Source organism: Anomaloglossus baeobatrachus, chromosome 3 (assembly GCF_048569485.1).
Source record: "Anomaloglossus baeobatrachus isolate aAnoBae1 chromosome 3, aAnoBae1.hap1, whole genome shotgun sequence".
Taxonomy (NCBI): Eukaryota; Metazoa; Chordata; class Amphibia; order Anura; family Aromobatidae; genus Anomaloglossus; species Anomaloglossus baeobatrachus.
This window is the reverse complement of record NC_134355.1, coordinates 589,529,453-589,817,810: the sequence shown is the minus strand read 5'-3', so window position 1 is coordinate 589,817,810 and position 288,358 is coordinate 589,529,453. Positions and strand designations below refer to the sequence as shown.

Sequence of the window (288,358 nt, the reverse complement as noted above, 5' to 3'; positions counted from 1 at the left end):
CGCTTTTTGTTCATTCATGCTCTGTCCAGCGTCCCCTATTTGGTTTCGCACTCTGTTTTTGTATTGTTTGTTCAGATGATAATTTTTCCGACGGGTTAAATTTCCCCTTGTTGGTTGTTGCTTCCAACAATGGGTTTTGGCTGTGATGGCGAGTATAGCTCAATGGTAAGTGTGCGGGTTACAGACAGAACTTTGGTTCTGGTTCCACCAGTGGATAGTTGACATTTCCCTTAACAACGGTATTTTATAGCATGTTAAAGTGAGATGACTTGACAATTTGAAAGCTTCTTTCATCCTGTACTTGCCTTGTTCAGCTCCCAAGTTCGACTATCAGGAATTTATCCTTTTTATACTGTTGGTTCTGTGGGTTTTAAGTGGTCTCCGGTGTCCTAGGGGTTGGTAAATTCATCTTTCTTTGCTGTGTTGTTTCCCATTGATACCCCACTTTGGATTGATGCTTTTTAACTTTGACTCTTTTGCTTTTGGGCCGCTAGCATCAGCATTGCGATTTTTAAACTATTTGTCATTGCTAACATAAGCATTGCAACTCTTAAACCATTTGCCATAGTATCCTCATCCTCACCCCTCGGTAATACAATTCATTATGTCTATTGTTCCTTAGGGCTTTGGTTTCAACATTTGGTTATGGGCCCGGTACATTTTAGTTGGTGAAATATCATGGCTGACACTTTCTCGTTTTCATTATGTTCTGAGAGTTTCATCCCAATGCCTGAGTATCCATTTCCATCCCTCATGTGGGAAGTGGTGAATACAGACGATAACACTGGTGAGGTTTTTTGGTGGCTGTGCAACATGGTAAGCTCACAGTAAAACATGATGAGAGTGGTATGTGTGGGCGATCACTATTTCTTCATACATTATTAATAAATGTTTGTTTCTAGAAATGAACTGACCTGATAAATATATGTATATAAAAGAAAAACAAAACAAAAAATATATATATATACTTGCTGCTTATGTCAAGTCAAAATTTCTAAGTAAAGGAAATATGAGTTAGCAATTGTTTTATTTGTTTTACACCAGTCTATATTGGTATCCAGCCTTTTTGCATCATATATTCAGGTAGGTGCTCACTTCTTGAAGGTGTGTTTTTGGCACCATTGCACTGGTTCCTGCATACTTGGGGACATGCTGAGCCCCGATTACAGGAATAGAAGTGGGATAATATAATTTTGTTTCCCAAACAAGCCTCGGTGGTCTTTATTGTGATAACATCAATTTAGTGATCGGGGGTTTTGCATTCGGATTTGATGCTCAAACAACCGAGCCTCCAGATATTGGTTCTTGGCTACCTGTTTTTTGTTCCTTGGACAAAGTTTGCCCTGTCCCTAGTTGCTATTACCTTTTCTTTCGCCGTTCTGGCCCTTCTTTCTTACCTCATGACAATGGTTCCCCTCTCATAAATATTATTTTAATTGCTCCTTTGTGTTTTTCAGCCTCGAGGCTAGGAGATTGGTATTTATTCATAATTGGTGCCATTACTTGCCAATCCTGAAATTCAACGTATTTATAGTTGCCGTGCTGAGTTTTTTCTTCATGTATATTAAATCGGTTTTATTGCGTTTTTAACAATTTTCTCTATTACAGATGGTGTCAAACATGTAGTATCATTTTTGGCCATTCATTTATCTTGGGCGGCCAGGAGAATGGAGAACCATGCACGTGGAAGAGGATTTGGGTTTTCAGGGTTTGGATGTTCCCTGAAAGGCATCAAGGACCACTAGTTGGGATCTCCCGGGTGCCTCTTTACCTCTTATTTTGTTTTTCCATCCTGCTGGTAATGACCTCTGCCTCTTCCATTTAACGCAGCTTTCCACTATGATGTGTTCCATGGTTTCTATGGTTTAGTCAGAGGTCAGTCCTCGCGTGTATGACATGACGGCTATTTAGGGATCATGGAGTCCACTTCATGTTGGAGTGTCACGTTTTATTCGCTTTGCAGCGCACCTTTCACAGCTTCTGTTTCCCGATGGTATACTTAACGGAAATTAGAGCTGATTTATTTCTTTTGTATCGAGTGTTCTTTATTTTATGGGTGGGGGTCGGAGCGCAGTTTGCTACTTTGCTCCTCCTTGGCGGTCAATTTAACAGCGTTGATGGTTTTTTGTACGAAAGCTACCTGTGCTGGGAGTCCAGCGGCGGCATAACGCTTTGTACTGGTTTACTGTGGTTTATTTACGTGGTTTCATCTTAATATTTTATGCTGTGACCGACCACCATCCACTAAAAGATAAGATTTGGTCATTAAATCTCCAAATAAAGAGAGTTCTGTTTTATATATCTGAGTGTGGTTTTTCATTACATGGGACGATTAGTTTTGGGTTTGTTAGGGTCTCAGCAGTCACACCCCTACAGGGTGAGCAGATGCTGTGGCACTTTGGGTCCACACTCACCAGCATAACAACATGTCTCTGGTATGTGTGAAAATGGACACCACATATACTGGAAACATGAACATGTTAAGCAGAGTTTGTAAGAACTTTTCCATAAGCTTCACATTACACTACTTATTTAAAGAATCATCAGAACATGACTATTGCCTCACCTCTTATAGAATAACATTCTTGAATGGTCGAATGTCAGTGCAATAACTGGTTGTTCTACTTTTTATTTGTCAGGTTTTACCTTTATTTTGTTTAGTTGTGGGAAAGTAACATGATCACTGGACCTTAAAGAAATTTTCTAACAATGTTCCTTTTAGACAAATTGAGGAAAACCTATCAGGGTGATAATTTTGTGCGGTGCAACTTCTTTTATAACAGAATGTATTTTTGCATATAATAAGTAGCCTCATGAGGACAAGTTTTTTATATACATTTGGCTGGACCATGCATAATGTGACGCCCTGGCCTAGGTGCCGTGCAATCTGTCCTTCTGCATGGTACCCGCTCCTCCTTGGTTACGGGTCCTGTCCTTTTGGTGGAAGAACAGGTATACACAAATCCTGAGGAACACTCTGCACCACACCCACCAAACACCCATTGGGCACTCTGAGGGGAATAGGGCCGCCCAGATGGAGGGATGGTAGAAGGAGGGCCAGAAGTGTCAGGAGTAGGAGAGAAGTGGAGGGAGAAGTGCCAGTGAGCAGTGACAGGAAAGGTCATGCTGCGGAGCTGGGCTCCTGTAACAGTCCCAGGTGCCTCCTGGAAGGAGCTGGAACCCCGGTCGCAGGGGGTAGTGACAGGGGGCACGGTACTGCCACGGAGGGCAGACCGGCGGCCTCGTGCTACAACCGGGCAGAGGCCAGGGTACGACGGGGTACGCGGACCCTAGGCTGGGAAGTCGCTTCACGCAGCCCAGTAATTCACCCGACGGGAATGAAATCTTCATGAACTGCTCCCCACCCGCTCCAAACTCGGGGTACTAGCACAATGGAGGGATAGGACTTCCCAAAACCGTCCAGAAAATCCCAAGCGTGAACCCTGAGAGCAAGCTCACCCTGCTAGCCACGCAGGTGAGCAGAACCCGAGTAGTTCTAGGCGATAGGGATCCACCAAGTGTAAACACGGTGCCAAGGGACAAGGCTTCATACCAACCAGCAATGCCAAAAGGGCACGGACCCAACGTATTCGGACTAAGGTGCAGGGCATTCAAGAGTTTGGTTTACCTGGTGTCAGTGTCAGCATCTCTGAACTGTGTGAGTACGCTGTGCCCCTTTGCTCCCAATGGGTCCCCAGCCTGCCAGCACCGAGCCCCGGGACACCTTCCCCTGCCCACAGAGGGGTTAACATCAATAGCTGTCATTCCATCACTCCCGGGCACTCCCCTCACCCCTAAATTCAGCAGCGGTGGTATCCCAACTTTTACCACGAACCGTCGGTGGCGTCACGAACATTATCCAAATCCACCCCCTTTTCTACCCCCCTTTTATTTTCGAGAGGCCGCGCGACCCCGCCTCGGGTCCGGAGACTCCTCGAGCCACTGCGAATCCAGATCCAAGCAGGCCGTCGGCTGTCACGGGGGCGGCACACACAACATTACTGGAAATCTTTTTGAATGTCTCTGAAGATTGCGCAAGACACGTGAGAAGACATTAGTGCTCTATAGTTTTCTCTGATATCCTGATGCTGAATTTACACAACTTACTGCATTGCTCATAATGACTGTGTGAAAAAATCACGTGATCACCAAATAATGTGTATGGGCTACATCTGCTAGGTCATCGACGATTCATATCTCTATTACAATGTAAAAAAATTGAACAGATAAAACGTAACAAAGTATATTTTGAGCTTTTAAACTTAAAGGGAACCTGTCAAGTCCAATATGCTACCAGAACCACAAGCAGTTCTGGGTGCATATTGCTAATCCCTGCCTAACTGTCCCTGTATACACTAGCATAGATAAAAAGATCTTTAGAAAAAGTATTTCTTAAAGGGAACCTGTAACCTAGAATATGCGTTCTGACCTATCAGCAGACGCATGTGAGCCCTATTTACACCACCCTACCCATCCCTGTGCTGTAAAATTGTGTAATATGAAAGTAATAAAAAACGTTTTATTACCTTCATATTTCGTATGTAAATAGCAGGGAATGTAGTCACAGGGGCGGCGCCTTGCCCTATGGACGTCTGCATATTGCTGTGGTATCACGCCCCTGTGGGCGTTATACCATAGAGCTACGTCCCAGTCGCTCATTCTATCCTGCGAGCATTGCGGCAGGCTTCTCTTCCGGGTTCTCCTTGTCAGTTTCAGACGTGCAGTGCGCATGCGCAGTGCGCGTCTGAAGCTGGCGATTGAACACCCGGAAAAGAAGCCTGCTGCAATGCGCGCAGGATAGAATGAGCGACGGGGACGTAGCTCCATGGTATCACACCCACAGGTGCGTGATACCATGGAAATATGCAGACGTCCATAGGGCAAGGCGCCGCCCCTGTGACCACATTCCCTGCTATTTACATACGAAATATGAGGGTAATAAAACGTTTTTTATTACTTTCATATTACACAATTTTACAGCATAGGGATGGGTAGGGATGGGTAGGGAGGTGTAATTAGGGCACACATGCGTCTGCTGATGGGTGAGAACACATATTCTAGGTGACAGGTTCCCTTTAAGATCTTTTACCGTATGCTAATGAGCGAGGGGACTAGTCCCCTGGGCATTACTTCCCCTGGCTAGTTGGTCCCATTAGCATGTTAGCACATCCCTGTGGGTGTACTAACATGCTAATGCATGTGCAGCGTCAGAGGATGACCTCACTCACTTCTCCGCCACCGTCGCCACCTGACACTGGATTTCGGCACAGAGCTCACGACCCCGGAGTTTCGGTCATGCGCACTACTTCAGTTTGAAGCTAGGACGCGTACCCCCGGCTTCATAGTGCGTGATATAGAAGGGTTAATAGTTTCTCTTTTTCTTTATTAAAGATTTATTGTTATTAGTAAGTATATCTGATGGTAGTTCATAGTCATTATGGAGCCTACGGAATAAGAGACAGACTCAAGGATTATTATGGTTTCTAAATGTTCTTCTTATCTCATATGCATGACTCTACATTTTTGTTTTGCTAAAACTTAAAGGTCATATGAACAATTAGTAAAGTTCAGCTCGAAGTTTTTTTCTTTTTCTTTTGCAATATCACATTGATCTGTAAATGGTATAAATAAACTGTACTTTGATGAAATAAACAGAAGAAATTGATCATGCCCACATGGATGCTGGTCTTTTCTCTCCGAGCGCTCGATCTTGATTAGGTCTGAAGAGGCCTAACTCAAGAGAACCTCACTGGTGATCCCATAAGCTGACTTGTGACAAAACAGAACAGCTACAACAGTTTGGCGCCCAACGTGGGGCCGTGGCCAACCGGCCTATTCGGAAGAAGTTTTGGGGACTCTTGAGACAGTGAAATTTCAGCTGCAGCAAGGTGAGAAGCTTTATTCTTACACTTCATTTCACTCTCTCTGATTTCCCGAATATTCTGGGTAAGGCTGTACACACGGTTCAAGAACTCTGGCATCACCAGTGAGTATTGTTTTTTTCATGCATGTCTGAATGAGAGTTGAAATATAGAGTAATAAGATAATCTGTTGTCCGTCCATTAACTGATTGCATAGAGTGCATAGCACGGAATTTGGGACAGTCTCTGTATAATTGCATTTGCTGTGTTGCTGTGTTTTGTGTTTTTGTGGCAATACTCTGGTCTAGGGATATGTGTTCATAAGTGGTTTCATATTAATGCCTAGATAAAGTAGGGAGGCAATAGGTTGTTGTATATTGATGAGAAGCCTCTGAATAACAAAGTGACAAGTAATTGTGATAAGAGACTTGGTAAAATAATATGTATGTATAAGTCTAATGGTTATATGTCATACTGTGGACTGTGAAAAGATGTTCCGGTTGTGAAATGTCACAGGGCATAGCCATATAGAGTATTTGAGTGGATACCTGACATATGTATTTTTTCCCATCAGTATCAAGAGCGGTTTAGATAATTTTATTTGCATGTGAGGTTAACTGATCCTTGGAAGGTGTATTGTTACCTATGCTTCTGGAATCAATGAATGAGTAAGACAAGTGGTCCTGGGATCTGTCCTTATAGTGAGATATTGTGTGTTTCTTCCCCTCAAAATGGGGATGAAGGTTTTATAGTAAAGTAGAATATTAGTGCTGTGAAGGTATATAAGTGGTCTCAATTTTCTGCAGGGATTGTGTATTATACCAGTGGGTATTAGGATTGTGTTTTGGAAGCTGAATCTGAACGAGATAAGACTCTTGCTAAACAAACTGTGCGCTGGCTGACATTCTTTTGGGAGGGGTCAAGTGAACAGCTGCGCGATTTTCTGCCCTCTGTGAGAAGTCAGCTCTGTTAATTGTTTTGGTTTAACTCTTACGTTTGTTGCTGAAATACTTTGTAAAGGACCAGCATGGAGTAGCCAAACTGCACACATCAGGTCAAGTGGGTTAGAGAGCCGTGTGGCCTTCCCACTTACATGGAGGTGGTCTAGCAGGTGAGAGGACTATCACACCTGGTCCTTCCTGCTTTAGTCATCTGGTCTATTGGGTGAGAGGTGTTTTTTAACCCTTCCCAATACGCCCTACAAGTGTAGCAGGTGAGAGTGAATGCTGATTGAGCCTTCTTGCTACCACTTGAGAGCCCATTCTGACTTGCCAGGAGACGTGTGGCCTGTTAACAAGGTTCAGGGACACTGAGAGGGCATTTGCAGAAAGGTGGGCTGTGTGGGAATAAGTTGAAGCCATGGGCAACTTGTTCAGTGTGCAGCGTGGGGCTCCAGCAGGATCCAAAACAGCCAAACAGATAGTGCAAGAAAGAGAAGGCAAAGAAGCAGTGAAAAATGTCAGACCGATACTCAAAAAGGCAGACATGCCAGAGTACGGATGTTTGGATGTTGAGAAATGGCACAGATTCAGGGAAGAAAAGAGAGGTTGGATAAAAGACAAGAGGGTAGAGCAACAAGTAAATAAATGGTGTCGGGTGGCTGAAGAGGTGCAGCATTGTGGATATAAAGAGACCACAGCGGGAGATAAGGTGTATTATGAATGTTTTAATGCACCAAAAGCAGGAATTGTGACTGCTACCGCCCCCCCTTCTCATAAGCAGAAACCCAGACCAGATGAATGGACTTGTAAACATTGTAGTCAGAAAAACCCAGACTGGAGAGGTACTTGTGCTACATGTAATGTTACTCGCCCTAAGCGGATTGCACTAAATCCTGTTCGAACCAGATCACATATGATGACAGAGGACGCTGACACTGAGACAGAGGTAGTGAAGGAATTGAGTTTTGCGGAGGAAGCTGACGGTGAGGAAAGGAAAGAACGCGCTGGGACCAGTACAAAAAAATCAGATACATCCCGACCGAGGAAGGTCACAAGAATCAGACAGACACAGGAATATTACCCCTGGAGCCCCTCTGACCAGCTAGCTATGTTGAAACAGTTACCTGACCCTGAAAACCAACCTTTCCCATTTTACAGGCAAATACAGACAATACAGGTGACTTATAAATGCACTTGGGCAGACCTCGAGAGTTTGGTGACTGCAAAAGCAGGTGACGTGCTGGGACACATAATTAAGACGCAAACTGATATGATGAAGGAGCAATCATGGGTCATGGACGTTGAGTCTGAGAGGTCTGGAATGACGTACTGTGAGGCATTGAAAGGATGGGCTACAAAGAAACAAACAGAGCAGTCTGTACTGATGACTGACGTGACACAGCAAAAAGGGGAGAGTATAGAGACGTACTTTGGGAGGTTACAGCTGAAGTGGACAGACATGGGGTACAGTGCAAGAAACGACCTTGATATCAAAATATTGGTGAATGCATTCATTGACGGTATGAATAAGTTTTTACGAGAAGCAGTACAGACAGCCAGACCTGAGTGGAGAAACATGGACCCAACAGACCTTCTGCAAGTAGCTAAGGGGGTTGAACTGACAAAATGCAAGCGACCAGTTATGTATGCTAGAGCACAAGGAAGACAGTGGAAACAGAGGGGGGGGGGCACCAGGTGACCGAGCGACCGTACAGTGCTGGAATTGTGGACAGAATGGACATTATGCCAGACAGTGCAAAAACTCCAAAAAGGAGAGTGAGCAGACTGATTTCCCTCCTCCCTTGCCTCTGACCTAGGAAACTGGCAACCCAGTGACAAATGTGTACCCTGTTTTCGTTCCCTCAGGACCTGGTCCCACCTTACTTACGACCATAACCATGCCAGGGGGGAAAGAGGCAGAATTTTTAATTGACACTGGGGCAGCCGGCACTGTGGTACATAAAGACCTGATAAAGCCAGATATGATCACTGACGAGACTGTGGAGTGTGTTGGGGTGGAGGGATTGGTGTCTGAAACTCCCTTGACAAAACAGATGAAGCTGAGATTACAAGATAGCCAGGAAATTCTCACAAAGCTTATTGTTAGTGAAAACACTCCTATGAATTTGCTGGGGGCTGATGTGTTAAGTGCTATCCAGGCTACCATACAATACACCCCAGAAGGTATTACAGTCACAAGTCCCCTCTCTGACAAACACTTGTGCAAGATTGCAGCAATGGTGTACATGTCCAAATCTGCGAGAGTGTCCGATACCAGAACTAGTGAAGACATAGCAATGCAACAAGTTCCAGACATTGTATGGGCAAAGGGAAAAACTGATGTTGGTCGGCTTCCTATTCCCCCAGTCATGATAAAATTAAAAGAAGGCTCCACTCCTCCTTGTTTAAAACAGTATCCCTTAAGTCCAGCCAAATCAATGGCCCTGACCAGAGATATAAGAGAATATGTGGAAGCAGGGGCTCTAGTACAAAGGTCCTCCCCCTGTAACACTCCCTTGTATCCAATCAAGAAAAAAGGGCCCAAAGGTTCCCCTGACACGTACAGAATGGTGCATGATTTGAGAGCTGTCAATGCTGTCACTGAGAGTGTAACACCAATTGTTCCAAACCCACATACCTTACTGTCACAAATCCCAGGGACCTCCAAATGTTTTACAGTAATTGATTTGGCAAATGCCTTTTTCTCAGTGCCTCTACACCCTGACTGTCAGTATCTTTTTGCCTTCACACATGAGGGGAAACAGTACATGTGGACAGTCCTCCCGCAAGGAGGAATGAATTCACCTACCATTTATTCTACAGCTATGGCAGGAATTCTGGAGCAGTGGCAACCGCCTCATCCACAGGTTACGCTATTGCAGTACGTGGATGACCTTTTGCTCTGCTGTCCAGACCAGACGTCCTGCAAGGAAGCCACAATTTCTTTGTTGTGTTTTCTGGCAGAGAATGGTTGCAAAGTTTCACGTGAAAAATTACAGTACTGTAAGCAAAAGGTAACATTTTTGGGTCACTGTATCTCTGAAGGTACGAGACACCTGACTGAGGAGAGAAAACAAGCAGTCCAAAATCTCTCCTTACCCAGGTCCCACCGGCAACTGCGCACCTTTTTGGGCTTAGTGTCATACTGCAGGCCTTGGATAAGGTCTGCCTCGCAAATGATGCAACCCCTCTATGATTGTCTGTCATCTGACCCCTTTGACCTCACTCAGGAAGCTATTGATTCCTTTCATTCCCTTAAACTACTCATTGTATCTGCCCCAGCCCTGGGTATTCCAAATTACGATCAACCATTTTTCTTGTTTTGCACAGAACAGGGAGGGCATGCGACAGCCGTCCTCACACAGCAACATGGTGACAAACAAAGACCAATAGCTTACTACTCAGCGCGATTGGACCCAGTTGTCAGAGGGTCACCCACGTGTGTCCGTGCTGTAGCGGCTGCTGCAGTACTGCTAGGGAAAGCTTGCGAGATCACATTGACATTTCCCTTAACAATTTACTCCCCGCATGACATTCATGCTATACTTGTGCAAGTCCAACCAAAACACCTGTCTATGGCCAGACAGCTCAGACTTGAATGTGCCCTTCTGATTCCTGAGTATGTCGACCTCAAGAGGTGTAATGTTCTGAATCCAGCCACCCTTTTGCCAGTAGATTCAGAAAAGGGGGAATTGGTGACAATGGTAGCAAGTGAGGATGAATACTTTGACATGACGCACGAGCATGACTGCATAGAGCTGATGAGTCAGGAGACAGCAGGTTTTCCACATGTCTATGATACACCTATTACTAATGCAGATTTTGAGTTTTTTGTAGATGGCTCCAGATACCACCTGGATGGGAGATTCTACACTGGATATGCAGTAGTATCCTCGCATGAGGTAATCCGAGCTGAACCACTCCCGCCGCACATGTCCGCGCAGGAGGCGGAGCTAACAGCGCTCATTGAGGCGTGTAGAGCGGGGTCAGGTAGGAAAATTAATGTTTATTCAGACTCAAAGTATGGATTTGGGATCTGTCATGATTTTGGCCCTATCTGGAGAAGTAGAGCTTTTCTTACGTCAGCTGGTAAGCCTATTAAAAATGCAGAATTGGTAAAACAGTTAATGGAGGCACTAATGTTACCAGTCCAGGTTGGCATCATTAAGGTGAAAGCACACACAAAAGGTGACTCACTGGAGGTAGCGGGCAATAGAAGGGCGGATGCGGCTGCGAAAGCAGCGGCAAAGAGGCCTAGGGATCAGAGGATAGTGGCAGGGAGCCAGCAAGTCCCAGCCACAGTGAGTCTGGATGTCCTGAAATCCCTCCAGCATCAGGCTGCCCAAACAGAGAAGGAACACTGGGGGAAAATGGGAGCTGGGCTGAATTCGAATGGAGTATGGGAAAGTAAGGACAGGTTGTGTTTACCAAGGTCCCTGTTCCCTATGATGGCACAAGCAACACATGGCCCCACTCACGCCTCAAAAAGTCACATGTGTAACCAGGTGAATGCCTTCTGGATCGCTCCTGGCTTCAGTTACGTAGCCTCCAAACACGTACAATCCTGCATTATCTGCGCACAACACAACCCAGGTAAAACAGTAAAAGTCCCTAAGAAAGCAACACCCAAACCGCTCTATCCGTTTCAACGACTGCAGATAGACTACATACAACTACCCAAGGTAGGAGTGTATGAATACGTCCTGGTATGTGTAGATCTCTTCTCAGGATGGGTTGAGGCCTATCCAGTAAAATGTGCAAATGCTAAAACAACTGCAGAAAAACTGATGAAGGAACTAGTCTGTCGGTATGGCATCCCAGAAGCCATAGAAAGTGACAGGGGTACACACTTCACTGGAGAAATAATGAGGGACATTATGCAGGCCCTGGGAATAGAGCAGGCATTCCATACCCCTTATCATCCACAGAGCAGTGGAAAAGTAGAGAGATTAAACGGGACACTTAAACTAAAAATTCAAAAGGCCATGGCAGAGACAGGAAAGAATTGGGTAGAGTGCTTATCCCTGGCACTCTTTTCAGTCAGACACACTCCAAATAGGAAGACAGGCTTGTCTCCTTTTGAAGTCCTTTTTGGTAGTGCCCCAAAAACAGGTCTCTACTTTCCACAAGTGTTACAGATGCAACACGGCACTATGACAGCCTACGTCCAGGCCTTACAGGAAAGAAAACAGGGTACACATTTGTCACTGGGTTGCCAGTTTCCTAGGTCAGAGGCAAGGGAGGAGGGAAATCAGTCTGCTCACTCTCCTTTTTGGAGTTTTTGCACTGTCTGGCATAATGTCCATTCTGTCCACAATTCCAGCACTGTACGGTCGCTCGGTCACCTGGTGCCCCCCCCCTCTGTTTCCACTGTCTTCCTTGTGCTCTAGCATACATAACTGGTCGCTTGCATTTTGTCAGTTCAACCCCCTTAGCTACTTGCAGAAGGTCTGTTGGGTCCATGTTTCTCCACTCAGGTCTGGCTGTCTGTACTGCTTCTCGTAAAAACTTATTCATACCGTCAATGAATGCATTCACCAATATTTTGATATCAAGGTCGTTTCTTGCACTGTACCCCATGTCTGTCCACTTCAGCTGTAACCTCCCAAAGTACGTCTCTATACTCTCCCCTTTTTGCTGTGTCACGTCAGTCATCAGTACAGACTGCTCTGTTTGTTTCTTTGTAGCCCATCCTTTCAATGCCTCACAGTACGTCATTCCAGACCTCTCAGACTCAACGTCCATGACCCATGATTGCTCCTTCATCATATCAGTTTGCGTCTTAATTATGTGTCCCAGCACGTCACCTGCTTTTGCAGTCACCAAACTCTCGAGGTCTGCCCAAGTGCATTTATAAGTCACCTGTATTGTCTGTATTTGCCTGTAAAATGGGAAAGGTTGGTTTTCAGGGTCAGGTAACTGTTTCAACATAGCTAGCTGGTCAGAGGGGCTCCAGGGGTAATATTCCTGTGTCTGTCTGATTCTTGTGACCTTCCTCGGTCGGGATGTATCTGATTTTTTTGTACTGGTCCCAGCGCGTTCTTTCCTTTCCTCACCGTCAGCTTCCTCCGCAAAACTCAATTCCTTCACTACCTCTGTCTCAGTGTCAGCGTCCTCTGTCATCATATGTGATCTGGTTCGAACAGGATTTAGTGCAATCCGCTTAGGGCGAGTAACATTACATGTAGCACAAGTACCTCTCCAGTCTGGGTTTTTCTGACTACAATGTTTACAAGTCCATTCATCTGGTCTGGGTTTCTGCTTATGAGAAGGGGGGGCGGTAGCAGTCACAATTCCTGCTTTTGGTGCATTAAAACATTCATAATACACCTTATCTCCCGCTGTGGTCTCTTTATATCCACAATGCTGCACCTCTTCAGCCACCCGACACCATTTATTTACTTGTTGCTCTACCCTCTTGTCTTTTATCCAACCTCTCTTTTCTTCCCTGAATCTGTGCCATTTCTCAACATCCAAACATCCGTACTCTGGCATGTCTGCCTTTTTGAGTATCGGTCTGACATTTTTCACTGCTTCTTTGCCTTCTCTTTCTTGCACTATCTGTTTGGCTGTTTTGGATCCTGCTGGAGCCCCACGCTGCACACTGAACAAGTTGCCCATGGCTTCAACTTATTCCCACACAGCCCACCTTTTTGCAAATGCCCTCTCAGTGTCCCTGAACCTTGTTAACAGGCCACACGTCTCCTGGCAAGTCAGAATGGGCTCTCAAGTGGTAGCAAGAAGGCTCAATCAGCATTCACTCTCACCTGCTACACTTGTAGGGCGTATTGGGAAGGGTTAAAAAACACCTCTCACCCAATAGACCAGATGACTAAAGCAGGAAGGACCAGGTGTGATAGTCCTCTCACCTGCTAGACCACCTCCATGTAAGTGGGAAGGCCACACGGCTCTCTAACCCACTTGACCTGATGTGTGCAGTTTGGCTACTCCATGCTGGTCCTTTACAAAGTATTTCAGCAACAAACGTAAGAGTTAAACCAAAACAATTAACAGAGCTGACTTCTCACAGAGGGCAGAAAATCGCGCAGCTGTTCACTTGACCCCTCCCAAAAGAATGTCAGCCAGCGCACAGTTTGTTTAGCAAGAGTCTTATCTCGTTCAGATTCAGCTTCCAAAACACAATCCTAATACCCACTGGTATAATACACAATCCCTGCAGAAAATTGAGACCACTTATATACCTTCACAGCACTAATATTCTACTTTACTATAAAACCTTCATCCCCATTTTGAGGGGAAGAAACACACAATATCTCACTATAAGGACAGATCCCAGGACCACTTGTCTTACTCATTCATTGATTCCAGAAGCATAGGTAACAATACACCTTCCAAGGATCAGTTAACCTCACATGCAAATAAAATTATCTAAACCGCTCTTGATACTGATGGGAAAAAATACATATGTCAGGTATCCACTCAAATACTCTATATGGCTATGCCCTGTGACATTTCACAACCGGAACATCTTTTCACAGTCCACAGTATGACATATAACCATTAGACTTATACATACATATTATTTTACCAAGTCTCTTATCACAATTACTTGTCACTTTGTTATTCAGAGGCTTCTCATCAATATACAACAACCTATTGCCTCCCTACTTTATCTAGGCATTAATATGAAACCACTTATGAACACATATCCCTAGACCAGAGTATTGCCACAAAAACACAAAACACAGCAACACAGCAAATGAAATTATACAGAGACTGTCCCAAATTCCGTGCTATGCACTCTATGCAATCAGTTAATGGACGGACAACAGATTATCTTATTACTCTATATTTCAACTCTCATTCAGACATGCATGAAAAAAACAATACTCACTGGTGATGCCAGAGTTCTTGAACCGTGTGTACAGCCTTACCCAGAATATTCGGGAAATCAGAGAGAGTGAAATGAAGTGTAAGAATAAAGCTTCTCACCTTGCTGCAGCTGAAATTTCACTGTCTCAAGAGTCCCCAAAACTTCTTCCGAATAGGCCGGTTGGCCACGGCCCCACGTTGGGCGCCAAACTGTTGTAGCTGTTCTGTTTTGTCACAAGTCAGCTTATGGGATCACCAGTGAGGTTCTCTTGAGTTAGGCCTCTTCAGACCTAATCAAGATCGAGCGCTCGGAGAGAAAAGACCAGCATCCATGTGGGCATGATCAATTTCTTCTGTTTATTTCATCAAAGTACAGTTTATTTATACCATTTACAGATCAATGTGATATTGCAAAAGAAAAAGAAAAAAACTTCGAGCTGAACTTTACTAATTGTTCATATGACCTTTAAGTTTTAGCAAAACAAAAATGTAGAGTCATGCATATGAGATAAGAAGAACATTTAGAAACCATAATAATCCTTGAGTCTGTCTCTTATTCCGTAGGCTCCATAATGACTATGAACTACCATCAGATATACTTACTAATAACAATAAATCTTTAATAAAGAAAAAGAGAAACTATTAACCCTTCTATATCACGCACTATGAAGCCGGGGGTACGCGTCCTAGCTTCAAACTGAAGTAGTGCGCATGACCGAAACTCCGGGGTCGTGAGCTCTGTGCCGAAATCCAGTGTCAGGTGGCGACGGTGGCGGAGAAGTGAGTGAGGTCATCCTCTGACGCTGCACATGCATTAGCATGTTAGTACACCCACAGGGATGTGCTAACATGCTAATGGGACCAACTAGCCAGGGGAAGTAATGCCCAGGGGACTAGTCCCCTCGCTCATTAGCATACGGTAAGACACGTGAGAAGGAGCCTAGATCCACGCTTTGATGGCCCATTCCAAGTCCAGCTGACCACATCCACCTCAGTGAAACTTGAGGGAAAACCCACCTGGATCCACGCCAGTCACTGTAAAAAGGTCACTCCACCGGCAGAATGACAGTCTTGCTAATTATCCTGCTAGGTGTAGCAGGGTTGCTGCAACAAACAAAGACACTGAGCGAACTTTTTAATACGGACTGGGATAATAAACTCATTCGCCACCATATTTCTCTTACTGAGGACATGGAGGGAGAAAAGCCAAAAGACTGTTGGATCTGCACACACAGTCCTATTTCTTCAAAGACTATGCCTTATTTAGCCTTACCTCTGGAACCACAGGAGGTATTGGTACCAGACTGTATACACAATGAAACCTGGACTCAATCTAGATTTTTGGGAGAAGATGTACCTCGTGATGTATCTGCTACATTGACTATAGTTGGATGGGTCACTAAACCCTGGTTCCAGCTAAATATCACTCGACCCGATGGATACTCGTGGTGGATGGAATACGATTCAGACATGGGCATAATTGCCAAAATAAAGACTAAGATTCCTCATTCGGGCCCCATTCCCCATGATGGATTATGGTTCAGTCTTCAATACAATGGTGTTGGAAATTGTGGAGAAGACAATAACTGTTTCTATATACATACACATGACTCAACCAAGGACAATGAGACAGTATATCAGAAGGGTATTGAGGGCTGTACATCATCATTTATTAGACGGACTTTTAGGAGGGAGCGGGGTAGCTGTATCTCGGGTATGACCGGAAAACAAATGAACAATACGTGGTGTGCTCATAAAGTCATGAAGGGGCTTCTGAATCTGCTTTATTGTGTACAAAGTCAAACTCACTTTTGTATTTTCCCAGAGGGAGTGTTTTTGGTTTGTGGGAATCGTGCTCACAAGTGGGTGAGCCCTGACATGAGAGGGGTCTGCACACTTGCCAGACTTACACCAGCCACTTTCATAGTTCCTCATAGTGAAGTAGATGTAGCAGCTGTCCCAATTCATACCTTGTATAAACGAGCAGCAGATAATAAACCCCGGCCAAATGGTAGGCCTCATGTAGTAGAATTGGGAAAAGCAAATAAGGTATTTAGTGCTATTTTCATACACCCTTTCTTAATGCAAATGTGGGACAAGCTAGTAGAGTCCACTGACTACCTGGATGATCAAATTTTTCGGGTTCTTGAGATTCTAAATGCTACCAATGCTATACAAAAACAATTAATTGTAGTCACTAACCAGCATACTATAGTGCTAGACTTTGTGACAGCAAAAGACGGCGGAATGTGTCAAATAATTGGTCCTGCCTGTTGCCATTACATTGACCCTGCAGGCAACCTCCAGGTTAGAGCAGATATACAGAAAACAAGTGAACTTAGGGATAAATGGTTAAAAGAGCACGATGCCAACAAGGACTCCTGGTGGGGAAATACATTTTCTTTTATGAATCCAGCCAATTGGTTTAAAGGCATAGCAGGTTGGGTTTCTGGCATTATACAAACCTGTATGCAAATATTGTTGTTCTGTCTACTGCTTTATATAGCTGTAAAAACATTGATATATGCATTACCTAAACTATTGAATAATGTATGTTCTAAGAGTCCCAGCATTGAACCCTCTGTAGTTTACTACGGACCCCAAATGGCCTCTGCTGACCGGGAGTAGGTGTCCACACTGAGGGTGGATGGGTGAAGTGGTAGGAAGACCCCTCATGGGTACTAGGCCCATGAGCCAGCAGCTCCTGTTTGGACGCCTACTGACCGTGTAGTGAAGGTTATACCATTTACAAAAGGGGGAAATTGATATAGAAGGGTTAATAGTTTCTCTTTTTCTTTATTAAAGATTTATTGTTATTAGTAAGTATATCTGATGGTAGTTCATAGTCATTATGGAGCCTACGGAATAAGAGACAGACTCAAGGATTATTATGGTTTCTAAATGTTCTTCTTATCTCATATGCATGACTCTACATTTTTGTTTTGCTAAAACTTAAAGGTCATATGAACAATTAGTAAAGTTCAGCTCGAAGTTTTTTTCTTTTTCTTTTGCAATATCACATTGATCTGTAAATGGTATAAATAAACTGTACTTTGATGAAATAAACAGAAGAAATTGATCATGCCCACATGGATGCTGGTCTTTTCTCTCCGAGCGCTCGATCTTGATTAGGTCTGAAGAGGCCTAACTCAAGAGAACCTCACTGGTGATCCCATAAGCTGACTTGTGACAAAACAGAACAGCTACAACAGTGCGCATGACCCAAACTCCGTGGTCATGAGAACTGAGCCGAAATCCAGCGTCGGGCAGTGATGGCAGCGGAGAGATGAGTGAGATCATCCTCTGACACTGTACAGTCATTAGTATGATAGCACTCCCACAGGGGTGTACTAACTTCTTAATAGCGCCGAATAGCCAGGGGAACTAATGCCCAGGGGACTAGTCCCCTCGCTCATTAGCATATGATAAAAGATCTTTAGAAATACTCTTTATCTATGCTAGTGTATACAGAGACAGTTAGGCAGGGATTAGGAATATGCACCCAGAACTGCTCGTGGTTCTGGGTGCATATTGCACCTGACAGGCTCCCTCTAATTGTTCTCAAAAATGCTATGGCCATTAGAAATACAATATATCCATACTAAAGTGGGTAAAGGGACTTAATTATTAGTGTGATGCCCCGGCAAAACCAGGAAGTCACAAATAGGCCCCCGCATAACACCATCCCTCACCTAGGTAACATACAGCCGACCTGAAACTCTAGTCACCCCCCCTAAGGGAAAGATAGGCACACCAGTGGGCGGGACCAGGCAGTTGGGAACGCCCACTTAGGGGTCTAGAAAGCCCGGGGCGGGCAAAACAGTGGATTAAGCAAACAGTCTAATCTAGAGTTCAAGTGGAGAGGAGTGGAGCTGGGGCTAGGTATAGTCCCAGTAGGAGGAGAAGCTCAAGTTGAACGGTGCCAGGGTTGGAGCCCTGGTGCCTTTGGCTAGGTGGCAGACGGTGGTCTCCATCAGCAGGAGACGGGAAGACGGCTTGGCAGATCCGAGGTAGACCGGGACAGAGTTGTAGCCCGCCAGTACCGACACGGGGAACTGACCCGGAAACCATAGCACAGAGGGGGGTACTCGGACCCTGAAGCCAGGACCGAAACCAGTGGCCTAGCTAATTAACTGATTGAGGACAGAATTATAGGTCCTGTTCCACCCAAAGATCCTAAAGAAGACAACAGCCCACTGATAGGGATAAGGCCACCGCCAGGGCCCATAGATCCCACGGGCCAGCGTCTGGGGGCACGGCTCCTTAGACCACAGCCAGCCGGGAACGGACTCCTGAGTTCCAGACCAGGCAGTCCACGGTACACAAAACAAGTGTAGAGAGAAAAGGACAGCGACCACCAGCCCGGGTGGGGGACCTGAATGCAACTAGCCACGGCGGCTGGCCACAAACACCTTGGTTTACCAAAAGACTCGTGTGATTAATTTGCTGTGAGTAACCAAACATCCCCTCGCATGTCCTGGCGCACCGGCCCTTGCCATTGCTATCCCCTGCACAAAGACACTTGGTCCCGGGGCAACCATCCCTACCCACGGAGGGGATAACATCCAGATGCCACTACATCTCCCCTGGGTGCCCCACAACAGCAGCGGGGGTGTCCCACTTCACCACACACCGTGGGTGGCATCACAAACTTAATATGGCCTAGCCCATACATCTACATACCCCCCTGTATATTCGGCGTGTCCGCGTGACCCTCGGGTCCAGAGGATCCCTCGAGCCACAGACACACACAGTGTGTCCGGACCCGAGCAGCAGCGGCTGCTGGCACGGGGGCGGCACACCCCAAAACTTGGCGTCACAAACAGGATTCAAACCCATCTACCTACCTGGTGGAAGTGCGCCTTGAATTGGACAGTCAGCGGTGATCTGTTGAGAAATTTCCAGAAGTTACCATTTTTGCCGCCATTTTTAGGCGCGAAAACTGCAGCCCAGCGTCTTCTTCCCTGAGAAAGGGCGCAAAGCTGAAGCCCCGCCCCCTGGGAACACGGCCGGAAGGTAAACCCCGAGGTCGTAAAATGAAACTAACTAGCCGCTCAAGAGAATGCCGGCAGAAGACCAAGGGGGGGCGGGCGAAGAATCTGCAGCATGTGACTCGAGCAGATAAAGGGCAGAGACACCAGGACTCTGCCACCCTTTTGTTCCTGGATCCTGACAGAGGAAGATGGACGAACAGTCTGGCAAGCCCATTATGGAGCGATTTGTGCCCGGAACAGCTGACTGGGTGGAGCCCAGACAGCGCAGATGTGCCACCGGATATAAACTCAGGCCAATGTGCTGTTAAGGCGATGGATGGCCGAGATGGCGGGACTAGCTGCAGCCGTTCAGGCCCGTGAAGTGGAGGCAGCCTCGGAGGAGCAGGTAAGCGACCACGCCCCTCCACCGGGACCGGCCCACCAGGCCGAGGAGCCCGATCTGCCCCCGTCCGCCACGCTTCTTCCCTCGCTGCCCGCACCTGTAGCTGACACCCTGCTTGATCCACTGCCCCAAGCAACGACAGCGGCACCCGTCCCATCTGCCTACGAGGACCCGCCAGTGGAATCCTCAGGCTGCGAGCACTCCACCGGTCCAGCATCAGCTCCAAGCCAGACCGCGTCCCGGCAGATGTCCCGTCCGGTTCCGAGCCAGGCCCGCAACCCTGATGACATCGCCCCTGGTCCCGGAGAAGGCAGCGCCTGCGATGACTATGGCCCCAGCAGTCCGCCTGGCCACAGCGGAGACAGCCCCCGACCGGAAGTCAGCACCGCCAGAGACGCTGACCGCTCCCAAGTTCCCGGCCTCGACTGAGGCACAGTGGGGATGCACCTGCGGGGCCTCAGAGCGGGTCATGACACAGCGGGACCCTCCATTGCCAGTAGTGCCGGTCGTAGCCGCCACGGAGGGACTCCGGCTGGGCCCAGCCCCGCGCAGGTGGAAGCCGAGCATGAAGCAAGTGCTCCGTATTGGGAGCGGCAGCGGTGCCAGCTGAACAAAGAAATTGCGGCCCAGGAGAACAGAAAGGCGGAGGTACTGTTCCGGACCTACACCGAAAAGGACCATCTTCGGAACGCCACTTTCCGGGTGCGGGGCCCAACATACCAAGGCCAGGTCCGGCACTTCAATGCCCAGAAAGGTTGGGGCTTCATTTACGAGCCGGGCCTGAAGGCCGAGATTTATGTATCCCGGAGAGATGTGGCCCCTCATCTGCCCGTTTGCCACCCAGACTGAGACCTGGAACCCGGAGACATGGTCTCGTACACCCGGCATTGTGGAGAGAAGGGGTGGTTTGTCCTTGATGTGAAGAAGTGGGTGAAAATGGGCGCCCAGCTGCACACTCACCCTTCTTCGCCATCTTCACCTTATTAAAAAGTTATGGTAGCGGTTCCCAGGCTACCCAAGTTCTGCAGTCCCCGTTGGGACCGTCTGCTGTTTACAATTCCCATTTTACAGTTAAAATGTCCCGTCACAGTTCATGGACCATTGCTTTGGCCTGGAAAGCCAACCCAAAAACTATTGGGTCTTGTAAATAAACCCTGACCAACCTTCTCACCTGCTGCAGTCTCTGGAGAGGCTGATTGGAGGAAGGGCCTGCGGTAGAGTCGGCCGAGGCCCGATCACCACCTAAACCGGTGACTACCCTCCGAGTCAGGAGTCCCCTGGACGTGGAGCCCTTGAAAAGGACTGCCGGGTAAGGAACCTTTTATCCGGCCCGTACGGGCAACACCTGGACCTAACCTGGACTTGGACAAGGGTTGCCAACCTGTGTTTTAGAGGTGGCATCAGGGCTAGGTTGTTTTGGGTGGGTGAAGTGAGAAGGACCCGGTCCATTCCGTCCCGGTTTAAAATGTGCAACGTTTAAGAAAAGTGCCTCCCGTAAGGGAAGAGTTAAAATATACTTCGATGTACATATGTTATTATACTTGTAATTGTGTTTTTACCTTCTTTCTACAGTTCCTGTTCAATAAATGTTGGTGGTCAGACAGCCCGCGGACGGTCTGTAATAAACTAAGGGGGAATGTGACGCTCTGGCAAAACCAGGTAGTCACAAATAGGCCCCCGCATAACACCATCCCTCACCTAGGTAACATACAGCCGACCTGAAACCCTAGTCACCCCCCTTAGAGAAAGATAGGCACACCAGTGGGCGGGACCAGGCAGTTGGGAACGCCCACCTAGGGGTCTAGACAGCCCAAGGCGGGCAAAATAGTGGATTAAGCAAACAGTCTAATCTAGAGTTCAAGTGGAGAGGAGTGGAACTGGGGCTAGGTGTAGTCCTAGCAGGAGGAGAAGCTCAAGTTGAACGGTGCCAGGGTTGGTGCCCTGGTGCCTTTGGCTAGGTGGCAGATGGTGGTCTCCATCAGCAGGAGACGGGAAGACGGCTTGGCAGATCCGAGGTGGACCGGGACATGGTTGTAGCCCGCCGGTACTGACACGGAGAACTGACATGGAAACCATAGCATAGAGGAGGGTACTCTGACCCTGAAGCCAGGACCGAAACCAGCGGCCTAGCTAATTAACCGATTGAGGACAGAATTATAGGTCCTGTCCCACACAAATACCCTAAAGAAGACAACAGTCCACCGATAGGGATAAGGCCACCACCAGGGCCCATAGATCCCACGGGTCAGTGTCTGGGGGCACGGCTCCTTAGGCCACAGCCAGCCGGGAGCGGACTCCTGAGTTCCAGACCAGGCAGTCCATGATACACAAAACAAGTGCAGAGGGAAAAGGACAGCGACCACCAGCCCGGGTGGGGGACCTGAATGCAACCAGCCGTGGTGGCCGGCCACGAGCACCTTGGTTTACCAAAAGACACTTGTGATTCATTTGCTGTGAGTAACCAAACATCCCCTCACACGTCCTGGTGCACCAGCCCTTGCCATCGCTATCCCCTGCATAAAGACACTGGGTCCCGGGTAGAGATGAGCGAGGTTCGAGGTTCACGAATTTCATGTTTGAGTGATTTTGGGGGGTGCTCGAGATCGAACTCGAATGTGAGCTTTTTGCTAAAAGCTCGATAGCTTGAATTACGTTTGATAACGGCTGGATCAGCAAAAAGCCTAGCTAATTACTAGCTGGCTTTTAACTGTAATAGTGTGTCACTGTGATTCACACTATTATCAAATTTCAGCGTATAGTGTGCAGGGGGGGTGCGGTTTAGATCTGGGCTGCTGAGAGAATGCCGATCACCATTTTTTTTTTTTTTCCTAAGCGCGCGTGCAGTGGGGCGGGCCAGGATGTCAGCCAATCCCAGACACACACACAGCTAAGTGAACTTTTTGCCGGAAAAGCAAGGGCATGTGTCATAGGCTGTGAATGTCACATGTCCTTGCCTTATAAATAAGGCCATTTTCCCTCACGCCGCCATTATCTGCTTTCTGCGTGTAGGTGACAGTCACTGCCCACGCTGCTCCTGCCGCCGCTCCTGCTGTGTACGCTATACACGCAGCGCTGGACAGATTAGGGATTGCAGTTTTTTTCAGCCCTTTTCAGGGCTGATTTCCAGGCGCTCAGAACCATAGCTGACAGGCAGGTCCGTGGAAACGCTGTATACAGCTTCAGATAATAGCGTCTGTGTACCTAAGCTCAAGGAATTCCTTGCTGCATTTCATCATTAGGAGGGATAGAAAGTGAGGCTTCCTTTCCTGTCCTGGAACCCACAGAACCCGTCCACTGTACCCACCTGCCTATTTTTGCCACGCTATTTTATTTGCCCAAAGAGCTGACAGTTTTTCTGCCATCCTAAAAGTGTCTGGAATACTAAGTTACTGTTCCTTTCCTGTCCACTGACCCACAAAACCCGGGCACTGTACCCACCTGCCTTTTTTGGAACGCTAATTTATTTGCCCAAAGAGCTGACACTTTTTCTGCCATCCTAAAAGTGTCTGGAATACTAATTTAGTGTTCCTTTCCTGTCCACTGACCCACAGAACCCAGGAACCCCAAATGATATGTATTTTTTAAAATAATTTTAAAAATGTTTGGCTTTTTTATTCCTTTCTGCATATCACAATCTGTATTTCAAATATAAAATAGAAATGTTGTAATTCTCACACTGGCCACTGGGAGTTTTTAAAGTCTAACTTCCTGTTATTTCAGGAAACATCATATATTAATAGTGACAATGAACAAAATTATGTATACATATATTAGCTTTAATAGATACAAGTTTTATCTGTGAAAAACAAGTGAAAACTGACATCTGAATGAGGCCTTTGTGCTCGTTTCCTCTTTCATATATTAGTATACTTCTTGTATCAATCGCCATGCCTGTGTTTTAATTGAAGAAAAAATCTAATTTGGAATTGCAAACGTATTACTTTGCAGAATAAGAAGCGGCATTGATTCGATTTTGGATCAACCAGACTGTGAACCTAATCATCAAACATTACCACATAGGGTTAACAGTCCCTCCATTGTTAACAAAGAGGATTTGTACTAATAAGACAATTGCAAGGTTGCTTTCTTTTACAAGCCCTTTTCAATTTTACTCATTTATGATGATGAGAGAACTTCTATAAAACTAGAAAAATAATGTATTAAATTGGGTTGGTCAGGGAGAGAATGAATTGGAAGATTTAGAATGTCATTCATCACTAACACAAAAATATCAAGGAATTCTAGAGAAGACAAGTGTAAATGTGCTGAGTGTGATAGGGAGAAGAGTGAAAAAAATGGATGGTACAATGTAGGAATTAGCATTACAAATAGCAATTGTCCAAACTGAGAAAACTATAAATAAAATGCGGTATGTCATAAAAGTGAGTACACCCCTCACATTTTTGTATATATTTTATTATATCTTTTCATGGGACAACACTGAAGAAATTACAATATGATACAATGTAATATAGTCAGTGTACATTGTAAATTTGGTGCTTTGTAAATGACTCAACACAGCCATTAATGTAAAATCCGCTGGCAACAAAAGTGAGTACCCCCTAAGTGTTGGCCAAATTGTGCCCAAAGTGACAATATTTTGTGTGGCCACCATTATTTTCAATCACTGCCTTAATTCCCTTGGGCATGGAGTCCACTAGAGCTTCACAGGAGCCACTGGATCCTCTTCTATCCCCCATGACAGGTGTCACACAGAGTTTTGCACAAACTTTGCTGACTGTCATGGCGGCATTGGACTCTGTTCTGATTGCAGATTATCACACGATACCCAATGGTTTCTTTGGTGTCTGAGATTAACACAGGCAGACTCTGGCTTCGACCTGCTGTGTGCTGATTCATAAGCAGGCTAGCAAGAGTTAATCTCTGCTTGTCTGCTTGCTCCTTTAACCACATGTTGTGGGGAGACCTATCACATCTACTCCCTCCTATTTACAGTGGGGAAAAAAAGTATTTAGTCAACCAACAATTGTGCAAGTTCTCCCACTTAAAAACATGAGAGAACAAATCCAGAAAATCACCTTGTCCGATTTGTCAAGATTTTTTTTGTAAATTATGGTGGAAATTAAGTATTTAGTCAATAACAAAAGTTCATTTTGTTAATAGGCTTTGTTGGCAATGACAGAGGTCAAATGTTTTCTGTAAGTCTTCATAAGGTTGGCCCACACTGTTGGCGGTATGTTGGCCCATTCCTCCATGCAGATCTCTTCTATAGCAGTGATGTTTTGGGCCTGTTGCTGGGCAACATGGACTTTCAACTCCCTCCAAAACTTTTCTATGGGGTTGAGATCTGGAGACTGGCTAGGCCACTGCACGACCTTCATATGGTTCCTATGAAGCCACTCCTTTCTTGCCTTGGCAGTGGGCTTGGGATCATTATCATGCTGAAATACCCAGCCATGTTTCATCTTCAATACCCTTGCTGATGGAAGGAGGTTTGCACTCAAAATCTCATGATACATGGCCCCTTTCATGCTTTCATACATACAGATCAGTCGTCCTGGTCCCTTTGCAGAGAAACAGCCCAAAATCATGATGTTGCCACCCCCATGCTTCACAGTAAGTATGGTGTTCTTTGGATGCAAGTCAGCATTTTGTATCCTATAAACACAACGAGTTGTGTTTCTACCAATTCGTTCTACTTTGTTTTATCAGACCATATGACATTCTCCCAATACTCTTCTGGGTAATCCAAATGCTCTCTAGCAAACTTCAGATGGGCCTGGACATGTACTGGCTTAAGCAGGGGGACACATCTGGCACTGCAGGATCTGAGTCCCTGGCGGCGTAGTGTTACTGATGGTAGCCTTTGTTACGGTGGTCCCAGCTCTATGCAGGTCATTCACGAGGTCCCCACATTTGGTTCTGGGATTTTTGCTCACTGTTCTTGTGATCATTTTTACCCGATGGGGTGAGATCTTGCATGGAGCCCCAGATCAAGGGAGAATATCAGTGGTTTTGTATGTCTGCCATTTTCTTATTATTGCTCCCACAGTTGATTTCATCACACCAAGCTGCTTGCCTATTGAAGATTCAGTCTTCCCAGCCTGGTGCATGGCTACAATTTTGTTTCTGGTGTCCTTCGACAGCTCTTTGGTCTTCACCATAGTGGAGTTTGGACTGTGACTGTTTGAGGTTGTGGAAAGGTGTCTTTTACTGATAAATTCAAACAAGTGCCATTACCACAGGTAATGAGTGGTGGATAGAGGAGCCTCATCAAGAAGAAGTTACAGGTCTGTGAGAGCCAGAAATCATGCATGTTTTAGATTACTAAATACTTATTTTACACCACAATTTGCAAAAAAAATGTTGCCAAATCAGACAAGGTGATTTTATGGATTTGCTTTCTTCTTTTGTCTCTCCTAGTTGTGGTCTACCTATGATGTCAATTGCAGGCCTCTTTCATCTTTTTAAGTGGGAGAACTTGCACAATTGGTGGCTGACTAAATACTTTTTTCCCCACTGTATATAAAGATATATGTACCTTGCCTGTGATAGAACTACCGTAGTATGAGCAAAACAAATTTACTCTGACAATGAAATATTCTTCAAAGAAAGCAAGTCTGTACAAGGTAAATTGTCAGAGGTTATAACTAGAGCTGGTCGAACTCCGTGCTAAATTCTTAAAAAAACCCTGATCCGCTCGGAATCCGGTACCCATATATGCCTACGGGGACCAGAATCCGGTGATTAAAAACATTAGTGGATGGGATAAGGGGGTAGGAGCGCGCGCGGTCTACTCACCGAGGCTTTGTCATGGCGGCACACTCCTTTTGGGTCACGCTTTCCCTTCCGGAGCCGACAATTGAATATTCACTGGTTTGCCCACCCACTGGAGCGTGTAATTGGTTGCAGTTAGATGCACACCCATCCTGAGTGGCAGCGTGTCAACTGACTGCAACCAATCACAGGCACCAGGACGGCCGGTTGGCGGGGAATAGCAGTGCAAGTTTCTGCGAGTCAGTATGGTGGTATAAAACTAAATTAATAATAAAACAATCGGTGTAGGGTCCCCCATATTCTGATGCTAGAACAGTTAAAGCCCACGGCCGCAGCACCCAGCTGTTGAGCTTTATCTGCGCTGTGTATCAAAATAATCCCAGAGTCACACGTGCAAGGGACCTGCATCACATCACCTAGTAGCTGTACTCTCTCCTGACAGGAGCGTGCAGGTACATAGAAACACATGCTGCCGACCCACTCCTGTCGGAACAGTGTGCGGCTGTGCTGGGTGATGCGATGAGAGACTCGTACAAGTCTGGCATGATGTCGCCCGGCAGCCGCACACTCTACTTACAGGAATGTGCAGGTACATAGAAACATGCTGCCAACCCGCTCCTATCAGGAGAGTGTGTGGCTGTTCTGGGTGATGCAATGCAAGACTCGCAAGCAGGGCCAGATTAAGGTTGGTGGGGGCCCCTGGGCAGAAAATCTGGTGGGGGCCCCATAACGTTAACATTTTTAGCCATATCAGTAGAGCACGAACCGTAGCATTTAGATATAAATCCAATGAACATTTATCTTATCCTGTTCTGCCACATTCAGATTTACAGTACTACAATACACACACAGTCCAGGATAAATCACAGCTGTCCACTTACACACAGAAAGTAGAGTTAAGGCTGCTTTACACATTTCGATCTCGTATGCGATCGCACACGCCCCCATCGTATGTGCGGAACAGGCAATTTGTTGCCCGTGTCGCACAAACGATTAACCCCCGTCACACGTACTTACCTTCCAAATGACCTCGCTGTGGGCGGCGAACATCCACTTCCTGAAGTGAAAGGGACGTCACACAGCGGCCGGCCACCTCCTTCCTTCCGCATTGCCGGCGGGACGCAGGTAAGCTGCAGTTCATCGTTCCCGGGGTGTCACATGGAGCGATGTGTGCTGCCTCAAGAACGATGAACAAAGAGACGTTCAATTTTTAGAAAATGAACGACGTGTATGCAATCAACGTTTTAACGCACAATCAGGGTCGCACGTAGCTGTCACACACTACAATATCACTAACGATGCCGGATGTGCGTCACTTACGACGTGACCCCGCCGACACATCGTTAGATATATTGTAGCGTGTAAAGCCCGCTTTTGTCACATATTTTTTATTGATCCCAATGTTAAGGCAGCCAGGGCCAGCTCCAGGGTTTTGTGGCCTCCGGGTGAAAGAGTCTCAGTGGACCCCATCCACACACAGACACTCACACACACATACAGGCATACATATACATATTTGAAGACAAATTCAGAAAAATACATATAAACAAATATATGCACAGTCATATACACTGACATACATGCAGACACAGACGCATTAGGGCTCGTGCGCACGTTGCGTAATTACATGCATTTACGCTGCGTATAGCACTGCAGTGTAAATGCATGCGTCCTGCGTCCCCTATACAATCTATGTAGATTGTGCATGATACGTGCACCCATTGCTTTTATGAACGCAGCGATTTGGGTGCTAAAATGTTGACCCAAATCTGTGCGTTCATAAAATGAGCATGTCAATTATTCCGTGCGCTATGGATGCAGCTCCCACTCTGTCTATGGTGGGAGTAGCAGCCAGAGCGCATGAAATCGGCTTTTTTTGTACAGAAAAACTGCATCCATTATGCAGTGATTCTGCAGCGATTTGACGCGCACATGTGCTGTCAAATCGCTGCAGAATATTCAGCAGTTACGTGCGCATGAGCCCTTACAGGTATTAATATGGGAAAGTCGCCAGCAGCCTCACTCACCTCTCCCGCTTGTTTCCGTCCAGCTCCTTCAGGACATGTGGCTGTTTCACGATGGCTGTCACTAACACACATGACTGCACACTGACAGCACTGCTGTATATACATCACAGGAGGGGCTGGGGGCTACGATATATACATTACAGGAGGGGCAGGGGGCATAGACGTTACTGGAGTGGCAAACAGCTCTGGTGGTGTACTCATCACTGCGATGGGTGACATAGCGCTCTGGGGAACCCATATAGTTCGGGGGGGGGCGCACAGACTGCTCTAATTCATATATACACACACAGTACTGCTTCTTACACACACATCTCTGACACACACACACACACACACACACACACACACACTACAATGCACCCCCCATCACCCCCTACACACACACACACACACACACAATACAATGCACCCCCCATTACCCCTACACGCACACACAATACAATGCACCCCCCATTACCCCTACACACACACGCACACACAATACAATGCACCCCCCATTACCCCTACACACACACACACACACACTACAATGCACCCCCCATTACCCCTACACACACACGCACACACAATACAACCCCCATTACCCCTACACACACACGCACACACACACAATACACCCCCCATTACCCCTACACACACACACACACACACAATACACCCCCCATTACCCCTACACACACACACACACACACACAATACACCCCCCATTACCACTACACACACACACAATACAATGCACCCCCCATTACCCCTCTCCCCACACACAATACAATGCACCCCCCATTACCCCTACACACACACACACACACACACACAATACAATGCACCCCCCATTACCCCTACATACACAATACAACCCCCATTACCCCTACACACACACACACACACACACATATAATACAATGCACCCCCCATTACCCCCACACAATACAATGCATCCCCCATTACCCCTACACACACACACACACACAATACAATGCACCCCCCATTACCCCTACACACAATACAATGCACCCCCCATTACCCCTCCCCACACACAATACAATACACCCCCCATTACCCCTCCCCCTACACACACACACACACACACACACAATATACCCCCCATTACCCCTCCCCCTACACACACACACACACAATACAATGCACCCCCATTACCCCTCCCCCCACACACATTACCCCTCCCCCCACACACACACACACAATACAATGCACCCCCATTACCCCTCTCCCCACACACAATACAATGCACCCCCCATTACCCCTCTCCCCACACACAATACAATGCACCCCCCATTACCCCTCTCCCCACACACAATACAATGCACACCCCATTACCCCTCTCCCCACACACAATACAGTACTCCTCCTCTGCCTGTCACAGAGCTGTGTTCCTTCACAAATGTTCCCCGTTGTGTCCTCTGCCCCTCCTCACTCATCCCCATTAATTACACCTGTCTCTTCAGCTCCTTCATGGAGCGCTCGCTTCCTCATGTCCACAGTTTGGCGCCGGCAGCACTGTGATGATGTCAGCAAGGTGCTGATCTCATCACGTTGCTGCACGTCGGGGGCGGGGCCCAGTCCCGGCGCGCTGTTCAAATGTATTTACGTCTGAAAGACGCAAATACATTTGAATAGGAACGGAAACAGGAAGCTGCGATAATCGGCTCTGCTGCGCTCCTCTGCAGTGTACATGCCGGCACGCAGCAGAGCCGGCACGCAGCAGAGCCGGCACGCAGCAGAGCCGGCACACAGCAGAGCCGGCACACAGCAGAGCCGGCACAGCTCGCTGCCTCCTGCTCCTGCTAGTGTGCCTGGCATGTAAGGGACAGCAGACCGCGGCCCACCACACCGTGCCCCTGCTTCTAGGTACGGCCGCAGCACATAGCAGGGAGCATTAGCACACCTCTGACCCCGGAAGTTCAAGCGGCCGCTGGTACTTCCGAGGTCAATCAGCGTCCTGTGCCCGCAGTTTGTTTTTGCGTCTTAAAGACGCAGATGCAAATAAATAGCGGTGCCCCCCCCCCCGAAAACACAGCTGATTTATTAGACTGTATTTACGGAGGGGGAGAGGGTGTGAAAAAAAATGCTGACAGGTGCCTAGTGCCAAGTATGGTGGGGGCCCCCTTAGAAGCTCTTTTGGTGGGGGCCCCTGGGCTCCAGCCCCGCCTGCCCCGCCTATAATCCGGCCCTGCTCGCAAGTGTGACTCCAGCCTAAGAGAAACCGCATGCGGCTTTTTTTTTAATTATTATTATAATTATTATTATTATTTAAATAATTCATTTAAAACAAAAAAACTGTTTATTTTTATACCTAGCCAAAATAAAGCCAGCTGGGGGCTGGTATTCTCAACCTGCAGCCGCCCGGTATTGCCGCATACATTAGATGTGACAATCCCGGTGCTTTTGAAGCGACCGATGGGATCTCTCAACACCAGGTCACGGGTACCCGTACTAGCTATCTGTTCTTCTTTTCTACAGGCTTGTTCTAGTAGCACTTGAAGGGCATTGGCATATTGAGGGATGTCCTCCGACTCGAGTTGCGTCCGCCGGAAAAACATATAGCGCAATGTTCCCGCATATGTGGTCGGTCCATAGGTGTTCTCCAGCACCCGCACTAAGTCATCCAACGTACGCTGGCCCCTAACCGTCTCCAGCCTGACTGTCGTCCACGCTTCCCCTTCTAGTGTTAGCATGGCCATTTCTGCTAAGGTCTTAGGGTCAGTGTTATACATTTCCCCCACTATCTTAAGTTGTTCAGTCCATTCCGTTACAGGATAGTTCCGTCCGTCAAACTTCCTCACCTGATTGACAATAGACGGCGGGGGAGCTGTCTGGTTATAAGTTACTACCGGGGGATGATTTTGTTGGTCACACATCCTGCCGACTACGCCACATGAAGCGACCGATGGGAGGGCCGCGGGTGTGTGTGTATGCTCTATTCCAACAAAATCCCCATACTCAGATTTTACCGGTAGTAACATTTCTTTACTAGGAAACATGTTTATAATACAATCAACTGAGCTATCTGCACACATGGGTATAGGAAGCCCCTGGACTTTCACTCCTTCCGGGTATGCAGCAAGAAAAAAAACAACAACAAAAAAAATGGCGGCAACTTTCCCTAACTTTCCCTACAAACACGTACCAGTCTATCCCGAAAGAAGATGTCGCTCCCACGTCGCAGGCCTGGGGTCTCGCGGTGATGGGTCCCGGTGCAGCGCTGGAGAGATGAAGCTCCTCGGTCTTTTCTTTTCTTTTATCTTCTCCAGCTGGTGACGGATTATAAGTAGTCTTTTGGTCCCGGAGCACGCCGGGCAGAAGAAGGCAGGTCACAGTCCCTGCAATTACACTCAGATGGCGGTGCTCGGTAGTCCGGTTAACTCCCTGAGGAAAACAAAGTTCTGCAGACTGGGAGTGACAGAAACTGCTTTCACCGGGTGATTTCTTCCTGACTTTTGCGGCAAAACGAGCCCTCTCTTCAGGGAGACCACACGCAGGACTCTCCTCACTGAGCTCCGGAGCTGAACACCACTTTCCCGCGTCTTCTCTTCTGGTTTTTCACACACCAGCTCCTGTGGGGAATTTCCCAGCTCTGTGTTTGTCGTTGTACGGTACGACGCTGCCCCCTTGTGGGCAATTGCTGGAACAGTATTCAAAGCCATTTCTACAGAAGGGATACAGTCGGACTTGTTGACCCCATTACATACCCCCCCACTTAAAGGTTGGCAGTCCCTGTCAACTACCGTCGGTTCCCAGGCAGCGATGACTGCAGACGTTACAGGGGTTGGTTGAGAAGTGGGCCATACGTACTGGTCCCTGTAAGACCGCCCGGGCGGGATCCCAGCAGTGGTGCGGTCAGTGCGCCTCAAGGGTCGGTTGTTCCCCTCCCTGTCACTGTCTCTACGCCCCACTCCAGTCAGCACCCCGGGGAAAGAACTGGGTTGTGTAGGGAGGTCACTGATCTCAGAGTCAAGGTGATCACTGTGCCGGGAAACGTCCGTGTCGTCAGTCGTGTTGGTAGTGTCATCCCCTCCGGGTACTGTGGTAGGGGAGTCAGGCTGGGATCGGCAGGGCCGCAACATATTTCGGTGCACAGTGCGGATGCTGTGATTGTCTTCACCCCGCACTCGGTATACATGCCCGTTGGGGTAGGGGCGTTCGATTACCCGGTAAACCTCAGTCTCCCACTTGGCTCGAAGTTTCCCTTGGGGCTTCTTGATACGGAGCAGGACTGGCTGTCCCAACTTCAAGGGTTGCTCTTGCACGGGGAGTGGATCAGCATGTATCTGGCCCCGGATTTGTTTGCTCACCAGTCGGTGTACCGTCTCCATCTTCTGTCGGTGAGCATTTAGCCAGGAGGGGTAGTTATGGCAGACGTCAACTCCAGGGCGAAATAGGTTCAGGTCATGGACCCCTTTTCCGGGGCGACCAAAGAGAAGGGTGTGTGGAGTGTAGCCAGTCACAGAGTGGACCTGGTTGTTATAGGCCCATACTAAATCAGGAAGGAATTGAGGCCATTGGTCTTTCTTATCATCGGCCAAGGTGCGGATCAGCTGGAGTAGGGTCCGGTTGAAGCGTTCACATGCACCGTTCCCTTGTGGGTGATAAGGAGTGGTCCTCGACTTCTGGATCCCATACATCTGGTGCAGCTCTTCGATGACTCGGCCCTCGAAACAAGCCCCCTGGTCGGAGTGCAACCTCTCCGGGCACCCGTAGACATGGATGAACTGTCGACAGATGGCCCGAGCAGCCGATTCAGCCGTCTGGTCTTTGGTAGCGACAGCGACAGCGAATTTTGTGAAGTGATCCACCATGACTAAACAATACTGATAGCCACTGCTCGCCGTCCCAACCAGCAGATAATCCACCATCAACAGCTCAAGGGGTCTGGATGTTTTAATTGTCTGAACAGGTGCACGCTGCTCAGAGGACTTGTGTAGTTCACAGGTGCGACAGGTCTGGCAGACGTCTTCAACCAGCTTGCGGAGCCCCGGACAATAGATGGACTGTTGAACCCACCGAAAAGTCTTGTCCATTCCGAAGTGTCCATTCCTTTTGTGGGCCTGGACCACCATCTCACGGGCCAATTGTTCAGGCACTACAACTTGTGCGCATTCTTCCAGCATGTGTGACAAGAGAACCTTCCGGTATAGCACTCCTTCTCTCAGAATCAGCCGGTCCCACTGGCTGAGCAGGGTCAAGGTCCCGGTAGACAGTCGCGCCCGTATATCGGCGGGAGGCTTCTGCTGCCGTTTCACCCATTGTTTGAGTAGAGCCCAATCGGGGTTCTGGTCCTGAATCCTGCACCACTCCTGGGGTGGCAAGGCGACTCCCACCGGAGTTCCAGCTTCGCCCACAACGAGCTGGCGGTGATCCACCATCTGTTGGGCGAGCTTTGCAAAGTCAGGTGTCTCGTCCCCTTCTAATTCTTCATCCCGGTCTCGGTTGAGTAAGGGGTATGACACTCTAGACAGGCTGTCCGCATTTTGGTTCTCAGCGCCAGCCCGATACTTGATCTTGTAATTGAACTTGGAGAGCCGAGCCATCCAACGCTGCTCCATGACTCCGAGCTTCGCATTTTCTAGATGGGCCAACGGGTTGTTATCGGTCAGGACTAGTACTTCGGTCCCCGTGAGATACCCTGCAAATTTCTCCGCCATAGCCCACGTTAGGGCCAACAGCTCCAGCCGGAACGAGCTATAATTGGTGGGGTTCTTCTCGCCCTCATGTAGGGACCGACTGGCATAGGCTATGACCCGTTCCTTGCCGTCTTGGACCTGTGAAAGTACTGCCCCTAGACCCTGTAAACTGGCATCGGTGTGTAGTTGGAAGGGCAGGTTGTAGTCCGCATATGCCAGGATGGGGGGAGACGTTAAGGCACCCTTTAGGGCTTGGAAGGAGTCTTCCTGGCTGGGTCCCCAGCGGATGAGTCGTCCTCTGGGGCTGTTGGTGGTCCCTCGAAGCAGATCCTGCAAGGGTGCAGCAAGCCGGGCGAAGTTTTTGACGAACCGGCGGTAGTAGCCGGCCAACCCCAGGAAAGCCCTGACCTCCTTGACGTTTGTGGGCTGCGGCCAATCCCGTACGGTGGCTATCTTCTCTGAAGATGGCTGGACGCCTTCGGCTGAGATCCGGTGACCCAGGTAATTGATCTCGGGCTGCAGAAGACGGCACTTGTTGGGTTTCAACTTCAGGCCATGTTCCCTCAACCTACTGAACACACGGCCCAGCTGCTGCAGGTGTTCTTCAAATGTGGCCGAATAGACTACAATGTCGTCCAGATAGATGAGGGTGAAGTCGAAGTTGAAGTCTCCCAAGCAGCGCTCCATCAGCCGCTGGAAAGTCCCCGGCGCGTTGTTCAGACCAAAGGGCATCCGGTCAAACTCGTACAGGCCCATGGGTAAGATGAAAGCAGTCTTCTCTCTATCTTTCTCATGCATAGGTACCTGCCAATATCCGCTGGCCAGATCCAACGAGGAGAAGTATTTGGCTTTCTTCGGGGCTGTCAGGGATTCTTCGATCCTTGGCAGAGGGTACGAGTCCCGGATGGTGCAAGCATTCAAACGGCGGTAGTCCACACAGAATCTCAGGGATCCGTCCTTCTTCTTGACTAACACTACCGGCGCCGCCCAGGGGCTCTGGCTTTCCCGTACCACTCCCGCGTGTAGCATGGAATTCAGGAGATTTTTCAATTCTTGGTATTGCTGGGGAGGAATTTGGCGGTACCTTTCACGGATAGGAGCAGTGTCACCGGTGGGGATCTCGTGTTTGATACTGGTGGTGCACCCAAAATCGGTGTCGTGCCGGGCAAAGGACGCCTGATGCTCTTGGAGTAGCTCTTCCACCTGAGACACCTCCCGTTTGGAGTATTGGGATACGTCCAACTGACACTTCTCTCGGAGTTCTCGCCCCACGTTGGTGTCACCCGCGACAGCGGCCATGGTAGAGACCGTCACTGTCCAATCTCCCTCTGTAGACGGTACAAACTGGAGGGGGCTCATAGGGGTCACCTCTTCGGTTAGAGCGTAGACTCGGCCGAGCTGTGTCCCGGCTTCTAGGTCAACGCTCACATTAGCCGTGTTGCCCAGCCTGACAGGAATTCTTCCCTTTCTCACTACTGCTAGAGTTCGAGCGACTAGTGGGTTCAGCTTCCCCTCCCGCGGGGAGCGCGGCTCAATCAGCACCTCCACGCCTTCAAACTGTCTCATGGTGCCAAGGGGTAGTGAGATAACTGTCTCTTTTCCAGCTGGTAAGGTGATCCTAGTATGGCGGGGTACGGTGACCGTGGCCAGCGGCAGCTGTTCTTCGGTCATTCGCTGGAGGTTGCAGGTCCGGACCACTTGTTGAAAGGCACGGCGGGTGGCCTTATGTGCGGTCACTCCTTGCCAGTACTTGGGCCCCTTCTTGGTAAACAGCACCAGATTCAGGTCCTTCAAGATGTTCATCCCAATAATCATGGGCGTTTCTGGTTCAAAGCCTTCCCTGACCACAATTATCCCTCTCTTCCCGAGATCTTGGCCACAGATTTCGGTGTTCATCCAGGCAACTCCCGACACCGGAATGGGTAGATTATTGGCTGCTTTGATCTTGATGGCGGTATCAGGGTCATAGGCAACTCGCGGTTTTAGACATTCTTCGTAGAACTGCTCGGAGATAGTGGATACCTGAGACCCAGTATCCATTAACCCTTGTACGGCGATCCCTTCCAGTAATACTTCTAGGGTGGGGCTATTTGATGCAAGTTTGTTCCGTGGCTGGCTCTGTTTTCCTACACCCCTCTCTTTGGCATCCCCTGTCGAGTGAGCCTCTTTGACAGGGGCGTCTAGTTTAAAGGCGGCCTCTGTTGTGGGACCTGACTTGCTGGTTCTGGTAGATCGGACTGTGGAGGAGCTTGAAAGTTCTGAGGGCAACGGTTGGCTCTATGGCGGGGATCGCCGCATGTCCAGCATCTTCCCATCGGCCGGCTGGGTTGTTGTCTCGCTTGCCGGCCCGCCTGTTGATCTAAGGTGAGCTGTAACACCTGTTTCTGCAACTCTGCCACCATCTGTTTCAGTTCCTCCGTGTTGCTGTTCGGCGTCCCGATATCAGATATGGACCTGCAAGCCGCGGTATATGTCTGTGTCTCCACGACAGGCCCCCTTGAACGTTCTATAGCTTCTTGTTTGGCCTCAGCGAACGTAAAGGCTGGATTTATCCGGAGTAGATCTTGCAATGAGCGGTTAAGGTACGGGTCTCTCAATCCGGTCACAAACTGATCTCTCAACACCAGGTCACGGGTACCCGTACTAGCTATCTGTTCTTCTTTTCTACAGGCTTGTTCTAGTAGCACTTGAAGGGCATTGGCATATTGAGGGATGTCCTCCGACTCGAGTTGCGTCCGCCGGAAAAACATATAGCGCAATGTTCCCGCATATGTGGTCGGTCCATAGGTGTTCTCCAGCACCCGCACTAAGTCATCCAACGTACGCTGGCCCCTAACCGTCTCCAGCCTGACTGTCGTCCACGCTTCCCCTTCTAGTGTTAGCATGGCCATTTCTGCTAAGGTCTTAGGGTCAGTGTTATACATTTCCCCCACTATCTTAAGTTGTTCAGTCCATTCCGTTACAGGATAGTTCCGTCCGTCAAACTTCCTCACCTGATTGACAATAGACGGCGGGGGAGCTGTCTGGTTATAAGTTACTACCGGGGGATGATTTTGTTGGTCACACATCCTGCCGACTACGCCACATGAAGCGACCGATGGGAGGGCCGCGGGTGTGTGTGTATGCTCTATTCCAACAAAATCCCCATACTCAGATTTTACCGGTAGTAACATTTCTTTACTAGGAAACATGTTTATAATACAATCAACTGAGCTATCTGCACACATGGGTATAGGAAGCCCCTGGACTTTCACTCCTTCCGGGTATGCAGCAAGAAAAAAAACAACAACAAAAAAAATGGCGGCAACTTTCCCTAACTTTCCCTACAAACACGTACCAGTCTATCCCGAAAGAAGATGTCGCTCCCACGTCGCAGGCCTGGGGTCTCGCGGTGATGGGTCCCGGTGCAGCGCTGGAGAGATGAAGCTCCTCGGTCTTTTCTTTTCTTTTATCTTCTCCAGCTGGTGACGGATTATAAGTAGTCTTTTGGTCCCGGAGCACGCCGGGCAGAAGAAGGCAGGTCACAGTCACTGCAATTACACTCAGATGGCGGTGCTCGGTAGTCCGGTTAACTCCCTGAGGAAAACAAAGTTCTGCAGACTGGGAGTGACAGAAACTGCTTTCACCGGGTGATTTCTTCCTGACTTTTGCGGCAAAACGAGCCCTCTCTTCAGGGAGACCACACGCAGGACTCTCCTCACTGAGCTCCGGAGCTGAACACCACTTTCCCGCGTCTTCTCTTCTGGTTTTTCACACACCAGCTCCTGTGGGGAATTTCCCAGCTCTGTGTTTGTCGTTGTACGGTACGACGCTGCCCCCTTGTGGGCAATTGCTGGAACAGTATTCAAAGCCATTTCTACAGAAGGGATACAGTCGGACTTGTTGACCCCATTACACTTTACTGGCTCTTCCCGAATTGATCTGGTTCGGTGGCAATGGGGTAATAGCAGGGGTTAATTACAGCGCACATCTGTTACTAAACTCTAGGTCAGTGATGGTAGGCCTCTATGAGATACACTCATCACACCCTGTAAATGAAAGTATATAAGTACAAACACAGAGAAAAAATCCTTTATTTGGAATAAAATACAAAAACACACTCTGTTTCACCGCTTTATTAACCCCCAACACACCCCTCCATGTCCGGCGAGATCCCACGCTGCTTCCACCTCAGCTACATCTCACAGCAAGCAACCATAGAACACGACCGCTGGCTGTGAGTGTAGACAATGACTGAGTTGCGATAAGCGATGACTGGAGGCAGACACTGTCACAGGCTGGGGGCGCGTCTGACTGCAACCAATCACAGATGACAGAACGGCCTTTGGGTGGTGAAAGCATGGAAGGCTGTGTGTATACGATGGGCCTAATGCGCAGTACAGGAAGTGAATGCGTGATCCAGAAGCAGTTTGTCATCATGACACCACCATGACAAGTCTCTGTAAGTATAAAACGCTCGCTTAGTTCTTTTTTTGTTTATTTTCTTTATTATTCCTTTAATTTCCCCAATGCCGAATCTGGATCATACAGCCAGAATCCCGGGCCCAGGTCCAGCACCAGGGCATCTTTGAAATTGTGCGGATCTGGCTATACCAGTCCGGGTCCGCTCCACCCTAGTTATAACAAATCCTTCATTAACCCCTTCACAACCGCGGGCCATTAAGTTACGTCCTATTTTTACATGACTTAACAACCAGGGATGTAACTTTACTGTCTTAAATTGATTTGATTGCTGTGGCCATAGGAACAACTTTCAAATGATGTACCCTGCTGTATCTTACAGCAGGGGACCTTTGCTTGACCCCAGGGGGGTGGCATCATCACCCCCCCATTCATGATCGTTGTGATTGGCTGTTAAAAGCTGAACCGCCAATCACAGAGATTGCACTGTTTTTGTCTAAAAAAAAAAAGAAAGCCATGGAACCCATAGGGTGTAGGGGCGACATGACAGCCCGGAGGGTAGGGAGTTGATGGGGTTAAACAGTGTTGGTTCGTTTAGGAATGAGGAAAAGAAGGTGATTGGTTAGGGGGTGGAGTGTGGTGGAAGGATGGAGGGAGCTTTATGGTGTATATAATAGGAGGTGGGAGTCAATTACCTCCTTTTGCACTTCCTGGATGACAGCTTGGACGGGCTGGGGAACCTCCATCATGACATCCAGCCTGATGGATCCGAACATCGCAGATCTGCAGCTTGGACGGGCTGGGGAACCTCCATCATGATGTCCTGAGGAATCCTCGGATCTGGTCAGCATGGCGGTGCAGGGCGCCCAGGCAGTGCAGTCCCACACCCAGGCTGCCTGGGTGTCTCCTCGGCACCTTCCCCCCCCCCCCCCCTCTTTGCTGCAGTGCTGGCAGTTTCAGGACTCGCCGGGGTCTTTTGGGGAAGGTGGGGGTGAGGAGGACAACGTGAGAGCCCCCACTCCCGTGGGGACCCTCCGCAGCTGGGCGGGCGGCGGTAGCCTGCTGCGCCCGCTCTGGCTGTCAGGAGAAATCTCCTGCAGGGCCGCGACGGCCGAAAAGGGGGCGTGTCCAGCCCGGGGGCCTACTACCGGTGTGAGGCCTCAGCCTGGATTTTTGAGCGATGCGGCCGATGGACAACACCCCCCCCTCCCTCCGCGGGGGGGCCAGAGGACGGCTGCCTGCAGGGTCACCTCACCTGTGTGGCTGGATTATCGGGACCGGAGGACCGGGCGCAGCAGGCAGCGGCGAGGAGGAGACAGGAGGCGCCTGCAGGGTCACCTCAATTGTGTGGCTGGATCATCTGGACCAGAGGACTGGGCGCAGCAGGTGGCGACGAGGAGGAGACAGGAGGCCTGCTGTCTATCCTGGAGCAGGCATTGGGACAAGGGTGCAGCTCTCATCAGAAGCGGCTTCCCCCAGGAGGGGAGCGCCCAGCATTGTGGAGGTGACAATCGGTCCAAACAGGGCATGTGGACACGGTGCTCCTGGCGTCAGGGGGTGAACCCGGCATTAGGTGCCTGCAGCTTGAGGGACTGTCCCGGGATCAGCGACAGACGACTGGCGAAAAGGACGGTGACGGCTGATCTGAGGGCGTCCTCTGGAGGCAGCCTGGCGCGGTAATCAATTTAAGTTTCAGCCTTTTGTAGTGGTGGAGTGACAGTCGCTGTAGTGGAGTAGTGCCTGGAGATATGGGTAGCAGCTGGGGGGGTTTGGAGCATGTGGTTAGTTCATAGGTCGGTTGGTGCCGTGGTCCCCGGGGGGGTGTGGGTTAATGTTCTGGAGGCCAGGGGCAGAGTTACGGACGGGGTGGTCTCATGGCAGCGGGGCAGTGAGGGTGCAGGTGGCGTCAGGTCCGGTGGTTACAGTTGCAGGTTGGGGATGGCGAGGTTCGGCGTTTACCGCAGTTTAGGTCTTGTGAGACTTGGTTAAGGGGGCTGATGATTGCGGCACATGTGAGCGGGTGAGACGGCGCAGTTATTGAAGGTTTGCTGGGGTGTTTCGTTATTAATCTTCTGATGCATGGTGGTTCTTATTGGATGAATTATGGTGGGTCAGGTAAAGGGGCGGGGGGTCCCGCGGTACGGTGTGTGCGAGGAGTTTTCAGGGGGTTTTTGTGAGTGATGTGTAGGTGCGGGGCCCCGGTATGACGCGAGGGTTGCTGTGGATAAGTGAATAAAGGAGAGCGGAAATGTAGGAGAAGGTGAAGTGTTGGTTGCTGTAATGGGTTTATAGGTTTGCAACCGCATCAATGGTAACATGGGGTTAATTTGTGGCTAGTCAGCATGTTATCCCATTGTGGAGGTTGGTGCTGGGAGGAATGTTGAGTACAGCGTGACTGAATTGGTGTTAATGTAGGTGCTGGGCAGCTTTGGGCTGCTGTGGGTGAACTCGGCTAATCAGCAATGGTGGGCTGCGGACGGAATAATGGAGTTCTTCGGACAGCCGTGATTACGGGTGGGGACTATGCGAGTTATGGTTTGGACTAGAGGATTGGGTACTTGTGGTGCATAGAGTGTAAGTCGGATAGCTTGGGGCCATCTGGTATTATTGGGTGTTTTGCATGGGTGGACTCCTGGTATCTGTGGGCTGGTGGAGTCTATTTTATATTCATATACAATTTAAAAAAAAAAAAAAAAAAAAGGAATTCTTGGCCCGGTGGTAGGTATGGGCATCTGGGTAAGGGTTTGCTTAGGGAGTCGTGGTGCTCCGGTCTCACGGCACGAAGGTATTTGGTTTGAAGGTGCAGTTGTGCGTTACGGGAAAATAGTGGTACGCCCCTCGGTGGTCGGCTTTGAGCGGATACTATGGTGTGGCCAAGGTTTTAATTTATCTTGTGGTGTAATATGAGAGCTCAAAGGGGGTTGCGTGTCACAAGGTTTTTCCTTGAGATCGAAAGGCCCGGACATGGTGTTTGGTAAAGTTGCGTCTCCTGATGCCCATAGTTGCATATGGAGTCAATCGGGCCAGTGGTGTGGCTGCAATTTTCCGGTGGGCATTGTAGTACAGGGAGCTTGTCGTGGTCCGGTTTGCGGAGACTTGTAGGATATAGTGGCTCCGGTTACAAGGATCTTGCAGGCATGGGTCCTGCAAGGTGGGGGGTATTGATCCGTAGGTGATTCATACCTCATCTCCGGCCCGGTGTGTGTTGCGGCCAGGGATCATGTTTTGGTGGTGGAAGGTGGTTTCTGGACCGGGCCTACCCAGGGTTACGTATTGTATTATGTACTGTATTATTATTATTATGGTATTACCTATTGTTAAATGTTGGGGACGCCCGTTGGACGGCGCCCCCTTGTGTTAGTGTGTAAACAATAGGCAATAAAGGGCTGCAGTGGCCATATTTTACCAAGTCGCAAGCAGTGTCCGTGTATTATTGATACCGGGTAAGGGTAATTTGAGAATAATATAGGAATCAACGACCGGAAAATCCCTCCTGGAAATGTCATGCCCCAAACACTGAGATCCTGTGAGATCCAGCTATAAGGTGCTGAAGCACCAGACCATAGCTGGAGACCATCAAACACGGTGCCCCCCGCTTCCTGCAGCACTGATTGGAGCGATCGTGCTATGATGTGCAATCGCTCCAATCAGCGTACGAGGGGGGGGAGCGGTCTGACCACTACCCTCCCCAGTCTTCCTGATCTTGCTGTCGCTATAAGTATTGCCATGCACGCTCCCATGCTAACCCTGTGCATTCTTGAAATGCTCCCCTAACCCCCCGCCAGTCTGCCCGCAAATCTGCCCGCTCGCCGATCTACTTCCCCTGCATTCTCTCCACCTGTGGTTGGTGTGATCTCTCTCTCTAGGCTTCTGCTGTCCATCTCCGACATCCCTTATCTGCTGCTTGCTGCCACCGGGTCCTCCAAGGTCTTCTGCATGCGAGGTCAGATTGCATCTGCCTCCATCACTGGGTCCTCGCACATGAGCCGTCTTTCTTACTGCCTGCTATTGTAATAAGCCGCCAATCTTTCTGCCTGCTATAACTCCTGTAACTCCTGCAGTTCCACTGTTCAGTAATCCTCCTGCTAATACTCCTGTGAGTATCTTTTTTTGTTTTTTCCTTATTCCCGTCACTTTTTGCACCTCATCCGTGTGTGCGTCCTGCAACAGCTGAGCGCTGATCAGAATGCAAATCATGGATCTCCATCTGTGCTCAATTTTGGGTACGACCTTTATTTTCCATTTCTCCGTAGTTTTTTTTGCACCTGATCGGTGTGAGCGTTCTGCAGAGGCTGAGCGCTAAGGATGCACATCACGGATCGGCATCCCTGCTCAATTTTGGGCACAACTTTTTTTTCGTCTGTATCCCCCATCACTTTTTCACCTCATCCTCATTACTGCTTGGCATGCATGCCTTTGAAAAGTCAAATGATGCTCCTTCTCTGTGACGCCCCCAGGGGTACAAGGTGCTCATAAAACATCTAGATAGATTCCTTGAGGAGTCTAGTTTCCAAAATGGGGTCACTTGTGGGTTAGCTCCATTGTTTAGGCACCTCAGGGGGTCTCAAAACGCGACATGGCGTCCGCTAATAATTCCAGCCAATTTTTAGTCAAATGGCGCTCTTTCTTTTTTGAGCCCTGACGTTTGCCTAAACAGTTGATTTCCACCACATGTAAGGTATCAGCGTACTTAGGAGAAATTAGCACAATAAATTTTATGGTGCAATTTTTCCTTATCGCCTTTTGTGATTAAAAAAAAAAAAAAATATATATATATATATATATATATATATATATATATTTTTTTTTTTTTACAGATCAACGTTATAAACTTCTGCGAAGCCCCCAGGTATTCAAAGTGCTCAACAAATATCTAGATAATTCCTTGAGGGGTCTAGTTTCCAAAATGGGGTCACTTGTGGGGGAGCATTATTGTTTAGGTACCTCAGGGAGTCTACAAACGCAACATGGCATCCACTAATGATTTCAGCTAATTTTGCTTTTAAACATTCAAATGGCGCTCCTTCCGAGCTCTGCCATGCGCCCAAACAATTGATTTCAACCACATGTGAGGTATCTGCGTACTCAAGAGAAATTGCACAATACATTTTATGGTGTATTTTTTCCTGATACCCTTGTGAAAATGCAAAGTTTTATGGCTAAATTAACATTTTTCTGTACAAAAGTAAAATTTTCATTTTTTCCTTCCACATTGCTTTGGTTCCTGTGAAGCACCTAAAGGGTTAGTAAACTTCTTGGATGTGGTTTTGAGCAGATTGAGGGGTGCACTTTTTAGAATGGTGTCAGTTTCGGGTATTTTCTGTTACTTAGGTCTCTCAAAGTAATTTCAAATGTGATGTGGTCTCTAAAAAAATGATCTTGCAAATTGTGTTGGAAAAATGAGAAATAGCTGGTGAACTTTGAACCCTTCAAACTTTCTAAGAAAAAAAAAATTGTTTTGAAAATTGTGCTGGTGTAAAGTAGACATGTGGGAAATATTATTTAGTAACTATTTTTTGTGACATATCTCTTGGATTTATGGGCATAACATTTCAAAGTTTGAAAATTGTGAAATTTTTCAAAATTTTTGCCAAATTATTAAAATTTTTCACAAATAAATGCAAAAAATAATGGCATATGTTTATCACTGTGATGAAGTACAATATGTCATGAAAAAAACAATGTCAGAATCACCGGGATCCGTTTAAGCGTTTTCCAATGTTATAACCTGTAAAAAGTGACACTGCTCAGAATTACAAAAAATGGCCCGGTCAGAAGGGTGTTTTAGTGGCTGGGGTTGAAGAGGTTAATGCGGCACTTGACAGGGCTAATACCCAATCCAGGAAGAAACATCTATATAAGAAAACATCTAAAAGTAGGAACAGTGCAGCCTCCAATGCTACTTTTTCAAGACCTTTTAGCATCCAATATAATGATATCATCAAAATAATTTACAAATACCTACCTGTCATTAATCAGGATAACACTTTGAGGGTACACTCACACTATCCTATGAATCGGACAAGTGCAATGCAAGAAAATCTCTCACTGCACTCAGAACAATGTTAGTCGATGCGGCAGAGCAGTTTGTCAACTTTTTTCTCATCCAGATTCAGATCCTAGTGACATCTGTTTTTTTGGATACAATCCTATCCTGTAGCGCAGAGCACTGTAAATAGTCCTGAAAATGACTGTAAATCACTAATAGCTGCTGAGAAAAAAACGGATTGCACACGGAGAGCACACGGATGACAAGTGAGAAAAAAAATCGTCCTACTCTACCGGATTAGAATGGGACCGTTTTTTTATACGTTCATGTGAGTCCAACCTGAAACACATTCTGGAGAGCAGATGCAGTTATGTGGCTACGAGAGACATGTCTCTTAATGACATCCTTTCCCCTTTATTTGTTTATTTGTATCCCAAAATGCTGCTACGACCTGGATGTCCCAAAAGACATTTTTTAAAAGAGCCAGTAATTTGTGCTTCACTGTAAACAAAACACTATCCTTTAATTTACCAAATGGCGTGATTCACAAAATTGGCAAATTCATCAATTGTGATTTACACCACATTGTGTATTGCATAGAATGTTGGGTATATATGAGAATGTCAAATAAGTGTGCTGCACCATATGCAAACTAAAGAGACCCATAGCTGAACTTGCTAATATCAGGACAGTAATCGTGCAAATTTGGGAGCCACTAAACATACTACCTGACCGGATGTGCTGTAATTCCTCCATATGTGCCCCTGTCTTTTGAAGTGCCGCATCGACTGGATGAGCACCCGACAGATTTGATCAAAATCCCAACTTTCTTTTGGATACTTGAAGCATTGAGCTAATACTTTGTGTATTTGGTAAAAAAAAAAAAAACTATCCCGATCGAAGATTCATCTAACTTAAGGGAGCCAATAGACAGGAAGGCACAAAGCTTGTTTAACAAATCACTAGCTAGTTAGCCTTTAAGTATTCCATCACCGTATTACCATTAAGGCACCTTTTCCATGGGCTGAATATATACAGATTCAGAAAATAAATAAACAAATGGTCTCATAATTCTTTTTGTTTGAATTTATATTAAACTTTATGTGAATTCATAGAGTAAAATCAAGAAGAAATAATCGCTCCTTTAAATAAATTAGTTTCATAATACTGAGGAGAACTTAATTCATTTTGAAGATCAAAAGTATACAACAAATAGATATCGCATCAAAAATCAATAAATGTAAAATATTGGGATCAAATCCTTTTTCAAATTATTCACGTGGACCATATGGCAGTGTGAACAGGGACGGCATTTAATTCAAGGTGTCCATATATTGAATGCTATTGTGCATACAGGTGCGGCTGTGTGTCTCCAGGTCAATGAATCACTTCTGCTTTAAGCATCCCCTGGTAGATCCAGAATTTCTGGAGTCAACTCTATATTTCAGCAAATAGCGGTCTACATGGACAGTTTTCATTACAAGATATTGGTAAAAAAAAAATTACCTAACAGTCTGAACGACACTAACCTTTTTTGTCTAGACAAGAGAAAGATCTGTCAGCAGTAGGACTCATGCTCCTTTGATGTATTGAGTCTGTACATGAACATTCCTAATGATGAGTGTATACACGCAGTGAGGGATCGATTATGTGAGCATGCAAATTTGAGTTAGGAGAAAATAGCTTTTATACGGGCTCTCCACAATCATTTTTGAAAAAACATTTTAGTTTGGTAATAATTTTAAACTGGAGCTGCAGGGGACTTCGATGGACAGAAAGGACAGTGTCGTCTATCACATTACATTAAAAGGATCAAAAAACAAGGTAGCAGATTTTTTTCAGCAGACAGAAGGTGGGAACCTCAGAATAGTAGCCGAATGGAGAAGAGTTGACCATGCCCACCGAGGAGTTCGGATAGCCTGAGGTGGGAAAAACAGGGCAGATTAGTTTTGGAGGTAAAAGAGAGAGGAGTTGAGAGGAGTAAACGTCTGACAGGGGTCTAGTTCGTAGCCTGGACACCCTTTGGCCAAGAGGCAGATGGTGGTCACCGCCTGCAGGAGCCGGGAAGACGGCCTGGTGGAACCATAAGGGACCGGGACAGGGTGGTGGCCCACCGGTACCAAATCGGGGAACCGACTGGAAACCAGAGCACAGGGGGGGGTAATCAGACCCTGAAACGAGGTCCCGAAACTACCGGACTAAGTTAATTCACCGATTGAGGTCTGGACTTTAGGTCCTTTCCCAACCAAGTCCCGACTGAAGACAACAGCCCAACGAGGGGGATAGAAAGCCACCGCTCAGGCAGAGAGATCCCATGGGCCAGCGTCTGGGGACAAACAGGCTCTCCTGACACACACACAGCCGGGGAGCGGACTCCCGTCACTGAAGGGCAGGCAGTCCACAGCTACAAAACAAGGTGCAGGAGAAAGGCGGGGACCACCAAACCGGGTGGGGGACCAGACGGTGGTGGTGTCAACGCTCAATTTGAATCACAAGATTGTCTGACCCTCCTTCTTTCAACATCCTAGGCATCAGACGGAATACCGGTTTCACTCGCGCTGGGGTCCTGGGTTCAAATCCCACCAAGGAGAACATCTGCAAGGAGTTTTTATGTTCTCCTCTTGTTTTTCATGGGTTTCCTTCAGGTTCCTTCCTCACTCCAGAGACATTACTGATAGAGATTTAGACTGTGAATCTCAGGGCATGATACTCTTTTTGCGGATCAGGACAGAGCAGCAGCCGCTTAAACAAACAAGCTTGGAAAGGGATGCAGTGTAGAACAACAAGTCCCAGAACTTGCCATTTAATAATCTATTTAAAACCTCCAGCCAATAGGCAATTGGTGGGCACAGGAAATGGACCAGAACTACACATTTCGGCAGGAATCCTTATTCATGGTCTAATGCATAGGTCAGGTCTGTTACTTGCACCCACCAGTGTTCTATTGTTAGTATTTTCCCTGTATGTTTTAAATAGATTATTAAAGATTACATTTTACTCTTGCTTAGCTGGGAGTTGTTGCCCAATGCTAGATCCCTTTATATGCTATAGCAGAGTCTAACAGGATACTGTACCCTTTGCTCATCAAAATACCTCAGGGTACCAAAGCAATGATTGACACTTGCAGTTACGATCACTGAGGTGGGGCAATCCTGGCACGAGTCTTTTAACCCCTTTTAGCCACTTAAATACTGCCCTCAATCACAACAGGAGCATCTACAGGCTTAATATGCCCCGAACCAGAACCAGTCGAGACCATTGACGTAGGGTGTCAGCAGTCATATACTGCTGTATCCAGTTGGATTTTTGCCCACAGTGATGTGCTATCCACTTATTCCTTATTGCCGTTTTAAAATGGCAATAGGGAAAAAAGCCCCTAATGGTTGCCTTTTTTATAGGAATTGGCGGTCGTTGAGTTATTAATGGGCCTGTTTGAAATAGTCTTATAAATATAACCCTATATACTCATCTATAGGCTCTGCATGGTGGCGTTTAAGCAAAAGATTTCTCAATATATAACAGGCAAACTTATAAATCATACCTAGACAACATTTTGGACACATATTGCTTTTGAAGCCTATGAGTTTGCTAAACAATTACGAGATTGCCCCAGATGTTCACTCCAGATGTGGCGGTAGATAAACTTTGGATTCAAATTTTTTCTATAAGTTTAAAAAATTTGCTAGACAAAAAAATATAAATTACATTAATGAGATTTTTTTTTAATCGGATTTGACAAATTTGTTGCATAATTTCATATTACCTGGTTATCAGAACTCATATGCTCATATAAGTTCAAATTTGGATAATGGTTATAAAAAAATCTAAAGGAAGATAGTCCTAGTGGGTTATCTTCCCTAATCCATGATCTAATTGCCAAGCATTGTCTTATATGTGGAAGGACAATACTCTTTGTAGAGAAATTCTGCTAATGTGTTACTACCAGGTACCATAGTTAATTTTTCCTTATTCATGAAGTTCCAGAGATGCAGAGCATAGGAGTCATTGAAAGTTGACGACCTGTCCCAAACTTCAAAATACTTTCTCCACGCTGGGTAAGGTATAGGGTAAAAGCGCTGGGGATTCAAGAAGGCAATATTTCCACACATGACATCTTCAGTACCAATAAATTTTGGTATTTCACAAAACTTCTTTAAAACTTCAGTAAAGAGATGTGGTCCTTGATGTCCCCATATTCTGCTATCATAATTCTGAACAAATTGCACCATACATTTCTGGGTGAAATTATATTGAGATGAAAACCCAAAAATACCATTGCTAGAGAACTGAGAAGATTCTGCAGCCAAGAAGTCCTTAATGGGAACTGTTCGTATTGAGATAACGTCCGTATCGAAATAAATGCCACCATGCTTCCAGATCAATGCTAACCTGCAGGCATCAGCGCTGACGTGGGTCCAGTATGACTGCTTTTGTGGATCAATCTGAGAATAAAATGAAAAACATTAAACTGAATGATATTCCATTATTTTAAGCATTATTCACATTAATGTATCTAACTTTCCAAACAATAAAAAAGAAAATTATGCACACTAGAAAAAGGTTTCTTTTTTTACTGACTGTCCAGAACTTTAAAGATGGCTGGCAAAATTGGTTGACTATTAAATATTTGACATAAAATCACGATGGTTAATCATTAATATAGATGATGGCTGGTTTAACTGCTCTTGGTACTAAATACAATGCCTTCAGATACAAGCTAAAACAGCCAGGTTGCAAGGTAAGTGGATTGCTGGCTGCAAAATCATAATGTGACACCCTGTCCTATCAGGTCATCACAGGGTATTGTGCAATCAGCTCTTCTGTGCAATTGTGCCGCCCCCGTGCCAGTAGCCGGTTGCTGCTCGGATCCGGGCCTTCAGGGGTGGTGGCTCGAGGGTCTCCGGACTCGGGGGGTCTCGCGGACACGCCGAATAAATGGGGGGACGTAGATGTACGGGCTAGGCCGTAACAAGTTCGTGACGCCACCCACGTTGTGTGGTGAGGTGGGACACCACCGCTGATGTTTCGGGGCACCCGGGGGAGATGTTTTTCAGCAAGTTGTTAATCCCTCCGTGGGTAGGGATGGTGGCCCCAGGACCCGGTTGGCGTGTGCAGGGGATGGCGACTGCAGGGGGTACTGGTGTACTCACTGTTAGTAAAACACACAAGTCTCTGGTAAGCCAAGGTGATGGTGGCCGGTGCCGTGGCCGGTTGTGTTCTGTTCCCCCACCAGGCTGGTGGTCTCTATCCTTGTCCTGCACTGCTGTGTGAAAGGTGGACTTTCCTAGTGTGAAACTCAGGAGTCCACTCCCGGATGAATGTGGCCTAAGGAGCCGTGCCTGCAGACGCTGGCCCGTGGGATCTATGGGCCCTGTCAGTGACCTCCTATTCCTAATTGTAATTGATGAGCTGTTGTCTTCTATTAGGGACTTTGGGTGGGACAGGACCTCTAGTCCTGGCCTCAATCGGTTAATTAACCAGCTCCAGTTGGTTCTGGTCCTGGCTTCAGGGTCCGAGTACCCCCATTTCTGCTACGGTTCCCCGTGTTGGTACCGGCGGGCTACAACCCTGTCCCGATCCACCTCGGTTCCACCGAGCCGTCTTCCCGTCTCCTGCTGACGGAGACCACCATCTGCCTCCTAGCCAGTGGCACCAGGGCTCCTACCCTAGTACCGTTGAACTTGAACTTCACTGCTGGAGCTACCCTTAGCTCCAGCCCACACTCCTCTCCAAACGGAACTCTAAAGCTTCACTAACTGTTTTCCCATGCCGGGCTGTCTGGACCCCTGGGTTGGCGTGTTTCAACCACCTGGTCATGCCCAATGGTGTGTCTATCTATCCCTAAGGCCCCTTTAACACGCAAGTGTCTCCGGTATGTGCTAGGTCTGTGCCCGCACACGGGCACACGTAAACCTATTAAAGTCAATGGGTTTATGTGCACGCACGTGTGCAGCCATTGGCCCGTGCCTCTGTGTGGAGCAGACGTGTGCCCGTGTGCTCCACACAGATGCATGTCCGTTTTTCTCCAGCAGCACGGGTGTCACACTGCCTGCATACGCACCACACGGATGTAGTGTGTGTGACGACATGGACTCTCATGGGTTAACGTTTCTTAAAATCCAGCCAGACAGCATGATAGATTGTCTATAGATGGGGGAGAAGTCCCTCATTGTTTTTACAAGACTCTTGTTGACTCAATGTAATTGTGTTGGCCACTGAAAGCTAGACTATTGTTCTCCAGACATTTCCAGTAACCATTGTATTGTAGTTGTGTATTGATAATGTAATTACCTTAGTAGCCATTGTCTAGTCAGTGACTCCCAGTTTACATGTACACCCTCAGCCTTTCTAAGCACATCATTTAAATGAACATTGTCCATGCAGCTTGAAATTCCTCCAATGGGAGAAGCAATCTTGTCCAACCAATCGATGAGGACGCAGTGTATCCAAGGGAAAGGTTGTAGCTATAAAAAGGACTTCTTTAAGCCACCAGTGGTTGTTGATGGTTGATGGATTCAGTCTAAGCTCTTTGGAGCTGACTGGAGGATCAGGACATCTTATGGCTTCAATCTAGGGACTCCGGATCCGGTTGGAGACCATATCCACAGCCTAGGGATTTCGACTCCGGCTGCCAGAATTGTAACATCAAACCAGGACTACCTAAGGAGGACACGCAGGTTGGGACAGTTCAGTCACCTGTTACAGACTTTGCAGACCTCAGACAGCTTGGAACCTGTGAGGCATGGACATTCTAAATCCCTGGTGAGCCAGCGGAAGGGTGAGACTCTGTTGCCTGTTACATTTGTGTGTTTTGCTGGTTATGTGTTATGTGCCGTTAATTGTTTGGGGATCCAATAAAGTCTAATTATTGTGGTTCCCTCACCCTGTGTTGTCTGAGTAGTGTTACGCCCACGGTTAGGGAGGCCGGCGTTCAGTTGGGATGAGCCCTGAGCCACGCTGTCTTTCTAAAGGCGGCGGGTTTTAGTGGACGAGAGCGCCCACTGAGCCCCGTGTCTCCACAGTGTGGATGCGGTCCCGTGTGACACGCGCCGGAGAAAACTCACGAGTCAAAGAAAAAAATAACAAATCTTTACTCACCTTCTCCTGCCCTCTTGTCTCTGCCGCTGCTGTCACTTGCTGCCGACTGCCGCTCATTATGCTCATTTAATGTTCATTACACTGCGGCCAGAAGCAGCAGCAGCGGGGAGTTGGCAGGACCGGAGACCGAAGATCAGCACCACGGACAGCGACGCCAGGGACAGGTGAGTAGAAAGTTCCCGTTCTCCGTGTTTTATCATGGATAACACACGGAGAACCCACGTAGTGCCATAAACACGGCATACGGAGGGGAAAACGCACCTTTGACAAGTCCGTGAAACACGTGCGTGATTTTCACGGATGTGTGAAGGGGGCCTAAGGGGGGGTGACTAGGGTTTTATGGTTGGCTGTGTGTTTCCTAATGAGGGAAGGTGTTGTACAGGGTTCTAACTGTGACTACCTGGTTTTCCCAGGGCGTCACACTCCCCCTTGGTTAAACACAGACCGTCCGCGGGCTGTCCGACCACCACCGTTTATTGAACTAGAACTAGAAAAAAGTGGATAAAACGAGTAAAACATTTTATAATTATAATAACATATTTACATTTAGGTATATTTTTGTTTTCTTCCCTTACGGGAGGCATGTTACTTAAACGTTGCACATATAAAACAACCGGGATGGGACGGACCGGGTCCTTCTCACTTCACCCACCCAAAACAACCTATCCCTGATGCCACCACTAAAACACAGGTTGACACCCCTTGCCCAAGTCCAGGGTTGGTCCGGGTGTTGCCCAAAAGGGCCGGGTAAAAAGTTCCTTATTCGGCAGTCCTTTTTCAAGGGCCCCACGTCCAGGGGACCCCTGACCCAGAGGGTAGTCACCGGTTTTGCTGGTGACAGGGCCATGGCTGACCCTACCGCAGGCCCATCCTCCAATCAGCCTCTCCAGAGACTGCGGCTTGGTGAAAAGGTTGGTCAGGTAGTATTTACAAAACCCAAACGTTTATGGGCTGGCTCGCAAGTTCTAAGCCATTGTCTTTTTGAACTTTTAAACGGGAATCACAGACAGTCCCAACGCGGAACTTTAACTTTTTGGTAGCCGGGAACCACTACCTAACTTTCTTAATCTGGTGACGACCTCAGTTGATTGGCATTCATTCACACTCATATTTACACAATGAACAGACACCATCCACTAGATTGCGGTTTCTCTGTACCTAAGTGGTGGCTGACCTAAGTTATGGCGTGTGGACCTTCTAAGCACTCTAGGTTCACGTGGGACCAGTGGGGGAGAGGAAGGTACAGCCCCCTCTTCCCCGACTTCGGGTATGGCTGGCAGAGACCTGCGGGGGCGGGGTGTAGGTGCATTCCTGGGCGCTGGTGTTGGTGTGTTGCTGATAGGCTCTTCTGGTTCTACATCTTCCACGGGTTGTGGGAACATATCAGGAACAATCACCGCTCCATTCTGCATAGGCCAATCAGCCGGAAAATCACCCCTCACAGTGTGGATCACCTCCTTCTTCTGTTCCACATTCGGCGCAGGAGGGGAAACCTCTTCCACCATCTTCAGGGGTTCTGGGCACTTCTTCAGGTGGTACCTGGAAACTGTAGCCGTAGTCCTCCCCTGATCGCGACTAACAAGGTATGTTTTCTGGTCTTCCCATCCAGTGGGTTGGATAACATAGGGGGTCCTCTCCCACTGATCATCCAGCTTGTGCATCCTTCTCTTCCTCTTCAAGACTTCATCTCCAGGTCCAAAAGGGGCAGCCCGACCTCGCTTGTTGAAACGTTGCTCTTGCCTCTCCCGTCTCTGGCGCAGGTTCCTTTCCACATATTCCTGGATCAGCCGATACTGCTTCTGGCGCTTGACGTCCCAACTGGCAGTGGGGGGAATGGTTTCAGGTACCTTGACGTCTAACTCTAGATCCACCGGCAACTTTCCAGGCTGGGCTCTCATCAGGTACGCTGGCGTGCATTTAGTAAAACTGCAGGGGATATTATTGTACATGTCTACCAAGTCGGGTAGCTTCTCGGGCCACAAGTTTCGTTCTTCCAGAGGCAGGGTCTTGAGGAGGTTAAGAACCAAGTGATTCATTTTCTTACACATCCCGTTAGTCTGGGCATGGTAGGCTGTGGTCCGGATCTTCTTGCACCCATACAAGTTGCAGACTTCTTGTAAAACCTCTGCGTCGAAGGCCGGGCCCTGGTCCGTAAGCACCTTCTCCGGGTAGCTATGCGGCCGGCAGAAATACGCTTGGAAGATCCTTGCTGCCGTGCGACCCGTTAAGTGCTTGACGGGGACCACCACCATGAACCTGGAGTAGTGGTCTACGATGGTCAGGGCGTACGTATATCCACTTCGGTTAGGCGTGAGCTTGAGATGGTCCAGGGCGACCAACTCCAATGGCTGGCGGGTGACAATCGGCTGCAGCGGGGCCTTCTGACTGGTTGCATCCCGTCTTCTCAGTGCACAGGGACCACATTCTCTGCACCAGGCCTCTACGGACTCCCGCATCCTGCTCCAGTAGAAGCACTCCCTCAGCAGCATCTCCAACTTCTTCCATCCGAATTGTCCAGCCCCATCATGATAAGCCTTCAGGACTTTGGGTACGTATGCCTGCGGCACCACCAGCTGGCGGACCTTCTCGTGCATCTTTGGGTTGATTAATCCCCTGTACAACTTACCCTGTTGTAAGTAAAGGCGGTCCCTCTCTTTCCACAACCACTGAGCCTCGGAGGGGGCTGTAGGCTCTAACCTGGAAGCACAAATAAATATATGTTCAGCTCACCACTCTAGAGCAGGTATCTCTAGCCTCTGGTCCGGTGCAAGGAACAAGTGGTTTGGCTTCCACAGCTGAGTAATCAGTACCATCAAGAGGAACAAGGGAGGAGAGAGAATCCAGCACCGATGTAGTAAAAATATTTTCTTTATTCAAAATTCATAACATGAAAAATCTGACCAAGTGCAGAGTATAAATACCCTTAACGCGTTTCGGAGAAGAACAGACTCCTTATTCATAAGCAATATAATCAGAATGAGTAGCCACGGTGATATATATACCTATATACCCCTCATCTGAGCCGGATCTATATACATAATCACAAAATAGTGCTTACTTTATATACAACAAAAAACAATACATTACATGAGTAATAAAAATACAAATACAAAACATATTGGAAAAAATAGCCACATTCTAAGATCACATAATTGTAAGCTTTTATTTAATGGAGGATTTGTGCTTTTCTTATAATTACCAAGGTATGGAGAGGTTTAATGGACCTTCAAGAGAGGGAGACTGGTAGAAGAAGGGAATTTTGTTACTTACCGTAAATTCCTTTTCTTCTAGCTCTTATTGGGAGACCCAGACGATTGGGGTATAGCTACTGCCTCCGGAGGCCACACAAAGCACTACACTAAAAAGTGCAAGGCCCCTCCCCTTCTGGCTATACCCCCCCGTGGTATCACGGGTTCTCCAGTTTTAGTGCCAAAGCAAGAAGGAGGAAAGCCAATAACTGGTTTAAACAAATTAACTCCGAGTAACATCGGAGAACTGAAAAACCGTTCAACATGAACAACATGTGTACCCGCAAACAACAAAAACATCCCGAAGGACAACAGGGCGGGTGCTGGGTCTCCCAATAAGAGCTAGAAGAAAAGGAATTTACGGTAAGTAACAAAATTCCCTTCTTCTTCAGCGCTCTATTGGGAGACCCAGACGATTGGGACGTCCAAAAGCTGTCCCTGGGTGGGTAAAGAAATACCTCATGTTAGGGCTGCAAAACAGCCCTCCCCTACGGGGGTGTCACTGCCGCCTGCAGGACTCTTCTACCTAAGCTGGCATCCGCCGAAGCATAGGTATGCACCTGATAATGCTTGGTGAAAGTGTGCAGACTGGACCAGGTAGCTGCCTGGTACACTTGTTGAGCCGAAGCCTGGTGTCGTAATGCCCAGGACGCACCCACGGCTCTGGTTGAGTGGGCTTTTAGCCCTGAAGGAACCGGAAGCCCCGCAGAACGGTAGGCCTCTAGAATTGGTTCTTTGATCCATCGAGCCAGGGTGGCTTTAGAAGCCTGCAACCCCTTGCGCGGACCAGCGACAAGGACAAAAAGTGCATCGGAACGGCGCATGGGCGCCGTGCGGGAAATGTAGAGTCTGAGTGCTCTCACCAGATCTAACAAACGTAAGTCCTTTTCATACCGGTGAACCGGATGAGGACAAAAGGAAGGCAAGGATATATCCTGATTAAGATGAAATGAGGATACGACCTTAGGGAGAAACTCCGGAATGGGGCGCAGCACTACCTTGTCCTGGTGGAACACCAGGAAGGGAGCCTTGGATGACAGAGCTGCCAGCTCAGACACTCGCCGAAGCGATGTGATCGCAACGAGAAACGCCACCTTCTGTGACAGGCGAGAAAGGAAACTTCCTTCAGAGGCTCGAAAGGCGGCTTCTGGAGAGCAACTAATACCCTGTTGAGATCCCATGGATCTAACGGCCGCTTGTACGGGGGTACGATATGACAGACCCCCTGTAGGAACGTGCGCACCTTAGAAAGACGTGCTAGACGCTTCTGAAAAAAACACGGATAGTGCCGAGACTTCCCCCTTAAGGAAGCCGAGCGACAAGCCCTTTTCTAACCCCGATTGCAGGAAGGAAAGAAAAGTAGGCAATGCAAATGGCCAGGGAGACACTCCCTGAGCCGAGCACCAGGTTAAGAAAATCTTCCACGTTCTGTGGTAGATCTTAGCAGAGGTGGACTTCCTAGCCTGTTTCATGGTGGCAACGACCCCTTGGGATAATCCTGAAGACGCTAGGATCCAGGACTCAATGGCCACACAGTCAGGTTCAGGGCCGCAGAATTCCGATGGAAAAACGGCCCTTGGGACAGTAAGTCTGGCCAGCCTGGTAGTGACCATGGTCGGCCGACCGTGAGATGCCACAGATCCGGGTACCACGATCTCCTCGGCCAGTCTGGGGCGACGAGTATGACGCGGCTGCAATCGGATCTGATTTTTTGCGCAGTACTCTGGGCAAGAGTGCCAGAGGTGGAAACACATATGTGAGCCGGAACTGCGACCAATCTTGCACTAAGGCGTCTGCCGCCAGAGCTCTGTGATCGCGCGATCGTGCCATAAATGCCGGGACCTTGTTGTTGTGCCGAGACGCCATTAGGTCGACGTCCGGCACCCCCCAGCGGCGACAGATTTCCTGAAACACGTCCGGGTGAAGGGACCATTCCCCTGCGTCCATACCCTGGCGACTGAGGAAGTCTGCTTCCCAGTTTTCTACGCCCGGGATGTGAACTGCGGATATGGTGGATGCTGTGTCCTCCACCCACATGAGGATTCGCCGGACTTCCTGGAAGGCTTGCCGACTGCGCGTCCCTCCTTGGTGGTTGATGTATGCCACCGCTGTGGAGTTGTCCGACTGGATTCGGATCTGCTCTCTTTCTAGCCACTGCTGGAAAGCTAGTAGGGTAAGATACCCTGCCCCGATTTCCAGAACATTGATCTGAAGGGTGGACTCCTGCTGAGTCCACGTCCCCTGAGCCCTGTGGCGGAGACAAACTGCTCCCCACCCTGACAGACTCGTATCTGTCGTGACCACTGCCCAGGATGGGGGTAGGAAGGATCTTCACTGTGACAATGAGGTGGGAATAAGCCACCATTGCAGAGAGTCCTTGGCCGTCTGGGAAAGGGAGACTTTCCTGTCCAGGGAGGTTGACTGCCCGTCCCATTGGCGGAGAATGTCCCCTTGCAGTTGGCGCAGATGAAACTGCGCAAAGGGAACTGCCTCCATGGCTGCCACCATCTTCCCTAGGAAGTGCATGAGGCGCCTTAAGGGGTGCGACTGGCCTTGAAGGAGAGACTGCACCTCTGTTTGCAGTGAACGCTGCTTGTTCAGCGGAAGCTTCACTATCGCTGATAGAGTGTGAACTCCATGCCGAGATACGTTAGTGATTGAGTCGGTGACCGATTTGACCTTGCCAAATTGATGATCCACCCGAAAGTCTGGAGAGTCTCCAGCGTAACATTCAGGCTGCGTTGTCATGCCTCGAGAGAGGGTGCTTTGACGAGTAGATCGTCCAAGTAAGGGATCACCGGGTGTCCCTGAGAGTGCAAGACTGCTACCACTGCTGCCATGACCTTGGTGAACACCCGTGGGGCTGTCGCCAGACCGAATGGCAGAGCTACGAACTGAAGATGGTCGTCTCCTATCACAAAACGTAGAAAACGTAGGTGCTCCGTAGCAATTGGCACGTGGAGATAGGCATCTTTGATGTCTGTTGAGGCAAGGAAGTCTCCTCGAGACATTGAGGTAATGACGGATCGGAGGGATTCCATCCGGAACCGCCTGGCGTTCGCATGCTTATTGAGCAGTTTTAGGTCCAGAACAGGACGGAAGGAGCCGTCCTTTTTTGGAGCCACAAAGAGATTGGAGTACAAACCCTCGCCCTCGTTCCTGAGGGGGGACAGGGATCACCACTCCTTCTGCTCTTAGAGCGTCCACCGCCTGCAGCAGGGCATCTGCTCGGTGGGGAGGTGGGGCCGTTCTGAAGAATGGAGTCGGAGGACGAGAACAGAACACTGTCCTGTGCACGTGAGCACAATGTCCGTCACCCACCGGTCTGTGACCTGTGGCAGCTAAATGTCGCCAAAGGCGGGGGAGTCTGCCATCAACCGCGGATGCGGAGAGAGAGAGAGAGCTGAGAGTCATGAGGAGACCGCCTTGGTAGCGGTTCCTCCGGCTGCCTTCCTTGGGCGTGATTGAGCCCGGCCGGAATCTGAGCCCGTCTGAGGTTTTGTAGCCCTTTTGCACGAGGACAATTGGGACCTGCCCGAGCTTGGGAAGGACCGAAACCTCGACTGTACTTTTAGGACAGCATTAATAGGGTAAGTCGCAGAGCAGACATTGCGGAGGTACGGACGCCTCTGCGGTACAGATGTACATGTGCTCAAGGCCAGCTGCGCAAGAACAGCTGAAAAGGTTAGGTTGCCTATACGGCTGTGAATGCCGGAGCAACCGACACGCCGATAGCCTCCTAGACAGATTTCAACCAGAGTCCATCTGTCTGTGAATGGCATCTTTAAGTGAAGCCCCATCTCCAGTGCAACTATGGCTCTAGACGCAAGCCTGGAGATTGGAGAATCCACCTTTGGACCCTGGGTCCAGCGCTTGACCACGTCAGGGGAAAAGGGATAACGTGTATCTTAAAAACGTTTGGAGAAGACGCTTATCTGGTAAGCGTGGTGTTTCTGGACTGCTTCTCTGAAGTCAGCGTGGCCAGAAAAATACTCAATATCCGTTTGAGATACTGAAAAGGGACTTCTCCTGCTGTGAAGCTGACTCCTCCACTGGGGGAGCTGAGGGAGAAAGATCCAACCTTCCATTGATGGACGCTATAGGATCATTCCGTATGGCGTTACCATCCGGTGTATCCGGATTGATAGCGATGTCAGGATCAAAGTCCTGGAGAGCTGCCTTATCATACAGAGAGTCCTCCTGGGACCCCCCCGTTCCAAATGAGGTTGGTCAGGAAGATTGCCCATGGCCTGTCTGGACTGCAAGTCTCTATCTTATGACAATATATCTGTCGAAACTGCAACTCCGTCCCTGTCCTTGGACAGGGATGACAGGTGGTTTCTTTGGCCACGACTAGTAGAGACCCCGGCAGACGAAGTGCTAGAGACCCCAGCAGACGAAGTGCTACAGGGGAGCATGCACACAATGGGACGGTGTCATGAACAGCATCCCATGTAGTAAAAACAGCACTGAAAATCTGTGTTGCTTTTTTGCCGCTGCCGACTAGCCATCTAGAAGTATATAGCCAAGATTGGTGACCGTACAGTGCAATGTATAGCATACAAGCATAAAGTACAAATGAACACTGCAGCACAAGCAATACAAGCAGCATAGAAGCCTGTGCCCTGGCACCTCTGCTCTTCTGCTGCTGTAGACTAGTCATCTAGGGGAATATAGCCCAGAAGAGTGACCATACAGTGCAATGTATAGCATACAAGCACAAGTACAAATGCACACTGCAGCCCATGCAATACAAGCAGCATAGAAAAAAACCTGTGCCCCAGCACCCTTGGTTTTCTGCTGCTGTAGTCTAGCCATTCCAGGAGAATATAGCTAAGACTAGCGACTGTACAGTGCAGTGTATAGCATACAAGCATAAACACAAATGAACACTTCAGTACGTGCAATACAAGCAGCCTAGAAAGCCTGTGCCTTAGCACACCTGCTTTCCTGCTGCTGATGTGTCGCTCTCCAAGCGGGCATATAGCGACCTATGCAGTTAAAATACACATGTACACACTGCAGTATATATTGGGGTCAGCACTATGTGTGCCGCTTACCGCCCGCCTATAAGCGGGTGTATGGTCGCCACCGTCCTGCCTGGTTGCCGAAAGTCCGAGCTCGGACTGCAGTAATGGCTGCCGGCGTCTTCCCCAGCTCGTGTGAGGAGGGGCGGGCCGTGGGCGTGCCCCAAGTCAGAGCGGGAATCCGGCGTCCGACAGTGTGCAGTGAGAGGGCTGGAGCATGTAAATAAGGCTCCAGCCCTCGGCGCTGCTGATTGCTCAGCGTCTGTCCCCTTCCCTGAGTGACAGGGAGGGGGCGGGAACGAAGCGGCACTAGGCCGCAGAAGCCGGGGACTGGATTTATAAGCGCCGCCGCCGTAAAAGCGCGGTCGGCGCCCAGTCCCCGGCGAACTACAAGTCCCAGCCGCGCCGCCGCTCCCGGAGCGTCCGGCGCGGTAGTTCCCAATACACAAAGTCACTCAGCCAAGCTGCAGTGACTGTAACCCTTTACTGTCCCCGGCGCACTAGCACACCCAGCAAGTCTGGAGTGTGCTGTGCCTGTGTGTACGGGGACACAGAGTACCTGTAATGGTGCAGGGCCATCCCTGAACGGTACTCCAGCTCCGTATCCAGCAGGTTCAAATGGGTCTGTGGATGGAGCCCGGCGTCAGAGCTTTGAGGCCGGCAGGATCCCACTTCCTCAGAGCCCCCCAGGGGGATGTGGAAGGAAAGCAGCATGTGGGCTCCAGCCTCCGTACCAGCAATAGGTACCTCAACCTTACAACACCATCAACGGGTGAGAAGGGAGCATGCTGGGGGCCCTATATGGGCCCTCTTTTCTTCCATCCGAAATAGTCAGCAGCTACTGCTGACTAAAATCTGTGGAGCTATGCATGGATGTCTGACCTCCTTCGCACAAAGCTTGAAAACTGGAGAACCCGTGATACCACGGGGGGGTATAGCCAGAAGGGGAGGGGCCTTGCACTTTTTAGTGTAGTGCTTTGTGTGGCCTCCGGAGGCAGTAGCTATACCCCAATCGTCTGGGTCTCCCAATAGAGCGCTGAAGAAATCGGCCTTAAAGCAAGCACTTTGGACCTCTAAGCCGTATGCATGTTATTTAGTGGAATGAAATCAATGCTATGATCTATTACGTATATATTACAATGAAAATGTGGTTTATCTAACATTGTTTTTATATTCCTGCATATTTGTATTTTTATTACTCTTGTAATGTATTGTTTTTTTGTTGTAAATAAAGTAAGCACTATTTTGTGGATTAGGTATATAGCTCCAGATCAGATGAGGGGCGTATAGGTATATATATCACCATGGCTACTCATTCTGATTATATTGCTTATGAATAAGGAGTCTGTTCTTCTCCGAAACGCGTTAAGCGTATTTATACTCTGCACTTGGTGAGATTTTTCATTTTATGAATTTTGAATAAAGAAAATATTTTTACTACATCGGTGCTGGACTCTCTCTCCTCCCTTGTTCCTCTTGATGGTACTGATTACTCTAACCTGGAAGCATCTTGAGCAATCATTGTTTTGACTAGCCGGACCGCGGGTTACTGATCTTGGGCTTCTCGCCATCCATGGCGGGGCAACGGGTCAAAGTTCGCTTGCTGCTGGCCGACATAGGGCTTTTCGTCCCTTGACTGATGGAACGCGGGCTGCTCGATTTCCTCCAAACCATCTTCCTTCACCCCTTCATCGGATAAGTGCGGCATCCGGGACAATGCATCCGCGTTGGTGTTTTTGCGACCGACCCTGTACTTAATGGTGAAGTCATAGTTTGCTAACCGGGCCACCCATCGTTGTTCCAGGGCCCCCAATTTTGCCCTGTCCAGGTGTATCAAAGGGTTGTTGTCCGTATAGGCAGTGAACTTCGCCGATGCCAGGTTATGCTTCAACCTCTCCGTTATCACCAAGACGAGTGCCAAGAACTCCAACTTGAAAGAGCTGTAATTCTCGGGGTTTCTCTCCGTCGGCCGGAGCTTCCTGCTTGCATAGGCAATCACCTTTTCCATGCCATCTTGCATCTGGGACAGGACAGTACCCAAGCCCACATTGCTTTCGTCCGTGTAGAGGATGAACGGAAGACCATAGTCGGGATAGGCCAGAATTTCTTCTCCAGTTAGGGCCGACTTCAGTTGCTGGAAGAACTCCTCGTGCTTCTCACCCCAGGCAAACGGGGGTCCGGAATTTCTGCCATTCTTGGTCTTGATGAAGCGATGGTAGTAGCCCACCATGCCCAAGAACTGCAACACTTCTCTAACCGTGGTAGGCTGCGGCAAATTCTGGATGGCAGTGATTTTCTCGGGATACGGGGCCACACCTTCAGCACTCACCACATGCCCTAGGTACTGCACTCTGGGTTTCAGCAGATGGCACTTAGAAGGCTTTAATTTCATCCCGTACCTGGAGAGGGCTGCAAACACTTCTGCGAGGTGTTCTAGATGGGGTTCATAGGTCTTGGAATAAACAATCACATCATCCAAGTACAGCAGGACGTCTCAAAGTTGCGATGTCCCAAGCAGCACTCCATGAGCCTCTTGAAGGTTCCCGGGGCATTACACAGCCCAAAAGGCATGCTGTTGAACTCACAGAGTCCCATCGGGGTAGCAAATGCAGTCTTCTTGCGATCTTCCTCCGCAACCACCACCTGCCAGTAGCCACTAGCGAGGTCAAGGGTAGAGAAATAATTAGCAGTCTTCTGCGCGGCCAATGACTCTTCAATGCAAGGAAGAGGGTATGCATCTTTATGCGTTATCTGATTAATCTTCCGGTAATCCACACACATTCTCATAGTACCATCCTTCTTCTTTACCTGGACCAACAGAGCTGCCCAGGGACTACAACTATCACGAATGACCCCCGTCTCCTTCAAGTTCTTAACATATCTTTGGCGCACTGGTAGTGTGCAGGTGGAATCGGCCTGTACCTCTCTTTAATAGGTGGATGTGTGCCAGTTGGAATATGGTGCTGAACCCCCTTAATCCTCCCGAAGTCTAACGGGTGTTTACTAAATACCTGCTCGTACTCTTGCACTACCCGGTACACCCCTTCCTTGTTATGTGCGGGTGTAGATTCGGTGCCAACATGTAGCTCCCAGCACCACTCCTCTAGCTGTGCGGGTGGGGTGTCACTGCCTGACAGTGATGCGGTGATAGTGGAGGTTGCTACGTGAATGGCGTCTCCGTCTACAGCAAATAATTTAGCAATGGTGGCATAGCGGGGTAGCCTAACCTCTTCCTCTCCGCAGTTCATCACTCTCACGGGCACCCGTCCTTTCTTGACATCAATCACCCCTCTAGCTGCCATCACTGTGGGCCAATGCTCGGACGGCAGAGGCTCCACCACTGCTGGGTAATCCTGTCCATGGGGACCCACTGCTACCCTACACCAGATCATCATTTCACTCCGTGGAGGCACCACTAGAGGCATCATATCCATCACTCGCACGCCACCAATCTCTCCACCTGACATGTTCACTTGTTGTCGCTGAAGGAGGGCCCGGATTTCACATTGCTGAGCCCTCTGCTGCCCTCCTCCTGCTGTGACAGACAGTTGTTGCAATAGGTTCCGCACTTCCTCCATGCAGTTCTCGATCATAGTCGTTACCTGCGAAACGGTGTCAAGAAGGGCGTAGGTCGGGATACCATCCACAGCAAGGGAGATGATGGGGCGGCCTCCAACGTATCGGTCACGCCAGTCAGCTGGGACTTGAGGGTCTATTCCTGAGGATTGGCCCTTGGCCTCAGGGGTTGCTCGTTTAAAGGGCACCGGCAAGCGTAATGGCCAGTCTTGTTGCATTTATAGCAGACAGGTGGTCCATACTGGCTGTCGTTCTTCCTCCGCTGCATCCACGGGACGTCCTCCGGGATGTCGGCGAGCTGTATCTTCTCTGCTGCCTTGGCTTTCGATGGTAGCTGTAAGGCAGCGAGGATCCTAGCGACGTCATCACTCAGGCACTGGACTTGCGACGACAGATCCTTCGGGGTCCCGGCTGCTGCTTCGGGAGCCGGCAGGGTAAACAAAGGGGCTGCTACTGAGACAGGAGCGGTGTCAGCTGGCCAGGATGGTGGGTTGGGGGCACCAGCGTCGACCATCTGTAGTGCTTTAATGGCACGGTCTTTTAGAATCGCAAAGTTCAAGTCTGGGTGCTCCAGAGACCACAGTCGTAGTTGTTTATGATCTTCAGCGGACCTTAGCCCCTGCAGGAACTGCTCCACCAGCATTTTGTTGCTCTCGGCCTCAGTAATAGGGTCCATCTGCTTCAGGATGCATAGGGCCGTCTGCAGCCTCAAGGCGTAGTCTCGGATGCTGTCTTGCGGGCGCTGTCGGCAGTTGTGGAACTGCATCCGCAACTCCACTTCTGTGCGGGTTTCGAAAGTGACCTGTAGTTTGTCAAAGATGGCGGTTACTGAGACCCGGTCGGCGTCTGCCCAAGTCTTCACCTCCTGCTCAATGGCGCTGCTCAGCTGCCCGAGTATCACAGATGCCCGCTGCCTGCCAGTCATGGCATACAAATCAAGGATAGTACAGATTTTCTTCCTGGACATCTGCAGGGCATCATGTTTCCCATCATACTGGGGTAGCCAGGCACCACCGGGCACGTAGGGCAAGGAGATCAGCTTTACCTGGGTGACCGCCGGAGCCACAGCTCCCTCCGCTCCTGCGACTGGAGCGAGAGCCGCCACATTTCCGTCATCTGCTACATCTGCGGCCGGCGCCGCTCCAGCGGCCGGCGCCACTCCGCCATTGGGGTTAGGTGCGGACATCTTCCCGCTGCTCCCCCTTGGTCTTTTGCCGGCACTTCTTTTTCAAGCCTGTTAGTTTCGTTTTGCGACTTCCAGGCTTGCTTTCTGGCCGCATTCCCAGGGGGCAGGGCTTCGGCTTTCACGCCCTTTTCTCGGGGAAGAAGACGCTGGGCTGTAGTTTTCGCACCCAAAATGGCGGCAAATTGCTTCTGAAAATTTGGCAACGGATCACCGCTGACTGTCCAATACAAGGCGCACTTCCACAATGTAAGTGGATGGGTAAGTATCCTGTTCGTGACTCCAAGTTTCAGGGTGTACCGCCCCCATGCCAGCAGCCGGTTGCTGCTCGGATCCGGGCCTTCAGGGGTGGTGGCTCGAGGGTCTCCGGACCCGGGGGTCTCACGGATATGCCGAATAAATGGGGGGACGTAGATGTACGGGTTAGGCCGTAACAAGTTTGTGACACCACCCACGGTATGTGGTGAGGTGGGACTCCACCACTGCTGTTACAGGGCACCCAGGGGAGATGTTGTGCAGCAAGTTGTGAACCCCTCCGTGGGTAGGGATGGTGGCCCCGGGACCCGGTTGGCGTGTGCAGGGGATGGCGACCGCAGGGGGTGCTGGTGTACTCACTGTTAGTAAAACACACAAGTCTCTGGTAAACCAAGGTGATGGTGGCCGGTGCCGCGGCCGGTTGCGTTCTGGTCCCCCAGCCGGCTGGTGGTCTCTATCCTTGTCTATCTTTCCCTTATGGGGGGTGACTAGGGTTTTCTGGTTGGCTGTGTGTTTCCTAATGAGGGAAGGTGTTGTGCAGGGGCCTAACTGTGACTACCTGGTTTTGCCAGGGCGTCACACAATATCCACCTCCTCATTGGTTACGGGTCCCCAATATATGGTGTTGCCAATACCAGCCAAACAAAATCCTAGGAACATAGGAACACTCTGCACCACACCCACCAGACACACCAGTGGACGGCCTGAGAGGAATAGGGTCGCCCACTTGGGGGGTTGGTTAAGGGGAGGTCAGGAGTGTCAGTTGAAGTTTGGAGTTTCAGAGTGAAGGTTGGGGGAGTGAAGTGTAGGAAGTGAAGGAGAGAGGAGGTCAGGAGCCGGGCTCCTTGGAAGAAACTAGGTGACAGACCGTGGTCTGGGCCTAGTAGGAGCTGGACCCCCAGTCGCAGGGGATCGTAACAAGGAGCACGGAACTATCGAGGAGGACAGCCGGCGACTTTGTACAATCAACGGGCTGGGACCAGGGCTGACGGGGTACGTGGTCCCTAGGTCAGGGAGTATCTTCAGGTAACCTGACAATTTACCCGATGAGAATGGAGCCTTCAAGATCCACTCTCCATCCGCTCCAAAATCGGGGTACTAGCGCAATGAGGAGGATAGGACTTTCCATAGAAATGGTCCAGAAAATCCCAAGTGTGAACCCTGAGAGCAAGCTCCTACAGTTAGCCACACTGGGGAGCGGGACCCGGCTAGTTTTATGCTATCGGGACCAACAAAGAAGTGAACTATGTGCCAGGAGGAAGGTCAAAGATTACTAGGCAACACCATTGGGGTCGAGACTAGAGTTGAACGATGTTCGAGGTTCGAGGTTCACCAATTTCATGTTCGAGTGATTTTGGGGGGCTCGAGATTGAACGCGAATGCGAGCTTTATGCTAAAAGCTAACAATCAAAATAATTCCAGGATAGTCAAAAGGTACATATATAGTGAAAAAAAATGCTGCCATATGAAGACATGCATCATTACTGAATAGTTCCCTGTCTCCCTGGGCCTCCTGATGAACCGGATTAGAGGGCGGAGAAACGCGTCGAGGCAGTGCGGATGCACTTGATAAAGGGAAGTTAACTTATCAGCTTTAAAATGATATCCATTCATGCATAATGAGTGTACATACTGGCATTGTTCCAGAGGTTAGGATTTGCTGAAAGCAAGTTAAATGTGTTTTCTTTATTAGGATAGTTTGGTATTTGGACTTTTTTGCCCTTGTATATGAATTTATTCTGGTTGAATTGGCGCATATCAACCTGATTTAGATAGTGGGGTGCTATGGTACCTGTTGTCCCCGTATATTAACGGATGACCAGTTGAATTCGAGTATATCAACTGGATATATGGTATTTGTTATCCCTGTATATGAATTGATGACCGGTTGAGTTGGAGCATAATGACTGATCATAAATAACAGGGTTTTGTGGCGTTTGTTATCTCAATATATGAATTAATGATATGGTATCTATTATCCCTGTATATGTTCTAATGATAATAACACTGTGGCGTTAGTTATCTCAATATATGAATTAATGACCAGTTGAATTTGAGCATATTAACTGGACAGGATGTTACGGTATCTATTATCCCTGTATGTGATCTAATGACCAGCTGAGTTTGAGCATATTAAACGGGGTTTTATAGTGTCCCACTATTGTTGAATATTGTTATGAGTAATAAGATGGAGCTATAATTGCTCTCTCTATAAAGTCCTTTGTGGGGTAAAATAGTCCAACCAATAATTAGTGGTAACTTGCTCAGGCATTTCTCCTCATATGGTAGGGAATTTATCAGGGCAAGTGAGGGATAGCCACCGAGGAACGGGGGCGCCCAGCTACGTTAAGGTGATTTACCTCCGTCGGTAGGAAGGTGTGAGGTGGTAGGTCCATGATAGGGCCAGATTAATCCCATTTGGGATCCCATACTCCCGTTTTTCTACCTTTGATTGTATTTCCTCTGTATAGGGGTGGCTACCCTGGTGTATATTTATACTACCCTTGATAATTTCTAGATAGGTGAATCACTTGGGAAATTTTAAGACATATTTAATAAAATAAGAAATTTTAAAGGGATTGTTTTTTTTCACTATATATGTACCTTTATGCTAAAAGCTCGATAGCTCGAGTTACATTCGAGAACGGTTCGATCAGCAAAAAGCCTAGCTAGTTACTAGCTGGCTTTTCACTGTAATAGTGTGAGTCTGTGATTCACACTATTATCTAATTTCAGCGTATAGTGTGCGGGGGCGGCGCGTTTAGATCAGTGCTGCTGGGATAATGGCGATCGCCTTTTTTTTTTTCCCTTAAGCGCGCGTGCAGTGGGGCGGGCCAGCATGTCAGCCAATCCCAGTCACACACACAGCTAAGTGGTCTTTTTTGCCAGAAAACCAAGGGCATGTGTTATAGGCTCTCCATGTCACATGTCCTTGCATTAGAAATACAGCCATTTTCCCTCACGGCACCATTATCTGCTTTCTGCATGTAGGTGACAGTCACCGCTCACGCAGCTCCTGTCGCCGCTCCGGCTGTGTACACTATACACACAGCGCTCTACAGATTGGGGACATAAGTTTATTTCAGCCCTTTTCAGAGCTCATTTTCTCGGGCTCAGAGCCATAGGTGACAGGCAGGTCCGTGGAAACGCTGTATACAGCTTCAGATAACAGCGTCTGTGTACCTAAGCTAAGGGAATTCCTTGCTGCATTTCACCATTAGGAGGGATAGAAAAGTGAGGCTTCCTTTCATGTCTACTGACCCAGAGAACCCGGCCACTGTACCCACCTGTCCACTTTTGCCACGCTATTTTTATAGCAAACATTGCTGAAACTTAGTGGCATCCAAAAAGTGGCTGCTATACTCCATTGTTGTCCCACTGGTGCCAAACATTTACCAGCACCTCTGCATTAAACCCTCATGCACATTTTGTCACGCTATTTTTATAGCAAACAGTGCTGAACATAAGTGGCATCCAAAATGTGGCTGCTATACTAATTTTGTGACCCACTGGTGCCAAGCATTTTCCAGCACCTCTGCGTTAATCCCTCATGCACATTTTGCTACGCTATTTTAATAGCAAACAGTGCTGAACATAAGTGGCATCCAAAAAGTGGCTGCTATACTCCATTGTTGTCCCGCTGGTGCCAAGCAATTTCCAGCACCTCTGCATTCAACCCTCCTGCCCATGTTTGCCATTCTATTTTTATAGCAAACAGTGCTGAACATAAGTGACATCCACAAAGTGTCTGCTATACTAATTTAGTGTCCCATTAGTGGCAAGCGAGTCCCACCACCTCTGCATTCTACCCTCATGCACATTTTGCTATGCTATTTTTATAGCAAACAGTGCTGAACATAAGTGGCATCAAAAAAGTGGCTGCTATAATAATTTTGTGTCCCACTGGTCCCAAGCATTTTCCAGCACCTATGCATTAAAACCCTCCTGCCCATGTTTGCTACGCAATTTTTTAAAGCAAACAGTGCTGAACATAAGTGGCATCCAAAAAGTGTCTGCTATACTAATTTTGTGTCCCACTTGTGCCAAGCAAGTCCCACCACCTCTGCTTTCTACCCTCTTGCACATTTTGCTACGCTATTTTTATAGCAAACAGTGCTGCCAGTTTTAGGGCCAAAGTTGCATTGTCAGGGATAGTCAGTGTTGGTTCTTCAGCTGTCAAAGTTAGACCATCTCTGCAATATACACCACCTCTCAATTTTTGCTACCACATTTTAAGTGACTAATCTTGTCGCTAACAAAATGAGTGGCAAAAGGACAGATGCTGGTGGAAAGGGGAACAGGCGTGTTGGAAAAGGAAAAAAAGTTTGTGTCCGTGGAGAAGGTGGCAAAGCTACATTAACATCTGCTGAAGATAAGCCATCTTCCAGCAAAAGTAAGATGTCTACTACTTTCCGTGGACAATCCAATGTGCTCCCATTTTTACGGACCCAAACAACTGTAAGAAAGGTAGATGATGCACAAAAAAAGAACATGCTTGAATGGATCTCAAGTGCTCCAACAAGTGCCCTCTCCTCGACCTCAACTACCACATAAACAAAAAACAGTCCTCTGAGTTGTCATCCCAATCACACTTGCTTTCTCCCAGCTCTCAAGTCTCCACCCACCCTGCACAGTACCAGAGATGGCTGAGTCTGCAGAGCTGTTCAGTCACACTATAGCCTGCTCCCAAGCTACAGTGAGTACAGTCAAGGAAATGGTCTGCAGTGATGCCCAGAACCTTTGTGACTCAGATTCAGGCCCTGATGATGACCAAGTGTCTGAGCATAATGTAGACCCTCATTCCCAAACTGTAACACCTGTTGGTGGAGACAATGAGGAACATACTGATGACGATGAGACGCAGATACCAGATTGGGATGACAACTTAAATATTCGGTCAGGGCAGGAAGAGGCTAGGTCTGAGAGTGAGGGAAGTGCAAACACAACGCTTGATGATGAAGTTCTAGATCCGACTTACTGTCAACCCACAGTCAGGCACTTGAGGAGGTCATTAGAGGTGGTGGAGGAGGATGCAACTGACGACGAAGTAACCTTGCGCCTTCCTGGACAGAGTTGGAGTACTGGTAGCACGTCTATAACTGCATCCTCAGCCACCACTCTGCCTCTGAGCACAAGTCGGGGTGGCTCTGCAGGTCGCATGTCCTCTAAGCCTTGCCTAGCCTGTGTCAGGTTTCCGGGTTTTCCAGTTCTCTGTTGAAGAAGCTTGCCCTCGGTTAACATGGAGTTTACTGTTCTGTTGCCCTACTTCCTGTCCAGCTGCTTAAAAGGCCGCCTCTAAGCCTAGTCCAGTGCCTGAGTATACTGCTTGCTGTGTGCTCCTGCTTTGCTGTTTCTACTTCCTGATTGCCTTGGATTTTCCTGAAACTCTACCGACCGACTCTGGACCATACCCGGTTTTCTTCAAGCTGTGCCCGGACTCCGTCTGCCGTCTTTGATCAGCACTCTGCCCGGTTCGTAACCACTCTGGACAATCATCCCGTACGGACACTCCTGGACTATACCACTTGCCCCTTGTGTACCGGCTGCTGCGCATTTAGGCCTTCCGGGGTTGATTGCCGGACAGTCCCTGTATAGGGGTTCGCTCTGGTGGTCTCCCTGGGGGAGTCCGGTGCGTGGCCCCGGGAATCCCCTTCGCTCCGTTTCGTGAAAGTGTTTTGTGTGTTGTTTTACTGTGTTTATTCCCGTTGTGTATCTACCGTGGTTACATATTATATAACATCTTGTACCAAGAACTCGTCTCTGTTGTCATTGCCCTAACGCTATCGAAATCCTCAGAACATACAGTAGTATTACATTATACTCAGGCCTTAAGAGGATTTCGCTGGGGCAATGACTGAGACACGAGTAGATCAGCTCTTTTCCATGATCAACTCCTTGCAGCAGGAGATGGAGGCGGTGCAAACTAAACTCAGAGATGTGGAGGCACAGCTGGGCCATGATCACCAGGTACTGGGTCCGGCTATTCAGGATTTGCAAGTCAGAGTGGAGGCTCAGGAAGCCGTCCCCACTACGTCCGTATCAGCTGCCGGTATGCCTAGGTTACCCCCATTCCGTTTCAATGGTGATCGTAGTCAGTTTCGTGGATTTGTAAACCAATGTATACTGTTTTTTGATGTACATGCTGATTATTACCGTTCTGACCGGTCCAAAGTGTTATGTATAATCATGTTATTAACCTCACGAGCACTGGCTTGGGCTAATCCTATGATAGAGAATCGGGACATCCGTTTAAATCACCTGGATGACTTTCTGAACGCAATGGCGCAAATGTTTGATGATCCGAATCGCCGTGCTACCGCTGAATCGGCTCTCCTTTCCTTACGTCAGGGAAAGCGTTCTGTCGTTGAATACGCCACTGAGTTCCAGAGGTTAGTGGTAGACACCGACTGGGGAAACAATGCATTATTGTCTGTTTTCAGAAAAGGTTTGTCCGGTACCATCAAGGACGAGTTAGCTCGTTCCGAATCTCCAGGGGATTTTGAACTGTTTCTCCAGCACTGTGTGCGTATTGATACCCGCTTGACGGAGCGTAGACAGGAAAAATGGGCAGCTGTAAACCGTGTAAACAACTTTGCGTTTCCTTCTAGAGAACCCGCTCTCAGGACACCACGGGAGGCCGAGGACGTTCCTATGCAAGTGGACTCTCTGCAAAAGCGAGAGACCAACGAACGTCGCGAACACCGGCTCCGTGAGCGTTTGTGTTTCTATTGCGGTCAATCGGATCATTTCTTGATCGACTGCCCGAAACGTCCGAATCGCCCAAATAAGGTATTGGCAGCCATGGCAGAGTGTGACAACACGGACGCAGAGTCCGATATCTCTGAGGCAAGTGGGCACTTGGATGCGGTATTTCCCTTGACTGTAATGTCAACCTCACCGAAGGACTCAGAAGGGAAATATACCCATTGCTCGCTCCCCATTCAGATCCGGTGGGAGGGGCATCTAATACCTACCTCTGCAATGATAGATTCTGGGGCAGGGGGAAATTTCATGGACTCCTCTTTTGCCAGGAAACACGGTATCCGGACTCAGCAAAGATCCTCACCGGTTACCATGGAGACGGTAGACGGATCTCCGTTAAGCTCTGGACCAGTGGATCGGGAAACAGTACCGCTAGAATGCGTGATGAAGCCAGGTCAGCAGGAGACCCTTGTTTTCATGATAATTTCTTCTCCTCATTTTCCGATTATTTTAGGTATTCCGTGGCTACGGTCTACGAATCCGGTCATCGATTGGGAAACTAAGGAAATATCCTTCCCACTGCAGAGTGGTCCGACCATTAGTCCAACTGTTCCGGTTCCAGTAACACCGAATGCGGAGGGCACTGTACAGGTACCTGTTCTACCCCCGGTTTATGATGACTTTGCTGACATATGCGACAAAAGAAAAGCCGATCGGCTTCCCCCGCATAGACCGTATGATTGCCCCATAGACTTACTCCCAGGGGCGGAGATTCCGTTTGGCCATGTCTACCCGTTGGCGGCACCTGAGCTAGAAGCACTAAAAGAATACATTGATGAGAGCCTAGCCAAGGGATTTATTCGCCCGTCTACCTCACCAGCAGGGGCACCCATCTTTTTCGTGAAAAAGAAAGAGGGGACTCTGAGACCCTGTATTGACTACCGGGAACTGAATAAAATAACCATCCGGAACCGGTATCCGTTACCGTTGATTCCTGAGCTATTGGAGAGGGTCCAACAGGCAAAAATATTCACCAAATTGGATCTCCGTGGGGCATATAATCTACTTCGCATACGTCCCGGAGACGAGTGGAAGACCGCGTTCCGATGTCGGTATGGACATTTTGAGTACCTAGTGATGCCTTTTGGACTTTGTAACGCTCCCGCGGCTTTCCAACATCTAGTTAACGATATTTTTAGGGATATCATGGACCAATTCATGGTGATTTATCTGGACGATATCCTAATCTTTTCTGATTCCCTACAGGAACACCAGGAGCACGTCAAGACCGTACTTACCCGGCTGAGGGAAAATCACCTGTACATTAAACTGGAGAAATGCGAATTCCATTGCTCACAGATACAATTCTTAGGGTATGTCATCTCTCCTCAGGGACTGAACATGGAGTCTGGCAAGATACAAGCAATTCTGGACTGGCCGGAACCGGGTAATGTCAAAGAGGTACAACGCTTTGTCGGTTTTGCCAACTTTTACCGACGTTTTATCCGTAATTTTTCAGAGATCGTTCGTCCCATCACTCTGTTAACCAAGAAAGGACAGAAGTTTGTGTGGTCCGCCCAGGCCCAGGAAGCCTTCCATCGTCTCAAGGTTTGTTTTACCTCAGCGCCTATATTGGTACATCCGAATCCCGCACTTCCCTTTATCGTGGAAGTCGACGCTTCCGACTACGCATTAGGGGCCATCCTTTCTCAAAGGACTGGGGACAAGAGTCTCTTACATCCGTGTGCTTTCTTTTCCCGCCGGTTGTCCCCTGCAGAAAGGAACTATGACATTGCGGACAAGGAATTGTTAGCGATTATTTCAGCTTTCAAGGAATGGAGACACCACTTACAGGGAGCCGCGCAGCAAGTGATAGTACTCACAGATCATCGTAACTTGGAATTTCTTAAGTCTGCCAGGTGCCTGTCTCCACGGCAAGCCCGTTGGAGCCTATTCCTTAACCAGTTCAATTTTGTCGTTACATACCGTCCAGGTTCACGTAATGGGAAAGCCGATGCCTTGTCCCGAATCCACGCCGTGGACTCCGTGCCTGGAACCCCGTCTCAGACCGTGTTATCGGATGCCAATTTCGTTGGAGTAATCCAGGACCAGGACTTGTGGAAGGACATCAAGCTGGCCTATGATGGTGACGTATTTCTTGCTGCCCCCCCGAATGATGTAACTCTTGTTCTTCGGAATGGTGTGTGGTTAAGAGAACGACGCATTTATGTCCCGGAGGCCGTAAGACTTCGGGTTCTCAAGTTTGTCCATGACTCCGTGTTGGCTGGTCATAGGGGGGTACAGAAGACGCAGGAATTTCTAAGCCGTTTTTTCTGGTGGCCTACCTGTTTAAAGGATGTGAAGGACTATGTCCACTCATGTGTGGTTTGTGCCCGGTGCAAGGTTCTTCGTGTGGCTCCTACGGGACTCCTCCAACCGTTACCCGTTCCATCTCGCCCTTGGGGGTCCATCTCAATGGATTTTATTGTGGAGTTGCCAGTCTCAGGTGGTCACAATACCGTTTTAGTGGTGGTGGATCGGTTGACTAAAGCTGCTCACTTTATTCCGTGTACCGGTCTTCCCTCAGCCGCAGAGACAGTGGATTTGGTTATCCAGAACGTATTCCGATTGCATGGGATACCAGACGAGATCATATCTGACCGGGGCGTGCAGTTCACGTCTAGGTTCTGGAAGGGGTTTTGTACGGCACTCCAGATTGATGTCTGTTTGTCTTCTGCATACCATCCTCAGACAAATGGGCAAACCGAACGGACCAATCAAACCCTGGAACAATACCTTCGATGTTATGTCAGCCATCTGCAGGACGATTGGTTGAAGATGCTTCCGTTGGCGGAGTTCTCGTATAACAACACTCAGAGCAGCTCCACTAAGGTAACGCCCTTTTTTGCTAACTTGGGTTACCATCCGGCTATTTTGCCTAGGTCACCGGTTGCGGTTTCAGTGCCTGCCGTGGAGGACAGAGTGACAGAGCTACGACAAAATCTGGAGGTTCTAAAGGACACTGTGGCTGCGGCTCAGGAGCGTTACAAGAGGTCGGCGGACACTCACCGGAAACCGGCACCCATGTATAAGGTAGGGGACTCTGTATGGTTGTCCACCAAAAACCTGAGATTGGGTGTCCCTTCGCAGAAGCTGGGACAAAAATTCATCGGTCCGTTTAAGATCACCGGGATCGTGAGCCCTGTGGCCTGTCGGCTGCGGTTACCGCACCATCTGAAGGTACACCCGGTCTTTCATGTTTCTCTCCTCAAACCCGTCTCTCCTAACACGTTTCCTGGTCGTGTCGTGCCTCCTCCTCCGCCTGTGATGGTCGACGGCGAGGAGCAGTTCGTGGTTGAGGACATTATTGACTCCCGGCTCCATCGTCGTAGGCTTCAGTATCTGGTACGTTGGCAGGGGTACGCCCCCGAGGACGATTCCTGGGAACCAGTGGGTAACATTCGGGCACCCCGGAAGATCGCTCAGTTTCATCGACGGTACCCGGACAAGCCAGGCCCTGATCCGTCCTGAGGCCGTTTCTGGGGGGGGGGAGTAATATCAGGTTTCCGGGTTTTCCAGTTCTCTGTTGAAGAAGCTTGCCCTCGGTTAACATGGAGTTTACTGTTCTGTTGCCCTACTTCCTGTCCAGCTGCTTAAAAGGCCGCCTCTAAGCCTAGTCCAGTGCCTGAGTATACTGCTTGCTGTGTGCTCCTGCTTTGCTGTTTCTACTTCCTGATTGCCTTGGATTTTCCTGAAACTCTACCGACCGACTCTGGACCATACCCGGTTTTCTTCAAGCTGTGCCCGGACTCCGTCTGCCGTCTTTGATCAGCACTCTGCCCGGTTCGTAACCACTCTGGACAATCATCCCGTACGGACACTCCTGGACTATACCACTTGCCCCTTGTGTACCGGCTGCTGCGCATTTAGGCCTTCCGGGGTTGATTGCCGGACAGTCCCTGTATAGGGGTTCGCTCTGGTGGTCTCCCTGGGGGAGTCCGGTGCGTGGCCCCGGGAATCCCCTTCGCTCCGTTTCGTGAAAGTGTTTTGTGTGTTGTTTTACTGTGTTTATTCCCGTTGTGTATCTACCGTGGTTACATATTATATAACATCTTGTACCAAGAACTCGTCTCTGTTGTCATTGCCCTAACGCTATCGAAATCCTCAGAACATACAGTAGTATTACAGCCTGGTTTTTTTTTGACCTTGCAAAGGATCTCCCAAATCATGGGATCTGTAAAATTTGTAGTGAATCTATAAGTAGAGGCAAAAAGCTCACCAGTTTGACAACTTCAACCATGAATCGTCACATGAATACCAAGCAAAATTCCCAGTGGGAAGCTCACTGTGCTGCAATGCGGCCTAGCGTAGCGGGCCAACCACCGCCTGCCCATTCCAGTGCATCCGCGCGCTCTTCACCTTCTATTACTGTGGGGAAAGCTGTCACACCTGGTTTTTCACGCACAGCTTCCACCACTGTAACCGCAACAGGCAGTTTGCTTGTTAGGTCGTCAGTTGGTTTGGAAGGGGAAACAAGTGCGTGTGTACAGCTTTCTCAGACATCGATAGCACCAACGTTGGATGAAGGAAACATCATGTCTATGCCTGCACTTTCCTCACAAACCTGCATTTTTCCAGGGACACCCTACTCATCACCGTCTACACACAGCAGCCAGATCTCTGTCCCTCAAATGTGGACAAATAAAAGGCCATTTCGTCCGACCCATGACAAAGCTAAGAGGTTGACTTTATCCCTCTGTAAGCACTTGGCTACCGAAATGCTGCCTTTCCGCCTGGTGGACACACAGGATTTTCGACCTTATGTCCGTTGCAGTGCCCCAGTACCAGATGCCCAGTCGCCACTACTTCTCCAAGAAAGGTGTGCCTGTGCTACACCAGCATGTCGCACACAACATCACCACTTCCTTGAGAAACTCTGTGTGTGAACGGGTGCATTTCACCACCGATACTTGGACCAGTAAGCATGTACAGGGGCGTTACAAGTCGCTTACTGGGCACTGGGTAACTATGGTGATAGATGGAGAAGGGTCTGCTTAACAAGTCTTGCCGTCCCCACGACTTGTGCGTCAATCCTCTGTATGTATAATTTCCTTCAACGTTTCTGCCTCCTCAACCCGCTCTGGGTCCTCCACCTCCGCCCCAAGCCTGCCTGGTCAGGCCACCAGCGTTGTAACTGCGCACAAGGAATCACGCACACCTCCTTACTACGCTGGCAGCAGAGCGCAACGGCATCAGGCGGTCTTTAGCTTGAAATGTCTTGGAAATAAGAGTCACACAGCGGCTGAGTTGTGGGCAGCTCTTCTGTCCGAGTTTCATAAATGGTTGTCTCCACTTAACCTGCAGCCTGGTAAGGTCGTGTGCGACAATGCTGCAAACCTGGGTGTGGCCCTTTGCCTGGGCAAGGTGACACACGTGCCTTGTATGGCTCACGTGTTGAACCTTGTTGTCCAGTAATTTTTAACACACTATCCCAGCCTAGATGGCCTTCTGCACAGGGCAGGAAAACTGTCTGCTCACTTCCGCCGTTCAACCGCCGCAGCTAAGTGACTTTCATCGCTCCAGAAATCTTTCGGCCTGCCGGTTCATCGCCTGAAATGCGATGTGCCGACACCCTGGAATTCAACTCTCCACATGTTACAGCGACTGTGGCAGCACCGCCGAGCACTGGTGCAATACGTCGTGACGTATAGCCTGGGCTAACGAGATGTAGAGGAGAGGTGGGGCAGATCACTCTGATGGAGTGGTCTCAGCTCAAGGACCTATGCACCCTTCTGCACAGTTTCGACATGGCGACGAATATGTTTAGCGCTGACAATGCCATTATCAGCATGACAATTCCAGTCATTTACATGCTGGAGCACACGCTAAACACTATTCGGAGTCAGGGGGTGGTTCAACAGGAAGGGGAGGAAGTACATGAGGATTCATATGCACAAGGGATAACAACATCACCAAGGTCCTGACGTTCATCATCACCAAGGCGGCAGGCATGGGACGGTGGGGGAGAGGGATTAACAAGGACGCATGGTAGCAGGCAAAATGTTGAGGAAGGTGCAGGAGAACATGAAGAAATGGAGGACGAACTGTCAGCAGATGAGGGAGACCTTGGTCACATTTCAGTTGAAAGAGGTTGGGGGGAGATGTCAGAGGAAGAAAGAATGGTTAGCACCTCTATGCCACAAACACAGCAAGGACTTGGTCCGCATGGAGGCGCAAGACACTTGAGCGCCTTCTTGCTGCACTACCTCCAACATGACCCTCGGATTGTCAAAATTAGAAGTGATGATGACTACTGGGTTGCCACACTATTAGATCCCCGGTACAAGTCCAAATTTTGTGAAATAATTCCAGCCATAGAAAGGGACGCACGTATGCAGGAGTATCAGCAGAAGTTGTTACTCAATCTTAGCTCGGCTTTTCCACCAAACCCCAGTGGTGCACGGAGTGAATCTCCAAGTTGTAACTTGACAAACATGGGACGTTCTCGTCATCAACAGTCTAACCGTACCAGCAGCACCGTATCTGGTGCTGGTAACAGCAATTTTATTGAATCGTTTCATAATGTTTTTAAACCTTCCTTTGCAAGGCCACCAGAGACAACAAGTCTGACACATAGTCAACAGCTGCAGAGTATGATACAGGAGTATCTCCAAATGAACATCGATGCCATGACTTTGTAACTGGTGCCTTGCTCATTTTGGGCATCAAATCTTGAAAAATGGCCTGAGCTCGCCACTTACGCCTTGGAGATCTTGTCGTGTCCAGCTGCCAGCGTTGTCTCTGAACGTGTCTTCAGTGCTGCTGGGTGTGTGCTGACAGATAAGAGCACGCATCTGTCCAGTGACAATGTGGACAGACTAATGTTCATCAAAATGAACAAGTCATGGATCCGCAAGGACTTTACTACTCCTGTGTCATCCTGGGGAGAGTAAATGCTTGTGTATTTGGAATGTGCTTGATGCAAATGTACCTGTCAAGTTTGCAACTGAGGCACAAGTGCTGCCACTGAAGGGGTGTCTGTGGGGCCCAATTTTTGGAAAAAAGGGAAACCTAGCTTGGAGTAACCCTTGCTGTGTTTTTAAAAATGAGCCAAGATGAACAAGTCATGGTTCAACAAAGACTTTGCTACTTACCCCGGTGCCATCCTGGGGACAGTTAAGGCTGGCATATTTTTGAATGTGCTTGATGCAAATCAACACATCCAGTTTGCAACTGGAGCACAAGTGCTGCCACTGAAGTGGTGTCTGTGTGGCCCAATTTTTGGAAAAAAGGGAGACTCTGCTTGGAGTAACCCTTGCGTTGTATGTTAAAATGATCCAAAATGAACAGATCTGGGATCAGCAAAGACTTTGCTAGACCTTCCCCGGTGTCATCTGGGCGACAGCTAAGGCTGGCATATTTTGGAATGTGCTTGATGCAAATCAAAACATCCTGTTTGCAACTTGGGCACAAGTGCTGCCACTGAAGTGGTGTCTGTGGGGCCCAATTTTTGGAAAAAAGGGAGAGTCTGTTTGGAGTCCCCTTGCTGTGTTTTATATGATTTTAGAAGGGCATGCCATGCCTATATCTGTCTCCTCCTCTTTTTCCTCGTCCAGCTGTTTAGTTTTCAAATGAGTATTTGTTCTTGTCCCTTTCCCATGTGTTTGTGTTTTCTTGGGAGTTGTTTGGCACCTTTTGGACAACTTTGAGGGCGTTTTCCAGGTGTTTTTAGGTGTTTGTCATTGCCTCCCATTGTTTTCAGTGGGGTTCGAGAGGTTCGTCGAACGGCTCGTCGAACGGGTCACCGTTCGATGAACCGAACTCGAACTCTAGGGGGGTAACTCATATCTAATCGAGACCCAAACTAGCTCCCCTCAGCGGCAGCGGTGTCCAGAACTTTAGTTTATCCGGTTGTCGGTGTCAGCTTTTTGGACTGAGTGAGTACGAAAGTGACCCCCTTGGTACCCCATGGCACTCCCCGAACGCCTTAACCGAGTCCTGGGGTATCCCCCCTGCCCGTGGAGGGTTTCAACATCTGGCTGCCCCATTCCAATGCCCCGATTACTCCCAGCTGCAGCGGTAGTACTCCACATTGACACAAACCACGGGTGGCGTCACAAACTCAAAATGCAATCCCCTGTAAATACTCCCCTTCATTTTCGAGTGGTCTCATGATCCCCGGGTCCGGACGCCCCTCGAGCCACCGCGGATCCGGATCCGAGCAGCTCGGCTGCAGACGCGGGGGCCACACAATAACATTGGTGATCTGATTGTGAGTTACTGCAACTGGTTACAGAGTTAACGGGCTCTGTACGGATCCCCAGATAAGCAAAAACAAATTGAACGTGCCGCACATACGATGGGGGCGGTTACGATCGCATATAATATTGTGTGCTTAATCGTAACGTGCAAAGCAGGCTTTAGTAGTGTTATTTAGTGATTGACCGTTTTCTCTCTATGCACATGCAGGAATAGCTGTCAATCATAGAGAAGGTATCATGAAAGTTTAGAGGGGACTCCCGGCAAGCGCTGCAACACACAGAGTGCAAAAGGGAAATGATACAATGAAGGCCTCTGGTGCTAGGGAGAGGGAACACCTCCTGCAACTCACTTGAGTCTGTACCCTATGCTTCATAACGTTCCTATACGGGTCCTTCCCTCCTGTCGCTGATCACGTGCCTAAGCCTTCACTAACCCTGAACTCACCCTTACTAGGGATGGCCAGTGAGTTGCTAGTCTTGCAAATGCAATAAGACATGACTTAGGAAAGTCTGACTGACGGCCCTATCTTGCCGTACTGACCCAAAGCAGTTACCCACCTTTTACCGCTTCTCAACCAAAATAAGACACAGACTGCGTGACATTGGATGTAAAAGGCCACAGCAGCCTCGTTTATTATCATCAAAATAATCAATAACATTTTATTCATAAATATAATAATAACTCCATAAAACATAACCACCAGCAAAGGAGGGGGGGTAAGTGAAGAGTCCCGTTGTACATGATTGCAACACCAGCTCCACCATGTGCCCTCAGCCGCACCACACCGGCTCGAGGACACCCAGCCGAGTGTTGCTCCACCATGTGCCCTCAGCCGCATCACACCGGCTCGAGGACACCCAGCACATTAACATGCCCTGCTGTGACCCAGCACAGCAGGGTCCCACGTTAACATGTCCCGCTGTGACCGAGCACAGCAGGGACCCACCAACCATACCATTGCACCACCAGGGGTATCCCGTTCCTGCACTGGGTTCGCCCTTGCTCTTTGTGCAATCCACCGACTTCAAATAACCCCCTCCTTTACGCCACAGCGAGCACGTATGACACCTTGTACGTGCGAGCCCCACCACCAAAGCCAACCAGAGCCACCTCAAAGGCTTTTAGTAACCAACGCTCTGACATCGATACCAAACAGGCAAAAACAAACCAACATTAGCCTCACAACTCACCTGCACCAAAACCACCTTCACCACACAGCCAGCCGCACATAAAAGCTGTACCTAGCCGACTCCACCTTCCGATCCAATGCACCGCCTGCGCGACTAGTCCCCAATGAGCCGCCTGAATCGCCACCCCCAAAGGGATGGCATGCGACTCGTTAGGATCGCAACATTGCAGGCGCCTCCGAAAATTCTATCAACTGTTAATTCAACAAAGTCAACCATTCTAATTGTAAGCAAAGACCTGCACCGGCTCCCCTAACCTGTGACAGTTCCCTGCAAACGTGCCCTGACGATCTAGTTATGCCTCCAAACACCGGAGCCCCTATAACCGATCGCACGACACACATCAGGGCACCACTCAAGCACCACAACTGGGCAGGAAGACAAGGGCCCAAAGCATTCAGGCCAGATGTCACGGATCAAGCCTCTGGATGCCCCAGCGACCACGCATTCTCCACCCGTGTGCAATACCAAAACCTCTGGTGGTCCCGTCATCTTGCATAATAGCACCAATCTTCAAAACTCACCCAGGGCCATCAGACCCAAACTAAGATTTTACCACATCCCAACGACACCAAACTACGATCATCAAGCTGACCATTGGCTTGCAGACCAAAACCGCACCATTCACAATGTATCCATGTGTTCCAGCCACCCCGCCAAAGGCAGTTCCAACCATCCAGGTAGGAGTACACCCCTCGAACAACCGCATCCTAACCCGTGGCCCATATAAGGGTTGACTTACCCTAGTAAGTGGCCAGACGAGCACCATTAACAGTGCCCCTCTCCCGTGCACAACCCAGAATCAACCACCACTGCTTGTGTGACACACTTAACAAAATGCACTCCCCACGCAATCCGCTGAAATGGGTCCACCAAACACTCAGACTGAAATAGAGGCAACGCCCCCCCATCCCAAAGTCTAGAAAGAACTCAGACACAGTGTTGGCGCTATGACCCAGCCTACTGTCAAAACTGCACACCAATCAGGTGCCCATTGCCCACTACATGTCCACCCCTCGGCCTGAAAACACCACCAGCAACGTAAGACCCTATTAACCTAAAATGTTGCCTGCCGTGTTATAACCCCGAGATCAGCCTGAGGCCACTGCCACAATCTTAGAGGTCCACTACTGGATGGAGGAGGGGCCACGGCTGATGCTACCTTGAGCATATACCAATAGAAAGCAGTCCCCACGCAACAAAATAACTCTTCCGACGCCTCAAAACGGGGTCCAACCCCCCGTCAATTACCGTGTGCCTGTGCACCACTCAGCCAATGAACTTTCAGCGCACAATGCCTAAAGTCCAGTTTCATGGCATACCACCCGACGCCTGTCGGCTTCTCATACGCCACTGCCAACTGTTCCTCTACCAGGCTGCGCCATGAACAGTTATGTTCACGCAATCCCGGGCAGGACTCACAGATACGTGGGAACAGTTGGCCCTCAAGGCTCTATGGCGCCACAGGGGCTACCACCAAGTAAGACCAAAACACGCGTACAACTAGACAAACGACACCCCCACACTCTAAATAACAGTCCCAGCAAATGGAACCTGCCTTAAAATCCACATTGGTCAGTCAGGCAAAAACCATACACCAACAGCAGCGGCCACCCGATCCCAATTGTCAACACAAAAGGCCGCTTGCCCCAAATTGTCCCCCCATTCCTTAACAGACACATACCTCGGGCCCGGGTCGTCTAGGAGGCCAAAAGAGGAAATCCAGCTAACCAAACCTACCGAGATAACCAAGGCCAATAAAACCTCTTGGGAAGCAGAACAAGCTGCCCTCCCCCCCCAAAAAACCCGCTGTCCGTCGTGACCGCAAAACCACCTCCACCCTGTAGCAACCTCCTGCAGGGCCCAGGACCAACTGCTAGGAACGAATCCTACCCAATACAGTCCTCCGATTCCACTGACTGCAACCATACTAAATGCCGTGGGGAGAACATACCCGTCCCCGCGTGCAAACCATTGAAAATACCGTGGTATAAGTACTCCCCGCAGCCTCTAGAACTCCCCCCCCAAAGCAACTGCCCATCCAACAGCTTGATTTAGCAAATGCCCCAAGCAACATATGACCCCAGACCGATCAACCAACTGTACCACTAAAACACCCGTCCGATATAATGCTGAAATCAAACATTTACCTGTGACCGTACCCAGACATCGAGCCCCCCAAATGAATAAGGGCCGTCGGACTGTCAAAAACACACGCGGGCAAACAAAACACCCTGGACATTAAGAAAACCTCTTGGCACCCTTCGCTGGCCCATGTACTGGAAACTAAGCACGAGACCCCTCCCGGTACCGAACTGTCGATCGCTTCCTAATAGTACTGCAAACAGCCGCCCCGAAGGCCACAAACAGCCAACCAAAAGCCACCCCGTCAATGGAGCTACTACAAAGTGCCCAGCCCCGCAGGCTGCATATGCGCACCCGACAACTTGTCATTAAAATGTAATCTCCCGCTATGAAAAGAATGGCCCTCAATCTCCAACAAAGGAACTACCGTACCACCTTGAAAACCACCAACAACGTCCCTCTCAAGAAAACCGACCTGAACCCCAAATCCGGTAAATGTCTTAATCCAAGGCCCAAAGGGAGGTATCCTCTCACTGCAATGCAGGAAGGAGCCCACAAAACCTGCTGTCCAAAGCAGCTTGACCTCGTCTGACCTCAGCAAACCACGCCGTACCTGCCAAGCGGACCTAAAACACCCATGACTCTTGCAGCCCCCATTTTGGAAGCTCCTGTCATGGACATAGGCATAAAATTTGCACCCTCATAAAACGACAGCAACAATCACGCTGAAGCTGACCAAATGCACCCCTCAGAACAGATCTTCATGTCACTGAACTACCATCGAAATCCTTATCCAATCCGAGGAAGCAGTGGAAACCCCCCACCGACAGCCCCCCCAGTACCACCAAAACAAACCCCAAAACTCCGTCTTCACGGCTATCCTCCGCCGCGTCGCCAATGTCCCTCACCCCGCCTCAGGCTCCGCCCCACCGCCAACGTCCACATGAGCGACTCGCGGAGTGCCGTTAACACTACCACCAAGTATGCATAATCCTCTAAAGAGCCTGAGGAACATTACGCTGACCAAAACAACTCGTTCCCCTTATAAACATACACAACAGTATGAAAAACAAAACACCCATGAAATGCATATCGCGTAAAACAATAGTACCTGCAATCCTGTCTGGGCTCCCTGCCAGCTGCCCAAAATGCCGTTAAATTCTAATGTCTGCCACAGGGCCACCACCCTCCTGACCAGCCAGCTGCTGGTCCCAGATCCCCTGACAAGACACACCACCACCTTAGCGCACCCAAAACTCATCCATAATAACACCCCTACAACCCCTATAACCAAAGCATTACATGTTGGTATAAGTGAACTTTATCTTACCAGGCTGACTCCGAGGTATCCCACTTAACAGCCGTCACGTGTCCTCCGCGACGAGCACTGCCATCTTCTGCGTGGACGACCCAAGCTGCAGTCCTCCAGGGCCATAGAGTAGTCACCATAGACCCGCTGGTCAGCCTGGGACGCTGCCCGCGATGATCACTGACCCGGAGCCACCACTTGGGGGGAGGGGGGGAGCACTCCGGTCGCACAGCCACCAACAGGAATCTGCACATAGCGCCAAGGGCACGTAGCACAGCGCCGGACCGCGTGACCGCGCTGCGAGTCACGTGGCCGCACCACCTGTGTCATCACGCCAACCCCATGCGCCGCTATCCAACCGAGGCAGGGATGATTCACATCGCCGATGCTGCCCAACCGTTGCCTAGGCCCTACGGCTGCGCAGGCCGCACTGTCTGGCAGATGTAGCCGCTCACCTCATGTGACTGTGACGCCGAGGGCGCGTAATTGCGATGCCGGACCCCATAACCTGTGCCTCTGGCCACAGAGCCGCGCCGCCCACGTTGTTACGCTGACCCCCGTGCCGCACTGGATGGAAGAAGGGGCGGAGATGTCACTCACCCCCGACCACAGTGCGGAACGACTGCTGCGATGCCAATCCGTTGCCCAGGCCCTGCATGGATATGCCGGCCGCTCCTCCTGGTTGCTGTAGGAAGGTCACGTGACCGCGATGCCGGGCCATGCGACCGCGCACCAGGTCACATGGCCGTTCCGTCCTCATCCATATCCGGTAATGTCCGCCGCTACCCGGGATCCCGTACAGGCCCTGCACGGCTGCACTTCCGGGTTCAACGCCCGGTCACATGACTGCACCGCAGGACCATGTTACCATGACGTCAGGACGCCGGGGCCATGTGACCACGACACCGGACCACGTGACCGCGCCCCGGGTCACGTGATCGCGCCGCCCACATCACTATGCCGACCCCGCGCCGCAACACCACAGATGAAGGAGGCCGGTGACGTCATTCACCGCCCTGCTGCTGCTGAAATCTCCGTTGCTTCCCCCGACGTCCTACGATGCTGTTGCCAGCGCCGAAGGGGTCCCGGGGCCCATCTAAATCCAACTCCTGCAAGGGCCTTGACCCCTTCCTGGAGGCACTGGGAGCTCGGCCACCTCCGCCGCCTGATCATCCACTGCCGCTGCGTCCCCTGGAGCCAGCACTACCCACGCCGCTCCGCCATAGACGACCTCCTTTGGTATAGGAACTTCTTCTCTGGACTGTCCTGGGTACAACGACAATTCCGGACGTCTTCCAGGTAGTGAATGAGCCTCCCACCTCATAATTAGGCCCTATATATACTCCCCTATAACTGACCTCACCCTGACCAATTACATGGCCCTACAGCCCTCATAACTCCACCTCCCACTTTTCCCACACAAAATGCCCTACACCTTAACCCCTTGCTAACCCTCAGGCCTAGCATCCCTCCTCAGTCATGTTGCCCTCCCTTGAGCCCCTTCAGGGAAGGCGTCCGAGCGTTTCTATATGAGGTAGGAAAGACAAACAGGTGGGGAAAGACACAAGAATGAGTAGTCCAAGGTTTCTTCAGCAATAGCTTCTCAGCTGCAACTGTAACAACACCACAGCTCTACAGACAAGCTGCTTCCACATGGACAGGTTAACTTTGAACTATAACCTCCATAGGGAGGAGTTGGGAGCAAATATTTATAGCAGAAGGTATAGGCTGCAGCTGAGGCTACAACTACCTGTTAGAACACTGCAGAATAGAAATGAACCTTAACCCCTTCAGTGTCCGATGAAATTAAATATTCTCCAACTAAGGGTAGATGTCGAGTGGTCACAAAATCAGATCTGTGATCCACAATTCAGTGTGACATTCTGAACCCAGAACGACACAAGATAAAATCAGGCCATGACATACTTGTAGACAGTAGGACCATGCATTGGACTTATTTACGTACAAACAATAGGGACCAATCCTATATATGATTCTCAAGTCCTCTTTCTCTATACACTGCTGTCCACAGATTGCACAGCTTGTCCAGGTTTCTCTTAGGGTATGTGCGCACGTTGCGTTCTGTGCAATGCGGAAAAGAACGCACCCTCTGGCAGACTGGACAACTGTAAACACTGCATTTGGCATCCAAAATGCATGCATTTTGGATGCATTTTGCATGCATTTTGCATGCGTTTTGGATGCATTTTTTTTGCAGTGCGGTCCCACGGCAATTCAGCTCTGCTACATGCCCGCTGACAGCAGACACAGACAGAGTCGCGCAATGAGAATGAACTCGGATGAACTTTACCCGACTTTAATGTTGTACCACGGCTCTGTCTGTTTGTCGCGTCCTAATTAGCGGTCACCCATGAAGGACTCACCGGTGACTGCAAATCCCCGAGTGACTGAAGTGAGCAAGAGCGATCAGCGGTGCCATCACTCAGGTTACCGCGGCCAGCTGGAGTCCTCCACCCGAGACCACAACTCACCTGTGACATCATCGCTGATCGCGCAGCTCACTTTAGTCACTCGGGCGACTTGCTGTCACAGTCAGAGGATCCAGCGGTGGCCACGGGTAACCTGAGTGACTTCATCGCTGATTGCAGTGCTCACTTCAGTTGCTGCGTGGAGCTGACAGAGAGCGGTCGTGGTCTGTGGCGGCTCCTGTTAGCTTCATGCAGTAGAGCTGAGAGCATCGTGGAACGTCGTGTGGATTACGCCGGACCTGGATGGGTGTTTGGGGATTAATAAAGTGGTGAAAGAGGGTGTTTTTTTTGTCTTTTATTCCAAATAAAAGATTTTTTTGGGTGTATGTGTTTATTTTCATTAACTTATAGGTTAATCATGGAAGGTACAGTATCTCGGGGAGACGCCTGCCATGAATAACCTAGGACTTAGGCGGGCTTTGCACACTATGACATCGCAGGTGCGATGTCGGTGGGGTAAAAATGGAAAATGACGTACTTCTGGCATCGCATGCGACGTCGTAGTGTGTAAAGGTTCGATGATACGATTAACGAGCGCAAAAGCGTCGTAATCGTATCATCGGTGCAGCGTCGGCGTAATCCATAATTACGCTAACGCGACAGTCCGATGTTGTTCCTTGCTCAAGCGGCAGCACAGATCGCTGTATGTGAAGTCGCAGGAGCGAGGAACATCTCCTACCAGCATCACCGCGGCTTCCGTAGGTTATGCGGAAGGAAGGAGGTGGGCGGGATGTTTACATCCTGCTCATCTCCGCCCCTCCGCTAATATTGTCCGCCTGCCGTGTGACGTCGCAGTGACGCCGCACGACCCGCCCCCTTAATAAGGAGGCGGGTCGCTGGCCAGAGCGACGGTCGCAGGGCAGGTGAATGCATGTGAAGCCGGCGTAGCGATAATTTTCGCTACGCCAGCTTTCACAAGATATTGTGCCTGCGACGGGGGCGGGGACTATCGCGTGCGACATCGCAGCATCAGCTTGCGATGTCGCAACGTGCAAAGCCCGCCTTAGGCTGCGAACACACATCAGTTTTTGGCCATCAGGCGCAATCCTGTTGACGCCGGATGCGTTTTTTCCCCCATAGACTTCTATTAGCGCCGGATTTCCCTGGATGGCCTTGAGTTCCGTCCGGCTTTTGCCGTATGAGGCAAAATTTTCTTGTCCGACAGCCGAATGGAACACAGAGATGGACGTTTTTGTATCCGGCAAAAAAAATGTATCGCGCCGTATGGCGTGTTTTATAATAGAAGCCTATGGACGCCGGATACGACGTAATAGGGAAAAAATGGATTACGGCCGCCGGATCCATTTTTTGTTTCTGGGCATGCCCAGACGGTGTGTAAATAGTCTCTCTCTCTGTCGATCGGTCCATCAGTCTTTCTCTCTGTCGCTCAGTCTCTCCTCCCTCTTTTATGCTCACCGATCACGGGAGCGGTGCTGCATAGCTGTCACACTGCTCTGGCGGCTTCTCCTCTTTTGAAAATGCCGGCCGCTCATTATTCCATCACGTATTCACTGCTTCCCTTACCCACCAGCGCCTATGATTGGTTGCAGTCAGACACGCCCCCACGCTGAGTGACAGCCCCCAATTTTGATGTAGCCAAGGTAAAAACATACAGCTGATAGCTGGTATTCTCAGGATGGGGAGCTCCACGTTATGGGGAGCCCCCCAGCCTAAAAATATCAGCCAGCAGGTGCCCGGAATTGTCGCATCCATTAGATGCGACGGTCCCGTGACTTTACCGAGCTCATCCCGAAATGCCCTGGTGTGGTGGCAATCGAGGTAATAAGGAGTTAATAGCAATCCATAGCTGCCGCTAAGTCCTAGGTTAATCATGGCAGGCATCTATGAGACACCCACAATGATTAACCTATAAGTGAAAGTAAATAAACACATACACCCGAAAAAATACTTTATTTGGAATGAAAGATAAAAACACCCTCTTTTACCACTTTTTATATTCCCAAATACCCCTCCCAGATCTGACGTAATCCACTACAGGTCCCACGACGCTTTCAGCTCTGCTACATTGGAAGCTGACAGGAGCGGCAGTAATACACCGCCACTCCTGTGAGCAGCAACTGAAGTGAGTCAGTGGGGACGTCACTCAGGTAATGTCGTGTGTGCGCAATGATGATAGGGGTTGTAGTGCTTGCATGTGTGCGGTGATAGGGGCGGTAGTGCCTGGGTGTGTGCAGTGATGATTGGAGCGGTAGTGCCAGGGTGTGTGTGTACCGCCTCGCGCTCAGCTGCAGCCGAGCCACTCGGATCCGGGCTCGTTAGTGGGTGGCTCGAGCGCCTCCGGACCTAGGGTCACTTCGCTCTGAAACCGTGCTGGCGCTACGTAGGGGGGTGGTAGGTAGATGTATGGCTGGAGCCGTGTTTAAGTTTGTGACACCACCCACGGGATGTGGTGAAGGTGTAGACACCACCGCTGCAGTGACGGGGCACCCTGGGAGATGGTTATGTAGCAAGATGTTAACCCCTCCGTGGGCAGGGATGATGGCCCCGGGACCCATTGGGGAGAAGTAGCTGGGCGGTGCAGGATGGTGCGCGGCCGGATGGCACTGTGGTACTCACTGTTATTGACACACACAAGTCTCTGTTAAACAAAGTTGATGGTGGTCGGTGCCCGCAGCCGGCTGCGTCTGGTCCCCCACCTAGTTTGGTGGTCTTTGCCTTTCTCCTGCACCACGTAGTGTACGTGTAGACTGCCTGCGCGTCAGCGACGGAAGTCCGCTCCCCGGCTGTATGTATGTCGAGAAAGCCCATTTGCCCGCAGACGCTGGCCCGTGGGATCTCTCTGCCTGTGCGGTGGCATTCTATCCCCCTCGGTGGGCTGTTGTCTTCAGTTGGGACTTGGGTGGGAAAGGACCTATAGTCCAGACCTCAATCAGTGAATTAACTCATTCCAGTGGCTTCTGGACCTCGTTTCAGGGTCTGAGTACCCCCCTGTGTGCTCCGGTTTCCAGTCAGTTCCCTGGGTCGGCAACGGCGGGCCCGTACCCTGTCCCGGTCCACCACTGTTTCACCGAGCCATCTTCCTGGCTCCTGCAGGCTAGGCGACTGTCTGTCACCTAGCCAAGGTATGCGGGCTATGATCCTCACACCTGTCAGTCTGTTACAAGCCTGTCACACAGGCCTGTCCTCCTCCACTGAACTCTCCAACTGCACTCTCTACTGACTGACAACTGACTGAACTATTTCCTGCCTCAGGCCCTCTGAACTCCTCGGTGGACATGCAAACCGCCTGGTTCCGCCCCCTGGTGTGTCCATAAAGCACTGAGGGAGGTGACTAGGGTTTATGTGTTTGGCTAATGTTACCTAATGTGGGACCGGTGTTGTGCGGGGCGCTATCTGTGACTACCTGGCTAGTCCAGGGCGTTATATGTGCGGTGATGATGGGAGAGGTAGTGCCAGTGTATGTGCGTTGATGATGGGTGCAGTAGTGCCGGTTTATGTGCGGTGATGATGGGTGCAGTAGTGCCGGTGTATGTGCGGTGATGATGGGAGAGGTAGTGCCCATGTGTGTGCCGTGATGATGAGGGCAGTAGTGCCGGCATCTGTGCAGGGATGATGGGGGCGGTAGGGGCGGTGTGTTTGTAGTGATGATGGGTGCAGTAGTGCCGGGGTGTGTCCAGTGATGATGGGGACGGTAGTACCGCTGTGTGCGGTGATGATGGTCTTTCTCTCTCTGCATGAAAAACGTCACATCCGTTTTTACACAATCTGCGATGGATCCGTTGCATCAGACACACGCCGGATTGTGCCTGATGCCAAAAAACTGATGTGTGAACATAGCCTTAGTGGCAGCTATGGGCTGCCATTAACTCCTTATTACCCCGATTGCCACCGCACTAGGGCAATTCGGTATGGGCCGGGTAGAGTCCCAGGACTGTCGCATCTATTATATGCGGCAATTCCGGGCGGCTGCTGGCTGATATTGTTAGGCTGGGGGGGCTCCCCATAAGGTGGAGCTCCCGATCCTGAGAATACCTGCCTTCAGCCATATGGCTTTACCCTCGATGGAATCAAAATTGGGGGGGACCGAACGTCGTTTTTTTATTTTTTTTAAAATTATTTATTTATTTTACTTCACCATATAGACCCGCCCACCGGCGGCTGTGATTGGTTGCAGTGAGACAGCTGTCACTCAGCGTGGGGGCGTGTCTGACTGCAACCAATCATAGGCGCTGGTGGGCGGGAAAAGCAGGGAATGCGAGATGGAATAATGAGCGGCCGTCATTTTTAAAAGATGAAAAGCTTTGTGACAGCCGTGCAGCGCCGTGCCAGTGATCAGTGAGTATGAGAGAGGGGGAGAGACCAACCGACAGACAGAGAGAGAGAGACAGACAGAGCGACCAACTGACAGAGAAAGAGACCGACCGACAGACATAGAGAGATTGACCGACAATGACAGAGAAAGACTGAAAAACCTGCATTTTGTTTGTCAAAAAAGCATGCGGAACGCAACAAAAATTCAGTCCAAGTGCATTTTGGTTGCTTTTTGACCCACATCATTGATTTCAATGGGTGGAGAACGCAGCTACAATGCACAAAAGAAGTGACATGCTGCTTTTTTTTTCGCAGCGATTTTTGGTGTCCAAAACGCTGAGTTTAAAAACGCAGCGTGCACAATGAATTTTCGGACATCTCATAGACTTTGCTGGGGAAGCAGAACGCATGCAATTTGGCACTGAATCTCTGCAGTTCAAAACCAAGCGTTAACGCGGGAAAAAACACACAAGCACAGATGAGGGCACTATTACTTTTTGGAAACAGCTAGTAGACTTGTTAATGAATGGAGGCACAACAAGGGTGTACTTACTATTTTGAACAAGATGGTAGTTTTGTTGCTATATTAGCACTATTATTGAGAGAAGGTGTGACGCCCCTGACTCTATCAGGGTGTCACAGGAAACTGCACCCTTGTCTTAAATGGTGCAGAATCCACCCTCCATGGTTCTGGGTTCCTACACTTTGGTATTGCTTCCATCAGCACTCACATCCTAACCACACCTCACACCACACCCTGCCAGGCACACCAGTGGGTGGTATAGCTGGAAAAGGGCCACCCGCCTAGGGGTCAGGCAGACTGGTGGGATGGAGGAAGTCAGTCCAGTAGTAGCTCCCAAAGAGTGAGGAGCTGTGAGTAGCAGCTCCCTAGAGATGAGTAGTAGCCCTCAGAGAGTGAGGAGCTGAGGGAGTTGGCGCTCCCTGTGTGACCTTGGTTGGGTTGCAGGACGAGTAGGAAACCCAATCGCAGGGTATTAGAATAGGGTGTACTGACTTGGAGAACGGTTGGCACCAGAGTGTCCAGTAACCGGACCAGTACCGAGCATGATGGGGTACAGGACCCTAGATCAGGGAGTAGCTTCACGCAACCTAATAATTCACCTGTGGATTATAGTCTCTTTATGAACTTTCCCCAAGAGCTCAGAGATCAAAGGCACCAACAAAACAAGGGGGATAGGGCTTTCCAGCTAATGCAGCCTGCAAAGATCTAGGGAGTGGAACCCTGACAGCTTCAGGCCGAAGGGTCACTCAGGAACATCCACACAATTGATCATGGAGGCAGGCTCCGGACCACTAAGCAATACCAGTGGGGACAGACATCCGGACGAGCTCCCCAGAGACTTGGTTTACTCCTGTGTCAGAGTCTGCTTAATGACTGCACCAACATCGCCACAGCCTGAGTGAGTACACTGCTCTCCCTGCGTCCTGCCTGCTGCATAGCCTGCACAATACTATCCGCCACCTATCATCCAGAGTCCCGGGGCCTCCCCTACCCATGGAGGGATCACCATCTGGCTGCCCCATTCCATCGCCCCCGGGTACTTCCATTGGCAGTGGCGGTACTCCCCTTACTGCAAACCACACGTGGCGTCACAAACTATCCCTTGTACATATTTCCCCCTTTTAATTGAGTGGCCGCTGAGCCCCGGGTCCGGGGACCCTCGAGCCACAGCAAAACCCCGGATCCGTGCAGTCCGCCTGCTCCCGGGGACGGCACTAAAGCACAAAGGTAATATTGTTTTTATGCAAAGGCACAGAGGGCGCACTGTGAACAGGTATTGTTATTGTGGAGAGAGGACACAAAGAGGCACTGTTACTGCTACGAGTAATAATACTTTTCTGGCACAAAAAGGGGGCAACATTACTGAAAAGTACACTAGCTATGGAACTTTGTAGTTTGCTGGGTAAAAAGCATACCTCCCAACCGTCCCGGATACAGCGGGACTATCACGCTTTGCATTGTTTGTCCCGTTGCCATGGGCGGGACGGCCGTCTCCCGGGCTCTGCCCACCCACTCTCTCCCCGCCTCCCTGCTTTTCCCTCCTACCATCCTAACACATGATGTGGCATAACAGAGAGGAGTGCGCTGCCTGAAACTAGTCTCTGTCTGCTCTGTGCTGCTGCTAAGGTATGTAAACTGAATCTCCCCAGTGCTGATTCCCCTCCCCTCCCCCCCCCCGGCCAGCCGCCTCTCTGTGCGGGCGCCCCCCGCCACCTGTCTGTGCGGGCAACCCCCGCCGCCTGTCTGTGCGGGCGCCCCCCGCCGCCTGTCTGTGCGGGCGCCCCCCGCCGCCTGTCTGTGCGGGCGCCCCCCGCCGCCTGTCTGTGCGGGCGCCCCCCCGCCGCCTGTCTGTGCGGGCGCCCCCCCGCCGCCTGTCTGTGCGGGCGCCCCACGCCGCCTGTCTGTGCGGGCGCCCCTCGCCGCCTGTCTGTGCGGGCGCCCCCCGCCGCCTGTCTGTGCGGGCGCCCCCCGCCGCCTCATTGTGCGGGTGGCCTGCCGCCTCTCTGTGCGGGCGCCCCTCGCCGTCTGTCTGTGCGGGCGCCCCTCGCCGTCTGTCTGTGCGGGCGCCCCTCGCCGCCTGTCTGTGCGGGCGCCCCACGCCGCCTGTTTGTGCGGGCGCCCCACGCCGCCTGTCTGTGCGGGCGCCCCACGCCGCCTGTCTGTGCGGGCGCCCCACGCCGCCTGTCTGTGCGGGCGCCCCACGCCGCCTGTCTGTGCGGGCGCCCCACGCCGCCTGTCTGTGCGGGCGCCCCACGCCGCCTGTCTGTGCGGGCGCCCCACGCCGCCTGTCTGTGCGGGCGCCCCACGCCGCCTGTCTGTGCGGGCGCCCCACGCCGCCTGTCTGTGCGGGCGCCCTTCGCCGTCTGTCTGTGCGGGCGCCCCTCGCCGCCTGTCTGTGCGGGCGCCCCCCGCCGCCTGTCTGTGCGGGCGCCCCCCGCCGCCTCATTGTGCGGGTGGCCTGCCGCCTCTCTGTGCGGGTGACCGGCGTCCATGCTGGAGGCCCGCCGGCTGCCTGCGCGTCCATCAGGAGGCCCGCCGGCTGCCTGCGCGTCCATAAGGGAGGCCGGCCGGCTTCCTGCGCGTCCATGCGGGAGGCCCGCCGGCTGCCTGCGTGTCCATGCGGGAGGCCCGCCGGCTGCCTGCGTGTCCATGCGGGAGGCCCGCCGGCTGCCTGCGTGTCCATGCGGGAGGCCCGCCGGCTGCCTGCGTGTCCATTGTCCATGCGGGAGGCCCGCCGGCTGCCTGCGTGTCCATGAGGGAGGCCCCGCCGGCTGCCTGCGTGTCCATGCGGGAGGCCCCGCCGGCTGCCTGCGTGTCCATGCGGGAGGCCCCGCCGGCTGCCTGCGTGTCCATGCGGGAGGCCCGCCGGCTGCCTGTGTGTCCATGCCTGCGAGTCCATGCGGGAGGCCCGCCGGCTGCCTGCGAGTCCATGCGGGAGGCCCGCCGGCTGCCTGCGTGTCCATGCGGGAGGCCCGCCGGCTGCCTGCGTGTCCATGCGGGAGGCCCGCCGGCTGCCTGCGTGTCCATGCGGGAGGCCCGCCGGCTGCCTGCGTGTCCATGCGGGAGGCCCGCCGGCTGCCTGCGTGTCCATGCGGGAGGCCCGCCGGCTGCCTGCGTGTCCATGCGGGAGGCCCGCCGGCTGCCTGCGTGTCCATGCGGGAGGCCCGCCGGCTGCCTGCGTGTCCATGCGGGAGGCCCGCCGGCTGCCTGCGTGTCCATGCGGGAGGCCCGCCGGCTGCCTGCGTGTCCATGCGGGAGGCCCGCCGGCTGCCTGCGTGTCCATGCGGGAGGCCCGCCGGCTGCCTGCGTGTCCATGCGGGAGGCCCGCCGGCTGCCTGCGTGTCCATGCGGGAGGCCCGCCGGCTGCCTGCGTGTCCATGCGGGAGGCCCGCCGGCTGCCTGCGTGTCCATGCGGGAGGCCCGCCGGCTGCCTGCGTGTCCATGCGGGAGGCCCGCCGGCTGCCTGCGTGTCCATGCGGGAGGCCCGCCGGCTGCCTGCGTGTCCATGCGGGAGGCCCGCCGGCTGCCTGCGTGTCCATGCGGGAGGCCCGCCGGCTGCCTGCGTGTCCATGCGGGAGGCCCGCCGGCTTCCTGCGTGTCCATGCGGGAGGCCCGCCGGCTGCCTGCGTGTCCATGCGGGAGGCCCGCCGGCTGCCTGCGTGTCCATGCGGGAGGCCCGCCGGCTGCCTGAGTGTCCATGCGGGAGGCCCGCCGGCTGCCTGAGTGTCCATGCGGGAGGCCCGCCGGCTGCCTGAGTGTCCATGCGGGAGGCCCGCCGGCTGCCTGAGTGTCCATGCGGGAGGCCCGCCGGCTGCCTGAGTGTCCATGCGGGAGGCCCGCCGGCTGCCTGCGTGTCCATGCGGGAGGCCCGCCGGCTGCCTGCGTGTCCATTGTCCATGCGGGAGGCCCGCCGGCTGCCTGCGTGTCCATGCGGGAGGCCCCGCCGGCTGCCTGCGTGTCCATTCGGGAGGCCCCGCCGGCTGCCTGCGTGTCCATGCGGGAGGCCCCGCCGGCTGCCTGCGTGTTCATGCGGGAGGCCCCGCCGGCTGCCTGCGTGTCCATGCGGGAGGCCCGCCGGCTGCCTGCGTGTCCATGCCTGCGTGTCCATGCGGGAGGCCCGCCGGCTGCCTGCGAGTCCATGCGGGAGGCCCGTCGGCTGCCTGCGAGTCCATGCGGGAGGCCCGCCGGCTGCCTGCGAGTCCATGCGGGAGGCCCGCCGGCTGCCTGCGTGTCCATGCGGGAGGCCCCGCCGGCTGCCTGCGTGTTCATGCGGGAGGCCCCGCCGGCTGCCTGCGTGTCCATGCGGGAGGCCCGCCGGCTGCCTGCGTGTCCATGCGGGAGGCCCGCCGGCTGCCTGCGAGTCCATGCGGGAGGCCCGTCGGCTGCCTGCGAGTCCATGCGGGAGGCCCGCCGGCTGCCTGCGAGTCCATGCGGGAGGCCCGCCGGCTGCCTGCGTGTCCATGCGGGAGGCCCGCCGGCTGCCTGCGTGTCCATGCGGGAGGCCCGCCGGCTGCCTGCGTGTCCATGCGGGAGGCCCGCCGGCTGCCTGCGTGTCCATGCGGGAGGCCCGCCGGCTGCCTGCGTGTCCATGCGGGAGGCCCGCCGGCTGCCTGCGTGTCCATGCGGGAGGCCCGCCGGCTGCCTGCGTGTCCATGCGGGAGGCCCGCCGGCTGCCTGCGTGTCCATGCGGGAGGCCCGCCGGCTGCCTGCGTGTCCATGCGGGAGGCCCGCCGGCTGCCTGCGTGTCCATGCGGGAGGCCCGCCGGCTGCCTGCGTGTCCATGCGGGAGTCCCGCCGGCTGCCTGCGTGTCCATGCGGGAGGCCCGCCGGCTGCCTGCGTGTCCATGCGGGAGGCCCGCCGGCTGCCTGCGTGTCCATGCGGGTTGCCCGCCGGCTGCCTGCGTGTCCATGCGGGTGGCCCGCAGAGTGCCTGCGTGTCCATGCGGGAGGCCCGCCGGCTGCCTGCGTGTCCATGCCTGCGTTTCCATGCGGGAGTCCCGCCGGCTGCCTGCGTGTCCATGCGGGAGGCCCGCCGGCTGCCTGCGTGTCCATGCGGGAGGCCCGCCGGCTTCCTGCGTGTCCATGCGGGAGGCCCGCCGGCTGCCTGCGTGTCCATGCGGGAGGCCCGCCGGCTGCCTGCGTGTCCATGCGGGAGGCCCGCCGGCTGCCTGCGTGTCCATGCGGGAGGCCCGCCGGCTGCCTGCGTGTCCATGCGGGAGGCCCGCCGGCTGCCTGCGTGTCCATGCGGGAGGCCCGCCGGCTGCCTGCGTGTCCATGCGGGAGGCCCGCCGGCTGCCTGCGTGTCCATGCGGGAGGCCCGCCGGCTGCCTGCGTGTCCATGCGGGAGGCCCGCCGGCTGCCTGCGTGTCCATGCGGGAGGCCCGCCGGCTGCCTGCGTGTCCATGCGGGAGGCCCGCCGGCTGCCTGCGTGTCCATGCGGGTGGCCCGCCGGCTGCCTGCGTGTCCATGCGGGAGGCCCGCCGGCTGCCTGCGTGTCCATGCCTGCGTGTCCATGCCTGCGTGTCCATGCGGGAGGCCCGCCGGCTGCCTGCGTGTCCATGCGGGAGGCCCGCCGGCTGCCTGCGTGTCCATGCGGGAGGCCCGCCGGCTGCCTGCGTGTCCATGCGGGAGGCCCGCCGGCTGCCTGCGTGTCCATGCGGGAGGCCCGCCGGCTGCCTGCGTGTCCATGCGGGAGGCCCGCCGGCTGCCTGCGTGTCCATGCGGGAGGCCCGCCGGCTGCCTGCGTGTCCATGCGGGAGGCCCGCCGGCTGCCTGCGTGTCCATGCGGGAGGCCCGCCGGCTGCCTGCGTGTCCATGCGGGAGGCCCGCCGGCTGCCTGCGTGTCCATGCGGGAGGCCCGCCGGCTGCCTGCGTGTCCATGCGGGAGGCCCGCCGGCTGCCTGCGTGTCCATGCGGGAGGCCCGCCGGCTGCCTGCGTGTCCATGCGGGAGGCCCGCCGGCTGCCTGCGTGTCCATGCGGGAGGCCCGCCGGCTGCCTGCGTGTCCATGCGGGAGGCCCGCCGGCTGCCTGCGTGTCCATGCGGGAGGCCCGCCGGCTGCCTGCGTGTCCATGCGGGAGGCCCGCCGGCTGCCTGCGTGTCCATGCGGGAGGCCCCGCCGGCTGCCTGCGTGTCCATGAGGGAGGCCCCGCCGGCTGCCTGCGTGTCCATGCGGGAGGCCCCGCCGGCTGCCTGCGTGTCCATGCGGGAGGCCCCGCCGGCTGCCTGCGTGTCCATGCGGGAGGCCCCGCCGGCTGCCTGCGTGTCCATGCGGGAGGCCCGCCGGCTGCCTGTGTGTCCATGCCTGCGTGTCCATGCGGGAGGCCCGCCGGCTGCCTGCGAGTCCATGCGGGAGGCCCGCCGGCTGCCTGCGAGACCATGCGGGAGGCCCGCCGGCTGCCTGCGAGTCCATGCGGGAGGCCCGCCGGCTGCCTGCGTGTCCATGCGGGAGGCCCGCCGGCTGCCTGCGTGTCCATGCGGGAGGCCCGCCGGCTGCCTGCGTGTCCATGCGGGAGGCCCGCCGGCTGCCTGCGTGTCCATGCGGGAGGCCCGCCGGCTGCCTGCGTGTCCATGCGGGAGGCCCGCCGGCTGCCTGCGTGTCCATGCGGGAGGCCCGCCGGCTGCCTGCGTGTCCATGCGGGAGGCCCGCCGGCTGCCTGCGTGTCCATGCGGGAGGCCCGCCGGCTGCCTGCGTGTCCATGCGGGAGGCCCGCCGGCTGCCTGCGTGTCCATGCGGGAGGCCCGCCGGCTGCCTGCGTGTCCATGCGGGAGGCCCGCCGGCTGCCTGCGTGTCCATGCGGGAGGCCCGCCGGCTGCCTGCGTGTCCATGCGGGAGGCCCGCCGGCTGCCTGCGTGTCCATGCGGGAGGCCCGCCGGCTGCCTGCGTGTCCATGCGGGAGGCCCGCCGGCTGCCTGCGTGTCCATGCGGGAGGCCCGCCGGCTGCCTGCGTGTCCATGCGGGAGGCCCGCCGGCTGCCTGCGTGTCCATGCGGGAGGCCCGCCGGCTGCCTGCGTGTCCATGCGGGAGGCCCGCCGGCTGCCTGCGTGTCCATGCGGGAGGCCCGCCGGCTGCCTGCGTGTCCATGCGGGAGGCCCGCCGGCTGCCTGCGTGTCCATGCGGGAGGCCCGCCGGCTGCCTGCGTGTCCATGCGGGAGGCCCGCCGGCTTCCTGCGTGTCCATGCGGGAGGACCTTTGGCTTCCTGCGTGTCCATCCGGGAGGCCCGCCGGCTGCCTGCGTGTCCATGCGGGAGGCCCGCCGGCTGCCTGCGTGTCCATGCGGGAGGCCCGCCGGCTGCCTGCGTGTCCATGCGGGAGGCCCGCCGGCTGCCTGAGTGTCCATGCGGGAGGCCCGCCGGCTGCCTGAGTGTCCATGCGGGAGGCCCGCCGGCTGCCTGCGTGTCCATGCGGGAGGCCCGCCGGCTGCCTGCGTGTGCATTGTCCATGCGGGAGGCCCGCCGGCTGCCTGCGTGTCCATGCGGGAGGCCCCGCCGGCTGCCTGCGTGTCCATTCGGGAGGCCCCGCCGGCTGCCTGCGTGTCCATGCGGGAGGCCCCGCCGGCTGCCTGCGTGTCCATGCGGGAGGCCCCGCCGGCTGCCTGCGTGTCCATGCGGGAGGCCCGCCGGCTGCCTGCGTGTCCATGCCTGCGTGTCCATGCGGGAGGCCCGCCGGCTGCCTGCGAGTCCATGCGGGAGGCCCGTCGGCTGCCTGCGAGTCCATGCGGGAGGCCCGCCGGCTGCCTGCGAGTCCATGCGGGAGGCCCGCCGGCTGCCTGCGTGTCCATGCGGGAGGCCCGCCGGCTGCCTGCGTGTCCATGCGGGAGGCCCGCCGGCTGCCTGCGTGTCCATGCGGGAGGCCCGCCGGCTGCCTGCGTGTCCATGCGGGAGGCCCGCCGGCTGCCTGCGTGTCCATGCGGGAGGCCCGCCGGCTGCCTGCGTGTCCATGCGGGAGGCCCGCCGGCTGCCTGCGTGTCCATGCGGGAGGCCCGCCGGCTGCCTGCGTGTCCATGCGGGAGGCCCGCCGGCTGCCTGCGTGTCCATGCGGGAGGCCCGCCGGCTGCCTGCGTGTCCATGCGGGAGGCCCGCCGGCTGCCTGCGTGTCCATGCGGGAGGCCCGCCGGCTGCCTGCGTGTCCATGCGGGAGGCCCGCCGGCTGCCTGCGTGTCCATGCGGGAGGCCCGCCGGCTGCCTGCGTGTCCATGCGGGAGGCCCGCCGGCTGCCTGCGTGTCCATGCGGGAGGCCCGCCGGCTTCCTGCGTGTCCATGCGGGAGGACCTTTGGCTTCCTGCGTGTCCATGCGGGAGGCCCGCCGGCTGCCTGCGTGTCCATGCGGGAGGCCCGCCGGCTGCCTGCGTGTCCATGCGGGAGGCCCGCCGGCTGCCTGAGTGTCCATGCGGGAGGCCCGCCGGCTGCCTGAGTGTCCATGCGGGAGGCCCGCCGGCTGCCTGAGTGTCCATGCGGGAGGGCCCGCCGGCTGCCTGAGTGTCCATGCGGGAGGCCCGCCGGCTGCCTGCGTGTCCATGCGGGAGGCCCGCCGGCTGCCTGCGTGTCCATTGTCCATGCGGGAGGCCCGCCGGCTGCCTGCGTGTCCATGCGGGAGGCCCCGCCGGCTGCCTGCGTGTCCATTCGGGAGGCCCCGCCGGCTGCCTGCGTGTCCATTGCGGGAGGCCCCGCCGGCTGCCTGCGTGTTCATGCGGGAGGCCCCGCCGGCTGCCTGCGTGTCCATGCGGGAGGCCCGCCGGCTGCCTGCGTGTCCATGCCTGCGAGTCCATGCGGGAGGCCCGCCGGCTGCCTGCGAGTCCATGCGGGAGGCCCGTCGGCTGCCTGCGAGTCCATGCGGGAGGCCCGCCGGCTGCCTGCGAGTCCATGCGGGAGGCCCGCCGGCTGCCTGCGTGTCCATGCGGGAGGCCAGCCGGCTGCCTGCGTGTTCATGCGGGAGGCCCCGCCGGCTGCCTGCGTGTCCATGCGGGAGGCCCGCCGGCTGCCTGCGTGTCCATGCGGGAGGCCCGCCGGCTGCCTGCGAGTCCATGCGGGAGGCCCGTCGGCTGCCTGCGAGTCCATGCGGGAGGCCCGTCGGCTGCCTGCGAGTCCATGCGGGAGGCCCGCCGGCTGCCTGCGTGTCCATGCGGGAGGCCCGCCGGCTGCCTGCGTGTCCATGCGGGAGGCCCGCCGGCTGCCTGCGTGTCCATGCGGGAGGCCCGCCGGCTGCCTGCGTGTCCATGCGGGAGGCCCGCCGGCTGCCTGCGTGTCCATGCGGGAGGCCCGCCGGCTGCCTGCGTGTCCATGCGGGAGGCCCGCCGGCTGCCTGCGTGTCCATGCGGGAGGCCCGCCGGCTGCCTGCGTGTCCATGCGGGAGGCCCGCCGGCTGCCTGCGTGTCCATGCGGGAGGCCCGCCGGCTGCCTGCGTGTCCATGCGGGAGGCCCGCCGGCTGCCTGCGTGTCCATGCGGGAGGCCCGCCGGCTGCCTGCGTGTCCATGCGGGAGGCCCGCCGGCTGCCTGCGTGTCCATGCGGGAGGCCCGCCGGCTGCCTGCGTGTCCATGCGGGTGGTCCGCAGAGTGCCTGCGTGTCCATGCGGGAGGCCCGCCGGCTGCCTGCGTGTCCATGCCTGCGTTTCCATGCGGGAGTCCCGCCGGCTGCCTGCGTGTCCATGCGGGAGGCCCGCCGGCTGCCTGCGTGTCCATGCGGGAGGCCCGCCGGCTTCCTGCGTGTCCATGCGGGAGGCCCGCCGGCTGCCTGCGTGTCCATGCGGGAGGCCCGCCGGCTGCCTGCGTGTCCATGCGGGAGGCCCGCCGGCTGCCTGCGTGTCCATGCGGGAGGCCCGCCGGCTGCCTGCGTGTCCATGCGGGAGGCCCGACGGCTGCCTGCGTGTCCATGCGGGAGGCCCGCCGGCTGCCTGCGTGTCCATGCGGGAGGCCCGCCGGCTGCCTGCGTGTCCATGCGGGAGGCCCGCCGGCTGCCTGCGTGTCCATGCGGGAGGCCCGCCGGCTGCCTGCGTGTCCATGCGGGAGGCCCGCCGGCTGCCTGCGTGTCCATGCGGGAGGCCCGCCGGCTGCCTGCGTGTCCATGCGGGAGGCCCGCCGGCTGCCTGCGTGTCCATGCGGGAGGCCCGCCGGCTGCCTGCGTGTCCATGCGGGAGGCCCGCCGGCTGCCTGCGTGTCCATGCGGGAGGCCCGCCGGCTGCCTGCGTGTCCATGCGGGAGGCCCGCCGGCTGCCTGCGTGTCCATGCGGGAGGCCCGCCGGCTGCCTGCGTGTCCATGCGGGAGGCCCGCCGGCTGCCTGCGTGTCCATGCGGGAGGCCCGCCGGCTGCCTGCGTGTCCATGCGGGAGGCCCGCCGGCTGCCTGCGTGTCCATGCGGGTGGTCCGCAGAGTGCCTGCGTGTCCATGCGGGAGGCCCGCCGGCTGCCTGCGTGTCCATGCCTGCGTTTCCATGCGGGAGTCCCGCCGGCTGCCTGCGTGTCCATGCGGGAGGCCCGCCGGCTGCCTGCGTGTCCATGCGGGAGGCCCGCCGGCTTCCTGCGTGTCCATGCGGGAGGCCCGCCGGCTGCCTGCGTGTCCATGCGGGAGGCCCGCCGGCTGCCTGCGTGTCCATGCGGGAGGCCCGCCGGCTGCCTGCGTGTCCATGCGGGAGGCCCGCCGGCTGCCTGCGTGTCCATGCGGGAGGCCCGACGGCTGCCTGCGTGTCCATGCGGGAGGCCCGCCGGCTGCCTGCGTGTCCATGCGGGAGGCCCGCCGGCTGCCTGCGTGTCCATGCGGGAGGCCCGCCGGCTGCCTGCGTGTCCATGCGGGAGGCCCGCCGGCTGCCTGCGTGTCCATGCGGGAGGCCCGCCGGCTGCCTGCGTGTCCATGCGGGAGGCCCGCCGGCTGCCTGCGTGTCCATGCGGGTGGCCCGCCGGCTGCCTGCGTGTCCATGCGGGAGGCCCGCCGGCTGCCTGCGTGTCCATGCCTGCGTGTCCATGCCTGCGTGTCCATGCGGGAGGCCCGCCGGCTGCCTGCGTGTCCATGCGGGAGGCCCGCCGGCTGCCTGCGTGTCCATGCGGGAGGCCCGCCGGCTGCCTGCGTGTCCATGCGGGAGGCCCGCCGGCTGCCTGCGTGTCCATGCGGGAGGCCCGCCGGCTGCCTGCGTGTCCATGCGGGAGGCCCGCCGGCTGCCTGCGTGTCCATGCGGGAGGCCCGCCGGCTGCCTGCGTGTCCATGCGGGAGGCCCGCCGGCTGCCTGCGTGTCCATGCGGGAGGCCCGCCGGCTGCCTGCGTGTCCATGCGGGAGGCCCGCCGGCTGCCTGCGTGTCCATGCGGGAGGCCCGCCGGCTGCCTGCGTGTCCATGCGGGAGGCCCGCCGGCTGCCTGCGTGTCCATGCGGGAGGCCCGCCGGCTGCCTGCGTGTCCATGCGGGAGGCCCGCCGGCTGCCTGCGTGTCCATGCGGGAGGCCCGCCGGCTGCCTGCGTGTCCATGCGGGAGGCCCGCCGGCTGCCTGCGTGTCCATGCGGGAGGCCCGCCGGCTGCCTGCGTGTCCATGCGGGAGGCCCGCCGGCTGCCTGCGTGTCCATGCGGGAGGCCCGCCGGCTGCCTGCGTGTCCATGCGGGAGGCCCGCCGGCTGCCTGCGTGTCCATGCGGGAGGCCCCGCCGGCTGCCTGCGTGTCCATGAGGGAGGCCCCGCCGGCTGCCTGCGTGTCCATGCGGGAGGCCCCGCCGGCTGCCTGCGTGTCCATGCGGGAGGCCCCGCCGGCTGCCTGCGTGTCCATGCGGGAGGCCCCGCCGGCTGCCTGCGTGTCCATGCGGGAGGCCCGCCGGCTGCCTGTGTGTCCATGCCTGCGTGTCCATGCGGGAGGCCCGCCGGCTGCCTGCGAGTCCATGCGGGAGGCCCGCCGGCTGCCTGCGAGACCATGCGGGAGGCCCGCCGGCTGCCTGCGAGTCCATGCGGGAGGCCCGCCGGCTGCCTGCGTGTCCATGCGGGAGGCCCGCCGGCTGCCTGCGTGTCCATGCGGGAGGCCCGCCGGCTGCCTGCGTGTCCATGCGGGAGGCCCGCCGGCTGCCTGCGTGTCCATGCGGGAGGCCCGCCGGCTGCCTGCGTGTCCATGCGGGAGGCCCGCCGGCTGCCTGCGTGTCCATGCGGGAGGCCCGCCGGCTGCCTGCGTGTCCATGCGGGAGGCCCGCCGGCTGCCTGCGTGTCCATGCGGGAGGCCCCGCCGGCTGCCTGCGTGTCCATGCGGGAGGCCCGCCGGCTGCCTGCGTGTCCATGCGGGAGGCCCGCCGGCTGCCTGCGTGTCCATGCGGGAGGCCCGCCGGCTGCCTGCGTGTCCATGCGGGAGGCCCGCCGGCTGCCTGCGTGTCCATGCGGGAGGCCCGCCGGCTGCCTGCGTGTCCATGCGGGAGGCCCGCCGGCTGCCTGCGTGTCCATGCGGGAGGCCCGCCGGCTGCCTGCGTGTCCATGCGGGAGGCCCGCCGGCTGCCTGCGTGTCCATGCGGGAGGCCCGCCGGCTGCCTGCGTGTCCATGCGGGAGGCCCGCCGGCTGCCTGCGTGTCCATGCGGGAGGCCCGCCGGCTGCCTGCGTGTCCATGCGGGAGGCCCGCCGGCTGCCTGCGTGTCCATGCGGGAGGCCCGCCGGCTGCCTGCGTGTCCATGCGGGAGGCCCGCCGGCTTCCTGCGTGTCCATGCGGGAGGACCTTTGGCTTCCTGCGTGTCCATCCGGGAGGCCCGCCGGCTGCCTGCGTGTCCATGCGGGAGGCCCGCCGGCTGCCTGCGTGTCCATGCGGGAGGCCCGCCGGCTGCCTGAGTGTCCATGCGGGAGGCCCGCCGGCTGCCTGAGTGTCCATGCGGGAGGCCCGCCGGCTGCCTGAGTGTCCATGCGGGAGGCCCGCCGGCTGCCTGAGTGTCCATGCGGGAGGCCCGCCGGCTGCCTGCGTGTCCATGCGGGAGGCCCGCCGGCTGCCTGCGTGTCCATTGTCCATGCGGGAGGCCCGCCGGCTGCCTGCGTGTCCATGCGGGAGGCCCCGCCGGCTGCCTGCGTGTCCATTCGGGAGGCCCCGCCGGCTGCCTGCGTGTCCATGCGGGAGGCCCCGCCGGCTGCCTGCGTGTCCATGCGGGAGGCCCCGCCGGCTGCCTGCGTGTCCATGCGGGAGGCCCCGCCGGCTGCCTGCGTGTCCATGCGGGAGGCCCGCCGGCTGCCTGCGTGTCCATGCCTGCGTGTCCATGCGGGAGGCCCGCCGGCTGCCTGCGAGTCCATGCGGGAGGCCCGTCGGCTGCCTGCGAGTCCATGCGGGAGGCCCGCCGGCTGCCTGCGAGTCCATGCGGGAGGCCCGCCGGCTGCCTGCGTGTCCATGCGGGAGGCCCGCCGGCTGCCTGCGTGTCCATGCGGGAGGCCCGCCGGCTGCCTGCGTGTCCATGCGGGAGGCCCGCCGGCTGCCTGCGTGTCCATGCGGGAGGCCCGCCGGCTGCCTGCGTGTCCATGCGGGAGGCCCGCCGGCTGCCTGCGTGTCCATGCGGGAGGCCCGCCGGCTGCCTGCGTGTCCATGCGGGAGGCCCGCCGGCTGCCTGCGTGTCCATGCGGGAGGCCCGCCGGCTGCCTGCGTGTCCATGCGGGAGTCCCGCCGGCTGCCTGCGTGTCCATGCGGGAGGCCCGCCGGCTGCCTGCGTGTCCATGCGGGAGGCCCGCCGGCTGCCTGCGTGTCCATGCGGGTTGCCCGCCGGCTGCCTGCGTGTCCATGCGGGTGGCCCGCAGAGTGCCTGCGTGTCCATGCGGGAGGCCCGCCGGCTGCCTGCGTGTCCATGCCTGCGTTTCCATGCGGGAGTCCCGCCGGCTGCCTGTGTGTCCATGCGGGAGGCCCGCCGGCTGCCTGCGTGTCCATGCGGGAGGCCCTTTGGCTTCCTGCGTGTCCATGCGGGAGGCCCGCCGGCTGCCTGCGTGTCCATGCGGGAGGCCCGCCGGGTGCCTGCGTGTCCATGCGGGAGGCCCGCCGGCTGCCTGCGTGTCCATGCGGGAGGCCCGCCGGCTGCCTGCGTGTCCATGCGGGAGGCCCGCCGGCTGCCTGCGTGTCCATGCGGGAGGCCCGCCGGCTGCCTGCGTGTCCATGCGGGAGGCCCGCCGGCTGCCTGCGTGTCCATGCGGGAGGCCCGCCGGCTGCCTGCGTGTCCATGCGGGAGGCCCGCCGGCTGCCTGCGTGTCCATGCGGGAGGCCCGCCGGCTGCCTGCGTGTCCATGCGGGAGGCCCGCCGGCTGCCTGCGTGTCCATGCGGGAGGCCCGCCGGCTGCCTGCGTGTCCATGCGGGAGGCCCGCCGGCTGCCTGCGTGTCCATGCGGGTGGCCCGCCGGCTGCCTGCGTGTCCATGCGGGAGGCCCGCCGGCTGCCTGCGTGTCCATGCCTGCGTGTCCATGCCTGCGTGTCCATGCGGGAGGCCCGCCGGCTGCCTGCGTGTCCATGCGGGAGGCCCGCCGGCTGCCTGCGTGTCCATGCGGGAGGCCCGCCGGCTGCCTGCGTGTCCATGCGGGAGGCCCGCCGGCTGCCTGCGTGTCCATGCGGGAGGCCCGCCGGCTGCCTGCGTGTCCATGCGGGAGGCCCGCCGGCTGCCTGCGTGTCCATGCGGGAGGCCCGCCGGCTGCCTGCGTGTCCATGCTGAATGGGTGTGGATGTGGAGTGGATATGGGCGTGACTGTAAAATGGGTGTGGTTAGGGGGCGTGGCCTAGCCGCAAACTTTGTTCCTCTTTTCTTCCTTCTTCAAAAGTTGGGAGGTATGTAAAAAGTGTCAGTCATGCTGTCACTATGATCTATTAAGTACTGTCTTAAATTTTAAATTCTACAGAGATAAGTGATGACAGGTAAAAGATTAACATCAGTCTGGTTTGGCTGGGGAAGAAAAGAAAATGAGTGATTAATAGTGATGAGCGAGTATGCTTGTTATTACTCGGTACTCGCATGAGTATCACTGTACTCGGGCTACTCGGCAAGGACCGAGTAATCTCGCGATACTCGTGCTGTACTCGTGGTCTTCATCCCTGCATGTTGGCGCTCTTTTGAGAGCCAGCCCTCATGCAGGGATTGGCTGGCAGACCACTGCAATGCCACAGCCCTGTTAGTTGTGGAATTGCAGTGATTGGCCGGCCTGCACAGCGTGACCGAGCCTTTATACCGGCGGGCGCGCTGTGCTCTGCACACAGCCATCTCATATTCCATGCTTTCCACGCCCACAGGCGCCTATGATTGGTTTCAGTGAGACACGCCCCCTCGCTGAGTGACAGGTATCTCACTGCACCCAATCACAGCAGCCGGTGGGCGTGTCTATACTGTGCAGTAAAATAAATAAATAAATAATTAAAAAAAACGGCGTGCGGTCCCCCCAATTTTAATACCAGCCAGATAAAGCCATACAGCTGAAGGCTGGTATTCTCAGGATGGGGAGCCCCACGTTATGGGGAGCCCCCCAGCCTAACAATATCAGTCAGCAGCCGCCCAGAATTGCCACATACATTAGATGCGACAGTTCTGGGACTGTACCCGGCTCTTCACGATTTACCCTAGTGTGTTGGCAAATCGGGGTAATAAGGAGTTAATGGCAGCCCATAGCTGCCACTAAATCCTAGATTAATCATGTCAGGCGTCTCCCCGAGATTCCTTCCATGATTAATCTGTAAATTACAGTTAAAACACACACACCCGAAAAATCCTTTATTAGAAATAAAAAACACTAACAAAGTCCCTCATCACCAATTTATTAACCCCGACAAACCCTCCATGTCCGGCGTACTCCACAGTCCTCCAGCGTCGCGTCCAGCTTTGCTACATTCAGGTGACAGGAGCTGCAGAATACACCGCCGCTTCTGTCAGATCCACACAGCAACTGAGGTGAGTAGCGCGATCAGCTGCTGTCAGTCAGGTAACTCACGGCCACCGCTGGATCCAGCGGTGGCCGCGATTAACCTCAGTGACAGCAGCTGATCGCTATACTCACCTCAATTGCTGCATGGAGCTGACCGGATCGGCGGTGAGTAGCGTTATCAGCTGAGCTGTCACTGAGGTTACCCGCGGCCACCGCTGCATCCACCGCTGGATCCAGGTAACCTCAGTGACAGCTCAGCTGATCGCTATACTCACCTCAGTTGCTGTGTGAAGCTGACCGGAGCGGCGGTGTATTCTGCAGCTCCTGTCACCTTCATGCAGCACAGCTGGACGCGACGCTGGAGGTCCGTGGATTACGCCGGACATGGAGGGTTTGTCGGGGTTAATAAATTGGTGATGAGGGACTTTGTTAGTGTTTTTTATTTCTAATAAAGGATTTTTCGGGTGTGTGTGTTTTTTAACTGTAATTTACAGATTAATCATGGAAGGAATCTCGGGGAGACGCCTGACATGATTAATCTAGGATTTAGTGGCAGCTATGGGCTGCCATTAACTCCATATTACCCCGATTTGCCAACGCACTAGGGTAAATCAGGAAGAGCCGGGTACAGTCCCAGAACTGTCGCATCTAATGTATGCGGCAATTCTGGGCGGCTGCTGACTGATATTGTTAGGCTGGGGGGCTCCCCATAACGTGGGGCTCCCCATCCTGAGAATACCAGCCTTCAGCTGTATGGCTTTATCTGGCTGGTATTAAAATTGGGGGGACCGCACGCCGTTTTTTTTTAATTATTTAATTATTTATTTCACTGCACAGTATACACACACACACCGGCTGCTGTGTTTGGGTGCAGTGAGACACCTGTCACTCAGCGTGGGGGCGTGTCTCACTGCAACCAATCATAGGCGCCGAAAAGCAGGAAAGCAGGGAATACGAGATTGTTTAATCTCCGGCTTTTTCAAAAGAGGAAAAGCCACCGGAGTTTAGTGAACAGCAGTGCAGCGCCGCGGCAGTGATCGGGGAACGGTAAATAAGAGAGAGGGGGGAGAATGACCGACAGACTGTGAGAGGGGGACAGACAAGACAGAGAGAGACCGACAGAGCGAGACCGACCGACGGGAGATAGAATGAAAAAAAAAATGACCGACATCGCTAGTAAAAAGCACAAAACGTGCGTTTTGGACATCGGAGTGCCACACAATGTTTTACGTAAAATCTTTCATGTATTAATCTCAAAAAGTAACATACACCAGCTCTATCTCACTATTGGGTATGTGCCCTTAACATTTCCGCCATGAAAATTCATTTTGGTGTCATTTTGGAAGGTTTTCTGGTGAGTCCGTAAAAATGGCGTAAACCGCGGACAAAATTGTTCACAGCTGTGACTTTTGAGTGATAAATGCTTCAAGGGGTCTTCCCCATGCTGTTGCCATGTCATTTGAGCACTCTTCTGAGACTTTTGTGACATTTTTAGGGTTTCTACATGCTGCCGGGGGTCATTTCACAAAAATACTCGGGTCTCCCATAGGATAACATTGGGCTCGGTGCTCGGGCCGAGTACACGAGTATCTTGGGATGCTCGGCCCGAGCCTCGAGCACCCGAGCTTTTTAGTACTCGCTCATCACTAGTGATTAAAACCAGAAGACTTGTCATCTTTTAATCACCAGATTGATATATTTACCAGTGCGCATATGTTATATTGGGCTTTTCTTAGTCTAGACAAATGTGGCGCCCTGGACAAGCCAGGACGTCACAGGTACTGCAACAACACACCCTACGCCCCGGTTAGGAACACCGAAGTCAAACACAAACCCTTGTTGCCTTCCTCCAGGGACTGATGTCCACACCAGGTGGGCGCGGAGCCAGGCGGTTGGCTCCACCCACCGAGGGGTTCACAGTCCTGGAGGCGGGAAAAGAAAGAGAGAACAGTCTGAGGAGTCATAGAGTGAGGAAGTAGTAGTGGAGGAACTGACTGACCGTGTCCGGGTACGTGGCCCAGGCACCTGACAGCAAGGTTGGCAGACGGTGGTGACCGTCTGCAGGAAAGGCCGATTGACGTACAACCGTAAGGACCGAGGACGGGCGGTGGCCCGCCGGTACCGGATCGGGGAGCGAAGAGAGGCCAGCACCATCCGGCAGGGCCTACGGACCCCGACTAGGCTAGGAGTCGCCGTAAAACCGGTCAAATCCGTCAGCGACGGGAACCTCTGAGGTTTCCCAGCAGTAAAGACGCGACTGAAGGCAACCGTCCAAACTGTGAGAAACATAAAGCTACCACCAGAGCTAGAGCTCCCAGGGCCAGAGCCTGCGGGCAAAGGAAGGGCTCCCCTAGTCAACATACCGCTGGGGAGCGGGCTATCAGTGGGAAGCCATTGGGGCCGAGAACAAAACACCGGTGCAGGGAGAGACAGTTACAGCTAACCTACCGGGAGTGACCGCCGCAGCCGTCTGTGGGACTCGTCCATCCAGTCGTTTGTTTTACAAGAGCCTCCGTGTGCTGAGTAAGTACCACCGTGCCGTTTGGCACTGCGCTGCCCCGTGACCCTGCACCCGGCCAGGCCCCACATCCCACCTTCCGACCTCCACCCCTGGGCCCCGGGACCACCAAAACCACCCCTACCCACGGAGGGGAGAAAACATTTCTGCTGCTCCCTGTCAACGCTCCTGGGATCCACATACAGAGCAGCGGTGGTGTCCCTACCTCACCACAAACCGTGGGTGGCGTCACGGACAATATCCCTACACCAGACCACCCCTTTCACTCACGGGCGAGGAGCGCCGCTCGAGTCCCCGGGATCCGGCCCACCCTCGAGCCACCGACCAAGCGAGCAGCAGCAGCAGCCGGACCCGAGCAGTGGGTGAGCGCAGCGCCCTCCCCGCCCGCGACAACTTGGCGTCACGAACAGGATCTTACCGATCTGCCGTCTGGTAGAGGTGCGCCTTGTGTCCTGCCGGAGGTGTCCGGCCGAAAATTTTCGGAAGCCGCCATATTGGGCACGAAAAGTCCCCGCTCGACCGTCTTCCCGAGCAGTGGAGGCGCGAAAGCCGAAGCTCTGCCCCTGAAGAGGAGGTGCCGGAAAGACACCAAGGGGGGACGGAAACAAGATGTCGGCGCCCGACGAAGCCGCTGGGGGAGCGGTGGACGTAGCCGCAGACATGACGGCAGATGGGAATGGGCCCGGCCGTGCTCTGGCCGCAGGAGTGGGGGGAGCCGCGGCCCCCGCCCTTGCTCAGGTGATGCCATTCTCCTTGCCCTATGTGCCCGGGGCTACCTGGCTGCCGCAGTACGACGAGAAACCTGATACCTTGCAGGTCTTCCGGAAAAAGCTTAGCCCGCTTTTAGAACTGTACCCCCTGACTGAGAAGCAGCGTGCAGCGGTGGTGCTGGGGAAGCTAACCGGCGCAGCTGAGCAGGAGACGGAGACCTGGGCCGAGGGGGACTGGTCCTCTGTGGCCACTATCTTCAAGAAGCTACAGGTTGCCTTTGAAATCCGCACGGGAGGCTGAGCTGTGAATGCAGTTTTACCAATGCCGACAGCGGCCTACCGACAGCATCAGAGACTATGCCCTACGTCTGCAAACTTCTCTCCGGACGTTGAAGCGGGTGGACCCCATTAATGATGCTGATAGTAACAAAATGCTGGTGGAGCAATTTGTGCAGGGGATGAGCTCCCCGGAGGACCGTAAGCAGCTGCATCTGTGGGCCTTAGAGCACCCTGATGTGGACTTTGCCGTGTTGAAAGAACGGGCCATTAAGGCTCTGCAGCCCCTGACATCCGAAGTCCCGGAAGCGGCCCCGTGGCCGGCTGAGACGGCTCCCATCGTGGTAGCTCCTTCTCCTCCACTGACGCCAGCGCCTGTGAATTCTGGCGAAATGATGGAGGAGCTGGCTGCCCAGGTCCGTCGTATGGATGGAGACCATAGATCTCCATAGATCAAAAAGATCCTCGCCGCACTACAGACTCCAACGAGATCCAGGCCCCTGGGGGGGTTACAGCTCGCGGATCGTCCCGAAGATGTTCCCTGGATGCAGCGGAGAAGGGCTACTGACCCGCGGTATGGACCTCCGATCTACTACAAGTGCAGCAAGCCCCGTCACTACTCCCGACGGTGTCCGTTAAACGAACAACCCCTGGGGGCCAAGGGCCAATCCTCGGGAGTAGAACCCAGTGGCCCCCCTGACTGGCGGCACCAGTTCATCGGGGCCTGCCCCATCCTCCCTCTGGCTGTGGACGGCGTCCCACTGATGGCGCTCCTGGACAGTGGATCTCAGGTAACCACGATACCGTATACACTGTATCAACGTTATTGGGGGGAGGATGAACTTGCCCCTCCAGATAGCAGCATGACATTGATTGCCGCTGATGGCCTCTCTTTGACCCAAGTGGGGTACAAACATGTGGCTATGACCGTGGGGCGAACCGAGCTACAACAACAAGGGATGGTCGTGATAAGGAATAACCCCAGCGATCATGACCCAAAAGTGGTGCTAGGAACGAATGTACTGGAGCATTGCATGAGTGAGGTGCTGACCCTACTGCAACAGCTGGCCGCCACCGCAGCGGGAGGTCGACAAAGGGCGGTGCAGCGGGAGATTCGGGCCTTGATGTTACGGCAGCAAGTGAACTCGGCGGGAGGAGAGATTGGAGGGGTGAGAGTGATGGATTTGGCCCCTTTAACTGTGCCTCCCTGGAGCGAAATGATGATCTGGTGTAGGGCAGCAGTAGGTCCACAGGGGCGTGATTACCCAGCCATGGTAGAGCCCATGCCCTCAGAACACTGGCCCACCGTCATGGCCGCCAGGGGGGTAGTGGACGTTAAGAAGGGAAGGGTGCCCGTGAGAGTGCTAAATTGTGGAGATGAAGAGGTTAGGCTCCCACGGTACGCCACCCTCGCCAAACTACTAACCCTGGATCCCCACGCCATCCAAGAGACAGTCTCCCCAACCTCCTTGCCCTCCACCACTCGCCACACGCCCCCTGCCCAGTTGGGTGAGTGGTGTCGAGAGCTGCATGTAGGCACTGACGATACCCCAACACATCACAGGGACGGGGTATACCGGGTAGTGCAGGAATACGAGCAGGTTTTCAGCAAACACCCGCTGGACTTTGGACAGATTAGAGGGGTCCAACACTACATACCCACCGGCAGGCACCCCCCTATTAAAGAAAGGTATAGGCCTATTCCGCCCGCACATTACCAATGCGCCAAGGATATGTTGAAAAACATGAAAGAGGCAGGGGTTATTCGGGATAGCTGCAGTCCCTGGGCCGCTCCGTTGGTGCTGGTCAAGAAAAAGGATGGCACAATGAGGATGTGTGTAGATTACCGGAAGATCAACCAGATAACCCATAAAGATGCCTATCCTTTACCCCGTATTGAAGAATCTCTAGCCGTGCTGAGGACCGCCAACTACTTCTCTACCCTCGACCTCACCAGCGGATACTGGCAGGTGGCCGTAGCCCCCGAAGACCGTGAAAAGATCGCCTTCGTTATCCCCATGGGACTTTGTGAGTTCAATAGCATGCCGTTTGGGCTGTGCAACGCCCCTGCAACCTTCCAATGGCTAATGGAATGCTGTCTGGGACACCTGAATTTTGAGACTGTCTTGCTGTACCTGGACGATGTAATCGTGTACTCACAGACATATGAAGCTCACCTGGAGCACCTAGCTGAGGTGATCGCGTCCCTTGCCAAGTATGGGATGAAACTCAATCCCTCCAAGTGTCACCTGTTGAAGCCCAGGGTACAGTACCTCGGACACATGGTGGGCGCGGAAGGCGTCGCCCCAGACCGGAAAAGATCACTGCCATACAGGACTGGCCGAGGCCGACTACGGTGAGGGAGGTGAGACAGTTCCTGGGCCTAGTGGGCTACTACCGCCGCTTCATAAAAGGGTACACGAAGATGGCTGCCCCCATGCAAGACCAAGGGTGGTAGGCCTACCGGGACTCCGCTGGTGTGGGAGGAAAAGCACGATGAGTCCTTCCGCCAGCTGAAGGCGGCATTGACCGGGGAAGAGATCCTAGCGTACCCCGACTACGGCCTCCCCTTCATCCTTTACACTGATGGCAGCAATGTGGGCTTGGGAGCGGTATTGGCCCAGAACCAAGACAGAAGAGAAAGGGTGATCGCTAATGCCAGCCGAAATCTCTGACCCACCGAAAGGAACCCTGAGAATTACAGCTCCTTCAAGCTCGAGCTTCTAGCACTGGTGTGGGCTATCACCGAGCGCTTCCGCCATTACCTGGCATCGGCCAAGTTCACCGCTTACACGGACAATAACCCACTAACCCATCTGGATACGGCCAAGCTGGGTGCATTGGAGCAGCGGTGGGTGGCCAGGTTGGCTAATTACGACTTCACTATCAAATACCGGGCCGGCCGTACAAATGCCAATGCCGATGCCCTCTCCCGGATGCCCCACCTGTTGGAAGAGGGGCTGGACGATGATGACCTCGAAGAGATCGAGTTGCCTGCGTTTCACCGGCCGCCAGTTGAGAAGTTGCGGGCCCATCAACAGCAGGTGAGCCTGGATCCACTGGCCAGTCAGGGGTGGCAAGAAGCCCAGGACCAAGCACCCGCTGTCCGCTTGGTCAAAACCCTGGTGGAACAGGGCTCGGCTGGAATGGACCCTGCTGGCCCTACCGAGGCCCAACGCTTGTGGTGGGAACGAACCCGGTTATACCTGCACCAAGGGAAGCTGTATCGGGAGTTAATCAATCCGAAGACCCACGAGAAGGTTCGCCAGCTGGTGATTCCTCAAGCTAATGTGCCCACTGTCCTCCAGGCATACCATGACGGTGTCGGACACTTCGGGTGGAAAAAGCTGGAAATGCTGTTAAGAGAGCGGTTCTATTGGAGCGGGATGAGGGAATCTGTGGAGGCCTGGTGCCGAGAATGCGGTCCCTGCACACTGAGAAGAAGGGATGAGGCTAGCCAGAAGGCCCCGCTATGCCCAATTGTTACACATCAACCGCTGGAGCTGGTGGCCCTCGACCATGTGAAGCTCACCCCTAGCCGAAGTGGGTATACTTATGCCCTGACCATTGTGGACCACTATTCAAGGTTTATGTTGGTTGTCAGGGACTTGACCGGCTGTAACGCCGCTAGGGCATTCCAGGCCTATTTCTGTCGGCCACATGGATACCCGGAGAAGGTACTTACCGACCAGGGCCCGGCCTTTGAAGCGGAGGTGTTCCAAGAACTCTGCCAGCTGTACGGTTGCAAGAAAATTCGGACCACGTCTTACCACGCCCAAACCAATGGCATGTGTAAGAAAATGAACCACTTGGTCCTGAACCTCCTCAAGACGTTGCCGCTGGAGGAGCGGAACTTCTGGCCAGAGAAACTACCTGACCTGGTCGATATGTACAACAATATTCCTTCTAGCTCTACAAAGTGCACACCGGCGTACCTGATGAGAGCTCGGCCCGGTCGACTGCCAGTGGACCTAGAGATGGGGTTGGAGGCCCCAGAAGCGCTCCCTTCAACCGCGGGATGGGACATTCAACGAAGAGCACTGTACCGACAGGTCCAGGACTATGTAGAAAAGAACTTGTGCCAGAGTCGGAAACAACAAGAGCAGTGCTTCAACAAAAAGGCGGCTGCAGGTCCCTTCATGCCCGGAGATGTCGTCTTGAAGCGAAAGCGAAGGACCCACAAGCTAGATGACCAGTGGGAGGAGGCCCCGTATGTTATACAACACACCAATTGGGAGAATGGAAAGGCCTACCAGATCATCCGTGACCAGGGGAAGACTTCGGCCACGGTTTCTCGAGATCACCTGAAGAGGTGTCCCCCACCATTGAGGACGGCAACTGAAGCTCCGGCCACTGAACCGGCTGAGGGGAAGGAGATAGGGGTAATTCACACCATGATGGGCGATTTCCCGGCCGATTGGCGGCGCAGTGATCCTTCCTGTGATACTGTTCCCACAACCCGTGGAGGAAAAAGAGATGGAAGTGGCCGTTAATGCCCCAGCGCCCAGGGATGTGCCTGTACCCAGCTCCCTTATGCCTCTGCCTGCCTCACACGATAGCCGGGGGGAGGAACCAGCTGTGTCCTCTGCCTCTCTGCCTACCACCACTGACATTGGGCCCCATAGGTCCACACGCCCCAACCTAGGTCGACCCCCACTTAGGTACAGGGAGACTAACATCTAGGGGGTTGATGTTCTTGTATGTTGTTAAATGTTTGAATGATAAGATTGAATCAACCAAAGAAGTATATCAGATTGACACCGTGATTGAACCGGCGATTGCCGGCAACTAGTCCCCGTAGGGACTTTCTGCAACCGTTGCGTAAGGAACTTCTTACGGACAAGCCTGAGAACTTGCAGGGCAACCACAAACTTAGTGGAGTGTAAATAAATTGTTGGCTTGATACCGTGACCGCCTCCAGAGAGGCTGATTTGTGAGGATGGGCCTGGAGGAAATGGATGGCACAGGCCCGCCACTACCGTAACCGGTGGCAATCCTCCAGGGGTCAGGGGACCCCCATGGACGTGGGTCCCCTGAAAGAGACCATACCCGCTCAGGCAATTTGGTTCTGGACTGGGGCAAGGGATGCTGCCCACTTCTTAGGGGCAGTATCAGGGCCAGGTTGTTTGGTCAGGGGGAGAGCGGAAGCCGTTACCAGTAATAAAAGACAACCGTTTAGTAACGCCAGAGCTAGAGCTCCCAGGGCCAGAGCCTGCGGGCAAAGGAAGGGCTCCCCTAGTCAGCCCGCTCCCCAGCGGTATGTTATCAGTGGGAAGCCATTGGGGCCGAGAACAAAACACCGGTGCAGGGAGAGACAGTTACCGCTAACCTACCGGGAGTGACCGCCGCAGCCGTCTGTGGGACTCGACCATCCAGCCGTTTGTTTTACAAGAGACTCTGTGTGCGTTACTGGCTGAGTAAGTACCACCGTGCCGTCTGGCACTGCGCTGCCCCGCGACCCTGCACCCGGCCAGGCCCCACATCCCACCTTCCGACCTCCACCACCGGGCCCCGGGACCACCAAAACCCCCCCTACCCACGGAGGGGAGAAAACATCTCAGCTGCTCCCTGTCAACGCTCCCGGGATCCCCGTACAGAGCAGCGGTGGTGTCCCAACCTCACCACAAACCGTGGTTGGCGTCACGGACAATATGCCTACACCAGACCACCCCTTTCACTCGCGGGCGAGGAGTGCCGCTCGAGTCCCCGGGATCCGGCCCACCACTCGAGCCACCGACCGAGCGAGCAGCAGCGGCAGCCGGACCCGAGCAGTGGGTGAGCGCAGCGCCCTCCCCGCCCATGACACAAGTTGTACAGTACAGACCAAAAGTTTGGACACACCTTCCCATCTCTAGAACAACTATTAAGAGGAGACTTTGTGCAGCAGGCCTTCATGGTAAAATAGCTGCTAGGAAACCACTGCTAAGGACAGGCAACAAGCAGAAGAGACTTGTTTGGGCTAAAGAACACAAGGAATGGACATTAGACCAGTGGAAATCTGTGCTTTGGTCTGATGAGTCTAAATTTGAGATCTTTGAATCCAAGCACTGTGTCTTTGTAGAAAAGGTGAACGGATGGACTCTATATGCCTCGTCCCACCGTGAAGCATGGAGGAGGAGGTGTGACGGTGTGGGGGTGCTTTGCTGGTGACACTGTTGGGGATTTATTCAAAATTGAAGGCATACTAAACCAGCATGGCTACCACAGCATCTTGCAGCGACACGCTATTCCATCCAGTTTGCATTTAGTTGGACCATCATTTATTGTTCAACAGGACAATGACCCCAAACACACCTGCAAGCTGAGTAAGGGCTATTTGACTAAGAAGGAGAGTGATGGGGTGCTACGCCAGATGACCTGGCCTCCACAGTCACCAGACCTGAACCCAATCGAGATGGTTTGGGGTGAGCTGGACCGCAGAGTGAAGGCAAAAGGGCCAACAAGTGCAAGCATCTCTGGGAACTCCTTCAAGACTGTTGGAAGACCATTTCCGGTGGCTACCTCTTGAAGCTCATCAAGAGAATGCCAAGAGTGTGCAAAGCAGTAATCAAAGCAAACGGTGGCTACTTTGAAGAATCTAGAATATAAGACATATATTTTCAGTTGTTTCACACTATTTTAAGTATTTCATTCCACATGTTTTCATTCATAGTTTTGATGTCTTCAATGTGAATCTACAATTTTTAAAGTCATGAAAATAAAGAAAACTCTTTGAATGAGGAGGTGTGTCTAAACTTTTGGTCTGTATGGTCTGTACTGTATATGTCAATGATATCATCCCGGTGCACGTATAACATATAAACAAATGTTTATTAACTCCGTATGAGGAGGAATATAATCGAAACAGCATTATTTTTTGCATTTCAAATGTTATCCTATTACTCTTGCTGCACCAACGAAGTGTTAAAATGTTCTGTAGATCAGTTTGAATATGACGATATACATTTCTATGCTATAGTTTTTTTTTTATTATTATTATTAGGTACAATGATTTTTGAAAAATCACTTGTTCTTGTGTCACCACATTCTATATGTAGTGCTGCAGTTTTAAATATTACCTTTTTATGGTACTGGCAACATTTTGGTCACTTGTTATTACACTCTCTGGGAATGCAATATATCTGCTATATATACGTTATATAGGTGATACTGTAACTGTTGTATGCATGTTATGTAATACTCCAATTGCTGGAAGCAGCCCCTATAAAATGTACGTACAGCAGTCACCTCTATAATGTAAATATCGCAGGGACCGTATTACCTACATAATGTATATTAGCAGCCTGTCTCCTATGTAATGTATATACAGCAGTCGCAACGTGGCATATATTCAGCAGTTGAGGTGTCTTCTATATGATGTACCATATATACATATAGTGTGCAATCTACACTACATATAACGCGCCTGCGGGGTCTTGGGAACTACTCATCACCGGGCTGGTTTTGGGGGTTTGGGTTGTCATAGTGGGCTGTCCCGGCTCCATGATCCCGTAATGTCAACCAAATGACGAGGGGGGATGATCGTGGTGATGGAAATAGTTGTCTTTCGTGACACCACCTGTGGTATGCGGCTATAAGGGAAGCCGCCGCTGCGGATTGTCTCTCTCGGCTGGGGTGGATGATAACGCAGCTCGGATGTTGCAGCTCTCCACAGGTAGAGCTATGCCCCACGGAGGATGTTGGGAGTAGTCGTCCACCCCAGTGTGGGAAGTGCGGGGCATGGGAACAATCAGACGACACAGCGGTTGCAGTTTAAGTTGTTTAATCACTGAGTTGCTCGTGCTGTTCGACTGCCAGTCTCCGCTGTGATGGGCTACAGACGAGACCGGAGGGTTACTTCATGAGTAGAGATGAGCGAACCGGTCCCGGTTCGGCTCGAGGCCGGTTTGCCGAACGGGGGTCCCGTTCGAGTTCGGTTCGTCGAACGTTCGACGAACCGAACTCGAACGTATAGGCTATAATGGGAGGCAATCACAAACACATAAAAATGCATGATAAATGTACACAAACGGTTAATAAACATTGCCATAACACTTACCGGTCCTCGCGATCCCTTCTGCACTCTGTCTCCTGCCGCTATTCCATCCGATGATCGCTGAATCCTCCCGGTGACCTTCACTGCCAGCAGAGATGCAGGACCTATCGTGACGTCAAAATAGCCATGTGACCAGTCACGTGGCTATTATCTCATTGGCTACAGACTGGTCACATGACTATGACACGTCATGTAGGACCTGCGAGTGCATCTCTCCGGTACACGGTGCACATATGTGTATCGCCGTGTACCGGCGACATGCTCTAGCACACGGTCGACTCCCCGTTCCGTTAGGGACCGGCTGACACAGCCGGTCATTAACGGAGATCACCGTTGCCATAGCAAAGCAGTTAGCACCGCTGCTATGGTAACGCGTCTGTCAGCGTTATCGCTAGCAGCCAGCACTGATCACTCACGGAGTGAAGGCTGCACGCTGCTTCACGATTGTAGTGATGATTGTAGTGAGTATGAGGTTCCCCAGCCCCAAGTGATGAGCTGGTGAATCTCATCCTTCCTCACTACAATCGTCACTACTACTACACTAGAAAGAAAGAAGACAGAAGAGCAGGATCGTGGAGGGCTGACAGGGGGTAATAAAGATGGAGTCTCTAATGTGTCTGTGTATTTATTTCTATTAAAGTATTTTTTCTGTGTGATGTTTTTTTTAACCCTTTATTGGAGATTCTTAATGGCCGGGTCAAACGTGCCTGACATTAAGAATCTCTGGCTTAATACTGGCTAGTAAAACAAAGCCAGTATTAACTCATGATTACTAGTGATGAGCGAGTACTAAAAAGCTCGGGTGCTCGAAGCTCGGGCCGAGCCTCCCAAGATACTCGTGTACTCGGCCCGAGCAACGAGCCCAATGTTATCCTATGGGAGACCCGAGTATTTTTGTGAAATGACCCCCCGGCAGCATGGAGAAACCCTAAAAATGTCACAAAAGTCTCAGAAGAGTGCTCAAATGACATGGCAACAGCATGGGGAAGACCCCTTGAAGCATTTATCACTCAAAAGTCACAGCTGTGAACAATTTTGTCCGCGTTTCACGCCATTTTTACGGACTCACCAGAAAACCTTCCAAAATGACCCCAAAATGATTTTTCATGGCAGAAATGTTAAGGGCACATACCCAATAGTGAGATAGAGCTGGTGTATGTTACTTTTTGAGATTAATACATGAAAGATTTTACGTGAAAACATTGTGTGGCACTCCGATGTCCCTGAGAAGAGACGTACATGAAGGCCTCTTGAGTCTAATGTGCCCATTTTGAGGAAGTGAGTCTTTGTAGTATTTTCCTTTGCCAGGGCAGTCCAAAATTGTGAGGTTCACCAATGCCCCTGCATACAGACGTGCATGAGGGCCTGTAAACCTGAAGTGCCCATTGTAAGGAAGTGGGTCTATTGTAGTATAGCCCTTTGCCAGGGCAGCCAAAAATTGGGAGGCTCCACATTGTCCCTGGATAGAGACGTGCATGATGGCCTGTAAACCTGAAGTGCCCATTGTAAGGAAGTGGGTCTATTTCAGTATAGCCCTTTGCCAGGGCAGCCAAAAATTGGGAGGCTCCACATTGTCCCTGGATAGAAACGTGCATGATGGCCTGTAAACCAGAAGTGCCCATTGTAAGGAAGTGGGTCTATTTCAGTATAGCCCTTTGCCAGGGCAGCCAAAAATTGGGAGGCTCCACATTGTCCCTGGATAGAGACGTGCATGATGGCCTGTAAACCTGAAGTGCCCATTGTAAGGAAGTGGGTCTATTTCAGTATAGCCCTTTGCCAGGGCAGCCAAAAATTGGGAGGCTCCACATTGTCCCTGGATAGAGACGTGCATGATGGCCTGTAAACCTGAAGTGCCCATTGTAAGGAAGTGGGTCTATTTCAGTATAGCCCTTTGCCAGGGCAGCCAAAAATTGGGAGGCTCCACATTGTCCCTGGATAGAGACGTGCATGATGGCCTGTAAACCTGAAGTGCCCATTGTAAGGAAGTGGGTCTATTTCAGTATAGCCCTTTGCCAGGGCAGCCAAAAATTGGGAGGCTCCACATTGTCCCTGGATAGAGACGTGCATGATGGCCTGTAAACCAGAAGTGCCCATTGTAAGGAAGTGGGTCTATTTCAGTATAGCCCTTTGCCAGGGCAGCCAAAAATTGGGAGGCTCCACATTGTCCCTGGATAGAGACGTGCATGATGGCCTGTAAACCTGAAGTGCCCATTGTAAGGAAGTGGGTCTATTTCAGTATAGCCCTTTGCCAGGGCAGCCAAAAATTGGGAGGCTCCACATTGTCCCTGGATAGAGACGTGCATGATGGCCTGTAAACCTGAAGTGCCCATTGTAAGGAAGTGGGTCTATTTCAGTATAGCCCTTTGCCAGGGCAGCCAAAAATTGGGAGGCTCCACATTGTCCCTGGATAGAGACGTGCATGAGGGCCTCAAAACATTAAGTGTCCATTTTAAGGAAGTGGGTGTATTATAGTATAGCCCTTAGGCAGGGCAGCCAAAAATTGGGAGGCTCCACGTTGTCCCTGGGTAGAGACGTGCATGAGGGCCTCAAAACATTAAGTGTCCATTTTAAGGAAGTGGGTGTATTATAGTATAGCCCTTAGGAAGGGCAGCCAAAAATTGGGAGGCTCCACGTTGTCCCTGGGTAGAGACGTGCATGAGGGCTTCAAAATATTGTTCCCATTGCAAAGGAGCGGGTCTCCTGTCGTTGTAATGTCCATTCTGCAAAGAATGGGCGAAAAAATTTACCACTGGGGGTATACCTGAAACAAAGGCCTAAGTATTGCAATTTGTAACGGTCATCATCATGGTGGCGCATGAGGAGAAGGAGGAGCAGTCCAGCGATTATCCAAAGTCCAGAAGTGTGTACCCATGGGTGAGTGGAGGTACATGGCAAACTTTAAATTCCGCTCTCATTTGCTGGTGGTGTGGTGAAGTCTGGCCCAATCCAACCCTTGTTCATCTTGATCAGAGTCAGCCTGTCAGCATTTTCAGTTGACAGGCGGGTGCGTTTATCTGTAATGATTCCACCTGCGGCACTAAAAACACGCTCTGACAAAACGCTAGCAGCAGGGCAGGCCAGGACTTCCAAGGCGTAGAGAGCCAATTCATGCCACGTGTCCAGCTTGGATACCCAATAATTGTAAGGCACAGAGGAATGTCGGAGTACAGTTGTTCGATCTGCAAGGTACTCCTTCAGCATCTGGGCAAACTTAGGATTTCTTGTGGCACTACCCCGCACCTCAGGGGCTGTGGTACGTGAGGGGCTGAGAAAACTGTCCCACATCTTAAAGACTGTTCCCCTACCTCTGGCGGATTGGACTTGTGCCTCTCTCGGCTGTACGCCTCGGTTGTCCACTGATTCCTGACCTATGCCGCTAGAGTTTTGTGAGGGGAATGCTTTGCCTACTTCCGTGAGTATGGCCTTCCGGAACTGCTGCATTTTGGTTGACCTCTCCTCCACGGGAATAAGAGACAAAAAGTTCTCCTTGTAGCGTGGGTCTAACAGTGTTACCAACCAGTAATGATTGTCGGCCAAGATGTTCTTAACGCGAGGGTCACGAGACAGGCAGCTTACCATAAAGTCAGCCATGTGCGCCAGACTCTTAACAGCCAGGACTTCAGTAGCCTGACCAACAAGATGACTGAACATGCTGTCTTCCTCCTCCTCCTCCTCCTCCTCCTCATCTACCCTGTCCTCTGGCCAGCCACGCTGAACAGAGGATATGACTGGTGTGCATGTCATATCCTCAATTTGGCCGGAGAGTTGCTCCATGTCTTCATCCTCCTCCTCGTCATAGTCCTCCACTGCACGTTGTGATGAGACGAGGCTGGGCTGTGTGTTATCACCCACACCCACTACTGTTTCTTGCTGCAACTCATCGCGCTCCGCCTGCAATGCATCATGTTTGTTTTTCAGCAGAGACCGTTTTAGAAGGCAGAGTAGCGGTATGGTGATGCTAATAATGGCGTCATCACCACTCACCATCTTGGTGGAGTCCTCAAAGTTTTGGAGGATGGTACATAGGTCTGACATCCATCTCCACTCCTCAGGTGTTATGTGTGGAGTTTGACCCATTTCCCGACGGCTTAGGTGATGCAGGTACTCAACAACTGCCCTCTTCTGCTCACATATCCTGACCAACATGTGCAGAGTTGAATTCCAATGCGTGGGGACATCACACACCAGTCTGTGAGCCGGAAGATGCAAACGGCGCTGAAAGCCGGCAAGGCCGGCTGAAGCAGTAGGTGACTTTCGAAAATGTGCAGACAGGCGGCGAACTTTTACCAGCAGATCAGACAGCTCTGGGTATGACTTTATAAACCGCTGAACCACGAGGTTGAGCACATGGGCCACGCATGGAACATGTGTCAGCTGGCCTCGCCTCAAAGCCGCCACCAGGTTCCGGCCATTGTCACACACGACCTTTCCTGGCTTTAGGTTCAGAGGTGTGAGCCAGTGATCTGCCTGCTGTTTCAGAGCTGTCCACAGCTCTTCTGCATTGTGGGGTTTGTCACCTATGCAGATTAGCTTCAGCACAGCCTGTTGCCGCTTCGCCGAGGCAGTGCTGCAGTGCTTCCAGCTTGTGACTGGTGTGGAGGGCACAGTGGATGAGGATGCGCAGGAGGAGGAGGAGGCTGAAGAGCATGACATTCCGGAGCTGTAGAGTGTGGGTGAAACACTGACTGAGGTAGGGCCTGCAAACCTTGGTGTGGGAAGGACGTGTTCCGTCCCTCGCTCAGACTGGGTCCCAGCTTCCACAATATTAACCCAGTGTGCCGTCAACGAGATGTAGCGGCCTTGCCCACAAGCACTTGTCCACGTGTCTGTGGTTAGGTGGACCTTGGGTGAAACAGCGTTGTTCAGGGCACGTGTGATGTTTTGTGACACGTGGTTATGCAACGCGGGGACGGCACACCGGGAGAAATAGTGGCGGCTGGGGACCGAGTAACGTGGGACAGCTGCCGCCATCAGGTCACGGAATGCTTCTGTCTCCACCAGCCTAAAAGGCAACATTTCCAGCGCAAGCAGTCGCGAAATGTTAGCATTTAGAACTGTGGCATGTGGGGTGTTGGCAGTGTATTTGCGCCTGCGTTCAAAGGTTTGCTGAATGGATAACTGAACGCTGCGCTGGGACAAGGACGTGCTTGATGATGGTGTTCTTTCTGCGTAGGCAACTGCAGGTGCAGGAGTGGAGGAGGCTTGTTCGCAGGCAGCATGGACAGAGGATTGGCTCGCATGCACAACCAGCGAAGACGTAGCAGTGACATCAGCAAGCACTGCTCCTCGACTCTGTTGTACTTCCCACAAAGTCGGGTGCTTGGCTGACATGTGCCTGATCATGCTGGTGGTGGTCAGGCTGCTAGTTTTGTTACCCCTGCTGATGCTGGCACGGCAGGTGTTGCAAATGGCCTTTTTTGAATCATCTGGATCCAACTTAAAAAACTGCCAGACTCGGGAAGACCTAACATTTGTACAGGCACCTTGTGTCATCGTGTTGTTCCGGGGATCGGTTGCCTGACTTCTGCCTGGGGCCACCACCCTGCTTCTTACTGCCTGTTGTGATGCTACGCCTCCCTCCCCCTGTGCACTGCTGTCCTCGCTCTGCATATCCTCCTGCCAGGTTGGGTCAGTTACTGGATCATCCACCACGTCGCCTTCCTCTTCCGCACCCTGCTCCTCCTCCTGACTTGCTGACAATTGTGTCTCATCATCGTCCACCACTTGTTGAGACACGTTGCCAACTTCGTGAGAACGTGGCTGCTCAAATATTTGGCCATCTGTACAGACGATCTCCTCATGACCCACTTCAATATGAGCTGGCGAGAGGCCAGAATGTGTGAATGGAAACGTGAACAGCTCTTCCGAGTGTCCAAGTGTGGGATCATTAATGTCCGAGGAGGACGTGTACTCAGCCTGGTGGTAGGAAGGAGGATCAGGTTCAGAAATGTGCGGTGCAGTATCACGGCTACTGACACTTGACCGTGTGGAAGACAGAGTGTTTGTGGTGGTGCCAATCTGACTGGAAGCATTATCTGCTATCCAACTAACAACCTGTTGACACTGGTCTTGGTTCAAGAGCGGTGTACTGCTGCGGTCCCCAAGAATTTGGGACAGGACGTGCGAGCGACTAGATGTGGCCCTTTGTTGTGGCGAAATTAGAGCTTGCCCACGACCTCGGCCTCTGCCTGCACCACCATCACGTCCACTTCCTTGTTCCTTGCCAATGCCCTTGCGCATTTTGCAATGCTGTGAACTGCTGACGTGTATATTCACTACTTGTGCGTTATATCAAAGTTTCTGGAAATTGCACACAAGTGCACCTGTACGCTGCCACCAACAGGCACACACGTGCGGTTTTAAAAACCAAGCACGGACGCAATAAGAACCTAACAGGTTTTTTTGGGGAGCGACAATTACAGACAAGTCAGACACTATCTGGACTGTTTTACACTGTGTACACCAGCCCCAGATATGATGAAGGCTGGTATATGGTCACCACTACCCTGCCTGCCTGCCTGCCTGTATACTGGTACAATAGTCCTGACAAGGACTCTTTTGGTCACTAGCCTGTATTCAGACCTGGCTATACCCTGCCTGTATATAGCAACAATAGTCCTGAGAAGGACTCTGCTACTGTACTCCGACCTGGCTATACCCTGCCTGCCTGTATACAACTAGAATAGTCCTGAGAAGGACTTCTGGTCACACTGTTTGCAGCCCTGTAACTGAAAAAGCTATAAAGGGCCGCAAAGCTTTCCCTGAATCAGCGACACTCTCCCTGCACTGACAGTCTGGATAGCTGTGAGCAGAGCACAGCGCGCCGGCCGATATAAAGGCTCGGTCACGCTGTGCAGGCCGGCCAATCACTGCAATTCCACAACTAACAGGGCTGTGGCATTGCAGTGGTCTGCCAGCCAATCCCTGCATGAGGGCTGGCTCTCAAAAGAGCGCCAACATGCAGAAATGAAGACCACGAGTACAGCACGAGTATCGCGAGATTACTCGGTCCCCGCCGAGCAGCCTGAGTACAGCGATACTCGTGCGAGTACCGAGTAGTGACAAGCATGCTCGCTCATCACTAATGATTACCCAACAAGCCACCCGGCTCCAGGGCTGTTGGAAGAGTTGGATACAGCGCCAGATGATGGTGCTTCTATGAGAGGGCCATTTTCTGGGACGGCTGCGGACTGAAATCCGCAGCAGAGGCGCCCAGAAACCTCGGGCTAACCTGTGCTGCGGATTCCAATTCCCAGCTGCCTAGTTGTACCCGGCTGGACACAAAAATGGGGCGAAGCCTACGTCATTTGTTTTTTAATTATTTCATGAAATAAGTGAAATAATTAAAAAAAAACGGGCTTCCCTATATTTTTGATTCCCAGCCGGGTACAAATAGGCAACTGGGGGTTGGAGGCAGCCCGTGGCTGCCTGCTGTACCTGGCTAGCATACAAAAATATGGCGAAGCCCACGTCATTTTTTTGGTGGGCAAAAAAATTCTGCATACAGTCCTGGATGGAGTATGCTGATCCTTGTAGTTCTGCAGCTGCTATCTGCTCTTCTCCATACAGACAGACAGCAGCTGCAGAACTACAAGGCTCAGCATACTCCATCCAGGACTGTATGCAGAAGTTTTTTGCCCCCTGAAAAAATTATGTGGGCTTCGCCATATTTTTGTATGCTAGCCAGATTGGAATCCGCACCACAGGTTGGCCTGAGCTTTCTGGGCCCCACTGCTGCGAATTGCAGTCTGCAGCCGCCTCAGAAAATGGCATTTTCATAGAAGCGCCATCTTCTGGCGCTGTATCCAACTCTTCCAGCACCTGCCTGCTATACCTGGCTAGCATACAAAAATATGGCGAAACTCACGTCCTTTTTTTGTAGTTTTTTGGCAAAAAAAATAAAAAATGCTTCCCTGGATTTTCCATTGCCAGTGAAGGTAACACCAAGCAGTGGGGGTTAGCAGCCAGTAGCTGCTTGGATTACCCTTAGCTAGCAATACAAAAAATGCAGCGGGAGCCCATATTTATTTTTTTTAATTATTTATATAAATAACTAAAAATAAAATGGGCTTCCCTGTATTTTGATTGCTGGACATCACAGTGCTGTAAAAATAAATCTTTAAAAAAATGACGTAGCGCTCCACAGTATTTTTGATTCTCAGCGCAGATAAAGCAGACAGCTATGGGTTGCCACCCCCATCTGCCTGCCGTTACCTTGGTTGGCAATCAAAATACAGGGAAGCCCATTAATTTTTTCTATTTAAAAAATAGTTAAAAAAAAAAAATGACGTTGGGTCCCCCCATTTTTGATAGCCAGCTAGGGTAAAGCAGACGGCTGTAGCCTGAAAACCACAGCTGGCAGCTTTACCGTGGTTGGGGATCCAATGTGGAGGTCCCCTCAGGCTCTTTTTTATAATTATTTTATAAATATTAATAATTACACAAAAAAAGTAGGGTCCCCTCCAAATTGGATCACCAGCCAAGGTAAAGCGGACAGCTGTGGTCTGGTATTCTCAGGGTGGGAAGGTCCATAGTTATTGGGCCTTCACAGCCTAAATATAGCAGGCCGCAGGCACCCCAGACGTGGCGCATCCACTAGATGCGCCAATCCTGGCACTTCACCCCAGCTCATCCCGTGCCCTGGTGCAGTGGCAAACGGGGTAATCGGGTTGATACTAGCTGTAAAGTCACCTGAGATCAAGCCCAGCAGTTTGTGATGTCATGGTGTCTATTAGATACCCAACATCATAAACTGTCAGTACTAACAAAAACAAAAAATCGACAAAAGAAATTTATTTGAAAAAACAGTCCCCAAAACATTTCCTCTTTCACCAATTTATTGTAAGAAAAAAAATAAAGGGGTCCCACGACGACTCTGGACCGTCTAGAATATGGGGGGGGAGACACTCAGGGAACGTATCCCCCATTTTCTAGGAGTGCGGACCCTTCATGTGAGGAGTGTGGGTGCAATGAATCTGCACTCACTCTCCCCGGGTCCACAGCAGCAGAGTCCATGTCGTAATGGTTGCTACCAAAGCTGCAATGCCCTGCTCATGAGGTAAGGCCATGCCTAATCAGGAGAACTACTGTAGAGGAAGCTCTGCTCACTGGTATATAGGTGCTCAGAGGTAATAATAGATAAAATTAGTGAGTAACCTCGGCACTCTAAATCTCCCAGACTAAGTCAGTAAGTCACAATGGATAGTAATGCAAAATCACTCTTTATTGGTCCGTATTAAGAACATTTTTTTTTTTTCATAAGCATATATGTTTTTGTCCAAAACAAGTTACAAATGACGTTTCGGCCTGAGCCTTCGTCAGATTGGACTTATCTGCATGTAATCATGAAAAATGACAATAATCAGTATCACATAAGAGTGAGAGAACAATAACATAAAGTCGAACAATGTAGAGGTACAATTGGGATGCAGCAAAAAAATTGCAACACAGCAAGAAATGAAACACATGATACAAATGTCATAATACAGTACAAGGACAATATAGTAATGACAAATATGGGGTCAGAGTAGACTTAGACAGCTCTGGTACGAAAGAGATGTCAATCATAAAGTAACATGTGCAGTAGGTGTAGAGCTACAGTATGCATGGCAGAGCTAATGGGTAGACCGACCATAGAAAAAGAACGGAGAAAAAGTGGAGAAAAAGTGGAGAAAAAGTGGATAAAAAGTGGAGAAAAATGGAGCACCCTTTGGTGCCTTTCATGTGGCACTAAGGGGTGCTTAGCTTTGTATTTTGCCAAAAAAATGAAAAAAAAAATGACGTAGGGTTCCCCCTAGTTTTGTAGCCAGCTAGGGTAAAGCAGACGGCTGCAGCCTGCAGACCACAGCTGGCAACCTCACCTTGGCTGGTAATCCAAAACTGAGGGCACCCCACGCTGTTATTTTAAATTAAATAAATAATTTTAAAAAAAAAAAACACGTAGGGGTCCCCCAAAATTGGATCACCAGCCAAGGTAAAGCAGACAGCTGGGGCCTGATATTCTCAGACTAGGGAGGTCCATGGTTATTGGACTCTCCCAAGCCTAAAAATAGCAGGCCGCAGCCGCCCCAGAAGTGGCGCATCCATTAGATGCGCCAATCCTGGTACTTCGCCCCAGCTCATCCCGCGCCCTGGTGCGGTGGCAAACGGGGTAATATATGGGGTTAATACCAGATGTGTAATGTCACCTGGCATCAAGCCCTGGGGTTGGTGAGGTCAGGCGTCTATCAGATACCCGACATCACCAACCCAGTCAGTAATAAAAAAAAATAGACGACAAACACATTTTTATTTGAAAAAACACTCCCCAAAACATTCCCTCTTTAACCAATTTATTAGAATGAAAAACAAATCCAGGTCTGCTGTAATCCAAGGGGTTGCCATGACGATCCACACTGTCCCAGTCAATGAAGAGCAGGATGTTCCCCATTGGCTGGGAGAGCAGTGCAGTGACCTGAGCTAACATCAATGGGTCAGCCCAGGTCACTGCAGGGGATGACAAGTGCTGCTGTCAGCGAGGTACATTACCTGCGCTGATCTCCAGCACTGCCGACAGCCCCTGTCACTGAGTTCAGTGACCGGCGCCTTCACAGCCAAATATCGCGAGAGGTCCGTGACGTCACCGCTAGTCAGTCTCGGGTCGGAAGCGAGAGGTGATGTGACAAGCGGCGGCCATGGAGGACAGTGACAGCGCTGAGGTCGGGATGGCGGGACTTCATCACCGCAGGTAAGCCGAGCGAGGGGGGGGAGGGGGGGCTGTGTGTGTGTGTGTGTGTGTATGTACGTATGTGTACGTGTACGTGTGTGTGTGTGTGTGTATGTGTACATGCCGCGGGCAGGAGGGGGCGGAGTGAGCTGAGCGGGAAGTGTGGGCTTCCTGCACGTAACTAAGATAAACATCGGGTTACTAACCAAAACGCTTTGCTTGGATACCCGATGTTTATCTTGGTTACCAGCTTGTGGCAGGCTGCCAGCGATGGCTCCTGCACACTGTAGCTGTAAAAAGCCCTGCTTTTTGCTGCTAGAACCGTTCTCGAACTTATCTAGAACTATCGAGCTTTTGCAAAAAGCTCGAGTTCTAGTTCGATCTCGAACAGCCCCCAAAATCACTCGAGCCTAGAACTGGAGAACCGCGAACCGCGCTCAACTCTATTCATGAGTCCTTCCTCCCTGCACTCTGTTGTGTGAGTCCCTGGACTTAAAGCTGCACAGGGATCTCTGTCCTTGTGGTTGTTATGTTCCCCGTCCCATCTAGCAGGCAGTGCAAGTCCATTTATGGGCCATCCTATAGTCACGGCTCCTGGCTCTATATGCTGCTTTGCCCTGGGCGCTGTTGTGGCCCAGAAGACTTGAAATCCTCTGCCCAGGGGATTCTGCTGACAGGCCTTAAAGTGCCCACCATCCTAGAGCTCTGCACCCTGAGATTTGCGCTGGTCCTGAGGGAGCTACGAGCTCTCCCCTCAGCGAGCGTATTCTCCTGCGTCTCACTCTGTTCCCGGTGGTAACTCGACTGACTAAGTGCGTATGTGGCTCCTGCTCCCCAGATCAGTCACCCAGCCCACTTGAGCCCCAGAGTTAATAGGTAGGAGGCCCCAGACAATATGCGGACCATCCTAAATTACCCTACCCTAACCCCATCCCGGTGAGAGGGCAACTGGCTTATGTGTGGTGGTGGATGTTGTGAACCAGCATCCACCTTCTCCTTACCCAGAATGAGTACTGCCCCTCTGGTGAGGTGCAGTACCCTGTGGCGACTGAAGCCTCATTCACCTGAAGGTAAAGTAAATTAACATAATAAATGTAAGATATTTAAAGTAAGTTAAATATTTTGGTGCACAATAATTTCAAATCAAATGATATAATATTTGTCATCTACTAACCTGTGGTCTTTTAATTCACAATTGTATTGTGTTCATTATTTTCCCTCTTTTCTGATTCCTTTCTTGCGGTCTTCACTCTTGACATTTAAGTCACCAGACAACCACTAATAGTTGTGATACAGGTGTATGGGATGGACTTGTCGGAACAGGTTTTGTGAATGCTAAGGATCAACTAACTGCATTATTTCACTACATTCTGTAAAATAATAGTACATATATGTGCATGTACCCAATACGATAAAGAGATGCCTATACTTACAGTCAATGTTGTAACTAGAGTTTGATGGGCCCCGGTGCAAAGTTCAGATCTGGGCCCCTCTCTCCACATACACCGACACTTGGGGTACAGGACAAAGACACTGATACTCAGGGTACGGGATAATGACGCTGACACTTGGCTCTTATCCTCAGCACCCAGATTTCCCATGATTTGAAATCCCTCTATCACCACCCTGCTTTCCTATGTTCTGATATCCATCTTGTCCTTGGCACCCAGCTTCCCCATGCTCTGCTATTCATCTTTCCCTCAGCACCAAACTTTCCCATATCAGAGCATGGTATAGCTGGGTGCTGAGGGAAAGAGCCCTTTTCCCTCAGCACAAAACGTTCCCATCCCCTACTTGTATCTTTGTCTCCCCTAGTATATAGTTCTCCAAATACTATAATGGCCCCCATATAGCCTTCCATATTGTATAAAGGGTCCCACATAACCCTTCATATATTAGAATGCAGCTCCATAGTCCTCCATGTATTATAATGCATTTCCCATAGTTCTCCATGTATTCTAATTCACCCCATAGTTCTCCATATATTTTAATGCATCCCATAGTACTTCATATATTATACTGCACCACATACTCCTCCATGTTTTATAATGCACCCCCATAGTCCATGTATAAGGTAGGCTCCATAGTCATCCATATATTATAATGTAGCCCCCATAGTCCTATATGTATTATAACGCAATCCCATAAAACGTCATATTGTATTATGCAGCCCCATACTCCTCCATGTATAATGCACCCCTATATTCCATGTGTAAGATGTCCTTGATGTTGTATAATGCATCCCCATAGACCTCCATGTATAATGCAGCCCCATAGACCTCCATACATGTATAATGCAGCCCCCTAGACCTACATGTATAATGCACCCATAAAGTCCATGTATAAGGTGTCCGTCATGTTGTATAATGCAGCCCCATAGACCTCCATGTATAATGCAACCAACCCCCCATGCTCCATGTATAATACAGCCAGCCCGCATGCTCCATGTATGATTCAGGCAGCTCCCCATGCTCCATGTATAATGCAGCCCCCCCAGTCTCCGTGTATAATGCAGGCAGCCCCCCATGCTCCATGTATATTACAGGCAACCCCCCCATGCTCTATGTATAATTCAGGCAGCCCCCCCTTGCTACATGTATAATATAGGCAGCCCCCACATGCTCCACGTATAATACAGGCAGCCCCCCATGCTCCATGTATAATGCAGCCCCCCCTTTTTTCTCAGATGTGGAGAAGATTTGAAGCAAAAATTTCCAGGGTGTCCCTCATGACCGCACCAGGAAACACACATGAGGTTAAAAGCCTTCCTACCCCCATCCTCAGTGTTTTTCCTGTCCCTATACAGGACAGATGAAGGAGGTAGCACGGCAGCGTGAAGTACCTACCCAGAAATGGACTCAGGAGGAGCAGGGGGTTCACCTCTCTCTCCTCCCTCCTGTCAAATGGTCCAAGGCCAACACATCTACCAGGGAGGTCCCTCAGCCTGACCCAGTAGAGTGGTATACTGCTTCTGGCACCAGCCACCTCACTTGCATGAGAGCTCTTGGCGTCAGGCAGTATGGCCGCTACTGTGCTGCCGGTCATGTACTGTGCATGCATTCCACTCCAGAAAGAACTTCCGGTTCAGGAGTTGGATCATGTGGTCTGGAGGGCAGTTTGCGTTTCAGGCTGGAACGCAGGGAGAAGACTGAAGGGCGACCTACGGCTAAGGTAATAAAATATGGGTGGGATCGGAGGAATACACTCATGCTAGACACTAGAGGCTGTCAAAGTGCCTGTAGTTATGGAGCCTATAGAGGAGTCAGCTTGCTTGAACATTTCTCCTAGTCTTCCCATAGTTAGAGTAAACTCTGTGTATTAAGGGTTATGTTTTGTGTGTTTTAGGGTAGGGGCTCTTCAGCAGAGTCTGGCACTATTACAAGAAAGGAGTTGGATAGGAAGGCAGCTGCAAAATCCAAAAGGTGTGCTGTCTGTAATATCAACATGCCTGACACATACCAGAAAAAACTGCAGTGTCTGTATTTCCAAGACTGTAACGAGAAACAGCCATCTCTTCTTGCGGACATTCTCTCTATTATAAGAGAAGAAATACAGGCGTTGTGCCGCCCCTGCAGCGGTGGAACCGCTCGGATCCGGGTGTGATTACTCGTGGCTCGATGGTCTTCGGACCCGGGGGCTAGGGCCACTCTCAAATGGAAAGGGGGTTATTTACAGGGGAGATATAGTTTGTGATGTCACCTGTGGTGTGTGGTAACAGGGACTACCTCCGCTGCCGATGGGAATGCCCGGGGGGCAGCCAGATGACGTTTCCCTCCATGGGTAGGGAAGGCCTGGGACTGTGAATAGTGGTGTGCAGGGGAGCGCAGACTTTCTAGAATCAGGGGATGACCAGGTACTCACTCAGACAGCATCGGTGATGAAAGCAGACTGACAGCAAGGTAAATCAAGTCTCTGGGTACCACTGCCCTCTTGGGGTAGCCTGTCCGAGTATCCGTCCCCTGCAGTACTGCCTGATGGTCCAGCGCCTGCTTCTATGCGCAATTTTAGAAGTGTCCAAGTGGCCCATAAGCATAAAGCTGTCCGGGCCCCGCTCCCTATTATTGATAGATGAGGAGCTTGCTCTCAAGTGCTCACACTTGGGATTTCTGTTGACTGCTTGAATTCGAAAGCCCTATCCCCCTCGTTGCGCTAGTGCCCCTGATCTCTGAGCTTCGTGGGGACAGTCCATAAAGTCACTATCCTCCTCAGGTTATTTGCCGAGTTGCTTGAAGCTACTCCCCGACATAGGTTCCAGTACACCGCCGTGCTTTTGGTCCCGGACCGGATATTGTACTCGAGCTGCTGATCGTCCTACAAGACTAGGTCCAGGCACTCAGTCCCAATATTCCGTATCCAGGTCGCTGACTCCTCCAGGCCCAGACCACCTGCAACCCAACCTCTTTACTCCCCGGGAGTCCTCACTGCTCAAAGGCTACTACTCTTCTCTCAGTCAGCTCTGCTCTGCTCTCCATTTCCTCCCTCGCTGACTTCCCCCCCCCCCTCCCACCAATCTGTCTGACCCCTAGGTGGGCGGCCCTATTCCAGCTCGGCAACCCACTGGTGTGTCTGACAGCGTATGGTATGAGGTGTGGTTGGCATTTTGGATCCTGGTGGAGGCAGTACTATAGGTTAGGAACCCAGAACAATGGGGGGTTGAGTCCTGCACTAAGAATAAAGAGCGTGCAGTACCCTGTGATGACCTGACTAGTCCAGAGGCGTCACAGCGTCAATGTCCAGTATTATCCCCCCACAGATGTCATGATCCAGTTCCCATCATATTAGACCTAGATGGGAAATAAAGCAGAGGTTGGAAGAGGAGGACCAGTCCCCGAATCAGATTCTAATATGGAAGAAGAGGCACAAGAATTCCCTCAAGAGGAAGGCAAGAAATTTTATTTTGCATCTGAATACACAAACAAATTATTAAGGGTTGTAAGAAATACCATGAAGGTAGAGAAAGTGGAAAAGATCAGCTCAGTCCAGGATGAGATGTCCAGGGTTCTTAGATCCCACAGGAACATAGTTTTTCCAGCACGTCTGAGCCATGATACTGGGAAGACGCAGAAAAGAGATTTGCTATTCCTGAGGTTGTCCATATGAACCTTCTGTTTGAACCAGAGAAGTTCAAAGCTTGGGAAGAGGTTCCAAAAATAGACATCTCTATAGTCAAGGTAGCCAGGAAAATGTCTTTTCCCATTGAGGATACTTCAGGATTGAAAGACCCAATGGATAGGAAAACAGTCTCCTGAAGAGACCCTGAGTGGTCTTGACAGCCGTAATCAGAGCGAACATAGCTGCCACTTCAGTTGCTAGAGCCATGTATCTATGGATTGAGAACTTTGAGAACCACATCAGCAGCAGTACTTCCAGAGAAGTTATCCTAGAATCTCTACCATTGCTAAAGATGGCTATGGGATTTATGTCAGCCGCCAAATTGGTTAGATTCGCTGGTAGGAATAATGCACTTTCGAACTCTACCCATCAGGAAGTCTAGCTGAAAATCTGGTGAGGGGACAACTTATCAAAAATTAAGTTGTTTTCCATCCCCTTTTCTGGACTAAGAGAGTTTAGTCCAGTTCTGGACGATATCCTAGAGAAGGCATCCGATATAAAAAGGATTCTCTGAGGAGAGAGTTCATACTGTAGATCCCTGCCCTTTAGGAGATTCCATTCCTCTTGGAGACAGGATTATAGGGGGAAGGGTAAATAAAAAAGGGGGAAAAGATGAATTCCTTCTTTGGGTCTAGACGAGAACCTAATAGATCTTGACACCATCGGGGTAGGTTGGTGACTTTGTCATTTTATCAGGAATTGGCAGCAGGAGACCTAACAGTCTCAGAGGGATACAGAATAGAGTTTTCCTCATTACCTGGAGATAAATTTCTGATTTCTTAAGACCACTTTACGACAGCGCTAACGAGATGTCGTTGGGGTCATGGAATTCATGACGCATATCCGGCCTCATTAGCGATGTCATTGCATGTGAAACACAGGAACGACCGTTAACGATCAAAAATACTCACCATATTGTTGATCGTTGACACTTCGTTCTAATCTCAAATATCGTTGCTGCTGCAGGTACGATGTTGTTCGTCGTTCCTGCGGCAGCACACATCGCTATGTGTGACACCGCAGGAATGAGGAACAACATCGTACCTGCGGCCGCCGCCAATGAGGAAGGAGGTGGGCGGGATGTTACGGCCACTCAACACCGCCCCTCCACTTCTATTGGGCGGCCGCTTAGTGACGCCGCTGTGACTCCGCACAAACCACCCCTTTAGAAAGGAGGCGATTCGCCGGCCAGAGCGACGTGGCTAGGCAGGTAAGTACGTGTGACGTGTTAGCGATGTTGTGTGCCACAGGCAGAGATTTGCCCGTAATGCACAACCGACGGGGGCGGGTGCTTTCACCACCAACATCGCTAGCGATGTCACTGTGTAAAGTAGCCTTTACTCCTCTACTACCCTCTCCTGCTTATGTCACGATGTTAAAAATATGGTAAAATCAGGTGCAGTAATTCCAGTCCTGGTAGCAGAACAGTATCACGGTCACTATTGCACCATTTTCCCTATAAAGAAACCCTTGAGGAAATTCAACACAATTATAAATCTATGGCCCTTAAACTGGTGCGTACATTACAAAAAATTCCAGATGGAGTCCATAAAATCTACAACCCCTTTGATAAAAGAGAATGCAGTAATGTGCACAATCGATTTGAAGGAGGCCTATTATCATCTGGCCATCCACCCATCCTGGCACAAATACCTAAGGTTTGCATTAGAGAAAGAGGGTCAAATCTTCCATTTCCAGTTCGGTTGCTTCCTGTTCGGCCTGCCCTCAGCTTCTTGGGTATTTACAAAGGTGGTAACCGAAATATTGGCATACCTCAGGGGGAAGAAGATGTCCATAATTCCATATCTTGATGACTTCCTGCTAGTAGTGGACACAGAAGAAGAATTATTCCACCATCTCATGATCACGTTGTTGATGTTACGGATGTTAGGCTGGGTCATTAGCAAGGAAAAGTCGGACCTCTGAGCAAGTACCAGCAACGAGCAAGACCTTCTTGAGTGTCCAGTTGAATTCCAGGAGAAAATCCTTTCCGCCAAAAGAGTAAAGATACAGGGTGAGAGAAAAGATCTTCGTCTTTCAGAAGAGATGATAATGCACAGTCAGGGAGGCCATGAGTATGGCTAGGTTTGCACACTGCGTCTTTTTGATGCTGCGTTTTTGTGCGTTTTTGGCCGCTAAAAACGCACAAAAACGCACCTGCGTCAAAAAAACGCATCAAAAAACGCATGCGTTTTTGCCGCGATTTGGTGAGTTTTTGGCTGCGTTTTGCTGCGTTTTTGATCTCTGCGTTTTGCTGCGTTTTTCAAATGCATTGCATGGGCGGAAAACGCAGAAAAACGCAGGAAAGAACTGACATGTCCATTTTTTTTAACTCAAAAACGCAGGTAAAAAAACCAGATGTGTACGGACAACAAAAATGAAAACTCATAGACTTTGCTGGGGAAGCAAAGTCCTGCAGTTTTGAGGTCAAAAACGCACCCGAAAAACGCGCAAAAACGCACTGTGCGCACATAGCCTAACTTGGGCCTAATGACATCCTGCATTCCCTGTATATGCTGGAGCCAGTTCCATTTTCGGACCCTTCAGAATCTGATACTGTCAGTCTCAGACGAAAATCATCTGTTTCTGGAAAGAAGATACACCCTAGTCAGAGACTCTAAAGTGGTGGATGTTTTTTATTTCAGTGGTGAAAAAATGTCAGAAATGTTTCAAAAAATAGATTTGCACTTTTCTTGCCATTTTCCCATAACGTTCTCATTTTTCGGGATCTTGGGCTTTGTGACAGCTTATTTTTTGTGTCCTGAACTAAGATTTTTAAACATACCAATTTTGTATAGATGCGAAGTTTTAATCGCCTGTGATTGCAATTTATTACAATATTGTGGCAACCATAAAACCATAATTCTGGTGTTTTGATTTTTTTCTCATTACGTCCTTTACCAAACAGATTAATTTATTTTATATTTTGATAGATTGGGCATTTCTGAATTTGGCGATACCAAATATATGTATTTTTTTATTGTTTTATTTTCAATGTGGCAAAAATGGGTGATTTGAATGTTTTCATATTTTTAAAAACGTTTTTACACAATTTCTTGCTTTTACTGGACCCCTAAGGGGACTTGAAGCCCACAATTTCTGACCACTTCTGCTGATCCGAGCAGTGCTTCAGCATCGCACTGAACAGCAGAAATGCTGATCTCCTGTGAATGCCAGCTCTCAGGTACTTCATTATGACATTGACAGGGGTCATCAGATAACCCTGGCTGTCATGAAACCCCTGACCCCGTCATAGGGCCACTGTTGGGGGTGGGGAATGGCACGCTGCCACACATTAAATCCCTCTGTCAGAGATTGACAGCAGGATTCAACTGATTAACAGGCACTGCATCGTTTCAGACTCAAACATACCTGGCCGTAATAATACAGCCAGTGCCTGATACATGCTGACTATGGACTTGGCAGCGTGGATCAGATGTTAGGTCCTCTTTAAAAACAGATTCCTCGTTTCACTGGATGCACGGTATATTTTACTATGCGAATTTACTGTAATTTAAGCTTGAAATATCTATTTTCACAATATCTATATGTAGAATTACCCATTTTTTCAACCTGTAGATCTTGCAATAGAACTCAACGTGCTAGGTTCTGTATTATAAGGTCAACAACAAACATACCATTCTTTCAGCCTCACTAAACACATTGTAAAATAATAACTAAAATTTTATCCTTTCCTATTTTTTTTTATTTACATTCTGAATTTGTATAATTTTAAACATACATTTTTGCAGAACAACAAAGAAAACAATACATGAAAAACTCCAGAACCCCCCCCCCCCCCCACACACACACACACACACACACTATATCTCAGCATGCTGCATCTAAAGAAAGACCCACAAAACCTAAAAATACCAGTAACGTTTTTTCCATAAGGTTTCAATAAATGGTTATATAATCCCTTCACCCCTGGACGATTTTCCATTTTTTTGTTTTTGTTTTTTCACACCCTTCTTCCAGGACCCACAACTTTTTATTTTTCTGCCAATATAGCCATATGAGGGCTTGTTTTTGTGCGACACCACTCATTCTTCCACATATTGTACTGGAAAACGGAAAAACAATTCCAAGTTCAGTGAAAATGCAAAAAAGTGCAATTCCACAATGTTTTTTTTGGGTATTTTGTTTACCATGTTCATTATATGGTAAAACTGACCTAGTAGTATGATTCCCCAAGTCAGTACGAGTCCAGAGAAATCAAAGATGTATAGTTTCTCTTTTTATCTAAGTGGTGAAAAACAATTCAGAAGTTTGTGAAGAAAAAAAAAAGAATTGTCCTTTTATCGCCATTTCATGAGACCCATAGTGTTCTCATTTTTCTGGACCTGGGACTCAATGTCTTATTTTTTGTGTCTTGAGCTGATGTTTTTAATTATACTATTTTTATGTAGATGTGATGTTTTGATCACCTGTTATTGTATTTTAATATAATGTTGCAAAAACCACTGATTCTGCAGTTTTGATTTTTTTCTCGCTGCACCGTTAACCAATAACATTAATTTATGTTTTGATAGGCTGGACATAGCAATACCAAATATGTGGGTAGAGTGTGTTTATTATTGAATTTAGGTACTACTGTGCTATCCGATCTGAGAAAAAACAAATATAAAGTTACTATTTTACTAAGGCCTCTTTCACACATTCGTGAAAAACCACGCACGTTTTTCACGGACGTGTCAGAGGTGCGTTTTGCCCTCCGTGAGCCGTGTTTATGGGCTACGTGTGTTCTCCGTGTGTTATCCGTGATAACACACGGAGAACGGGAACTTTCTACTCACCTGTCCCTGGCGTCGCTGTCCGTGGTGCTGATCTTCGGTCTCCGATCCTGCCGACTCCCCGCTGCTGCTGCTTCCGGCTGCAGTGAAGTGAATATTCAATGAGCATAACTAGCGGCGGTCGGCAGCAAGTGACAGCAGCAGAGACAGGAGGGCTGGAGAAGGTGAGTAAAGGTTTGTTTTTTTTTTCTCACAGACACGTCTTTTCTCTGGTGCGAGTCACATGGAACACATCCGTGTGGTCTGTTTGCATTACATGTGACACGTTTGCGTTCCATGTGACACCCGTGATGCCGGAGAGAAAACGGACATGTTGCCGTGAGAAACACACGGGCACGAGTAAGTACGGAACAGACACACGTTCCGTGCGAAAATACTTACGTGTGTCCAAAACCATAGGAATACATAGATCCAAAGGAGAAAGAAAGTCGCACTCCAGATGATCACCATATCACTCCGTCTTTATTGCAGGGGAAACATGAAGGTACAAGTGGTGGGGAGGGTGAGACAAGCCATACAACGCCGGACGACGGCGTGCCGTTTCGCTAGAACTTAGCTTCCACGGGTCCAGTGCACTGGACGGAGTGATATGGTGATCATCTGGAGTGCGACTTTCTTTCTCCTTTGGATATATTTTGGTCTTCACCGCAAGTCTGCACCATGATCCCCTCCATGGCTCAGTGGGGCTCAAGCAGCTGAACGTGTAGTAACACGCGGAGTAGGTGGTGCACCGGGACTCTTACCTCTTTCATTCTTAGGAATACATAGGTCTACGTGTGTACGTGTCTCTGGTACGTGAGAAAAGTGCCAAACACGTACCGGAGGCACGTACGTGTGAAAGAGGCCTCACCCTTGCTTTCTTTTGACAGGTGCTCATATAAGCCCTGTCCACAACCTGCAGCATTCTCATAATTCAATTTTTCCAGTTAATTATAAAGATTTATTTGAATATATTTATTTTCTGCCACTTTTCTGTCCTTTTTTGAGCGCCAGTGTTTTACCTATATCCATTTTTTTATTATTGTTTTTTATTTAATGGGGCAAAAGGAGCATGATTTGAACTTATAGTTTATTTTTATTTAATTTTATTTTTTATTGATTTATTATTCCTTTTAGGTGACTTTATGCCTGCACTGTCCGATCACTTCTGCTTATCAGAGCGGTGCTTTAGCATTGCTCTGATCAGCAGAAATGCTGTTCTGTGAATGACTGCAATCACAGGAAGTGAGTCATGACAGCGACAGCGGTCATCAGCTGACCCGTCACGGTCATGACAACCCATTGGTACCTTGTGATCTCATCCTGAGGCCTCCGATGGCAGCAGGAAATGGCACAATTCCCGCCAAAGTGCGGAAGAGTGATGTCAGATGTTAGCTGCACATATCTGCTAATCATATCAGTCATGTTTGGAGAATAATGTGGGCTCACCCTGCACGTGAAAAACTATTTCAAGTCTATGGGTGCACAAAAATAATCAGATCTCATACAGAGCATCCGTACTGCATCAGGCTTTTATGGGTATATTGTTGTTAATAACTTAGGAAACTTGGTCATGAATATTTTTAATATAAAAACAAATGCCAAATGGATTAAACATTTGCATGAAATGTGAAATATGGATACACATACACATATTATTTTTTCCTGGATTACTAGACCTGATGTACAAAAATTGGTTCAACTAGATGTTGCACTATATGTAGAAGGACAATGCTCTTTGTAGAGAAACTCTAATAACGTGTTACTACCAGGTACCATAGTTAATTTTTGTTTATTCACAAAATTCCAAAGATGTAAAGCGTAGGAGTTATTAAAAGATGGCAATTTTTCCCAAACCTCATAATACTTTTTCCAGTCTGACCCAGGGATAGGATAAAATCGCTTTGGATTGAACAAAGTGTAGTTTCCACACATGCCATCTTCAAAACCTGCAAATTCTGGTAAGTGACAAGACCTCTTTAAAATACGGGTAAAGAGACGTGGTCCTTGCTGTCCCCATATTCTGCTATCATAATTCTGAACAAAGTCCACTATACATTTCTGGGTGAAGTCATGATGAGGCGAAAACCCAAAAACACCATTGCTAGAGTATTGAGAAGATTCTGCAGCCAAAAAGTCTTTTTTGGGAATGGCGTCTATTGAGATGATATCCGTATCCATATAAATGCCACCGTGCCTCCAGATCAGAGCTATCCTGCAGGCATCAGAGCTAACGTGGGTCCAGAATGACTGCTGTTGTGGATCAATCTGAAAGTAAAATAGATACATTAAAAACAATGGGAATAATCTTTTCAAGCTCCTCCAGCGTCAAAGATATTTTTTTCACAGATATTGGAAAGAAATTTCCTATATTTTCAGTACGTCCAGGATTTAATGATAGGTTGGAAAAATAAATATGTACAGTAGCTATACAAAGTCTACCCATCCCTGTTAGAATTACAGGTTTTCACATGTGAAAAAAATCAAACCAAGAAAAATCATTTTTAAACTTTTTGCCTCTTCAGCACCCAACAATTTTACGTTTTTCATTGTAGTTGTTTCTTCTCCTTCTTCCAAGAGCCATAACTTTTTTATTGTGCTGTTAACATAGCCATATGAAGGCTTGTTTTTGAGGGACGAGTTGTATTTTTGAAAACTATTAATTCTTCCTCACATTGTACTGCAAAACAGAAAAAAAAATTCAAGTACGGTGAAATTGCAAAAATAGTGCAATTCCACATTTTTTTATTTTTTTTTATTCACCTTGTTTACTAGATAATAAAATTGACTAAGTAATATGATTCCTCAGGTCAGTAAGAGTTCGTAGATATCAAACTTGTAAAAAAAATTATTGAAGTGGTGAAAAAAAATTCATAAATTTGTAAAAAGAATAAAATTGCACTTTTGTTGTCATATTGCTAGACCCATTCCGTTCTCATTTTTGAGGATCTGAGGCTGTGTAAGGGCTAATTTTTTGGCGTCTTGAGCTGACGTTTTTAATTTTACCAGTTTGCAGTTTGATGTAGATGGGATGTTTTGATCATCTAATTCATTTTGTTGTATTTTTTGTAATGTTGTAGTGAACAAAAACAAATATTGTATTGAAGTTTGATTTTTTTTTTTTGTTACACCCATTAACGATAAAATTAATTTATTTTATATTTTGATAGATTGGGCATTTCTGAATCAGCCAGCTTCTTTAGCAATAACCTTTTGTGGCTTACCCTCCTTGTGGAATGTGTCAAGTCAGCAGTCTTCCCTTGATTGCGTAGCCTACTGAACCAGACTATGGGACCATTTTAAAAGCTTAGGAAGTCTTTGCAAGTATTTTGTGGTAATTCATTATTCTAATTTTCCGAGATAATGACTTTTGGGTTTTCATTGGCTGTAAGCCATAATCTACAAATTTTATAGAAATAAACACTTGAGATGGATCATGCTGCTCTATAAAATATAGCTGTTTCCCTTTTTATATTAAATTACTGAAATAAATTAACTTTTTGATGACATTCTAATTTATTGAGATGCAGTTGTATATGTACATCAAAAGTAATTTCCTTGCCTTTGATTAGGGCTCACAAACTGAGCCCACATCATTCCCTGCGCATGGCGGCAGATATTATCAACAATCATGTGCCTCTAACAGCTGCTGGTGGATCATCAATCAGCCATCTCCATCACAGCCATGTCAAGTATTGGCATGGTTGTGATTGGCCATAGAAATCATTACAGTCATATCAAAAGTTGGGGGACAGTACAGCACACAGTGTAGGTCTCGTCTGCAGCCAGGGCCATATTTACCATTAGGCACCCGTGGTCCCGTGCCTAGGGCGGCAGGATGCAGGGGGCGGCACCTTCTGGCAGTAAAAAAAAAAATTTCTTTTTTTTTTACACATTCATTAAATCCGCTGTATTTTCGGAGGGGGGAGGGGTGAGAGGCTCACCTTTATTTATTTGTATCCACGTCAATTAAGACGCGAATGCAGACAAACTGCGGCGGCCGGGCACAGAGAGCTGATTGACCCTGGAACTGCCGGCGCCTGCACTTCGGGGGTCACAGGAGCGCCAATCAGCTCCTTCCTCTGTGCTGCGTCCAATGCTGTGTGGATTTCACATGCAGAGCTCACAGCAGGACGCCGCAATGGAAGCCGGTGTCAGAAGAGGATACTCACGGGAGCCAGGAAGATGACGGCGGGCCCTGGAGCAGGTAAGTGCTCGCAGAGCTGAAGATTCATAAGGAGCGTGGGGGTGTCTCTAATGCAGACTGGAGATCTGCGTATGGGGTGGGAGGAGAGAGGCTGATACTGGGGAAGACTTGGGGGAAGAGAAGCTGATACTGGGGGAGGCTGGGAGGAGAGAGTCTGATGCTGGGGGAGGCTGGGAGGGGGGAGGCTGATGTTGCGGAAGGCTGGGATGGGGGAGGCTGATGCTGGGGGAGGCTGGGAGGAGGGAGGCTGATGCTGAGGGAGGCTGATGCTGGGGGAGGCTGGGAGGAGGGAGGCTGATGTTGGGGGAGGCTGGGAGGAGAGAGGCTGATGCTGGGGGAGGCTGGGAGGAGAGAGGCTGATGCTGGGGGAGGGTGGGAGGAGAGAGGCTGATGCTGGGGGAGGCTGATGCTAGGGGAGGCTGGGAGGAGGGAGGCTGATGCTGAGGGAGGCTGATGCTGGGGGAGGCTGGTAGGAGAGAGGCTGATGCTGAGGGAGGCTGATGCTGGGGGATGCTGGGAGGAGAGAGGGGGAGGCTGGGAGGAGAGAGGCTGATGCTGGGGGAGGCTGATGCTGGGAGAGTTTGGGAGGAGAGAGGCTGATGCTGGGGGAGGCTGGGAGGAGAGAGGCTGGTGCTGGGGGAGGCTGATGCTGGGGGAGGCTGGGAGGAGGGAGGCTGATGCTGGGGGAGGCTGGGAGGAGGGAGGCTGATGCTGAGGGAGGCTGGGAGGGGGGAGGCTGGGAGGAGAGAGGCTGATGCTGGAGGAGGCTGGGAGGAGGGAGGCTGATGCTGAGGGAGGCTGATGCTAGGGGAGGCTGGGAGGAGAGAGGCTGATGCTGCAGGAGGCTCAGAGGAGAGAGGCTGGGGGAGGCTGGGAGGAGAGAGGCTGATGCTGGGGGCGGCTAGGAGGGGGGAGGCTGATGCTGGGTGAGGCTGGGAGGAGAGAGGCTGATGCTGGGGGAGGCTGGTGCTGGGGGAGGATGATGCTGGGGGAGGCTGGGATGAGGGAGGCTGATGCTGGGGGAGGCTGGGAGGAGGGAGGCTGATGCTGGGGGAGGCTGGGAAGAGGGAGGCTGATGCTGAGGGAGGCTGATGCTGGGGGAGGCTGGGAGGAGAGAGGCTGATGCTGAGGGAGGCTGGGAGGAAAGAGGCTGATGTTGGGGGAGGCTGATGCTGGGAGAGTTTGGGAGGAGAGAGGCTGATGCTGGGGGAGGCTGGGAGGAGAGAGGCTGGTGCTGGGGGAGGCTGATGCTGGGGGAGGCTGGGAGGAGAGAGGGGGAGGCTGGGAGGAGAGAGGCTGATGCTGGGGGAGGCTGATGCTGGGAGAGTTTGGGAGGAGAGAGGGGGAGGCTGGGATGAGGGAGGCTGATGCTGGGGGAGGATGGGAGGAGAGAGGCTGATGCTGGGGGAGGCTGATGCTGGGGGAGGCTGGGAGGAGAGAGGGGGAGGCTGGGATGAGGGAGGCTGATGCTGGGGGAGGATGGGAGGAGGGAGGCTGATGCTGGGGGAGGCTGGGAGGAGAGAGGCTGGTGCTGGGGGAGGCTGATGCTGGGGGAGGCTGGGAGGAGGGAGGCTGATGCTGGGGGAGGCTGGGAGGAAGTAGGCTGATGCTGAGGGAGGCTGGGAGGGGGGAGGCTGGGAGGAGAGAGGCTGATGCTGGAGGAGGCTGGGAGGAGGGAGGCTGATGCTGAAAGAGGCTGATGCTAGGGGAGGCTGGGAGCAGAGAGGCTGATGCTGGGAGAGGCTGGGAGAAGAGAGGCTGATGCTGCGGGAGGCTCGGAGGAGAGAGGCTGATGCTGAGGGAGGCTGATGCTGGGGGAGGCTGGGAGGAGAGAGGCTGATGCTGGGGGCGGCTAGGAGGGGGGAGGCTGATGCTGGGTGAGGCTGGGAGGAGAGAGGCTGATGCTGGGGGAGGCTGGTGCTGGGGGAGGATGATGCTGGGGGAGGCTGGGATGAGGGAGGCTGATGCTGGGGGAGGCTGGGAGGAGGGAGGCTGATGCTGAGGGAGGCTGGGAGGGGGGAGGCTGGGAGGAGAGAGGCTGATGCTGGGGGAGGCTAGGAGGAGGGAGGCTGATGCTGAGGGAGGCTGGGAGGAGAGAGGCTGATGCTGGGGGCGGCTAGGAGGGGGGAGGCTGATGCTGGGTGAGGCTGGGAGGAGAGAGGCTGATGCTGGGGTAGGCTGGTGCTGGGGGAGGATGATGCTGGGGGAGGCTGGGATGAGGGAGGCTGATGCTGGGGGAGGCTGGGAGGAGGGAGGCTGATGCTGAGGGAGGCTGGGAGGGGGGAGGCTGGGAGGAGAGAGGCTGATGCTGGGGGAGGCTGATGCTAGGGGAGGCTGGGAGCAGAGAGGCTGATGCTGGGAGAAGAGAGGCTGATGCTGCGGGAGGCTCGGAGGAGAGAGGCTGATGCTGAGGGAGGCTGATGCTGGGGGAGGCTGGGAGGAGAGAGGCTGATGCTGGGGGCGGCTAGGAGGGGGGAGGCTGATGCTGGGTGAGGCTGGGAGGAGAGAGGCTGATGCTGGGGGAGGCTGGTGCTGGGGGAGGCTGGGATGAGGGAGGCTGATGCTGGGGGAGGATGGGAGGAGGGAGGCTGATGCTGAGGGAGGCTGGGAGGGGGGAGGCTGGGAGGAGAGAGGCTGATGCTGGGGGAGGCTAGGAGGAGGGAGGCTGATGCTGAGGGAGGCTGATGCTGGGGGAGGCTGGGAGGAAAGAGGCTGATGTTGAGGGAGGCTGATGCTGGGAGAGGCTGATGCTGCGGGAGGCTCGGAGGAGAGAGGCTGATGCTGGGGGAGGCTGGGAGGAGAGAGGCTGATGCTGGGGGAGGCTAGGAGGAGGGAGGCTGATGCTGGGGGAGGCTGGGAGGAGAGAGGCTGATGCTGGGGGAGGCTGGGAGGAAAGAGGCTGATGTTGAGGGAGGCTGATGCTGGGAGAGGCTGATGCTGCGGGAGGCTTGGAGGAGAGAGGCTGATGCTGGGGGAGGCTGGGAGGAGAGAGGCTGATGCTGGGGGAGGCTAGGAGGGGGGAGGCTTTTGCTGGGGGAGGCTGATGCTGGGGGAGGCTGGGAGGAGGGAGGCTGATGCTGGGGGAGGCTGGGAGGAGAGAGGCTGATGCTGGGGGAGGCTGGTGCTGGGGGAGGATGATGCTGGGGGAGGCTGGGATGAGGGAGGCTGATGCTGGGGGAGGCTGGGAGGAGGGAGGCTGATGCTGAGGGAGGCTGGGAGGGGGGAGGCTGGGAGGAGAGAGGCTGATGCTGGGGGAGGCTAGGAGGAGGGAGGCTGATGCTGAGGGAGGCTGATGCTGGGGGAGGCTGGGAGGAGAGAGGCTGATGCTGGGGGAGGCTGGGAGGAAAGAGGCTGATGTTGAGGGAGGCTGATGCTGGGAGAGGCTGATGCTGCGGGAGGCTCGGAGGAGAGAGGCTGATGCTGGGGGAGGCTGGGAGGAGAGAGGCTGATGCTGGGGGAGGCTAGGAGGAGGGAGGCTGATGCTGAGGTAGGCTGATGCTGGGGGAGGCTGGGAGGAGAGAGGCTGATGCTGGGGGAGGCTGGGAGGAAAGAGGCTGATGTTGAGGGAGGCTGATGCTGGGAGAGGCTGATGCTGCGGGAGGCTCGGAGGAGAGAGGCTGATGCTGGGGGAGGCTGGGAGGAGAGAGGCTGATGCTGGGGGAGGCTAGGAGGGGGGAGGCTTTTGCTGGGGGAGGCTGATGCTGGGGGAGGCTGGGAGGAGGGAGGCTGATGCTGGGGGAGGCTGGGAGGAGAGAGGCTGATGCTGGGGGAGGCTGATGCTGGGGGAGGCTCGGAGGGGGAGGCTGATGCTGGGACGAGGCTGGGAGGAGAAAGGCTGATGCTGGGGGAGGCTGGGAGAAGAGAGGCTGATGCTGGGGGAGGCTGATGCTGGGAGAGGCTGGGAGGAGAGAGGCTGATGCTGGGGGAGGCTGATACTGGGAGAGGCTGTGAGGGGGGAGGCTGTGAGGGGGGAGGCTGATGCTGGGGGGGCTGATGCTGGGGGAGGCTGGGAGGAGTGAGGCTGATGCTGGGGGAGGCTGGGAGAAGAGAGGCTGATGCTGGGGGCAGAGAGGCTGATGCTGGGGGAAGCTGGGGGAGAGAGGCTGATGCTGGGGGAAGCTGGGGGAGAGAGGCTGATGCTGGGGGAAGCTGGGGGAGAAAGGCTGATGCTGGGGGAAGCTGGGGGAGAGAGGCTAAAGCTGGGGGAGGCTGGGGGGAGAGAGGCTGAAGCTGGGGGACGCTGGGGGGAGAGAGGTTGATGCTGGGGGAGAGTCTGCTGGTGAAGGCGGGGGAGAGCGGCTGCTGCTGGGGGAATGGGAGAGAGGGGCCAATCCTAGAGACAGAGGACAAGGGTTGAGGGATAGTGCAATGACAAAATAGATGGGGGGGGAGTGTAAGGACTCAGAATGAGAGGGGGGCAGCATTGGGAGCTCATTATGGAGAAGGGGCAGCATGTGTGGGCTCAGTATGGAGTGGAGCAATGTAGGGGAGTCAATATCAAGAATGGGGTAGTGTGTGTGTGGGGGGGGTGTCTCAGCATAAGCGTTAGTGTGGTGGTCTTAGTATGATGAATGGGGCAGCATGGAGGTGTCATTATGGAAAAGAGGAAGGCCGCATTAGGAGCTCATGGAGAGGGGCAGCATGCATGGGACATTGTGAGGAGGGAACAGCATGCATGGGAAACTGTGATGAGGGAGCAGCATGCATGGCACATTGTGAGGACGGGGCAGCATGCATGGGACATTGTGAGGACGGGGAAGCATGCATGGGACATTGTGAGGAGGGGGAAGCATGCATGGGACATTGTGAGGAGGGGGCAGCATGCATGGGAAACTGTGAGGAGGGAGCAGCATGCATGGGACATTGGGAGGAGGGGCAACATGCATGGGACATTGGGAGGGGGACAGCATGCATGGGACATTGTGAGGAGGGGGAAGCATGCATGGGACATTGTGAGGAGGGGGAAGCATGCATGGGACATTGTGAGGAGGGGGCAGCATGCATGGGAAACTGTGAGGAGGGAGCAGCATGCATGGGACATTGGGAGGAGGGGCAACATGCATGGGACATTGGGAGGGGGACAGCATGCATGGGACATTGTGAGGAGGGGGCAGCATGCATGGTTCACTGTGAGGAGGGGGCAGCATGCATGGGACATTGTGAGGAGGGAGCAGCATGCATGGGACACTGTGAGGAGGGGGCAGCATGCATGGGACATTGGAAGGAGGGGGCAGCATGCATGGGACATTGTGAGGAGGGGGCAGCATGCATGGGACATTGTGAGGAGGGGGCAGCATGCATGGGACATTGTGAGGAGGAGGCAGCATGCATGGGACATTGTGAGGAGGAGGCAGCATGCATGGGACATTGTGAGGAGGGGGCAGCATGCATGGGACATTATGAGGAGGGGGCAGCATGCATGGGACACTGTGAGGAGGGGGCAGCATGCATGGGACACTGTGAGGAAGGGGCAGCATGCATGGGACATTGGGAGGAGGGGGCAGCATGCATGGGACATTGTGAGGAGGGGGAAGCATGCATGGGACATTGTGAGGAGGGGGCAGCATGCATGGGACACTGGGAGGAGGGGGGAGCATGATGTGAGGTCAATGTGCAGATCATATTTCATAATTGAGGAAGGTGTGGTGGGTATAATTTATTAGGGAGGGCAGTGTGTAGTTTATTAGGGGCAGTGTGACAGTCACAGTATATAAGTGGGGACGGTGTGGTGGGAATATTTTATACTCATGCTATGTTTTGATGTGCCCGTGGTGATCCCCATTGGGGGGGGGGGTTAGTGCCCTTCGTTTCTCATTGATACTTTTTCAAGTGTTTTACAGAGTAGATCTGCCTTAAACAGATGTCGTGTGCGAAAACTCAGTGTTACGTTGTCACTAAGGGGCGCGACCACTTAAAGTGCCTAGGGCAGCACGAAGGCAAAATACAGCCCTGTCTGCAGCGAAGTCTGGATCCAGAGATAGGACGAGATGGAAGAGGAGCTTCCTGAAGCAGAGGCGATATCTATGGGAACTGATTCCTCCAACAAAGAGGCCCCTGATGACCTCCCTGAAATGCTCCCCTTGGAGCTGGTCTGCTGGACGCAGCAGGAGGAGGAAGAGGAAACAGAGGAAGAAGTCCTCCCACCCGCCCAAGTGAGTTAGCCACCCAGACCCCACCCTGCCCTGCAGTCCTCTGGAGCCAGATCAGTTGCAGTTCCCTGTACCCTGTCTCCAGTTTCTCCATGAAAATGGTTGAGACATTAGATATGTTAAAAGAGAGGATGAGAGCAGATGCCCTGGAGAGACTAGCAGGGTCAAAGAGAACCGACTTTGAAAATAGCTGTACCTAAGGCAAGGTCATCGACTTTTATCAGACTTAAGCTGGTGTCACACTAAACGACAGCGACAACGACGTCGCTGTTACGTCACCATTTTCGGTGACGTAACAGCGACCTTGTAAGTCGCTGTTATGATCGCTGCTTAGCTGTCAAACACAGCAAAAGCAGCGATCATAAGGTCGCTGTGCTACATGTTCAGAGAGCAGGGAGCCGCGCTTAGCGCTGGCTCCTTGCTCTCCTGCAGCACACATCGGGTTAATTAACCCGATGTGTGCTGCAGCTACATGTCACAGTGCAGAGAGCAGGGAGCCGCGCGCACTGCTTAGCGCTGGCTCCTTGCTCTCCTTGCTACAGTATACATCGGGTTAATTACCCGATGCATACTGCAGCCACATGTCACAGTGCAGGAGCCGGCGCTGGCAGCAAGAGCGGAGGCTGGTAACCAGCGTAAACATCGGGTAACCAGGGAAAGGTCTTCCCTTGGTTACCCGATGTTTACGCTGGTTACAGCTTACCGCAGCTGCCAATGCCGGCTCCTGATCGCTTCATTTCGTCGCTCTCTCGCTGTCACACACAGCGATGTGTGTGTCACAGCGGGAGAGTGACGACCAAAAAATGAAGCTGGACATTCAGCAACGACCGGCGACCTCACAGCAGGGGCCAGGTCGTTGCTGGATGTCACACACAGCGACAGCGACGGGACGTCGCTGCAACGTCACAGAAAATGGTGACGTAGCAGCGACGTCGTTGTCGTCGTCGTTATGTGTGACACCAGCTTAAAGGCTTTGGGTTTATAGAAAGAGATAAAACTGAGTACCATGTATATGTTAACAAGACCATGGAACAATGAGATACCCTGGCCTACAGACCCTGCATGTAGTGGAAAGAGTGTTGTTCATGTGCCTGTTGTGCCACAAGTGGTGTCATGTGGTGGGAGTAACCCAGACCACCACTGAAGAGAAAGTCAAGAGGTACGTAGGAAGTCAGCAACACGGGAGGACCCCGTCTGTCAGCCACATGGAGTCCCATTGTCAAGAAGAGTCTGTAGTTCTATCCCCAAAGGGTGCCTGTGGCACAGATCCCCATGTGGCCGAAGAGGAGTACCAGCAACCTGCTGACCCTATCAGCAGCGTCCTGGTACTACCATAAAGGTTACTATGAACAAGACGGCACAACTATTTTATACTGGCACCAACATTTTTCGAGAGGACCGTGGTCAGAAAGAATAGCTGGAACCACCGTGGAAATGGATCAGGCCTTAACCAGACTAATGACACCCGTCCATTCCACTGTTGACCAATGGCCAAGTTGAAAAAGGGGCTAGATCCAGAGCCCTTTTTGAAAGAAAGGTACCAGGGCCAGTTGAGCTGCCATAAGGATTCCTTGTTGGGCAGGATACCATATTGGCTGGAAGAGGCCTTGAGGTTAAAATTGCCCTTGTGGCCTGAAGGACAAGCATAAATAAAAATTAATTTGTTCTAAAAAGCTTTTGCGTGCCGTAGTATATATATTGGCTTGTGGCTGGATAGGCCTGTTTTTCTTTCTTTATTTTTTTTTGGGTGTGATGTTTACCCCTTTCCAAGTTTTGCTCTTGTTGTGACATTTTCTGCTTGATTTGGAGGACTTTGAGCACTCTGGGCTGTAGGAGGAAACCTCCTCAGAAAAGGACTTGCCCCTTGCATCTCTCAGGAACTGTTGTTTGAAGCTTGCCCCCATGGACTTTGCCCATTTACACTTTGCCCCCATGGATTTTGCCCTTACCAACCCCTAAGAGACTTTGACCAGTCCCATGAATCATGAGTGGATGGAGGGTGGACGGATGACCCAATGTATTGGCTGGGTCAGAAGTGTTTTATTCCTTATGGATGAAGTTTTATGACTGTACTACCACCATTGCTGCAGTTGGGAAACATGGATAAAACCCCGTAATGGTCTTCATTACTGCATCTGGCGAAGCAGTGTGACCTTGGAAAGAAAATGTAACTGTTATCCCATGGGCCTGTTTTTTTAGAACACAGACTCTGTTTGTTCTAGAGATTTAGGCCGGTCCGGCCTGAAGAAAGAAAACGTTGAGACCCCAGCGAGGAAAAGAGTTGATAGATATTTTTTGTCGGTTTTATTGTGTTGCAAATTTTCGCACGGCCAAAGATGGCCACAGTTAATGAGGGGAGGAATGTAGGAAGGTGCAACACCCTGAAGACCTCCATGTTTGTATTAAGTGCATACTGTATATTAAATGTGTAGTAATGATAAGGTTTGCTATCAGCAAATGCAACAATGTTTAAAATGTGTGTTCAGTAAAGCATTTAAAGTTTGGAACCATTGTAGATTCATCTCTAGTAACACTGAATGTAACATTGCATGGTATGAATTAGAACAAGAAAGGCCGGCTAACGGCCAGGTGTCCCGCTGCGACCAGATAACTCCTCCACACCCACTCCACTATACACTCTTTGCCTCTTGTCTGTAGGGTGCCATGGCTGGTGCAGGACTGCATCCCTCACCCATGTATACCGGCCCTGGTTAAGTTACACTCTGGCAGTTACTGTCACTTTCAAAGTGCAGATGAACTGAGTGGCACGGCTGTGGTCCTCACTCCTCCTGCACTTTAAAAGTTACTGTCTCAGTCTGGGGCACTGTCGTGTCTTGCATTCCCGCCGCACTTGGATGGTATGTGCCCACGATCATTTATAGTAGCATTTTGGACAAAGTGTTTCTGCTGCGTCCAAAATGCTGCGTTGTACAGTAGAAGCACAGAGGATGGAATTTATAGAAATGTCATGCAAACTGTGTTTCTATTCAACCCAGCATAAACTAACATGCGGCGTGGCCCTCAGAGCCGCAGCATGTCTGTCAAGCTCGAAGTGGTCTGTGTCCGAATTCACAGAGTGACAGTTGCGCTCAGACCTACGGAGGTATGGCACACTACAGAACACACAAAGCATAAGGGAAAACCGGGGACACTTTAACAATGGTGGGTCCTGGTATAGGGAGGGGGAAGATGGGTCAATTCCTGCACTTACCTGCATCTGTGCCATGAGCTCCCTTGCCAGCCTTATACGGGTTCTTTCACATCACCAAGCAGTATAGCTAATGCTCTCACAAAGCCCTGTACTCACCCTCACTAATAAGGCATGGAAGGAAGGAAGACACACAGGAGGAAAAAGGATACAAACACAAAATCCACAGCTGCAGTAAGATTGATGGGCTCAGGTCAAAACCCCAGCAGCTCCTATCACAAAGGCGATCAGAACAGCACTGAATGTGTGACGCCCTGGACTAGTCAGGTCGTCCTAGGTAGTCCCATGCACACACACACACACACACACACACACACACACACACATACCCTCCCCTCACAAAGGTGACAGCAGCCAAACTACAAACCTTGTCACCACCCTCTGGGTTTGATGTTTACACCAGGGGGGCGAAGCCAGTTGGTTGGTTCCGCCTACCAAGGAGTTCACAGTCCCGGAGGCGGGAAAAGACAGTAGATGAGTTTGAGACAAGTTCAAAGGCAGACCTGTGCTCAGGCCTGCCAGAAGTCTACACTAGGTGTCTGGGTTGGAGCCCAGTCACCTTTGGCAAGGACGCAGATAGTGATGGCCGCCTGCAGGAGCTGGTATTACAGCCGGTGGAACCGTAGGGACTGGGGTCTGGTGGTGGCCCGCCGCTACCGAACCGGGGAACCGATTGGAAACTGGAGCACCAGGAGGGGTACTCAGACCCAGTACGAGGCCCAGAAAAAAACTAGGCTAAGTTGAATCAACTGATTGAGGACTGGACTTTAGGACCTTTCCCACACAAGACCCGACTGAAGACAACAGCCCAACCATTAGGGTAAAGCCACCGCCAAGGCATAGAGACCCAAGGGGCCAGCGTCTGCGGGCACACAGGGCTCTCCCGACATACAGCAAGCCAGGGAGCAGACTACCATTGCTTAGGCATAAGTCATAATGTTTACACTAAAGAGGTGCAGGAGAAAGGCGGAAACCACCAACCTGTTAAGTGGAAGCTGCAGCCAGCTGGGGGCACCGTTCATCACCTTGTTTGGTTTACCAGAGACTCCAGCGTGTTTTATCATAGTGAGTACATCAGTGCCTTCGGGCTGCGCACCGCGCCGCACCGACACGCCAGTACCATCCATTCACCTACTCAGCACCTCCCTCGGGTTCCCGGGACCATCATCCCCCCTACCCACGGAGGGGGTCAACACCAAGCTGCGCAACATCTCCCCGGGAGCCTAGTCTCCGGCAGCGGTGGTGTACATCCATTCACCACAACCCGTGGGTGGCGTCACGAACTTAAATCCCCTACCAACCACCGCGGCTCCGGCCGTGGAAATCCCCATAGAAGTCCCTAGGTTTAACGCCAACCCCCTTTCAGAGCGACGTGACCCCCGGGTCCGTGGAGGAGCTCGAGCCACCCACCAACGAGCACAGATCCGAGCGGCTCGGCAGCCCGGCCGAGCGGCTCGGCAGCCCGGCCGAGCCCCGGGGCGGTACAAATACAATCACCAGCAAAAGCTGATGGGTATTGAGACTACTTGTAGGTGATGGGCATGGTAACAGGACAGCTTCACCTGAAATGGACTGCAAGAAAGCTGCTGGGAAAAAAAACTGACATTAACTTTTCATACACTAAAGGAAAGGAAAAATGTTTAATATAAAGTCTCAGAGAACTGTGAAACTCCGGACCTGGACCTGTCATCACAAGTCTCTTATTGCTGAGAGACCACTGTGGCAATGTGAATTTATGCTTCGCAGATGCGAGTGATCTCCGCAAGGTGAATAGATTGAAAGACCGCAGTGCCCCGAATCCTGATCATGGGCAAGGGCAACTGTGTTCTCCTGCGAAGGATATTTGCAGCCCCGAATGAAAGGACATGTTGAGTCCAGGATGCAGCGTGTCCTGAAAGTGTGCACATATACTGAAAGCAAAAGTCATTACCGGAGTGTGGGGCACAACCGCAACCTGCACTCTGCCAGCACTTTCACTTCAAATTTAAAGCCGCTACTGTCAGAATGTGGGTCATCTCCTGGCAAAAAAAACATGTTCTGTTGGCCAAGAGATGCACATTAGGTGCTGAAATTTATACTACATCTTCTGGCAAAAAAACAGATCAATACTGCATCACTGCTTTTTTTTTTGCCAGAAAGTACAGATTTGGTGAAGGAATTTCCACTATGAATTTCAGCAACAAATCTGCTTCTCCTGGCAAAAAATCTAGTTTTTCTGTGGTTTTCTGTCCAGAGATACAGATTTGATGCAGAAATGTCTCCCTCCAGATGTTCCAGCAGCTGAAAACTCAAGGAACACTAAAGGTTTTCTTAAATGCGCTCTTAAAGGTTCCTTTAAGGTTTCTGGGCACCACAGCTGCAAGGAAACCTGGTGGTTGTGAGCTCAGGTAAACTTAAGGTTACCAGAGCTCACAGTTATCGGGTCTCGAGGCAGCTTTCAACCTGGTAACTTTAAGAGAGCCTATCGGAGAGCCTTTTAAGAGAGCTTTTAAAATTCCTTCAGTTCACTGCTGGGACATCTGGAGGCTGTGAACCGGTACCAGAGTTCAAAGTCTCCAAGTGTCCCAACAAATTTCAAATCCAAGACACTTAAAGAGTCTTTTAAAGGCTTTATTAAAGGTTCCTTTAATATTTCCCAGCCTCACAGCTGCCAGAGGACTCCAGTAACCTTTAGATAATATAAGTTGTATCTTTTCTGTAGTTGCAGTGTTCTCAAAGCAAGAGGCCTACACCTGTATCTCATCCATTCATCGACCTCAAGATTTGAAAGGTGTAAATGCATTTGCCAGATCCTATGTCGTGTATGGCCCATCCTTGACTGCAGTGCTAAGACACTATGCGTACTGTGGGCCAATTGATGCCACTGTCCTGCTGACTGCCTCAACATTTTGGAAATGGAAACAAGTTGTGTCTTGTCTTTAGTTCCATGGTTCTCTGAGCAACAGGCCTACATCCAGTATTTCTTATGTTAGTTTAGCAGCTCAATGGCTGTGCCACAACAGTGTGACTCCACTGGAAAATGGCGGTCATTAACAAATCCCTTCCGCCACATCTACATCTGTAAAACCTTAATTTGATTTCCTTAGCTTATCCTTTCCCATCTATTCCATGTTCTAAGTAACATCACTTAAATGTTGTGCCTTTGTTTCTAATTCATTTATCAACCTGCCTGATGAAGGAGCCTTTGTGCTCTGAAAGCTCTCAAAGATCATTTTTTCTGGTTAACCAATAAAGGTATTAGTCCTATAATACTTTTGTCATTTTGGGGCATAAACGTATTTACATTGGTTGTGGTAAAAATGTAATTATTTTTTGTCCACCGCCTAATGGTATAAAATCCTGTAATGCATCTTTGGTGTCCATATGACCACTGCACCCTTTGATGAATATATTGAGAGATGTAAATTAGAAAATGAGGTAACTTAGTTATGGGGGATTCTGCTGTTTTTGCATCTCCGCTGCTCTGCGAATGTGACATGGCACCCACAAACCATAACAGCAAAATCTGCACTATAATATGCCTCTCCTTTCTTCTGAGCTCTGCACTCTGCTTCACCAGTAGTTTTTAAACACATATGTGGTATTGGCATACTAAGGAGAAATTGCATATCAAATTGTATAATTCGATTACTCATATTACCCATTTGAAAATTAAGAACTTGGGGCCAAAACAACATTTTAGTGGAAAAAAAATGGAAATTTTAATTTACTTATCCCAATGTTATACAATTCTGTGAATCTCCTGAAAGCTAAAAATTCTCACTTATCCCCTAGATGAATTCATTGATATGTGTAGTTTCCAATATGGGGTCACTTTTATCTGCATTTTGCATCTTGTATCTACTATTTTGGCTTTTCAATTGTGACATTGGGATACGCAATCTATTTCAGACAAAATGGCGTTCCTTCCCTTCTGAGCCAAGCTGTGCACCTACGCAGTAGTTTTCCACCTGTGGGGTATTAGCATACTCCGGAGACATTGCAGAACAAAATTTATGGTGCATTTTTCACTTTCACCGTTGTGCAAGTAAAAAAATTGGAGCTAAATAATAGGGATGAGCGAATGTATTCGCCACTATTAGGTATCCGGCGGATAATGGGGTATTCGAGGTATTCGGTATCCGACGGCTAATATAGTATTCGTTCTGATACTTTCATTTTCATTTCTATACTTCCTGGTGCCTTTTTCCAGCCAATGAACACATCTGATGTTGCTTGCCCTCAAAGTAATGCCACAGCCATCTTTTTTGTGGTGTTACTGTGATTGGCTTGGCCGCACAGCATCATCCCAACACCAACACCCATCTGGAGACTTGATCTTCATAGCTGTTTGCTAGACCTGATGCTAATGCACCACGATTCCCGAGCCACAGGTTGTAGACCCTTGTATTAAGCTATGGGTATATTTATGAAGTGTGAGAATATACCAACTCCATGTGCCAATTTTTTTTTTTCTTTTTTACACCATGACATGATAGAGCCGCATACAGGGTTTGTGATCACAAGCAGTCAAATGCTGTCACACAGTTTGTGGGCATGTCTGACTGCAACCAACCCCAGACGCTAGGACTGCTGGTGGGCGGGAGAAGCAGTGTATATGGATGAGCGAATATGAGCTGTCTAGAAGCAGTTACAACTGCGCTGGAGACTCTGTAAGTATAGCGTACTTGCTCCAATCCCCCTATCTCTTCTATCACCCTTTTTAAGTGCTAATGTCCGGTCAGATATCTGGGATCAATTACGAGCCGGAAACGGGTTGGTTTTTTTTTTGGTTTTTCTTTTAATTTGGTTAGACCTGCCAATCCTTTAGAATGTAAGCCCGCAGGGGCAGGGCCCTCTTCCCTCTGTACTAGTCTGTCTATAGTTACTTGTATATGTATTCTGTATGTAACCCCTTCTCATGTACAGCACAATGGAATCAATGGTGCTCTATAAATAATAATAATAATAATAATAATAGGGGCTATATAAGGCAGCTGCCATTTTGTGTACGCATTCATTCCTGAGCTAGACTATACTGTGTGCAGGACAGCGTTTCTCCAGCCAACTAATACTAGTCCTTCTAAGGGCTGAAGATATTTACCAGCTGCTAGCGGCTGTGTAAATCATAGAAACAGGTATAGGCGCAGTGCAGTGCATTCTATGAGATAGTGTTCCTGCTGCACAATCCAAAATAGTCCTTGTAAGGGCTGAAGACGGTGTCCACTGTGTGCTAGCAGCTGTGTAAATCATAGAACAAGGTATAGGGACAGTGTTATTGCATTGCTTAGTTAGGTGACACCCGTTACTGTTTTAAACCTGCCAAAAAAAAAAAAAAATCCTCTTATTAGTGCTGCATATGGTCTGTTACTGCAGTGTGTGATATAGGGACAGCTTATTCACAGGCAGGGATAGATTTAAAGCTGTCCTGACATCTGCTACTAATAATCAACAATCTCAGCACTGCTACATCCCTTGTGTCTGTTATACTAGCAATAGGTATTACAACTTGCAGAAAAAAGGTCCCAAAATTGTAAAAACAATGGGTACAGGTGTAGTGTAGTGCCTGTCAGTCACCATCTCAATTCAGAGTCTGAGTGTTACCCAATCTTTATTATATTTTTATTTATTAATACTAGGTGTCAGTGGCACAACTTGTGCCTGAAGCAAAATACCTTCATAGCAGCAAACCAGCCTAATTTTGGAGGCTTTATATCTTACACAAATTAGATAGTGGCTTGCTCTTATTAAAACACAGTTTCAATGTTACCCAATTTTTATTAATACTTGGTGTCAGTGTCACTACTTGTGCCTCAAGGTCAGTACCTTCCTTACCAGCAACCTAATGTAATTTTGATGGATTCATATCTTACAGAACCTACATAGTGGCTTGCTGCAACTAACACACAGTCTAAAGGCCGCTTTACACCCTGCAATATCGGTACCGATATCGCTAGTGTGGGTACCCGCCCCCATCTGTTGTGCTACACGGGAAAATCGCTGCCCGTACCGCACAACATCGCCCAGACCCGTCACACTACTTACCTGCCCAACGACGTCGCTGTGACCGGCGAACCGCCTCCTTTCTAAGGGGGCGGTTCGTTCAGCATCACAGCGACGTCACAGCAGCGTCACTGAGTCGCCGCCCAATAGAAGCGGAGGGGCAGAGATGAGCGGGACGTAACATCCCGCCCACCTCCTTCCTTCGCATTGCGGCCGGGAGGCAGGTAAGGAGCACTTCCTCGTTCCTGCGGAGTCACACAGCGCGATGTGTGCTGCCGCAGGAACGAGGAACAACTTCGTTACTGCTGCAGTAACGATATTTGAGAATGGACCCCCATTTCACCGATGAGCGATTTTGCACGTTTTTGCGACGATGCAAAATCGCTCATAGGTGTCACACGCAATGGCATCGCTAATGCGGCCGGATGTGCGTCACAAATTCCGTGACCCCAACGACTTCGCATTAGCGATATCGTAGCGTGTAAAGCCCCCTTTAGTGTTACCCAATTTTTGTTAATACTTGGTGTCAGTGGCCAGTACCTTCCTATCAGTAAACTAGTGTAATTTTGAGGGCTTCATTTTCTACAGAAAATACATAGTGGCTTGCTCTTACTAAAACACAGTCTGAGTGCCAAAAACCAATACTAAAATAAAAGTGTTGTCAAACCCTGTTTTCTTTTGGGGCTGAAAGATATTCACAACATCTTTGTTGACTCCTCCAACTGGTAGTTTGTCCAATAAAGGATTTTGGAAACCTTTTGGTTTTTAGACTTACAGAAACAGCTATCGTGAGAAACTATTAACACAAGTTTAACAACCCGGCATAAGTTTTCTTCCACTGCCTGTAGAAATGGTCACGTTACAGTATTCACCTTCAAATAATAAAACAAAAAGGTTCTACCTCTGCCTTCTTATCTCAATTTTCTGGTTCCACGTGGGAAAACACTCTTGCGCCCTGAGCAGTGTGAACAGGTATCGAGTTGGCTAGCAGAAAATGCCTCCAGTTACTTGTCGAGTAGCAAATCCCAAGGGTCCACACAGACAGACTTGAGTAGCCCAGAGGCTGGACCATCGAATCCTCAGCCTGGTCATCCTTCCTCAAAACATCAGTATTCTAAGGAAACAAATGACACCAAAGCAGGTTACTCTGAGGAACTGTTTACGGGACCCTTTGACCTTTTTTGCCTCTCACCGCACAACACCACCAATGCAGGTGAGGCCGTGGTGTGCAGTAATGCACAGATCTTTCAGCACCTAAGGCCAGAAGAAAGCCATGTTGTTGGCCGTGACATGCTGGGCAATCAGGTGGAAGTGTTGGAGGATGATGAGATACAGTTGCCCTCAGGTCAGCCTGAAACCTTCATTCCCAAAGATAATAAAATCTTCAGGAATTTGAAGATGACCTGGTCGATGATGAGGTGACTGATCCAACATGGACGGGTGGCATGGATTGCGAGAGCAGCAGTACAGAGGAGCATGTGCCCATAGTTCGCAATAAGACTGGAAGCGGGGAGCGGGAGCCCGGCTAGTTCCATACTACTGGGCCAACAAGTTGAAGTGAAACTAAGTGCCAGGAGGCAGGTCATGTATCACCAGGCAACACCATTGGGGACAGGACCCGGACGAGCTCCCCTCAGCGGCAGTGGTTCCCAGAGACTTGGTTTACCCGGTTGTCAGTGTCTGCTTATGAACTGAGTGAGTACGAGAGTGCCCCTGCACCTCACGGCACCCCTCACCGAGTCCCGGGTCATCCCCCTACCCGTGGAGGGCTACGACACCTTGCTGCCCCACTTCATCACCCCGGGTACTCCCAGCGGCAGCGGCGGTACTCCCCAAATTACCGTACACCATGGGTGGCGTCATGAACTACATATCAACTCCCCTGTAAATCCCCCCCTTTCATTTCAGTGGCCGCATGATCCCCAGGTCTGGAGACCCTCGAGCCATAGCGAACCCGGATCCAAGCAGCTCAGCTGCTGCCATGGGGGTGGCACACAAATCCTACTAATTTTTTAAAAAAAAAAAAAGGCTGTTGGGAGTACCTACTGATGCAGTGCTCATGGTGTTTGAACCATTTTCCCCTAGGGGAACTGAATTTATTACTCTCCTTGGCATGTTATGCCCTGTTGCAAATCCTACCAATTTTTTAAAAAAGAGCTGTTGAGAGCTATTGGAAGTACCTTCTGATGCTGTGCTCCATGGTGTTTGAACCATTCACCCCTGGGGAAACTTATTTTTTTTAAATCCTCAATGTTAGCTAATAGAATAAAGCCTATGTTCCAGAGTGAAACAACTGCCACTTCCACAGTGCTGCATGCTTCACAAACTGCAGTCTAGGAAGTAGGTGATGATGCCTCCTGTTCCCAACCTGCTTTTGGTCAGATGCAATTATTATCAACGACATCAGCTTCGATGTCCCAGCGTGGCATTCATTAAACATACATTACTGAATCATTTGAATAGAATTTGAATAGAGGGCCACTGGAGCCGGTGGAGTTGGTGGAGGAGGAGGGCAAGGCCAACACCCAAATGGCCACATTGGCAATAGCACTGTAAAGTGTTATGGAGTACATATTCCAACTTTCACACTAATAATATAGGGGATGCAGAAAACTACAAATTGCCATCCTTCCCGAATGTATGTTATAGAGCCCTTTAGAAGTCTGAGATTTGGGGACAGCCAGTGATTCTTTCTACATTTGAATAGAGGGCCTCTGGAGCTGGTGGTGCTGGTGAAGGAGTAGGAGGAAGGCAAAGTCAACATCCCAACAGGCACATTGTAGCTGACCTTTTAAAGTGCTGTTAAATATGTCCCAAAAAAGGAGGTGCGAGACAGACACCAATATAATGTATAAGTTACAGCCCTTTCTAATCAAAAAAGAAGGAAAAATTTAAAAAACGAAACTCTTGAACATATGCTAAAGTATTTTTTTTGAGAGGTCGGGGCTTGATTTGATGTTTTATTACATTGATTAGGCACTAGAAACTGTTTCCTAGCAATTTCCCCTCTTTTACTTTGGTTTGAGAGCTGTTCTGGTGACTACGTAAACGCCGCGTGCTGCTCTGTCCACGTTATTCAAACACACCAGAAATGCAGTCAGGCACCTTCTACAGTCTGTGTCCATACTGTTTCAGCCTTTTCCCATCCATTTCAGCCTTTTCCTGAGTCACCACAGGTCACCGTTGGGTCCGACGTAAAATTATTCTGGTTTCCCATAGACTTACATTGGGCGTTGAATATTTGCAAATACTCGTATAGCGGCGAGGTATTCGTCGAATCGAATAATAGGGTATTTGATCATCCCTACTAAATAACATTTTTGTGGGAATTTTTTTTTTTAAATTTTTACGGCTCAACATAAAATTCTGTGAAGCACCTGGGGTGTCAAGTGGCTTATAGTGATGAGCGAGCATGCTTGTCACTACTCGGTACTCGCACGAGTATCACTGTACTCGGGCTGCTCGGCGGGGACCGAGTAATCTCGCGATACTCGTGCTTTACTCGTGGTCTTCATTTCTGCATGTTGGCGCTCTTTTGAGAGCCAGCCCTCATGCAGGGATTGGCTGGCAGACCACTGCAATGCCACAGCCCTGTTAGTTGTGGAATTGCAGTGATTGGCCGGCCTGCACAGCGTCACCGAGCCTTTATATCGGCCGGCGCGCTGTGCTCTGCTCACAGCTATCCAGACTGTCAGTGCAGGGAGAGTGTCGCTGATTCAGGGAAAGCTTTGCGGCCCTTTATAGCTTTTTCAGTTGCAGGGCTGCAAACAGTGTGACCAAAAGTCCTTCTCAGGACTATTCTAGTTGTATACAGGCAGGCAGGGTATAGCCAGGTCGGCGTACAGTAGCAGAGTCCTTCTCAGGACTATTGTTGCTATATACAGGCAGGGTATAGCCAGGTCTGAATACAGGCTAGTGACCAAAAGAGTCCTTGTCAGGACTATTGTAGCAGTATACAGGCAGGCAGGCAGGCAGGGTAGTGTTGACCGTATACCAGCCTTCATATCTGGGGCTGGTGTACACAGTGTAAAACAGTCCAGATAGTGTCTGACTTGTCTGTAATTGTCGCTCCCCAAAAAAACCTGTTAGGTTATTATTGCGTCCGTGCTTGGTTTTTAAAACCGCACGTGTGTGCCTGTTGGTGGCAGCGTACAAGTGCACTGGTGTGCGTTTTTACCAAACTATTATATAACGCACAAGTGTAGTGTATAATACACGTCAGTCAGCAGTGGCTGATAGTGTCAGAGTTCTTAATTTTTGCTCCTAAAACCTGTGTTAGGTTATTATTGCGTCCGTGCTTGGTTTTTAAAACCGCACGTGTGTGCCTGTTGGTGGCAGCGTACAGGTGCACTGGTGTGCGTTTTTACCAAACTATTATATAACGCACAAGTGTTGTGTATAATACACGTCAGTCAGCAGTGGCTGATAGTGTCAGAGTTCTTAATTTTTGCTCCTAAAACCTGTGTTAGGTTCTTAGTGCGTCCGTGCTTGCATTTAAAAACCGCACGTGTGTGCCTGTCGGTGGCAGCGTACAGGTGCACTTGTGTGCAATTTCCAGAAACTTTGATATAACGCACAAGTAGTGAATATACACGTCAGCAGTGCACAGCATTGCAAAATGCGCAAGGGCATTGGCAAGGAACAAGGAAGTGGACGTGATGGTGGTGCAGGCAGAGGCCGAGGTCGTGGGCAAGCTCTAATTTCGCCACAACAAAGGGCCACATCTAGTCGCTCGCACGTCCTGTCCCAAATTCTTGGGGACCGCAGCAGTACACCGCTCTTGAACCAAGACCAGTGTCAACAGGTTGTTAGTTGGATAGCGGATAATGCTTCCAGTCAGATTGGCACCACCACAAACACTCTGTCTTCCACACGGTCAAGTGTCAGTAGCCGTGATACTGCACCGCACATTTCTGAACCTGATCCTCCTTCCTACCACCAGGCTGAGTACACGTCCTCCTCGGACATTAATGATCCCACACTTGGACACTCGGAAGAGCTGTTCACGTTTCCATTCACACATTCTGGCCTCTCGCCAGCTCATATTGAAGTGGGTCATGAGGAGATTGTCTGTACAGATGGCCAAATATTTGAGCAGCCACGTTCTCACGAAGTTGGCAACGTGTCTCAACAAGTGGTGGACGATGATGAGACACAATTGTCAGCAAGTCAGGAGGAGGAGCAGGGTGCGGAAGAGGAAGACGACGTGGTGGATGATCCAGTAACTGACCCAACCTGGCAGGAGGATATGCAGAGCGAGGACAGCAGTGCACAGGGGGAGGGAGGCGTAGCATCACAACAGGCAGTAAGAAGCAGGGTGGTGGCCCCAGGCAGAAGTCAGGCAACCGTTCCCCGGAACAACACGACGACACAAGGTGCCTGTACAAATGTTAGGTCTTCACGAGTCTGGCAGTTTTTTAAGTTGGATCCAGATGATTCAAAAAAGGCCATTTGCAACACCTGCCATGCCAGCATCAGCAGGGGTACCAAAACTAGCAGCCTGACCACCACCAGCATGATCAGGCACATGTCAGCCAAGCACCCGACTTTGTGGGAAGTACAACAGAGTCGAGGAGCAGTGCTTGCTGATGTCACTGCTACGTCTTCGCTGGTTGTGCATGCGAGCCAATCCTCTGTCCATGCTGCCTGCGAACAAGCCTCCTCCACTCCTGCACCTGCAGTTGCCTACGCAGAAAGAACACCATCATCAAGCACGTCCTTGTCCCAGCGCAGCGTTCAGTTATCCATTCAGCAAACCTTTGAACGCAGGCGCAAATACACTGCCAACACCCCACATGCCACAGTTCTAAATGCTAACATTTCGCGACTGCTTGCGCTGGAAATGTTGCCTTTTAGGCTGGTGGAGACAGAAGCATTCCGTGACCTGATGGCGGCAGCTGTCCCACGTTACTCGGTCCCCAGCCGCCACTATTTCTCCCGGTGTGCCGTCCCCGCGTTGCATAACCACGTGTCACAAAACATCACACGTGCCCTGAACAACGCTGTTTCACCCAAGGTCCACCTAACCACAGACACGTGGACAAGTGCTTGTGGGCAAGGCCGCTACATCTCGTTGACGGCACACTGGGTTAATATTGTGGAAGCTGGGACCCAGTCTGAGCGAGGGACGGAACACGTCCTTCCCACACCAAGGTTTGCAGGCCCTACCTCAGTCAGTGTTTCACCCACACTCTACAGCTCCGGAATGTCATGCTCTTCAGCCTCCTCCTCCTCCTGCGCATCCTCATCCACTGTGCCCTCCACACCAGTCACAAGCTGGAAGCACTGCAGCACTGCCTCGGCGAAGCGGCAACAGGCTGTGCTGAAGCTAATCTGCATAGGTGACAAACCCCACAATGCAGAAGAGCTGTGGACAGCTCTGAAACAGCAGGCAGATCACTGGCTCACACCTCTGAACCTAAAGCCAGGAAAGGTCGTTTGTGACAATGGCCGGAACCTGGTGGCGGCTTTGAGGCGAGGCCAGCTGACACATGTTCCATGCGTGGCCCATGTGCTCAACCTCGTGGTTCAGCGGTTTATAAAGTCATACCCAGAGCTGTCTGATCTGCTGGTAAAAGTTCGCCGCCTGTCTGCACATTTTCGAAAGTCACCTACTGCTTCAGCCGGCCTTGCCGGCTTTCAGCGCCGTTTGCATCTTCCGGCTCACAGACTGGTGTGTGATGTCCCCACGCGTTGGAATTCAACTCTGCACATGTTGGTCAGGATATGTGAGCAGAAGAGGGCAGTTGTTGAGTACCTGCATCACCTAAGCCGTCGGGAAATGGGTCAAACTCCACACATAACACCTGAGGAGTGGAGATGGATGTCAGACCTATGTACCATCCTCCAAAACTTTGAGGACTCCACCAAGATGGTGAGTGGTGATGACGCCATTATTAGCGTCACCATACCGCTACTCTGCCTTCTAAAACGGTCCCTGCTGAAAAACAAACATGATGCATTGCAGGCGGAGCGCGATGAGTTGCAGCAAGAAACAGTAGTGGGTGTGGGTGATAACACACAGCCCAGCCTCGTCTCATCACAACGTGCAGTGGAGGACTATGACGAGGAGGAGGATGAAGACATGGAGCAACTCTCCGGCCAAATTGAGGATATGACATGCACACCAGTCATATCCTCGATTCAGCGTGGCTGGCCAGAGGACAGGGTAGATGAGGAGGAGGAGGAGGAGGAGGAGGAGGAGGAGGACAGCATGTTCAGTCATCTTGTTGGTCAGGCTACTGAAGTGATGGCTGTTAAGAGTCTGGCGCACATGGCTGACTTTATGGTAAGCTGCCTGTCTCGTGACCCTCGCGTTAAGAACATCTTGGCCGACAATCATTACTGGTTGGTAACACTGTTAGACCCACGCTACAAGGAGAACTTTTTGTCTCTTATTCCCGTGGAGGAGAGGTCAACCAAAATGCAGCAGTTTCGGAAGGCCATACTCACGGAAGTAGGCAAAGCATTCCCCTCACAAAACGCTAGCGGCATAGGTCAGGAATCAGTGGACAACCGAGGCGTACAGCCGAGAGAGGCACAAGTCCAATCCGCCAGAGGTAGGGGAACAGTCTTTAAGATGTGGGACAGTTTTCTCAGCCCCTCACGTACCACAGCCCCTGAGGTGCGGGGTAGTGCCACAAGAAATCCTAAGTTTGCCCAGATGCTGAAGGAGTACCTTGCAGATCGAACAACTGTACTCCGACATTCCTCTGTGCCTTACAATTATTGGGTATCCAAGCTGGACACGTGGCATGAATTGGCTCTCTACGCCTTGGAAGTCCTGGCCTGCCCTGCTGCTAGCGTTTTGTCAGAGCGTGTTTTTAGTGCCGCAGGTGGAATCATTACAGATAAACGCACCCGCCTGTCAACTGAAAATGCTGACAGGCTGACTCTGATAAAGATGAACAAGGGTTGGATTGGGCCAGACTTCACCACACCACCAGCAAATGAGAGCGGAATTTAAAGTTTGCCATGTACCTCCACTCACCCATGGGTACACTTCTCGACTTTGGATAATCGCTGGACTGCTCCTCCTTCTCCTCATGCGCCATCATGATGACCGTTACAATAGTTAGGTCTTTGTTTCAGGTATACCCCCAGTGGTAAATTTTTTCGCCCATTCTTTGCAGAATGGACATTACAACGACAGGAGACCCGCTCCTTTGCAATGGGAACAATGTTTTGAGGCCCTCATGCACGTCTCTACCCAGGGACAACGTGGAGCCTCCCAATTTTTGGCTGCCCTGCCTAAGGGCTATACTGAAATACACCCACTTCCTTAAAATGGACACTTAATGTTTTGAGGCCCTCATGCACGTCTCTACCCAGGGACAATGTGGAGCCTCCCAATTTTTGGCTGCCCTGCCTAAGGGCTATACTGAAATAGACCCACTTCCTTAAAATGGACACTTAATGTTTTGAGGCCCTCATGCACGTCTCTACCCAGGGACAATGTGGAGCCTCCCAATTTTTGGCTGCCCTGCCTAAGGGCTATACTGAAATACACCCACTTCCTTAAAATGGACACTTAATGTTTTGAGGCCATCATGCACGTCTCTACCCAGGGACAATGTGGAGCCTCCCAATTTTTGGCTGCCCTGGCAAAGGGCTATACTGAAATACACCCACTTCCTTAAAATGGACACTTAATGTTTTGAGGCCCTCATGCACGTCTCTACCCAGGGACAATGTGGAGCCTCCCAATTTTTGGCTGCCCTGCCTAAGGGCTATACTGAAATACACCCACTTCCTTAAAATGGACACTTAATGTTTTGAGGCCATCATGCACGTCTCTACCCAGGGACAACGTGGAGCCTCCCAATTTTTGGCTGCCCTGGCAAAGGGCTATACTGAAATAGACCCACTTCCTTACAATGGGCACTTCAGGTTTAAAGGCCATCATGCACGTCTCTATCCAGGGACAATGTGGAGCCTCCCAATTTTTGGCTGCCCTGCCTAAGGGCTATACTATAATACACCCACTTCCTGACAATGGACACTTAATGTTTTGAGGCCCTCATGCACGTCTGTATGCAGGGGCATTGGTGAACCTCACAATTTTGGACTGCCCTGGCAAAGGAAAATACTACAAAGACTCACTTCCTCAAAATGGGCATATTAGACTCAAGAGGCCTTCATGTACGTCTCTTCTCAGGGACATCGGAGTGCCACACAATGTTTTCACGTAAAATCTTTCATGTATTAATCTCAAAAAGTAACATACACCAGATCTATCTCACTATTGGGTATGTGCCCTTAACATTTCCGCCATGAAAAATCATTTTGGGGTCATTTTGGAAGGTTTTCTGGTGAGTCCGTAAAAATGGCGTAAAACGCGGACAAAATTGTTCACAGCTGTGACTTTTGAGTGATAAATGCTTCAAGGGGTCTTCCCCATGCTGTTGCCATGTCATTTGAGCACTCTTCTGAGACTTTTGTGCCATTTTTAGGGTTTCTCCATGCTGCCGGGAGGTCATTTCACAAAAATACTCGGGTCTCCCATAGGATAACATTGGGCTCGTTGCTCGGGCCGAGTACACGAGTATCTTGGGAGGCTCGGCCCGAGCTTCGAGCACCCGAGCTTTTTAGTACTCGCTCATCACTAGTGGCTTACTAAACATCTAGATAAGTTCCAAGAGGGGTCTAGTTTCCAAAATGTGGTTACTTGTGGTGGGTTTCCACTGTTTAAACACATCCAGGTTTTTCCTATTGCAATATGTCTTCTGCTAATGATTCTAGACAATTTTGTATTCCAAATGTTAAATGCTGCTCTTTCCCTATCAAACCCTGCCGTGTTCCCAAACAGTAGTTATTCACAACAAATGAAATATTGTCATAGGAGAAATTACACAACAAATTTTATGGTATCTTTTCTCATGATACTCTTGTGAAAATACAAAATTTGGGGCTAAAACAACTTTTTGTGGGAAAAATATGATTTTTTATCTTCATGACTCAACATGATAAAATTCTGTGAAGAACCTGGAGGGTTGGGGTGCTCCCCACATATTTAGATAAGTTTTTTGAGGGGTCAAGATTCGGAAATGGGGTAACTTGGGGAGAAGCTTCAAGATTTTGACACATTAGAAGCTCAGCAATTGATTCCAGCTGCTGTTTGGCCAAACAGTCATTTTCCACCACATATCACGTACTCAGGAAAAATTGCCCCCAGAAAATGCATGATGAATTTTTCCTGTTACACTTGGAAAATACTTAGGTGCTGTAGAGAAAGCTGGATGTAATGCCGCACTACCATCAATGCGAAGAATTGTTAATTGATGATAATATATTTATTTTGTAGGTGGACGCGTTTCTGGGATCAAAGTTCTCTTCCTCAGGACCATAAGAATCAACAATGAGTGTCAAAGAACAAGGGCTACAGATATATATATATATATATATATATATATATACACACTGTATGTGGCGCCCCAGATGTTCGGTCGCCACGGGGAATTGCATCTGGTTTGGGTTGTGGTTCTCTCCCGATGGAGAAGAGGTTATTCACTGGTTTCTGCCATACACTTACAAACATCTAGCATGAGTCACCACATACAGGATACCAGGCTGGAAATCCCCCAGCACTGCCATTCCTGAAGTGGGGGCCACTCTCAAAGAGTAAAACAGACACAAGGAGTTTCATTTTTAGTGACAGAATAGCTCAGGACAGAGAACAGATCAGACAGCCTTGAAGGAGCAGAATTTAACAAGCTGGCCCTGGGATGGGAGGTAGATGGCCAGGGGCCAGGGGCGACAACACTGCACTGAGTTTGCAGTAGTGAGACTGAAAGAGGGCGAGAGACAAAGGCAGCCGGTGGATATGTTGGGACAAGAGGAGACATGGTAGCTGAGGTCGAGCCTAACCGTTTCCACAGTGCCAGCACATTCGGGGTGCAGGACCCTCGGTTGGGGACACCTTCACGGACTCCAACAAACCTGCAGGGGATGGGGATTTCATGTCCCATCGTCCACTATCCACTTTCCGGAGCACAGTAATATATAGGATCCGGGATCAGGGCTACGTATGGATCCCATGGCGAGGACCCGCGTCACCTGCATACGGGACGGGACACTTAACACAATCAGCAGGGTCCCCAAATTGCTTCAAGCTATGAGGAACCGTGTGGCAACGCAAGCAGGAAGGTCCCACACATTTCCACAGACACCGGTGATTGCCTCTGATGCACCTGGAACCGGCTGGAGTCCATCTATGGTGGCGGAGAGCTGCAACTCTGGGGCACCTTAAGAAATGTGAGTAAACGGAACTTTGAACCACAGCCCCCTGTGTCGTCCTTGTCATTGCCAGCGTCGCCACCCTGCGCTTCGGCGCCATCAGCCTCATCGTCCTCATCCTCCCTGGGGCTCGCTCTACCTGTGGGGAGCTGAACTATCTGAGCTGCGTTAACATCAGCCCCAGAGGAAAGCAACATCTCACAGCGGCGGATAATCCCTGGCTGCACATCACGGGTGGCGCTGCAAAGCATCCACATTCCCATCCATCACCACCCCTGGAAGAGGAAAAGTCACAAGAAGGGTCAGCAACAGAGGAGGCCGAGACCCCAGTTACCACTGCAACCGGTGACACACTTCCCAGGGACCCTTCGCCCTCCTTCCATCCGCCTTTACACCTGACACCTTGCACCTGTTTGTTTGTCATTTACATGCAGCCGATGGGGCCACGGAGCCAGGTCAGGCCAGTCACAGTAGAACCCCATAAAACTACTGGCCCGGTGATGAGTAACCCCTTAGGCCCCATGGGGCACTACATATACACCTGCTGACACATAAAAGGACCACCCACCGAAGATATATATAAAAAAAAAAAATCGGCGTGCACTAGCATTGCAATGACACAGCATTGTGAATATAATCCAGAGTACATTTCCCTACAAACAAGAACAAAAATACAATAACAACTGAAATGCAATATGTTGATTTAAAAAATTATTGAATAAAGAAAAAGATTTAAATAAAGAAAAAAAAATTGGAAACATTTTTGTGGTGTTATAAAGATAACCAGAACTCACAGATCCCATATAGTTATATTAACCATCAAAGTGCTCAAATGCTGTGAGCCACTAACATAGACTACAAATAGAATAAAAATGTTTTGTTTTGTTGTTTTTGTTTAACTTGTAATAGCGGTGACATCACTGAGTTTATCTGTGGTCACAGCTAGAGGTTCCTATTGAACCCCACCTGTGAATGCTGGTAAATTCACCTCAGGTGAACAGGTTCAACTCAGTGACCTCACCTCACCTGAACTGAGTTCAATCAGACCTGCATCTCCTGGCAGACAACCGCATTCTTTTGCCAAGATATGTAGATTTGGTGCTGGAATTTATACACCAACTTCCTGCACAAATACATCTCCTGACAAAGAAAATGCATCAAAACGTGATGCGGTATTGTTGCGATTTTTTTTTGCCAGGAGATGCAGATTTGGAGCAGCAATCTGGTGTATAAATTTCAGCACTAAATCTGCATCTCCTGGCAGAAAACCTCAGCTAAACTGTGTTTTCTTGCCAGGAGATGCAGATTTGGTGCTGAAATTTATATACCAAATCTACATCTTTTGGCAAAAAATCATCTAAACGCGATGCCGTTTTGATGCGAAATTGATCCTTTTTTATTTTTTGCCAGGAGATGCAGATTTGGTGCAAGAATTTAGTATATAAATTTCAGAACTAAAACTGCATCTCCTGTCAAAAAAACATAGTTTAGGTGTAGTTTTCTGCTAGGAGATGAAAATTTAGTGCTGAAATATCTGCACTAGATTTCTGCACCAAATTTGCATCTCGTGGGAAAAAAAAACGGATCAAAATTCGATGTGGTTTTGATGCAATGTTTTTGCCAGGAGATGCAGATTTGGTGCAGGAATTTGGTGTATAAATTCCAGCACCAAATCTGCATCTCCTGGGCGAAAAAAAACACAGTTTTCTGCCAGGAGATGCAGGTCTGATTGAACTCAGTTCAGCTGAGATGAGGTCAGAGTTTGATTGGTTCAGCTGAGGTGAGTTTACCTGTGGTTACAGGTGGACTACCATGGGAACCTCCAGCTGTGACTGCAGATAAACTCACTGTCATCACCACTCCAAGGCTGTAGCTCAGTCATTGTCTGCCTGAAGCAGCAGCATGCGGTCATGTTCTGTAATGTTCCTGCGTGCTTCAACTTCAGAATGTAGCAGAGCTGGGATAGTTGTGGGACCTTGTGTGGAATATGTTGAACCTGAGTATTTGGTGGGTTAATAAATTAAATAAACAGAGTGCTTTTTGTATTTTATTTTAAATAAAGGCTTTTTTCAGTGTTTGTGTTATATTTATTTTAACTTACAGGGTTAGTAATGGGGCATCTCATAGACACCTCCCATTACAAATCTAGGGCTTGATGGCAACTGTCATTTGTTGACAAATCCCGTCTGTCATTAACCCCTTATATTATCTCAATTGCCACTGCACCAGGGCAATCAGGATGAGCCAGGTAAAGCACCAGTATTGCCGCAACTAATTGATGCGACAAGTCTAGACAGCTGTTGGCTGCTATTTTTAAGATGGGAGAGTCAATAACCATGAGCCTCCCCAGCCTGAGAATACCAACCCTAAGATGTTGGCATTATCATCGCTAGGTATCAAAATTGGGGGACCACATGTTATTGTTTTTAAATTATTTAGTTAAATAATTAAAGAAGCTGCATGGGTCCCTCGTATTTTTAAACACAGCCAAGATAAATCGCACAGCTGGTGGCTGCATCCTGTAACGTATGCTTGATCTGCCCTGGGTATCACAATATGAGCAACCTTATGCCATTGTTTTTATTTAATTATTTTTACACCTCCATAGGGGCACTGACAGTGTGATTCTAACCAATGACAGATGCTGTCACACAGAACAGGGGGCTGATCTGACTGCAACCAATCATAGACGCTGGGACGGCCAATGGGTTGGTGAAGCAGTAAGTATGAATGAGCTTTAATGAGTGCACCCGGAAGTAGTGTTACAGCCACAGGGAAGGTCGGTGATACCCACCAAGGTGCAAAGGCACCTCGGTCGCCTCCTATTAGGACCCCTGCCATACTGAGGCTGACACCTGAGACCCCGACTCGTGCCCAAAGGCGTTCTACCTGGCCACTGTTCATGGTGTGGGTAGGACATTCTGGCGTTCTGAGCCTAAGTTGAAAAAGAACACTACGGCACATGTGCGGGTGACTAGTGCTCTGTTTACCGCTATCTCCGCATGTGTACCATGTGGCAGGACCTGATTGGTAGTGGATGATGTCACTGCTGACGTGCTGCTATACTATTATAGCGGGTAATATCATCGTTGACGCGCTGCCACGTTATTGGTTGTGGGTGACGTCACTGCCACGTGGCTGCGCTCATTGGCCAAGGACCTGGCAGGCTGCGGCTCCTCCTTGTTTGGTGTGGAGCGGAGGTTTTAAGAATCCTTGGAGACTGCATGTGGGTGCGCAGTAGTCATTTTGTGTGGAGCAGTACGCTCATCTTTGCAGACTACCAGTCATCTCTATTGACTCAGGGCTAGGGGCCATGTTCTAGTCAACTGAGTCAAGGATTGAGTACCAGGTCAGGGTTAGGCGTCGGAGGTCAAACCGGTAACTGTCCATGTGGGCAACCTCAGTAAGCTGTTCATTCCTAGAGTACGCCAGACGCGGTATCTGTACCTCAATAGGGTTAGAGCTAGCCAGGTAGGCTGTCTTGGTTCTTTCCCTTAGGGCCTTCTCTGGTTTCCTTTCTTTTGGGCAGTTAGCACAATAATTACGTACATACTGTGTATGTCATATACCATCCTCTGTGAGGTAACAGAGGTTTAGTTTAGTTTTCGTTATCTGACTCTGAGTTAACAGAGGATCAGGTGCTCTTGTTAGACTACAATCGTGTGACATTAAACACGATAGCTGCACACCTTCGTTGAGTGTTCTGCTGATTCTTTGTTGGGCCTTGTGCCTCCAGCTACAGTTTTACACCACTGCATGGTGGACCCTGACTGCTGATAGGATAATAGATGGAAATAGGCTCTAATCAGGCAGACTCACCGTAACACTCGGTAAGTATGATTCTCCTGCTTTATTCCTTATTAGAGATGAGCAAACTTATTCAAAAAGGGTTCACCAATTTCAAATTCGACATGAGCCTGGCCCATTCGGAGTCGTGTTCGGAAACCTGAGCGCTTTTCTCAAAAATTAGCAATGGTCGGCCATGTTCAGTAACTGTTTGCAGTAGCACCAATGCTTTTTTTTTACATTATTGTGACTTTGGGTAGGATAGTGGTACTATATGGTGTTCGATGATGTGATTACTTACCTGTCTCCAAACGCGCGGCTGTTATACTGTATCTGAGTTTCCCTCACTCATGATAACAGTGTCTGTGTTTGGAATGACTGCAACCAATCACAGATGCTGGGACTGCCGGTAGGTGGGGGAAGCAGTAAATATGAATGAGCTTTAATGAGCGGATCTGGAGGTAGTGTTACAGCCACAGGGAAGAACGTTAAGCATAACTGTCCTGCTTTTTTCCTTATTTTATTTGTTTTGAAGCCCCCTAGCCCTTACTAACACCAGCCCCCCCAGCCCTTACTAACAAACAAGTTTTGCTTCCCATTGAATTTGGATATGTTCGTTGTACCAATGGGGTTCAACGATGGGGTTTGGATATGTTTGTTGAACCAATCGGTCAACACAGGTAAATTTATGAACACAAACCAAACCAAACCTTGGGAGGTTTGCTCATCTCTATTCCTTATTTTCTTTCTTTATCCTTTTTTTTAAAATTCTATCATTATCTAGATTGCTGAACCCAAATAGTTACTCACATTTGCCCGAGAACTCCTTTACAGTTCGAGTTTGCCCGTCACAACTTAGGCTGCTTTCACACATTCGGTATTTGCTGAGAGGCACAATACGGCGCTCTGCAGAAAAATTGCATCCTTTTTTTTTGCCGCCGGTTGCGTTTTTTCCCGCATAGACTTGCATTAGTGCCGTATTGTGCTGCATGGCCTTGCGTTGCGTCCGTTTTTTGCCGGATACGGCATATATAGCTCATGCGGCGGCCGAATGGAATGTTGCCTGGCATGTTTTTTTGTGCGGCAAAAAAAACGCATCACGCCGGATCCGGCAATTTACAATGCAAGCCTATGGACGCCGGATGCGGCGTCATGCGGCAAAAACCGCATCCGGCCACCGGATGCATTTTTTTGCACTGCGCATGCTCAGTATCAAGCCACTTCCGTCAAAACATGGACGGGCCGCATGGAAAAACTTATGCAACGGATCCCGGTTTTTTTGCCGCATCCGTTGCATAGGTTTTTGACCTTGATTGAGTCGCACTGCAAAAACCGGATGTGTGAAAGCAGCCTTAGTGGTCATACTATTTTAAATGGTGATAGTAACTACCAGTAATAGATGTTGCTGTGCTTTACCTTCTGATACCAGGAGTGAAGTGGTGTGTCAGCAAATACTTCCTCAAACTTCAGCGGGAAGAAATGAACGTTCCTCAGGGATGAGAGCGCTGAGAAATGTCTCTTCACCATTTCTTCTTTGTTGGTATTGCTTAATCCTTTCATGAAGAAGGCCACCGGTCGGTTCTTGTACACTCGAGCTGCTGACTCTATAGCACATAAAATTAATGTAGGGGGTTGCATTCGATCTGTAGTTTCCAAAAATATGATCCCATCGCCTCCTTTTAATACTTCAGATGGAGAAACAAAAGAAATATTTAACATTGTCTTTGATGATGTATTGATGGTCTCCAGTAACATATTTTCTTGAACACTTGATAGTTTGTTGTTGAATATGTCTGTGATATTAGACCAACCATGAATGGGATTGAATATTTTATTCACAATCATAATTGAGTCATTTAATATTTTTGTTCTCGAGATATAGGACATATAAGGAAAAATATTCTTTTTGTGGGCGAGTCCAAAAAAAAACCCAAGGGTGATCATCAACACGAAGAAGACCACTATCCTCCATGATTTTAACATCACTGCGGTATAAGTTGAATGACTGCAAAACAAAAGATAAAAAACAGAAAAGTTTAAGTGGAAAAATAACACAACATAAATGGCATCAATACAAAGTAAAGAAGCATCAATATAAGCTTTATCCATCATGTGAAAAACTGATCTAAAAATATGTAAGGTCAGGAAAAATTGTTAATTGTGTAATTAGAACAAATAAATAAATAGATATTGATAGATACTATATTGTGAAAAAAAAGTATTTGTTTCTTCCCAATTTATCTATATTTGCATATTTTTACTCTTAAATGTTTCATAATTATCAGAAAACTTTTAATGTTAAAAAACTGCAATCCAAGTAATCACAAAATGTTGTTTTCAAATAACAATTTTGTCCATTGAAGGAAATATGGTATTAAACTCTACCTAGTGTTGTGTGGAAAAAAATAATTTCTCCCTTTTTATACAAAAAAAAAACAGTTAAAAAAAATAAATTCACAATAGAGTTCAATGTCCTTAAAGGGAATCTGTCACCAGGTTTTTGGTCCCTCATCTGAGAGCAGTATAATTTAGAGACAGAGACCCTGATTCCAGCGATGTGTCACTTATTAACCTAGTTGCTGTAATTTTTCATAAAAGCAATATTTTCTCTGCCTCAAATCTAGCACACCTCATGAATATGCTGGACTACCTGGCAGCATGCCAAGATATCCTGTAATCATAATCTACTGCTGATTAAACAGTGATTTTATCAAAACTTCACTAATTAGCTGTCACAGTTCCTCTGTGCAGAGCATCTTGTACACTAGGAGATGCTCTGCTGTGTTTTCCTGGGCTACTGAGCTGGCAGGTTCATTGATTGCTCAGGTGTTTCATCTTTTGATCTGCTTCTTTACTGATAATGCTCAAACAGAACCTCGCCAGTTGTACATTCTGGTTCTGTTGTTGTGCTGTTGGCCTGTGTTTCTGCTAGTGTTCTGATCTTTGTTTTTTGACCCTGGACTGTTGTTGTACTCCTCTTTGCCTGCTTCCTGTTCATGTTGCAACCTCCTGGCTTTAGACCATGGACCGTTACCTGACCACGTCTCAGTTTACTCCCTGAATCTATTACGTGCCTTACTGGGATTCTGACCCCTGGATTGTGACCAGACTATGCCTCTGTGTACTCCCTCTATCCATATGTGTCCTCCTGTTACCAAACCCTGGCTTTCTGGACTAATCTTTTGTTTATGCAACCCATAATTAGTGACTGCATTACAGTAGCTCAGTAAGAGACACATCTTTGGAATCAGGGTCTCAGTCCCTATATTATGCTGCTCTCAGACTTGGTGGCAAAATCCTGGTGACAGATTCCCTTTAACCCCAATCCCTACACCTTAGCCATGAGGTCTGCTAGTGTTGTTGAATCTCAACATTACTTAGAGGACTTTTCACCAGGTTGAGCATTTTATTCTGGCCCCATCCTGGAACTAAGTAAAATGTAGTTTTTATTTATTAATTTCTCATCACAGTTGAAGAGACATTAGCTTTCAAATTTTAGATTCTAATTAGTTTCATTATCTTTAATTTAAGAGAAAAATTTTACAAAAATATAACTCATCAGAAAATGAAACTTCAATGGTACAAGTAAAGGTAAGTATTATCAGCCAATGCAGGGCCTATTGTAAACTGACTGTATAAGCATTTGTTCAGTAGTGCTTTGTGGACCAAAAGAAAATTTGTATTAATAGTATTACAGTCAGAAAAGATTCAAGGGCCATTTATAAACAATGTACCAGGTATGACAACTTAGGCACTACGTTTTTTTAACATCCGTCATGAACGTTTTTTTAACGCAAAAACGGATCCAGTGCAAATGCGTTTTCATTTTAATGCATTTGCAATGGACTTGCGTCAACATGCGTTCACCTGCGTTTGCGTGAGTTATAGTGAGGATCCAGTGACTTGCAGTTTTTTATCTTTTTTCAAAAACGCTATTTGTAGTGTTTTTGAGCTGCGTCCAAATACTGCAAATTGCTGGATCCTGACTAAACAGCATGCAAATGCATGTGAACGCTGGCATGCTGATAGACAGGATCCTGCTTGCTCTACTGAGCATGCCCAGAAACCAGCCTCGCGTGATCAGTCTCTCCCTCCACCTCCCTCCCCCTCCCTCTCTCTCCCTCCCCCGCCTGAGAGCTGCAGACACTCGTAACCAAGGTAAATATCGGGTAACCGCGGTCTTAGTTACCCGATGTTTATGTTGGTTACGTGTGCAGGCAGCCAGCTCCTAGCAGCTGCAGACACTCGTAACCAAGGTAAATATCGGGTAACCGCGGTCTTAGTTACCCGATGTTTATGTTGGTTACGTGTGCAGGCAGCCGGCTCCTAGCAGCTGCAGACACTCGTAACCAAGGTAAATATTGGGTAACCGCAGTCTTAGTTACCCGATGTTTATTTTGGTTACGTGTGCAGGCAGCCGGCTCCTAGCAGCTGCAGACACTCGTAACCAAGGTAAATATCGGGTAACCGCGGTCTTAGTTACCCGATGTTTATGTTGGTTACGTGTGCAGGCAGCCGGCTCCTAGCAGCTGCAGACACTCGTAACCAATGTAAATATCGGGTATCCAAGCAAGTTACCTGATGTTTACCTTGGTTACGAGCCTCCACAGCTGTTAGATGTCGGCTCCCAGTCTTTCACGTTCAGTTCCTCTCACTCCCGATCACATGACTCCAATGCCCGCTCATAAACTTAAAGTGACAGGATCCTGCAAACTAACACATGCGTTTGCATGCGTTTTTTGCTGTAAAAGCAGGATCCGCTTTTGCAGCAAAAGACCGTTCATGATGCATGTTAAAAAAACGTAGTGTGAAAGCAGCCTAAGACAATAAAAATGACAAGACTATTACCTAACAGTGCTAAACTTATTTAGGTCCATTTGAGATAATCCCTCTCAAAGAATGAGGTAAAAAGCAAGTACATAAAGACTAGAGAGGAAAACGGAGAGGAAGGAGGGAGGAAGGAGGGAGGAAAAAGAGAGATGGGTGGCGGGAGATCACTATTCCCATTAGGCCTGTTTCATACGTCAGTGAAAATCAAAGAGGTTTTTCACTGACATGTTAAAAACGCATATTTCCCTCCGTGTGCCATGGGTTGTCCATGTGCTATCCGTGATCCATGCTCCGTGATACGTGATTGCACATGGAGATAAACTCACCTGTCTCTGCTCCTGCTGTCCATGGTGCTGAAGTCTCCAGCTCTGCAACATCCGGCCGCCGCTATGTCTCACCTCTGCAGCTTCTTCCGGGTCGGCTCTGGCTGCATTCATGAATATGCATGCCATAATGAGCCGGCCAGGAAGAAGCAGAGAGCAGAGGCTGAACACAGCATCGCTGGGAACAGATTAGTTGAAAATGTTTTTTTATTTTCAATATACTTTTTTTCTGGCACGCGTTTCACGGACCACACCATAGTGTGGTCCATGGGACATCAGTGATGTTAGAAAAAAACGGACTTGTCTCCATGCGGCAATCACGGACACGTGTGTACACCGCACGAAGACACGGTCAGTGAAAAATCGCTGATGTGTGAGCAGACCCATTTATTACAATGGGTCTGCGTATGTCAGTGATTCTGGTACATATAAAAACTAGCACATACGTGCCAGAATCACTGACGTGTGAAACAGGCCTTAGTGGAATTTACAATTCAAAAAGAGATTAAAGTTCATCGGAATCTCTAAGGAGAATCCAAGGCTGCCATATCCTCAGGAACTTGTCATTATCTCCGAACTCCTCAGTGGAAAAATCCTCCGTATGACCTATATGAGCAAATGCTTAGTGCCATTCTGGTATGGATGGTATTACTGTTGCTTGCCAGTGTGTAGGTATCACCAACCATGCTGCCATCAAACACAATCTTTGTAGACTTTGTTTCTGTGATCTGATGGAGCCCGGCAGCGTTGCTAACAGAGCAATCTGAGGTGATGGGACCACAACATCCTTGTTTGAAATATTTTTTTCCCAAAGGGTCTTATTTTAGCATTTTCCCACCAGACATGTATCACCGTAATACGTTTTGTTTCACAGCACCAACACATCTCCATCACTACAAATAAAGTTCCACAGATGCATTTTAACAATATGAATACCTTACGACGCACACTATAGATTTAGCACACAGACAACTTTGAGTCATTATCAGTTATTTGAAAAAAAAAATAAAATATTTAATTTATAGACATACAATAGAAGCTGTTAAAAATGTGATTATCCTCAAAATATGATCTTAATCAATGTAAATCTTTGTCTCAGTGATCCAAAGGGAAAAACATTATTTTCCACCTACACACTAATATATGGAGATACCCCCCACAGTGCAACCAGCGTAGACAACCAAAAATACATATATTGAAATAGTACTAAAATGCCAGGTATCTATAAACATTCTATCTGAACCTCTTCAAAAGGCTTCTTTATAATGAATACCTCTACCCACCACTAAGTGGTGCTCTGATTGGAATGGCTGTCAATAGGATTAGTCTGCCATTATTTGGCCAATACTCTAAATCACCATTAAATGACAAAATATCATGTTAAAAAATCAAAAGTTTGTCTATTTATATGAATATATAAATAGTTTCCATACATTCTTAGACCTTCATATGTTAACTAGAGTTGAGCGCGGTTCGAGGTTCGAGGTTCTCCAGTTCGCGGCTCAAGTGATTTTGGGGCCTGTTCTAGATCGAACTAGAACTCGAGCTTTTTGCAAAAGCTCGATAGTTCTAGATACATTCGAGAACGGTTCTAGCAGCAAAAAAATAGCTAATTCCTAGCTGGCTTTCCGCTGTAATAGTGTAAGTCACTCTGTGACTCACACTATTATGACATTTCAGTGTATAGTGTGCGGGAACAGCGCATTCAGATCACTGCTGTTTGTATAATGGCGATCGCCATTTTTTTTTTTTCCTTGTCTTCCTTCCCTAAGCGCGCGCGTGTAGTGGGGAGGGCCAGCATGTCAGCCAATCCCAGACACACACACAGCTAAGTGGACTTTTAGCCAGAGAAGCAACGGCATGTGTGATAGGATGTCCATGTCACATGTCCCTGCATTATAAAACCAGACATTTTCCTCCAGGACGCCATTATCTGCCTTCTGCGTCTTTGGTGTCAGACATCACTGGCGCAGCTCCGTCCTGAGTCCTATCGCCGATACAGCTGTATGCGCTCCATACACAGCGCTGGACAGCTTAGGGAGAGCACTTTCTATCAGTCCTTTTAAGAGCTCATACCGGCAGGGTCAGAGCCATAGGTGACAGGTCCTGAAAACAGAGACAGCGTCTGTGTAGCTAAGGTCAGGGATATCCTCGCTGCATTTCCCCATTAGGAGGGCATAGAAAGTCAGGCTTCCATTCCTCTACCCAGACCCCACAACCCTGGCACTGTACCCTCCTGTCCTCTGCACACTCCAACTCATTATAACTAAGCCATTATACTAGCAAACACTGAGTGTACCTAGTGGCATCCTAAACGTGGCTATTGGACTTCTGTATAGTCCCAGTAGTGCACAGATATTTGCAGCACCTCTGCCTGCATTGCACACTCAAACTGATAGTTACTAAGCCATTATACTAGCAAACACTCAGTGAACCTAGTGGCATCCTAAACGTGGCTGTTGGACTTCTGTATCGTCCCACTAGTGCAAAGATATTTGCAGCACGTCTGCCTGCATTGCACACTCAAACTCATTGTTACTAAGCCATTATACTAGCAAACACTGAGTGTACCTAGTGGCATCCTAAACGAGGCTATTGGACTTCTGTATAGTCCCAGTAGTGCACATATATTTGCAGCACGTCTGCCTGCATTGCACACTGAAACTCATTGTTACTAAGCCATTATACTAGCAAACACTTAGTGAACTTAGTGGCATTCTAAACGTGGCTATTGGACTTCTGTATAGTCCCACTAGTGCAAAGATATTTGCAGCACGTCTGCCTGCATTGCACACTTAAACTCATTGTTACTAAGCCATTATAATACCAAAAATTGAGTAAACTTAGTGGCATACAAGAAGTGGCTGTTGTACTCCATTAGTGCCCCATTGGTGCCAAGCTATGTGCAGCACCTCTGTATGCCACCCTCCTGCTCTGTTTTTAATAAGCTATAATAATAGCAAAAAAATGCTGCCATTTAGTGGCATACAAGAACTGGCTGTTGTATTTAATTATTGTCCCACTGGTGCCAAGCTATTTCTAGCACCTCTGCATGACACCCTCCTGCTCTGTTTTTAATAAGCTATAATAATAGCAAAAAATGCTGCCATTTAGTGGCATACAAGAACTGGCTGTTGTATTCCATTAGTGCCCCACTGGTGCCAAGCTATTTCTAGCACCTCTGCATGACACCCTCCTGCTCTGTTTTTAATAAGCTATAATGATAGCAAAAAATACTGCAACTTAATGGCATACAAAAAATGGCTGTTGGACTCCTTTATTGTGCCACTTGTGCCAAGCAATCTCAAGCACCTCTGCATTCTACCCTCATGCACATTTTGCTATGCTAATTTTATAGCAAACGCAGGGAATTCCTTGCTGCATTTGATCATTAGGAGGGATAGAAAGTGAGACTTCTTTTACTGTCCTGGTACCTACAGAACACGGCCACTGTACCTATCTGTCCACTTTTGCCACGCTATTTAATTTGCCCAAAGAGCTGACTCTTTTTCTGCCATCCTAAAATTGTCTGGAATACTAAGTTAGTGTTCCTTTGCTGCCAAGCAAGGTACAACACATGTGCATTCTACTCTCCTTTCCATTTCTGGAATGCAATTATTAACTGCAGGTAGTCCAGCCAATCTGTGATGAAGGTGCAGGCGTGGATATAATGTAGCCTGGATCCAATGATGGTTCTCTCGATGTCTGACAGCTCAACAATACCTTCTGTTTCCACTTCCAAAACAAGTGATGACCTGCCAATCACACTCCCTGTTGCGGGTAAAGGAGTGGAAGTTCAGTGTGAAAAACCATGTGTGACTGCTGTCCCCACAGTCACAGAGGATGAAGAGCACGCAGATGCACTTGATGGGGCAGGCGGTGGTTGCACAGGCATGCTAGGCCGCATTGTAGCACAGTGAAATTCACATTGCGACTTATGCTTCATTTTAAGTCGTGTACAGGGTGGGCTCCCCAGTATGCAGCAAAACCAGGCAACAGGAAAAGGACTCTAGGCAGTTGGGTTGATAAATGATTGTTTAACTTTACCAAAACAAACAATAAGAACCATGCATACAATTTAAATAATTGAACAATCTATTCTGTTGCCTACTACCTGCTAATCCCTCTGTGTAGCAGTAATTGTGTGTTTGTGCGCGTGTGTGTGTGTGTGTGTGTGTGTGTGCGAACACGACTTACCAGTGGCGCATCACAAGAGCTTCCAAGTTATCTACCTAAACATAGACAAAACACATTACCCCTCCTGAATACCCTTGTTAGCTGAAGCCTCACAGATAATGCAGATGATAACAGTGTGAATGCAAACCACACAGCTCTGGAACACAGTCATGGAAATCTTGAAAAGCAACAGTCAATGCAAACATGTGTTGCTGTCCCTCTATGATTTAAACTGTACGTGACAATTTGACAGTGCAGAGGCAGCAAGTCTTATTGTCTATATAGTCGACCTACCCAGAACAGATATGTGTTTTGCTAATAAAACAAAGTGTTGCGTGCCCGCATTATTGTCTGGGCACAGCCTACCGTACCCGGGTACTGTGATGTCCAGTTGCCAGAAATACAGACTTTACGCTCCTCTCACGGTAAACAGTATAGACAGCACCGTAAGAATGTTGGTCTGTGGCACAGGATGCTGCTCACTGATGTTACAGTGCTCATCATCAAAGTACAACACAACTCCCCTCACAATTGAACGAACTGTTTCCGCGGTGGCTCCTTGCTGTAACACACACCTTTAGCTTTTCCTTCTGTTCATAGACAGCATCTCCAAGTCCACACCCGAAGAGCAATTTTATATTGCTATAGTGACCAAAGGCAGATCCAAAAAAAAGCAGCCCCTTGTGTGTAGTCTGCAACAATGCATGCAATGAACGGCAAATAAGCATATTGCGTTGACAGTTGCTAAAGCTGAGCAATACACCTTCACGCTGTCAATTCATATCCATGTGATACTTCATGGAGGAAGTGCTCAAAAGTGTGAGATTTTGCCTTCTACTTACAGATTGTTGACAAATCTTACAGATTCCATGACTTGGGTGATCCTTTGCGATGTCCAAAAATTCACAGGCTAGGAAAGGCTTACAGCCCATGCGACCTGCATAGCCAACACGACTTCTGCTCAGAGTCAAAGTTGTGGTCCAGGATTCAGTTGTTGACGTGCTTCCAGTACTTTGTCTCTGGCCAGGAAGACGCAACGTAACCTCATTGTCAGTAGCATCCTCCTCCACCTCCTCTGCTGACCTCATCGACTGGCTGACTTTGGTTTGACAGTAAGTGTAGTCTCCAACCTCATCAATAACCCTGTGTGTTTTCATTCCCCTCGTCCTGAGTCCTCCGAGACAACCTCTTCCTGCCCTGACCGAATAGTAAAGTTGTCATTCCAATCAGGTATCTGTGCTCCTCATCATGTTCCCCATTGTCTCCACCAGGAGGATTGACTTTTTGGAAATGAGGGTGTAGATTAGGCTCAGCACCTTCTTCATCGGGGATTGGATCCCACTCACAAAGCTTCTGGCCATCTGCTCAGATCATTTCCCCTGTCTCATGGAACTCGCTACCTCAACACGTCAGATTATCTACTACACCCGCAAGCTTCAAACTGAATCTGAAAACTCATCTGTTCAGAAATGACTATAACCTTCAATGACACCACCACCATACATACTTGACGCTCAACCTAAACCACTCCTACTGTCTGCTCCCAAAAATCCTTTAGAATGTAATCTCGCAAGGGCAGGTCCCTCTTCCCTCTGTACCAGTCTGTCTATAGTTACTTGTATATGTATTCTGTATGTAACCCCCTTCTCATTTACAGCACCATGGAATCAATGGTGCTCTATCAATCAATAATAATAAAAATAATAATAACTTCCTTGTCTATACTCATTGCAGCTTTGGAGCAGACCTCTGATTCCCAGGCTATAGTGCGACTGAACAGCTATGCAAACTCAACCATCTCTGTTACCCCATACTCAGCAGGGCTGGTGGAAACTTGAGAGCTGTTAGGAAGCAAGTGCGATTGGATTGACACCACAGAGGAATGGAGTATTTGGGATCTTGAAATTGGGGTGGAGGAGAGGCCAGTTTATGGAGCATTTCAGATCCATTGAAGAAGCTGCTGTTTTGGCCTCATCTACATTTGTTAGCGATGGTCGTGTCCATGAAAAAAGGGATCATATCAGATTATCCATGGGAAGAAGTACACCTGTTCTTTTGGATGGTATTTGTTGTTACAAAACGGTGACGCCTTAAACGCAAGCAGCCTGCTGCGGTTTCAGTTGCGCCCAGGCATCAGCTGCCATTTAGGCCTGTGCCTCGGGTTGTCCAGCTGGCTGCTTTCTCCTCCACGTCTAAGTGTGGAGAGGCAGCTAGTGCGCATGCGTGTGCCGATTTACCCCAGCCGCAGCCTAACTCCAGTGTTTCGCCTAGTGAGTATGCTCAGCCTGACTGTGCCATTCCTGAGGCTAAGTCTTCATTTCGGGCTACAGCGCATGCTCCCACACTTAGTGCGAAAAGCCTCTTTGCACAGGTACTTGCACTCCATGCCGGGTCTAAGTCCTGTGTTGTGCCTAGACACCATGCTAAAGCTGATAGTCTTTTTTCAGAGACTGTATTTCATGCAACTGACCATGGTCAGGCACTTACTGCATCAGAAACTAGGTCCGGTAATGAACTCTTTGGCCCTGCCCCTGATGTGGGGGGCCCATTTAGACCACAGGGCATCAGGTGTCCTGACGATGTGGCCAGGCCACTCCCAAATGGCTTGCAGAGGCCCGCCCCTATGACTTGTCACCTCATTATTGATGGTCAGACGATGACTGGTGAGGTGTTTGGGTCATGACAGCCATGAGGTCATCATTGAAGTTGCGGTTCCAAATAGGACGCTAGTTATTCCACTCATGACGTATCACTCTGCTTTTGTCTCCAGGAGGTGCATTGTGGTCCACCCTGGTTTGGGGCGGACCCAGGTTATAAAAGGGGCTGGAGACAACAAGGAGGTGCGCAGTCTTCTATTATGCTCCGAAAGAGCACACCTCCATGTGTTGAACCCATTGCGGCTTTAGGCCAGAGGTAGGCAGGGATAGGGCGTCGATGCAGGCCGCCACCACAGTTGGTAACGCAGAACGGTTAAGACCAGGTCCTGTCCTACAAGTCCTGCTTGTGCAGCCCAGTAGCATTAATAGGTCTGCTGCTGCTGATGCGCCTGCTGTCCACAGGTGTGGCCCCAATGCACACGGTCAGCGTACTGAATGGCCCCTGTGATGTTAACAGGGAGTTCCTGGGCTGGGTGGGCGTGTGGACCCTGTGACGCTAACAGGGCTCCCAGTCTCAAGATCCGAGTGGCGTCTAACTTGGTTCAGGCTACTATTAGTTTCATAGCCACACAGCTCTGTATCCTCCACCGAACCTTCCAGTTGCCAACCTCTCCTTTTCCATCTGGGAGCACGGTGGACACTGACTGCTGATGGGGATATATACCTTTCTCTTTCTTTTCTTATTAATTTTTGTTATATAGCGGTAACATAGTATATACCACCTTATCCAAATCTGCCAGTCCCACCGTAACAGATGGTGTTTCTTCATCAAATGTTACTTTTGCTTAACCACCAAACCCACGGACCAAAACTTTTTTCCCCTTTCCAACACACCTGTTCCCCTTTCCACCAGCATCTGTCCTTTTTCAACTCATTTTGTATATGACCAAAAGTGCAACTCTGCAGGGACACTGTACTCAATGCCATCTCAGCACAGCAGCCAGCCCTCGGTCCCTCAGATGTGGACAAGTAAAAGACCATTTCCTCCTATCGATGACAAAGCGTTGAGATTCACTCTGTGCAGCACTGGTGTTTAGTGGAAAAGCAGATCTAAGATTGCGTACCACCTTCTGAAGATACTCCTGTATACGTGCGTCCCTTTCTATGGCAGGAATTATTTCGCCAAATTTTGTCTTGTACCGGGATCTAACAGTGTGGCAACCCAGTATTCAGGATTACTTCGAATTCATACAATCCGAGGGTCATGTTGTAGGTAGTGCAGCAAGAAGACGCTCATGTGTCTTGTGCATCCAGGAGGACCAAGTCCTTGGTGTGTTGGTGGCAGAGAGGTGAGAATCGTGCCTCCTTCCTCTGCCCTCTCCCCCCAACCTCGCACAACCGAAATGTGAGCAAGCTCTCACTCATCTGCTGAGTCTTCCATGCCCATCGCAAGTTCGTCCTCCATTTCTTCATGGCTCCTGCATCTTCCTCAACAATTTTTGCTGATTCTATGCGCCCTTGTTAATCCCTATCCCCCACCATAACTGCTGCCTAGGTGCCGCTTACCGTATGGACCTTGTAGATCTTATTATCCCTTCTGCATATGACTCCTCCTGTACTTCCTCACCTTCCTCTTGGACCAATACCTGACTCCGAATAATGCTTACAGTGTGCTCCATCATGTAGATGACCAGAATTGTCACGCTGAGAATGGCATTGCCAGTGCTAAACATCTTCGTCGACATTTGTAAACTGTGTAGAAGGGTGCATAGGTCCTTGATCTGACACCACTCCAGCAGCGTGATCTGCACCACCTCTGGATCAAGTTAGCCCAGGGTATACGTCATACCGTATTTCAGCAGGGCTCTGCGGTGCTGCCACACACGCTGCAACCTGTGCAGATTCCAATTCCTGCGTGTCGGAACATCGCATTTCCGGCGTTTAACTGCCAGACCCTAAGACTTCCGGAGCGATGAAAGTTGTTGAGCTGCTGGGTGCGAAGGATGAAAGTGAGCACATAGCAGCGTGCCCGCTGCACAAGGCCATGTAGGCCGGGATGGTATTTTAAAAATTGCTGGAGAATCAGATTCAACACGTGAGCCATACAAGGCCTGTGTGTCACATTGCCCTGACAAAGGGCCGCAGACAGGTTTGCATCATTGCCGCACACGGCTGTTAAGTCACCAACGTAGTCCACTCAATCAATTTGTACTCTGGTCCCAATGGGAAGACACCACACCCTTTTTTAGGCCCCTCCAGTCTGCAGACCACTGCCAGACAAAGCTATGAACCTCTTGTTACTGTTACCCCGAGTTCAGTTTTATGAGTTTGTGTGCTTGTTACCTGACTACGTTTCCTGCTTGCTGTTTATGTATCTCGTTGGCCGATCCGCATTTCACCTCTGCTTGTTTTCTGATTAAGTCCTGGCCATCCCATTCTGTTCCTCTTCCTCAATTAATGTTTTGACCCTGCATGACTACTATTCTCTGGAACTGCAGCCTTCCACAGGTATTGATCAACTTGGGCCCTGTGTAATTCCAAGTCACTGTATAGGGGTAAAAGGGTTTCAGGGTTCTGGGTGTCCAGCTTGGTGAGTGGTTTGCCTCTAGCCTATCCTTTACAGCCCATCTGAGTGTGTCGATCCAGGCAGGCGTTACACCGTGCCCTCTGCAGAAGGCCATGTAGGCCGGGATAGTGTTTTAAAAATTGCTGGACAACCAGGTTCAACACGTGAGTCATACAAGGCACGTGTGTCACATTGCCCTGAAGAAGGGTCGCAGACTGGTTTGCATCATTGTCGCACCCGACCTTCCCTGACTGCTGGTTGAGTGGAGACAACCATTGATGAAACTCGGTCTCACTCTCCAGAGCTAACCGTCCACAATTCCTCAGCGGTGTCTCACATTTCCCCTACATTTCAAAGTAAACATTTGACCGCCTGATGGCCTTGAGCTCTGCTGCCAGCATAGTAAGGAGGTGTGTGGGATTCCTTGGGCGCAGTTACAAGGAAGGGTGGCCTGACCACACAGGGTTTGGGCCGAGGTGGAGGACCACACGAGGTTGAGGAGGCAGAAGCAGTGGAGGAACTTGTACATACAGAGGAAGGATTGACACACAAGTCGTGGGGACGGCAAGACTTGTACAGCAAACCCTTCTCCATCTCTCACCATAGTTACCCAGTGCCCAGTCAGCAACATGTAACTCCCCTGTCCATGCTTACTGGTCCAAGTATCTGTGTTGAAATGCACCCTGTCACACAGTTTCTCAAGGAATCGGTGAGGTTGTGTGCGACCTACTGTGGTAGCGCGGGCACGCCTTTCTTGGAGAAGGAGTGACGACTGGCCATCGGCTCTTGGGGCACTGCAATGGGCATAAGGTCTCGAAAATCCTCGGTCTCAAAAGGGTGTAAAGGCAGCCTTTCTGTTGCCAACAAGTTGCAGATGATGAAACTCAACCTCTTCTTAGGCATGTCATGTCCTTCGAAAATCATGTAAAACACAGCGAGGGGACTCCAAACACAGTCTCCCTCATTTCCACTAATTGGGCCACACACACCCCACTTGACTGGCATCACTTGATCCCCCTTTTCAAAATGAAACAGATGCTTTGCATGAAGCACTCTCAAAAATACGCGTGCCTTTCCCGTCCCCTGGCTGACCCAGGGGAAGAAAAGTCCTCTGAGAGCCATGACTTGTTCATCTTGGTTCTTTTAGAAACACAGCGAGGGGACTCCAACCACAGTCTCCCTCGTTGCCACTAATTGGGCCACACACACCCCACTTGACTGGCATCAGTTGACCCCCCTTTTGAAAAAGAAAAAGATGCTTTGCATGAAGCACTCTCAAAAATACGCGTGCCTTTCCCGTCCCCTGGCTGACCCAGGGGAAGAAAAGTCCTCTGAGAGCCATGTCCACATTGTCAGTGGACAGATGCGTGTGCTTATCTGCCAGCAGACCCCCAGCAGTACTGAAGACAGGTTCCGAGAGAACGCTGGCTGCAGGACACGACAAGATCCCCAAGGCGTACGTGGCAATCTCAGGCAATTTATCCAGATTGGAAGCCTAAAATGAGCAGGGCTCAAGATGCACAGTAATGGCATCGATGTTTCCTTGCATATACTCATATATCTGTGTGTCCTCCTCTTTTTCCTTGTCAAGCTCTTTTGTTTTCGCATGAGTATATGTCCTTGTCACTTTCCCATGTGTTTGTGTTGTGTTGTGAGTTGTTTATCACCTTTTGGACACCTTTGAGGGTGTTTTCTAGGTGTTTTTATGTGTTTGTGATTGCCTGCCATTGTTTCCTATGCAGTTCGAGTTCGGTTCGTCGAACGTTCCACGAACCGAACTCGAACGGGAGCTCCGTTCGGCGAACCGCCTCGAGCCGAACCGCGACCGGTTCGCTCATCTCTAATGTTAACATTCACAAAGGTTAAACGGTTCTTATGAGGGCCACAAGATGGCAGCATAATCCTAATCACAGGCATACACTCTGTATACAATATATATGTTGTTCGTACATCCTTCCCTCCTATCTGTATAGTAATAATAATAATCTTTATTTCTATAGCGCCATCATATTCCTCAGCGCTTTACAATTCAGAAGGTTCTTATACAAATAAGTAACAATTATAGAAAATACAATGATTAGCGCAAAAAAGACAACCCTGCTCGTGAGAGCTTACAATCTACAACTAGATGGGGGGGATGGACAAGGTGCAAGTGCTTATTTACAACTAGAAATAGGCCCGATGCTATTGCATCTGGAGAGCGGTGAAATGAACATCTGTCTATGCTTAGTGGTGCTGACAGGAGCAGTGGTAAGTGGGGCTGGGGGCATACAGATTTGGTGGGCGGTTTTAGGCATACAGATCTGGTGAGGGGGCTGTGAGCATACAGTTCTGGTGAGGGGGGCTGGGGGCATACAGATCTGGTGGGGGGCCTGGGGGTATACAGATCTGGTAAGGTCTGGTGGTTGCATACAGATCTGGTGGGGGGGCTGGAGACATACAGATCTGGTGGGGGGTATACAGTTCTAGTGAGAGGGACTGGGGGCATATAGATCTGGTGGGGGGGATGGAGGCATATATATCTGTTGGGGGGCTGCAGGCATACAGTTCTGTTTGGAGGGCTAGGGACATTCAGATCTGGTGGGGGGTTGGGGGGCATAAAGATCTGGTGGGTGGGCTGGGGGCATACAGATCTGGTGGGAGGGCTGGAGGCATATGTGATGCCCTGGCCTATCAGGTCGTCACAGGGTATTGTGCAATCTGCCCTTCCGCACAGTATCCACATCCTCCTTGGTTATGGGTCCCTGACCTTTGGTGTTGCTAAGAACAAGCTAATCAAAATCCTAGGAATACTCTGCACCACACCCACCAGACACACCAATGGGTGGCCTGAATGGAATAGGGCTGCTCACTTGGGGGGTTGGTTAGGGAGATCAGGAATGTCAGGAGCAGGCAGTTGAGGAGGGGGTACGTGGACTCTAGGCCAGGAAGTAGCTTCAAATGTCCTCGTAATTCACCCGACGAGGACGAAGTCTTCAGGAATCGTCCTCCACCCGCTTCAAAATCTGGGTACTAGCGCAACTAGGGGGATAGGACTTTCCCAATACACAGTCCAGAAAATCCCAAGTGTGAACCCTGAGAGCAAGCTCACTCCGTTAGCCATACGGGTGAGCGGGACCTGACTAGTTCTATATTACAGAGGCCAAACAGTAAAGAAGGTGCCAAGGGAAAGGTCACAGGCTAACAAGCAACACAAACGGGCATGGGATCCAGGCATTCTCCCTCCCTGCTGCAGCGGTGCTCAGAATTTCGGTTTACAAGTTGACGTTGTCAACGTTATTGGACTGAGTGAGTATGCAGTGACCCTTTACTTCCCAACGGTATCCCCTTGCTACCATCACCAAGCCCTGGGGCATTCCCCCTACCCACAGAGGGGTTAAACACCTGACTGCCATTCCATCACCACAGGGCGCTCCCAACAGCAGCGGTGGTACTCCACCTTACCACACACCGTGGGTGGCGTCACAAACTGTCCATACCATCCCCTGTAAATATCCCCCCCTTTTATTTCGAGTGGCAGCATGACCCCCCGGGTCCATAGTCCCCTCGAGCCACCGCAGATCCGGTTCCGAGCAGCCTGCCTGCTGATGTGGGGGCAGCACACATACAGTTCTGGCAAGGTGGGCTGGGGGCATACAGATCTGGTGGGGAGGCATACAGTTCTGGTGGGGGGGGCTGGGGGCATACAGTTCTGGTGAGGGGGCTGGGGACATACAGATCTGGTGGGGCACTGGAGGCATACAGATCTGGTGGGGGTGCTAGGGGCATAGAGATCTGGTGGGGGGGCTGGGGGCATTCAGATCTGGTGAGGGGTCATGCAGTTGTGGTGGGGGGATGGGGGCATACAGATCTATTTGGGGGGCAGGAAGCATAGAGATTTGGTGGGGGCAAATGGCATACAGATCTGGTGGGGGGGCTGAGGGCATACAGATCTGGTGGGGGGATGATGGCATACATATCTGGTGGGGGGGCTGGAGGCATACAGATCTGGTGGGGGGCTGGAGGCATAAAGTTCTGGTGGGGGCGCTAGGGTCATACACTTTTGGTGTATGGCTAGGGGCATACAGATCTGGTGGGGGGTGGAGCATACAGATCTGATGAGGGGAGCTGTGGGCATACTGATCTGGTGAGGAAGTGCTGGGGGCATACAGATTTGGTGGAGGGGGCTGGGGGCATACATATCTGGTGGGTGGGGGCTGATTTCCCCTGCTGTAATGTCCCCTACTATCATGTCCCAATTTTTTAGTAATGTGCCCTGCAGTAATGTCCCCTGCAGTAATGAGTCCATTGTTTAATAATGTGCTCCCGCTGGTTCCCTTCTGTCCCCTATTATGCCGTTGTCTACACACAATAAAGATATTCTCACATCTCTCCTCTATGCACGCAAAGCCTCCAACTGCTTCTTGAAGTCCTCAGGCACACAGACCTCTCCATGATAGTGTCTGGTGTACGGAGCGGCCGCTGCAGGATGTTGTCATGGCTTTACTGCAGTAGAATGCTTTACGGTGCCACAAAGCATTAAACTGCAGTAAAGCGCTGACAGCAGAAGCGGTGGTGGTGGTGGCCCCGGACAGGTGAGTATACAGCAGTGTGTATGTGTGTGAAGACATATGTGTCTGTCTGTGTTCAGTGTGTACATGCATGTGCGCTATGTGTATCTATGTACATGGTGTATCCATGTATGTCTGCTATGTGTGTGTGTGTGCGTGCGTGCAGTGAGGACAGGGAAGTCATAGCATTGTTCGAACTGCGGCTGCGCAACTGACAGTGCCGAGGTGCATTCTGGAATAGGTGGACAGACGCAACTGGAGATTATGTATGTAGATAACAATCTAGCCATTTCAAATAAATGGGGATAGATAAAGGCTGCCTGAACCAGTCAGCCAAAGCTTTGAGATGCTTTTGGGTGCAGTGGAGTTTAACAGGGATTTATGTTCTGAGAAGTCGTGGAGGGACTATGTGAATTGAATTTGATTAGGGAGCGTGATAGGCCACCCTAAAAAGAAGTGTTTTTAGGGAGCGTCTGAAGCTGTGTAAGTTGTGATTCGTCCTAATTTCATGGTGTAGAGCATTCCAAAGGATTGGTGCAGCTCGGGAGAAGTCTTGGATCCGGTAGTACATTTCCTATTTCCATTAGCTACATTCAAATTCAGCCAGTCCAATCAGAGCACCACTGTTCAGCAGCCAGTAATACATAGCAATACTTTTTTACAAGCTTCACTGACAACTCTGTAGCAGGAACTACAAGTACAATCCCAATTTCTATCATGAAATGTTCTGATATGTGGCACACACACACACCTTTCTGTACAGTGCATGTCACTATTGTACACTGTCGCTCTCCTATCTATGTGAACTATGCAGCATTAAACCTGTAGCTAAGCTAACCTACAATGCATGTCCCTATTGTAAAATATTGCTCTCCTATCTATCTGAACTAGCTACAATATTTCCCCCAACTAAATCTGACTGTCTAGCAACCCCTGCTGGCAGCATCGATGGCAGCAGCTTCTCTATCATTTCACATTCACAGAATGGAGTCGATGCAACATGTCTGCGTTTATATGCACACAGACATGTGATGTAGGCAGCCAATCACAGAAGCCCTTCTGTCTGAACCTGGTGGATGTTTGCTGAGCCATGATTGGCTGGAGTAACAGGCTCTATATTGCTACTGTGCTCCAGGATCTTGTGGTGGCCAGAGAGACATGACATCCCCCTGTCCGGCAGATTCTGGTGGTTCAACCTGAAGTATGCACCACCCTAGGGCTCTGCACTCTGAACTGCAATGAAGCTCTCCCCTCGGCAACTATGTTTCTCCTACATCCCACAGGAGCTACCGGTCAGCAAGCTCCTTCACTGTCGTCTCCCGCTCCTTCCAGTCTGCCTTGTCCTAACTGTGGAAGTTCTGAAGCACTCTCTATAGTGACAATGTTCTTCTGAGTCTCAAACTATTCTAAGGTAAAAACTGTGTGTTCTCTCACTTCCCCTGTGCTGCCCCCACCTTCCTGATGACTCCCTGGTGACTGGGAATAACCCGTTGTTATAGTGACCACCCTTAGCCCAGTTCCAGTGGGAAAGCACCTGAGCTGTGTGTGTTGTGTAAGTGAAAACCAGTAGTTAACCTCTTCCTTACTCGGGATGAGTATTGCACCTTAAGTCAGATGCAATGCCCTTTGGCGACTGAAGCCACACATGCACAGCCAACGTACCAGTGTGGAGCAACTTGGCCACAAAGGGGACTGGCCCCTAGACTAGTGGAGAACAACTAGGCTCAGCTAGCAAACCGGAGGCTATGGTAACTTCATGTGCCGAAGCCACAGCCATACATGAATCCGCTGAAAAGGTGACCACCAAGGGCCAAGGCATAGGGCAGAAAAGCCACCCAAAACAGGACCCGCGGACACTGGCTCGGGGCCACCGTGTGTGAGGCGCAGGGCAGGAGGGTGAAGCCAGTTCAGGAAGATGACTAGGAAAGGGATATAGAAATGGACACCAGTCTTGGGCCTCCAAATTACCTGGGGGTTGACTGGATCCCATTACAGCAGGACTCAGCATTCCAAGGACAGCATTTGACCGGCCAGCCGTGATAATCTGGAACTGACAACTGTGAGTTAGACAACTAATAACTGCATCCCACTGTGTCCTGGATTTGTCTGCGCTGCCAGCCCTGCGCTACCCCAAAGAGCCCATCACCTGCTACAGACGACTACTCAGCCACCCTGGGGCCCAGCTCCACCTGTGGGGAGCTGTACCATCTTAGCTGCGTCACCATCTGCCCCAGCAGTCCAATCCAGCAGCGCCAGCTATATGTGGCCAAATACCACAGGTGGCGTCACGATTCATTACTCGTCAATATCTTAAGTGACACCACCGGGGTCATGGAGTCAGGCCCTGCTGCCATGACCACCCTCCCCAATTAATAGGACCGGCAAGGTTCTGAGTCTCCCCACAGCCCCGGGGAAGCATGTCAACCTTGATGCTACCAAAGGTCTTTCTGCAGTCTTACTATGGCGCCCCTGAGTATATCAGGTTGCCACAGGGTACTGAAATCCTTACCCAGGGTGTAGGGCCTACCCCCCCTGGTTCCAGGTTCCTAAGAAATCGGTGTCACTAACATCAGCACAAATCCCAATCACACCTCACATCATGACCTGTCAGACACACCAGTGGGTTGGACGAGAGGAATAAGGCCACCCACCTAGGGGTCAGGCAGACTGATGGGAGGGAGGAAGGTAGGAGAGTAGTGAGAGCCCTCAAAGAGTGAGGAGCTGGAGTAGTAGCTCCCGGGGAGCTAGACTGAGGTTGGGTCGCAGACGGTGGTCCAGGACCAGAGGAGTCGGGGACCGGTGGCAGAGACATTGGAAAGGGTGCGACGGACATAGTCTAAGAGGACTGTCAGCATCAGAAACCCACAAGAACTGACCAGTACCGAGCACGACGGGGTACAGGACCCTAGGTCAGGAGCAGGTTCATCCGTCCTGATAATTAACCTGAGAGGGAGAGTCTCTTTATGAACTTCCCTAGGAGCTCAGAGATTGAAGGGGACAGCACACCGCGGGGGATAGGGCTTTTCAGTAACGCGGCCCACTAAAATCCCAAGTGCCAGCCATCAAGAGCACAGCTGCACTACAAATATACACTGTGTGCAGAATTATTAGGCAAGTTGTATTTTAGAGGATTTTTTTAATTATTGATCAACAACTATGTTCTTAATCAACACAAAAGACTCATAAAAATCAAAGCTTAATATTTTTGGAAGTTGGAGTGGGTTTTTTTTTTAGATTTGGCTATCTTAGGAGGATATCTATTTTGCAGGTAACTATTACTGTGCAGAATTATTAGACAACTTAATAAAACCCAAATATATTCCCATCTCACTTGTTTATTTTCACCAGGTAAACCAATATAACTGCACACAATTTAGAATTAAACATTTCTGAAATGCAAAAACTAAACCCAAAAAAATTAGTGACCAATATAGCCACCTTTCTTTTTGATGACACTCAACAGCCTACCATCCATAGATTCTGTCAGTTGCTTGATCTGTTTACAATCAATATTGAGTGCAGCAGCCACCACAGCCTCCCAGACACTGTTCCGAGAGGTGTACTGTTTTCCCTCCCTGTAGATCATACATTTTATGAGGGACCACAGGTTCTCTATGGGGTTCAGATCAGGTGAACAAGGGGGCCATGTCATTATTTTTTCATCTTTTAGACCTTTACTGGCCAGCCACGCTGTGGAGTAGTTGGATGCATGTGATGGAGCATTGTCCTGCATGAAAATCATGTTTTTCTTGAACGATTCCGACTTCTTCCTGGACCATTGCTTGAAGAAGTTGTCTTCCAGAAACTGGCAGTAGATCTGGGAGTTGAGCTTCACTCCATCCTCAACCCGAAAAGGTCCCACAAGTTCATCTTTGATGATCCCAGCCCATACCAGTACCCCACCTACACCTTGCTGGCGTTTGAGTCGGAATGGAGCTCTCTGCCCTTTACCGATCCAGCCTCTGGGCAATACATCTGACCCATCAAGAGTCACTCTCATTTCATCAGTCCATAAAACCTTTGAAAAATCAGACTTAAGATATTTCTTGGCCCAGTCTTGACGTTTTATCTTATGTTTCTTGTCCAAAGGTGGTCGTTTTTCGCCTTCCTTACCTTAGCCATGTCCCTGAGTATGGCACACCTTGTGCTTTTTGATACTCCAGTAATGTTGCAGCTCTGAAATATGGCCAAACTGATGGCAAATGGCATCTTGGCAGCTTCACACTTGATTTTCCTCAATTCATGTTCAGTTATTTTGTGCCTTTTTTACCCAATAAGCTTCTTGTGACCCTGTTGGCTATTTGCCATGAAACGCTTGATTGTTCGGTGATCACACTTCAAAAGTTTGTTAATTTCAAGACTGCTGCATCCCTCTGCAAGACATCCCACAATTTTGGACTTTTCAGAGCCTGTCAAATCTCTCTTCTGACCAATTTTGCCAAAGGAAAGGAAGTTGCCTAATAATTAAGCACCCCTTATATAGGGTGTTGATGTCATTACACCACATCCCTCTTCATTACAGAGATGCACATCACCTGATTTACTTAATTGGTAGTTGGCTCTCAAGCCTATACAGCTTGAAGTTGGAGAACATGTATAAAAATTATCATGTGATCAAAATACTCATTTGCCTAATAATTCTGCACACAATGTAGTGAGCGGGGCCCCAAAAGCTTCACGCCAAGGGGCCACAACAGAGAACTAACTTGTGCATGGAGGCAGCTCCGGATTATCCAGTGACACCAGGAGCAGACACCTGAACGGGCTCCCCTGTAGAGACTGTGATGCACAGAGTCTTTGGTTTACCTTCAGTGTGAGTGTGTGCACCACGACTACCCACAGTGAGTACCCTGGTTCCCCTGCACCCTGCGCTCCCAAATATCCTATCCAAAGTCACAGAGGCCAGGGCCTTCCCTACCTGCGGAGTGACTGACACCTTGCTGCTCCACACCATCCGCCCCGGTATTCCTTCTAGCAGCGGCGGTACTCCTATTACTACAAACCCGCAAGTGGCATCACAAACTTCTCCCCTGTAAATATCCCCATTTCAAGGATCGGAGCGAGTGCCGAGCCCGGGTCCGGACCTCTCGAGCCACGACTACCTCGGATCCGAGCACCCCTGTCTGCGCCGGGGCGGCACATTAACCTCAGAAACCACAGTGATAATACAGAACTTTTATTATCACTGCAGTTTGTGCGTAAAATGCTGGGGGCCCTCAGAGGGAGGGGGCCCTTGGAAACTAACAAGTTTACCCACCGCCAATACAAGACCTGCTGCCCTCCATTCCCACTAGTTTTCAACCTAGCCATACAACTCTTAATACATGTTTTATCAGATCCTGAGACCTTTCCGTTGCATTGTGATATACAAAAACCAATGCAGGCTGATTTTTGGCTTACAAAATAATTATTTCTAAAGGGGGCTTTACACGCTACGACATCGCTAATGTGAACTCGTTGGGGTCACAAAATTGGTGATGCACATCCGGCCGCTTTAGTGATGCCGTTGCGTGTGACACCTATGAGCGATTTTGCATCGTTGCAAAAACATGCAAAATCGCTCATCGGTGACATGGGGGTCCATTCTCAAAAATCGTTACTGCAGCAGTAACGAAGTTGTTCCTCGTTCCTGTGGCAGCACACATCGCTCCGTGTGACACCGCAGGAACGAGGAAGCTCTCCTTACCTGCCTCCCGGCCGCTATGCTGGAGGAAGGAGGTGGGCGGGATGTTACATCCCGCTCATCTCCACCCCTCCGCTTCTATTGGGCGGCGGTTCAGTGACGCAGCTGTGACGTCGCTGTGATGCTAAACGAACCGCCCCCTTAGAAAGGAGGCGGTTCGCCGGTCACAGCGACGTCGCTGGGCAGGTAAGTAGTGTGACGGGTCTGGGCGATGTTGTGCGGCATGGGCAGCGATTTGCCCGTGTTGCACAACAGATGGGGGCGGGTACCCACGCTAGCGCTATCGGGACCGATATCGCAGCGTGTAAAGTAGCCTTAAGTCTAACCCCAGGGAACATCTCTCAAAAGTAATTTTTCTTTTTTGTTATTTTGGAACTTACTTAGTTTCAAAATTAATATTAGTAAATGTGAAATTCTCCTTCTAATGCACAAGGGAAAAAATGTACTTTAGAATGTTTCATTTGGGTCTATAACTATTGTATCTTCTTTATTTTATACCTATTTAGGAATCAAAATTGGATGCCAACCCCAATCACTAACACTAATCACATTAACTATGCTCTTTAGATGAGCAAATTATATCAACAAGCTGTGAAACCTGCATGATCTCCACCTTTCATTGTTGATGAGCATTCACCTCAAAATGATGTGTGACCAAATTGATGTAGGAATTGCAAACCTGTTTACTACTTAAGCAAACTGACATTAAAATGCTCAATAAAGCGTTCACTCATTTTTTATGGATAGGTAAACGCCCTAGAACCAGTCTAAATAAGCTTATGGCATCCAAAGATGATAATTTAGCGTGTCTAACACGATACATTATCGACTGGATCTATAAAAGAAACACTCAGACTATAGTCTTGAATCAGACTTTGCCCATCCCTTAAACATAACAGCACTCCTTCATTCTTGCTTTGCATCCCTACCTTCTTAAATCAAGTGCTTAATAGATACTATTTCAACATGGAAAGCTGTCAGAAAAAAAATGATGGTGTTCCTTTTAGAAGTGTCCCAGCATCTTCTCTTATGGAATAACCCTAAGTTCCCTCAGGGTGTGGACAACAAACTTTATACAGTTTGGCACAAGCCTACTATAGCTAATATTTCACACTTGCTACATCCAACTGAATCTAAATGAATGACAAGTAAAGACTGTCTAGAAAAGTAAGACTTTCACACCTTGCCATTAATTACAATTTGAACAAATCAGACATGGTGGCATGTCCAATGGCCTTATTAGGCCGGTTTCACACATCCGGCTTTTTGCCGTTTTGCCGGATGCGGCGCTCTCCCGTACAGTTAATACAGTACAATGACAGCGCAACAAGCGCCGGTCACATGCTGTCATGTGACCGGCGCATGTGACCCGGAAGTTACAGCGCTGTCATTGTACTGTATTAACTGTACGGGAGAGCGCCGCATCCGGCAAAACGGCAAAAAGCCGGATGTGTGAAACCGGCCTTAAACTGAAACATTTTTTAACAATATCGATTGGCAAGCGAATAGCTATCTTGTTGTTATCGTGATTCGTGAGTACTAGCTCATTATTACACAAGAAAATGTTTGCTCGATGTTGTTGCGGGTGTTCATAAAAGCATTTATTACACCTTAATCAGACCATAATTTTATCACTCGGGGGTGGTATTTATGTGAATTGTGGGTATATGTATTGCAACGATTGAGATGTGTTGTTGAGGTTTTAGCGATTTATTACACTGATATTTTATGTTGACACTAGATTGTTTTGAACTAGTTGTAAGATCTGGTTTCATGAGAATCGAACAATATTATGATCACTAAGTCTATGTGCGCACGTTGCGTATTTGCATGCAGTTATGTTGCGATCTGCACCACAGCGTAACTGCATGCGTCCTGCGTCCCCAGCATAATCTATGAAGATTATGCAGGAGACGTGCGCACGTGGTGTATTAGAGCACAGCGCTTCGGCTGCTGCCCAAGCGTGCGTTCTAAGAAGTGACATGTCACTTATTCCGTGCGCTCTGCCTGCAGCCCCTGCTCTGTCTATGGGAGGGGATGCACTCAGAGCGCATGGAATCGGCTTTTTTTTTCATTACGGACTGTTTCTGCAGCGATTTGAACCGCACGTGTGCTGTTCAAATCGCTGCAGACATTTCTGCAGGGACAGTATGCAACGTGCGCACAAAGCCTAAAAGCTATTACACACTGCGAATATTGGTCTGTTGCAATTTTTCCAAGCGATTTTTGCCCCATCTAATAAGAGCTTAACTTACAAGATCAAAATGATGTAGACACCATAATTCTCTATCCATTATGCACACCCTCTACATCAACATTGCACTCTATGATGAAACCTAACCTGTTCTATTTTTCAAATATAGGAAGAAACAGTCAGAGAATATGGAGATTTCCCTCAAAATAAGAATTGGCTGGTCTATTGTTCAAAAGAATATCATAAATTTAAGATCATGCATGAAGCAATACATGATTTTAACCTACATAAAAAGGATTCGCTTTTTAATAGATGCACTGCTTGTTCTAAATGATATTTGTCTAAATCAGATCTAAAACATGGAATTTGGTCATACCCTAATACAAAGGTCCAAAAGTCTTCCTAACCTTGACAGCTACATTCATCTCCAAAAGATGATCACAAGCTACATCAAACTATTGCCCCGTCATATTAGTCATACCCAGAGCTCTTATTACCATTATAATGATAGCCAAAGCTTTACCACAGAAATCATACTTAGACAATATGCCAAGATCCAAGGGTTCCTAACTTACCCCCATTCAGATGTGCTCTTTTATGTGGGGCTATTCACAAGTGTCTATCTGGAAACTGGCTCTTCACAGATGAATGCCAAATAGGGTACCAACGCACCAATCTGGAACACAGTCACAAGTCACGTATCAGGAGCTAGAGCTAGGGAGCCACATGTGGCTTCCAAGCCACAGGTTGGGGATCCCTGGCTCTGGAATTCGAATATTACTTTATCTCTTCAGCTAGCTCTCCTGCAGAATCCAGCCAATTCACACCATTCCCCCACAGCCTTATACATACTGTATGACTATTGGTTAAAGATTAATCCTTAACCACTGGATAGAGCCTTAGGGTATGTGCCCACGATCAGGGCTCACTGCGTCCTGGACGCAGCGGGTCCTGACCAGCGGGGCCACGAGTCTCCTCAGCAGGAGAACACAGGAGACCGCAGCTGCTCATACCCACGATCAGGGTTCAGTGCACTGCGGTCTTTCGCTTGTGTTCTCCCTATGGAGGATGCATGCAAACTATTGACATGCTGCGGTCTGGAAAGCTTCACTGCAGGTCAGTGTTTGCTCTGGAAAAAACAAGCACAGTGTGCCTGGGATTTCTAGAAATTCCGTCCACTATGCTTGTACTGTAAAATGCAGCGTTTTGGACACAGCTGAAGCATGCTGCATCCAAAACACTGCAAACACTGATCGTGGGCATGCAGCCTAATACTCCCACTTTCCAAGAACTGATAAGTAGTGATGAGCGAGTATTCTTACCACTGCTCAATACTTGATCAAGCATCAGGATGCTCAAGTAGTCTTGATATGTGATTATCGAGGGTGCTCAAATGCCATGCTCGATTCTCAGCCCCGCATGCTTTGCAGCTATTAGACAACCAAGCAACATGTGAGGAATACCCTGCCATACATGGTAATGCCGTAGCCATGTTGGCTACTGGCACTACTGTGATTGGACGGCCTCATCACGTCATCGGGTCTTATATGAGCCATGGGGACATGATTTTTTTAACAATGTCGTCTGGAAACAGTTCCAGCAGAGTAAATCTAGGTATGAGAGCTTCGGTTAGAGCAGAAATTGAGCTGGTGGCTGTAATGATAGTGGTTGTCACTACCCGGTGTCTGTGAATATCTGTACTTTACTGCTATTCACAGTTGGCAGAGCTGCATTTGAGGAACTTTGACTGCATTTGAACTTTGTGGGAACATTTTGATAACAAATTGCTGAACAAGGGATACTGTGTAGGAGTATTAATTCAAATAATCTATTTTTTCTGACAGACCTCTATGTGCCTTGCATGTGTAGTCTAGCTGAGAACAGCGTTGAGCCAGCAGTTCTGATGAGAGTTGTACTCACCACCCGTAGCATAGGAATAGCTGTACTTTACCGCTATTCACAGCTGCCGGAGATGAATTCGGGGAACTTGAATTACCACGGAACCTTGTGAGAACATTCTGAAAATAAATTGTTGAACGAGGGTTTATGTTTGTGCTCTTTTTTTTATTTTTGTTTCAGTGCTAGCAACGGGGGTGTCTGATAGATAACACACACACACACACACACACACACACACCTTATATTCCCTGTAGGTGGCCTTGTTCTGCTTTTTTTTTTTTTTTTGAAGTTGTTGTTTTATTGTCTGTCTATAGTGTTCATAAAAATTACACCAAAAATGTTATATTAAAAAAAAGCAAATGGAGATATAATTAGTCATTTGTCACCCCCCAAAATAATAATAATAATAGTAATAATAATAATAATAATAATAATTGAATACGAGTTATGTGTACCCTAAGATGGCAGTACTGACAAATATGTAGAGGCAAAAATTGGCAAGTATTCAGAAAGTGTGAACATATTGAAATAGGCAGAATATTCTATCATCTGTACACACATAGATGTAAAGATGTAATGCACATTGTAAATGTATCCACCTTCTTGCCATGTTCATTAAAGTTTATAGAAAGAAACAAATATGTGATATACAGAATGTAAGGATACTCAATAAAGTCAGGAGATTGCAGAGTAAAATTAAAAATGGTGTTAAATATAGAATACTGTAGACTAGATTAGCATATAATACAATATACAGTATATACAGAAGACTACTGATAAGAAATGTGAGAATAATATAATTCAATAGATACCAAGAGGAGTGAGAACCCTGCTCGCAAGCTACAATCTATGAGGAAATAGGGGGGACACAAAGGTAAATGGTAAAAATTACTTGTATTTTCCTGCCCAGCCATTATTATAATAAATAGGGTATTCAAATAATGCTGCATGAACCTGTCATCAGCCAGTATGTCTACAAGTACAGGTACAGAGCGCTATTAGGTGCATGAAGGATATAACAGATAATAAAAAGGACCAGATTTTGAAGAAAATATTGTAGTGGCAAAACGGAAATAGATGAATAAGTCCGGTAAGGTGATAGGCTAGTCTAAAGAAATGTTTTTTTTTTATAGTGCCCGCTTAAAACTGTATTATAAATTAGGCGAATTGTCCTGGGTAGTGTGTTCCAGGAAATTGGTGCAGCTAGAAAGAAGTCTTGGAGATGGGAGTGGGAGGGTCAGATTATAGAGGATGTCAGTCTTAGGTCATTAACGGAAAATAGGGCATGGGTAGGGTGATAGACAGAGATGAGGGACGAGATGTTGGACGCCACAGAACTGTGGAGAGGTTTGTGAGTGAGAGTAATAAATTTATATTGTACTCTGTGGGGCAACCAGTGTAATGACTGGCACAGGATAGAGGCATCTATGTAGTGGATTAAGAGGGATATGATCCTGCCTGCTACATTCAGGAGGGATTGGAGATGGGAGAGTTTAGTAAGAAGATGACCGATTAGTAGAGAGTTGCCATAATTCAGACAAGTAAAGCCTGCTTTACACGTTACGATATCACATATGATATTGTATGCGATCTTACCCGCCCCCATCGTATGTGCAGCATGTTCAATTTGTTAACAATGTCACACAAACGATTATTTCCCGTCACACGTACTTACCCTTCCATACGACCTCGATGTGGTCGGCGAACATCCACTTCCTGGAGTGGGAGGGACGTTCGGCGACACAGCGACGTCACGCGGCAGCCGGCCAATTGAAGTGGAGGTGCGGAGATGAGCGGGATGTAAACATCCCGCCCACCTCCTTCCTTCCGCATTGCTGGCGGGAACCGCGGGACGCAGGTAAGATCTGTCCATCATTCCCGGGGTGTCACACACTGTGATGTGTGCTACCTCAGTAACATTGAACAACCCAACGTACAATTTTTAGCTTTTGAATGACGTGCATGCGATGAACGGTTTTTTGATCAATCGCAATCGCACGCAGGTTTTACACGCTACAATATTACTTACGATGCCAGATGTGCGTCACTTATGATGTGACCCCACCGACACATCATAAGATTTATTGTAGCGTGTAAAGCCCGCTTAACACTAAGAAAAGGTTCAATTCTAGAGATGTTTTTGAGGTGTAGGTGGCATGCGCGAGCGAGTGATTGGATACAGTGAAGGAGAGATTTGAGTTAAGTATGACTCCAAGACAGCGGGCGTGCTGCTGGGGAGTAATGGTCGAACCACGCACAGAAATGGTAATATTGGGTTTAGAAAGGTTAGTAGAAGAAGGATACATGAGAAGTTCAGTTTTTGACAGATTCAGTTTTAGATAGAGGAAGGACATGATGGAGACCTTAGGCAGACAATTGCTGGTATTTTGTAGTAATGAAGGGATAATGTCCTGAGACAATGTGTACAATTGGGTGTAATTAGCATAGATAGTGCTGTAAACTAAATCTACTGATTGTCTAAAGGCCCAGTCACACACAATGACTAAAGGCCCCGTCACACTAAGCAACATCGCTAGCAACATCGCTGCTAACAAACAACTTTTGTGACGTTGCTAGCGATGTTGCTGTGTGTGACATCCAGCAACAACCTGGCCCCTGCTGTGAGGTCGTTGGTTGTTGCTGAATGTCCTGGGCCATTTTTTAGTTGTTGCTCTCCCGCTGTGAAGCACAGATCGCTGTGTGTGACAGCGAGACAGCAATAACTAAATGTGCAGGCAGCAGGAGCCGGCTTCTGCGGAGGCTGGTAACCACAGTAAACATCGGGTAACCAAGAAGCCCTGTCCTTGGTTACCCGATATTTACCTTTGTTACCAGCCTCCGCCGCTCTCACTGTCAGTGCCGGCTCCTGCTCTGTGCACATGTAGCTGCAGGACACATCGGTTTAATTAACCCGATGTGTGCTGTAGCTAGGAGAGCAGGGAGCCAGCGCTAAGCATTGTGCGCTGCTCCCTGCCCTGTGCACATGTAGCTGCAGCACACATCGGGTAATTAACCCGATGTGTGCTGTAACTAGGAGAGCAGGGAGCCAGCGCTCAGTGTGCGCTGCTCCCTGCTCTCTGCACGTGTAGCTCCGTGCGCTGGTAACCAAGGTAAATATCGGGTTGGTTACCCGATATTTACCTTAGTTACCAAGCGCAGCATCTTCCACGCGGCGCTGGGGGCTGGTCACTGGTTGCTGGTGAGCTCACCAGCAACTCGTGTAGCAACGCTTCAGCGATCCCTGCCAGGTCAGGTTGCTGGTGGGATCGCTGGAGCGTCGCAGTGTGACATCTCACCAGCAACCTCCTAGCAACTTACCAGCGATCCCTATCGTTGTTGGGATCGCTGGTAAGTTGCTTAGTGTGACTGGACCTTTACCACCGATCCTGACAACGATACGACCTGATAAGTATGGCTGGTAAGTTGCTGGGAGGTCGCTGGTGAGATGTCATACAGTCAGACCATACCAACAACGCAGTAATGATCAGCAACCTGTATAACGATCTCAGCAGGCGTTGGGACCGTGTTAAGAGGTCATTGGTAGGTGTCAAACACAGCGATGCGTCCTGCCCAGCAGGACATCACCTGTTAAGAAAATGGTCCAGATTATTCAGCAATGACTAGTGATCTCTCAGCAGTGGCTTGATCGCTGGTAGGTGTCACACATAACGAGATCGCTGGTGAGATCGTTACTGCATCACAGAAACTGTGACTCAGCAACGATCTCGTTAGCGATGTGTGTGACAGGGCCTTAATAGTGACAGTTTATTGAGAGAAGAGAAGGAGGCGTAGAACTCAACCCTTGAGAACCCCAACAGTAGGGGGAAGAGGAGAAGAGAAGATGGCAAAAGATACAGGGAAGGAACAGTTAAAGAGCTGGAAGAATAACAAAGAGAAAATGTTGTCCTTGAACACGATAGAGGGGATCATAGTGATGAGCAGCTGGTGATCCACAGTATCAAATGCAGCAGAGAGATCCAGGAGAATCAGCAGGGAGTAGTAACCATTCGATTTAGCGGTTATTAGATCATTAGAGACTTTAGCAAGAACAGTTTCAGTAGTGTGTAAGGAGTGGAAACCGCATTGTAAAAGTTCAAGAAGAGAGATAGCTGAAAGATAGCGGAATAAATGGGACAATTTTGGCTGATGGATTTTATTTTTATCAATGGGTGTATGCTGACATTTGAAAGATTAGGGAGATACACCAGATGACAGAGAGGATAAATATTTTAGTTAGGTGAGTGGTGACACCCGGGGAAAGGGGGATGTGAGGTATAGGGTTACTCGTGCAAATAGTAGGGTGAGAAGATGCAAGGAGCATAGTCACTTCTTCTTTTTCTGACTGGTTCAAAAACAGGAAATGAGTTGGATGAAGTCAAGAGGCAAATAGAATGTGTAATGTTAGGAGACTGGGAAAAAATGTACTGTCCGATGTGGACAGTTTTTTTCTTTAAAATAATTGGCCAGATCGTCATGACTGTTCCCATTCAATATTCTTTATTGTTTGCTATGAAAATGTGATTTATTTTACACACTAATGCTGGTAGAAAATTAAAACAATACTACATCATTCACACTATTATGTAGTAATGTAGTAAATAAATAAAAAAAATTAAAATTTAAATAAAACTAAGCGAACATAGTCCCTCTTCCATTATATTCCCCATAACTCTGCTTCCATTCATTCCAGTAGTCAAGGACACTTTGCTATGCTACATTTTTTATGTATTTTTACACTCTTTTAATATTTTTCCACTATACCCAAAACTTTCAATTTAACTGGTCTAAATTAAAAAAAAAAAAATTGAAGTTAAAATATATGAAATACATCAATTTTTTCATACATGAGAAATGTTTGACTAAAGGTTTTAAATTTGAATATCAGGAACAGTAAGAAATTCTTAACCCCTTCACCCCACTCTGGGCGTTTTTCCATTTTTTGTTTTTTCTCTTTTTATTTTTCCGTAAATCTTTCCATATGAGGGCTTGTTTTTTGTGGGACAAGCTGTACTTTTAAATGAGCAAGCATTGTTGACCTTAGGGAGATCAACATATCCACTGCGGAGACACCATCACGTGTTTCTCAACGCAGTGATTCTAGAGCATTGCCCCCTGGGAAGTATGCAAATAAGAAAGCCGCGGAGACACCATCACGTGTTTCTCAACGCTGGCAGGAAACTAGCCAGGTCTTTCACCGGGAAGGAACAACCACGGGAAGGGCAGTCTCCAGTCAAGGAGACCACCTATACCAAACATGGTATCCATCCACAGACAGCCGTTTCGGGGTATTTGCCCCTCATCAGTGTGGATACCATGTTTGGTATAGGTGGTCTCCTTGACTGGAGACTGCCCTTCCCGTGGTTGTTCCTTCCCGGTGAAAGACCTGGCTAGTTTCCTGCCAGCGTTGAGAAACACGTGATGGTGTCTCCGCGGCTTTCTTATTTGCATACTTCCCAGGGGGCAATGCTCTAGAATCACTGCGTTGAGAAACACGTGATGGTGTCTCCGCAGTGGATATGTTGATCTCCCTAAGGTCAACAATGCTTGCTTAAGTAGTCTTATACTAGGCATTGCCCCCACTAGCCAGATTCCTACTCCACACTGATGAGGGGCAAATACCCCGAAACGGCTGTCTGTGGATGGATACCATGTTTGGTATAGGTGGTCTCCTTGACTGGAGACTGCCCTTCCCGTGGTTGTTCCTTCCCGGTGAAAGACCTGGCTAGTTTCCTGCCAGCGTTGAGAAACACGTGATGGTGTCTCCGCGGCTTTCTTATTTGCGTACTTTTAAATGAAACCATAAGTATTTCCATATAGTTTACTGGAAAATAGCAAAAAAGCTTCAAGTGTAGAAAAACTGCAAAAAAAAGTGCAAACGCACAATAGTTTTTGGGATATGTTATAAACTATGTTCACTGTACGTGATGTGTCGGTGTGATGCCTCAGGTTGCTTTGAGTTTGTAGACACCAAACATGAATAGGTTTATTTTTATCTTGGGGGTTAAAAAAAATTCACTAGTTTGTCCAAAAAAAGTGGGATATTTTTGCACCATTATCCAAAACACATAGCGTTCTCATTTTTCGGGATCTATGGCTCATTGATGGCTTATTTTTGTGTCTTGGGCTGACAGTTTTAATTGTACCATTTTTGCGCAGATGCTACATTTTGATCGCCTGTTATTGCATTTTGAACAAAATTTGTGGAGAGCAAAAAACGTAATTCTGGCGTTTGGAATTTTTTTTCCGCTATACTGTTTACCCATCAGATTATCTGATTCTATATTTTGATAGATTGAGCATTTCTGAATGCGGCAATACCAAATATGTGTATATTTTTTATTTGTTTAACCCATTAATTTTCAATGGGACAAATGGGGGGTGATTTGAACATTTAGGTTTTTTATTTTTTTTACATTTTTTAAAACTTTTATTTTAACTTTTTTTTGTTCTACTAGGTCCCTTAGGGGACTATAACGATCAGCAGTCTGATCGCTCTTTCATTTCTCCAGATCATAGCTACATAGCTGAGATCTGGATAAAAGCTGCTTTACTCTCACACACTGCCCTCTGCCAACAATGAGAGAAAGTGACTCATGATAGCTACAGTGGAGATCACATGACCCTGTGCTACCATTTTAACCACCGGAAGTCATGTGATCACGTCACGTAACTACCGATGGGGGTGGGTAATTTATCCTTAAGGCTGCGCTCATATACATCTCGCTGTCAGAATTTGGCAGCGAGATGTAAGGGGTTAATAGGTGCGGGTGGAGTGCAATTCCACTCGTGCCTAGCAGGCATACATGTCAGCTGTTGAAATCAGCTGACGTGCACAGATTGCCGCGAACTGCCCACGGCAGGCGGCGGGGATTAACCTCACATGATCCATGTAGTACCCAGTATGCCATGTGTCGTGAAAAGGTTAAGAAACAACAGCAAATAATATAATTTTTTATGCAGAAAATGAGTTTATTGGCTAACCAAGAGAGCAATAGTTATGTAAATTTAAATAATTAGGGAGAAATGTTATCTTTTTGGATGCTCTGGAATAGTTATGATCAGGGCAATCCCACTGTAGACACCAGTAGTAGTCTGTAGTGATGAGCGAGTACCAAAAAGCTTGGGTGTTCGAGGCTCGGGCCGACCATCCCAAGATACTCGTGTACTCGGCCCGAGCACCGAGCCCAATGTTATCCTATGGGAGACCCGAGTATTTTTATGAAATGACCCCCCGGCAGCATGTAGAAACCCTATAAATGTCACAAAAGTCTCAGAAGAGTGCTCAAATGACATGGCAAAAGCATGGGGAAGACCCTTTGAAGCATTTATCACTCAAAAGTCACAGCTGTGAACAATTTTGTCCTAGTTTTACGCCATTTTTACGGACTCACCAGAAAACCTTCCAAAATGACACCAAAATGAATTTTCATGGCGGAAATGTTAAGGGCACATACCCAATAGTGAGATAGAGCTGGTGTATGTTACTTTTGGAGATTACATGAAAGATTTTACGTGAAAACATTGTGTGGCACTCCGATGTCCCTGAGAAGAGATGTACATGAAGGCCTCTTGAGTCTAATTTGCCCATTTTGAGGAAGTGAGTCTTTATAGTATTTTCCTTTGCCAGTGCAGTCCAAAATTGTGAGGTTCACCAATGCCCCTGCATACAGACATGCATGAGGGCCTGTAAACCTGAAGTGCCCATTGTAAGGAAGTGGGTCTATTGTAGTATAGCCCTTTGGCAGGGCAGCCAAAAATTGGGAGGCTCCACATTGTCCCTGGATAGAGACGTGCATGATGGCCTGTAAACCTGAAGTGCCCATTGTAAGGAAGTGGGTCTATTGTAGTATAGCCCTTAGGCAGGGCAGCCAAAAATTGGGAGGCTCCACATTGTCCCTGGATAGAGACGTGCATGATGGCCTGTAAACCAGAAGTGCCCATTGTAAGGAAGTGGGTCTATTGTAGTATAGCCCTTAGGCAGGGCAGCCAAAAATTGGGAGGCTCCACATTGTCCCTGGATAGAGACGTGCATGATGGCCTGTAAACCTGAAGTGCCCATTGTAAGGAAGTGGGTCTATTGTAGTATAGCCCTTAGGCAGGGCAGCCAAAAATTGGGAGGCTCCACATTGTCCCTGGATAGAGACGTGCATGATGGCCTGTAAACCTGAAGTGCCCATTGTAAGGAAGTGGGTCTATTGTAGTATAGCCCTTAGGCAGGGCAGCCAAAAATTGGGAGGCTCCACATTGTCCCTGGATAGAGACGTGCATGATGACCTATAAACCTGAAGTGCCCATTGTAAGGAAATGGGTCTATTGTAGTGTAGCCCTTAGGCAGGGCAGCCAAAAATTGGGAGGCTCCACATTGTCCCTGGATAGAGACATGCATGATGGCCTATAAACCTGAAGTGCCCATTGTAAGGAAGTGGGTCTATTGTAGTATAGCCCTTAGGCAGGGCAGCCAAAAATTGGGAGGCTCCACGTTGTCCCTGGATAGAGACGTGCATGATGGCCTGTAAACCTGAAGTGCCCATTGTAAGGAAGTGGGTCTATTGTAGTATAGCCCTTAGTCAGGGCAGCCAAAAATTGGGAGGCTCCACATTGTCCCTGGATAGAGACGTGCATGAGGGCCTGTAAACCTGAAGTGCCCATTGTAAGGAAGTGGGTCTATTGTAGTATAGCCCTTAGGCAGGGCAGCCAAAAATTGGGAGGCTCCACATTGTCCCTGGATAGAGACGTGCATGATGGCCTATAAACCTGAAGTGCCCATTGTAAGGAAGTGGGTCTATTGTAGTATAGCCCTTAGGCAGGGCAGCCAAAAATTGGGAGGCTCCACATTGTCCCTGGATAGAGACGTGCATGATGGCCTATAAACCTGAAGTGCCCATTGTAAGGAAGTGGGTCTATTGTAGTATAGCCCTTAGGCAGGGCAGCCAAAAATTGGGAGGCTCCACATTGTCACTGCATAGAGACGTGCATGATGGCCTGTAAACCTGAAGTGCCCATTGTAAGGAAGTGGGTCTATTGTAGTATAGCCCTTAGGCAGGGCAGCCAAAAATCGGGAGGCTCCACATTGTCCCTGGATAGAGACGTGCATGATGGCCTATAAACCTGAAGTGCGCATTGTAAGGAAGTGGGTCTATTGTAGTATAGCCCTTAGGCAGGGCAGCCAAAAATTGGGAGGCTCCACATTGTCCCTGGATAGAGACGTGCATGATGGCCTATAAACCTGAAGTGCCCATTGTAAGGAAGTGGGTCTATTGTAGTATAGCCCTTAGGCAGGGGAGCCAAAAATTGGGAGGCTCCACATTGTCCCTGGATAGAGACGTGCATGATGGCCTGTAAACCTGAAGTGCCCATTGTAAGGAAGTGGGTCTATTGTAGTATAGCCCTTAGGCAGGGCAGCCAAAAATTGGGAGGCTCCACATTGTCCCTGGATAGAGACGTGCATGAGGGCCTGTAAACCTGAAGTGCCCATTGTAAGGAAGTGGGTCTATTGTAGTATAGCCCTTAGTCAGGGCAGCCAAAAATTGGGAGGCTCCACATTGTCCCTGGATAGAGACGTGCATGATGGCCTGTAAACCTGAAGTGCCCATTGTAAGGAAGTGGGTCTATTGTAATATAGCCCTTAGTCAGGGCAGCCAAAAATTGGGAGGCTCCACATTGTCCCTGGATAGAGACCTGTTAGGTTCTTAGTGCGTCCGTGCTTGCATTTAAAAACCGCACGTGTGTGCATGTTGGTGGCAGCCTTCAGGTTCACTTGTGTGCGTTTTGCACAAACTTGGATATAACGCACAAGTCTAGTGAATACACTTCAGCACAGCATTGCAAAATGTGCAAGGGCGTTAGCAACGAACAAGGAAGTGGACGTGATGGTGGTGCAGGCAGAGGTCGAGGTCATGGGCAAGCTCTAATTTCGCCACAACAAAGGGCCACATCTACTCACTCGCACATCATGTCCCAAATTCTTGGGGACCGCAGCAGTACACCGCTCTTGAACCAAGACCATTGTCAACTGGTTGTTAGTTGGATAGCGGATAATGCTTCCAGTCAGATTGGCACCACCACAAACACTCTGTCTTCCACACGGTCAAGTGTCAGTAGCCGTGATACTGCACCGCACACTTCAGAATCTGATCCTCCTTCCTACCACCAGGCCAAGTACACGTCCACGGACATTACTGATCCCACACTTGGACACTCGGAAGAGCTGTTCACGTTTCCATTCACACATTCTGGCCTCTCGCCAGCTCATGTTGAAGTGGGTCATGACAAGATCGTATGTACAGATGCCCAAATATTTGAGCAGCCACGTTCTCACGAAGTTGGCAACGTGTCTCAACAAGGGGTGGACGATGATGAGACACAATTGTCAGGAAGTCAGGAGGAGGAGCAGGGTGCGGAAGAGGAAAACGACGTGGTGGATGATCCAGTAACTGACCCAACCTGGCAGGAGGATATGCAGAGCGAGGACAGCAGTGCACAGGGGGAGGGAGGCATAGCATCCCAACAGGCAGTAAGAAGCAGGGTGGTGGCCCCAGGCAGAAGTCAGGCAACCGTTCCCCGGAACAACAACACGACACAAGGTGCCTGTACAAATGTTAGGTCTTCCCGAGTCTGGCAGTTTTTTAAGTTGGCTCCAGATGATTCTAAAGAGGCTATTTGCAACACCTGCCATGCCAGCATCAGCAGGGGTAACAAAACTAGCAGCCTGACCACCACCAGCATGATCAGGCACATGTCAGCCAAGCACCCGACATTGTGGGATGTACAACAGAGTCGAGGAGCAGTGCTTGCTGATGTCACTGCTACGTCTTCGCTTGTTGTGCATGTGAGCCAATCCCCTGTCCATGCTTCCCGCGAACAAGCCTCCTCCGGCCCTGCATCTGCAGTTGCCCACGCAGAAATAACACCATCATCAAGCACGTCCTTGTCCCAGCGCAGCGTTCAGATATCCATTCAGCAAACCTTTGAACGCAGGCGCAAATACACTGCCAACGCCCCACATGCCACAGTTCTAAATGCTAACATTTCGTGACTGCTTGCGCTGGAAATGTTGCCTTTTAGGCTGTTGGAGACAGAAGCATTCCGCGACCTGATGGCGGCAGCTGCCCACATTACTCGGTCCCCAGCCACCACTATTTCTCCCGGTGTGCCGTCCCCGCATTGCATAACCACGTGTCACAAAACATCACACGTGCCCTGAACAACGCTGTTTCACCCAAAGTCCACCTAACCACAGACACGTGGACAAGTGCTTATGAGCAAGGCCGCTACATCTCGTTGACGGCACACTGGGTTAATATTGTGGAAGCTGGGACCCAGTCTGAGCAAGGGACGGAACACGTCCTTCCCACACCAAGGTTTGCAGGCCCTCCCTCAGTCAGGGTTTCACCAGAATGTCATGCTCCTCAGCCTACTCCTCCTCCTGCGCATCCTCATCCACTTTACCCTCCACACCAGTCCCAAGCTGGAAGCACTGCAGCACTGCCTCGGCGAAGCGGCAACAGGCTGTGCTGAAGCTAATCTGCATAGGTGACAAACCCCACAATGCAGAAGAGGTGTGGATAGCTTTGAAACAGCAGGCAGATCACTGGCTCACACCTCTGAACCTAAAGCCAGGAAAGGTCGTGTGTGACAATGGCTGGAACCTGGTGGCGGCTTTGAGGCGAGGCCAGCTGACACATGTTCCATGCGTGGCCCATGTGCTCAACCTCGTGGTTCAGCGGTTTCTAAAGTCATACCCAGAGCTGTCTGATCTGCTGGTAAAAGTTCGCCGCCTGTCTGCACATTTTCGAAAGTCACCTACTGCTTCAGCTGGCCTTGCCGGCTTTCAGCGCCGTTTGCATCTTCCGGCTCACAGACTGGTGTGTGATGTCCCCACGCATTGGAATTCAACTCTGCACATGTTGGTCAGGATATGTGAGCAGAAAGGGCAGTTGTTGAGTACCTGCATCACCTAAGCCATCGGGAACTGGGTCAAACTCCACACATAACACCTGAGGAGTGGAGATGGATGTCCGACCTATGTACCATCCTCCAAAACTTTGAGGACTCCACCAAGATGGTGAGTGGCGATGACGCCATTATTAGCATCACCATGCCGCTTCTCTGCCTTCTAAAACGGTCTCTGCTCAAAAACAAACATGATGCATTGCAGGCGGAGCGCGATGAGTTGGAGCAAGAAACAGTAGTGGGTGTGGGTGATAACACACAGCCCAGCCTCGTCTCATCACAACGTGCAGTGGAGGACTATGACGAGGAGGAGGATGAAGACATGGAGCAACTCTCCGGCCAAATTGAGGATATGACATGCACACCAGTCATATCCTCGGTTCAGCGTGGCTGGCCAGAGGACAGGGTAGATGAGGAGGAGGAGGAGGAGGACAGCATGTTCAGTCATTGTGTTGGTCAGGATACTGAAGTGATGGCTGTTAAGAGTCTGGCACACATGGCTGACTTTATGGTAAGCTGCCTGTCTCGTGACCCTCGGGTTAAGAACATCTTGGCCGACAATCATTACTGGTTGGTAACACTGTTAGACCCATGCTACAAGGAGAACTTTATGTCTCTTATTCCCGAGGCGGAGAGGTCAGCCAAAATGCAGCAGTTCCGGAAGGCCATAGTCACGGAAGTAGGCAAAGCATTCCCCTCACAAAACGCTAGCGGCATAGGTCAGGAATCAGTGGACAACCAAGGCGTACAGCCGAGAGGGGCACAAGTCCAATCTGCCAGAGGTAGGGGAACAGTCTTTAAGATGTGGGACAGTTTTCTCAGCCCCTCACGTACCACAGCCCCTGAGGTGCGGGGTAGTGCCACAAGAAATCCTAAGTTTGCCCAGATGCTCAAGGAGTACCTTGCAGATCGAACAACTGTACTCCGACATTTCTCTGTGCCTTAAAATTATCGGGTATCCAAGCTGGACACGTGGCATGAATTGGCTCTCTACGCCTTGGAAGTCCTGGCCTGCCCTGCCGATAGCGTTTTGTCAGAGCGTGTTTTTAGTGCCGCAGGTGAAATCATTACAGATAAACGCACCCGCCTGTCAACTGAAAATGCTGACAGGCTGACTCTGATCAAGATGAACAAGGGTTGGATTGGGCCAGACTTCACCACACCACCAGCAAATGAGAGCGGAATTTAAAGTTTGTAACGGGAATTTGCCATGTACCTCCACTCACCCATGGGTACACACTTCTGGAGTTTGGCTAATCGCTGGACTGATCCTCCATCTCCTCATGCGCCACCATGATGACCGTTACAATAGTTAGGCCGTTGTTTCAGATGTACCACCAGTGGTAAATCTTTTCGCCCATTCTTTCAGAATGGGCATTACAACGACAGGAGACCCGCTCCTTTGCAATGGGAACAATGTTTTGAGGCCCTCATGCACATCTCTATCCAGGGACAATGTGGAGCCTCCCAATTTTTGGCTGCCCTGCCAAAGAGCTATACTACAATTGACCCACTTCCTTACAATGGGCACTTCAGGTTTACAGGCCTTCATGCACGTCTCTATCCAGGGACAATGTGGAGCCTCCCAATTTTTGGCTGCCCTGCCTAAGGGCTATACTACAATAGTCTTACTTCCTGACAATGGACACTTCAGGTTTACAGGCCATCATGCACGTCTCTATCCAGGGACAATGTGGAGCCTCCCAATTTTTGGCTGCCCTGCCTAAGGGCTATACTACAATAGACCCACTTCCTTACAATGGGCACTTCAGGTTTACAGGCCATCATGCACGTCTCTATCCAGGGACAATGTGGAGCCTGACGCTGCCACTGACAGGCACACACGTGCGGTTTTTAAATGCAAGCACGGACGCACTAAGAACCTAACAGGTTTTTAGGAGCGACAATTACTGAGAAGTTTGACACTATCAGACACTGCTGACTGACGTGTATTATTCACTAGACTTGTGCGTTATATACTAGTTTGTGCAAAATGCACACAAGTGCACCTGTACGCTGCCACCGACAGGCACACACCTTCGGTTTTTAAATGCAAACACGGACGCACTAAGAACTTAACAGGTTTTTAGGAGCGACAATTACTGAGAAGTCTGACACTATCAGCACTGTTTTAGATTGTGTACACCAGCCCCAGATATGATGAAGGCTGGTATACAGTCACCACTAGGAATGGCTATATACCCTGCCTGCCTGTATACAGCTACAATAGTCCTGAGAAGGACTCTTCTGGTCACTAGCCTGTACTCCGACCTGGCTATACCCTGCCTGCCTGTATACAACTACAATAGTCCTGAGAAGGCCTTCTGGTCACACTGTTTGCAGCCCTGCTACGGAAATAACTATAAAGGGCCGCAAACCTTTCCTTGAAGCAGCAGCACTCTCCCTGCACTGACTGTCTGGATGGCTGTGTGCAGAGCACAGCGCGCCCACCAGTATAAAGGCTCGGTCACGCTCTGCGGGCCGGCCAATCACTGCAATTCCACAACTAACAGGGCTGTGGCATTGCAGTGGTCTGCCAGCCAATCCCTGCATGAGGGTTGGCTCTCAAAAGAGCGCCAACATGCAGGGATGAAGACCACGAGTACAGCACGAGTATCGCGAGATTACTCGGTACCCGCCGAGTAGCCCGAGTACAGTGATACTCGTGCGAGTACCGAGTAGTGACAAGCGTACTCGCTCATCACTAGTAGTCTGTCATCATATTTGTCTTCCCTCTCCCTTGATATCCATGATCCATTGTCCTCATGTCATGGTAAAAGTATTATGTATTATCCTTGTATTTCACTCATAGCTCCATGACTGGGGGAGAAGTAGTTCAGGTGGCTATGAAGGAAGTGCAATTAAACACTCATGTTTGCTCTCATTCTTTGAAAAGCAATAAACACATTTTTATCTAAAAGGTTGACATCTAAGGGGTAAGTTTTCTCCTAGTGGAGAGTGACACGCTAGGTCTGGTATGCCAGTATGAGAAGACTTAAAAGCCTGTCATGCTACTTTGGGAAATTAAATATGTAAATTGCCTCTTCAAAGAGTAAAAGGACATGAACTATAGTGTCATCTATTGTAAGTAGCAACCATAAAAGTCAATATCAACCCTTTAACGAGCCTTGCATATGAATTAGGATATATAAGCCAAATCGGAATCTCAATTTGCAGACACTGTGTTTTGTTGTATTGCTCCTCGTTAGTTTAAAGTATGAGATCTGATTTGGCTAGGTGAGAGGTTAAGGCTGGGATTTAAGGGGTAAGTTTTCTTATTATGGAGAGTGACAAACCAGGTCTGGCATGCTAATATGAGGAGACTTAAAAGCCTTGAATGATCATCTGGGAAATTAAATAAAGGTTACAATTTAGCATTAAAGTTTCCAAGAAAGTCTTTATTTACAAGCATCCAAGCATCCTTTTCTATTGTTTTCATGATATTAATTAATTTTCTGTCTTTGATTAGAAGTCATCAAATATGGAAGCTTTTAACTTCATGTGTAAAGAATCAGAAAATTTGGTAAAGATGTACTTGAAGCTTTCACCATTCGGATCCAAAGCCCTAATGAATTGTTTCATGAATCCCAATTTTATATGCAATGGGGGAGTCACATTTTCTGTGGATTATCAAATGGTTTGTTCTAGATATCCTTTTCACCTATGGTACAATATCTGTCTATTGGGCCATTCTTTTCTTGTATAATGTTCTGACTTTCCTCGGCTATGCCAAAGGCAAAAGAAGCAAAGAAATGTGCTTCCGCTTCATTGTTCTAGAACAATCAATATAAACTTTAGGTTGCAATATAAAATGCAGCGGTGATTACTATATTAGATGTTTTTGGAGAATTGTTCTCATGCATTCATAAGTTTCTATCACATTTACCGAGTGAGCACTAACAATGGAAGCTAGTTTATTAGCTTTGTGATGCAACACACATTTCTCTTTGAACTGTCAATAAAATCCTCCCCATTCTTCAATTAAATAGCTATCACATACCATTAACTCAGTAAGTCCTTTGTTGTTGAAGTAATATACAAGTTCCTCGTCTATCAGGAAATATTTCATATCTTCCTCTCTGTTACGATACATAAATGCCGTATTGGGAGCTATCAGGTTTTTGTCCTTTAGACTTGAACCAAGTATCTCGGCTGATGACGGCTTGGGCAGATCCAGATCTCATACCTGGTTATTCCACTCAGCTTGAGTGATTGGTTGGTAAATTCTGGCATCAACGACTGAGCCCATGAAATCTTAATCATCGGTATTTTTGAAAAAATTGCAGTGATAGAATTCATCATCTTCAAAAATTTCCAAGGTAGTGTACATAGGTAGAGGAATTTTGTTGCAGTAAGCAACCAGTCTCAATGTTGAATTGGGTACTGGAAGATCTATGTATTAATGTCTGTAATAGTGATGAGCGAGCATGCTTGTTACTACTCGGTACTCGCACGAGTATCACTGTACTCGGTCTACTCGGCGGGGACCGAGTAATCTCGCGATACTCGTGCTGTACTCGTGGTCTTCATTTCTGCATGTTGGCGCTCTTTTGAGAGCCAGCCCTCATGCAGGGATTGGCTGGCAGACCACTGCAATGCCACAGCCCTGTTAGTTGTGGAATTGCAGTGATTGGCCGGCCTGCACAGCGTGACTGAGCCTTTATAACGGCCGGCGCGCTGTGCTCTGCTCACAGCTATCCAGACAGTCAGTGCAGGGAGAGTGTCGCTGCTTCAGGGAAAGGTTTGCGGCCCTTTATAGCTATTTCCGTAGCAGGGCTGCAAACAGTGTGACCAAAAGTCCTTCTCAGGACTATTCTAGTTGTATACAGGCAGGCAGGGTATAGCCAGGTCGGAGTACAGTAGCAGAGTCCTTCTCAGGACTATTGTTGCTGTATACAGGCAGGGTATAGCCAGGATGGAATACAGGCTACTGACCAAAAGAGTCCTTGTCAGGACTATTGTAGCAGTATACAGGCAGGCAGGCAGGGTATATAGCCATTCCTAGTGGTGACCGTATACCAGCCTTCATCATATCTGGGGCTGGTGTATACAGTCTAAAACAGTCCAGATAGTGTCAGACTTCTCAGTAATTGTCGCTCCTAAAAACCTGTTAGGTTCTTATTGCGTCCGTGCTTGCATTTAAAAACCGCACGTGTGTGCCTGTCGGTGGCAGCGTACAGGTGCACGTTTTTCACAAACTATTATATAACGCACAAGTCTAGTGAATAATACACGTCAGTCAGCAGTGTCTGATAGTGTCAGACTTCTCAGTAATTGTCGCTCCTAAAAACCTGTTAGGTTCTTATTGCGTCCGTGCTTGCATTTAAAAACCGCACGTGTGTGCCTGTCGGTGGCAGCGTACAGGTGCACGTTTTTCACAAACTATTATATAACGCACAAGTGTAGTGTATAATACACGTCAGTCAGCAGTGGCTGATAGTGTCAGACTTCTCAGTAATTGTCGCTCCTAAAAACCTGTTAGGTTCTTATTGCGTCCGTGCTTGCATTTAAAAACCGCACGTGTGTGCCTGTCGGTGGCAGCGTACAGGTGCACGTTTTTCACAAACTATTATATAACGCACAAGTGTAGTGTATAATACACGTCAGTCAGCAGTGGCTGATAGTGTCAGACTTCTCAGTAATTGTCGCTCCTAAAAACCTGTTAGGTTCTTATTGCGTCCGTGCTTGCATTTAAAAACCGCACGTGTGTGCCTGTCGGTGGCAGCGTACAGGTGCACGTTTTTCACAAACTATTATATAACGCACAAGTGTAGTGTATAATACACGTCAGTCAGCAGTGGCTGATAGTGTCAGACTTCTCAGTAATTGTCGCTCCTAAAAACCTGTTAGGTTCTTATTGCGTCCGTGCTTGCATTTAAAAACCGCATGTGTGTGCCTGTCGGTGGCAGCGTCAGGCTCCATATTGTCCCTGGATAGAGATGTGCATGAGGGCCTCAAAACATTGTTCCCATTGCAAAGGAGCGGGTCTCCTGTCGTTGTAATGCCCATTCTGAAAGAATGGGCGAAAAAATTTACCACTGGGGGTATACCTGAAACAAAGGCCTAACTCTTGTAACGGTCATCATGATGGCGCATGAGGAGAAGGAGGAGCAGTCCAGCGATTAGCCAAAGTCCAGAAGTGTGTTACCATGGGTGAGTGGAGGTACATGGCAAAATCCCGTTACAAACTTTAAATTCCGCTGTCATTTGCTGGTGGTGTGGTGAAGTCTGGCCCAATCCAACCCTTGTTCATCTTGATTAGAGTCAGCCTGTCAGCATTTACAGTTGACAGGCAGGTGCGTTTATCTGTAATGATTCCACCTGCGGCACTAAAAACACGCTCTGACAAAACGCTAGCGGCAGGGCAGGCCAGGACTTCCAAGGCGTAGAGAGCCAATTCATGCCACGTGTCCAGCTTGGATACCCATTAATTGTAAGGCACAGAGGAATGTCAGAGTACAGTTGTTTGATCTGCAAGGTACTCCTTGAGCATCTGGGCAAATTTAGGATTTCTTGTGGCACTACCCCGCACCTCAGGGGCTGTGGTATGTGAGGGGCTGAGAAAACTGTCCCACATCTTAAAGACTGTTCCCCTACCTCTGGCGGATTGTACTTGTGCCCCTCTCGGCTGTACGCCTTGGTTGTCCACTGATTCCTGACCTATGCCGCTAGCGTTTTGTGAGGGGAATGCTTTGCCTACTTCCGTGACTATGGCCTTCTGGAACTGCTGCATTTTTCCTGACCTCTCCGCCTCGAGAATAAGAGACATAAAGTTCTCCTTGTAGCGTGGGTCTAACAGTGTTACCAACCAGTAATGATTGTCGGCCAAGATGTTCTTAACGCGAGGGTCACGAGACAGGCAGCTTACCATAAAGTCAGCCATGTGTGCCAGACTCTTAACAGCCATCACTTCAGTATCCTGACCAACACGATGACTGAACATGCTGTCCTCCTCCTCCTCCTCCTCCTCCTCATCATCATCTACCCTGTCCTCTGGCCAGCCACGCTGAACCGAGGATATGACTGCATGTCATATCCTCAATTTGGCCAGAGAGTTGCTCCATGTCTTCATCCTCCTCCTCGTCATAGTCCTCCACTGCACGTTGTGATGAGACGAGGCTGGGCTGTGTGTTATCACCCACACCCACTACTGTTTCTTGCTCAAACTCATCGCGCTCCGCCTGCAATGCATCATGGTTGTTTTTTGAGCAGAGACCATTTTAGAAGGCAGAGAAGCGGTATGGTGACGCTAATAATGTCGTCATCGCCGCTCACCATCTTGGTGGAGTCCTCAAAGTTTTGGCGGATGGTACATAGGTCGGACATCCATCTCCACTCCTCAGGTGTTATGTGTGGAGTTTGACCCATTTCCCTACGGCTTAGGTGATGCAGGTACTCAACAACTGCCCTCTTCTGCTCACATATCCTAACCAACATGTGCAGAGTTGAATTCCAACGCGTGGGGACATCACACACCAGTCTGTGAGCCGGAAGATGCAAATGGCGCTGAAAGCCAGCAAGGCCGGCTGAAGCAGCAGGTGACTTTCGAAAATGTGCAGACAGGCGGCGAACTTTTACCAGCAGATCAGACAGCTCTGGGTATGACTTTAGAAACCGCTGAACCACGAGGTTGAGCACATGGGCCACGCATGGAACATGTGTCAGCTGGCCTCGCCTCAAAGCCGCCACCAGGTTCCGGCCATTGTCACACACGACCTTTCCTGGCTTTAGGTTCAGAGGTGTGAGCCAGTGATCTGCCTGCTGTTTCAGAGCTGTCCACACCTCTTCTGCATTGTGGGGTTTGTCACCTATGCAGATTAGCTTCAGCACAGCCTGTTGCCGCTTCGCCGAGGCAGTGCTACAGTGCTTCTGTGTCGCCCTGGACAAGCCAGGGGCCACAGAGCACAACACTTACACACCCCACACTCCCTGCAGGCATATCATAGTCAAAACACAAAATCCTTGTTGCCTTCCCCAGGGGCTGTTGTCCACACCAGGGGGTGGAGCCAGGCGCTTGGTCTCCACCCACCAAGGAGGAGGGAAAAAACAGGCAGTGAGAGTTAAGCTAAGGAAGTTGAAGGAGGAAAGTAGTAGAGAGGAGAAAAGTGACAGCAAAGAGCCTGAAGTTGGTCCGGGTGTGTGGCCCGGACAGGACAGCAAGGTTGGCAGGATGTGGTGACCGTCTGCAGTGGAGGCCGATTGGAGTCTGCCGTAAGGACCGTGGACGGGTGGTGACCCGGCCGTACCGGACCGGTATACAAAGAGAAGCCAGCACCATTGGCAGGGGCCTTTCGGATCCCGGCAAGGCTTGGTGTCGCCGTGAATTTGCCAAATCCGTTAGTGAAGGGGACCTCAGGGTTTCCAAACAGCCAAGTCACGATAGAAGGCAACCGTCCAACCGTGAAGGGGAGACACCGCCACCGCCAAGGGCAACCGTCTCCCAGGGCCAGCGCCTGTGGGCAAAAGGGGCTCCTCCGGCCCATATCCAGGTCGGGGAGCGGGTTACCGGTGGGAAACCATCACTACCAACACTGAACTTAGGTGCAGGGAGAGACAGTCATCACTAACCTGCAGGGAGGAACAACCGCAGCCGTCTGAGGGACCCGTCCATCCAGCCACTTGTTTTACCGTGAACTGTGTCATCATCATTGGGCTGAGTGAGTACCTCCGTGCCATGCGGCACAGCGCTGCCCCTGCGACCTTGCACCTCATCAGGCCCCGCAACCCGCCTGTCATCCATCTCTACCCCATCACCGGGCCCTGGGACAACCAACCCCCCTACCCACGGCGTGGAGAAATAACAACAAAGCTGCTCCCTATCACAGGCTCCCGGGATCCCTGTCCAGAGCAGCGGTGGTGTCCACACAATCACCACAACCGTGGATGGCGTCACGGACAATATCCCCAAAACCCAAACGACCCCTTTTCACTCACGGGCGATGAGCGCCGCTCGAGTCCCCGGGATCCGGCCATCGCTCGAGCCACCGAGCAGCAGCAGCCGTAGAGCAGCGGCAGCCGGACCCGAGCAGTGGGAGAGCGCAGCGTCCTCTCCTCCGCCCGCAACACTTCCAGCTTGGGACTGGTGTGTAGGGTAAAGTGGATGAGGATGCGCAGGAGGAGGAGGAGGCTGAGGAGCATGACATTCCGGAGCTGTAGAGTGTGGGTGAAACCCTGACTGAGGTAGGGCCTGCAAAACTTGGTGTGTGAAGGACGTGTTCCGTCCCTCGCTCAGACTGGGTCCCAGCTTCCACAATATTAACCCAGTGTGACGTCAACGAGATGTAGCGGCCTTGCCCACATGCACTTGTCCACGTGTCTGTGGTTAGGTGGACTTTGGCTGAAACAGCGTTGTTCAGGGCACGTGTGATGTTTTGTGACACGTGGTTAGCAATGCGGGGACGGCACACCGGGAGAAATAGTGGCGGCTGGGGACCGAGTAATGTGGGACAGCTGCCACCATCAGGTCGCGGAATGCTTCTGTCTCAACCAGCCTAAAAGGCAACATTTCCAGCGCAAGCAGTCGCGAATTGTTAGCATTTAGAAGTGTGGCATGTGGGTCGTTGGCAGTGTATTTGCGCCTGCGTTCAAAGGTTTGCTGAATGGATAACTGAACGCTGCGCTGGGACAAGGACGTGCTTGATGATGGTGTTATTTCTGCGTGGGCAACTGCAGGTGCAGGGCCGGAGGAGGCTTGTTCTCGGGCAGCATGGACAGGGGATTGGCTCGCATGCACAACAAGCGAAGACGAAGCAGTGACATCAGCAAGCACTGCTCCTCGACTCTGTTGTACATCCCACAAAGTCGGGTGCTTGGCTGACATGTGCCTGATCATGCTGGTGGTGGTCAGGCTGCTAGTTTTGGTACCCCTTCTGATGCTGGCACGGCAGGTGTTGCAAATGGCCTTTTTAGAATCATCTGGAGCCAACTTAAAAAACTGCCAGACTCGGGAAGACCTAACATTTGTACAGGCACCTTGTGTCGTGTTGTTCCGGGGAACAGTTGCCTGACGTCTGCCTGGGGCCACCACCCTGCTTCTTACTGCCTGTTGGGATGCTACGCCTCCCTCCCCCTGTGCACTGCTGTCCTCGCTCTGCATATCCTCCTGCCAGGTTGGGTCAGTTACTGGATCATCCACCACGTCGTCTTCCTCTTCCGCACCCTGCTCCTCCTCCTGACTTCCTGACAATTGTGTCTCATCATCGTCCACCCCTTGTTGAGACACGTTGCCAACTTCGTGAGAACGTGGCTGCTCAAATATTTGGGCATCTGTACATACAATCTCGTCATGGCCCACTTCAACAGGAGCTGGCGAGAGGCCAGAATGTGTGAATGGAAACGTGAACGAACAGCTCTTCCGAGTGTCCAAGTGTGGGATCAGTAATGTCCGTGGACGTGTACTCGGCCTGGTGGTAGGAAGGAGGATCAGGTTCTGAAATGTGCGGTGCAGTATCACGGCTACTGACACTTGACCATGTGGAAGACAGAGTGTTTGTGGTGGTGCCAATCTGACTGGAAGCATTATCCGCTATCCAACTAACAACCTGTTGACACTGGTCTTGGTTCAAGAGCGGTGTACTGCTGCGGTCCCCAAGAATTTGGGACAGGACGTGCGAGCGAGTAGATATGGCCCTTTGTTGTGGCGAAATTAGAGCTTGCCCACGACCTCGGCCTCTGCCTGCACCACCATCACGTCCACTTCCTTGTTCCTTGCCAACGCCCTTGCGCATTTTGCAATGCTGTGCTGACGTGTATTCACTAGACTTGTGCGTTATATAATTGTGCTTCTTACTGCCTGTTGGGATGCTACGCCTCCGTCCCCCTGTGCACTGCTGTCCTCGCTCTGCATATCCTCCTGCCAGGTTGGGTCAGTTACTGGATCATCCACCACGTCGTCTTCCTCTTCCGCACCCTGCTCCTCCTCCTGACTTCCTGACAATTGTGTCTCATCATCGTCCACCCCTTGTTGAGACACGTTGCCAACTTCGTGAGAACGTGGCTGCTCAAATATTTGGGCATCTGTACATACGATCTCCTGATGACCCACTTCAACATGAGCTGGCGAGAGGCCAGAATGTGCGAATTGAAACGTGAACAGCTCTTCCGAGTGTCCAAGTGTGGGATCAGTAATGTCCGAGGACGTGTACTCGGCCTGGTGGTAGGAAGGAGGATCAGGTTCTGAAATGTGCGGTGCAGTATCACGGCTACTGACACTTGACCGTGTGGAAGACAGAGTGTTTGTGGTGGTGCCAATCTGACTGGAAGCATTATCCGCTATCCAACTAACAACCTGTTGACACTGGTCTTGGTTCAACAGCGGTGTACTGCTGCGGTCCCCAAGAATTTGGGACAGGACGTGCGAGCGAGTAGATGTGGCCCTTTGTTGTGGCGAAATTAGAGCTTGCACACGACCTCGGTCTCTGCCTGCACCACCATCACGTCCACTTCCTTGTTCGTTGACAACGCCCTTGCGCATTTTGCAATGCTGTGCTGATGTGTATTCACTAGACTTGTGCGTTATATCCAAGTTTTTGCAAAACGCACACAAGTGCAGCGGAAAGCTGCCACCAACAGGCACACACGTGCGGTTTTTAAATGCAAGCACGGAGGCACTAAGAACCTAACAGGTCTCTATCCAGGGACAACGTGGAGCCTCCCAATTTTTGGCTGCCCTGCCTAAGGGCTATACTACAATAGACCCACTTCCTTACAATGGGCACTTCAGGTTTACAGGCCATCATGCACGTCTCTATCCAGGGACAACGTGGAGCCTCCCAATTTTTGGCTGCCCTGCCTAAGGGCTATACTACAATAGACCCACTTCCTTACAATGGGCACTTCAGGTTTACAGGCCATCATGCACGTCTCTATCCAGGGACAACGTGGAGCCTCCCAATTTTTGGCTGCCCTGCCTAAGGGCTATACTACAATAGACCCACTTCCTTACAATGGGCACTTCAGGTTTACAGGCCATCATGCACGTCTCTATCCAGGGACAACGTGGAGCCTCCCAATTTTTGGCTGCCCTGCCTAAGGGCTATACTACAATAGACCCACTTCCTTACAATGGGCACTTCAGGTTTACAGGCCATCATGCACGTCTCTATCCAGGGACAACGTGGAGCCTCCCAATTTTTGGCTGCCCTGCCTAAGGGCTATACTACAATAGACCCACTTCCTTACAATGGGCACTTCAGGTTTACAGGCCATCATGCACGTCTCTATCCAGGGACAACGTGGAGCCTCCCAATTTTTGGCTGCCCTGCCTAAGGGCTATACTACAATAGACCCACTTCCTTACAATGGGCACTTCAGGTTTACAGGCCATCATGCACGTCTGTATGCAGGGGCATTGGTGAACCTCACAATTTTGGACTGCCCTGGCAAAGGAAAATACTACAAAGACTCACTTCCTCAAAATGGGCATATTATACTCAGAGGCCTTTATGTACGTCTCTTCTCAGGGACATCGGAGTGCCACACAATGTTTTACGTAAAATCTTTCATGTATTGATCTCAAAAAGTAACATACATTAGCTCTATCTCACTATTGGGTATGTGCCCTTAACATTTCTGCCATGAAAAATCATTTTGGGGTCATTTTGGAAGGTTTTCTGGTGAGTCCGTAAAAATGGCGTGAAACGCGGACAAAATTGTTCACAGCTGTGACTTTTGAGTGATAAATGCTTCAAGGGGTCTTCCCCATGCTGTTGCCATGTCATTTGAGCACTCTTCTGAGACTTTTGTGCCATTTTTAGGGTTTCTCCATGCTGCCAGGGGGTCATTTCACAAAAATACTCGGGTCTCCCATAGGATAACATTGGGCTCGTTGCTCGGCCCGAGTACACGATTATCTTGGGAGGCTCGGCCCGAGCTTCGAGCACCCGAGCTTTTTAGTACTCGCTCATCACTAGTCTGTAACATTTAGCATGCAGAAGTAACAATCATCAACAGGATTTTGAGGCTTTCACCACACCATTGGCAGTCCAAATCAGAGATTTTTTTCTATTACTCTTAGTCCACTGTCTCAGGTTTTCAAAATGTCTTGCGCACTTTATGTACTGCCCAATGTTTTTCCTGGTCAGCCAGTTTAACCACAAAATATGCATGCAAATATAACAAACTATATAAAGATCATTCCTGCACCATACACAAATTGTTCGAGTGTTGGATGATATACCCTTTAAAAACTTTTAACAGAGTTAAATTTTCTGCGACTTGTAAGACTCTTGAACAACTCAATGCTGCGGCTCATTTTCATGCTGCTTATATAGCCATAAAAATTCTCAGCAGTTTTTAACTGCTCATTAACCATTTTTCCTATTAGTTATATCGATTGCATAACCAGCATTTATTTTTTCGTATTCAGCATCAGCATATCTAAATAATATAATTAAAATCATATAAAATGTTACATTATTACTGTAAGAGTTCATAGTAAACAGCATTTTGCTGAAAAAAAACAAACATATGTAACTGGACAGAACATATGTGATTTTTGTATTTACCATAACAAAATTCATAAAGATCACATGCTATCCTGTAATTAGCAAAACTGATGTAAAGCAGTGTTATCAACTCAAGAATTAAATATTTAAATAGTAAGGAAAATGATTAAAATAATCCCATCACCACATCGCCTTAATTTTTTCTCAAATTTTTAACTTCTACATTCCAGAAGCCAAAACTGATTTATTTTCAGATTAATAGCTAATGAATGGGGATTGGTTTTAGAAGAGTAAATTGTGTTGTGTATATATATATATATATTATATATATATATATATATATATATATATATATATATATATATATATATAAATACACTGCTCAAAAAAATAAACGGAACACAAAAAACAAAATGGTATTTTAGTGTTCCCTTAATTTCTTTGAGCAGCATAAATATGTCTTTAGAAAGACAGCATGGCCCAGAGCTCATCCCAACTGAACGCCCGACCTCCTTAACTGTGGGCGGAACACTACTCAGACAACACAGGGTGAGGGAATCACAATATTAAGACTTTATTGGATCCCCAGACAATTAACGGCATATGACCAGCAAAACCACAAAATGTAATTGGCAACAGAGTCTCACCCTTCCGCTGGCTCACCATGGATTAGAATGTCCGTGCCTCAGAGGTTCCAGGGCTACTTACTCCAAACCAGCAGCAACCCGCTTTCGGCGGCCACCCACCGAGAACGGAATAATGGCAGATTTAGGAAGCTGGCTGAGGACCGCAAAGCCTTTAGTCATGTGACTGGATGGTCCCAAGCTGGATTCCTTCCATAGGCTATGTGTCCACGATGCATTTTTACCTGTTTTTCTGCAGCGTTTTCAACTGCACCCTTTTAATGCCAAAATGCATGCGTTGTGATTTCCCAGCAAAGTCTATGGGAAATGGGGATTTCTTGTGCGCACTTTGCAGTTTAAAACGCTGCGTTTAATTTGCATAATTTTGGGCAAAAACTCAGTGTTTAAAGAAGCAGCATGTAATTATTTTTGCCATTTGGGCTGCATTTTGATAATATAGAAGTCAATGAGAAGTTACAAAAAGCAAGCCACATCAAAATTCATGCTTTTTACATGCTTTTTAGGTGCAGAAAACATGCGTTTTGGACTAACAAAACGCATGCTTTTTGGTCATCAAAATAAAGTTTGGATATGTCCCTTTACACACACACATAGTCCGACAATTAATTTAATGAAAAATATCAATTTATTGCTATTTTACCGCTAAATAGTATATAACCGCTAGAATTATATGAAATATAACTATTTTATTTTTTTTTAATAAATTATATATGTTGTCCTTTTTTTCTCTTTTTTCATTATGTTTGACTGTTCAATCTTTATTTAGCAGTGTCTTTATGTGCAAAACGCATCTGTCAAAACGCTATTGAAAAGCATGTAAAAAGCGCTAAAAACGCACCTAAAACGCGGTAAATACGCATGCGTTTTTAGCGCTATTTTATGGTAAAAAGCAACTTTGGCAAAATCAATTACTGCCAGAGGGTGCGTTTAGAACTGCACCTAGCTCGACGCATCATGGACACATAGCCTTAGGTAGTCTTTGATATCTCAGCCGAATCCTTGCATTCGATGCTGAAGTCCATGTAGTATTATAATCCAGGTTCAGTTATGGCTTGCCAATCGGATCCACAGATCCTAGATTGGTATCATGTAGCAAGAGTCAACAAGAACTTTAACACAATAGACTCTTGAGTCAGAAACAATGAGGGCTTATCCACAGTCCATAAACAAAATATCTTCATGTATGGCTGAATGTTAAGAAACTTAACTCATGCTAGGCACTGACAGAGTCCATGTCGTCACATATATGTATAGAAAAGCACCACTATTGCAGGTACTTGGTGCCAGTCCTTACCGCAACCTTCCACAAGTTGTATTACACTCGTATATCCAAAAATAGAAAAATAAAGCTGTCATGTCAGCTTTTTAGTGACAATAGGTTTTAATGAGCCTGTGGCGATGCTTTAATTCCAGGTGAACTCTTTTCACACTTGAAAAAAGTTCACCTGGAACTGAAACGTCGCCACAGGCTCATTAAAACCTATTGTCACTAAAAAGCTGGAATGCTTGCTTTATTTTTCTATTTTTGGATATACGAGTGTAATACAACTTGTGGAAGATTGCGGTAAGGACTGGCACCAAGTACCTGCAATAGTGGTGCTTTTCTATGAAAACATTTTCTTTTGTCTTAAAAAAAAAAAAAAAAATATATATATATATATATATATATTCAAAACAAGTGGTATATATATATATATATATATATATATATATATATATATATATATATATAATTGCAGCACTAATGGCATGTGTACTATATATCTATCTATATATATATATATATATATATATATATATATATATATACACATACACATGTGCATGTATATACAAACACGCACACACATATATATATATATTGCTGATTAGCTTTGTAACATCTACAGTATTTCTTTCTGGAGAGTTAAATAATTTTGAGGGATCATTATACCTTATTTCTTTTTCTGCTATTTACCATAACATTTATGTAAATTATGGTTTTTTTTAGTAGTTTTACAATAAATTCTTCTTGTACCAACACGTTCCAATAGTATTCCAAGCATTATTGCCTTTCAGTGTTTCATTACAATTGCCTCTATATGTACAATAAATGTCTATGCTGGATCTGAAAGTGATAAAAAACAAGTGCCATCACAGTGCACCATTTGGCTGGTATAGTTAACCTACCATAATCACTATGCCATTTTTTCATCACTATAGAAGGTGTAAATCGGTCAGCATTAAATGCTTCTGTTATTCCAACTGTAAAACTGAATCCCGACCCAACTATATATAGAGCCTTTAGACAAAACAACCACCCAACCACCCCCGAAGTACACATATATGCTATTGCACCAAGAATATAAATTTGATATCAGCAAAATCAACATTTTTAAAATTTTCATTGAAAAATCTTATATGACCTAAAGAATAATTATGACTCCCTATAAGATTCTTGGCATGCTGTCAAGCCATTACAGATGCAATCACAATAACCTGGACATATATACTCAAGACATAAAGTATAAATGCGTACAATAATTACATAGTAATTCAAGGTGTCATATACACTAACCAGGAGTCTTTCCTTCACAGGTATATGGTGTTCCTTATTTTATTTCCTTTCTCCTTTGTCCCTTGCTGGCTCCGCTTCACACTCTCTCTTTGAGTAAATTTAGTCACTGACAGCTATGTCTGACACACTGTCCCAACGCGAACACTAAAAGGTGTGGTAATGGTGTATGGGATGTACACAAGAGAACTGGTTTTCTGAGAAATAATGATAAGTTAATTGTCTATTCACTCAATACATCCATATACATAGTACATAATACATACCCATACCAATATATAATATAGAAAAACATATAAAACTCCAATGCATAATAAATATGTCAATGTATAATGTATAATATATAAACCTCCATTTAAATAAAACATAATACTTATGGATGTCAATATATAATATAAAAAATTATATATCTCTATATACGTAGAACTTAATACATAGGCATTCCAATTAGAGATGAGAGGGTCAGGAAAAATTCTAATTTGCGTTGATTTTCCCAGGAAATTCGACTTATGGAGAATAACTCAAATCATGTGTGGCTGTGAAATGGCAGTGACAGAAGATAAAAACCATAAACAAACCCCTAAAATATATATTTTATTGTTTCTAGTTAAAACCAAAAGACATACAGACATCAAGCATTCGTGTCTAATTAGAGATTTTCAATTATTAGGCTAGCTGAATGATTGATAGTATTCACCAGTAAGGAAAATGGAAAGCAGGAGGATTACAATCCCTCAGTAAATCCCTACCTACCAGCGGAGGTTACACCCTACAATTATTGGTGCCTATTTAGGGTCCGCTCAATGTCGGCAAAACCTAAATGTACCCTCACAGAAACACCACCATCTTCACCCCAAAGTGTCCAGTGCAGTACAGTTATATCAGAATCTGTGCTGGGTACACTTAATTCAATATAGGTGCTGGGAGGAGAAATATCAAGAAATCTCATCAAGGACTATGGAGATTGATAGACAATAAAAATATTAGGCCATCCAATATGAAAATTCTATATTATTCACAAATCATAGAATGTGGATGCCAATGACTAAGATAATACCATAAACATCAGTCAATTGGTCACAATGGACCAATATAACAGGGCAATATGCATGGGCACCTGTAGTTGAAAGAAACTTGTTTTTATAGGAACATTCAGGTTTACTTATCTATTGAGCTTCCCCTCATGTCGTTCCTGACGCGTTTCCTCCCAGAGCTTGTAACCCTCTCCCCTTTATTCTACCAGAAAGCACTGCCAATTCCGGCTAATTGCACTGACAGCTGATGAAGACCAATCAAGTTTTCTCTCATGCCTCCCCCATACTTTGGAACGCTCTACCCCAACATATCAGACTCTCTTCTACCATAAAAACTTCAAGAGGAACCTGAAGACCCACCTCTTCCGACAAGCCTACAACCCACAATAACCCTCAGTCCAGTACATCACTGCGCAACCAGCTCTGTCCTCACCTATTGTACCATCACCCATTCCCTGTAGACTGTGAGCCCTCGTGGGCAGAGTCCACTCTCCTCCTGTACCAGTCTGTTTTCTACTGTTAATGATTGTTGTACTAGTTTTTATGTATATCCCTTATTCTTGTAAGGCGCCATGGAATTAATGGCGCTATAATAAATAATAATAATAATAATAATAATAATTAGCCTAATTTTGTGTCTCCACCCCCTCAGAGGATTACAGTTAATTGGAAGTGACGCGAGTGGAATGCAACATGCGTCACACTGAGTTGCCGAGACCAGAGTATGGACGTCACCGCAGCCGATGTGACTGAGTTGAATAATGCGTATCCGTGGAGCACTGATGTACATGACTCCACCCCATGGAGGATAACATATATCTGGAGGCATGTACAATAAGAGACCACAGACCAGTGACATGCACAATGCATTCCACTGTGTCACAGAGACCAGGGTACATGGTAGATGTAACTGGGCCCCATATGACCGCACTGAGAGGTTAAAGTGCATTGCAAAAGCATTCCAAAAGCAGGAAGTAGCCCCAGATTCAGTACACTGGTCTATCAATTTAAAGCAGTCCAGTGGGAATACTATACACATATATTCCAGTCTCATAAAAATGTACATATCAATAAGGACAGTTTTCCCTATTCTTTTTATTTGCTCGGAGATGCAGATTTTGTGCAGGAAATTGGTGTTTAAATTCCAGCACCAAAGCTGCATCTCCTTTCAGAAAAGCACATAAAACGGCGGTTTTGATGTTGTTTTGGTGCAATTTTCTGCCAGGAGATGCAAATTTAGTGAAGAAATCTGGTATAATCATTTAGTCACCAAATTTGCATCTCCTTTCAGAAAACCACACCTAAACTGCATAAAAACATATTATAAGGCGACACTCTAGTTTGCTAGTGTTGATCTCAGACACCAGAGAATTTCGCAGGTGGAATGTCAGAATGTGTAATCTGAATGGAACCTGACACCGCCATGACGGTCGGTGAAGTTTGTGAAGATCTCTGTGTTATAAGACTACATTGGATCAGCTAGGATTTTTTTTTATTATTTTGAATAAAGTGGTGAATGGGGGAAGATGTCTTGTTTTATTTCTCTGTAGTTGTACGTTCGTTGTTTTTTTCCTATATCGATATGGATAAAGGGGAAAGCTGCATGGGTTTGCTTTTTAATACAATGGTAAATGAGGGGAAGATTTGGGGAGTGTTTACTGAAATAAATAATTGCGCGTGTCTTTTTTTGTGTCTTTTTATTTTGGATGACTGGTTTGCTAATGGTGGTGACTGATAGACACCATTACTAACACCAGGGCTTGATGCCAGTGGATACTACTCAGCTGTCATCAACCCCAAAAACCATTTCCTTGGCTGATACTGCACCAGGCAAGCAGGAAGAGAAGGGACAAAAAGTTGGCATCTAATGTGTTGGAAAACTTCTGGGTAAGCTTCAGACTTGTATTTTTGGTCTGGAAAGGGTCTAATAGCCATAGACCTTCCCAGCCTAATAATACTGGTTCACAGCTGTCTGATCTACCTTTGCTGGTTATCAAAAATGGTGGGGTCACGCCACGTCATTTTATTCCATGTACCATCTATTTGTCATTGCACAACTTTAACATATTAAAAAAAAAATAATAATTTCAGTGCCATGCATTTTTTCCTGTACGTGTCACACTGGTATCACACGGATGGCCACATGACTCTAAAACTTCCATTACCTAACAATTTTAACAGAATGTGAATGGGGCCATCCTTCATGTCTACTACAGGATGTATCTGTCCTTCTTTCTTATAATTTTAGGCAGTTCTTGCATTGTCCGCATAGGCTATGTGAGATTCACTGTCCCTCCTTCATAACTTAAACAAGATGTGTCTGACCATGTCACAAACCTAATACCTAATACCCAGATAAGGTAGTAAAATGTTCCAATTACATTTCCCAGTGACTATCGGTGGGTGAAGTTTAATTTCCTTCTCTACTACGTCATCTACTTTAGTGATGGGTGAAGGGGAAATATAGTGAGACATAGCCCGGCTATTAAGAGGTGGAAGAGGTGTGTTTTTTTCTTCTCTGTTTAATTTAACCTTATATACAAGTCATCATACAGGAAAGAGTGTTTTTTAACATTTTTTCCTATAAAATGTATTTGTATTTTTTATTGTAACTGCATAAAAGTAATGATCTGAGAAGATTGTTCCCAGCAGAAACCTGAGAGTTAGAGATGTGACCAGGCATCTTCTCTCTGCTGTTTCCATTCCATTTCAGGGATTTTCCTGCCTCCCCAACACTGCTGTTAGGGTATTGCAAAAAAATGCTCAAGTTTTCCATTGACTTCCATTACACTTGGTACTTGACTCGATTTGCCCCCTTCCGAGCGTCCGACCTTCTCAACTTGAGTAATGAGCTCTCAAGTAGGGATTGGCAAAGGCCCAGATATCTGGAATCGGCGGGTTTAACTGGATTTAAAAAACAGAAAAAAACAAACATTTCCGGCCTGGAATTGATCCCAGATATCTGGCCAAATGAAGGTCCCTATATAAGTCTACGGGGACCAGAATCTGGCCCTTAAAAATGGTGGTAGAAGAGATAGGGGGCTTGGAGCTGACACATTATATTTAGTCTTTGGTGAGGCTGTAACTGCTTCTGGACAGCTCACTCCTCTTCTGGGGCCACACATTACCACTCATACATATTCACTGCTTCCCCCACCCACTGGCAGTCCTGGCATCTGTGATTGGTTGCAGTAAGACGTGCCCTCACCCTGAGTGGCAGGGTGTATAATCACAGCTAATCACAGACTCTGTCTATGGGTCACTGTAGATTGGGGTAAAAATAAATAAACAGAAAAACGTTTGTCGTAGGGTTACCCATATTATGATACCCAGCACAGATAAAACATATGGCTACAGACTGCAGTTCTCAGCGCTTATCTTGGCTGTGTATCAAAATAAGAGGAACCGCATACTTTTTTTTAAAATTATTTTTAATTTAAATAAAAAAATAACCCAGCGTGCAGTGCCCCCCAATTTTGATACCCAGCCATGATAAAGCCAGACAGCTGGGGCTGGTATTCTCAGGCTGAGGGGACTCATGCTTACTCTGCTCCCCAGCCTAAAAATTGCAGCCTGAAGCTGCATACGATTGTCACATCCATTAGGTGCATTAATCCCAGAACCTTTACCTGGCTCATTCCGATTGTCCTGGTGTAGTGGCAATTGGGGTAATAAGGGGTTAATAACAGCCCACAGATGCCACTAAGCCCTAGATTACTAATTTGAGGCATCTGAGACACACCCATTACTAATCTGTAAGTAAAAAGAAATAAACACAAACCGAAAAACTCCTTTGAGATAAAATTCAAAAAACACCCTATTTAACCTCTTTATTAACCCCCCAAACCAGCAGGTCCAATGTAATCCAATCGAGGTCCCACAATGATTCCAGCTCTGCTACATCTGATGGCACAGCTTGCGGCCATAGAATATTACCACCCTCTGTGAGCTTCAGACAGAGACCGAGCAACGCAATGAGCGGTGATGTCACTCAGGTTGTTTGCGGTCACAGCTAGAGGTTTCCACAGTTCTTCATCTGTATTCGAAGGTAACCTGACTTTGAGTGACCTCAGTAAACTCTGTGACCTCACCTCAGGTCATTTTAAAGTCAGAAATGTTGGCGCCTACCGATAAGTCTGTACAGTGAATGCCTCAATACTTGGTTGGGGCTCCTTCTGCATGAATTACTGCTTCAATGCGGCGTGGCATGGAGGAAATCAGCCTGTGGCACTGCTGAGGTGTTATGGAAGCCCAGGTTGCTTTGATAACAGCCTTCAGCTCGTCTGCATTGATAGGTCTGGTGTCTCTCATCTTCCTCTTGACAATACTCCATAGATTCTCTATGGTGTTTAGGTCAGGAGAGTTTGCTGGCCAATCAAGCACAGTGATACTGTGGTTATTCAATCAGGTATTGCTACTTTTGGCAGTGTGGACAGGTGCCAAGTCCTACTGGAAAATGAAAATTCCATCTCCAAAAAGCTTGTCGGCAGACGAAAGTATGAAGTGCTGTCAAATTTCCTGGCAGATGGCAGCGCTGACTTTGGTCTTGATAAAAGAAAATGACAGCAAGCAGCTGAATAAGTGACACATCGCTGGAATCAGGGACTCGGTCTCCACATTATACTGTTCTTAGATGAGGTAGCAAAAACTTGGTGACAGATTGCCTTTAATGAGTTTGATCCAAAATAAAAGCTGATTTTACAGTTTCTGCAAGAGATGAGATTTCATAAAGCTAATGCACATGATTGTTTATTTTGCCTTGTTAAAATGGAAAGCTGCTGCATTTTTGCAAAAACGCTATGGCTGTGTTCACATAGTGCATTTTTTAATTTTAGTATGCATTTTTTTATTTTATTATGCATTTTTTGGTGCTGTTTTATCACCAAACTGTAATAAAATCCTTATGCCAGCAAAATCAATGAGAACCGTGACGTGTATGGCAGATGTTGAGGTTTTTTACTTGGAGATTTGGTGCTAAAAATAATCTACAGCATGGTACCGTAGCTGTTTCTGCATTTTTGCCTGCATTTTTCACCACTGAAACCAATGAAAACGCATATGAAAAAGCAGCAAAAACACAAAAAAGGCGGGAAAACCACACGTTTATGTATTCCATTTTTTCTTTCCAGAGATGCAGAAATAGTACAGAAATTCCTGCAACCAAACACTCCACATGCGCACATACCTAGTGAATATAGTCAAAGGGGTGGATTTTCTCTCAAGTTATATTTACCTTAGAAATATGTCATTATGCAGGAAAGAATGTTTCCTAACATTTTATCCTTTACAGTCTATTTTATCATCGGTTTTGTAAGTTTTCTATTCAGTCCGTTAAAGGGGAGTAATAATCTGACATTATTTCCAGCAGTGACCTGGGAGTAGAGTTGAGCGCGGTTCGCGGTTCGAGGTTCTCCAGTTCGCGGCTCCAATGATTTTGGGGGCTGTTCTAGATCGAACTAGAACTCGAGCTTTTTGCTAAAGCTCGATAGTTCTAGATACGTTCGAGAACGGTTCTAGTAGCAAAAAGAAAGGCTAATTACTAGCTGGCTTTCCGCTGTAATAGTGTAAGTCACTCTGTGACTCACACTATTATGAAATTTCAGTGTATAGTGTGCGGAAACAGCGCATTCAGATCACTGCTGCTGGGATAATGGCGATCGCCATTTTTTTTTTTTCCTTGTCTTCCTTCCCTAAGCGCGTGCGTGTAGTGGGACGGGCCAGCATGTCAGCCAATCCCAGACACACACACAGCTAAGTGGACTTTTAGCCAGAGAAGCAACGGCATGTGTGATAGGATGTCCATGTCACATGTTCCTGCATTATAAAAACGAGTATCTGCCCGTCCGGACGCCATTATCTCTTCTGCGTCTGGGTGTCAGTCACCGCCGGTGTAGCTCCTGTCTCCGATACTGCTGTGTACGCTCTATACACAGCGCTATACAGAATAGGGATAGAAGTTTCTTTCAGCCCTTCTAAGGGCTAATACCGGCAGGGTCGGAGCCATAGGTGACAGTCAGGGCAGTGAAAACAGATTTTAACAGCTACACAAGATGACAGTGTCTGTGTAGCTAAGGTCAGGGATTTCCTCGCTGCATTTCCCCATTAGGAGGGATAGAAAGGGAGGCTTCCTTTCCTGTACCCAGATCCACAACCCTGCCACTGTACCCTGCTGCCATTTGCACACTCAAGCTCATTGTTACTAAGCCATTATACTAGCAAACACTGAGTAAACTTAGTGGCATCCTAAAAGTGGCTGTTGGACTTCTGTATTGAGCCACTAGTGCAAAGATATTTGCAGCACGTCTGCCTGCATTGCACAATCAAGCTCATTGTTACTAAGCCATTATACTAGCAAACACTGAGTAAACTTAGTGGCATCCTAAACGTGGCTGTTGGACTTCCATTAGTGTCCCACTGGTGCAAACCTATGTGCAGCACCTCTGCATTGCACACTCAAACTCATTGTTACTAAGCCATTATACTAGCAAACACTGAGTAAACTTAGTGGCATCCTAAACGTGGCTGTTGGACTTCTGTATTGTCCCACTAGTGCAAAGATATTTGCAGCACGTCTGCCTGCATTGCACACTCAAACTCATTGTTACTAAGCTATTATACTAGCAAACACTGCTGCCAGTTTAAGGGCCGTAGTTGCATTGTCAGGGATAATTATTGTTGTTTATTCTGCTGTTAATAAAGCTAGACCACCGCTGAAATCTACACCACCTCTCAATTTTTACTACCACATTTTAAGTGCACAATCTTGTCGCAATCAAAATGAGTGGCAAAATGACAGATGCTGGTGGAAAGGGGAAGAGGCATGGTGGAAAAGGAAAAAAAGGGTTTGTCCGTGGGGAAGGTGGCAAAGCTCCATTAACATCTGCTGAAGATAGACCATCTTCCAGCAAAAGTAAGATGTTTACTACTTACCGTGGACAATTCAATGTGCTCCCTTTTTTACGAACAAGAACAACTGGAACAAAGGTAGATGATGGCAAAAAAGGAAAATGCTTGAATGGATCTCAAGTGGTCCAACAAGTGCCCTCTCCGCCACCTCAACTACCGCATCCAAAAAACACCAGTCCTCTGAGTTGTCAGCCCAATCACACTTGCATTCTCACAACTCTGAAGTCTCCATCCGCCCTGCACAGTATGGTGGAACTGAGATGGCTGAGTCTGCAGAGCTGTTCAGTCACACTATAGCCTGGGAATCAGAGGTCTGCTCCCAAGCTACAGTGAGTACAGACCAGGAAATGGTCTGCAGTGATGCCCAGAACCTTTGTGACTCAGACCCACAGTCAGGCCCTCGAGGAGGTCAACAGAGACGGTGGAGGAGGATGCAACTGACGACGAAGTTACCTTGCGCCTTCCTGGACAGAGTCGGAGTACTGGTAGCACGTCTACAACTGCATCCTCAGCCACCACTGTGCCTCTGAGCACTAGTCAGGGTGGATCAGCAGGTCGCATGCCCTCTAAGCCTTGCCTAGCCTGGTCCTTTTTTGACATAGCAAAAGATCGCCCAAATTATGTGATGTGTAAAATTTGTCGTGATTCTGTTAGTAGAGGGCAAAACCTCAGCAGTTTGACAACTTCTTCCATGAATCGTCACATGAATAAATATCATATGTCCCAGTGGGAAGTTCACCATGCTGCAATGTGGCCTAGCGGAGCAAACCATCCACCGCCTGCCTCTTCCAGTGCATCCGCGTGCTCTTCATCTTCTAGGACTGTGGGGACAGCTGTCACACCTGGTTTTCCACGCACAACTTCCACCACTGTAACCGCAACAGGCAGTTTGCTTGGTAGGTCGTCAGTTGGTTTGGAAGGGGAAACAAGTACGTGTGTACAGCTCTCTCAGACATCGATAGCACCAACGTTGGATGAAGGCGACATCATGTCTATGCCTGCACTTTCCTCACAAAGCTGCATTTTTCCAGGGACACCTCACTCAACACCGTCTCCACACAGCAGCCAGATCTCTGTCCCTCAGATGTGGTCAAATAAAAGGCCATTTCCTGCGACCCATGACAAAGCTAAGAGGTTGACTTTATCCCTCTGTAAGCTCTTGGCTACCGAAATGCTGCCTTTCCGCCTGGTGGACACACAGGATTTTAGAGACCTTATGTCTGTCACTGTGCCCCAGTACCAGATGCCCAGTCGCCACTACTTCTCTAAGAAAGGTGTGCCCGCACTACAACAGCATGTCGCACACAACATCAATGCTTCCTTGAGAAACTGTGTGTCAACGGGTGCATTTCACCACCGATACTTGGACCAGTAAGCATGGACAGGGATGTTACATGTCGCTGACTGGGCACTGGGTAACTATGGTGATAGATGGTGAAGGGTCTGCTGCACAAGTCTTGCCGTCCCCGCGCCTTGTGTGTCAATCCTCTGTCTGTCCAAGTTCCGCCACTGCTTCTGCCTCCTCCACCTCATCTGGATCCTCCACCGCCGCCCCAAGCCTGCCTGGTCAGGCTACCAGCGTTCGCACTGCGCAGAAGGAATCACGCACCCCTCATTACTATGCTGGCAGCAGAGCGCAATGGCATCAGGCGGTCTTTAGCTTGACATGTCTTGGAAATAGGAGTCACACAGCGGCTGAGTTCTGGGCAGCTCTGCAGACTGAGTTTAATAAATGGTTGTCTCCACTCAACCTGCAGCCTGGTAAGGCCGTGTGCGACAATGCTGCAAACCTGGGTGCGGCCCTTCGCCTGGGCAAGGTGACACACGTGCCTTGTATGGCTCACGTGTTGAACCTTGTTGTCCAGCAATTTTTAACACACTATCCCGGCCTAGATGGCCTTCTCACCAGGGCACGAAAACTGTCTGCTCACTTCCGCCGTTCAACCGCCGCAGCTGAGTGACTTGCATCGCTCCAGAAGTCTTTCGGCCTGCCGGTTCATCGCCTGAAATGCGATGTGGCGACACGCTGGAATTCGACTCTCCACTTGTTACAGCGACTGTGGCAGCACCGCCGAGCCCTGGTGCAATACGTCATGACGTATAGCCTGGGCCAACGAGATGCAGAGGTGGGGCAGATCACCCTGATGGAGTGGTCTCAGATCAAGGACCTATGCACCCTTCTGCACAGTTTCGACATGGCGACGAATATGTTTAGCGCTGACAATGCCATTATCAGCATGACAATTCCAGTCATTTACATGCTGGAGCACACGCTAAACACTATTCGGAGTCAGGGGGTGAGACAACAGGAAGGGGAGGAACTACAGGAGGATTCATATGCGCAAGACACAACAACATCACCAAGGTCCAGACGTTCATCATCACTAACGCGGCAGGCATGGGACCATGGGGGACAGGGATCAACAAGGGCGCATGGTAGCAGGCGAAATGTTGAGGAAGGTGCAGGAGAACATGAAGAAATGGAGGACGAACTGTCCATGGACATGGAAGACTCAGCGGATGAGGGAGACCTTGGTCAAATTTCAGTTGAAAGAGGTTGGGGGGAGATGTCAGAGGAAGAAAGAACGGTTAGCACCTCTATGCCGCAAACACAGCGTGGACTTGGTCCGCATGGCTGCGCAAGACACATGAGTGTCTTCTTGCTGCACTACTTCCAACATGACCCTCGTATTGTCAAAATTAGAAGTGATGATGACTACTGGCTTGCCACACTATTAGATCCCCGGTATAAGTCCAAATTTTGTTACATAATTCCAGCCATAGAAAGGGACGCACGTATGCAGGAGTATCAGCAGAAGCTGTTACTAGATCTTAGCTCGGCTTTTCCACCAAACAACCGTGCAGGTGCAGGGAGGAAATCTCCCAGTTGTAACTTGACAAACATGGGACGGTCTCGTCATCTTCAACAGTCTACCCGTACCAGTAGGACCGTATCTGATGCTGGTAACAGGAATTTTAAGGAATCTTTTCATAATTTTTTTAGACCGTCCTTTGCAAGGCCACCAGAGACAACAAGTCTGACACATAGTCAACGGCTGGAGGGGAGTATCTCCAAATGAACATCGATACCATTACTTTGCAACTGGAGCCTTGCTCATTTTGGGCTTCAAATCTTGAAAAATGGCCAAAGCTCTCAACTTACGCCTTGGAGATTTTGTCGTGTCCAGCTGGCAGCGTTGTCTCTGAACGTGTCTTCAGTGCTGCTGGGTGTGTGCTGACAGATAAGCGCACGCGTCTGTCCAGTGACAATGTGGACAGACTAACGTTCATCAAAATGAACAAGTCATGGATCCACAAGGAATTTACTACCCCTGTGTCATCCTGGGGAGAGTAAATGCTTGTGGATTTGGAATGTGCTTAATGCAAATCAAAATATCCTGTTTGCAACTGGGGCACAAGTGCTGCCACTGATGGGGTGTCTGTGTGGCCCAATTTTTTGAAAAAAGGGAGACTCCGCTTGGAGTAACCCTTGCTTACATTGTTTTTAAAAATGATCCAAGATGCACAGAGCTGGGATCAGGAAAGGCTTTGCTACCTACCCCGGTGCCATGCTGGGGACGGTTAATTATGGCGTATTTTTGAATGTGCTAGATGCAAATCTACCTGTGAAGTGTACAACTGGGGCACAACTGCTGCCACTGAAGGGGTGGGTGTGTGTGGCACAATTTTTGGAAAAAACGGAGACTCCGCTTGGAGTCACCTTGCGGTGTTTTACATGATTTTAGAAGGGTGTGCCATGCCTATATCTGTGTCTCATCCTCTTTGTCCTTGTCCAGCTCTTTTGTTTTCGCATGAGTATATGTCCTTGTCACTTTCCCATGTGTTTGTGTTGTGTTGTGAGTTGTTTGTCACCTTTTGGACAACTTTGAGGGTGTTTTCTAGGTGTTTTTATGTGTTTGTGATTGCCTGCCATTGTTTCCTATGCGGTTCGAGTTCGGTTCGTCGAACGTTCGCCGAACTGAACTCCAACGAGACCTCCGTTCGACGAACCGAACTCGAGCCGAACCACGACCGGTTCGCTCATCTCTACCTGGGAGTCAGAGATGTGTCCAGGCGTTATCCCCCTGTTGTTCCCATTCCATTTCAGCAGTGTTTGTGTGCCGCCCTGGACTGGCCAGGTTGTCACAGGTACTACAACATGCACCCCCACACCGAGATAGGCACATCAGCCAGACACAAAATCCTTGTTGCTTCCCTCCAGGGGCTGATGTCCACACCAGGTGGGGTGGAGCCAGGCGGTTGGCCCCACCCACCGAAGAGTTCACGGTCCTGGAGGCGGGAAAAGGAAGTCAGTTAAGATGAGAGAGAGTTCGGTTAGGGAAGTGAAGAAGTGAAGTAGCAGTAAAGGAGCAAACTGACTGTGTCCGGGTACATGGCCCAGGCACCCAGAGCAAGGTTGGCAGACGGTGGTGGCCGTCTGCAAGAGAGGCAGATCAACGTGGAACCGTAGGACCGGGGACGGGCGGTGGCCCACCGGTACTGAACCGGGGAGCGAAGTGAAGCCAGCACAAACCGGCAGGGCATGCGGACCCCGTCCAGGCTTGGAGTCGCCGTTAAATAGGTCAAATCCATGAGAGACCGGAACCCCAGGGGTTTCCTAACAGCCAAGACCCGATTGAAGGCAACCATCCAACCAGCAAAAGGAAATACAGCTACCGCCACAGCTAGAGTTCCAACGGCCAGAGCCTGCGGGCAAAAGGGCTCCTCCGGCAAATATATACGCTGGGGAGCGGGTTACCGGTGGGAAGCCATCGGGACCGAACATATACAAAGGTGCAGGGAAAGGCAGCCACCACCAACCGTCCGGGAGAAACCACAGCAGCCGGCTGCGGGACCCGTCCATCCAGTCGTTTGGTTTACCAGAGACTTTGCATCCATTTGTGGCTGAGTGAGTACTACCGTGCCATCCGGCACCGCGCTGCACAGTCCAAGTGACCCTGCACCTTGCCAACCCTGCCTCCCCGCCATCTCACCGGGCCCCGGGACCACCAACCCCTACCCACGGATGGGGAAAACAACATCCCAGCTGCTCCCTGCCATCGCTCCCGGGATCCCCGTCACCAGCAGCGGTGGTGCCCAACCTCACCACAAGCCGTGGGTGGCGTCACGGACCAAATCCCCAAACCAAACTACCCCTTTCACTCACGGGCGAGGAGCGCCGCTCGAGTCCCCGGATCCGGCCCACCGCTCGAGCCACCGAGCAGCAGCAGCAGCAGCGCTGGACCCGAGCGTGGTGAGCGCAGCGCCCCGCTGCCCGCGACAACTTGGCATCACGAACAGGATCTTACCGTTCTACCGGCTGATAGAAGTGGGCTTTGTGTCCCACCGGCGGTGTCCGGCCGAAAAATTTCAGAATCCGCCATCTTGGGCACGAAGATTTTCTCGCTCGAGCGTCTTCTCGAGCAGTGGAGGCACGAAAGCCGAAGCCCCGCCCCTGAAGAGGAGGTGCTGAGAAAAGACCAAGGGGGGACGGTTGGCATCCGGCTGCATGTAACCCGAGGCCATAAAAGCAGGGACGCCAGGACTCTGCCGCCTTTTGGTTCCTGGAAGATACCGCTGCCAACATGTCTGCCCCGTGCGGCCACGCAGAGATCCTGGAGCCGGTGCCCGGAACAGCGGGATGGATCAGGGCCCGAACGGCGGGGATCTGTCAGCGCTACCGAAATCAGATATGTCTTCTGATGGAGCAGTGGACCGCGGAGGGGGAGGAGTTAGCTGCGGTCGCCCGGGTGTACGGGATGGAGGCCATGATGGAGGAGCTGGTGAGTGACCCACGCCCCTATGTCCCTGAGGGACCGGCCATTGCGGCTGAGGGACCCGGTCTGCCCCTGGCCCCCATACTGCCTCCGTCTTCCCTGCCCACGTAGCCCCGCCGCTGCTGGTCCATCTGGCTTGCGCCCCCCTGCAGCTGCAGCCGAAAGAGTGGCGAGCCCGGAGACTGCGGAAGCTGGTGGCAACCCACCTGGCGCAGGAACGGATGATAGTGACTCCGGGCTTGACAAAGAGCCTGTCTCGGAGGAGGAGGGAGTCGTCGGCTTGCATGACATGGAGGCCACTTACATCCCACGGAGCGGAAATAATATATATCGGGTGGCCCTTCCCCGTCGTGCCTGCCGTGTGCTGGAGGGGCTGGTACCCGTGTTTCTTCACCTGGGGCCGGGTGACGAGTATGAAAGTGAGCAGTGAAGTCAGCGGTCCCTCCGTTGCACCGTTGTCCCCGTTGGGACCACCAGTACCGTCACCTGTTAAATGAAAGTAATCAACTAAAGTTTTTACCTGATTGACACTGTGATTGATCCGGCCGTTGCCGGCAAGTAGTCCCCGTAGGGACCCTTTGTACCGTTGCATAAGAAACTGCTTATGGACATGCCTGAGAACTTGCAGGGCACCCACAAACTGATGGAAATGTAAATATTTTGGGTATGTTTCCGTTTCCGCCTCCGGAGAGGCTGATTTGGCCTGGAGGAAAGAGATGGCCCAGGCCCGCCACTACCGCAAACGGTGGCGATCCTCCGGGGGTCAGGGGTCCCCCATGGACGTGGGGTCCCCTGAAGTGACAGTCGGGTGCGAGACACCGTACCCATTCCCGCTCGGGCAGCCTGGATCTGGACTGGGGTCAAGGGGTGCTGCTCACTTCTTAGGGGCAGCATCAGGGCCAGGTTGTTTGGGTGGGAGAGCGGAAGCCGACCGTTATTAAAAAAAATGTGTTTGTAACGTTAAACTGCCGTGCCTCCCGTTAAGGGAAGATTTATCAATGTGCTTTTGTTGAATGTTTTCACATGTTTTATATCTTTTGCAGTTGAAAAATAAAACCAGTGATGGACGGGCAGCCCGCGGACGGACTGCATTTAACCAAGGGGGAATGTGGCGCCCTGGACTGGCCAGGTCATCACAGGTACTACAACATGCACCCCCACCCCGAGATAGGCACATCAGCCAGACATAAAATCCTTGTTGCCTCCCTCCAGGGGCTGATGTCCACACCAGGTGGGGTGGAGCCAGGCGGTTGGCCCCACTCACTGAAGAGTTCATGGTCCTGGAGGCAGGAAAAGGAAGTCAGTTAAGATGAGAGAGAGTTCGGTTAGGGAAGTGAAGGAGTGAAGTAGCAGTAGAGGAGAAAACTGACTGTGTCCGGGTACGTGGCCCGGGCACCCAGAGCAAGGTTGGCAGACGGTGGTGGCCGTCTGCAGGAGAGGCAGATCAACGCAGAACCGTAGGACCGGGGACGTTCGGTGGTCCACCGGTACCGAACTGGGGAGCGAAGTAAAGCCAGCACAAACCGGCAGGGCCTGCGGACCCCGTCCAGGCTTGGAGTCGCCGTTAAATAGGTCAAATCCATGAGAGACCGGAACCCCAGGGGTTTGCTAACAGCCAAGACCCGATTGAAGGCAACCGTCCAACCAGCAAAAGGAAATACAGCTACCGCCACAGCTAGAGTTCCAAGGGCCAGAGCCTGCGGGCAAAAGGGCTCCTCCGGCACATATACACGCTGGGGAGCGGGTTACCGGTGGGAAGTCATCGGGACCGAACATACACAAAAGTGCAGGGAAAGGCAGCTACCACCAACCGTCCGGAAGAAACCACAGCAGCCGGCTGCGGGACCCGTCCATCCAGCCGTTTGGTTTACCAGAGACTTTGCATCCATTTGTGGCTGAGTGAGTACTACCGTGCCATCCGGCACCACGCTGCGCAGTCCAAGCGACCCTGCACCTTGCCAACCCTGCCTCCCCGTCATCTCACCGGGCCCCGGGACCACCAACCCCTACCCACGGAGGAGAAAACAACATCCCAGCTGCTCCCTGCCATCGCTCCCGGGATCCCCGTCACGAGCAGCAGTGGTGCCCAACCTCACCACAACCCGTGGGTGCTGTCACGGACCAAATCCCCAAACCAAACTACCCCTTTCACTCACGGGCGAGGAGCGCCGCTCGAGTCCCCGGATCCGGCCCACCGCTCGAGCCACCGAGCAGCAGCAGCAGCGCCCCAGAGTTTTTGCCCAAATTTCTGCCACAAAAAGGCAGGATTTTGAACAGCATAGTGCAGACAAGAAACCCAAATTCCCATAGACTATGCTTGAAAAGCAGAACACATCCATTATGGCATTAAACTCTGTAGTTGAAAAAGCAGCAAAAAGGCAGGTAAAAAGCAGGTAAAAAGCAAAGTGTGGACATACCCTTAAGCATTAAAAATTGCTTGGCTCCAGTAACGAGCACCCAAGCATTTTAGTGCTAGCCCATCACGAGTGATTGGTAGAGCTGAGCAAATAGTAAGATATTTGGGTTAGGATTATTCATGACAAATAAATTGTACTATTTGTGTATTCATTCCGTACTAATGCAAGTCATTGGAAAACTTGAATATTTTTCCAGAGGATATTCCAAGGAGATCGGGGAGGGCTGTAATAATGCTGCAATTGATGGAAAAGTGCTGAAACTGAATGGGAACAGCATAGAGAAGATGTCTGGATGCATTTCTCACTCACATCTGGTTTCTGGGAGTAATGTCAGAGCTTTATGCCACTTTTATGGAGTGACAATAAAAGCTTCAAAACCAAATCTAAATTGGGTTTTACATGAAAAACTATAAAGAAACATTTTTTCCTGTATAATGACCTCAAAATAAAGCAAAATAAAAAAAAGAGAAAAAACATATCATGCTCTTTAGCCTATGCTCACAAGTAATGATTTTGCTTTTGTTTTTCTCATTGCTTTTAATCCTGAAAAAAAGTTCATTGGTAAATGGAATAGTAACGTTTTATTATTTTATCTCAGCATGTGGTGTGTGACATTGTCAGACACCACCTGTTTAATTTATGAATAGCTGTATTACTCCACGCTACACTGGATTGTAATAGGACTGTTTGTTGATTATTGTACCAGTAGGTCTAAGGCGGGATTTGCACGTTGCGACATCGCAAGCCGATGATGCAATGTTGCACGCGATAGTCCCCGCCCCCGTCGCAGGTATAATATCTTGTGAAAGCTGGCGTAGCGAAAATTATCGCTACGCCGGCTTCACATGCACTCACCTGCCCTGCGACCGTCGCTCTGGCCGGTGACCCGCCTGCTTATTAAGGGGGTGGGTCATGCGGCGTCACTGCGACGTCACACGGCAGGCGGCCAATAGGAGCAGAGGGGCGGAGATGAGCAGGATGTAAACATCCTGCCCACCTCCTTCCTTCCGCATAACCTACGGAAGCCGCGGTGACGCCGGTAGGAGATGTTCCTCGCTCTTGCGACTTCACACACAGCGATGTGTGCTGCCGCAGGAGCGAGGAACAACATCGAACTGTCGCGTCAGCGTAATTATGGATTACGCCGACGCTGCACCAATGATACGATTACGACGCTTTTGCGCTCGTTAATCGTATCATCGAGCCTTTACACACTACGATGTCGCATGCGATGCCGGAAGTACGTAATTTTCAATTTGACCCCACTGACATCGCACCTGCGATGTCGTAGTGTGCAAAGCCCGCCTAAAAGTGCAACCCAAAAATCTCTACCTTCAATGATACAAGCTCTCCCTACACTAAAGCCCGCTTTACACGCTTCAATATATCTCACAGTCCGTCGTTGGGGTCAAGTTGTAAGGGAATGCACATCCGGCATCGTTCGTGACATATTTGTGTGTGACACCTACGTGCGATCAAGATTGAACGCAAACACGGTGATCGCATACACGTCGTTTATTCCTCATACATTGGTCGTTTTGTTGTACGAACCTAGTCAATTGAAACGTGTGACATCCCTCATACGATTTTGATGTCTGAGGCTATGTGCGCAGGTGTGCGCTCTGCACCGCAGCTTAAAAAAGGTCCGCTTCAGAGCGCAGCTGAAAAGCTGCGTTCTGAAGCGCCTCACAATGTCTGTCATTCCCTAATCTCTGTCAGTCGGTCACTATCTCTGTCCCTTTCTCTCTGTCCATGTCAGTCTATCCCTCTTAACCCCTCTCTCATACTCACCGATCCCCGATCTCCGGCGCGGCGCTGCACGGCATTCACACTGCTGCGGCGGCTTTTACTATTTTGAAAAAGCCGGCCGCTAATTAAACAATCTCGTATTCCCTGCTTTCCCTCCCCACCGGCGCCTATGATTGGTTGCAGTGAGACACGCCCCCACGTTGAGTGACAGGTATCTCACTGCACCCAATCACAGCAGCCGGTGGGCGTGTCTATACTGTGCAGTGAAATAAATAATTAAATAATTTTAAAAAATGGCATGCGGTCCCCCCCAATTTTAAAACCAGCCAGATAAAGCCATACGGCTGAAGGCTGGTATTCTCAGGATGGGGAGCTCCACGTTATGAGGAGCCCCCCAGCCTAACAATATCAGCCAGCAGCCACCCAGAATTGCCGCATACATTAGATGCGACAGTTCTGGGACTGTACCCGGCTCTTCCCGATTTCCCATGGTGCGTTGGGAAATCGGGGTAATAAGGAGTTATTGGCAGCCCATAGCTGCCAATAACTCCTAGATTAATCATGTCAGGCGTCTCCCCGAGATACCTTCCATGATTAATCTGTAAGGGACAGTAAATAAACACACACACACCTGAAAAAATCATTTATTAGAAATAAAAAACACAAACATATACCCTTGTTCACCACTTTAATAAGCCCGAAAAAGCCCTCCATGTCCGGCGTAATCCAGGATGGTCCAGCGTCGCTTCCAGCTCTGCTGCATGGAGGTGACCGGAGCTGCAGAATACACCGCTACTCCTGTCAGCTCCACGCAGCAAATGAGGTGAGTAGCGCGATCAGCTGAGCATATAAATGAGTAAAATAAATATATACAAAATTTTGGGAGGGCCCTCACATGTATATTTGTGAGAACTTTCAGGTCATTTTCTACCATACATTTGGGAGGGCACACACACATTTGGGAGAACCCTCTCTCATACATTTGGGAAGGACTACACTCTTAAATTTTTGAGGGCCCTATCTCATACATTTGGGAGGGGCCTCTCTCATACATTTGGGAGGGCCCCCTCTCATACATTTGGGAGGGCCTTTATTCATATATTTGGGAGGGCCATTACTGCAGCACTGACTCTATGAAGCAGCAACAGGCTTTGCTTAAAATTCTATCTTCAGGTTATAAATCACACACCACAGAGGAGTTGTTGAAAAGTCTACCAAACCAGACAAATCTGTGTCTCCCGCTGTCCAAACCTACAATCAGCCATGGTCATGTGTGATAATACTCGTAACCTGGTGGTGGGTTTAAAGCTAGAAAAGATGGCACACATCCCATGTCTGGGCCACATGCTCAACTAAGGGGTTCAGCGGTTTCTGAACAGCTAACCCAATTTGCCTGAGCTGCTTGTGAAGGTGCGCTGTGTGTGTGCCTATTTCCACAAGTCAGCTACAGCTGCCACTTGTCTGGCCGTGCTTCAGCAGCACTGGCAAGTAGCAGCTCCCTGACAGGTGTGTGACATGAACATACCCTGGAACTCCACAGTGCACATGTACTTGGCAAAGCTTTCTGACCAGCAGAGGGCATTAGTTGAATACTGCTATACACACCCCACCCCCTGCGTCTGTGATTGGTTGCAGTACGTTTGCTGCATAGTAGTGTAAAAATAAATAAATTAAAAAGGTATAAGGTCACTCTCATTTTTTATATTCAGCCATGGTAAAATAGACAGCAGTGCAATTTTATTATCAGGATGGGAGGAGCCATGAATATTGGTCTCCCCAACACTTGCTGATTGGCTTTCCTGCAATATTTCAATGAGCTTTATTTGGGTGAGAAACCTGAAGAAGAACCAGATGCACAGTCAAAGTCTGTATTTAGGGTTCAGCACCAGACACAAAGTATCCAGCACAAACCCCGAACTTTAAAGTTCAGGTTCACTAATCCCTATTAAGATGTTAATACCTTGTGAGAAACCCAATTTGAAACCTGTTGCAAGTATGTGCAGTTTGTAACTGTTGTGGACTCATCTTAATTCTTTAACCCCTTCACGACCTTGGACATATATGTATATACATCCATGGTCACTTACCTGGTTACTACAGGCTCCAGTGGCAACCCCAGATAATCCATGCACATGTCTGCTGATCTGATCAGCAGACGTGTGCAGCTAAATGGCATGGTGCATCAGAGATCCACCATTAACCCGTTAACTAATTAGATAACGCTGTAAAAATCTGACAGCATGATTTAAATCGATACAGTGGGGATGGCTTCATTACCCGCTGAAGTTATCATGGGGCACCATGGTATTGTCATGGTAGCACGGGGTCAGCTGATGACTAGTGATGAGCGAGTACTAAAAAGCTCGGGTGCTCGAAGCTCGGGCCGAGCCTCCCAAGATACTCGTGTACTCGGGCCGAGCAACGAGCCCAATGTTATCCTATGGGAGACCCGAGTATTTTTGTGAAATGACCCCCCGGCAGCATGGAGAAACCCTAAAAATGTCACAAAAGTCTCAGAAGAGTGTTCAAATGACATGGCAACAGCATGGGGAAGACCCCTTGAAGCATTTATCACTGAAAAGTCACAGCTGTGAACAATTTTGTCCGCGTTTTACGCCATTTTTACGGACTCACCAGAAAACCTTCCAAAATGACCCCAAAATGATTTTTCATGGCGGAAATGTTAAGGGCACATACCCAATAGTGAGATAGAGCTGGTGTATGTTACTTTTTGAGATTAATACATGAAAGATTTTACGTGAAAACATTGTGTGGCACTCCGATGTCCCTGAGAAGAGACGTACATGAAGGCCTCTTGAGTCCAATGTGCCCATTTTGAGGAAGTGAGTCTTTGTAGTATTTTCCTTTGCCAGGGCAGTCCAAAATTGTGAGGTTCACCAATGCCCCTGCATACAGACGTGCATGAGGGCCTCAAAACATTAAGTGTCCATTGTCAGGAAGTGGGTGTATTATAGTATAGCCCTTAGGCAGGGCAGCCAAAAATTGGGAGGCTCCACATTGTCCCTGGATAGAGACGTGCATGATGGCCTGTAAACCTGAAGTGCCCATTGTAAGGAAGTGGGTCTATTGTAGTATAGCCCTTAGGCAGGGCAGCCAAAAATTGGGAGGCTCCACATTGTCCCTGGATAGAGACGTGCATGATGGCCTGTAAACCTGAAGTGCCCATTGTCAGGAAGTGGGTGTATTATAGTATAGCCCTTAGGCAGGGCAGCCAAAAATTGGGAGGCTCCACATTGTCCCTGGATAGAGACGTGCATGATGGCCTGTAAACCTGAAGTGCCCATTGTCAGGAAGTGGGTGTATTATAGTATAGCCCTTAGGCAGGGCAGCCAAAAATTGGGAGGCTCCATATTGTCCCTGGATAGAGACGTGCATGATGGCCTGTAAACCTGAAGTGCCCATTGTCAGGAAGTGGGTGTATTATAGTATAGCCCTTAGGCAGGGCAGCCAAAAATTGGGAGGCTCCACATTGTCCCTGGATAGAGACGTGCATGATGGCCTGTAAACCTGAAGTGCCCATTGTCAGGAAGTGGGTGTATTATATTATAGCCCTTAGGCAGGGCAGCCAAAAATTGGGAGGCTCCACATTGTCCCTGGATAGAGACGTGCATGATGGCCTGTAAACCTGAAGTGCCCATTGTAAGGAAGTGGGTCTATTGTAGTATAGCCCTTAGGCAGGACAGCCAAAAATTGGGAGGCTCCACATTGTCCCTGGATAGAGACGTGCATGATGGCCTGTAAACCTGAAGTGCCCATTGTCAGGAAGTGGGTGTATTATAGTATAGCCCTTAGGGAGGGCAGCCAAAAATTGGGAGGCTCCACATTGTCCCTGGATAGAGACGTGCATGATGGCCTGTAAACCTGAAGTGCCCATTGTAAGGAAGTGGGTCTATTGTAGTATAGCCCTTAGGCAGGGCAGCCAAAAATTGGGAGGCTCCACATTGTCCCTGGATAGAGACGTGCATGATGGCCTGTAAACCTGAAGTGCCCATTGTCAGGAAGTGGGTGTATTATAGTATAGCCCTTAGGCAGGGCAGCCAAAAATTGGGAGGCTCCATATTGTCCCTGGATAGAGACGTGCATGATGGCCTGTAAACCTGAAGTGCCCATTGTCAGGAAGTGGGTGTATTATAGTATAGCCCTTAGGCAGGGCAGCCAAAAATTGGGAGGCTCCACATTGTCCCTGGATAGAGACGTGCATGATGGCCTGTAAACCTGAAGTGCCCATTGTCAGGAAGTGGGTGTATTATATTATAGCCCTTAGGCAGGGCAGCCAAAAATTGGGAGGCTCCACATTGTCCCTGGATAGAGACGTGCATGATGGCCTGTAAACCTGAAGTGCCCATTGTAAGGAAGTGGGTCTATTGTAGTATAGCCCTTAGGCAGGACAGCCAAAAATTGGGAGGCTCCACATTGTCCCTGGATAGAGACGTGCATGATGGCCTGTAAACCTGAAGTGCCCATTGTCAGGAAGTGGGTGTATTATAGTATAGCCCTTAGGCAGGGCAGCCAAAAATTGGGAGGCTCCACATTGTCCCTGGATAGAGACGTGCATGATGGCCTGTAAACCTGAAGTGCCCATTGTAAGGAAGTGGGTCTATTGTAGTATAGCCCTTAGGCAGGGCAGCCAAAAATTGGGAGGCTCCACATTGTCCCTGGATAGAGACGTGCATGATGGCCTGTAAACCTGAAGTGCCCATTGTCAGGAAGTGGGTGTATTATAGTATAGCTCTTAGGCAGGGCAGCCAAAAATTGGGAGGCTCCACGTTGTCCCTGGATAGAGACCTGTTAGGTTCTTAGTGCCTCTGTGCTTGCATTTAAAAACCGCACGTGTGTGCCTGTTGGTGGCAGCTTTCCGCTGCATTTGTGTGAGTTTTGCAAAAACTTGGATATAACGCACAAGTCTAGTGAATACACATCAGCACAGCATTGCAAAATGCGCAAGGGCGTTGTCAACGAACAAGGAAGTGGACGTGATGGTGGTGCAGGCAGAGACCGAGGTTGTGTGCAAGCTCTAATTTCGCCACAACAAAGGGCCACATCTAGTCGCTCGCACGTCCTGTCCCAAATTCTTGGGGACCGCAGCAGTACACCGCTCTTGAACCAAGACCAGTGTCAACAGGTTGTTAGTTGGATAGCGGATAATGCTTCCAGTCATATTGGCACCACCACAAACACTCTGTCTTCCACACGGTCAAGTGTCAGTAGCCGTGATACTGCACCGCACATTTCAGAACCTGATCCTCCTTCCTACCACCAGGCCGAGTACACGTCCACGGACATTACTGATCCCACACTTGGACACTCGGAAGAGCTGTTCGTTCACGTTTCCATTCACAAATTCTGGCTTCTCGCCAGCTCCTGTTGAAGTGGGCCATGACGAGATTGTATGTACAGATGCCCAAATATTTGAGCAGCCACGTTCTCACGAAGTTGGCAACGTGTCTCAACAAGGGGTGGACGATGATGAGACACAATTGTCAGGAAGTCAGGAGGAGGAGCAGGGTGCGGAAGAGGAAGACGACGTGGTGGATGATCCAGTAACTGACCCAACCTGGCAGGAGGATATGCAGAGCGAGGACAGCAGTGCACAGGGGGAGGGAGGCGTAGCATCACAACAGGCAGTAAGAAGCAGAGTGGTGGCCCCAGGCAGACGTCAGGCAACTGTTCCCCGGAACAACACGACACAAGGTGCCTGTACAAATGTTAGGTCTTCCCGAGTCTGGCTGTAATACTATTGTATGTATTGAGGATTTCGATTGCGTTAGGGCAATGACAACCAGAGACGAGTTCTTGGTGCAAGACGTTTATAATATGCAACCAGCAAATATGTACATAAACGGAACAAAAACACAGTAGAACATAAATACAGGAAATACCTTCCAGGGACGGAGCGAAAGGGAATTCCCGGGACCGCGCACCGGACTCCCCCAGGGAGACCACCAAGAGCGAACCCCTATACAGGGACTGTCTGGCAATCACCCCAGAAGCCCTAAATGCGCAGCAGCCGGGACACAAAAGGGCAATAGGTAAGTCCAAAAATGTCCGTACGTGATGTGAGTCCAGAGTGGTATTAAACGGAAGGAACCGGGCAGAAGTGCCGACCAAAGACGGCAAACGGAGTCCGGGCACAGCTAGATGATACCAGATGAAGTCCAGAGTCGGTGTCGGTTGTTTTCCAAGAGGATCCGAATAACAATCAGGAACCAAAAGCAGCAGGGCAGGAGCACACAGGAAGCAGTATACTCAGGCACTGGACTAAGCTTTAGGGGCGGCTTTTAAACAGATGGACAGGAAGTAGGGCAACAGAACAGAAAACTCCATGTTAACAAAGGGCAAGCTCTTTCAAAAGAAAACTGGAAAACCCGGAACTCTGACACTGGCAGTTTTTTAAGTTGGCTCCAGATGATTCTAAAAAGGCCATTTGCAACACCTGCCATGCCAGCATCAGCAGGGGTACCAAAACTAGCAGCCTGACCACCACCAGCATGATCAGGCACATGTCAGCCAAGCACCCGACTTTGTGGGAAGTACAACAGAGTCGAGGAGCAGTGCTTGCTGATGTCACTGCTACGTCTTCGCTGGTTGTGCATGCGAGCCAATCCCCTGTCCATGCTGCCTGCGAACAAGCCTCCTCCACTCCTGCACCTGCAGTTGCCTACGCAGAAAGAACACCATCATCAAGCACGTCCTTGTCCCAGCGCAGCGTTCAGTTATCCATTCAGCAAACCTTTGAAAGCAGGCGCAAATACACTGCCAACACCCCACATGCCACAGTTCTAAATGCTAACATTTCGCGACTGCTTGCGCTGGAAATGTTGCCTTTTAGGCTGGTTGAGACAGAAGCATTCGGCGACCTGATGGTGGCAGCTGTCCCACGTTACTCGGTCCACAGCCGCCACTATTTCTCCCGGTGTGCCGTCCCCGCATTGCATAACCACGTGTCACAAAACATCACACGTGCCCTGAACAATGCTGTTTCAGCCAAAGTCCACCTAACCACAGACACGTGGACAAGTGCATGTGGGCAAGGCCGCTACATCTCGTTGACGTCACACTGGGTTAATATTGTGCAAGCTGGGACCCAGTCTGAGCGAGGGACGGAACACGTCCTTCACACACCAAGTTTTGCAGGCCCTACCTCAGTCAGGGTTTCACACACACTCTACAGCTCCGGAATGTCATGCTCCTCAGCCTCCTCCTCCTCCTGCGCATCCTGATCCACTTTACCCTCCACACCAGTCCCAAGCTGGAAGTGTCGCGGGCGGAGGAGGGGACGCTGTGCTCTCCCACTGCTCGGGTCCGGCTGACGCTGCTCTACGGCTGCTGCTGCTCGTTGGCTCGAGCGATGGCCGGATCCCGGGGACTCGAGCGGCGCTACTCGCCCGTGAGTGAAAAGGGGTGGTTTGGGTTTTGGGGATATTGTCCGTGACGCCACCCACGGTTGTGGTGATTGTGTGGACACCACCGCTGCTCTGGACGGGGATCCCGGGAGCCTGTGACAGGGAGCAGCTTTGTTGTTATTTCTCCCCTCCGTGGGTAGGGGGGTTGGTTGTCCCGGGGCCTGGTGATGGGGTAGAGATGGATGACAGGCGGGTTGCGGGGCCTGATGAGGTGCAGGGTCGCAGGGGCAGCGCTGTGCCGCACGGCACGGAGGTACTCACTCAGCCCAATGATGATGACACAGTTCACGGTAAAACAAGTGGCTGGATGGACGGGTCACTCGGACGGCTGCGGTTGTTCCTCCCTGCAGGTTAGTGATGACTGTCTCTCCCTGCACCTAAGTTAAGAGTTGGTAGTGATGGTTTCCCAACGGTAACCCGCTCCCCGACCTGGATATGGGCCGGAGGAGCCCCTTTTGCCCACAGGCGCTGGCCCTGGGAGACGGTTGCCCTTGGCGGTGGCGGTGTCTCCCCTTCACGGTTGTACGGTTGCCTTCTATCTGGACTTGGCTGTTTGGAAACCCTGAGGTTCCCTTCACTAACGGATTTGGCAAATTCACGGCGACACCAAGCCTTGCCGGGATCCGAAAGTCCTCTGCCAATGGTGCTGGCTTCTCTTTGTATACCGGTCCGGTACGGCCGGGTCACCACCCGTCCACGGTCCTTACGGCAGACTCCAATCGGCCTCCACTGCAGACGGTCACCACATCCTGCCAACCTTGCTGTCCTGTCCGGGCCACACACCCGGACCAACTTCAGGCTCTTTGCTGTCACTTTTCTCCTCTCTACTACTTTCCTCCTTCTACTTCCTTAGCTTAACTCTCACTGCCTGTGTTTTCCCTCCTCCTCGGTGGGTGGAGACCAACCGCCTGGCTCCACAAACTGGTGTGGACAACAGCCCCTGGGGAAGGCAACAAGGATTTTGTGTTGACTATGATATGCCTGCAGGGAGTGTGGGGTGTTTAAGTGTTGTGCTCTGTGGCCCCTGGCTTGTCCAGGGCGACACAGAAGCACTGCCTCGGCGAAGCGGCAACAGGCAGTGCTGAAGCTAATCTGCATAGGTGACAAACCCCACAATGCAGAAGAGGTGTGGACAGCTCTGAAACAGCAGGCAGATCACTGGCTCACAACTCTGAACCTAAAGCCAGGAAAGGTCGTGTGTGACAATGGCCGGAACCTGGTGGCGGCTTTGAGGCGAGGCCAGCTGACACATGTTCCATGCGTGGCCCATGTGCTCAACCTCGTGGTTCAGCGGTTTCTAAAATCATACTCAGAGCTGTCTGATCTGCTGGTAAAAGTTCGCCGCCTGTCTGCACATTTTCGAAAGTCACCTACTGCTTCAGCCGGCCTTGCCGGCTTAAGACGCCGTTTGCATCTTCCGGCACACAGACTGGTGTGTGATGTCCCCACGCGTTGGAATTCAACTCTGCACAAGTTGGTCAGGATATGTGAGCAGAAGAGGGCAGTTGTTGAGTACCTGCATCACCTAAGCCGTAGGGAAATGGGTCAAACTCCACACATAACACCTGAGGAGTGGAGATGGATGTCCGACCTATGCACCATCCGCCAAAACTTTGAGGACTCCACCAAGATGGTGAGCGGCGATGACGACATTATTAGCGTCACCATACCGCTTCTCTGCCTTCTAAAATGGTCTCTGCTCAAAAAACAACCATGATGCATTGCAGGCGGAGCGCGATGAGTTTGAGCAAGAAACAGTAGTGGGTGTGGGTGATGATAACACACAGCCCAGCCTCGTCTCATCACAACGTGCAGAGGAGGACTATGACGAGGAGGAGGATGAAGACATGGAGCAACTCTCTGGCCAAATTGAGGATATGACATGCAGTCATATCCTCGGTTCAGCGTGGCTGGCCAGAGGACAGGGTAGATGATGATGAGGAGGAGGAGGAGGACAGCATGTTCAGTCATCGTGTTGGTCAGGATACTGAAGTGATGGCTGTTAAGAGTCTGGCACACATGGCTGACTTTATGGTAAGCTGCCTGTCTCGTGACCCTCGCGTTAAGAACATCTTGGCCGACAATCATTACTGGTTGGTAACACTGTTAGACCCACGCTAAAAGGAGAACTTTATGTCTCTTATTCCCGAGGCGGAGAGGTCAGGCAAAATGCAGCAGTTCCAGAAGGCCATAGTCACGGAAGTAGGCAAAGCATTCCCCTCACAAAACGCTAGCGGCATAGGTCAGGAATCAGTGGACAACCAAGGCGTACAGCCGAGAGGGGCACAAGTCCAATCCGCCAGAGGTAGGGGAACAGTCTTTAAGATGTGGGACAGTTTTCTCAGCCCCTCACATACCACAGCCCCTGAGGTGAGGGGTAGTGCCACAAGAAATCCTAAGTTTGCCCAGATGCTCAAGGAGTACCTTGCAGATCAAACAACTGTACTCCGACATTCCTCTGTGCCTTACAATTAATGTGTATCCAAGCTGGACACGTGGCATGAATTGGCTCTCTACGCCTTGGAAGTCCTGGCCTGCCCTGCCGCTAGCGTTTTGTCAGAGCGTGTTTTTAGTGCCGCAGGTGGAATCATTACAGATAAACGCACCCGCCTGTCAACTGTAAATGCTGACAGGCTGACTCTGATCAAGATGAACAAGGGTTGGATTTGGCCAGACTTCACCACACACACCAACAGCAAATTACAGCGGAATTTAAAGTTTGTAACGGGAATTTGCCATGTACCTCCACTCACCCATGGTAACACACTTCTGGACTTTGGCTAATCGCTGGACTGCTCCTCCTTCTCCTCATGCGCCATCATGGTGACCGTTACAATAGTTAAGCCGTTGTTTCAGGTATACCCCCAGTGGTAAATTTTTTCGCCCATTCTTTCTGAATGGGCATTACAACGACAGGAGACCCGCTCCTTTGCAATGGGAACAATGTTTTGAGGCCCTCATGCACATCTCTATCCAGGGACAATATGGAGCCTGACGCTGCCACCGACTGCCACACACGTGCTGCTTTTAAATGCAAGCACGGACCCAATAAGAACCTAACTGGTTTTTAGGAGCGACAATTACTGAGAAGTCTGACACTATCAGACACTGCTGACTGACGTGTATTATACACTAGACTTGTGCGTTATATAATAGTTTGTGCAAAACGCGCACCTGTACGCTGCCACCGACTGCCACACACGTGCTGTTTTTAAATGCAAGCACGGACGCAATAAGAACCTAACTGGTTTTTAGGAGCGACAATTACTGAGAAGTCTGACACTATCAGACACTGCTGACTGACGTGTATTATACACTAGACTTGTGCGTTATATAATAGTTTGTGCAAAACGCGCACCTGTACGCTGCCACCGACTGCCACACACGTGCTGTTTTTAAATGCAAGCACGGACGCAATAAAAACCTAACTGGTTTTTAGGAGCGACAATTACTGAGAAGTCTGACACTATCAGACACTGCTGACTGACGTGTATTATACACTAGACTTGTGCGTTATATAATAGTTTGTGCAAAACGCGCACCTGTACGCTGCCACCGACTGCCACACACGTGCTGTTTTTAAATGCAAGCACGGACGCAATAAGAACCTAACTGGTTTTTAGGAGCGACAATTACTGAGAAGTCTGACACTATCAGACACTGCTGACTGACGTGTATTATACACTAGACTTGTGCGTTATATAATAGTTTGTGCAAAACGCGCACCTGTACGCTGCCACCGACTGCCACACACGTGCTGTTTTTAAATGCAAGCACGGACGCAATAAGAACCTAACTGGTTTTTAGAAGCGACAATTACTGAGAAGTCTGACACTATCAGACACTGCTGACTGACGTGTATTATACACTAGACTTGTGCGTTATATAATAGTTTGTGCAAAACGCGCACCTGTACCCTGCCACCGACTGCCACACACGTGCTGTTTTTAAATGCAAGCACGGACGCAATAAGAACCTAACTGTTTTTTAGGAGCGACAATTACTGAGAAGTCTGACACTATCTGGACTGTTTTACACTGTGTACACCAGTCCCAGATATGATGAAGGCTGGTATACGGTCACCACTACCCTGCCTGCCTGCCTGTATACTGCTACAATAGTCCTGACAAGGACTCTTCTGGTCAATAGCCTGTATTCCGACCTGGCTATACCCTGCCTGTTGTGAACATTGCTTACCGCAACCTGGGGGTTTTACTCGCTTGCAGCGATGCAGGGTAGCTTAGGCATACACAGGCAACACAGTCTCTCTCAAAAATGCAGCAGTTTATTAGTAACCAACATAAACTGCTCTTCCAAAACACAATGAAGCCTCTCCTGGCTTAAAGGAAAAGGTAAACAAAACACCTTCACATACCGTGGGCTTCAAGTCCATTTAATGTCCATAGTGAAGGTATGGCTGTCTCCCCATGAGACACGGATTTCTGGTCAGTCTTTGTAGCGGACCGCCCGCTCAGGTTTGGACACTACAAGTGTCAGAGTGGAGCTCCCTCAGCCTCCACACACTCAGTTCCAGAAGGTTGAAGGCAACCTACGCTTCCTTGGGCAGGTTCCTTCCAGAGGCTCCAACCTCTCTGAGAATAGCAGCCTCTTTACCTGCCTGAGGCTGCTCATCATGCAGGGCTGCTCCACACACACTGACAGTCTCCTAAATCAGCCTCGACACACCCACAGGTGGAGGTTTGTGTTTTCAGACCTGCACAGCATACTGGCATTGTTAAAGGGAACCTGACCCTTATATGCAGAACCAAGCCTTTGTGGAACTACAAGTCCCATAGCAACTTCTTCCCTTTAATATCGCAGGGACCTTCTCCATTGCGACACATAGCGACCATTTACCACATTGGTGGTCGCTACCTCACACTGTATATAGCAACAATAGTCCTGAGAAGGACTCTGCTACTGTACTCCGACCTGGCTATACCCTGCCTGCCTGTATACAACTAGAATAGTCCTGAGAAGGACTTCTGGTCACACTGTTTGCAGCCCTGCTCCGGAACTAACTATAAAGGGCCGCAAAGCTTTCCCTGAATCAGCGACACTCTCCCTGCACTGACTGTCTGGATAGCTGTGAGCAGAGCACAGCGCGCCGGCCGATATAAAGGCTCAGTCACGCTGTGCAGGCCGGCCAATCACTGCAATTCCACAACTAACAGGGCTGTGGCATTGCAGTGGTCTGCCAGCCAATCCCTGCATGAGGGCTGGCTCTCAAAAGAGCGCCAACATGCAGAAATGAAGACCACGAGTACAGCACGAGTATCGCGAGATTACTCGGTCCCCGCCGAGCAGCCCGAGTACAGCGATACTCGTTCGAGTACCGAGTAGTTACAAGCATGCTCGCTCATCACTACTGATGACACCTGACGCTATCATTACTCACTTCCTGTGAGAGCCGACAGAGTGCCAGCACTCACAAGAACGCAGCATTTCTGCAGCATGACATTTCCAGGAGGGATTTTCCGGTCGTTGATTCCTATATTATTCCCAAATTACCCTTACCCGGTATCAATAATACACGGACACTGCTTGCGACTTGGTAAAATATGGCCACAGCAGCCCTTTATTGCCTATTGTTTACACACTAACACAAGGGGGCGCCGTCCAACGGGCGTCCCCAACATTTAACAATAGGTAATACCATAACAATAATAATACAGTACGTAATACAATACGTAACCCTGGGTAGGCCCGGTCCAGAAACCACCTTCCACCACCAAAACATGATCCCTGGCCGCAACACACACCAGGCTGGAGATGAGGTATGAATCACCTACGGATCAATACCCCCCACCTTGCAGGACCCATGCCTGCAAGATCCTTGTAACCGGAGCCACTATATCCTACAAGTGACTCTCCAATCAAACAACATTATCCGTTAAACCACCTTTGGACCAGACCTACCCCCGCCATAATTCCGGTCCAGAAGCCATACTGCACCACCAGAACACAATCCCTGGCCGCAACACACCGACCCAGAGATACGAGGCATTAATCACCTACGGATCAATACCCCAACCTTGCAGGACCCCATGCCTGCAAGATCCCTGTAACCAAAGCCACTGTATTCCGCAAGTGACTCTTCAATCACACAAACCGTCAGAAAACACGATCCCTGGCCGCAACACACCGACCCAGAAATACGAGGCATTAATCACCTACGGATCAATACCCCAACCTTGCAGGACCCCATGCCTGCAAGATCCCTGTAACCAAAGCCACTATATCCTACAAGTGACCCTTCAATCACACAACCGTCAGAAACACGATCCCTGGCCGCAACACACCGACCCAGAGATGGGGGCATTAATCACCTACGGATTAAAACCCCCCCAAGAAGCATCAAGTATCAACCGTGTCTCAAAACCTTACATTCCTCTTTACCTCCAACTCAATATTATCCCCGGCTGCAACCTCCAGCCCAGAGATATGAGGCATCAATCACCTACGGATCAATCCCCCATGTGCATAACAGTAACTGTGACCTCAAAAACCTTAAAGCCCGTTAGCGACTTTAATCCAACAACATCCCCGGCTGCAACTAGCCCAGAGATAAGAGGTATTAATCACCTAGGATCAAAACCCCTATGCCTTGCAGAACCACGTGCTTGCACTGCACTTGGATCCAGAACCATGACCCCAACCAGTGACTCCTCCTGCGATTACCATTTCACCAAAATGGATCACTGACTATAACAATGGTCTCATATTTAAATGAGGTAAAAGTCACCAAAGGAGTAATACCCTTACCCAAACCAAAAACACCCGTACTTTCAATTACCTGTCACCTGGGGCCCTATAGCCACCTGTGACTCCCTGGCAACCATCAACTCCTTAATATATAATCCTTGGCAACAACCCTGACCCATATATAAGGCATTGATCACCAATGGAGCAATACCTCCTCCCTGCAGACAACCTTGTTACCTGCAGGTCACCAGTAACCGGAGCCACTGTACCTTCCCCAGTGGCTCTCCATCCAAACACCAGTAACAATTAGAGCTCCTCCGGACCAGACCTACCCCCGCTGCTGTGACAAAGGACATAATCCCCATTATTTATGCTGATCATACACATATACATCATACACATCATATACATATACATATATTCCCACATTACCCCCATCTTATTCACCCACTTACAAGAATCCCAAATGACAATATACATCACAATCCACAAAGAAATCTCTTTTCTTTCGTTTTTGTATTTTTTTTTTTTTTTCTTATTTCATAAACGACACTTTCTCCAATCCTTTCTTTTCTCATTTTTTTTTTCTTTTTTTTTTTTGTTGTAATGGCTCTTAAAATTGAATAATTATCCATGCATATAAACACACCAATAATAACAATACACAATAGAAGGGAGGGTGGGTGGGAAGCTGTCACCCAGGAAGTGCAAAAGGAGGTAATTGACTCCCACCTCCTATTATATACACCATAAAGCTCCCTCCTTTCCTTCCACCACACTCCACCCCCTAACCAATCACCTTCTTTTCCTCATTCCTAAACGAACCAACACTGTTTAACCCCATCAACTCCCTACCCTCCGGGCTGTCATGTCGCCCCTACACCCTATGGGTTCCATGGCTTTCTTGACATTTCCAGGAGGGATTTTCCGGTCGTTGATTCCTATATTATTCCCAAATTACCCTTACCCGGTATCAATAATACACGGACACTGCTTGCGATTTGGTAAAATATGGCCACAGCAGCCCTTTATTGCCTATTGTTTACACACTAACACAAGGGGGCGCCGTCCAACGGGCGTCCCCAACATTTAACAATAGGTAATACCATAATAATAATAATAATACAGTACGTAATACAATACGTAACCCTTGGTAGGCCCGGTCCAGAAACCACCTTCCACCACCAAAACATGATCCCTGGCCGCAACACACACCGGGCCGGAGATGAGGTATGAATCACCTACGGATCAATACCCCCCACCTTGCAGGACCCATGCCTGCAAGATCCTTGTAACCGGAGCCACTATATCCTACAAGTGACTCTCCAATCAAACAACATTATCCGTTAAACCGCCTTTGGACCAGACCTACCCCCGCCACAGAACAGGCCACGTGACACCTTGCGTGGCCTGGACCCCCACACACCCAACGCTTGCTCCCCCAACTTGCAAGCCAAACCAACCATTAAAACCTTTCCATCCATCACTTAAACTCTGAGCATCCAATCTATGCACCAGCCAGCGTACCCAGTCCACCTTATTGCACCGCACTCCCCTGATCCTTAGTGGCAGGAGCCACCGGGTCCCTCTGACGGCCACTCAGGCCCACCATGCCACAAGCTCCCAAACTATACCGGAATCCACACCATGCCGCGCTGGCCTTATTATAACCAATTAAATGCAGTACCGACTGTACCATCGTCCTCCCCAGTACCGACCAAAGAACCACTGTACAGTCACCCTGTACAGTCAGTCCTCCTCCTGTCTCCAGCTGAATTAAACCACCACTGGGGTTGAAATACAACAACAGGATGACACTCACACTGCTTATGCTACTGGGTCACTTCGCACTCCAAACCTAGTTCTCCCAGGAAACCGCTAAAGTGAAACCCCGCTGTAAAACGACTGCAATCCATAGCCTTGAAATTTCCCCTACAGCTGACCTTGCAGCTTCCCCAGAGCCAAATATCACTACCGGTCTCCCCTGACCGATTTATTCCGCCATCACACCCTCTGACAACAACAGAGGCTCGAGCTGTCTTCCCCAGAAAATCCCAAAATCTTCCCACATACTCAACTACCACACTAATGGACCTTCTTCATCCGAAATCAGGCCCACCTAATTTCAACGAGGCCCACACGGCCTAACGGAACTATGCTCTACCCCAAAATTAATACGGCCTCAAAAAACAAAACAACCGCAATCATCGCCCTTTACCCCTTACTGAGGCGAAGATATTGAAGCATTACCTTCGATCCCAAGGTCCCCAACAACACCTCCAACCATAATGCATAGTCCGCTTGCCTCCGCAAACCGGACCACGAAAAGCTCCCTGTACTACAATGCCCACCGGAAAATTGCAGCCACACCACTGGCCCGATTGACTCCATATGCAACTATGGGCATCAGGAGACGCAACTTTACCAAACACCATGTCCGGGCCTTTCGATCTCAAGGAAAAACCTTGTGACACGCAACCCCCTTTGAGCTCTCATATTACACCACAAGATAAATTAAAACCTTGGCCACACCATAGTATCCGCTCAAAGCCGACCACCGAGGAGCGTACCACTATTTTCCCGTAACGCACAACTGCACCTTCAAACCAAATACCTTCGTGCCGTGAGACCGGAGCACCACGACTCCCTAAGCAAACCCTTACCCAGATGCCCATACCTACCACCGGGCCAAGAATTCCTTTTTTTTTTTTTTTTAAATTGTATATGAATATAAAATAGACTCCACCAGCCCACAGATGCCAGGAGTCCACCCATGCAAAACACCCAATAATACCAGATGGCCCTAAGCTATCCGACTTACACTCTATGCACCACAAGTACCCAATCCTCTAGTCCAAACCAAAACTCGCATAGTCCCCACCCGTAATCACGGCTGTCCGAAGAACTCCATTATTCCGTCCGCAGCCCACCATTGCTGATTAACCGGGTTCACCCACAGCAGCCCAAAGCTGCCCAGCACCTACATTAACACCAATTCAGTCACGCTGTACTCAACATTCCTCCCAGCACCAACCTCCACAATGGGATAACATGCTGACTAGCCACAAATTAACCCCATGTTACCATTGATGCGGTTGCAAACCTATAAACCCATTACAGCAACCAACACTTCACCTTCTCCTACATTTCCGCTCTCCTTTATTCACTTATCCACAGCAACCCTCGCGCCATACCGGGGCCCCGCACCTACACAACACTCACAAAAACCCCCTGAAAACTCCCCGCACACACCGTACCGCGGGACCCCTCGCCCCGTTACCTTACCCACCATAATTCATCCAATAAGAACCACCATGCATCAGAAGATTAATAATGAAACACCCCAGCAAACCTTCAATAACTGCGCCGTCTCACCCGCTCACATGTGCCGCAATCATAGGCCCCCTTAACCAAGTCTCATAAGACCTAAACTGCGGTAAACGCCGAACCTCGCCATCCCCAACTTGCAACTGTAACCACCGGACCTGACGCCACCTGCACCCTCATGGCCCCGCTGCCATGAGACCACCCCGTCCGTAACTCTGCCCCTGGCCTCCAGAACATGAACCCACACCCCCCGGGGACCACGGCACCAACCGACCTATGAACTAACCACATGCTCCAAACCCCCCCAGCTGCTACCCATATCTCCAGACACTACTCCACTACAGCGACTGTCACTCCACCACTACAAAAAGGCTGAAACTTAAATTGATTACCGCGCCAGGCTGCCTCCAGAGGACGCCCTCAGATCAGCCGTCACCGTCCTTTTCGCCAGTCGTCTGTCGCTGATCCCGGGACAGTCCCTCAAGCTGCAGGCACCTAATGCCGGGTTCACCCCCTGACGCCAGGAGCACCGTGTCCACATGCCCTGTTTGGGCCAATTGTCACCTCCACAATGCTGGGCGCTCCCCTCCTGGGGGAAGCCGCTTCTGATGAGAGCTGCACCCTTGTCCCAATGCCTGCTCCAGGATAGACAGCAGGCCTCCTGTCTCCTCCTTGTCGCCACCTACTGCGCCCAGTCCTCTGGTCCAGATGATCCAGCCACACAGGTGAGGTGACCCTGCAGGCGCCTCCTGTCTCCTCCTCGCCGCCGCCTGCTGCGCCCAGTCCTCCGGTCCCGATAATCCAGCCACACAGGTGAGGTGACCCTGCAGGCAGCCGTCCTCCGGCCCCCCCGTGGAGGGAGGGGGGGGGGGGGTGTTGTCCATCGGCCGCATCGCTCAAAAATCCAGGCTGAGGCCTCACACCGGAAGTAGGCCCCCGGGCTGGACACGCCCCCTTTTCGGCCGTCGCGGCCCTGCAGGAGATTCCTCCCGACAGCCAGAGTGGGCGCAGCAAGCTACCGCCGCCCGCCTAGCTGCGGAGGGTCCCCACGGGAGTGGGGGCTCTCACGTTGTCCTCCTCACCCCCACCTTCCCCAAAAGACCCCGGCGAGTCCTGAAACTGCCAGCACTGCAGCAAAGAGGGGGGGGGAGGGGAAGGTGCCGAGGAGACACCCAGGCAGCCTGGGTGTGGGACTGCACTGCCTGGGCGCCCTGCACCGCCATGCTGACCAGATCCGAGGATTCCTCAGGACATCATGATGGAGGTTCCCCAGCCCGTCCAAGCTGCAGATCTGTGATGTTCGGATCCATCAGGCTGGATGTCATGATGGAGGTTCCCCAGCCCGTCCAAGCTGTCATCCAGGAAGTGCAAAAGGAGGTAATTGACTCCCACCTCCTATTATATACACCATAAAGCTCCCTCCTTTCCTTCCACCACACTCCACCCCCTAACCAATCACCTTCTTTTCCTCATTCCTAAACGAACCAACACTGTTTAACCCCATCAACTCCCTACCCTCCGGGCTGTCATGTCGCCCCTACACCCTATGGGTTCCATGGCTTTCTGTGTCGTTCGGATCAGCATAAGCGATAGGACACTGCAGTCATAAAGTCCCCACGGGGCACTAGTAAAATTAATAAAAATAGTAACAAAGTTTTAAAAAATCTGAAAAAATTAAAAACTTAAAAGTATAAATCACCCCCCTTTCACTTCATTGAAAATAAAGCAATAAAAAATACACATATTTGATATTGCCGCTTTCAGAAATTTCCCAATCTGTCAAAATCTAAAATAAATTAATGGGATTGGTACACAGCGTACAGAGAAAAAAATTGCAAATGCCAAAATTACATTTTTTGGTTCCCACAACATTGCATTGAAATGCAATAACAGGCGATTAAAATGTTTTATCTATGCAAAAATGGTATAATTAAAACCGTCTGCTCAAAACACATAATAAGCCATCACCGAGCCCCAGATCCCAAAAAATAAGAATTCTATGGGTCTCAGAAAATGGTGACAATAGCGCTATTCTTTTTTTGGACAAACTTGTGTATTTTTTTTCACCCCTTAGATAAAAGCAAACCTATACATGTTTTATATCTATGAACTTGAACCAACATGAGGCATCATACGGAAAGATCAGTTTTAACGTATAGTGAACATGGTAAATAAAAGACCCTCAAAACAATCATGCAATTGGAAGGGGTTAATAACCCTGAACGTGGAAATGCACAGTGTAAACTTAATAATGAGAAGCTGGCTTGTGGTCGAGAAGTACCACTGTGACTAGGTAAAAACTCAACTCTTCCCTCTTTGTCTGTAGGGTGCCAGGGTGAAGATACAGAGCTCATAGCCTATGTCTGCCGCACCTGGCACCCTTAAGCCTGCTTTACACGGTACAACCGATTGTGCGATTTCACAATCGATCGTACCCGCCCCCGTCCTTTTTGCGTCACGGGCAAATCGCTGCCCGTGTCGCACAAAGTTACTAAACCCCGTCACACATACTTACCTCTCGTGCGACCTCGCTGTGGGCGGCGAACGTCCACTTCCTGGAGTGGGAGGGACGTTCGGCGTCACAGCGACGTCACACGGGCGCCGGCCAATAGAAGCGGAGGGGCGGAGATGAGCGGGACGTAAACATCCCGCCCACCTCCTTCCTTCCACATAGAGACGGCGGCGGCCGCGGGAGGCAGGTGAGCTGCTCATCGTTCCCGTGGTGTCACACGGAGCGACGTGTGCTACCACGGAAACGATGGGCGACTAAAGTAAACGATATTATGGAACCTAACGAGCAGTACCCGACTCACGATTTGTGAGCGATACTGCGTCGCTAGGAGGTGTCACACAGGCCGGCATCGCCAGCGATGCCGGATGTGCGTCACAAAAACCGTGACCCCGACGATCTATCGCACGATAGATTGCCTGGTGTAAAGCAGGCTTTACACTTGTCTGATAAATAGACAGAGTTTGAACACATAATACATCCATTACAGTGAGATATAGTCAGTAGTACCTCCCTGCAGCTGAAAATCCACCAGGTGACAGCTTTACATGACAGCTGCCACCTTGCAGTTTTTGAACCAATCAGTGCTGATTAACCCCTTAAATAACATTGTCAACAGCAATATTTAAGAGGTTAGAAAGGGGGGAATAAAAGACCCTTTTTTTCACCAGAGCCTCCTTGCGATCATAATCATGGGTGCCGATGATAGCCATGTTGCACTGAGGTTATAACCTAATGGTATGGTAGCCTGTTAGATTCTGCTATAAGCAGAGTCTAACAAGCACCATCAGTGAGACACTAAAGGCCCCGTTACACGCAACGACGTATCTAACGATATATCGCCGGGGTCACAGATTCCGTGACGCACACCCAGCATCGTTAGCGACGTTGTTGCGTGTAACACCAACGAGCGGCCGTTAACGATGGAAATTACTCACCAAATCGCCCATCGTTGACGCGTCGTTCATTTTCAAAAAATCGTTGATTGTTGAGGACTCAGGTTGTTCGTCTTACTTCCGGCCGCCGACAATCAGGAAGGAAGGAGGTGGGCGAGATGCTATGGCCGCTCATCTCCGCCCCACCGCTTCTACTGGGTGGCCTCTTAGTAACACCGCTGTGACGCCGCACGAACCACTCCCTTAGAAAGGAGGCGGTTCCCCGGCCAAAGCGACGTCGCTAGGCAGGTAATGCCGTGTAACGGCTCCTAACGATATTGTGCGCCACGGGCAGTGATTTGCCCGTGACGCACAAACGTTGCTAGCGATATTGCTGCATGTGACAGGGCCTTAAGTCTCGGGCCCTGCAGTACATGAGTATTGCAATGCATGAAACTAGTGATCAAAGTAAAAAAATATTCATATCCCACAGTACGACTAAAGGCCGCTTTCCACACAGCGACATCGCTAATGAGATATCGCTGGGGTCATGGAATTCGTGACGCAAATCCGGCCTCGTTAGTGTCGTCGTTGCGTGTGACACTTACCAGCAACCGCTAGCGATCCAAAAAATGCACAAAATCGTTGATCGTTGACACGTTTATTTCCCAAATATCGTTGCTCGTTCTGGACGCAGGTTGTTCGTCGTTCCTGAGGCAGCACACATCGCTATGTGTGACACCCCGGGAATGACGAACAACAGCATTCCTGCGTCCTCCGGCAACGAGGTGGGCATGTCGTTAATGCGGCTGCTCTCCGCCCCTCCGCTTCTATTGGTGGGCCGCTGTGTGACGTCGCTTTGACGCCGTACGAACCTCCCCCTTAAAAAAGAGTTTGTTCGCCGGCCACAGCGACGTCGTTAGGAAGGTAAGTTTGTGTGACGCGTCCTAGCGATATTGTTCACCACGGGCAGCGATTTGCCTGTGAAGCACAAACGACGGGGGTGGGTGTGATCGCTAGTGATATTGCTAGCGATGTCGCAGCGTGTAAAGCAGCCTTTAGTGAAAAAAAATGTAAAAAGTTAAATACACAAAAAGGTTCACACAAATCACAAAAACCATCTCCCCATTAAAAATGCAGTCTTTTTGATAAAACGTAAATAAGCAAAAAAATGGATAGAATTAGTATTGACCCATCCAGAATGACCTGAGCTATAAAACTGTTATGTTATTTATTCTGTAAGGCGTACAATGTAAAAAAAATAAATAAAAAAAGGCAAAAGAAACCACCGAGAATGTAGCTTTTTCAACAGATTGACACACACAATATTTTAGAAAAAGGGATCAAAAAGTGATATGAAAAAAAAAAGGTAGAGATGAAAAAGAAAGACCGTATGCATATATTATAGCACAAGATCACAGCTGCTAACTTCTGTAAGTAAAATCACTTCCCTACCTGGTTAAACACTTGTTTTACCTCACAGAAAGAATCAGCTGCACTTCCAGGCTGTAACGCCTTTATACTGTTTAACAAACCAAGAAGAAAAACACTATGCAAAAACCGATGTGCGTACCAATGTATGTAAAAGATATACTAAATTTTTTGAGAATCTACAGCAATAACAAACAATAAAACCATTAAAAAAGACATACAAGAATACTCTTTCCCCCACAATTCAAAACAATAACATAGTAAACTGTACATGAGCTCTATGGACAAAAGTGTCAAAACATATATATATATATGTACCGCCCCCATGTCAGTGGCCGAGCCGCTCGGATCCGGAACCGCGGTGGCTCGAGGTTTCTCCAGATCCGGGGCTCGCACGGACACTCGAAGTGAAGAGGGGGGATATGTATAGGGGATTTGGAAGTTCGTGACACCACCCACGGTGCTTGGTAAGATGGAGTACCACTGCTGCTGTTGGGGAGCTCGGTGGCGGTGGTATGGCAGCAAGGTGTCTAACCCCTCCATGGGTAGAGGGTTTTACCCCGGGTCCCGGTGATTGTAGTGAAGGTGGTGCCGTTGGGGAGGAAAGGGTTTTCTGCGTACTCACTCAGTCCAAGAATACTGACACAGACAGCTTGTAAACCAGAATTCTTACCACCGCCTCAGCAAGGAGGGAGCACGCTTGGATCCGTGCCCTTGGTGTTGCTTGTTAGCCTGTGGCCTTTTCTGTGGCACCTTGTTCACTGTTTGGACCCTATAGTGTGGAGCTAATTGGGTCCCGCTCACCCGTATGGCTAACGGAGGGAGCTTGCTCTCAGGGTTCACGCTTGGGATTTTCTAGACGATATAGTGGGAAAGTCCTATGCCATCGTTGAGCTAGTACCCCGATTTTGGAGCGGGTGAGGGATGAATCTTGAAGACTTCACCCCTGTTGGGTAAATTACCGGACTGTGTGAAGCTACTTCCCAGCCTAGGGTCCGCGTACCCCGTTGTGCCCTTTCCCCTGCCCGGAGATGGCTCAAGGCCGCCGGCTGCCCCCCTCGGCAATCCGTGCCCCTTGACACGATCCCCTGTGACAGGGGTTCCAGCTCCTACCAGGCCCAGACCAACATCTGCCACTTAGTAGTCTTCAGGAGCCCTGCTCCAAACCGGTGACCTCTCCCTCTGAAAGTCACTTCACCACACTCCTACTCCTTTCACTCCTTTTTCACTTCTCTTCTCACTTTTCCCTTTCCCCTACCAACCACCCAAATGGGTGGCCCTATTCCCTTCAGGCCCCCAAATGGTGTGTCTGGTGGGTGTGGTGCAAAGTGTTCCTAGGGTTTCGACTGGCTCTGATCCTAGCAACACCAGAGAACAGGGATCCATAACCAAGGAGGATGCGGATATTGTGCAGAAGGGCAGGTTGCACAATACCCTGTGACGACCTGATAGGCCAGGGCGTCACATATATACTAGCTGTAGCACTCGGCGTTGCCCGGGATAGTAAATGTCTCTCTGTTTCTCGCCCAGTCTCTCTATGTCTCTTTCTCTCTGTCTGTGTCTATCTCTCTTTTTCTCTCTATGTCTTTGTCTGTCTATCTCTTTCCCTATCTGTCTCTGTTGGTCTCTCTGTGTCTTTTCCTGTCTCTCTCTATCTCTTTCCCTATCTATTTCTCTATCTCTTTCCCTGTCTGTCTATCTCTTTCCCTGTCTGTCTCTCTATCTCTTTCCCTGTCTGTCTCTGTCTGTTAATTTGTCTGTCTGTCTCTTTCCCTGTGTCTGTCTCTTTGTCTATCTGTGTCTATCTGTTTCTTTGTCTGTCTGTCTCTGTCTGTATCTGTCTGTCTGTCTCTTTCCCTGGCTTCAGTGTGACATGCCAACATCCATTCAAGGGCATGGCTGCGGATTATTCTGAAGTTCTGGTTGCATTGTGGCTCCCAGCTCCATTGACTTTAATGAAGGCAAGTTTTTTTGGTGAATAACTGTAAAGCTCTGGGTTCAAATTTCCCCTCAAAACACAGTCTATGATGCTCCCTGAGTCAAATTGAGTGTCTGTGCCAAATTTTGTGATTGTACATGCGACAGTGGAAATTTTGTTTAGCGGACACACACACACACACATACATACATACATCATGCACACATGCACTCAGCTTTATATACATATACTAGCTGTAGTACCCGGGCGTTGCCCAGGATACTAACTGTCTCTCTGTCTCTCTCCCAGTCTCTGTCTGTGTGTTGCTGTCTGTCTGTCTCTCTGTCTGTGTCTTTCTTTGTCTGTCTTTGTCTATGTCTCTGTCTTTCTGTTTCTATCTCTCTGTATTTGTATTAGTCTATCTGTCTCCATCTCTGTGTCTGTCTGTCTCTCTCTATCTCTGTGTCTGTCTCTATGTGTGTGTGTGTGTCTGTCTCTCTCTTTCCCCGTCTCTCTCTTTCCCCATCTGTCTCTTTCCCCGTCTGTCTCTTTCCCTGTCTGTCTTTGTCTGTCTCTTTCCAGGTCTGTCTCTTTCCTGGTCTGCCTCTTTGCCCGTCTGTCTCTTTGCCTGTCTGTATCTTTGCCCATCTGTCTCTTTGCCCGTCTATTGCTTTCCAAGGTTGTCTCTTTGCCCGTCTGTCTCTTTCCTGGGCTATCTCTTTGCCCGTCTATCTCTTTGCCCATCTATCTCTTTGCCAGTCTTTCTCTTTGCCCGTCTTTGTCTTTGCCCGTCTATCTGTTTGTACATCTATCTCTTTGCCCGTCTATCTCTTTGCCTGTCTGTCTCTTTGCCCATCCCTCTTTTTGCCCATCTGTCTCTTTGTCCGGCTGTCTTTTTGCCAGGCTGTCTCTTTCCAAGGCTTTCTCTTTCAAAGCCTTTCTCTTTCCAGGGCTGTCTCTTTCCAGGGCTGTCTCTTTCCAGGTCTGTCTCTTTGCCCATCTGTCTCTTTGGCCATCTGTCTCTTTGGCCATCTGTCTCTTTGCCCGTCTGTCCCTTTGCCCGTGTCTTTCCCCGTCTGTCTCTGTCTGTGTCTCTCTCCGTCTGTCTTTTTCTGTCTGTCTCTCTGTCTCCCCACTGACATCAAATTACCTCACACATAAGCTTCTTATACTAACAGTTTATTTTGTTCCTATAGAACCACTGACAGTTGCCATTAATAGCCAGTATCTCCCACATCCATTCAGTTAAATGGAGGCAGGATTTTGGTAAATAACTGTAAAACTTGGGGTTACATTTTCCCGTCAAAACATAGTCCATGATGTTCCTTGTAACATAGACTTATGACTCGCCCACCCCAGGGCTTTGGGACACCCGGTGTCGGGCCGGATTAGTCCAGGGGTAGTCAGTGGTGGCGGGGCCCGACTCCGTGACCCTGGCGGGGTCAACTAATATGGCTACTGTGTTGGGGGTGATTATTAAAGTTTGTATTCGTGATGCCACCTGTGGTTTGCGGCTATTAAGCCGCCGCTGCTGTATGGGGCCTCCGGGGCTGGTGGAATGGCAGCTTGGATGGTCCTGCTCCCCACAGGTGGAGCGGTGCCCCAGGGCAACCGTTGGTGCTTATTACAGTTTATGGTGCTTTTGAAATGGTGCAGGGCTAATCAGGACAGCGAAAAGAACCGAAACAAACAACAGTGTCTTTACCTTCTTTTCTTTTACTTGGCAAAACAGTCCAGTCCTGGGAGACCATCACAGGTGGTGAAGGGGATCCGTTCTTCCTGGAAGTAACTGGGGTGATCTTCTTGGCCAGTCGAGTATTGAGGCCTACTCCCTATTCTTCCTTCACTTCTACAGGACCCTGCACTTTGGATTTAGCAACGTCCCTCTTGCTGCTGGGACCGGTGGTTCATCCCTTACTCCTAGGATAGGCTGCGCAGGCCCTCTCTGATGCTTCCCTGCTGGGGTCCACACCGGGCCCTGATGATGCAGCTGTACCTTCGGATCGTTTTGGGGGCCAGGAGACCTGCAGTCCATCTGCCCTTTGGATTCGGCTGCCAGGAAAGGGTTTTTCACCATGACAACCACAGACTCCTATGTCTAATTCTTCTTCTGTGCCTCTCTACCACTCTTGCTTTCCTGGGTTGAGCTAACCTAGCTCCAACCCCAGCTCACAAGACTGCACTACTCCACGTCCTCTCTCTCCAAACTTTCCTAACAGACTGAACTAACTCCTCCCCCAGGTCAGGCTTAAGGAAGTGCTCCCTGGAACTCCAGGTTTAGAGCTCCCTCTGCTGGCCTGAGGGAGAAACTGCATTGAATGCTGGTACCTACTGGCCAATAGACTTCCCCAATTACCTCCAGGCTCAGCATTAACCCTTTGGAGGGGCAATGCTGTTGTGGTGACCAGATCCTGGGGCGCCACACTTACATAACATGTAAGTGTATATACCTATGTGGAGCCCCGCATTCCGAGTCTGGATAATACCAGCAAAAGAAGATACATGTTACGGGAACAAGCCACAGGGAAACCATGAGTGCAGAGACATCAGATTCACTGGAAATGAGCAGGGTCCAAGAGAGGCAGGGTGGAGGGAGCGCTCCCAGCAGGGGAAGGAGATAAGACAGAAGGATCCAACATGTCACTACAAAAGCCTCTTCATCAGGGGAAGTGCCTTACTGAATATACAGTATACAAACCTAACTAGTTAGATTCATTACAGGAACACCCAGCTTAGAGAGTAGAAAGTCAACACCAGGCTGTATTAGTTTTAGGGACCATAGTGCTTCACCAGATATAAGGCCAGAATGGTGTAAGAACAATACTCATGGATATGGCAGAGGATTATTAGCTGCAAGATAACGCACATAAAGCACATGAATATATCAAGAGCACAAATGTATGGGTGTGAGTGGTGTATAGAGATATATAATAAAAGAAAAGTAGATGTAGCATGAGCATAGAAAAAAATGTGAAAAAATAAATGAAAAGAATTACATGTAAATGGATGACCCAAATGTAAGGTTTGAGACATAATAGAAAATCGTGAAATATTTGGATTCAGATTAGGCTTTTTGAATACTGAGTACTATTCCGGTATTCTTCACGAATAATGAATCTAATGCAAGTTAATAGGGAACCTGAACATTTTTCTTGAAGATTTACCAGAGAAATGCTCAGATTCTTTATTGCCTAAAGCCAGCTTTACACCTTACAATTAGGTATGCGATCTCGTATGCGATGTGACACGCCCAGGTCGCATATACGATTGAATGAGATTGCACTTAGGTCGTTCATTTGCTGTCACACGAGCGTTAGTAGTCTATGTTAAATTGATCAATTTTGTGTGCGATCCTTTAGATCACGTGTTCTGTGACGTATGCATTGGGCACCTTTTTTTTTTTTTTAATTTATTGACTTGCCAAGCGTGTGTAATGTAGGGATGCGTTTTTACTATGTCATCTGCCATTCAGCTCTGCTACATGGCCGCTGACAGCAGACACAGACAGCCATGTAGCAGCGGTGAATGGCAGATGACAGCAGACACAGACAGACCCGCACGATCAGAATGAACTCGGGTGAACTTCACCCGACTTCATTTTCATGCTGCGGCTCTGTCTGTGTCGCGTCCCGATTAGCGGTCACCAGTGAAGGACTCACCGGTGACCGCTAATCTCCTGAGTGACTGAAGTGAGCAGCCCTCTCTCATACTCACCGATCCCCGATCCCCGGCGCTGCACGGCATTCACACTGCTCCGGCGGCTTTTACTGTTTTGAAAAAGCCGGCCGCCCATTAAACAATCTCGTATTCCCTGCTTACCCCGCCCACCGGCGCCTATGATTGGTTACAGTGAGACACGCCCCCCACGCTGAGTGACAGGTGTCACACTGCACCCAATCACAGCAGCCGGTGGGCGTGTCTATACTGTGTAGTGAAATAAATAATTAAATAATTAAAAAAAACGGCGTGCGGTCCCCCCTAATTTTAAAACCAGCCAGATAAAGCCATACGGCTGAAGGCTGGTATTCTCAGGATGGGGAGCTCCACGTTATGGGGAGCCCCCCAGCCTAACAATATCAGCCAACAGCCGCCCAGAATTGCCGCATACATTAGATGCGACAGTTCTGGGACTGTACCCGGCTCTTCCCGATTTGCCCTGGTGCGTTGGCAAATCGGGGTAATAAGGAGTTATTGGCAGCCCATAGCTGCCAATAAGTCCTAGATTAATCATGTCAGGCGTCTATGAGATACCTTCCATGATTAATCTGTAAATTACAGTAAATAAACACACACACCCGAAAAATCCTTTATTAGAAAAAAAAACACAAACACATTCCCTGGTTCACCACTTTAATCAGCCCCAAAAAGCCCTCCTTGTCCGGCGTACTCCAGGATGGTCCAGCGTCGCATCCAGCGCTGCTGCATGGAGGTGACCGGAGCTGCAGCAGACACAGCCGCTCCGGTCACCTCCATACAGCAACTGAAGACAGTCGTGCGATCAGCTGAACTGTCACTGAGGTTACCCGCTGTCACTGGATCCAGCGGTGGATGCAGCGGTGGCCGCGGGTAACCTCAGTGACAGTTCAGCATGTGACGCTCCATGTTCATGGTAACTATGGTTCCGGCGCATGCGCGGTAGAGGGTACCCTCACGTCATGAGTCCACCTGACTAGATCAGGTGGCGAATATGGCGGCGTCCATCGGTATACCCCGGCCTGTATGCAAAAATCTCCTCTGTCCTCTAATTACATGCTGGTAAGCAATCTTTGTTCTAATTACGATATGTACTTAAGACACGCTAACCATGGCTTTCCTCACTTTTCCCTGAGGAAGCTACACCTTGCTGTAGCGATACGCGTGGGATCACCACCCCACCCCCTCCTCCATTTTGTGGCCTCCAACCATTATTCTTACTGGCGTCTGCACTTGCCTTTTTGGCTTAACAAGTTTATTCCAGGTGATTGCTGTGGCCCCGGTCACTCAGGTGCTTTATTGCTATGCATTGACAGTTGGTCTTTTTTGTCCGGGCATCTGTACTTTCTGTCTCAATCCCCTGTTTGTATTTTATGATACCATCTTGCAAGTGTACGCCTTTATTAGTAGTATATATTGGTGGCTTTGGCCGGCTGAGAGTGTGGGGTGTGTTTGGTGTCTTATACCTTGGCACCAAATATGTGTTAATATATGAGCTTACGCTTTTTAAATGTTTTTAAATGTTGTCCATGGTTTTGTTTTGTGTCTAAATTAATAAATGATATTTTTGCTATATTGGTGATCCCACTTTATGCACATTTTCTTTCTCTCTTTACTGACTTAGTTTCTTAAAATGTGCTAGTGGTGTTTTGATCCCTCTGCTTTGATTCATATATGTAATTTACATTTGGTGCCCTCCCACACTCCAGTGTTTACTCTTGTCGCAGTTGTGAAGGCTTCCCCTTCAATTCTGGGAGTGCGGCACAGTGGTTAGTTTTGTGATTGCATTACTAGGTTTTTCCAGTATGGATTTGGAGGCTAGAGAGACCGCTTGGAATAATCAATCTGGTGACTTGTTTGGTGCGCCCTCAGAGGTGTTGGTACAGGACTCCTTCCAGCAGTTATCTAGTGGGCTTACTAACCTACACAAATCGGTCACTAAGACATGGTGGAATGTCAAGACTTTGGAAGAGTATGTAAAAATGGGTATAGTACCCCGTGGACTGAGAGTGCAGATCTTTCCTGCTTGGGAACCTAATGCAGGGTTCAAGAGCACATGGGAAGCTGGCCTCATGAAATGCTCAGATATAATCCTGCATATGTTGATTGAACACGATAGGACATTGTTAAATGACATCAAAGACAAGATCAGAATGTGTGAGTCTAAGTTAAAAACCTTTGACCTTACCACACAGGTCCTTCCCTTTCAACAACAGCTTAAAATCTCTATTGAAAGATATGAGAAGGATATTGTTAGGGGTAAAAAACAAAAATTTTTTGGGGACAAAAAGGACTTTGAAAATGGTGTCGCCTTTAGATGGACACATCATGGGAATCAGAGATTCCGGAAAGCAGTTGCAATGGGCCAAAGCAGATCCAATATCACAACTCGTGATCTCTCCTCAAGTGATTTTTTGTCCTCGGACAACAGCGACAGGGAAGGTCCACCAGACGAGGGAGACGTAAGCGCACCAGGGGTCGTGCTACAACAAACACGACGCAAACAATGGCCCACAACGTCCAACAGGGTAACGAGGAACAGGAAGAGGTGGTGATGGAGGACAGTATCGGTTTTGGAAACTTGGGGAATGACTCGCAAGGTAATCTGCAAATTATCAATCTTACTAACTATCATTTGTCTGATGAAGAACTGAGTCTCCTGTCTAAGGGTCTCTCCTTTTCTCCTACCAAGGTACTCGACAAATTTGAACTTACCAAGGACGTGTACCTATTTTGTAGGCAATTGGTTTTTAAACTTATGTACCATCAACCCGGTATTATTGATACCTTACCTGTGGAGGACAGACAAACGTTTCGGGATTTGTTGGAGCTTTTGGAGGAAAGCAGTGGACCGGGAGGTAAGAAGTTGCCTTTTACATCAAGATTGCCCTCTCAGGCTACACCCTCTTTCTCTTTGTTCCCGGCAGTACAAATCTTTTTTGAGACAGTATGTCGGGATATACAGGGTCTAAAGATTATACCTTTTCAGCAAAATAATCTCACTGCCGTGGAACAAAAAGCCCTGTCTAGACTTAGAAAGAATACCTCGTTCATTATCCGTGAGGCTGACAAAGGGGGAAATGTACTGCTATGGCCCATTGAACTATATACCAAGGAGGCTAGTAGACAACTTGGCAACCGAGTTTTCTATATCATTCTCCCTTCAGACCCCACGGATTTGTTTAAGGCTAAACTGGACAGGTTTTTGGGTCACGCCTTTGATTTGGGCATCATCTCTAAACGGGAGAGGGATTTCCTTACCACACGTTTCCCCAAGATCCCTACATTTTATATGCTCCCGAAGGTCCACAAATCATTGGTGGACCCGCCAGGGAGGCCCATAGTATCGGGCATAGGGGGCTTATACGAACGTCCATGCGAGTATTTGGATTTCTATCTACAACCGTATGTGTTTACTCTTGACTCTTATATCAGGGATTCATCGCATTTGATTACCCAATTGGAGCAAGTCGACCTGCAAGATGGTACCCTATTGATCACCATGGACATTGAATCCCTGTACACGTGCATCGATCACGACCTGGGCCTACAAGCGGTTACTTACTTTTTGGATCGTCGCTCGACAGGTGATAGAAAACACGATTCCTTTTTGATAGATTTATTACAACTTGTCTTACGCAACAGCTTTTTCGTCTTTGATCGTGTTTTTTATAAACAGGCATCCGGGACCGCGATGGGCGCCCGTTATGCCCCTTCGTATGCCAACCTATTTTTAGGTTGGTGGGAGGAGACACACGTGGCGCCCACCGCTTTGTTCCGGGGGCATGTGTCACATTGGTTTAGATACATCGACGATGTTCTTTTTTTCTGGGTAGGTGATCGGGCATTGTGTGAGGATTTTATTGCCCAGTTGAATGATAATCCGTGGCATATCAAATTGTCATCTAACATCTCTATCACATCGGTAGATTTCCTCGACTTGAAGATCACGTTGGAGAACAATCGTATTACGACTTCCCTGTTTCGGAAACAGACTGCAACCAACAGTGTGTTACATTACACCTCGTTCCATCCCAAACATGTGCGTGATGGAATACCCAAGGGTCAGTTTTTGCGGGTCCGCCGCAACTGTTCTGAAATAACTACATTCAGGAATGAAGCACAGGACTTGACCACACGGTTCCTCAAGAGAGGGTATCCTCGTAAAGTAATTTCTAGAGCCTTTCAACACTCGGCTAACATTCCACGATCTGACACCTTCCGTGGTCGCCAAAAGACAGAGATGAGCACCATAAACCTTGTGACAGCCTATAACAACCAGTGGGAGGAAGTACGACGTGTTTTGGCAAAGAACTGGAATATTCTCCTCATTGAACCCAGGTTGGTCCCCTTCATCAACACTCGTCCGAAAGTGATCGCCAAACGTGCAAAGAACCTAAAAGACCTCCTCTCCACGAGTCAATTTAAGAGACCTACTGTCCCTTTGGGTCGAGGAGAGAGATTGGTCGGTTCTTTTCCTTGTGGGGACTGTTCTATATGTCCCTTTCTTGTTGCTGATAGGTCTGTCCAAATTTCTATCTTTCCAGGGACCATCACGACTAGGGTTTATGCCAACTGTCGCACCAAAAATGTTGTGTACCTTTTGATGTGTGATTGTCCCAAACTATATGTTGGACAGGCCACACAGGAGCTTCGGCGACGGATTCAGCACCATTTTTCAGATATCGGACGGGCCAAGAGAGATCAAGCTCAAGGTAAGCCCATTACTTCTGTGGCTAAACATTTCCTTGATTTGCATAATGGCTCTTTTTGTAAGGTCCGGATATTGGTGCTTGAATCTGTCACCCTTAATATTCGGGGGGGAAAGATGTCTGATGAATTATTGAGAAGGGAGGCCAGGTGGATTTATCAACTTCGGAGCCTTTCCCCCAACGGCCTCAATGAGGAAATGTTGTTTAGTGGCTTCTACAAGAAATGAGGGCTCGTCTATTGGATTTAGTTTTGGATACCCTGGGGGATGTTATCCTTTCGAACTCATGGTTGACTGAAATTTTCCCAGTTAATTTAACATCGGCTGGATTTTCAGCCATCCGGTTCCCCCCGAGGGTCCCCCCCTCCCCCCCTCACCCCCTTCCCCACCCTTTCCTCCCCTCCCTCCCTCCTCCCTCCCTTCCTCTCCCCTCACCACTTGGGGGTTCCTGTGGTTTTTCTTTTGCCCGCTCATTTGTGGCTTTTTCTTTGATTGTAGGTATGTCTACATATATATGCATATTTTTGTATGTATATAGCCTTTGGTGTGCCTGATCTTCCTCGATGAAACTGAATGAAGATTCTTCTCCATCTCTTGAAGAAATCATGTCTGGTGTGGGAACGTTTTTAATGTCCTCAATGACGGAATCGGATGTCTCAACGGACCTATCCACTCTTCTATCCTGGCCATGTCTCGTATCCAGCAATCTGTGACTCATGGACTGTTCATGTCTCTCTTTTTGAACTCCCCTTGTTTTTCTTGTAAAACTGTGTGTTCCCTGCCCCATCAAGAAGGGATTTCTCCTCTACAGAGACTCTTTTTGCATTCCTTTGTCAGGTCATGCGCTATATGTACGTATATGTGTACATGAGCTCTGTATGTACAATTATTTTGCAGATATGCCCTTTGGGTCCTTTGGTTGGGCTTACCTTTTATGGGAGCTCTATACTTATTGCTATGTAACCTTTATGTGACCTTTTTCGCATAACTGCATGCTGGGGTTTATAACCCATGCAAGTTGAAAAAAACGGAGAAAAAAACAAAAACAACTATACACGTTTTGTGTTAGGAGTTCTATTTGAACAACTATTCAATAGGTTTGTCCTCTGGTGTTCGGGGTTGGTGCTGCCCTTTATGGGGGCTCTACACTCACGGCTATGCATTTTCATGGGACATCTTTGAATATTTGTCATTTGGGGCTGATACCCCTTATAAGTGACAAATATAACTAGCATAGCAATAAAGCACCTGAGTGACCGGGGCCACAGCAATCACCTGGAATAAACTTGTTAAGCCAAAAAGGCAAGTGCAGACGCCAGTAAGAATAATGGTTGGAGGCCACAAAATGGAGGAGGGGGTGGGTTGGTGATCCCACGCGTATCGCTACAGCAAGGTGTAGCTTCCTCAGGGAAATGTGAGGAAAGCCATGGTTAGCGTGTCTTAAGTACATATCGTAATTAGAACAAAGATTGCTTACCAGCATGTAATTAGAGGACAGAGGAGATTTTTGCATACAGGCCGGGGTATACCGATGGACGCCGCCATATTCGCCACCTGATCTAGTCAGGTGGACTCATGACGTGAGGGTACCCTCTACCGCGCATGCGCCGGAACCATAGTGACCATGAACATGGAGCGTCACATGCGCATGCGCAATGCTACAGACCAAGGAAGCGCACGTCATAGGTCACATGACCGTGTGCTGTATGTGTATCCTTACGGCAAGCGCGCTGTGCTAGCACATTAACCCTTTTTGGCTTAACAAGTTTATTCCAGGTGATTGCTGTGGCCCCGGTCACTCAGGTGCTTTATTGCTATGCATTGACAGTTGGTCTTTTTTGTCCGGGCATCTGTACTTTCTGTCTCAATCCCCTGTTTGTATTTTATGATACCATCTTGCAAGTGTACGCCTTTATTAGTAGTATATATTGGTGGCTTTGGCCGGCTGAGAGTGTGGGGTGTGTTTGGTGTCTTATACCTTGGCACCAAATATGTGTTAATATATGAGCTTACGCTTTTTAAATGTTTTTAAATGTTGTCCATGGTTTTGTTTTGTGTCTAAATTAATAAATGATATTTTTGCTATATTGGTGATCCCACTTTATGCACATTTTCTTTCTCTCTTTACTGACTTAGTTTCTTAAAATGTGCTAGTGGTGTTTTGATCCCTCTGCTTTGATTCATATATGTAATTTACATTTGGTGCCCTCCCACACTCCAGTGTTTACTCTTGACATGATTAATCTAGGACTTATTGGTAGCTATGGGCTGCCAATAACTCCTTATTACCCCGATTTGCCAACGCACCAGGGCAAATCGGGAAGAGCCGGGTACAGTCCCAGAACTGTCGCATCTAATGTATGCGGCAATTCTGGGCGGCTGTTGGCTGATATTGTTAGGCTGGGGGGCTCCCCATAACGTGGAGCTCCCCATCCTGAGAATACCAGCCTTCAGCCGTATGGCTTTATCTGGCTGGTTTTAAAATTAGGGGGGACCGCACGCCGTTTTTTTTAATTATTTAATTATTTATTTCACTACACAGTATAGACACGCCCACCGGCTGCTGTGATTGGGTGCAGTGTGACACCTGTCACTCAGCGTGGGGGCGTGTCTCACTGTAACCAATCATAGGCGCCGGTGGGCGGGGAAAGCAGGGAATACGAGATTGTTTAATGGGCGGCCGGCTTTTTCAAAACAGTAAAACCTGCCGGAGCAGTGTGAATGCCGTGCAGCGCCGGGGATCGGGGATCGGTGAGTATATGAGAGAGGGGGATAGACTGACATGGACAGAGAGTGAGGGACAGAGATAGTGACCGACTGACAGAGATTAGTGAATGACAGACATTGTGAGGCTTTTCAGCTGCGCTCTGAAAAAGGTGCTGTGATTGGTTCAGGGATACGACTTAGGGGGAAAAAGAGGTATAAAAGTTAGTGGGGTATAGGTTCCCTCCCTCTTACACCTGGATCATGGATAAACATCCATCCTTCCTTCCCCTGTTTTTTAGTATTTCGTTCCATACTCGTTTTCTGAGATATGTCGTTGTCACAGCTGGCGAGTTGTTTGGGCCCCAGGAGAGTCACATGCTCATTGCCGACAGATGGTGGTGGAGGTCAGGGACCAATAAAGCGATATATAAAAGGTTTTGGAAATATCAGTTAATTAATAAAGCTGTGGCCATTTGCCTACCCAACATTCGGTCTGTATTGTGAATTATTAAGTTATTTGGTAAGAGTTAAGTCATTGGGATTGGTATGGGGTACTGAAGGCTGGAAGCAGTCTTTTTTTAGGGGGATATTTTTATCAGCTAAAGATTGTTATTTTGATTTTTCTTTTAGATTATACACACCTTCATTATAAGTGTATATACTGTATGTGCAATATATCTTATTTATATCCTTTTTACAATCTCAGGTCTTGAACTCTACATGGACCTTCTTCAATTTCAACCTTTGTGAATAGACTGTGGTTTGGTCTTAGTAGAGAACACTATCCGGAACGGAAATTTTTTTTCTGCAGCTCATGTACTCGGCCTTTCCGTTCCTCCTTATCTATGAGGACACGGTGGAAATCTTGCTTCTAACAAGGAACTTGTTTTTTATCATTATTGTTTATCATTTTATTTAGTTTCAATTGCAATTTTACATCTCGTCCTTCATTATATTTGCACTATTTACAACACGCCATGAACTTTGGGTATATTCCTCCTTACCTTAATGGACATTTTGCCTCTTAATATAGGACAAAAGGGGACAAAAACTGAGCCGGGAAATTATAGGCCGGTAAGTTTAACCTCTACGGTTGGTAAAATCCTTGAGGGTTTCTTGAGAGATGCTATACTGGAGTATCTCAAGAAAAATAACCTTATGACAGAGTATCAACATGGGTTTATGAGGGATCGATCCTGTCAAACTAATTTGATCAGCTTCTATGAAGAGGTAAGTTCAAGCCTGGACCAGGGAAATGCAGTGGATGTTGTGTATATGGACTTTTCAAAAGCTTTTGATACGGTGCCACACAAAAGGTTGGTACATAAAATGAGAATAATGGGGATAGGGGAAAATATGTGTAACTGGGTTAAAAACTGGCTCAGTGATAGGAAACAAAGGGTGGTTATTAATGGTACGTACTCGGACTGGGTCTCAGTTCATAGTGGGGTACCACAGGGGTCAGTATTGGGCCCGCTTCTTTTCAACATATTTATAAATGACCTTGTTGGGGGCATGCGGAGTAGAATTTCAATATTTGCAGATGATACTAAACTCTGCAGGGTAATCAATACAGAGGAGGATAATTTTATATTACAGGGAGATTTATGTAAATTGGAGGATTGGGCTGAGAAGTGGCAATTGAAGTTTAATGTAGATAAATGTAAGGTCATGCACTTGGGTAGAGGAAATAACATTTATGATTATGTACTTAATTGTAGAACACTGGGTAAAACAGACACAGAAAAAGACTTGGGTGTATGGGTGGATGGTAAACTTCACTTTAGTGGACAGTGTCAGGCAGCTGCTGCCAGGGCTAATAAAATAATGGGATGTATTAAAAGAGGTATAAGTGTTCATGAAAAAAATATAGTTCTACCTCTGTACAAGTCACTAGTGCGACCGCACTTAGAATACTGTGTACAATTCTGGTCACCGATATATAAGAAGGACATAGCTGAACTGGAGAGGGTGCAAAGAAGAGCGACCAAGATTATTAGAGGAATGGGGGGGCTGCAATACGAAGACAGGTTATTAAACTTGGGGTTATTTAGTCTGGAAAAACGAAGGCTTAGGGGAGATCTAATCACAATGTATAAATATATGAGGGGACAGTACAGAGACCTTTCCAAAGATCTATTTACACCTAGGCCTGCGACTGGAACACGGGGGCATCCGCTACGTCTTGAGGAAAGAAGGTTTAATCATAATCACAGACGAGGATTCTTTACTGTACGAGCAGTGAGACTATGGAACTCTCTGCCGCATGATGTTGTAATGAGTGATTCACTACTAACATTTAAGCAGAGCCTGGATGCCTTTCTTGAAAAATTTAATATAACCAGTTATGTATATTAGATTTTATGACGGGGTATTGATCCAGGGAACTAGTCTGATTGCCGGATGTGGAGTCAGGAAGGAAATTTTTTCCCCATTGGAACTTGTTTGCCACATTGGGGTTTTTTGCCTTCCTCTGGATCAACATGTTAGGCTACGGGTTGAACTAGATGGACTTAGAGTCTCCCTTCAACCTTAAAATCTATGATACTATGATACTATGACATTTTTTCTATTATCTGGGTCCCAGTCTTATCCACAATCATACATCTTCTCCTCTGTTGTGTTTGGCATCATCTATAATTAATTCTATATTGTTTCTATGCATGGTACCAAGGGGGAGCTTGAAGTGTAGGGAGGTCAAGGCTATGCCATACCCCTTCAAAAGTAGCCAGCACACTAAAGGTCTATTTTAATGTACTGTAATGTATTGTGTATCTGGTAAATGGCCACGAGGTGGTAGTGTGGGTTTGTGAAGGCTGCCCAAGCCCTAGGTAAACAATGAGTTAGGAGAAAAGAGGAGGATAATGTAGAGTATATATAGGACAGGGTATAGAAGGAGGCTAGGAGAGTCCCCAGGAGGAGATAGAAAGAAGAAGCCATTTATTTTACTGATTAATGATCCTAAGGGTGACCCCTTTGATCCTGGACATATGGGGTCCTGTTCTTAAGAGGACTGTGGAACTGCATCCCCAGAATCAGGGTATAGTCCGATCAGTCGGGGAGTTGTCCGTTCTTTCTTGGATCCGAAACCCAAAGAAATCACCTGTGAGTCCGAAGGTCAGTGGGCCCTTAACTGAGAAGAATAGGTCCTGGCCAAAAGCACGAACGGAGGAGTGCTGTTACACATAGCCCTTCCAAAGCACAAGCTAATCCCTGTGGGTGGGATGGAT

At 49.6% G+C, this 288,358-nt stretch overlaps 1 protein-coding gene across 2 annotated transcripts; it reads right to left on the bottom strand.

Moving 5' to 3' along the window:
* Positions 1-48,677: 48,677 nt before the first annotated feature.
* Positions 48,678-261,875, bottom strand: LOC142295616 (alpha-1,4-N-acetylglucosaminyltransferase-like). 2 transcript variants are annotated; one of them, XM_075338717.1, is made up of 3 exons: positions 261,629-261,875; positions 175,950-176,538; positions 48,678-49,250 (listed from the first exon to the last, which is right to left on the bottom strand). In XM_075338717.1, exons 2-3 carry the CDS (start codon positions 176,514-176,516, stop codon positions 48,678-48,680), a joined length of 1,140 nt encoding a protein of 379 aa, XP_075194832.1. In that variant the 5' UTR covers positions 176,517-176,538; positions 261,629-261,875. The 2 variants fall into 2 exon arrangements, with proteins under 2 accessions (XP_075194832.1, XP_075194833.1); XM_075338718.1 differs by lacking the exon at positions 48,678-49,250 and adding an exon at positions 141,615-142,234.
* Positions 261,876-288,358: the final 26,483 nt, after the last annotated feature.

Coding starts and splice junctions, on each gene's coding strand:
- LOC142295616 (XM_075338717.1), bottom strand. CDS start 176,516: ATGTTAAAATCATGGAGGATAGTGGTCTTCTTCGTGTTGATGATCACC. Junction 49,251..175,949: donor TTCACTCCTGGTATCAGAAG/GTAAAGCACAGC, acceptor TTTTATTCTCAG/ATTGATCCACAAAAGCAGTC.